Source organism: Molothrus aeneus, chromosome 17, assembly GCF_037042795.1.
Source record: "Molothrus aeneus isolate 106 chromosome 17, BPBGC_Maene_1.0, whole genome shotgun sequence".
Taxonomy (NCBI): domain Eukaryota; kingdom Metazoa; phylum Chordata; class Aves; order Passeriformes; family Icteridae; genus Molothrus; species Molothrus aeneus.
Window position 1 is genome coordinate 2,850,191 of NC_089662.1, and position 287,667 is coordinate 3,137,857.

A 287,667-nucleotide genomic window follows, 5' to 3' on the forward strand; every position below is an offset into this window, starting at 1 on the left:
GCGGTGCGGGGCGGTGAGGGGGCGGTGTGGGACGGGCGGTGTGGGCGGCGTGGGACAGGGACGGGCGGTGCAGTGAGGGGCGGTGTGGGTCGGGCGGTGCGGGTCGGGCGGTGCGGTGAGGGGCGGTGTGGGACGGGCGCTGAGGGGCGGTGCGGAGCGGTGAGGGACGGGGACGGGCAGTGCGGTGAGGGGCGGTGTGGGACGGGCGCTGAGGGGCGGCGCGGGGCGGTGTGGGACGGGGACGGGCGGTGCGGTGAGGGGCGGTGAGGGGCGGTGTGGGACGGGCGGTGCGCGGGGCGCTGAGGGGCGGCGCGGGGCGGTGTGGGACGCGGAGCGCGCGAAGATGGCGGCGGGCAGGCGCGCCCCGCGCACCGGGCTGCTGGAGCTGCGCGGCCCCAGCGGGCAGTGGCTCCGCGTCCTGCTCACCCTGGCCGAGGACGTGCTGGGGGTCAGTCCTGCAGACGGCCCCGGGCCCGGCCCCGAGGCCCCGGCGGCGCAGCTGAACGGCGGCGAGCCGGGCTCCGCCGCGCCCGAGGCGCTCGCCAACATCAGGCGCACCGTGCGCGTCGTCAAGCAGGACGTGGGGGGGCTCGGCATCAGCATCAAAGGTGAGGCCGGGCCCGGGGGTCCCGGGGCGGCGGGGGGAGACGGGCATCGGCACCGGGACCTGTTGCTGCTGCCGTCCCGCGGCTCGCTCGGAGCGGACCCCGCGGGGAGCGAGGCTGGGGTCGGGATCCTCACAGCCTCCAGCCCCAGCTCAGGACGGGGAGGGGGATACGTGGCAGTGACGGGACCCGAACCATTGCCAGCCTACGGAGAGAGCGATGATTTGGGGTGAGGAGTGACCGGCCAGTGCCTGCCCGCCGTGCCCCCGCCGGGGTGAGGGACCTCAGGGGTTGTGAGCCGAAGGGGACACCCCTGTCCCCCGCACCCCACGGGTATGGTGCTGTCTCACGGGGCAGCTGGGGTGCAGGGGGGCACCCGGTTACACCAAAGTTGCCCTTCTGCAGCCAAAGTGAGGGCTGGGCCGGCGTGTCCTTGTCCCACCGTGCTCATTAGTTGGGAAATGCCCCTTTAAAACTGTCAGCAAAACGAAGGGAGCGGTGTAAAAGCCCCTGGAGATCTGCCGGCGCTGGGTGCGGTGTTAAAGCAGCGCGCTCGGGTTTGACTGAAGATGTGTGCTCCCGGGAAGCCTCCCTGTTCAATGGCTGTTTTCCCTCCCGAGCTATCCCGCTCCTTGGTGACTCGCCTGAACTTCGGGCTGGAAACTTCTTAGGGCAGTGATGGCGTTCCTGCCTTTCTGCCTGCCTTTGATTTTCACGCGGCTCGGAGCGTGTAGGGAGCTGTGAAAGCAGGATGAAAAGGGCAGCGGGGAGACAGGGACAGGGCTGTCACGGACGTGGCTGTGAGAGGCAGCGGGCTCGGCCGCCCCGGGGGCACTGACAGGGCAGCTCTCGCCTCCTGACGTGGCTTCTCCTTCCAGCTCAGAGGGGACACAGACGCAGCCTCCGGCTCCCTCTTGAAGCGGGGAGGTTTTGCAATGCGAATGTGCGGGTGCTGGAACTGGATCGACACTGCTGGCCGTGTCTGCAGGGTGCCCCAGCGTGCCAGCCCTTTTTTTGGGAAGCACAAACCCCCTTTCGTAACCGCCCCTTGGCTGCCAAGTTATTGCTTGCTCTGTGGCTCTCCCAGGAAAGGAGAAGCTTCCCTTGGTTCAGTTAAAACTTTACTTTTCCAGTGACGTATGTGGAAAAGAAGTAGTTGCCATCAAAACTGGGCAGTGGAAGGTGCTGTGGAGGGTGGGGCAGCCTTGTAGGGCAGGGCATCACTCCTCACCGGGCTGCTGGCATGTCACTGTTCATGGGCCAGCCGTGTTTCACGCAGGGACACGGGTGCCACCCGGAGGGGCGAGTGTCCTGCACAGGACGTGGCCTGGGGCTGGCAGGACAGCGGGGAGCCGAGCGGGAGCCGGGCTGGCAGAGGTTCTTAGCTCTGGTGCAAGGACGGAGCAGCCCCCGCCGGGGCCTCTGACAGCTGATAACCGGAGCCCTCGCTGGCTTGGCAGCGACTGAGCGAGGAAATGCCTGTGGCACCGGCTGGGAGCAGCCCGGGGCGGGCAGTGACAGCGGGCTGGGCTCAGCATCTCCCTCTGGGATGAGGATTATCTCTTGGAGACTCCTCGGGACAGGCTGTCCCCGGGCACAGGGCACATCGGGCACTGCTGATCCCCACAGGCTGCCACGGGCAGTGGCTGCTGCATCCCTGAGCCCTGGCACGGAGGCAGCTCAGATCTCCCCGCGGGTTCAAAAGTCGATGTGCAAATTGATCTCCTGAAGCCGCAGGGAGTTTGAATAGCATTCTTTTAGTCAGGACGGCGGGGAGCAGCCGGTAAACAGGGCTGCTGTGTGGACAGGAACATGCAGCCAGATTGGTTCACCTCTCTCTGGCTCTTTGGCCTCTCCAAAAGAATTCAGCTGTATTATATGTTGAGATCATGAAGTCCTTGGAGCCAGGATAGTCGCTCAGCACACATGATTAATAATGCAAATAACGATACACTTTCCTGCCAAAACTGATGGGGAGATGGCCAGGTTATGTGTTCGCTCCGTGAATAATCTGTGACCGATCTGAGTGGTTTTGGAGCAATCACTTCATCAGCTGTACAGCCTCATGGTACATTGGCAGCTATGGTTGGTACAGGTGTCCTGTGGGTATCTGGGGGAGTGGGCTGACCTGGCACAGTGCACTGAGTGCCAGCAGAAAGGCTCAGCCTTGCTGGGACCATCTGGTACCAGAGCATCCCCCTCCCCACCCACCCCTCCAAGCGCTCCTACAGCCACAACCGCTCCCTGTCTCTTCTGTTTCAAGGTGGCCGAGAGAATAAAATGCCCATCTTGATCTCCAAGATCTTTAAGGGGCTGGCAGCCGACCAGACGGAGGCGCTGTTCGTGGGGGATGCCATCCTCGCCGTCAATGGCACCGACCTGTCCGAGGCCACCCACGATGAGGCGGTGCAGGCCTTGAAGAAGACGGGCAAGGAAGTGATCTTGGAAGGTAGGAGACAAGGATGTGATGGGGGCAGAAGGGTTCTCCTTCCTCTACTGGGATGACACAGGGGTGGCATATCATCTGCAGCTGCATTTGCATACTCTTTCAAATGGAAAACAACATATGCAGAGTAATTTGTCTGCTCATCCGGAGCGCTGGAGGTAACTGCTGGGATCTCCCTGTCTCCTTCTGGAGTGTGTGCCAGTGCTCCATGCCCAGAGGCTCTGTCTCCCCGCTGTGGGACCTCAGGCAGGCAGCAGTGGGAGGTGTGGGACAAGTTTCTGGGATTTGGGATTCTTTCATTGCACAGCATCACCCCCACGTCTGCAGTTCTTGGGGCAAGAGAAAACATTTTCTGCTTTTCTCGTGGTTTTAATTTAAACCCACATCCCTGGCTGCTGTAGGTTTATGCCAGTGGGGAGGGCCCACTCCTGCTGAGCACCTTGGGGTTTGCTGGGTGGGTTTTGGGCAGGTGGAGGGTGGGCCTGCTGAGGAACTACCCATCCAGGGGATGCTGCCCACTGAGGGGATCCCTGGAAGCTGAGGCCACAGCCATGCCAGGGATGCAGCCTTCACCACCCTGGAGCAGGCTGTTCCCTGGGAACAGGCTCCCTCTCAGTACCAGACAGATGGTCCCTGGTGTCTCCCAGCCCTGAGGGGGCTGCACACTGTAGGAGCCCCTCAAGCCCTGCTTGAGAACTGGGTGAGGCTTGATGGGTTGGGACCACGGGAGTCCTGAGGGAGAGACTCCATTCTTCTCTGGCTACCCTTCACCTCACATCTGTCCATGTTTGCCCACCCTCTGCCAGCTTGGCCAGGCTGGGATGAGCATCCCAGATCTGTCCCTCAGGAAAGGAGCCTTCCCCTCCCCTCACTTCCAACCAGGCCCTGGGGTCACCCTGTTTAACAGGGGGGTCCTGGCACCAGAGACCCTTCCCAGAGCCCAAAGGGAGGTTTGATTTGGGGGCAGTGCTCGGGGCTGTCCCTGAACAAAGCAGTTCTGTGTGCTGTGCTGCCAGCGACCACCGTGGCTCCAGCTTTTCTGTGCCTTCCCCAGATTGTCTCAGCTCCAGATTTTCATTTTTAGCTTTGCTCAGCCCTTTCTGCTGTGGGTTCCTCCTCTCCTGGGAGCCTGAAGACCACGGTTCAGCTGGAGGAATGTGCTGCTCTGCACAGCTGCTGGGAGCAGATAGGGTTGGTGGTGGGGTGGTTTTGTTGTTTTTTTCTGACCAAAGAAAAATACAAGAGCTTCTTTCTTTGTGAGTCTGTGAAATTCCTGCCTGGAGCCGCTGCTCTTGGACCACCCTCCCTCCATTATTTTCTGTTCATCCTTTGGTGTGGGTTTCCCTTCTGCCAGAGCTCCTGCCAGAGGTGGAGAGGAGCTGCCCTTTCTGGAGAGAACAATTTCTCTCCCTGAAGCCCTCCTGCTCCTCCTCCATCCCCTGGGGTCCAGGTCCCCCTCCTGGGAGGCAGTTGCAGGCAGGGCCTTTGCTGCAGCTTGCTGAGCTCAGGTATGACCTGCTGGGCTTCTTAATTAATTCAAACTCCCAGCAGGTACCCTTGGGAGGAGACTGGGGCTGTGCTCCCACTACAGCACTCTGGAGCTCTGGGATGAGTTTGTATCTGATGTTGTTCGGGGTCCAGGCAAAGCAGGGAAGGGATCTCTGCTGCTTGTCTGATCACTGATGTCACTGATGAACGTGGTCCATCTCCATCCCCTCCCTGTTTTTGGGTTTGCTGGCACAGTGCTGCTCTGCCATGGGGGTGGTGGGGCTGTGCCATGGTCAGGCTGTCCCTGCCCTGTGGAGGTGGTGGCCCTGCCTCGTACCTGTCCCCCCGTGGCTCTCCAGGAGCTGGCTTCCAAACACCCTGCCCCAGGGAGAGGTGATAGGGCCGAGGGGCACGGGGTGGCCTAAAGTGCCTGAAGGGTGTTAAATTGGGTACTCTCTGCTGCCTTCTCCTGCTTGGAGAAGACTGAGCTTAAAAAAGAGCACTTTAACATTACTTAGACACTTTCTGCTCCCCACATGCTGCCAGGTGTGACTCCAGCTTTCCTTATGGTGCTCTGAGTGCTAAACAAGTGTATTTGGCACAGCCTGTGTCTGTTCACTCCTTGCTGCTCCTGGCTGCAGTCGTTGCTGGGGTTTGGAGTTTTTTGGGAGGTTTGCAGGTGGCATTGCAGCAGGTAACAAAACTGGGAGAGCTGGCACCTCCTCAGAGGGCAGTGAGCTGGGCTGAGACTCCCCAAAGTGGCAGAGCTGGGAGGTGGTGATGTGTTCTAATGTGAGCATCAGCAGTGGCTCCCCATGCCAGATTTCACCCTGGGCTGCTCAGCGTGGCCTCAGGCTCCTGGGTGTCATTGCTGCCCAGGCGTGAGGACATGCAGATACCTCTCCCTGTGTCCTGCCAAGATTCTTTTTGAATGTGCCAAACTACTCTCTTGGTATTTACAGGAGGAGTTGGACTGTATTTATATTACATTGTTATTTCAGGGAGAGTCGTTCTCCCTTGCCTTATTTTTCCCTTGTTTTTTTTCCTTATTTTCATTGCTTGGAATCTCCATGGCAGAGACTCTCCGTGGCAGGGGGAGGGCTGGTGAACATCCTTCCAGCTGCCCTGGGACGGGCTCTGGGGTCAGGAGTGGTTTTCCTGGTGAGGCCCCTGTGCTGTATTGTCATGGGGGAAGAACTGGAAACAATGGGGAGGAGGAGTTGGGCTAGCTGTGGACATCTCACATCCATAACTTATTTGCCACAGGGGTGCTCCTGGGGCTGTCTCTGCTCTTTAGGACTTGCTTGGCCAAGAAATTGCTTGGAAGTTTGAAATTCAGAAAAATGGGTGCTGGGAGAGAGTGGAGCTGGGGTGCTGGTTGCCATAACTGTGGGAAGGAAGGCTTTGGATCTGCCCTGGGGATGATGCCAAGAGGTGATGGGGCACATCTGCCACCTCCACACCTCTCTGCTCTGAAGCTTTGCTTTCCCTGGGGAGTTTCCTGGGTTTGTTTCTCCTCCCTGGAAACACGGAGGGCTGTCCCATGATCTCCCTGCTGACAGTGCAGCACTGGGGAATGTTTAGCAAAGAGCTGGGGCATGGAATGTGGCACTGAGTGCTGGGACAGGATCCTGGGGCAGGAGGGACAGCAGCAGCCTCACCCTGCAGCATCCCATGGCATCTTCCTCCCTGAGGTAGAAGGACTTGAGCTGGGGCAGCTGGGACAGGAGCTGCTGCCATGTTCATGCTTGGAGCCAGGGGCAGGGCATGGTCCCAGGGTGGGTGCTGGGGACTGTGCTGGCTGCTCTGGGAGCACATCAGAGCATTGGGTTGGAGCTGGCAGGTCATTTCAGGGTGTCTGTTTGGGGTGTGGGTTTGCTCAGCCCTCCAGTTTAACATGCCAATTTTGGCTCATTAATCCTGAGGCAGAGAGGGACCAGCTGGAGGTGGGATTAGCATCTCTGTAGGGCCAGCACTCAGTCTCCAGGAGCTCTCTGGAAGATTTCCTGATATGATGGCCTTGTTGAGCTGTGTAGATGCTGTTGGGAAGATTATGGCAGGAGAAACAGCAGCACCATCCTACTCCTGACCAGAAATGGAGTCTGGAACCTCTTCTTTGAATCCACACTATGATCTCCAGGCTGAAGCAGAGTGTGCTGGTGACCCAAGCAGTGAGAGGGTGTTCTTGACCCTGCTCTGGGTGTCCATGTCTGTTTTCCTGCCTGGAGGAAGCATTGTGGCTCCTCAGTGAAGCTCTGTGGGGTCAGGCTTGGCTCTGAGCAGTGAGGGTGCCTGGGGCAGGTTGTGCTGACTCAGGATCCAGGGTGCCAGGAGTGGTTGGTTTGTGATTGTTCTCCATCCTTGTGAGGAATGGGCTGATGGGGAGGGAGAATTTCTCCCCAAGAAGTCAAACCAAGGAATTTTGATGGTTCTGCCCATTTCTGGCATACCAGGGAGAAAAAAAATAGCTGCAACACAGAGGCAGAGCCAGGGCCTTTGGTTAAACATGTCCCTGGTGCAGCTCACTCCAGGGTTTAGGACACAAGGGATGCTCCAGCGATTGGGAGCCCCTGTGCCACCACCTGGGCCCCTGCAGAGGCACCATCCTGGCATGGGATGGGTGGCTGCACACCCAGAGACTTTTGCTGTTCCCTAAAACCCTAAAATAAAGTTTTCCTTGGTGCAAAGCCCTGAGCAGTTAAAGGTCCTATTTGTCCCCTGTCCTCTGTTCTGGGAGAGGATCAGTGGGACAGGCTCCCTCCCTGGAGAGCCCACATGGCTTTGGAGGCCACATGGATTAGCCCAGCAGCCCCCCATGGCTGTGTGCCTGCTGCAGGTGACTTCAATCAACAGCAGCCAGGCAGTGTTGCTGCCCAGGGGTTTTTGGAGGGTGCAGGCTGCCAGGGAGTAGGCAGGAACCCCAGCACTGCAAGGTGGTAATTAAAAACAAAAAACAGTTCAAGAATTACAGTTACCACTAGCAGAGGCGATGCATGATATGGTCTGGAGATGGAGGTAATTAATTAATCCATTCAATACCAACTGCAGTGAAGGGACTGGCAGGAGTGTAAGTCAGCCCGCTGTGAAGCCAGTGCTGGGGTCACTGGAGGGGACAGCAGCTCCCATGGGATGGTGACCTGGCCTTGGCCAGGCAGTGTCACAGCCTCCAGCACCTCCCAGCTCCCCGCGCTGGCTCGGGACCCCCCGTGCTTTGCGACCAGCCTGAAGCCTCCTTAAAGCCACGTAGCCGAGACATCAGACCCTGCCTGTTGCCTCATTCTCCGTGGCCTGTCCCGCACTGGGCACTGCCCCTGTCCTCCGCGGCTCCCTCGGGACGTGACCCCGCCACCGCCCAGCTAATGCCGGTGACGTCCCCCGCGTGCCCGGAGAGCCAGGGGCTGGCGCAGGGACGCCGCTCGGGTTTCAGCGGCTCAATGGCATCTTTCTGAACTCCAATTAGTTCCCAGGCACCGGCATAATGGCAGGTCCCCGCTGCCAAGATTAATGGCTCGGGTGAGATGCAGCGCGGCTCGGATGCCTGCGGGAACGTGGCTATTTTTGTAACGGGAGGTGCAGGGCACGAGGCTGGTGGCCCCCCGCCGCCGCCTTGGCCCCGGGGCCACCGCGGGGTGACCCGGCCCACGTGGCACAGCACCGTGGCCATTTATAGCTGTGTCCCGCTCAGCACCCGCGGGGCTCCAGCTCCACGCAGCTCCTGCCGGGCTATCGGGGTTTAGGGGTTTTAGGGAGCTCATGGGATAGGAATGAAAGGGGAGAGCACAGAATCGGCCAAGTTGGAAGGGACCCACCAGGATCATCCAGTCCAAGCCCTGGCCCTGCACAGACATCCCAACAATCTCACCCTGTGCACCCCTGAGAGCATTGTTCAAACACTCCTGGAGCTCTGGCAGCCTTGGGGCTGTGACCTCAAGGGAAGATGGGTGGGAGATCTCCCATCTTGTGGCCAGGTGAAGTTTGGGAGTGGGTGCATGCAGACTCTTTCCTGGTGGCAGAACGGCTCCTTTCTGGCAGCACATCAGGCTGCTGTGGCTTGGCTGCAGTGATGGAGCTGTGCCCATCCAGCCACCCACAAGGGTTGGCTGCAAAGCCAAGCTCGTGTCCCCCATCCTGCCACCCACTCTGCTGCCTTGGACCTGGAGTGGAACCAGCCAGGATGGCTGGGGACATGGCTGCAGGCACGTGTCTGTTCCATGGTCTTTTCCAAAGGGCCTCCAAAGGGAAGCCCTTCCCTGGAGTCAGAGGCTGGTCCCTCGCTGCCCCAGGGCAGCACCAGCACTGGCATCCCGCCTGCTCAGCTGGAGTGTTTCAGCCAGCATTGCCAATCTTCCTCATTTTCAGGATGTGGCTGTGGGGCCCCATCAATTTGTGGTGCCTTTCATCTCCCCCTTTCCCCAAACCTCTGGAGCCGGCTGCCATCCCAGCATGGCTCTGAGGGCTCTGGCTCTGGAGCCAGGCTCAGTGGGGACTGGTTTCTTGTCCCTGCTTTGAGGCTCACAGGGCAGGGCTGTGCAAGCAGAGAGCACGCTCTCCAGGGCTTTTCCTGGGGCCAAGCCAGGGTATTTGAGCACTGTTCCTCAGCTGGCAGCGGGACTGGCTGTACCAGCACAGTTTGGACTGTGTAATTTTGGCCTGGGACTCTTTCCCATTCCCCACCCCTGGCTGTGTGTGCTGCCCCAGGGAACTGCTCAGGCCTGGATCTGTGAACTGATCTGGGTTAAAGGCAAGGAAAAAGGGGGAAAAGACCATTTTTATCCCTCTTGCAGAGCTCCCCAGGCTGCACTGGTGGGCTGGGATACTGTGAGGGTTCCAGGTGTCATGTGAGGGTGCTGAGACCCTGGCACAGAGAAGCTTACCCAGAGAAGCTGTGGCTGCCCCTGGATCTCTGGCAGTGCCCAAGGACAGGTTGGATGGGGCTGGGAGCACCCTGGGACAGTGCAAGGTGTCCTTGTCCATGGCAGGGGATGGATTGAGATGGGCTTTAAGTCCCCTTCCAACCCAGACTATTCTGTGGTTCTATGATAAGCAATGTTCTTCTGTTCCTAAAGCAATTGCTCTTATCACTGAGGCCACAGCCTCCCATAATTGTCCCTACCAGCAGGACCCTTTCCATTCCTGGGGCTGGTGTACAAATCCTCCATCCTCCCTAGAGCCACACAATGCTCCATCCCCCTGCACCATGCAGGAAAGCCCCACTGACATCTGCACCCATCTTCCCTTTATGCCCTACAAGCTCTGACATGAATGTGCCAGCGTGAAGGTCCCTTTAATGCTCTGGAAATCCCCAATAAATGGAATGAGGAGAGTGGAATGGGATGATATTTAAGGTTCCTTCCAACCCAAACCATTTTGTGATTCTGTGTCACTCCCTGTGTGACCTTGCCCACCAGTGCCACCTGCAGCAGCATGGGTGCCAGCTCTGGGGAGCTAATGGCGAGGTCAGCAGCTCTGCTGCAGGGAGAGTGGGGGGGTTTCAGCAGGGTAGGATGAGGCTGCCCTGGCCTGTTCCGTGTCCTCAGCGGTGCTGCCTCTCTTCCAGTGAAGTACATGAAGGAGATCTCGCCCTACTTCAAGAACTCCTCGGCCGGGGCGACAGTCAGCTGGGACCCCTCTCCCGCTGCCCAGCAGAAGCGATCGTCCCCGCTGCTGCCCCCTCGGGAGCTCCGGGAGAGCCGGAGTGTCCCTCTGAAGATGTGCTACGTGTCCCGCAAGTGCCTCCCCACCGACCCGGAGCACAGGTCAGTGATGGCACCGCGGTGCCCCGGGGAGCCGGGGCCGGGCAGGGACTCACCGGGGCCGTGTCCCTGCAGGTACCTGGAGGTGTGCTCGGCCGACGGGCGCGTCGCCCTCTTCCTGCGGGCCAAGGATGAGGCCACGGCGCAGTCGTGGCTCGGCGCCATCCAGGCCAACGCGGCCGCGCTGCTGCCGCGGGTGAAGGAGGAGCTGCGGGCACAGCTGGCGGGGGCTGGCACGGTGGCCGGACGGGACGTCAAGCACGTGGGCTGGCTGACCGAGCAGGTACCCCCCGGTCCCCCGCCACCCCGTGCCACCATGCCGCCGCTGGCCCTGACCCAGTCCCTTTACAGCTCCCCAGCGCCGGCACCAGGAACCTCCTGGCCGTGCTCACAGAGAAGGAGCTGCTGCTGTACGGGAGCCTGCCGCAGAGCCGGGACGCGCTGGGCAAGCCCACGCACAGCTACCCCCTCATCGCCACCAGGTAGGGGCCAGCAGCTCAGTGCCCTCCTGCTCTGCTCAAGGATAGGGTGGTGGCAGTCCCTGGGGGCAGTGCTGGGAGTCAGGGCAGAACCAGGGCTGGTGTCAGACCCACAAAGTGGTGACAGTGTCCAAGGGTGGGTGGCAGAGTCCAGGGGTGATGTCAGGGCAATGGGCACAGTGGTGGTGACAGTGTCCAGGGTGGTGTCAGGGCAATGGGCACAGTGGTGGTGACAGTGTCCAGGGTTGTGTCAGGGCAATGGGCACAGTGGTGGTGACAGTGTCCAGGGTTGTGTCAGGGCAGTGGGCTCAGTGGTGCTGAGTTGCGGGGATGGGGCGGGGGTTTCGGGCGGGTGTCAGGGCGGGTTTTCAGGGCGGGTTTTGAGGGAGGGATGCGGGGCAGGGTTGGGGCGGGGTTTCAGGGTGTAGGGCGTGGGCTCGGGGCGGGGTTCGGGCGGGGTTTTGGGGCGGGGGCGGCTCCAGCGCGGGCGCTGCGGGGCCTCATCCACGGGGCTGCAGCGCCCCCTGGCGGCCCCGCTGCGCGACAGCCGCGGAGCGGAGCGGGGTGAGGCGCTGGGGCCGTGCGGGATGCGGGGCAGTGCTGGGGCTGTGCTGGGGCCGTGCGGGATGCGGGGCAGTGCTGGGGCTGTGCCGGGGCCGTGCGGGATAAGGGGCAATGCTGGGGCTGTGCGGAATGCGGGGCAATTCTGGGGCTTTGCTGGGGCTGTGCAGGATGCGAAGCGGGGCTTGAGCCGTGTGAGGAGCGGTGCTGAGGTGCGGTGCGGAGGCGGTGCGGGGCTGATGGGCAGTTCTGGGATGTTGGGTGCGCGGTGCCGGGGCCGTGCGGGGCGCGGTGCTGAGCGCTGGCCGTGCCGCAGGCTGGTGCACTCGGGGCCGGCCAAGGGCTCGGCGCTGTACGAGGCCGAGCGCTCCTTCGCGCTGCGCGCTGGCGGCCGCCTGGGCGTGCAGACCCATCTCTTCAGTCTGGAGAGCCCCCGAGAGCTCGCCCTGTGGACGCGCCTGCTGGTGGACGGCACCCACGGCGCCGCCGAGCTGGCCCAGGAGGTCTCGACAGGTCAGCGAGGGCCCGGGAGGGGCGGGGGGTGCGGCAGGATCCCCCGGCTCACCCCTGTCCCGTCCCTGTCCCCAGCGTGCACGTGGAAGGGGCAGGACTGCACCCTGACCGTCCACATCGACAAGGGCTTCACCATCTCCACCAGCGAGCCCGGGCTCAGCAGGACCATCCTGCTGCAGCAGCCCTTCGAGAAGCTGCAGATGTCCTCGGATGATGGCACCAAGATGCTCTACCTGGACTTTGGTGGACCAGAGGGAGAGATTGTGAGTTGGCTTTGCCTTCAGCCCCACCCACAGAGCACCCACCCTGTTCATGGCACCCATCCTGCCTGGCACAGGGGTGACCCGTGGCTCTGTCTGCCCACCCCAGCCAGGGGGCACAGCCCTTCCCAGGGCCCCATTAAAGCTGTGGTGGGTTTGGGCAGCTCTGGGTGGTACCTGGCTGCAGGAACAGCCCTCCCTATTACAAACATGCCTCCTTTCCTTTTTTGCAGCAATTGGACCTTCACTCCTGCCCCAAGACCATCGTCTTCATCATCCACTCCTTCCTGTCGGCCAAGGTGACCCGGCTGGGGCTGCTGGCGTGACGAGGGAGCCCAGCAGCGGCCGGAGCAGCCCAAGCCCCTGGCCCATCTATGCACCTCCCTCCTGGCCAAACCCAGCCCCAAGGCATCCCAAGGAGACTGCAGCCCCCATGGGATCAGTCACTCCACCAAGGAACAGCACCATCCAGCCAGGAAAAACCCCTCTAGGGGCGTTTGGGGGCAGCTGTGGGGTGAAACCCCTCTTGGATGGCAGCACCAGGACTTCTCCGGTGCCTTCCTCTCCTCCTTCCTCGGTGGCTGGAGAAAGCCATTGGGAGCCCACCAGTGGACAGGTGGCCATCACCCCAGTGCCTTGAGAGATGATATTTTCTGTACAAAGAACCCATTTGTATCCATGTTTTATATTTATATTGCCCACTTCCAAACGCTGATGTGGCAGCTCTTCCACACCTGGGTTGGACCCCTGGGAGAGTCCCCAGGTCCTGCAGCACAAGGACCCCCTGTGTCTTTTTTCCAGACAGGCAACCCAAGGGCTGGAGACCAAACCAGCTCTAAAGTGCTTGAGGGACAGGAACTGCAAGATCAGCTGTATTTGCCAAATTTTTCCATATTGTATGGAATGATAGGAACCACTTTTCTCTGTTGGAGTTGGATGGTTCGTTTGGTTTTGTGCACTCTGGGGTCACTTTATTTCCCGGTTTGGGGAGGGAGGGTTGTCAGGTGGCTGCTGCGGAATGACTTCTTTTATGAACCAAAAGATTCTGCATGGAAATGCCTTTTTTGGGGGGGTTAAATAAACTTTGCAGATCACAACCAGCAGGAGCCAAGATCTGTCTCCTGCTTTCACTTGGAGAAGTTGAAAATCAGTTTGTGGGTGGTGCCTGGGCTGAGCCTTGGGGTGCTTTCCACCAGGGGAAGGAAGGGATTTGCCTGGTGGTGCTGGGGACACTGTGAGGAGTTCAGGTGGGGACAGAACATCTTTAAGGTGCCCAACACTGTGCTGGGAGTGGCAGAGAAGGACATGCTGATGCCAGCAATAGCTTTGGTGATACCAGATGAGTTTGGATTCCCTACACTTTAGGATGCTCACAGGAGGGTGGGTGTCATTTCCAAACTCAAGAAAGTTATGTTTTGTTTTTTATATTTTTCCTGCAAGAGCAGCTGCCTAGCTGAGCAGTAGCAGAGGCTTAGAAAGTTGTTGGGAGCACAGGAAAGGGCTCTGTTTGCATCACTGCAGTGCCAAGTTCTGGGTTAACCTTCTCCTTTTGGACTGGCCCTGTCCATGGGGGCACCTGGAGTCTCCCAGGAAAGCCATTAGCCAGGGACTAAGACACTCAGGCTGCAGGCAGAGGAACAACAACTGATTAGCAGCAAAATAATATCAGAGAAGCTGGGGCTGCCCCTGGATCCCTGGAAGTGTTCAAGGCCAGGCTGGATGGAGCTTGGAGCGGCCTGAGACAGTGGAAGGTGTCCCTGCCATGGCAGGGGCTGGAATGAGCTGGGCTTTAGGTTCCCTTCCAACCCAGACCTCTCATTGTGTGGTTTTTAGTGATGTCAGGTACCCTGCTGCCCTGTGAAGGGGGGAGCCTTGAGGGAGGAATTGGGGTGACACAGGTGCTTTTGCCATTGCTGAGCTGCTCCCCAGGGCAGGGACCCTGGTGCTGTGGCAGCCTTTGGGGTGCAGGGGGAGGACTTCCATGAAAAGGAAGGAAATCTATAGAAATAGAGAGCAACAAGGGCAGTGAGGGTGTGTGATCTGGGCAGGAGGAACTGTAGAACCACAGGTTTGGGTTGGAAAGGAACTTGCAGCTCATCTCATTCCACAGGCAGGGACACCTCCCACTGTCCCAGGTGCTCCCAGCCCTGTCCAGCCTGGCCTTGGGCACTGCCAGGGATCCAGGGGCAGCCCCAGCTGCTCTGGGCACCCTGTGCCAGGGCCTGCCCATCCATACAGGGGAGAAGCAGCACAGTAAGAATTTATTTGGTGTAACAAATAATTCCTATTGAGTACATCAGCCCCCAGCTGCACAGCTCCTGGGGACAGGCTGATGGAGAGGAAGGGGATGTCCCATTCCTCCCAGCACAGCCCCATGGCTGACAGCAGGAATCTTTTATGATGAACAAGTCCTTACTCCTTATTGCACATAACTGTCAGATTTCCAGGAGCCCTCGCAAAATGGATTTGCAAAAGAAAAAAAAGAGATCCCCTCTGCCCCCATTCCTAACTGTTAAATCAATACAACAAGTAATTTAGAAACAGATGGTGTATTTTTCTATGATCAAAAGCATGTCAGCACAAGGAAACACATTATTACTGCAATTTACCTTCCTCTTCTTGCCCTGCAGCCATTACTCTTTGGGGTTCATTGCAATAAAAGAGGGAATCGTTCCCAATCCAGAGCAGATTTCCTATTAATCTTATGGACCACAAACTGCTTTGACTTTCCCAGTGCTGCTGCTCCATCCCTGAGCCAGGGAGGAAATAGCTCCATTTGGAGTTGGATATTTATTTTCTTGGCTTTCTTTGCATTTGGTGATGGTATGTGGATTTTTTTCCCCTTCTACATTTCATGGTGGTTTCTCATCCTCTTCACCCTTCTGGCACCATCCTTCACTTAACAGGATCCTTTTCCCAGGGATGCTCCTGCAAAGGGACCTGTGAATTAGATAATTGCCTCCTATACTGAGGGTCTGGAGCACCAGGAGGGGCTGAGGGAGCTGGGGGGGATCAGCCTGGAGAAAAAGCCTGGAGAAAAATCCAGCAGGATCTTGGATTCCTGGGAAGATGTCTGGAGAGGTGCTGTGAGCACCCTGGGGACCCTGGCTATTTTCCAGGTTGGTACCATAAAATCGAGGCCAGTGTTCATCACAGACTCCAGAGTCTTGGGGAAAAACCATTGCAATTATTCCCTAGCACTCCTAGTTTTCCTAAAATTTCCAATGCTCATTGATGTAAATGTCCAGAAACATTCAGACATCTGGGATCACTGAATTTCTCTGCCCAGGGAAGATTTTGGGGTTGGCAGCAGGGACTGGATCCCAGTGCAGGATGGCATCTGTATGGAGTGATGAACATTCCTGCTTGGGACCACCACACTGCTCTCTGGAGAGGAGCAGAAGCTCCTAAGGGTTTTATTCTACCAGGCAGATGGACTAATATTTTTAAAAGCAGCTTTAAAATAAATATAATGAACTCTGCTTGCAGAGCTGGAATGATGGGAATGGGCTCAGGTTAAAGCAGATTTCCTCAGCTCGGTCACTTTGAGGCAGCTGGAGTTTTATTTGGTCACCACAACTGGAACAGCTCAGGGCAAGGGGAATTCAGAGGGGTGTGAGGGGTGGGGAATGGCAAGGGAGGAGGGAAAACAGCCCTGATCTGCTCTCTACTCTGTGCAGCTCCTGGGATGCTGATTGCCAGAGCAGGCCTGAAATGGGGAATGGAAGTGGAGGCACAGAGACTTTGGCATCAAAGCCTGAGCCATGAATGGGGACAGGTGGGTAATGCCAGTGGGGTGCCAGCAGCCCAATTCTGGAGCCATCTCTTCCCCTTTGGGAGAAAATCCAGCCAGGCCATGGCGAGATGAGCTCTGTTCCCTGCACAGGGAAACCCAGCGCTGTCGGCATCCCCGGCAGCAACGTCACGAGCAGGAATTTTCCCCAGAAATGGCTTTTCCAGGTTGTAAGACCTGAAAAACAGCCCTGACTGAAGGGGCTGGAGAGGGAAGAGAGAGATGCAGCAGGAAGAGTGATTAGGTTGTCCCCAGGTGTTTGCTCACCCCCATCAGAACACAGTTTCCCTCCTGACACCGCTTGTACTTCCATTAGTCAGCTCTGACCTTTCAGTGCTGTAATCAAACAAGACAACCCAACACTTAAATCTGAGTGTTTAGCACTGACATTTACAATTGGTTCTCGAGTTGGAGAGACCAAATGAAAATTTCCTGGCAGACAGCATGCTGCAGGGCAGGGGAATCAAATAATTCCTCTGCTGGACCGCTGGCATGCCGGCCCCCTTCGGCTGCCTGCTGCAGAGGGTGGTGTTTGGGCTGGAACAGTGTCATTGGAAAGTCAATATTCACCTGGAGTTTGTGTCATCCCACCCACATCACCCCGTCAGGGCACGAGAAAACTGCATTTGGCATTTGATGGGTGTAAACAGGAGAGATCTTCCCCAGGAGGGAGCCCTGGGGGAGGGTGGAAGCTGTGTTAAATGTTAGGGACCCGAGGCTGTAATGAGGAGGATTTCTCTCTCAGCCTCGGCTGAATCCCTGCCTGGAAAGTGAGCACTTGGGGCCTCCTGTGGCACATCCCATGGCACATCCCATGGCACGTCCCATGGCACGTCCCATGGCACACCCCATGGCACAGCCCTTGGCACATCCCATGGCACATCCCTCAGTCCATCCCATGGCACATCCCATGGCACACCCCATGGCACATCCCATGGCACACCCCATGGCACATCCCATGGCACATCCCATGGCACACCCCATGGCACACCCCATGGCACAGCCCTTGGCACATCCCATGACACAGCCCTTGGCACACCCCATTGCACATCCCTTGGCACACCCCATGGCATAGCCCTTGGCACATCCCTTGGCACACCCCATGGCACATCCCATGGCAAACCCCTTGGCACATCCCATGGCAATCCCATGGCACACCCCTTGGCACATCCCTTGGCACATCCCATGGCACATCCCATGGCACACCCCATGGCACATCCCATGGCATATCCCTCAGTGCATCCCATGGCACATCCCTTGGCACATCCCATGGCACATCCCATGGCAAACCCCTTGGCACATCCCTCAGTCCATCCCATGGCACATCCCATGGCACATCCCATGGCAATCCCATGGCACACCCCTTGGCACATCCCTTGGCACATCCCATGGCACATCCCATGGCAAACCCCTTGGCACATCCCTCAGTCCATCCCATGGCACATCCCATGGTACAGCCCTTGGCACATCCCTCAGTGCATCCTGTGGCACACCCCATGGCACATCCCATGGCACATCCCATGGCACATCCCTCAGTCCATCCCATGGCACATCCCTTGGTACATCCCTCAGTGCATCCCATGGCACATCCCATGGCACACCCCATGGCACATCCCATGGCACATCCCTTGGCACATCCCATGGCAAACCCCTTGGCACATCCCTCCGTCCATCCCATGGCACATCCCATGGCAATCCTATGGCACACCCCTTGGCACATCCCTTGGCACATCCCACAGTACATCCTGTGGCACATCCCTGGCTCCACAGCCCCACATGTGCCCCATGGTGCCAGCTTGGCTGTGCCATCCTCGTGCACATCCCTGGACAGGGATGGGTTTTTCCAGACCTTTCTCCAAGGGAACCAAGCCCAATGTTTGCCTGGTGAGGAGAAAACCAGTGGGACATTGGGGTGTTCTGGGAGCCAAAACACCCCTGGGAGCCCCCAGGTCCTACATCCACCCCCCTTGTCCTCATGCAGTGTCTTCTCCCATGGGACAGCTTCCCACTTTATGAATTTAAATCCACTGAGGAAGTGTCTGGACAAGGGTTCCCACACTGCTGCTCATGATCAGTGCTCCGCCTGCCTCCTCCAAACAGCAGTCAGGCTGCAAACCAGGACAGCAGAGCTCCCTGTCCCCTGCCTGGGAACAGCCTCATCCCAGAAATAACCTTAAACAGTCCAAAATGCTCTGAATCTTTTATTCCTTTGCTATTAGAATACTTGAATAAATGAATATATTTATTTCAATTACAGAACTTGAGCTCAAGTCCAAAACACTCTTGCTGTATTTTCCCAGTGTTGCTCCATGTGCTGCTTTCCTGAAGAGCCAAAGTTCTGTGCAGGAACATCCCATTAGGATTTGACATGAGAATTGGGATCAGCATTTGTGTCTACAATTACAGATTCTGGGGGCTGTCCTGTGCAGGGCCAGGAGCTGGACTTGATGATCCTTGTGGGTCCCTTCCAACTCAGGATATTCCATGATTCTATGAAAAGAATTTTTTTTTTAAGGCTTATTTCTCACCTTTATTAAATTGCACCTAAAAATTGCACTTTAAATGTGGTCAGCTCTCAAATGTAGGTTGGTGCTTAGGGTACCCAAACACCCCATTCTGCTCCATGGGAGCCAGGGATGGGAAGCAGGGCTTGAGAATTGAGAATTTCCCTTGTGCCCACTGGGCTGCTGCTTTCTCCCATGTTCCTGCTCTTCTCATTCCCTCTGGAAAATGCTTGTTCTTCCTTTTCTGCCTCCCCAGTGCTGGGTGCTGGGTCCCTTCCAGGTGGCTCATGTGACATCTCCATGGGAACAGGACATGCTGTGGAGTCTCATGGATGGCAGGAGAAATGAGTCATGGATAACCCTCTTCTCCTGTTGGAATTGGAGGCAAAGAAAACTGGGGGAAGATGTTCTAACTTGTGACATTCTCTGGGAGAGTCTCCCCAAAATAACAGGGCAGCTGGTGGGGGAAGTTTTCAGCTGTGTCCTTGGGTGGGAATCTCCTTGTTCACAGAACTCACAGAATTCACAGAACTCACAGAAATCACAGAATTCCCAGAATGACCAGGTTGGGAGAGACCTTCAAGATCATCGAGTCCAACCCAGCCCCAAGCCCTCAACTCAACCCTGGCCCCCAGTGCCACATCCAGGCTTTGTTAAACACCCCCAGGGATGGGGACTCCACCACCTCCCTGGGCAGCCATTCCAGAACTTTCTCACTCTTTCGATGAAAACATTTTCCCAGTCTCCAGCCTGTATTTCCCTTGGTGCAGCTCGTTGTGGGGACCCAGGGCAGGGTGGTGTGGGCAGGGAGATGCTGTGCCCAGGTGGGGCCTCAGTGCAGCTGGAGCTGTTCCTCAGCCCCTTTGGCACCTCCCTTTGCCTCTCCCTGCCTCCATTCCTGGCCTCTCCACAAGGCTGAGGTGGGGATATAAACTCCTTTTCCCTCATTTCCCATCCCCAGGTGAGGATATTCCCATTTTTTCCTGGGCTGGGCCCCATTTCCCTTCCCCAGCTGCTGTTTCCCTGCCATCACACACTCTCCAGGAGCTTCTCCTCCCCTCCCAGCACTCTCCTGTGTGCTCAGCTAAATCCACCCAGTGCTTCACTTCACCTGCTTCCTTTTGAGACTTCAGTAAAAAACCTTTTGCCTTTCTCTAGGCAAATCTTCAAGTTTCTGGACTATTTGCTCTCTTATTTCTACTATTTTTAGTTAAAAATAAAATGCAATAAAAGCTGAGAGTACAGAGGGAGGGAAGCAAATGTGTCTCATGCAGCATCCCTGGTCCTGAGAAAACAGGGAAAAGAACCCACAGGAGACACCTGGACCATCCTCCTCACCAGGAGACAAGGAGGCAGTGCTTTGGATGCTCTTACTAAAAACACTGGGGAAAAATTCAGCAGAAATTCAGATTTTTCACTCCAGCTCTGCTACTCATCTTTGGGAGCAGGGATGGGTTGGCTTTGTGCCTCAGTTTCCCTTTCTGTATAATGGGCACATGCCTGCTCCCTCCCAGTGTGTGTTGAGAGCAGAAGGAGAGCACAATCCTGCTCCATGAAATATCCCAGGGGATGAAAACCTTTGGGAAAGTTCCTGTAATGTCCTTGTCCATGTGTGATCCCTTCCCAAATGTAAATGTTATGGCACTTGTCTGTAAGGAAATGCTGGAATAAAAAACTGAATTGAGTAAAACCCAGAATTGTTCTATATCTATCTATCTATCTATCTATCTATCTATCTATCTATCTATCTATCTATCTATCTATCTATCTATCCATCCATCTGTATCTCAATTTAATACATCCATTTAATTTCCCTCCACGTGTTCTCAAATAAATGAGGTTTCAAGAGGCTCAGTCCAGAGTGGGGCTCAATTGACAACCAGAAGATAAAGGTTTGTTTTACAGCAATGAGATGAAAAGCACAGAAAATTTGGCTTGGCTTTATAACACTCATTCAGGAGTCCAGAAATGGGATTTAATGTAAAATGTGGTGAGATACAGATGAGACCTATTCAGAGTTCCTGTGGTTTTGTTATATTATGTATTATCAATGCTGCATGGGAGATCTTTTCCTCCCCAAAATAATTCCTTCTGAAAGCAGAGGTCATTTCTGAAGGCTTTGCTGTACTGGTGACACATCCATATGCAATATAAATGACCTGTTGTTTCAGCAGATGATAATGGGAATAAATATCAAATTAAAATAAAATAAAATCAAAACATGTAGATCAGGAAAAATTGCAGAATTTCCAATACCCAGAAAGCTCCTGCTCCAGCAAAGGGCATGTAGCCATGGCAACAGGAGCCCTCACTGTCACGATAATAAAAAAATATATTATTCTAGGAGAGCTCTTAAAAGGGAAATATACATTTCAGTGAGGTGGATGATGAAATATGGTGCAGCAAAGTGAAGAACGAGCCAGAGGGGCCCAGGAAGTGATGCCAGCAGTTCTGCCACCTTCACAGGTAGGGATGGGAACACAGCCCTGGCAGGAGGATGGGGAGGCAGCCCATGGGCACAGCAGGAGCTGCTCTTTGCTGACCTTGTGGGCCCTTCTGATGCCCTGTGAGGGCTGCCCTAGAACAGAGACTGGACAGAGCTAAAGAATAAAGCAGGGATTTATTCAAAGGATCTCCTCCATGGATCCACCTTGGGCAGCACCAGAGCCCAGCCAGGGCTGCACCCAAGATGAACCAAAATGGCCCCAAAATGCACAGCCGGGCACGGGGTCTGTCCCTGGGATCAGTTCTGCTCCATTTGCATCTTGCAGTTCATTGTCCCATTCCAGCTTTAGCCCCTGCAGTCCCACCCTGCTTGTTTTTCTCTCTCCAGCCCACGGGGTTTGTGCTCCTGGGCTGAGATTTGGATCATTTGTCCTTGGTGCCCAGCTGGAGCAGGAATTGTTTTGTCTCCCTGCTCTGTGCAGAGAGCTCACCATCCCCTCATATGAAGCCCAGACCCACACACTAAAGCAGCACAGAATCTGAAAAATATAAAAGCTAAAACCTGAGGCATCCCTTCCAGCTCAGGAAATTCTGTGATCCAGAAGCTGCCTCCAGCTCCTCCACATTCCAAATATCCCAAGGGATGAAAACCTTTGGCAAAATTCCCGTAATGTCCTTGTCCATGTGTGATCCTCCTTCCAAACGTAAATGTTTTGGCACTTGTCTGTAAGGAAATGTTGGAGTAAAAACCACAATTGTTCTATAACTGTGTTCTATGCACACCATGCCTGGGGGAGCTGAGGATGAGCTGAGCCCTGCTGTGCACCTGGAGCCCTGCACATCCATTGGAAAGGGCTGGAGATGGAGGGGCTGGGCTGGTGCAGGGCAGGCTGGGCTGCAGGGGAGCCCTGGGACCCTGCTGGGGTGTGGTGGCATCAGGCAAAGCTCCAGTGCTGGCAGGGACACCCCCATGGTGTCACAGCCCCCTGCACTGCAGGGACATGTGCACTCCTGTGAGCTGCAGCAGCTTTGGGGGAAAGCTTCGAGCTTTTGGCAAAGAGAAAATCATGGAGAACAAGCATGTTGGCTGAACTTCTCCTGGGTTTGAATTTTGTAAATGGGCTAAAAACCAGTGCTGGCGAGTCAGCATTTCCCCAGTGCTGAAAAAAGGATGTGTTTGCAGAAAACTTTGGAAAAAGGGAGAGAAGAAAAAAGCTGTATTTTCCCCTACAGGATACCCAGGGTTTTGTACCCTGCAAGAGGCTGGGGTGACCTCCTCAGTGGAAAAGTGCAGGTGTCTGAACCTGCCTGGTGTGGGAGGGATACCCTGGGAAAACCACCTTGCTGCAGGTGTGGAGCAGCTGGACCTCCATGTCCTCATGCCCTGGCCCACCCAGACAAGGGACAGTTTGTGTCCTGGTGGCTGCAGGACTGTCCAGGGAGGAGCAGATCTGGAGCACAGGGCAGGGAGAGATATCCTGGCAGCCACAGGAGCCGGTGAGTGCTGGGGCTGCTCAGAGCTTTGGGGCTGTTTCATGGCTCTCTCTGGGTTTGGGGGGTCAGTCTGGGGCATCTCAGGGTCCTGCCTGCTGACAGCACTGAGGTATGGGGTAAAAACACCCCCTTGGGGTACCCCAGCCTGAATCCTCCTTGTGGGTGCTCTCTGCCCTGGGGAGGGGGGAACCTGACCTAGGAATGGGGAGAAAAAGGGAAAAAATTGACCTAAAACCACAGGCTGCATCCTCCCTGCTGTGACACCTCTGCTGCTGGGATGCCTTAATGGGTCACAGGGTGGGATCCTTGGAGTTTTGTGCAGGGTTAGGAGCTGGAATCCCATAATCCTTGTGGGTCCCTTCCACCTCAGGCTGTTCTGTGATTCAATGAGTCTGTGAGCTATTTCTCCTTCCTCCTGCTGCTGCACACTGCCTGTGGTGACCCTGCCATGCCCACACCCACCCAGGGCAGGCTGGCAGCACTGTCCCAGGAAATCTCTCCTGGAAAAACACCTGGAAATATTTCTGGCTTCACCTGAGTGCTGAGGGAAGGGAGATGCATCCCTGGATGCTGCTGGCACTCTGTGCCCCTGCTGTCCAGGGGAGAGCACAGACCTGGGGCTGGAGTAATCTGCTGCCCAGAGAAAACCCTCTGTGTCATGCCTCAGGTTTAGCTTCTATATTTTTCACATTCTGTGCTGCTTCAGTGTGTGGGTCTGGGCTTCATATGAGGGGATGGTGAGCTCTGTGCACAGAGCAGGGAGACAAAACAATTCCTGCTCCAGCTGGGCACCAAGGACAAATGATCCAAATCTCAGCCCAAGACCACAAACACCGTGGGCTGGAGAGAGGAAAACAAGCAGGGTGGGACTGCAGGGGCTAAAGCTGGAATGGGACAATGAACTGCAAGGTGCAAATGGAGCAGAACTGATCCCAGGGACAGACCCCGTGCCCGGCCGTGCATTTTGGGGCCATTTTGGTTCATCTTGGGTGCAGCCCTGGCTGGGCTCTTGTGCTGCCCAAGGTGTATCCATGGAGGAGATCCTTTGAATAAATCCCTGCTTTATTCTTTAGCTCTGTCCAGTCTCTGCTCTAGGGCAGCCCTCACAAGGCTGGATATCCTTGCAGCAGGGAGAACTCATCCCATGGATATCTTGGAGGAAATATCCTGGATCTCTTGATAGCCAGGGATAGCACAGGAGCTGGGCACTGCAGCTTGGCTGCACCACCCCACAGACATCCCCACCCAGGGATGCTGTCCCAGCTCAGGGCACTGAGGGTGAAGGATGGTAATTCCCACAACCTTTATGTTTAGAAGGAAGCAAGAGAAGCACAAATTGCCTGCAGAGCCCCTGGCAGTGCCACTGCATGTCCAGCATCCCCTGTGCTGGTGTGGCTTTGCTCACATTCCCACCAAAACACCGGGACCAGGGAGCTGAGGAATCCCAGCCCTATAACCTGGGCTCCAGCCCCACCTCCATATCCTGCAGTCAAGGGGGATTTCCTCTGGCCATGATTTCCAACCTCCTCAGCCTGCCCTTTTCCCTTGTGGGGTGGCTCTGATATCCATGATGTCCATGGCATTTTAGCCCAAAGCAGGAATTGAGGTTCTTGGCTCCAGGATGATGTCAATGCCCAGCACAGCCCAGCAGATCTATAAATATATAAATACATAAATAGCTCCCTTCTCCATTAGAGAGCAAATCCAGAATTGCATCCAAAGCCACCAGCAATGGGCCAGAGTTCAGCTAAAATGATCCCAGGGCTCTGGAAATTTTGGAAACTTCTGTTTCTGAAAAAGACATCCCGAAATATCAGTGGTTTTCCCCCTTCCATCAGATCTATGGACACAGAGTGCAAAATAAGCCCAGTTTACACAAATGCTCCTGCACCTTGGCCAGGGCAGGACGGTGGCAGCTGGAGGCAGGTGGCAGCAAGGGGATGTGGGGGCTTGGTCTGTCCCTGTCACCCTCACTGAGGGTCCCCTCAGCAGAGCCCGCAGCTCTGGCTGCTGCTCCTTTGGATCCTGCTGAAAAGCGGGCGCAGCGAATGGGATGGAGAGGGGCTGGAGACCCCGCGAGCATCTCCTGCCCCCCCGGGGCACCCGTGCTCCGCCCTGGCCCCGTGACAATGGCAGGGGCGGGTTTGGGCTCCGAGCGGCGATTTTGGCTTCGGTCCCGCAGCCGCCGTGCCCTGGGCGCTGCAGGGGGAGCTCGCGGCGTGCGGCAGCTCCAGCGCTCCGCATCCCGCGGCATCTGCTGCTCGTGCACTGCTGCTGCTGCATGGCTGCTGCTGCTGCACTGCTGCTCGTGCACTGCTGCTGCTGCACTGCTGCTGCACTGCTGCTCGTGCACTGCTGCTCGTGCACTGCTGCTGCTGCATGGCTGCTGCTGCATGGCTGCTGCTGCTGCACTGCTGCTCGTGCACTGCTGCTCGTGCACTGCTGCTGCTGCACTGCTGCAGCTGCACTGCTGCAGCTGCTGCTGCTGCACGGCTGCTAATGCACGGCTGCTGCTGCATGGCTGCTGATGCTCATGCACGGCTGCTCATGCACTGCTGCTGCTGCATGGCTGCTGCATGGCTGCTGCTGCATGGCTGCTGCTGCATGGCTGCTGCTGCACTGCGGCTCATGCACTGCTGCAGCTGCAGCTGCCGCACGGCTGCTAATGCACGGCTGCTAATGCACGGCTGCTGCTGCATGGCTGCTGCTGCTGCTCATGCACTGCTGCTCATGCACTGCTGCTGCTGCGCTGCTGCTGCACGGCGCTGCTGCGCTGCTGCTCATGCACGGCTGCTGCTGCACTGCTGCTGCTGCTCTTCTGCACTGCTGCTCCTGCACGGCTGCTGCAGCAGCTGTTCTTCTGCACTACTGCTGCTGTTCTGCCGCTGCACTGCTGCTGCTGGCTGCACTGCTGTTTCTGTTGCTGCTGCACTGCTGCTCTTCCGCTGCTGCTGCTGCCCTGCTCGTGGGAAATTGGCTCTGCTGAGCCCCAGTTTTGGATCCTGCCGGTCACTGAGGAGAAATTGAGGCTGGTGGGGTCTCACTGCAGATGGTCCCACTGCTGCCCAGGACAGATGGGCCTGGAGGGGAACAGCAGCTGTGGCTGGGAAAGCCCGGAGGAAAAGAGGCTCCAGGGAGAGCTCAGAGCCCCTTCCAGGGCCTAAAGGGGCTCCAGGAGAGCTGGAGAGGGACTGGGGACAAGGGATGGAGGGACAGGACCCAGGGAATGGTTTCCACTGCCACAGGGCAGGGATGGATGGGAGACTGGGATGGAATTCCTGGCTGTGAGTATGGTTGAACCCTGGCACAGGGTGCCCAGAGCAGCTGAGGCTGCCCCTGGATCCCTGGCAGTGCCCAAGGCCAGGTTGGATGGGGTTTGGATTAGTCTGGGCTAGAGGAAGGTGTCCTTGCCCATGGGGGTGGAATGAGATGATCTTTAAGGTCTCTTCCAACCCAAACCATTCTGGGATGATTCTGTGATGAATCCAGAGCTTCAGCCTGGCTGGGGCACTGCTAAATCCTGAAAAGAGCCAGAATGAGCTGCAGGTTTTAGGCTCAAGATGCTCAGGCATCATCTGAGCTGACCTCGCTGGTTTTTTGTGTTCCTGTGCCCATTTCCAGAAGGAGCATTTGGCCCTTTGAGTATTTGATGGCACCAAACACTGCAGACCCTGGGCTTCCCTTTATGGGAGGAGTTTCCCCCTCCCTCCACTAAAAACTTCTGGGAGATGGGCAGAGAGTGGAGGGGGCAGCAGATACCCCAGGACTTCCTTTGGGACAAAATCTGGATCTCAGTGTACTGCTGGGAATCTCCCAAATTTTAACCAAGAGGGGGAATTTTCTCCTCTGCTTTACTTTCCTTGCAGCCAGGGAAGCATTAATTCTGTGCGGGGGGAAGGGGAAGGTGAAAAAATTCAGCTCAAGGAAAATTCATCTCAAGGACCACTCAGCTCAAGATCTCCCTGGGATGTTTTAATTCCTCTTAGCCTTTCCCTTGCTTGGTGCATCCTTATTTTCCTGCTCCTGATTCCAAGGTTTGCTCTGGATCAGGACCAAAGCCCCAGCTCCTGGGATAACCACAGACTCCTCCTGGCACCAATGCAGCTATCTCAGATACAAACCCCACAAAAACTGGCTGAACAAGGAGGTTAAATAAACATCTGCAGACTTATTTATGTACCTTCTACTGCTTGCTCTGGGGAACAAGCAGAAAGAAATTAAGGAATTAGGAGTGACTTATCCACCAGGAAGGCTCTTTAGTCTTTGATCTGTTTTCCTCATAGGTGCTGTTTTCATATTAATATGAAGACTGTATATACATAGGAAGCACATAGGAGATAGAAAGGGCATTGGATAAATTGGAGATAATTTAGCTTTGATATGTACACAAATATAGATACACACATCATTACCGTTTGATTTATGTGGGTGTGTTTACACATACAGATCTTATATTTACATATTTATAGAAATGCTGAATGTATTGGGTCCTGTCAGACACAGCTTTCAGATAAAGGAAACCCAGGGAGTGAAATGGATGTAAAAAAGGAGCAAACAAATAGAAAATAATGATAAATCAATAGCCTCACCTTTCTCTTCTGTTACTAAAAGTAAATTACATTGCTGAACAAATACACTTTTTACCCCACAGGCTACTGTGGTCACAAAAAGCCTTCTCTCTTCATCAGCTTGACTGGTTTCTATTTTTCAAACAAAACAAAAAAAATCACAATTTCCCTTGGAAACCAAGCCACAGGTATCACTTTGCCCCAAAATCCACTTTTCTACTTCGTTATCTGCCTTGGAGCTGTGGTTTGATGCCCTGGGGGCAGAGCCCTGCCTTGACATGGTGGGGCTGTGATGGGAATTGCAGAGGGGATTTTGAAGGATTGGGATTGGATCAGAGCAGCTTTCACCAAATCTTCCTTCCCAGTGGAACCAGGCGGTTTTGCCCAGGAAAGGGCACCCAGATCAGACATCACCCACTGCTCCTCCCCTCAGTGTGCTCATGGAAGAGGCTGGAGAATGGGAAAGGAGAATTTTTAGCCCTGAAGTGGAATTTCACACCTTTCCTGAGAGGATATTTCAGTTCTTGGTTTTTTCCCCCCCGTTTTTCCTGCTAATGGTTCTTGGTGTTTCTGGACTGAATCAAACACAAGCTTTGAACCCAGGATGGTCTCCTGAGGAGCAGGGTCTGGCCTGGACCCTCACCCCCAAGGATTTGGCAAAGTAAATGTGAAATTCCTCATTCTGTGCAGGTGAAACTCTCCCAGGTGCTGCTCAGACGTTTCTTTTTGGAGTGGCTTCTCTTCTCCAGACAATGAGAGATGGAGTTTGGAGACAAAAATATCATGAGAAGAGCAAAACCCTTGTTGGGGCTGCCTGTGCCCTCTCTGCAGCAGATGGTGCCTCTCAGCTCCCTTTGAATTGCTCTCAGTGCATTACTTGGTTTTCAATTTCATTCCCTTCCCTAGGAGCAAGCTCAGCTTTATGTTTCCCTTTTAAGCTGATTGAAATAAAGTATTTGAACAAATGTCATGGGCACTTAGAAATCTCTCTTCTGTTTACTCTCCTTTGCTTTCACTCTGTCCACCCTCTGCAGCACTGGCTCTTAAAGCCTTGAGTGCTGTCTATTGAAATTAATGTGTCTTACAGGCAGGAGACCGGACAAATTCATTAATTTTTTTTGTATATTGGAAATGTGCCTTTATGAAGCCTCTGTTCATGCTTTCCTGGTGGTTGAATAGCTGAGTTTTATGAGCCATCAGCAAAGAGATGGTGGCTCCTTGAGAACCATTAGGTCCATACCTCTGGGAGCGTGGTCTTCATCCAAACAAACACTTAGAGTCAGTACAGAAAACAGGCCCCAAAAAAGGAGCTTTGTGTTCTTCTCAACTCCCTCTAAACATCCATTGTTGCCTGCATAACTCCTGGAGTTCCAGGGGGGCAAGTCCAGGGGTGATGCTTCTGCTCTTCCAGCCTCCCTGGAGGCTGTACAGTGTCTGGACAGCCCCATCTATGAAGCACCTCCTTTCAGTCCATGCTGTCACTATAACAACCCAGATCCATCCATCCACCCATCCATCCATCCATCCATCCATCCATCCATCCATCCATCCATCCATCCATCCATCCATCCATCCATCCATCCACAGAGAAAGTGCCATCGTGTTTCTCCAAGCAGAAAAGTCCAAAAGCCTTGGGTTGAGACCTTGGGTTGAAACCTCTCCTTGATTCTCCAGGGCAATGGGAGCAGCTCCAGGCATTATCCTCTTCCAAGAGGGCCATCAGAGCTCTGAGGTCACCCAAAACCCCATCCAATGACATCCAGGGATCCAAGGGCAGCCCCAGCTTCTCTGGGCACCCTGTGCCAGGGTTCTACCACCCTCTGAGTAAAGAATTTCTTCCTAATATCCAATCTAAACCGACTCTCTGTGTGAAGCCATCCTCTCTTGTCCTGTCCCTGCAGGCCCCTGTCAAGAGTCTCTCTCTTTCTTGCAGGCTCCCTTCAGGCAGAGGAAGATCACAATTAAATTACCCCCAAAATCTCTTTTCCAGCCTGAACTTCAATCCCCTCAGCCTTTCATCTCAGCAATCCCTCTAATGAACTTTGTGGCCCCCTCTGGGTTGCTCCAACTGTTCCATGCCCTGTTCACACTGGGGATCCTGGAGCTGGAGGCAGCTCTGTCTCACCAGAGGGAATCCCACCCCTGGAGCTGATCAGGGTTGGGATTATCACTTGCTCTGGGTGTGATGTCCTCAAACCCTTCCACAGCTGGAGCTCTGGACTCTGCCAACCCCCCTGGTTTCCCCACTCTGTGTTTGCAGGGCTCTGAGCACAGATGTGTTTATTTAACTGATTTTCATAAGTTCCTTCCACTGATGCAGAGAGAGAGAGAGTGAGAGCTGTGTACATTAAATGAAGGCAGTGTAAAAAAATCAATTTAACTCCCATCTGAGCTGCACAGAGAAGGGAATAAATTGGAAATTATTTTTTAAATGACAATTTGGATTGTTCCCACTGCCAGCTGGACCAGTTCCTTCTGCTGCATGAACTGCAGCCCTGGATGGAAGTGCTGGAGGCTCAAGCAGCTTCAGAGAACACAAAGACCAGCAAGAAATAGTTGGAAAGGGCACCCAGGAATGCTGGTTTCAGGCAGGAATGAGGAGCACTGGCTGTCCAAGCCCTTGGCTTGCAGGATGTAGCTACACACCAGATCCTTTCCTTTGCCTTTGGAGTCCTGGGATGGGCCCATGGAGGGGAGGTTGGTGCTCAGCTGATGCCACTTTCCAGTCCCTGGTCTGTTTGCTGCTTTAATATGAACTTTCTTGGTTTCAAAAGCTCTTGAATGTGCTTTTTTTTTCCTCCTTCTGCTGCTGAAAGCTCAATGAAAACACCACTCTTTCATTTGAAAGAAATGGTTCATTTGAACAAAAGCTTTTGAATTCTTTTCTTTGCAATTTATTGCAAGATGTCATGTGTGATTATTTGTAACGGAAACAGGTGAGTGGCCAAAATAGATGCAGGGATCAGACTCAGAGAACCTGGATGTGGCACCTGTGGCAGCAGATCTGTGCTCTAGGACTGTCAGGGGTGTCAGGGAGTATCCCTGTCACCGTGGGATCCCATGGAGGAGCTGCTCTCCAGGGACACAGGAAAAGGAAGGAGTGGGTGAAGGGTTCTTCTTGGAAACTTGGGAGTGAATAAGAGAACCTGGGTTTCACCATCACAGCAGAAGATGGAGGACAAGAAGAAGGAGAAGAAGGGCAGGACATGCCCAGATTCCTCCATCTTGCTTCTTGAACCCCCATTCTAAAAACCCCAGAATTCTACATTTTCACCCTGTGACAAATTCACTGTCATTCTACTCAAACCCTTGTGGCTTGTACATCTTTGCACAAAGTTGGGAATTGTTTCCATGGGTTAAAATCAAAGGCACGGGTGTCTTTGACTCCATGCCAAGCTCTCTGAGCCCCTGCCAGGGTCTGGAGTCCTTCAGGGCAGCCAGAGGAATGTGCTGGGTTCTGACACCTGGGCATTGTCCAAGGGCCAAAGGAGGTGAAAAGGTCAAGACAGAAGACGGGCAAAGGGGCAGAGCAGCAGCTGGTGTTGGGGAAGGCGATCCTGTCCTGTGGAGTAGGACAAGGTCCAACAGGACCATGGGCCAGGGAGGGCAGATTTGGGCTGTTGCACCCTGTAGCCCATCCTGCCCCCTGCACCCCACAGCCATGGAGCCACCCAGGTGGGAAAAGTCCTCCAAGGTCATCCAGCCCAAGCCAAGGTGTTCACCATTAACTAATGTCCCCAGGGCCACATCTACACCCTGAGCACCTCCAGGGATGGGGACTCCACCACTGCCCTGTGCAGCTGTTCCACTGCCTGACCACCCCTTCCATGAAGAAATGTTCCCTGATAGCCAATCTAAACCTCCCCTGGCCCAGCCCGAGGCCGTTCCCCCTGTCCCTGTCCCTGGAGCAGAGCCCAACCCACCCCTGGCTGTCCCCTCCTGTCAGGAGCTGTGCAGAGCCACAGGGTCCCCCCTGAGCCTCCTTTTCTCCAGGCTGAGCCCCTGCCCAGCTCCCTCAGCCTCTCCTGGGGCTCCAGACCCTTCCCTGGACACTCTCCAACCCCTCAATTTCCTTCTTGTAGCCAAGGGAGGCCCCACTGCACTGGGCACATCCCTGGCCCAGTTTCTCACTGCTCAGTGACCCTCCAGTCCCTGGTCCCAGCAGCTTCAGGCACAGCTTGGTACCCTGGAGCTGATAAATGTTCAGAAATCCTCACTTGTGACACCCATAGTGTGAATGACAAGAAAAGCCTGTATTTGCAGTCACACTTCTTCAGCTCTGGGTGCTTGGTTTTGCTTTCTGAACATGCAGCATTTCCATTTTCAGTCTTCTCTTTAAAACCAAAGGTTTATTTTTTGCCTTACAGAAGTAAGTGGCCACTGGTCAGAGGAGAGACTTCACATCTGCTTGGAAAAAGAAAGTGCTGAGCCCTGTAAGGCAGGGGGAGCAGCAGCCCCTCTGTGTTCAGGGATGGGTTTGATGCCCTGTGAGGGCTGCCCTAGAGCAGAGACTGGACAGAGCTAAAGAATAAAGCAGGGATTTATTCAAAGGATCTCCTCCATGGATCCACCTTGGGCAGCACCAGAGCCCAGCCAGGGCTGCACCCAAGATGAACCAAAATGGCCCCAAAATGCACGGCCGGGCACGGGGTCTCTGACTGGGATCAGTTCTGCTCCATTTGCATCTTGCAGTTCATTGTCCCATTCCAGCTTTGGCCCCTGCAGTCCCACCCTGCTTGTTTTTCTCTCTCCAGCCCATGGTGTTTGTGCTCTTGGGCTGAGATTTGGATCATTTGTCCTTGGTGCCCAGCTGGAGCAGGAATTGTTTTGTCTCCCTGCTCTGTGCACAGAGCTCACCATCCCATAATGTGAAGCCCAGACCCACACACTAAAGCAGCACAAAATCTGAGAAAAATATAAAAGCTAAACCTGAGGCATCATGTTCAGCCTTTGCAGCTGGAGTGGGGCAGGTCCAGCTCAGCCCTTTCCCCTTGCAGGGCTCAGCTCTGCAGCCCCTGGGAACCTTTTTGCCCCAGCTGCTGATTTTGGGGTACCAGCTGCTCCTGGGGTGCCAGGGAGGCTGCAGTAGGATGGGGGTTACAGGGGGACTTCCCTGAGGTGATGCCAGAGTCTGGACTTCCCTCCAGACCTGGGATCCCTCAGGACAGGAGATGCTTTAGTGCCAGAACTAAAGCCCCAAGCTGAGGGTTAACTCTCTGCTGGCTGGGAGGTGGGAAGGGTTAAGCTTTCAAAACCAGAATATTTTATTTTTACAAGCAAAACTTCACACTCTCCACCCAAACCAAGATTGAAGCCCAGGGTATATTTGAGCTTGTCAACTCTGCTTTGCTCTCTGTTGTTAAAAAACGTAACTGCTCCCCGCCTGAAAAAATGTCAGAGGGAAATTGAAAAATAACATTTTCCCCTCTTCCTGCTGCCACACCTGCTTTCTTTCCACAGCAACGGGCATTGCTCCAGTGTCCTGACAATGTCTGAGCCAGTGGGTGCTGCTGGAGCTGGGTACAAGTGCCTGGCTGGGATCCTGGCTGCTGCATCATCCCACTGCAGCCTCCCTGGCACCCCAGGAGCAGCTGGGGCAAAAAGGTTCCCAGGGGCTGCAGAGCTGAGCCCTGCAAGGGGAAAGGGCTGAGCTGGACCTGCCCCACTCCAGCTGCAAAGGCTGAACATGATGCCTCAGGTTTTAGCTTTCATATTTCTCAGAGTCTGTGCTGCTTTAGTGTGTGGGTCTGGGCTTCATATGAGGGGATGGTGAGCTCTGTGCACAGAGCAGGGAGACAAAACAATTCCTGCTCCAGCTGGGCACCAAGGACAAATGACCCAAATCTCAGCCCAAGACCACAAACACCATGGGCTGGAGAGAGAAAAACAAGCAGGGTGGGACTGCAGGGGCCAAAGCTGGAATGGGACAATGAACTGCAAGATGCAAATGGAGCAGAACTGATCCCAGTGACAGACCCCGTGCCCGGCCGTGCATTTTGGGACAGGGACCCCACCTCTGGGAGTTCTTCCTCTGTAAATGGAGGGCATGAGGAAAAGGAAGGGAAGGGTGTAGCTCAGGTGTTATAAAGATTGAAACACTCAGACATGAGCCACAGGTGCCCCAAAATCACTGGGATCTCATCAGTGACCCCGAGAGCAGCACGGAGGGTGGCAGGATGCAGTGGCTTCACCTACTCAGCAGCTTGAAAGCACGGAAAGAAGTTCAAAGCCCATTTTAACCCGCACCTTTCATCACCTCGTTATCAGCTGTGCTACAGGTGCTACCACCTCCCCCCTGCCTGCAGGGACAGCAGCTCCAGGTTTGCTTGGTTTTGTCACCTGGCTGAAAAATCAGAGACACACAACACCCCTGAGTGTGCCCACAGATAGAGGTGGGGAGAAGCAAACCTTGCTGGGTTCTGCCCACCCACCTGGCATCTCCTGCCAGCTCAGAGTCAGAGCAGAATCAGGGAATGGTTGGGTTGGGAGGGAACCTTAAACTCATTCCAACCCTCTCTATGGGCAGGGACACCTTCCACTGTCCCAGGGTGCTCCAAGTCCCATTGAGGCAGAGTGGAAATTTTCCAGGGTAGAAATCCATTCTGATTCAGGTAGAATGTACATCTTTGAGTTAAGTCTGTAGCTTGCTGTATGGTCTGACTGCCTGTTCTCTCAAAGGGCAGAAGGACAAGAGATAAGGGGGGAGGAGGGGGGCAGACAGAGCAGGGCAACCCAACCCAGGAGTTCTTTCTGAAGAACTGGTGACAAGAGTCACTCAAAATCAGTGGAATGAATATGTACGAACCTATTGTGAAATCACATGTGCTGTCATTATAGCTTAGTCCCAAATGCACGGGGTCATTTCTCCCAAATCACATCAGGGTCACCATTTGTTGTCACTACATTGCAAGGGTTCCATATTGCTAGAGTTTCACACCTCCTTGATGTTTCGTGTAGGCATCTCCTCTAGGCACTGACTCTTCCTCATCCTCACAGCAGCCACTAACTCCAGTTCTACCAATCCACTCTTTTATAACACTCTTCTGATTGGCTACAGCTGTGGCCTGTTAACATCAGGCCTGCTCCTAATCTTTAGTAATTGGTTCAGCTGCAAGTCTTTAGAGGATAAGATTACATTCTATCCCACCTTCATTTATTTATATTCTATTCCCCTACATGCATGCATATGTATTTGAGAGGGAAATAAAAAATGATCTGGAGTTCCCAGAGGTACACGTGTCATTTTAGGGGAACAATTCCCACATGTGTCCAGTGCTGTAATAAACATACCGGCTTTACAACTTTCACAAAAGTTGTGGAGTTTTGTTTATCTCTGCAAAACACCATCCAGCCTGGCCTTGGGCACTGCCAGGGATCCAGGGGCAGCCCCAGCTGCTCTGGGCAAGCAGCATCCAGGCTGGAAAGGCTCTGAACCATTTTGCTGGTGCTGGTGACCCCTGTGTTCTCCAGCAGAGTTCCCTTTCTCATGGGCACCAGCACCAGGCCCAGCCAGAGCTCCTCCTCACACCCTGGGGCTGAGCTCACCCATGCTGGATCAAAGCAAGGGCTTTGCCAGCCCAGGGACACAAAATCACCCTGACAGCAGGGAAAGCAAAGGTGTCAGGGCAATTACTCCAGCAATGAGCCTGCAAGTCTGCTGGTTTTGTTCCTGCTCATCTGAAAGCCTTTGACACATTTGAGCTGCATGTTTCTTTTATGAATATGCAAATCAAAGCACTGAAATTACAGATAATGATATGTAGTCAAAACTTTTCAGAAGTTAATGCATATTCCTTATTTTGCAGATTTCTATCACATTTGTATTTGCAAAATAGATGAGATAATGCTGCTCAAGAGAACAGCTTTGCTGTCAGTGCAGCAGGCACACACCTTTCACTGGATCCCACTCTGGATTGCTGCCAGCTCCCTTCCCAGTGCCAGGGGCACCAGGGGATGCCCAGGCTGAGCTGAGCTGCCCCCTGGTTTCCAGGACTGTGTGCTGGCCCCAGGCACTGCAGGTGTCCCATGGCTCTGCTCTGTAGGAATATGCCCCCTGTGATGGAGTGACAAAACTGTCCTTTGTCCCCTTAAGAAAGAAAAAATGCCCAGAAGTTTCTCTCCTCAGGTGAAAAGACATCTCATAGGCCATGGGGACTTCACCTCAAACTTAAGGATGGCCAATTGGATAGGAGCCAAAACATCCTGCCTGAGCAATTTACCAGGAAAAGAAGAGAACAAGAACCTCTTGCACCTGGATCAGTTTTTCTCTGTTTGTTATTTTGCTTTTTATTAAACCTTTTTGTTTCCAACACTACCACAGAAGCCATCCTGCTGATTTTTATGCCTCCAAAGGTAGCTGAGCAATCTTGGGTGAGAAACAGACCTCCAAGAGCTTATGAGACCTGGCTGGAGGAGGCTTCAATTACTCTGCTCTGGGGCTGTGATCCTGCTGTAGGGCTGGGACAAAACCCTGGGCAGAAAACCAGACTGGGGTCAGCTTCCCCAGGCAGGGGGCACAGGGGCTGCCTGCAAGGGGGATGGCACTTTGGGGGTGGCACTTTGGGGGTGGCACTTTGGGGATCACCCACAGCAGCCTGTGCACTCCAGAAGGGCTCCCCTGGGAAAAAATCACTCATTTGCTCATTTGTTGCTGTCTTGCTACAAGCCCAACTTTAGATACAATACTAACATGATGCCAATGCCATCAAATACTTTTAAAATGAGGGTATCTTTCCACAAAGCAATTCAGTACTTTTCCAAAGTGAAGCTTTCAAAATAACACTGGTCTGGTGTGGTTTCTTCTAGTACACAAAATGTACAACACCAAATATTTGGCTTTATTCTTGTTGTGGTTTAGCCCCAGCTGGTAACTCAGCACCACACAGCTGCTGCTTATTCCCCCACACCCCTGGGATGGGGAGGGGAACCAGAAAAATAAAACACCCAGGGGTTGAGATAAAAAAGAGTTTAATAATTGAAATAAAGTAAAATAATAATATAACAACAAGAAGAAGAGTTAAAAAGGAAATAACAAAAACAGAGACAATAATAAACCCCAAGAAAGGCAAGTGATGCCCACTACAGCCACTCAGCAGCCCCTGACTGATGCCCAGCCCAGTCCCCAGCAGTGATTGCCCCTCCTGGCCAGTCCCTCCCCAGTTTCTGTACTGGCCATGATGGTCTATGGTATGGAACATCCTTCTGACCACTTGGGATCTGGCCATGCTCCCTCCTGGCTTCTCCTGCCTGCTGGCAGAGCATGAGACACTGCAGAGCCCTTGATTTAGGATAAGCACTCCTTAGCAACAACTAAAACATCAGCGTGTTATCGGCATTATTCTCATTCTGAGCCCAAAACACAGCACTGGCCAGATCCTGAGAGGAAAATTAACTCCATCCCAGCTGGAAGCAGGACAATTGTGCTTCAGGAGGAATGTCAGAGCTGTATATGGGAAATGCTCCTGGTTCCCACCCCTTTGCTGCTGCTCCTCGATGCGCTCTGTTACCAAGTGAGGTGCAGTGCTCACATCTGCCTGCTCCTCAGAACCTCCCACTCCTTCTGGAGCACCCAGGGCAGACACAGCTCCCTGGGACCCATGGGGCTGCATGAGCCAGGTCCATCCATCCCTTCATCATCAAATCTCCCATGGCAATTCCATGGGGCTGAGCTCCTGTCAGCCTCTTGCCCAGGCTCTCTGCACACTGCTGGGCCTCCTGCAGACCTTGGGGGCTGCCTGCACCTCATCCTGCTCCCTGCTGCTTAATTAGAGCCACGGAGCCATCCTCGCTTCCATCCTGTCTGCTGCATTCCCAGTTCATCCTTCCAGCAGAGGAATGAACTGGAGGGTGCCATGAGGTGCCATGAGGTCCCCATTGTGGGATTCACATCCTCTGAACCTGAGAGGAGCACTGAGAGAAGCAGAGAAGAGAATGATCAAAACAATCCTTATCTCATTGGCTGCTCCTGTGTTGTGCCAAAGCAGAATGCAATGTGGAGATTGTTTGCCCACAGTGATGGTGTTTTGTTTCCTTGGCCTGTCAGGGCCCAGTGTGTGCAGGCTGTGGGTCAGCAGGCACTCAGAAGATTCTGGGCAGTTGAGTTGGCTACTTGTGCAGATTCAGTTTAGATATTATAATATAATATAATATAATATAATATAATATAATATAATATAATATAATATAATATAATATAATATAATATAATATAATATAGGAATTAATTAGCCTTTTGACATCAATAGAGTCAGAGGCACCATTCCCTGGGCAAAAATATCACTGATAACCCATCCCCATGAGTGACACAGGATGCCACCTCTGCCCCTCCCAGTTCAGCTCTGGTGGGAACCTGACCCTTTCTGCCCCAAATTAATGTCACCCTCTCGAGCAGCGTGTGTGGGTGAGCACTCTGAGCCCTGCCTCCCTCCCTTCCCCCTCCTCCTCCTCCTCCTCCTCCTCTTCTTGCAAACACCTACATCCTTCCTGTATTGTTTCAAATCGCAAGATAATGAACTGAGCAGCCGAGCTGGGAGTGCAAAGGTCTGCGGGGGGAGGCGCCCCGGGCACTGCAAATATCACCGGAAACCTCTGTCCTGTGCTTGCATAACCAGCCTGGGCTGCTCACCCCCAAAGGGCAGCCCTGTCCCCAGCCCCTGAACCTGTCCAGCCTTTTGTGGTCATCTGGTCCTTGCTGTGGGACCCATGGTGTGGGGCTGCTCTGCTTCTGGGAGCTCCTCGCTGTGTTTTCACTGCTGTTTATTGTAGTAAAGAGGTTTTTTTTGAGTTTCTGAAAGTCTTGTCTCTCCCCCAGGTGTTGGTGGCCACCTCTGATCCAGGTTTGAAGGGACCACTAAAGCTCAGCTCGTTCCTCCCCCTGCCATGGGCAGGAGCACCTTGCACCAGGCCAGGTTGTTCCAAGCCCTGTCCAGCCTGGCCTTGGACACCTTCATGGATGGGACATTGGCATTTTTCACGTGTCCTGCCAAAGCATTTTGTCTCTGTGCTCCTCTGCTCCCTCTCCATCCTGTGTGGAAGGGAGAGCTTTAACAGCAGCCTCACAAACTCCTCAGGGTTTTCACAGAGACAAGGCCCAAACAAAAGAGCTGAATGCATCTCCCAGGCCTCATCCTGAGAGTGTTGCAGATGTGCACAGATGTGCAAAACATGGCTCTCCCAGCCCCAAGCACGCTGTGGAATGGACAGCCACCAGGCAGGGATGGTCACTGACAGAGATGGCCACTCTTGCCCTTGGAGCACCCTGGGATAGTGGAAGGTGTCCCTGCTCACCGCAGGGATGGGATCAGCTGAGCTTTAAGGTCCTTCCAAGCCTTCTGTGATTGTGTGACATGGTTCTATAAACACAAAAGAAACCCTGCTGTGGTCACACCAGGTGCTCTGGGTGTCTCCACGTGCCCTGCTGGGGTTTGGAAATGTACCCCTGCCCCACCATCAGCAAGGGAGGGATGTGGGGATAAAACATGGGCCGGGCTGTGTTACCCAAAGCTCCTGTGACAGCCCACGTGTTCCCCAGCCCTGCCCAGCTGTGCATTCAGTGTCATGCTGGCAGTGGATGATACTCACTGCTGCTTCACACCCCAGAGCAGATTTCATGCCTAAAACATCATAATTAGGAGGAATGGTGAAAAGCTGCAGGAACAGAAGGCTCTCGTGGCTCTCCAGGAACTGCAGCTGAGCTTTGTATCGCTCAGCTTCGAGGAAAACCTTCCCTCCCGTTGGGTTTTCACAGTCAAACTCTTCCCCTGTGCCTGGCAAAGTCAAAGCAGCCCCCAGACAGGCAGCTCTTCTTGGGATTTGGTTCTTGGAGGTTATCCCAGGGCAAACAGGTGCTGATAAGACAAGGGGACTCTGGAGGAGCTTGGAGTGCCTCTGGAGCTCTCTGTGCAGGGTCAGGGCCATGGGCTGTCTCCAGGAGCAGGGCTGGGTGATGCCACTGGCATATTTTCTGAAAAATCCCTTTGCCCAGGAGTTTTCTCCTGGGAAGCTGAGAAGCCTCAGAGAAAAATGAAGACAATATTATCTGATTGCTTCTCCTGTGTTTTGCTGCTTTGGAATGTGGTTGGAGATTGTTTATCCAACATGTGAATTATTTTGACTCAATGACCAATCACAGCCAGCTGTGTTGGGACTCTGGAGAGTCACATGTTTTTCATTATTATCTTGTTAAGCCTTCTGTCTGTATCCTTTCTCTATTCTTTAGTGTAGTTTAATATAATATCATATAATAAAATAATAAATTAGCCTTCTAAGAACATGGAGTCAGATCCATCAATTCCTCCTTCATCCTGGGGACCCTGAAAAGACCACAGGGTGATGCTGCTTTGGGACAGCCTGGCTGTGAGGCTGGCTGGATCCTGCAGTCCCAGTGCTGAGCATGGATGTGGGGATGTGCTGCTCCTCTCAGCCTGCATCATGGGGTGCTGGCCAGGAGTGCCTTTAGGCCCTTTTTAACCCTGGTATGCTTAAAAAGGCACCATCACCACACCAGCCCCTTCCTGGGGACTCCAGAATTCAGCCCAGCTGCCAGTTTGGCAAGACAAACTCCTTCTGCTCCCCAAACAAACTGGTTCTCCTCAAGTGCTGTGCAGAAATGCCAAGGGGAGCTGCAGAACTCAGCTGTGAGCACTGAGACCAAACAGCATCTCATGCCATGGCCTGCCCAGCCAGAACTGCCACGAAACCAAGCCCAGACACCCCCAAACACCAGTGTGCTTTGCTGGGTTGAGTGTGGGTTGGTCAAGGGTTGACCTGTGTGACCAAGTGAATAAACCTGTGGCTGCAGCTCTCTGGCCACAGAGAGAAACCAGGCACTGTCCTGGGTAAGGCTATGAGAAGATCAGAGAAAAGAATGATGAACAATTCTTATCTTAACCTGCTGCACCTGTTGTTGTGCACATGTGGAATGTGTTATGGAGATTTGCTTACCAAGGGGTGATTTCTTAATTGGACACTGGTGATGGTGTTTGGATTCATTGACCAATTGGATCCATGTGTGTATCAGACTGTCTGCAAGGGGATGAGTTTCTTAATGATATAGTAGTATAATATATATTGTAATAGTATAATAAATATGCTATTAAAATAGTATAATAGTATAATATATAGTATATAATAATATATGTATGTATAGTGTATGAATATAATATAATATAATATAATGTAATGTAATATAATATAATATAATATAGCAATTGATCAGCCTTCTGCAATCATGGAGTCAGTGCTAATTATTACCTGGCTGGGGGCCTGTGGTGACATAAACCTTCCTGATGGTTTAAAAATCAGAGTTAAACAACACCTCATGATGCTACACCATAAAGCTGGCTTGATGTAAGCCCTCCAAAATCATTAAGGATCAGCTGTTCCTTCTGGGGCACTTTGATAAAACCCTCACTTGCTTTTATTGATGGTCCTGCAAAGGCTGAGAGAGCTGGAGTGGCTGAGCACAGAGTAGAGAAGACTCTGGGGACACCATCGAGCAGCCTTGAAGAAGGTTTGTGGAAAAGAGGGAGAGCAGCTCTTTAAACCAGCAGGGACAGGACAAGGGAGAAGAGTTTAAAACTAAAGGAGGGGAGATTTAGGTTAGGAGTTAGGAGGAAATTCTTTACTCAGAGGGTGTTCACTGGCACAGGGTGGCTGCCCCTGCATCCCTGGCAGTGCCCAAGCCAGGTTGGACAGGGCTTGGAGCAGCCTGGGACAGTGGGAGGTGTCCCTGCCATGGCAGGGGTGGGATGGGCTGAGCTTTAAGGTCCCTCCCAACTCAAACCATTCTCTGTGCTAAACCCTTCAGGAGCACATCTTTCTGCTCTGACATCCAGCAGAATCTGGCTATTTCTACCTCCAAAAGGAAACCCTCCACAGCTCACTGCAGTGCAGCCCAGTGTCCCCAAGGAGAACATCCAGGCATGGCAGAAATGCCCCATTTTGTGCTCCCTCCACCCTCGCAGAGCTGCTCTGATTATTTGCATGGCTCTACCTGGAACATCCTGCAAAGCCCAGATCTCCAGGGTGCTGATGTCTCTGCAAATTCAGAGATCCCCCAAAGGGTTTTGGTCACTCCCCTGGGAAGCCAAATATTCCCCTGCCTTCCTGCCAGGGATCTGTGTGTCAGAGGAGCTGAAGAAAAGGATGCAGTGGAGGTGTGTTATTATCTTTTCATGGGAAATTCCTAGATGAAAGAAAGAAATTTAAAGTTTATGTCTCATTCTGTATTCTTTTCATTTTGAGTTTTGAGAAAGAAGAAATTATTCATGTCTCCAGTTCCTGCCCTTGCTCTCGCTCGTTTCTCTCTTTCTCTTCCTCTGTGCCAAAAATGAGAATACAAAGGGATGGATGGCAAATGTTTATAGGGAAGAGGAGATGTACTCTCTCAGGTTTTTGAGTTTTTTCAACTCTATAGCTCTAAATAATGCCTGAAACTGGGTAAAAATGGCATCTTGAAAGGGAAAAAGTGAAGTGTTGAGACATTTCAGTGCAGAGGAAAGAAAAGAAATCAATTCTTGGGCATTTCTTGCTTTAATGAATTCAGTGTTTTGAAGGGGTCATAGGAAATAAAAAACAACATAAACACATGAAACTTTTGATTGAGAGTTTGAATTACTGGGGGTGGAGTGTGTCAAGAAATCAAATTTTTCTAATCTGTAAAATGGGAACGGTGCATTTGTTTTGCAACATGACTTTAGATTGCTTTTCAATTATTCAAAATAAGATATTTAGCTGCTTTTTTCCTCTTCATGTTTGGAGCCCAAACCTGGTGTAGATGTTGTGAATGTTCCCAATGGAATTACTGAGTGCTGAGAGAGGCCCTGAGTGCCCATGGTGTTTTGGAGAAATACCCTCAAAATTTAGGGTTTTTTTGGGGGCTGGCTTTTATTTCCCTCTGATTTCCATGGAAGGGAACAATTCCTGTGGGCACTGCTGCAGCTCCAGGAGGAAGCTGGGACTTGCCCACCTGGGTGACATCAGCAAGGGGGACAATCCATGAGAGAGGTGAAATGAGGAACTCCCAGGAGATGAGACCTGAGGGTGGAAAAGGCCTTCAAATCCATCCTGCCCCACCTTTTTCCTTGGACAATTTTAGAAGCTGGAAGAGCCTCCCCATGGGCCATTTCCAGAGTGTTGGTAGGAAAACTGGGGGAGTGCCTGTGGCCTTTTTCCCTCTGTATCCCACATTCACTGAGGTGAGTGGGAGACAGGATGAGCTTCCTAAAGGGCAAGACTACTCAAAAGACCAGCCACAATTAAAGCACTCAAATAAAGCTCTAATTATAAAAACTCCCCTGCATAACTACTGAAATATTTGGTGTAAATTGCTTGAGGAAAAAAAAAATAGTATCAACTGTTCTCCAAGCCAATAAATCTCCTTGCAGTGTATTGCTTCTGGAGATGGTATCTCATGTTCTGACAGTCTGTGCACTCCAGAAAGAGAAAAAAAAGGTTCAATATGGTCTGAAATTCCTTTATCCTGCTTCTCTGCACTCCAGAAAGAGGAAAAAAAAAAGGTTCAATATGGTCTGAAATTCCTTTATCCTGCTTCTGTGCACTCCAGAAAGAAAAAAAAAAAAGGTTCAATATGGTCTGAAATGCATTTATCCTGTTTCTCTGCTAACTTTCCCCAAGCCAGTCTGTCTCCTGGAGAAATCCCAAATCCCTGGGACTTCTTCCAGGCCTCCTCTGGATTGTGGGAGTTACAAGCTCCTACTCAGGAGACAGAAATGATGACACACTCCATGTGCCCAAGGGGATGGAGAGAGGCACTCTGACTCTGGGTGCTCCTGCTGCATGGAGCCCAGGGATGCTGGGTGACGTTGGCTGCAGTTGCAGTGGCCCAGGTGGCTCTCTCCATCCAATGGTCCTGCTGCTCCACATGGGGCTGAAATACAGGATTAAATCAGGGATGGAGGGGTTAAATCAGGGGTTGTCTTGGGTTGGAAATGCAAGATGTGGCTGGGCTGTGTGCTCTGTCCCCATGTGTCAGAGCTGGGGCAGTTCTCTGCTGTTCTTGGGGCAGTTTTTTCTTGATCTCTGCCACAGCCAATCCTCCCTGCAGGAGATCTCTGCTGTCCATGGCCACTGAGTGTCCCTGCAGGGCTGATCCAATTCCAGCATCCCATGGGGAGATGCTGCGCCCAGGGCAGGAGCCAAGCATTCCTACCTGGATCCAATGTGAGCCTGGCACAGCACAGCAGCCTTTGCCCAGTGCATTGCCAGAGGAGCAGCTTCTGCTGCCCTGCATGGCCAGAGGGAGCCCAGGCCCATCTCCAGCAGCCCTGGAGCTGCAGAGGAAAACTCCCCCCTTGTGCAGGATCCCTGCTCCAGCAGAGCCACAGCTGGCACTGCAGGAGGGCTGAGCCCCCATGGGATGGGGCTGTGCCACCCCCTGACACACAGGGGACAGGGCCTGCTCTCACTCTGGCAGGGTTGGTTTGCATTACTGTATTTGTATTTTATTTTTATTTTCTTCCCTAATATCTGTTATTCCTGCTCCCATATCATTGCCTGAGAGCCCCTTAATTTCAAAATTATAATAATCAGAGGGAGGGGGTTTGCATTTTCCATTTCAAGGGAGACTCCTGCCCTCCTTAGCAAACACCTGTCTGTTCAAACCAAGGCAAGGAGCAGGAATAACAGTTATTAGCAGGAATATTATTAGCAGGAATAACACATCCCCCAGAGGTGCCACAGTGAGCTGTGACCAGCCTGTGGGTGATCAAGAGGGAATCCAGAGGGGAATTGCTGGTTTTGCCTGGGAGTTTCTCAGAGACCAACAGGATTTTCAGCTTGTTTATTGCTAACAGGAGGCATTTTTAATTTCCCCCTTTGAAGCAGCCATGGGAAGGGCTGAGGAGCTGAAGGGACCTGGCTGTGGAAGAGCTGCTCAGCTGAAGGGTGCTGATGGCAGTGTGGACAGGGATCCTCAGCCATGGGATGGGGGACTGTAAGAGGAGGGTGAAGTCACACCAGACTCCAGCAGACCCTCTAGGACAGGTGGATCCACATTTTCCATCTGCCTTCCCTCCAGAAGCAGCAGCTCTGAGGGAGATGGACGGCCCAGGGCACGCATGGCTCTCCTGGCTTTGCACAAGGCACTGACCTTTGGTCTGTATCCCATCTAAAATAAATGTCATTTTATAGCCATACCCACCTGCCGTGACCAAAAATTCATCTGGGAAGCAATGAAATGTGCATTAATTACACATTGAAGAGCAGTGGAAGTGTTCCTCTCTCCCACAGACTCACAGTGCAAGAAGCTTCATTCATCATAAAATTTTAATGGGATCACAGGCTGAGGAATTGCATTTTGCCTCTGTGACTGAGTGCTGGCAGTGACTTGAGGCAGCTGCAGGGCCCCACCTGGCTGGCCTTAAAGGCCATGAGGAAGGAGAGCAGTGCAGCATCTCCCAGTCCTTGCTGCTGTCCCTGTGTGTTCCCAGATTTTGGTGCCTCAGAGCCACAATGGGAGCATGAACACAGGGAGAAGAGCAAGGCAGGGTGGGGACAGGAGCCCTGGAGGTGGAGAGGGGGAGGCTGTGCTCTGCTGAAGGCACTCAGCTGCACAAACACCTGAAATGAGCTCACCAGTCTCATCTGCACCAACACCACCTCGTAAGCCCTGCTTTATCTGACCCCTGTGCCCACAATAATAATGGCAGAGCAACAGAAAGTTCTCTAATGTGCTTGCAGTTGGAATAAAGTAACCCCACTAGGAATAAAATGTCCAGCAATTACCATGCCAGGTATTGTGCTGATTTATCAAATTGCAGTTGAAAGTCAAGAAGAGTTGAGGAGACAGTGATAAAACATCTGATCTCTACTCTGACTCTCAATTACCCTCCTGGCCAGCACAGTATTTCATCCAGAGCAATTGTTATTCCTCTCTTCATCTTCAAAAATCATCACTCAAACTTGCACTCCTTGTGTTCTGCCTGCTCTCTGGGATGAGCTGCCAAGGGGATGCTGAGGTTTTGGGACTCGGACTCACAAACCTCCTGCTGCAGGGTGGAGCACATGGAGTGAGAGCAAACTGCCTGTGCTTCATCCCTGTGAGACACAGGCTCCTTTTTGGGCTCTCCAGTCTGCAGAAGGATGGCAAAGGTGCCTCATGTCAAGTTTGCTTGGTGGGCAGAGCCCTTCCAGCCCCTGGGGACAGCAGTGGGCAGGGGGCAGGAGAAGCACAGCTGGTCCTGCTGAGGAGGTTCCCATCCCAGTCCTTGTTCCGTGCACACAGAGCCCACCTGGAGCACTGGGTGCAGCTCTGGTGCCTGGATAAGGAGGATGTGGGAGAAATCCAGAGGAGGCCATGGAGTGGCTGGGGGCACTGGAGAGCAGCTCTTCCCTGTGGAGAGAGCTGGGGCTGTTGAGGCTGGAGAAGAGAAGGTTGTGTGGAGACCTCCCAGCACCTTGCCAGGGTGTGAAGGAGCTACAGGGAAGGGGAGAGGATTCTTTGTCAGGAACTGCAGTGACAGGACAAGGGGAATGGGATCAAACTGAAAGAGGGGAAATTTAGATTATATGTTAGGAAGGAATTGTTCCCTGTGAGGGTGGGCAGGCCCTGGCACAGGTGCCCAGAGCAGCTGGGGCTGCCCCTGGATCCCTGGCAGTGCCCAAGGCCAGGCTGGACAGGGCTGGGAGCACCTGGGACAGTGGAAGGTGTCCCTGCCATGGAAGGGGTGGGATGGGATGAGCTGTAAAGTCCCTCCCAGCCCAAACCATTCAGTGATTCCATGATCCCATGCTTGCCTCTGGGCTGGGCCGTGCCACGGTGGCAGTAGGGATGCTCTGGTGGCCCCACCTTGGTCAGGCACAGGAGGAGAAGGAGCTGGAGGTGCTGTGCAGCCTCTTCTGGGTCTGACACTCAACCTGGGCCTGGCACTGCCAGCCTGAGGGTCCTGGTGCCCAGAGCCAGCTCCCAGGGCAGCACCCCATGGCCTTTGTGGCTGTGTTCAGAGGGGTCCCAGGATGAGGGAAGAGATGAGAATCTGACTCCATGTTTCAGAAGGCTGATTTATTATTTTATGATATATATTACATTAAAACTATACTAAAAGAATAGAAGAAAGGATTTCATCTGAAGGCTAGCAAGGAAAGGCAGGAAAAGAATGATGATAAAATCTTGTGACTGACCAGAGAGTCTGAGCCAGCTGGGCTGTGATTGGCCATTAATTACAAACATCCAACATGGGCCAATCCCAGATGCACCTGTTGCATTCCACAGCAGCAGATAACCATTGGTTACATTTTGTTCCTGAGGCCTCTCAGCTTCTCAGGAGAAAAAGTCCTAAGGAAAGGATTTTCCATAAAATGTGTCTGGGACAGTCCTTCACCATGGACTCGCTCTGCATCCCAGCACCTTTGGGAACAGGGACCCTGCCAGGGTTCAGGTCTGCCCTGGGTGGACACCAGGACCTCTCCAAGGCTGGCACAAGGCTTCTGCTCCCAGCACGTGCTGCAGCTGTCAGGGACCTACCTGGGCTTTGTCCTTTCCTTTCCTTTGGTCCTTCTCTCAGTGTTGCTCATCAGGGCTGTTTCCCCTTCCACTCCATCACTCAGCAATGATAACACAGATGTAGCCAAGTGTCCTTCTAGCCCTGCTGGGGCATTCATGGCCCCACGGCTCAGGGTGGTGCCACAGGAGGTTCCACAGGTGAGGAGCAGACTCTCCCCACACACCCTGGCAGTGTGGGGGGCTGTGTCCCGCTGGGGCAGTGGGATGTTGTGGATATTCCCCATTTCTGTGGGAGCCGGGCATGGCACCCCCCTGGGGCAGTGCTCAAAGGGTTAACAGCACCGAGGTGCTGCTGCTGAGCTTTGTTAAACCCCTTATTACACCCCACAGCACTGCTAATTATGTGTTCATTAACCAAAGTCAATTAGCCAGGGCTCTCCCTGCTCCTGCCTCTTCACATCCCTGTCCATCATTAGCCCAAAGTCTGGGAATGCCTGCCTTGGTCCTGCTCCTGCCTCCAAAGCTTTTCCAGAGCCTTTTGAGGATCCAACCAGTGCCCTTTGACTTGAACTGGGAGCTCCCCAGCTCATCCTGCCCCAGAACACCACCCTGCCTTGGGGGCAGCTGGAGAGGAGGGGAAGGGGAGCCAATATCCGTCTTCAAATATGGAAAAAATTACCACGACAAAGAAAGCAATAAATTCTTCCCCACGTTCAAAAGCAAGGGATTTGCTTTGTGGGGAGAGAGATTTAGGTTATCTGCCTGGAATTTAAAGGTTTTTAAAGGGAGCTTAGGCACACAGGCAGGGTTTAGGGGGAGCTCACCCTGCCCTGAGGCTTCTTGAGACCCGGCTACTGAATTTTCCAGTGCTGTTCATAACAGACCCAGGGTTCAGAGCAGGGGGAAGCTCCCCCAGCCCCACCAGCCCTGCCTGGCCCAGAACCCCAGGTCCTGACCCTCCAGGCTGGGCTGAACCCCGTGGTTGAACTGGACGTGTCCTTCCAGCACTTGAAGAGGCAGGTAAAAATGGAGAGCAGCTAATTGCAAAGGCAGAGAGTAACAGGACAAGTGGGAATCAATTTAAACTGAAAGAGAAGAAATTTAGGTTGGATATTGGGAAGGATTTTTTCCTTGTGAGGGTTTAGAGGCACAGGGTGCCTAGAGAAGCTGTGGCTGCCCCTGGATCCCTGGCAGTGCCCAAGGTCAGGCTGGAGCACCCTGGCATAGTGGAAGGTGTCCTTGTCCATGGCAGGGGGTGTGTCACAGACACATTTTATGAAAAATCCTTTCCTTAGGATTTTTTCTTCTGAGAAGCTGAGAGGCCTCAGAGGAAAAGAAAACCAATAATTATCTGCTGCTGTGGAATGCAACAGGTGCATCTGTGATTGGTCTCATGTGGTTGTTTCCTAATTAATGGCCAATCACAATCCAGCTGTCTCAGACTCTCTGGTCAGTCACAAGATTTTATTATCATTCCATTCCTTTCCTTGCTAGCCTTCTGATGAAATCCTTTCTTCTATTCTTTTAGTGTAGTTTTAATATAATATATCTAATAAAATAATAAATCAGCCTTCTGAAACATGGAGTGAAGATTCTCATCTCTTCCCTGGTCCTGGGACCCCTGTGAACACCAGCACAGGGGTGGGTTAAGATGGCCTTTAAGGTCCCTTCATGCCAAACCACTCTGTGTCTGTCTCTGTGAGGGTGGATGGCAGGCTCAGCTCCCAGTCACTTCCCTGGAGCAGCAATTCCAGCTCAGTGACAATTAGCCAACAGCTGGAATACCAGTTAAGCACAGCTGCCATCATGCAAATTTAGAGATTAGTAGGGATTAAAGTGGTTTGGAAAGCCCCACAATTTCTCATTAATGCTCCAAGGTCTCTAATAGCCAACTGCCCTCCATTCCCCAGATGGCCCCACATGCCCAGGGCTGCAGAGGGGTCACTGTGCCCTCTGTGGTGCCCCAGAGCAGCCAGCAGCCCTTGGAGAGAAGCAGACGTGCTTCTCTCCTGCTCTGCAGAAATGTAGGGAGGTGGCCAGAAGGCTGACAAAATGTGGTTATTGCTTTGCACAGTTGCCCTTAAATTGGCAAGGTCACCTTTCAGTGGCTCCTTGGGGTGCTGCCCCACAAACCTCCTCAGTGGGGGCCTCCAAAGGGCTCCAAATCCACGGCCACAGTGACCCAAAGGTGACAGAGCTGGGGTTGGACTGCAGGGGGAGGGACAGCATGGGTGGCACCTTCCTTCAGAGGGGACAAACCACAGGCACCTGGTGGCACCAAAACCCCCAGTGATGATCCCTTCCAGACCTTCTCCCAGGGCTGGAAACCTCCTCTCTGAGATTTCAGGGGCTCAGGGCCACTGACCTGCCACACACACAAAGAATAAATCTCAGAAACTCTCCCTGGAGGAACTCCTGTCTCCTTGCTGTCGCTGACATCTTTTATGAAAAATCCTTTCCTTAGGATTTTTCCTCCTGAGAAGCTGAGAGGCCTCAGGAACAAAATGCAAACAATGGTTATCTGCTGCTGTGGAATGCAACAGGTGCATCTGGGATTGGTCTCATGTTGGATGTTTCTAATTAATGGCCAATCACAGTGAGCTGGCTCGGACACAGAACCGAGCCACAAACCTTTGTTATCGTTCCTTCCTATTCTATTCTTAGCCAGCCTTCTGATGAAACCCTTTCTTCTATTCTTTTAGTATAGTTTTAATGTAATATATATGATTAAATAATAAATCAGCCTTCTGAAACATGGAGTCAGATCCTCATCTCTTCCCTCAGCCTGAGACCCCTGTGAGCACCGTCACACCTTGCCATGATAACTCCAGAAAGGTTTTCATAATATTCCATTTCCCCCCTTATTTTAATCTTTGTGTATTTATTATGAAATTAATTACTTTGATATTGCAGAGTTAGAAGAGGGTGGGGCAGGTGAGGATGTGGTGGGAGAGGAGAGAGGGTGGAAAGCTGGGGAGGGCAAGGCAGAGGCCACATCCAGGACGTCCCCCAGAAAAAGGAAAGACTGCTTCAGCTCTACTTTTCATACGTTTTATTATAAAGAAAGGTAAGATAAGCATTGTGAACCGAATGTGCCAGGTGCTGCCAAAGCAGCACCCTCAAACAAAATAAAAAATAAAAAAAAAAAACCCCAAAAATGCACCTTATGAGAAACTGTAATTATGCTCTCTAATTTTTTTCATAAATAGACAAAAATCATTGTCAGCAATTTTTTAAATAGATGGACATATGGCCGGAAAAAAATAATAATGCCATACAACATGGATATAAATTGTCCATTTCTTGCTGTACAAATAATAGAAACAAGTTTGGCAGGCTTTTTTTGTTGTTTTTTTATACACATCTCCCTTCTATGTATAACTAAAAAATGTGCTACAATTAATATAAAATGCTTTTACTATAAAGTAAACTACTAATTTCTTTCACAAAAAAATCTTAAAGATGTCTTTAGCACAGCTCTAAAACACTTAGTAAACTACTTACAACTATCCAACAAATTATATTTTCATGATCTCTTTCACATTTGTCCTCTCATAGTTTGCCTTCTGCTCTCTCCCCCACCTACCTAGCAATAGTTTTTATTTATTTTTGTAATTTTTTTTTCGCCAGACCATCCAAGGCCTTTGCATGTACAATATTCACACAAACTTCACATTTTCTTGCACAAAGTTTAGTGCTGTTAGCAAGTCAAAAGAGTGCATCCTCCTACTGAGCTGGCCTAATGCTGCAGGACACCAGACCTGGGTTTATGCTGCGTCTAAAAGCAGTTCACTAGGAAAATAGTCCGTAGCTAAGCTGATGGCAAGCAGAAAAATGGTGTCCTTAGTTTAACTTCATCATTTTTTTGTTGGTTTTGCGCTTGTTTTATTATTTTTATTTGAATTTTCTCTCTTTATTTCTTTTTTTGTTCTTTGCGATTTACGAGGTGGGGTATTTTTTTTTTTTTGTGGAGGGGGGGGGAGTGGGAGGGGGGAAACTTCCACAGAAAGTAGACTTATTTTTTTGTTTGTTTTTTAGAGTTCAAAAAGAAAAAGGAAAAAAAAACAAAAAACAAGAAAACTGCTCTTAGAGCCTGGAAACGAAGCCAGCGCCGAGGTGCGGTGGAGCCGCGCCGCCCGTCCGACCCGCTCGTGCCTCCGGGGCTGGAGCATTGACCCTCTCAAGTGTCCTTCTCGTGAGCCTCCTCCAAAGGGTGCTGAGCCTTAGGTGAGGTAGAGTGCCTTGTCCCTTGGCAGCATGCTGTAAGAGAGAGCACAGGCAGTGAGACAGCAGGGACGGCACAGCTGGCACACCTGGCACTCGGTTTGTGCCACCCCGTGGCTTTCAGGGTGGTGCTGTTTTCATTTTTATTCTTTCGTATTGATGCCTTGAGTTTTTAGCTTTTATATTTCCCAGACCCTGTACTGGACTAGTGTATAACTCTAGTGACACTCTATGCAGGGTGTCAGTAAGTTCTCTTCACATTTTGGTCAGACAGAACAATCCTTTTCCAGAGTGCCTTGTCCCTTGGCAGCATGCTGCAAGAGAGAGCACAGGCAGTGAGACAGCAAGGAAGGCACAGCTGGCACAGCTGGCACTCGGTTTGTGCCACCCTGTGGCTTTCAGGGTGATGCTGTTTTCATTTTTATTCTTTTGTATTGATGCCTTGAGTTTTCAGCTTTTATATTTTCCAGATCCTGCATTAGTGTATAACTCTGAACTCTGAACATAGAGTGTCAGTAAGCTCTCTTCACTTTTTGGTCAGACAGAACAATCCTTTTCCAGATGGGAACCAAGGGCATCATTGCAGCCTCAGGCCCAAAAAGTATAACCAAAAGTGAACTGGGGGGAGCAAACTGGGGGAATGTGACTTCATTACCTGAAGCTGTAATTGGACAATTAACCCCTGATAGGCAAATAGACCAAACTTATATCTGTGTGAAAAACTCATGACCATCATCCATTTTGGGTGTAGCCTCAGCCAGGCTCTTGCACTGCCCAAGGTGTATCCATTGAAGGCCTTCAGTAAATACCTACTTTATTCTTTTAACTCTGTCTAGTCTCTGTTCTAGGGAGCCTCTCCAAGGCCTCAATTTGTTCTCTGCATTCTTTACACATATATTTGTAACCTGTTGTATTAGTGGCTGGTTTTCCCTGTAGTTTTCCATGCCCTTTCCCAAGGTAGAAAGACAAAACACATTCCAAAGCCCCTGTCCTATCTTGGTTCTCCCTGGCAACCAAGGTGGAAAAACAGCTTTTCAGACACATTTTCATCAACAAAGTACCAGTACCATGTGAGGGAGGGGAAGACTTAGAAGGGGATTGACCCATGGGTGGGAATTTCCTCACCACTTGAGCTCCTAATTGGTGCTTCTTGTCAATGATGTTAATTTACCAAACTTATAAAACTGCCTGCACCCCCATGGGGATGGGCTTTTGTGGACATTTTTCCATAACTGTCCCTGAAGGCCTCCAATAAAGACCAGCTTTCATATCACCTCCTGTACTAATGTAATCTCAAATGTGAGTGTTGTTTCATGCACAGGTTGTGAAGGCATCAAGGGCACAAAACACAGGGTGGGCTGCACACAGAGGGATCACAGCAGGACCATTCAGGTTGGAAAACCCCTCTAAGATCAAGTCCAACCATTCTCCCAGCACTGCCAAACCATGGCCCCAAGGGTCACATCCATGTGGCTTTTAAAGCCCCCGCAGGGATGGTGTCTCCACCACTGCCCTGGGCAGCTCTTCCAGTGCTTGACCACTCTTTCCCTGCAGAATTTTTTTTGCAAATACCCAATCTAGAACTCCCCTGGTGCAACTTGAGGCTGTTTCATCTTGTACTGTGAGCCCAACCCTCACCTGGCTACACCCTCTGTCAGGGGGTAGCCCTGACCTAACCCTAACCCTAACCCTAGTGGGTAACCCTAACTCCAACCCTAAATTTCAGGCTGTAGTTGTAGAGAGTGAGAAGGTTCCCCTGAGAGTTGGATGCAATTTTATTTCTTCCTGAATTTCAGCTCTAAGGGCTACAACATCAGATTCTTCCTGTGGCTTGGTGGGGCTGCAGGGCAGGGCCAGCTCTGGGGGTCCCTGCAGATGCCACCAGCAGGATGTTGGAATGCTGTGCCTGGGATCACTCCCAGGGCCACCATCCCCTGCTTCACCACACCTGAGGCTGAGCCAAGCAGGTTTAGAGAGTTAATTTTAGATCAAATGTGCTCATTCTCACACAACATAAGGAGAGCCCAAAGAGGGAGCCCAGACACTCTTTTTTTTTTGGGACATAGTAGAGAGAGAAGTGGCTGAAGTCCCTCTCCCCTGGCTGATGATCTGTGGAGGTTTTGCTCTGAGATTCAGGACTTTCAATGGGACACACACAATGGAAACATCACCAGCTCCATTAAGACATCTTGGCCTTAAAGAGTATTAAAAGTTAAAGATCTTGGGAGGTTCTGGTGTGGGTGTGTTTGTGAGTGGAATAATAGGCAAGGGGCAGACAGCAGAGCAGGGCTGGTGTTGATAGAGCTGTCTTCTGATAGAGTCAAGAGCCCAGCCTCTGCTAAACTCCACATTTTATAATCTGCATTTAAAATGCACAGTCTTCCCTCCTGCACTCAGAAAAGATTTAATGCCACTGAGCAGCAGCGAGGTATTCCAGTCCTAAAACTTCATTAATTTTACACAGCACGCTGCAGAGCATTTCCCAGTTCATTACAAAGTATTACCATAAATAATTGAATCCAAAGTAAGTGCAGTTGTGATGGGTTATCTCTGCCTTTTTATAGTGTTTGCTCATTTAGCTGCTGATTTGGAAAATTCCCCCCTTTGGAGAGGATCAGTTCATTGTTGGAAGGAATTAGGGAGGTTATAAATGGCTGGATCTAGTGGCTGTACATGGATTTTTGTGCCTGGACAAGGTGTAGTGGACAGTGCCCCATCTTTTAGCCTAAATGAGAGTGGGAAGAGGGGGGAAAAGTTGCTAAAGGATGAGAAAAAGAACCTAATCCATGCCTTAAAACAAGAGGAAGGGTATAGAAAGATGAATCCAGTTCAGTGTTATCCCAAAAATACCTAAATATGAAGAGACAAAGGTAAATCACAGAATGTTTTAGGATGGGACACAACCCCTGGAGAAAGTTTTTTTTTTTGAGAGATTTGTAATCAGAAGAGAGATTGTGGAGAGATTTGTAATCAGAAAACAAGGCAGAAAAAACAAGGGAGGTGCTCTGAGGAGTTAAGATTGAATTAGGGATTAAGAAAGGTTTGCACATGATTGTAAACCAAGCTGCACCTCTGGTGGAGGTGAGACAGCTCCCATGGAGAAAATCCCTGTGGAACAGAGGAATTCAGTGCCTGGGAAAGAGCAAGTGCCAGAATCAGGCTGTCAGGTGAGGGAGACAGGGGACTAGGAAAGGAGTTTGTGATGTGGTGGCAAAAAAGCACTGAAATTGTGTGCTGCAGTCACTTGTGGGAAGTGATAGTCAAACACCAAGCAGGAGCTGAGAAATGCTCCCCATGTCTTTGCTCACAATCTAGGACAGCTTGGGCTTCAGCCCAGAAAGAGCCAGGGAAATTGGATGGAAGTCAGTAAGCACAAAGTCATTAAGAATAGGGAGAGCAGGAGGTAAGGAACATTTAAAACTCTCTCTCCAGCATGGCTGAGTTATGAATTTAGGAGTGTCTGCTCACAGGATCCCAGAATTTGCAGGGCATGAGGGAAGAAGTGTCATTTGATGGCATTTTAAGTAGCAAGCATAGGCTGGGAAACAAAAATCCCTACAGCAGCTCCCTTATTAGATAGAGAAGGACAGAGAGAAAGACAACCTTGTCAGTTTTTCAGAAGTTATCTGGATGACAAACACAAAAGAAAACAAGGCTTGGGAGGTTTTACCCCAGCTAACCCAGTGCCAACAGATGTTGGAAGCTAAAGAAATATCAAGGTTAGACATGAAATAAAATTCCTAACCCAACAGGGCTGTCTGTGTGCTGGGGAGGTTGGGATGATCCTCCTTTCCAGGAATCTGGGGCTCTGCAGGTGAGTCACATCCCATCAAGGACCAATCCCTTCTCTTTCCAGCCAGGTTTTGCTCCTCACAGTGCTGCTTTAATTGCAATTAAGCTGAATGCACTTCTGAGGTTGAAATGGGCCAGAGACTTCCCAAAGAGTCCTAGGGCAGCACCGATGGACCAAACCTATGGAGACAACACCCCTTAATCACTGCTGTGCCCAAGATCTGCTGAGGGCTGGACCCACCCAGCTAATGGAAGGTGCTGTGGAGGAGCCCAATGACAACTTTGAATGTCACTTGGAAACTAGTACAAAGGAGAAGAGTCAGGGAGATCATGGAATCCTAGAGTGGATTGGGTGGGAATGGGCCTTAAAGCTCATCTTGTTCCCATGGACATCTTCTATTATCCCAGGCTGCTCCAAGCCCTGTCCAGCCTGGCCTTGGGCACTGCCAGGGATCCAGGGGCAGCCCCAGCTGCTCTGGGCACCCTGGGCCAGGGCCTCAGCTCCCTCACAGGGAACAATTCCCTCCCAATATCCCATCTAACCCTGCCCTGGCACTGGGAAGCTGTAGGAGGATAGAATATAAGAAAATAAAGGTAGTAGACAAAGTAATCTTACCCCTAAGGAGTTGCAGCTGGGTTAATTATTAAAGATTAGGAGCAGGCCTGACCTTAACAGGCCACAGCTGTAGCCAATAAGAAGAAGAGTGCTAGAAAAGAGTGGGGTGGCTGGGTGAGAAGGGAATTGGAGTCAATTGGCCACTGTGAGAAGAAGGAAGAGTTGGTGCTTAGAGGAGCTGCCTATGAGAAATGTCAAGGAGGTATGAAACTCTTGTAATAAGGAGACAACAGCATGGAACCTTTGCAATACAATGACAATAGGAGCCATTCCCCCTTGCCCCATCCTTCCTTGCCCTGGGTGAGGAGATCCAGATCATCTCTTCTCTTGGCTTGTAAGCAACCTTGAGGCAGCTGCAGCTGCCTGGGGCTGCTCCAGGTGATGCAGAGGGGGCACTGAGGCTGCAAATCCCAGGGCAGCAGAAGCAGGAGATGAGGACACTGCTGGCACGTCAGGTTTACAATAAATGAGAACAATCCAGCTTTGGGCACTGGCTGCCTTTAGTCACAGGAGATGGCTCCTTCCTCAGCAGACACTTTGACATTTTCAGTGCACTAAGCACTTTCTGCAGGACTGATCTCTATCCATCTGAGTTCCTTGCTGTTATCTACTCTAATAATTATCTGGAAGTCTCTGCATAATCTGTCTGGTTTTAGAATGACTTCTTTTTTTTTTTTTCCAGGAAGCTGTGATAAAACCATGAAATTTGATATTTCTGCTGTGACAAAGGCATGAAATGCATGAGCTTTGATCATGAATTGCATGGGCCCTCTGCTTACAGTGTGGCACTCCAGCCAGATGTCACAGAGCTTGTTTTAGCAACACAGGACTCAGTCCCCACTGCTATGGGAGCATTTCACCTGTTTCTGGAGTGCCCTGGGCTTTCTGCATGGCACCCAGGCAGTGGGATTTGCAGAGGGAATCAAATGTTTTCCCAGCTGATCCCTTGAGAAGCGATGCTTATTTCTAGGGCAGTTCATTCCTGGGATTTCCCCAGCACCCCTGGAAATGGGGATCCATGTGCCACAGCCTGCCAAGCACCTTCAGCATTCTGCCCATGACATGTGAAGTGACTTTTACAATCAGGTCCTGGTCATGTTCCCTCTTCCAGGCTGTCTGCAGAGACTTCAGGAAGGAGCATGCAAAGGTCAGGCCCATCCATGTCCCTGAGCCCCTGGGGCAGGCAGACAGCAGGGATATTCTAATGGATCAGGCAGTTATTTATTGCCCTCGAAGAAATAAATGTCTGTACACTCTGTGCCCAGCCCAGCAGCTGTGAGTGCTCTGCTGGCACAGACAGAGCTGTGCTCTGAAAAGCCTGGGAGCTGGTTATTATTTTATTATTTCTGGTGAAAGCACTGTGTTCCAGCACTTGAAGGAAATCAATACTCCAACCATCTCCAGTCTCCTCCACAGCCTGCTCCCACAGAGAACCCTGGGAATGTTCTAGAGCACAACAGAGCCTCCAGACCACTCGAGCTGAGCCAAGAGCAGGGGGCTAGGCAGAGGCTGGAAATGGCTTCCACACACTCCCTGCTGCCCAGCTTTAAGACTACCCTGATATTTTAATTTACTGGGGATTTCCAGCAGCATTAAAGGGACCTTCATGCTGGCACATTGATGTCAGAGCTTGTAGGGCATGAGGGGAAGATGTGTGCAGTTGTCAGTGGGTGTTAGGAAGGGTGAAAGTTTGACAAGAGTCTCACAGATATGTGTGCTTAGCAGAAAGATCTTTGAATGTAAAGTCTGATGAAGGAATAGAGATGGAAGCAAGTTTTGATACAGAAGAAAAGAATTGCTGAGCCAGTCTCACTGCCTAACCAAGGAGGCAAAGGGTGTGTTAGTTAGAAAGGGTTTTTATGGCTTAGAGCAAAGGATAAACCCACCCCAAACAAGAAGATGTTTTCACCAAGCAGAAAGAGAGCACAGGCAAACAAGGCAGCAAAGCTGCAAGTAGAAAAAAGGTCTCAGAATTTTCCACTGCAAGAAAACTGAAAACCAACTTCTAGCTTGAACTGTAATGCACTGACTGTTAGTGATTGGAGAACAGTAACATGAATATGGTAATTACAGTAGTTATGATAGGCTGTAGATAATAGTTAAGGTATAGATTGGTTCTACTGTGTTAAGATGCTCAGCAAAGAAAAGTCTATAACGCAATGTAACCAAAACCAAAGGGTCTCCAGGGCTGCCTGCAGCTGGAGCTGACAGCTGTGGGCACAGCTCTGTGACCCACAACCCTGGGCTGCTGGAATATCTTGGATGGAATAAACTGCATTTTGGAGAGCCCCTGGAGTCCCACATCTCTCATTTCAGCTCTTACAAGTGGGGCTTTCCTGCATGGTGCAGGGGGATGGAGCATTGTGTGGCTCTAGGGAGGATGGAGGATTTGTACACCAGCCCCAGGAATGGAAAGGGTCCTGCTGGTAGGGACAATTATGGGAGGCTGTGGCCTCAGTGCTAAGAGCAATTGCTTTAGGAACAGAAGAACATTGCTTATCATAGAACCACAGAATAGTCTGGGTTGGAAGGGGACTTAAAGCCCATCTCAATCCATCCCCTGCCATGGACAAGGACACCTTGCACTGTCCCAGGGTGCTCCCAGCCCCATCCAACCTGTCCTTGGGCACTGCCAGGGACCCAGGGGCAGCCCCAGCTGCTCTGGGCACCCTGTGCCAGGGCCTCAGCACCCTCACAGGGAAGGATTTCTTCCTCACATATGATCTAAATTTCTTCTCTTTCAGTTTAAAACCACTCCCCCTTATCCTATAACTATCTTCCTTTGCAATTAGTTGCTCTCCAACTTTTTAATAAGACTCTTTAAGCACTGGAAGGCCACATTGAGGCCTGCCCTTATGGACATGGCTGCTTTCAAACCTCCAGGAACTCTGCTGGGGAGACTGCTCCATAAAGAAATGTGTCTAACCCTCCCATGGAATGGAAATAAATAAAAAAGAGGAAAAAAAAAAAAAAGACAACTTTTCATATCCAATGAAGAATTTATCCATGAATTTTAAGCTACCAGCTTCCATAGCATCACTTCAGTGAGCCTACAGAGCTGAGGGAGCCTGGAGCTGCCCTGAGCACAACTGGGCACACATTTTAGGGCAGGCAGGGAGCTGTGGGGCACTGTCCCAGCCCAGCTGTGCACTAGCCATGAGCTGCTTTGTCTACTGGCCTGCAGTGGTTGACCCCACACTCCCTGCTGGGGTAGTCGCTGTCCCACTCAGTGCCTCCTGGGGGGTTTGATGCTCCAGGAGAACGGGGTCCAACACTGTTCTGGAACTCAGATGAAATATGGGAGAAGTCCTGCAGGGTGGAGAGGAAAAGGAGGGTTACAGGGGCATCCAAAGCAGGAGAAGTACAGATTTAATAATAGTGCATAATCACATTTACATTGTCCCCCAAACCTGTCAGTTCAGAGCACAGGAGGAGCCCCAGGGACAGAGGGAGGTCCAAGCCCAGACATGGTGTCAGTGCAGCAGCACATTTCATATCCCTTCTCCCTGCTCTTTTTGCCAGGACCCCCCTCCTTGGGGCTGGCAATGGCTGTGGAGGCCACAAAGCCACAAAAGCCTTTGTGTTTTGGCAGTCTGGCCACCAAAGCAGTGCCCAGTGCAGTGCTGAGTTCCCCACCCTGTGCTCAGGAACAAGGGACAGCAACACAAGCAGCACTGTCCCCACGAGCTGCCACCACTGGCAGTTCTGCAAAGACACTGAGGGGCTGCTCTAGCTGAAAGCTGATCAGTTTTCCCCATTTTTTGGGGTGGGTTTAATGAAATTTATATCCATTAGGCAATGTATATAAACCAGATTCATGACACTTACCTGGCAAAGAACATGATTTTTTCCAAAATATCCAAATTAGGGCAATGGGGGCGGGGTATTTTTTTTTATTTTTATATTTTGTTCACAAACTATGTGGAATGAAGTTTCACAAAAGGCTGCCCTCAGCAGCAGCTCCAACCCCAATGAGTGAGTGTGAGGATCCCCTATAATGCCCTCACCAGATCACAGAAGCCACTTTGGCTGTGCAGAGCTAAGCCCAGTCCCTGTGCTGGAGAAGTCAGGGTCATTCAGGCTGCAGAAGACCTCCAAGATCATTGAGTGCAGCCATTAACCCAGCACTGCCACCCCACCACTAAACCCTGTCCCCAAGTGCCACATCTACACATTTTTTTAAAGCTTCCAGGAATGGTGACTCCACCACTTCTCTGGGCAGCTGTTCCACTGCCTGATAACCCTTTCAACAAAGACATTTTGTTTAATTTTCAATCTAATCATTCTCTGGCACAACTCGAGGCCATTTCTTCTTGTGCTGTCCCTGTTCCTGGGAGCACAGCCCGACCTGGGGCTGTCCCCTCCTGTCAGGGAGTCACAATGTGAAAATTTGTATTTTATGATTGGCTTTTAGCAAATATTAAAATGCATATTATATGTGTTATGTTAGAAAGTTATGCTGTATTAATTTTTTTTAGTAGTGTTAAATATAATTTTAGGTTATAACATAATGTTAAAATAGAAACCATGCTATGTAGGATACTTTTTAAAAGAGAGGACTCGCAGAGAGCAGCCACAGGACACCTGAATCTTTCAGAGAAAGAGAATTTATTGCTCCATTATCAGAAGAAATGAACTTCTTCCTGCCTCACTCAGTCGAGTTAGGATTAAGAGGAAGAAGTTGAGGATGACCAGACAGAATCCTGTGTTTGAATGGAATTTATGCATCATGGATGAGGTGTATGAATATGCAACAGGCTGTTGTTTTTAAGGGTTAACGCTCTGTTAACGTGCGTCCTTTTTTGGGCTTATTTTGCCCAGAAAAGGTACCTGGACTGTCCATAACTCTTTGGTTTTATTGTCTCATTTTGTCCTAATCCAAACTGTCCAAAATTTTATTGTTATTTACTCTAATTATATTACTATTTTATAACCATTTTATTACTACTAAACCTTTAAAAAATTAAAAAAACCAAGCGATTGGCATTTTTCACACCCAAGGTCCCCCCTGAGCCCCCTTTTCTCTGTGCTGAGCCCCTTTCCCAGCTCCCTCACCCCCATCCCCCCCATCCCCAGCACTGACCTGCTGGCCGGGCGGCGAGGCGTTGATGGGGGGCTGTACCTGTAGTGCCATGGGGGGGGACAGGAGGGGCTGCTGGGGGACCTGCTGCATGCTGAGGGGCTGGGGCAGGAGCGAGCTCTGCGGGTGGTGCAGGGACAGCTGCTGGTGGAGCGGGGGGCTGATCTGGAAGGAGGGAGGTGGGGAGGCACTGATGCTGGGCAGCAGGGGCTTGGAGGGCAGCGTGCGCGACAGCCCCGCGTGAGGGTGCCCGCGGTAGCTCTGCAGCTCCGATGGGGACAGGAAGGAGCCCAGGCTGGGGTAGGGAGAGGATGCCTGAGGAGGCATGGGGTACATGGGCTGCTTGGGAGGGATCATCTTGGATGGGGGGTTGCTCTGGGTGCTTTTCGTCTCCCCCTGGTCAGCAGAGCTCTGTGGGGAAACAAAGTGGGAGGTGGTGAGGAAGGGAAAGAGGAAAGGTTGATATGCATCCTGAGATACCCATCAGTGCAGATGGCCCCCCATGGGCTATTTCCCCCAGGGATTGTCTTAGCAAACTCCTCACTAAACATTGCCCTACACTGTCACAGACATCTTTTATGAAAAATCCCTTCCTTAGGATTTTACCTCTTGAGAAGCTGAGAGGCCTCAGGAACAAAATGTAATCAATGATTATCTGCTGCTGTGGAATGCAACAGGTGCATCTGGGATTGGCCCATGTTGGATGTTTGTAATTAATGGCCAATCACAGCCCAGCTGGCTCGGGCTCTCTGTCCGAGCCACAAGCCTTTGTTATCATTCTTTGCTATTCTATTCTTAGCCAGCCTTCTGATGAAATCCTTTCTTCTATTGTTTTAGTATAGTTTTAATGTAATATATATCATAAAATAATAAATCAGCCTTCTGTGAAACATGGAGTCAGATCCTCATCTCTTCCCTCATCCTAAGACCCCTGTGAGCACAGTCACACTACATGACACCAACTATGTGGTAGCCCACTTCCACCACGTACTGTCTATAGGAGCAGTGTTTGTAATCCTAGCAGGCTTTACCCACTGATTCCCTCTATTCACTGGGTACACCCTCCACTCAACATGGACCCCCATGGATCCTGCTCCTCTCCCACCTGCCCCATGAACTGCCAGCCCTGCAGCAGCTGGGTGCCCACAGCCTGGGTGCAGCATCTATAGCTGGAAAATGAACCCCAGTAACTCAGCTGTGCCTTTGGCAGAGCCTGCAGCATCAGGGAGAATGAACCTGGTGCCTCGGGTTTTAGCTTTTGTATTTTCACATTCTGTGCTGCTTCAGTGTGTGGGTCTGGGCTTCATATGATGGGATGGTGAGCTCTGTGCACAGAGCAGGGACACAAAACAATTCCTGCTCCAGCTGGGCACCAAGGACAAATGATCCAAATCTCATCCCCAAGAGCACAAACACCGTGGGCTGGAGAGAGAAAAACAAGCAGGGTGGGACTGCAGGGGCTAAAGCTGGAATGGGACAATGAACTGCAAGATGCAAATGGAGCAGAACTGATCCAGGGGTGAGACCCCGTGCCCGGCCGTGCATTTTGGGGCCATTTTGGTTCATCTTGGGTGCAGCCCTGGCTGGGCTCTTGTGCTGCCCAAGGTGGATCCATTGAGGAGATCCTTTGAATAAATCCCTGCTTTATTCTTTAGCTCTGTCCAGTGTCTGTTCTAGGTCAGCCTTCCCAAGGCATCAAACAAGTGCAGAGACAAACTGCCCCCCAGCAATTCACTGCTTTGGGTGGCTGACAAACCCCTCCTGCTTCCAGCAGAGTACAAATGGGTCTATAAACCCTCTGCTTTCTCCATCCTGTGCATCCCTGAAGCCCTGGTGGGTCTATAATACACGGGACAATCATTTTGGCAGGACGGAGAGAAGGACAAGGGGAAATTTTCTGGGTTGGACAATGAGGATTTTGTCCTGTGATGGGCCCTGATCCTTTCTCACCCAGCAGCCACACTGTGTTTCTTTGCTCAAAACAAAGTTTTGCAGAAGAGCAAATTGGAGAAATTGGGAAAAAGCCCAAAGCCATAGAGCACATGCGTCCATGATTTCCATGCCTTGCACGACTCCTGCCCCACACTGCTGAGAGACACGTTCAAGACAAGACCCTCAGAGGCTTGCAGGGGAACCAACAAGAGTTTTAAATCCTCAGCAAGTCCCTCCCATCCCATTTTTCTGTCCTTGCTGCTGTTCTGGTGAGAAGTTAGCAGCTCCTGGTCTGCAGAGGGGCTCTGAGCCTTTCCAGCTCCCCATCAGCACATGGATCCTGCAGGTGAGGGGTGGTTTGGGAGATCACTTTATTTCCCAAGGCAGCTGAACGTGATCATTAGGCCCTCAGGATGTGGTGCAGTACCAAGGAGTAGCTTTGAAGCTACTCACTACCCAAGGGCAGCATTATCCCTGAGCCAGGAAGATTTTGAGCTCCACAGGAGCCCCCCCCAAACTACCAGGCAGCAAATGCTGTGTCCCCTCTCTGGAGGAGTGGAGGAGGGCAAGGTGTGAGGTCCCTTGGGATGAGCATCCACATCTGGGCCCATCACTGCTCCCCAGGGTGGTCTTGCAGCACTGGGAGCTCCTCTCTGAGCCTGAAATGCTCTGAAATGTCACTGTTAGGCACTGGGATGGGCTCTCTGAGCCTGAAATGCTCTGAAATGTCATTGTTAGGCACTGGAATGGGCTGTCTGGGTTTGGCCTGGCTGCACTGTGGTAAGAACCCATGTGCTCACATCTCATCAACCCATAATTATGGTGTTGATAAACTCCATAAAACTCTCTAAAAACTCCCTAAAAACTTGGTCTAGGCTAAGCATGCACAGGAGAAGCAGCGCCTGGGGTCCTGAACAGGTGGGACAGCCCAAGTGCATGGAGCAGGGTGCAGCAGGACGCTGGTACCAGTGAGCCCAGTACTGGGTGTCACCTTCCCCTGGGCCAGCCCCTGCTGCCACCTTGTCCTCCTGACCCCTTTGCTGCACTCACACCCCAAAAGCAGGCAAGGAACAGTGGGGACAAGCAGCAGGGACCCCTTCACCCCCCACAGGGACACTGATGAAACCCCCCAAAGTAAACCCATCCAAAGTGGGGCCTCACTGCAGGGCTCTAAAGGCAGATGACAGCCCAGCTCCTGCCCTGACCGTGCCACAGAGCCCCTCTTTCAGCCCCTTGGGAAGGTGCTAATGCTTTGATCAGCTCTGATATGACAATTACACAGCATTTCTGATAAATGTGCTCCTCCCTGGAGGCTGCTGTGAGTTGTACCCTGTCTCTGAGTGTGGCTGTACCTTGGAGACGAGGCTGGCCCGGTATGCAGCCAGGGCTTTCAGGTACTCCTTCTTGGCAGCTTCTGTTTTCCTCTTGTATGCCTGGAAGGACCAAAGGATGGAAAATCATTAGTAGAGGGAACAGGGGGCTGCTGGGCTCGGCTGCACCCCACCTGCTCAGTGGGAGCCCCCTTCAGTGGGGCTGTGTGCATGAAAAACTCAATTCTGCTGCAGGGGAATTTACACCAAACCAAGAAAATGAAGGCCCTGGATTGGACCATGCTGGGAGTTTTGATCTGATCCTGTGCTGGGATCTCTGGTCAGAGTGGTCTGTGTGTTTACACAGGTATCTGTAAGAGACACAGTCTGATTTATAAGGTGAACACAGTGAAATCCCTTCCCAACAGGAAGCAGAGTAAAGAGTGATCCAGGCTCTTGGAAGAGCAGGACAAAAGCCCAAATCCTCAAATTTGACAGGACTATCTTTAAAGTCCCTTCCAACTCAATCAATTCTATGATTCTGTGATGATGACCAGCTTAAAAACATGTGAGACAGTCAGAATTCCTAAATTATCCATTTGTTTTCTTGGCTTTTCCAATATTCTCCTTTAGAGCTCAAAAGCCCAGCTCTTCCCTGCAGTCTGGACAGCTGGGAACTGCTTTCTGATCTTACAAAAACTGAGATTTTTGCCTCGTGTTATGACTTGGTGACCTGGCGCTTGCAGGGAAGCAGCAAGTACCAGCAGAATTTGCTTCCCTAAGGAAAAAAAAAAAAAGATTTGGAAGAGTGAATTGAGTGAATTATGGTTTATTTTTCCCCATAATGAGAGATACCTCTTGATCATGTCAGTGCTGGTTCCCTTCCTGCCTGGATCCTGGTTCTCCACATGGAGGTGAAGACCTTCAATAAATAATGGTGTGATCCAGTCTGCCCCCAGCAGTGAGTCCCCATGGGATTGCACAGATTAAACTGAGCAAAGAAGTATTTTCAAACAGAATTAAAATTTCAGGATAAAGGCAGGAACTCCCAGGAAAAATACCCACCAACCCTCTTCTCCACTGGAAACCCAAAGCCTTCCTCAAGTGATGCACTGAAAGTTGATTTCAATTAGAACAGATTTGCATGTATTTAATTCAGCTTTAAAACCAACAACAGCTTTCAGCAGTTGAAATGTTGAGGCATGGTGGGCACATTCTCTGCTTAGAATGATTTAGGTTGGATATTGGGAAGAATTTCTCCATGGAAAGGGTTGCCCAGCCCTGGAGCAGGTTGCCCAGGGAGGTGGTGGAGTCACCATTGCTGGAGGTGTATAAAAGACCTCTGGATGTGGCACTTGGGGATGTAGTGGCTGTGGCATTCACATTCTCTGGAAAAATCCCTTTGCCCAGGGTTTTTCTCCTGGAAAGCTGAGAAGCCTCAGAGAAAAGGAAAACAATTCTGATCTCATTTGCTTCTCCTGTGTTGTGCTCACACGTGGAATGTGTTTGGAGATTGTTCACCCACAGGTGATTGTTCCATTGCATTCTGCTGGGAGTTGTTTTCACTCTTTGGCCAATCAGAGCCAAGCTGTGTCAGGACTCTGGAGAGAGTCACCAGTTTTCATTATTATCTTTTTAGCATTCAGTGAGTATCCTTTCTGTGTTCTTTAGTATAGTATAGTATTCTTTAATATAATATAGTATCATAAAGTAATAAATGAGCCTTCTGAGAACATGGAGCCAGATGCATCATTCCTGTCTTTGTCTGGGGGGAACCCAAATACAATAAGTGGCCATGGCAGTGCTGGGCTGACAGGACAGGATGATCCTGAAGGTATTGTCCAACCAAAACAATCCCACAATTCTATGATTTAGCTTATTTCCCCTGCAAATTTCCATGGCCATGGCAGACTCCCTCCCAGCACTGACCTCTGAAGGGAGAGTAACCTTCCAGCAGTTGAACTGAATGTGAGTTTAAAATCAGTACAGATAAATTATTAAAAATGGATTGAAAGCCTTATTTTCATTGCTAAATCACAGTGAGTCCTGTAATGAAACGTTTTGACTTGACACACTGGAGGTCTCAGATGGCAATTTTCTGAAATGGAGTATTTCTCTACATTTGTCTTTGGCTTTATGGCATTCAGGAAATATTACATTTGCTCCATTCAGAACAAAATTACTTTTCAAAATGTCAGCCTGAAGAAGAGTTTGCCTGTGAAAAGTAACTATTTCTTCAAACAGTATCAGTTCCCTTAATAAAAGCTATTACCTTTCTCTACAATCTCCAGATCTTTTATTATAGAATCAAAGAGTGGTTTGGGTTGGAAGGGACTTTAAAGCTCCTCCAGTTCCATCCCCCTGCCATGGGCAGGGACACCTTCCACTGGGGGAGGTTTGTGCCCATCACAGCACCACAGAATTTATTGTGTTCAGCTGCAGACCTGGTGGATGCTCTTAAAGGTGGTACCTGAAGCCCTCACAGCAATGAAATAGGAATTCCTGTATTTCAGTGTTTAAGAGTGGCCACAGCTGGATGCTGTCCTATGGAGAACATTTTTAATTATTTTTCCTTTATAACAGCAAGATACAAGAGTGGTTTTACCTTTTTTTTTCCCCAATATGGTGGGAAAACAAAGTATTCAGAGCTATGCAGAGATAAATTTAATTATAGCAAGACTTGCCTGGAGCAAAACCTGCAATTTCTGGACAGTGAGAGGATAGGTAAATGAGACTTCCTAAAACTAAATGCAAATAAATAAATAACCAATAAAGTCTGTGCCTATCTTCATCCCCATCACTTGATTTTCCTGCTAAACTTTTTTTTTATGCCACTCTTCATCTGTTCTTGTCTCTTTTAGAGCTCTCATGTTGGGATATGCTGCTGGGTGGGGTCTGGTGCAGGGCAGGGCAGGGGCAGCCAGTGGCTCATTCTGCTCCAGGCAGGAGCCTCTGAGCTCTCAGGGCCAGTCCTGGCTCAAGCCTGGCCACCAGAAAGGTGAGCTCAGTGATTGTGCTCCCTGATGTTTCTCTGGTGAATTATCTGGGTTTTAATCATAGAATCCCAGGATGGTTTGGGTTGAAGGCACTGTTTTGATCCACCCCTGCCATGGGCAGGGACACCTTCCATGGTGTATAACCATGGTCTATTCCACCATTCCATGGGTGCCATGGAATTGGCATTACCATGGAATTGGTTATTCCACCATCCCAGGGTGCTCCAAGCCCTGTCCAGCCTGGCCTTGGACACTTCCAGGGATCCAGGGGCAGCCACGGCTGCTCTGGGCACCCTGTGCCACCACCCTCATTGCAAAGAACCATCCCTAAGGGTCTCCTGTTGGGAATTTTGCAGTCCTGCCCTGCACCCACACAGGGCTCCATCAAGGACACCGAGCTGCCTGTCCCCAGGGAATCACCATGCTGACGTGGGATCTGAACAAAGCTCCTCACAAATCCTCTGTGTAAAGGCAGCTCTAGTGCAGCATTTATAACCTTTAAAATTTTAATTTAAACATTGACAAAACCACATTACTTTCTAATTAAATCCCATTTTCTCCCAGGGATTTTAATTTTGAAGTAATTTATCAGATTTAAGGATCCTCAAAACATTTTGCATGTTTTTCTTCCTAACCTGCCGTGCCCACTGATTTATTTTCCTTATTCATTAGCAGGAAGATTCATTAGTCATTAAGCGAGTGGGTGGGTTGGAGGGAGGAGGAGGGGGGGGCAGGAAATAAAAATGGTTAGTGATTATGAAAACAAAAAAAAAATCAGAGCTGTAAGAAGCATATGTCGGGATCGTAATCCTGACACCTCTGTGTCTCAGCAAAGCAGCCAGTAATTGTACCATAATGAAATGTTCTTGTTTGATAACAAGTTAATTAGAGAAGACAATTATTGCAAACCCCGCTGACGCCCACGAGCGGCTCCGTGTCGCGCAGGCACTGAGTGACAGCTGGAGCTGTTCTCTGTCACCTCTGCATCCCAGCCCTCCTGCTCCAGCAGAAATCCTGCTGTCCAAGCCCTGGGAACGAGGGGAAGAGCTCAAACTCTCCCCCAAAAAATCGAGGGGTGCGCTGAGCCCAAGTGGGAGGGGTCTCTGCTGCAATCCCAGCTGGAGTTTGGGGCGTTTTGCTTCATAAAAAAGGTAAAACATCAGGAGAGGAGAGATGGGAAGTGCAGGAAAGGTGTCCAGGAGGAAAGCTGGAGGGGAAGACCAAGAGGAGCCACCATGATGTAGCAAAGGAGGCACAGGGTGATCCTCTGCATGTAGGAAAAGAGGGAAAATAGGCTTAAATTGCACCAAGGGAAATGTTGGGTAAGCACTGGGAAGCCTTGGGAGCAGTAAGGATAACTAAGCATGGGAAGACATTGCCTGGGGAGATGTGTAATCCCCACCACTGAGGGTTTAAGAACAGATTAGGAACACATCCATCAGGAATGGCTTAAGTAGAGATGATCCTGACTTCAGGCATCAGTATGGGCTGGTTGACCTCTTAAGTCCCTCCTTGCCCTTCTTTCTATGATTCCACGACTGGTTTTTTTCTTCTCCCAAATGTGTGAATTTGATTTTTATTCTGCTTTTAAGTCTGCAGGGTTTTTCTTGTAACTATGATACACTTTCCTGCAAGATATGTCTTGAGATCACCATAACTTATGGTTTATTCACAAGATGTCTCAAAGCACGTCCTCCCTGCCACATTCTCCTTTCTCTCACACATGCTTACCACAGCCACTGGAAAGGCAAATAGGAAACATGGACAGGTTATCCTTATTTCTCCCCAGATCCTCCTTTCCTCCTTGCATGCCATTCTGTATGCCCTTCAAGACTTATTCTGTCTCTCCCACCATTAAAACCAACCAACCCAAGCTACACTTCCAGAATAAAACCTGTGGTCTGGATTGTCTGGTAAGTCTTGAGGTCAACATCCCTGAGGGTACCTCCAGGGAAGACCCTGGCTGTGGGAACTATTTGCATGGTTTCAGGAGAGCTCCTGCTTTATCCTGGTGGAGACACAGTGCTGGGAAGCAATTCCTTTGGAGAATGAATGGAAGGGCCTGCAATGAAACAGGAATTGCCATAGGTAAAGCATCCTGAGAGGTTCCTGCTCTCCACTGCCTCAACTTCATGGGGTGGCGTAGCATTCACATTCTCTGGAAAAATCCCTTCACCCAGGGTTTTTCTCCTGGGGAGCTGAGAAGCCTCAGAGAAAAGGAAAACAATTCTGATCTCATTTGCTTCTCCTGTGCTGTGCTCACATGTGGAATGTGTTTGGAGATTGTTTACCCACAGGTGATTGTTCCATTGCATTCTGCTGGGAGTTGTTTTCACTCTTTGGCCAATCAGGGCCAAGCTGTGTCAGGACTCTGGAGAGAGTCACCAGTTTTCATTATTATCTTTTTAGCATTCAGTAAGTAGCCTTTCTGTATTCTTTAGTATAGTATAGTATTCTTTAATATAATATAGTATCATAAAGTAATAAATGAGCCTTCTGAGAACATGGAGCCAGATGCATCATTCCTGCTTTCATCGGGGCACCCTGCAAATACAATAGGGTGGAAGTCATCCCTCACTCCATGTGAGGGCATAAGGTGCATTCCCAGGACAATCCACTGAAGATTCCAAAGGGAACAGGAGGATGACAAATCCAAACCCTAGCCTCCAATGAATAGCACACACCATTCACCTTCCAAAACTCTGATCTTGCTCTCCAAGAAGGACAGTGACACTCGTGGAGCTGTTAAAAGCAGCTCTGACCTTTCCCATCCTCCCCATCTTATCCTGCTCTCCATCAGACCTCCCTTGAAGCCTTGTTTGGGGTTGGTGCTTTGATCCCTCTCTGGTGCATGGCTTTCCTCAATGCCCAGAAGATGCTGAAACCTCCTGCCAGGCCAGGGCAGGTGCCTGGACCCTTCCAGCCCTCTCTGCCAGGGCTTTGGGGCTGCAGGAGGAAAGTGCATCCAGCTGTGGCTTTGGGGCTCACAGCTCGGTGCAAGGCTGGAATTGGGCAGTTTGTAGCATGGCTGTTCCAGTAGGATCTCTCCCCTCTGGTGGCTCTTTCATAAAACAACTTTGCAGCTGGTCTTCAATGCCTCTGGCCCACCACAGACCCTGCAGTGTCCTGTCAGCAGCTGATGGATCAGGTTCAATGAGCAGATGGATCTGATTAAATGGGTGATCTATTGCTTTCTGCTAAGCAATTCTTCTGCTGGGTAATTTCCCCCTGGAGTGTGACTTGATCCCTGGAGCTGTGTTGTTCTCCAGGCTGTATATCTGTGTCAGAAAATCCCATTTGTGTTTGGCCATGGAGTCACTCAGCATTACTGAACTGGTCCTGGTGAAGCACGAGCAAGAACTCTTCTCTGGTACCTTTGAGTCCCAGACTCAAAAACTCAACTGAAAATGCTAGGTTTGCCCACTCTCTGCTCATTTCAGATGGGAAGCTCTGGGTTAGCCTGGGGATCACCCAGCAGATTGCTTGGGAGCTCTTTGGTTCCTCTGCTCCCAGTTCCCAGGAAACAACTGCCCAGGGCTTTGATTTGTGGCTGCATTTGCTGACAAAAAGAAGCTGGTTGCAGAGACTCCTGCAGCTGCCACCTTGGCATTGATCTCCACCATTGCTTGGCTCCAATCCAACCTCCTCTTCACCAAAATACTGCAGGGAACAGGGAGGTGCTGGGAGAGGGAAGAGCAGAAATTGGCAGAGGAGAGTGAATCCCACCAGTGACATCTCTGCAGAGTCTCCAGGCTTACCACCCCCAGGAAATCCCCCCGAGGGAGGCAGTCACCGGGGCTCTGTCCCCTGCTCTTGGGCAGATGTGGCCCATGGTGGGAACAGAGGGGGGCTGTGGGTGGCACAGACCAGGACCAGGCTGTCTATGCCAGGGGAAAATCCTCCTGGGGAATTAGCAGAGCTTTGCTCCAATCTAGAGCTCAATTTCTCCTAATTTCTGTCAAATCAGGCAGCCCTTTTAAACCTTGCTGGGGAACTCTGCTTGAGATCTGCTAATGGGAAAAACTCCCACCGAGGCACGGGATTCTGGAGCTGGGACCTGGAGGATTCCTCTGACAGGTGCCCCATTGGATGCTAATGGCTGAATTAGCATTTCACTCTGCAGCAAAGTCAGAGCTATCTCTACAGGAACAGCTGCTAAACTATTTGCAAAGTTCAAAGAGGATGTATTCATTTTTTTTTTTTCTCCTCGAGTCACATTCTTCAGATTCCCGTGTAAGCTCCTTAGGAAGGGCCACGGCAGCTGTTGAAGAATGAAGATTACAACGTCCTGCCAACGGAGTGCTGGGAATATTTAAGGTACTGTTATTTATTCCTATTCTACAGCCACACTGGAAGGGGTTAAAATGGGGAAGAAAATGGTGCTTTGCCGAACAGGTGTCCTTGAGCAGTACCCAAGGACACGGAGATTGCTAATCCTGTATTCCACAGCATGATCAAATCACCAGGCAACAGATATAAATAAAAAAAGGCAGGAAATAAGGAAATTTAGATACAAGTGTGTCAGAGGGAAAATGAAGATTCATTGTGAAGAGGCTGAGAAGAGAAGAAGGAACAAAATGACAAAGCCACAAATGATAAACCAGTAAGAACAAAAGAAAGGGGGGAGAAAAAAGCCTCTCTGTGAAATGCATGTCTGTGACAGCAGCAGCCAAATCAAAGATGCTGCTAGATTATATGGTTTCTTGCATAATATGCATTCTGCTTCCCTTTCTGTGTTTGTCTTTCAGCTGGTGCACAGGGAAAAAAAAACCATATCTGAAATGGGACGTGAGCAACCTTTATTTTCCTTGTTTCATCAGGAGGAGAAAGCAAATTTGCTTTGTGGGAGCAGCAGCACCTGCTCAATGGCAAATAAATAGCTCCAGCTTTGATATTACAGTGCATATAATCATTAGCAGCACAAATGGCAGAGGATTAACCCCCTGTGTGCTGGCCAGGACTACCTGGCAAAGGGCTGGCATGTCCCTGCTGCCAGCAGAAATGCTCCAGGAGGTGTCTGTGGAGAGGGGCTGGGGCTCTGGAGGGGGCACAGGACCACCCTTCCCTGTCTGGCATGGCTACAGGCCACCAGCACTGGGCTTCCCTCAGCCCTTTGGCCCTGGCACAGCTCTGTGCACCCCAGAGCTGTGTGCAGGATGGAGCTGGGCATGGATGGACACGGGGCGGGAACAGCAGGAATGTGAGCAACCAGGGGCTGCTCACACGTGGGGGAATCACAAAATGCCCTGAGTTCATGGAGCAGCTCCCCTGGAAAACCCTCCCTGCTGCTTTCCACAAACTGGGAACAAAAGCACCCCCAGGACTGGGCCCACTGGAGGGCATGGGGTGAGGTTTGTAAATCTTCTCTGAAGAGAAACTCCAGGGATGTAAAGAACTGCTCAGTAACACCTTGGGGATGGGCTCTGCTCCTCTGGGATCCAAGTGTGGGACAAGCTCCAGAGCAGATCCTACAGCCTCACATCCACCCCTTCTCAAGCCAGGAAGAGGGGAACTGTTCTCTAACTGAAACTTTGGTCATAATTTAGCCAAAATACCCAGATTTGGCTTTTGCTTGCCTGCTGTGCCACCTCTTGTCAGGACCTGGGACATCCCTCTGGGTGTCCTGAGCAGCCAAGACCCCTGCCAGGGGTCTCAGAGACCCTGGCACAGAGCCCAAGATGCCCCTGTGGTTTTGATTATGACCTGTGGAGCAAGTTACCAACCTTAGATGAAGATCTGCAAGCCATGACAAATTAAGTAGAATGATAGTGAATTTATCACAAGGTGAAAAAGTAGATTTTGGGGTTTTTAGAATGGGGGTTCAGGAGGCAAGATGGAGGGATCTGGGTGTGTCCAGCCTTTCTCCTTCTTCTTCTTGGCCTCCATCTTCTGCTGTGATGTTGGTACTTTTGGATTGGTTTAGAGTAGAAGCTCACTGTCTAACACAGGTGATAGGTATTGGGAAGTAATTGTAAACATTGTACAGGTAGTTTTTAGTATAAAGACATAACCCTGCCCTGGGGGCAGGCAGAGTGCCTGGAACTGTCCTGCTGGATGGACCTCAGCAGGGCAGGAAAAATAATTTTATAGATAAGGAACAATAAACAACCTTGAGAGCGAGAAATGAAGAGCCCTGACTCCTTCTTCAAGCACCGGGCTGGGAAAAGAGACTTTCCAACTTTTCTTGGGGTCACTCTGACAAGCTAAAGATCTCAACAACCTCTGTGTTGGCTTTTCCCCAGGTTGCTTTCTGCAGTGAGGACATGAAGCCACAGTTGTCCACAAAGCTAAAAGCAGTGTCCTTGATGAAACAATTCCCTTCTCCAGCTTTTCCACCCCTTCCCAGAGCACAATCCTGCATGCTAATGGGCTGCTGCAGCCATGTGGCAGGCTGGACCCCCAGCATGCTGGCTGTGCTGCTTGGACACCATCCCATCTCCAGATGTGCCAGGAGAGCCCCTGGAGTGCCTGCTTGCCTTCATCACAGGGAATGTGTGCACCACATCCTGCAGGAAACACCTACAGGACAGCCCAGCCACTTGTTTTCACTCATTACAGGCATTTCAAAATTTTCTTTTTCCTTTTTCCCCTTTCCGTTGCGTTGCCTCATGAATCCAAAAAAAGCTTCACCAGGGGTGTTGGCAGAGGAAAGCAAACAGGGGCTAAATAAACTCTCCTGCAGCCAGACACTTGCAGAGTGAACGTGCCACATCACACAAACCAGCCCCAGGCTGCCAGAGCCGAGGAGAAATCGTGTCCCTGCAGCCAGAGTCCCGGGCAGGGAGGCAACTGCTGTGGGAGAGAAGTATCCAGCTGGAGACAAAGGCAGGAAGTTAATATTTAAGCATTCAGACAAGGAACAAATGACTTAATTAAATCAATTACAGCGGGAGAAATGGAGCCACTTAGAAAGCGTGTGTAAAGAGACGGGGAGGCTGCTGCGAGCTCATGAAAGAGGGGGAGGAGGGAGAGTTAGCAGGGAAGATAAACGGGCTGGTTTAATCCCTGCTGGTAATTAAGAGCTGAGCGTTTGCACTGCGCTGAGTCAGGGTGGCAGCAGCACTCCCTGAGCTGCGGGGATATTTGGAACCAGGAGCAGTAAGGGAGGCACAGGCTGAGATGCTGGGGGGATGCAGGCAGGAGAAAGAGGTGACCCAAAGCTTTTCCACACTCCTGAACCCCCACACCCTGAAGCAACAGCAAAACCCAAGCCCCTGTCCTGCAGCTTCCCAGGGCTGGGGTCACTCTCCTGACCTTCCTCCCCTCTTCAGATGGGGAATTTCTGCCTGCATGATCCTACACTGATCCCCCCAAAGAGGAGGAAAGGGAGCAGCAAAAGAGCTTTCATCCCTGGAGATCCTCTGCTCTTACTCCTGACTCAGTGTGGGATGGAAATCAAGGTTCTGTCCCAGCAGAATTTCCAGTTAAATGGTTTTTTCCCTCCCTGCTGCTCTCTCCCCATATGAAGCTGCTCCCAGTGCTGGCCAGGGACACCCAGTGACACAAAGCTTTTCCACACTCCTGAACCCCCACACCCTGAAGCAACAGCAAAAACCAAACCCCTGTCCTGCTGGGGTCACCCTCCTGACTTCCCTCCCCTCTTCAGATGGGGAATTTCTGCCTGCATGATCCTACACTGATGCCCCCAAAGAGGAGAAAAGGGAGCAGCAAAAGAGCTTTCATCCTTGGAGATCCCTGTGGGGTGGAAATCAAGGTTCTGTCCCAGCAGAATTTCCAGTTAAATGTTCTTTTTCCCTCCCTGCTGCTCTGTCCCCATATGAAGCTGCTCCCAGTGGTGGCCAGGGACACCCAGTGACACAAAGCTTTTCCACGCTCCTGAACCCCCACACCCTGAAGCAACAGCAAAATCCAAACCCCTGTCCTGCAGTTCCCCAGGGCTGGGGTCAATCTCCTGACCTTGCTTCCCTCTTCAGATTTCTCTTCTCTTTCAGATTTCTGCCCGCATGATCCTACAGTGATCCCCCCAAAAGGGGAAAAGGGAGCAGCAAAAGAGCTTTCATCCCTGGGGATCTCTGTGGGGTGGAAATCAAGGTTCTATCCCAGCAGAACTTTTAAGAACTTTTAAAAACAGTTAAATGTTTTTCCCTCCCTGCTACTCTCTCCCCAGATGAAGCTGCTCCCAGTGCTGGCCAGGGACACCCAGCTGGAGCTGTGGCCAGAAGTGCTCCCAGCTAAAGCCTGTTTGGGTGCAGGACACATCACACACCATGTCAGGTCTCACTCTGACATGAAGTGCTCCTGTTTGGGTGCAGGACACATCACACACCGTGTCAGATCTCACTCTGACATGAAGTGCTCCTGTTTGGGTGCAGGACACATCACACACCGTGTCAGGTCTCACTCTGCCTGACAAACAGCCCTCCTTGCTCTGGGAAGTGCTCCCTGGGGTTCTCTCCATAGGAAATGAGCAATTACAGGCTTTTGTGACTGACTCAGCTAAAGAGGGAAAGCAGGAGCTGGAATTCTGCACGTGAAGCAGACAAAGTGGCTGACAGCTTTGGGGCAGCAAGGTTTCCTCTGTGAGGCCACTTCAGACATCTCCTTCTGAAGCTTTTAAAGCCTGACTGCTGGGTTTGGAGCCAGCAGCACAGGGAGTTAATGGTGTTTAGCCTGTTGGCTATCACTCCTTGTAAGTAAATAAGCAAATACAAACCCATCTCCCATCTCAAGCTGTAAAACCCCACGTCAGGGAAAGGCCACTGATGGCTGTGCAGAGTATGAGCTTATCAAGAATAATTAGTTGACATCAAAATTTTGCTCTTCCCCATGCAACAACAGCAATTCTGCACAGTGGGCACTTCAGCACTGCTCCTAAAAACAGCTTTTTAGCCTGTGGAAGCCCCTGGCCTTGCCCTGAACACTCCTGCACTGTGGAATTGCACATTTCAACAGGTGAAAGACAAAAATAAATAACTCAGTAACTCACTTGCTTTTGTTCTTCTCCCAGGCTGTCCCACATGGATGCCACGATTTTCGACACGTCCCCGAAGGTGGCGTTGGGGTTTTGCCCTTTGATGGCTGCTTGTGTGTCTCTGAAAAACAGGGCATAGGCTGACACAGGCTTCTGGGGCTCATTGGGGTCCTTCTTCTTCTTCTTCTTTTGGCTTTTGGGCTTTTTGCCCAGGTCTGTTGAGGGTCTTTTCTCTCCAGTAGCCTGCAAAAGCAAGAGATGAAGCTTAGCTAAGGTCTGCTACCAGCCCCTGCTACAGCTACTGAGCCAAGGAGATGAGAGAGGACGTGGGAAGTGGAGATGTCCCAGTGTGGAGAGGGGGCAGCTCTGGGTGTCTCTTTCTCCCCCAGGAGCCTCTTGGACCCTTGCACAAACTGCTGGTGGGTACCTGAACCTGCTTTGGTGTCTCCTCTCAGACCAGCTCATAGCTTGGGTTCATCCCTTTGTCCCTGTGTCACCCTGTTCTTCTAAGTTCTTCTAAGCCTTCTGATGTTACATTTTTGTAATGGAGTTTCTCACGCACTTTTCATGTAAATAATGATTGGTTTGCATTTCTTTCTGGAGGAGGAGAAAATTGATGGACTGTTGGTTTGACCAGTGTGGCTGGAGAGGTGGCAATTTCATCCTCCAATCCATGGTCACTTTTGAAAGTCTATAAATATTGGAGTTCAGAAATAAACTATGTTCTTTTTACCTTGGACATTTCAGTGTGTTCATTTCGTGTCCTATTGTGATATCCCTGCTCCAAACCGGGGGCTTTCCAGTCCTCAGTCACTCTCCTTCCCAGCTCACTCACTCCTTGGTCCTTTTCTGGAGCCTTTCCACATGCCTTGCTTTCCCAGCTAGATTGCTTTAGCAGTTCATGGATTTTCCAGACTTGGCTTCCACATGGTTTCTGATTTCCACCCCACTGAGCCCTCTTTGCATCTGCTCCTGACTTCCCTCACCTCCCCATTCCAGGAGGGTTCTGAGCACTGACCAAGCAACACCAGCATCACATTAAACACCACATCAAGGCCATCAAAACTTTGCTCCATCCTGCTAACATATATGTACCCCTATCCAAAAAACATCCAGGAACGAAGCTATTTTAATCACACCAATTAAATGCTTTGCCTGTGCTGTTCACTCCTCTGACTGATCTGGGTGTCACCATGATATTTTCTGAAAAATCCTCTTTGCCCAGGATTTTCTCTTGGGAAGCTGAGAAGCCTCAGAGAGGAATGAAAACAATAATTATCTGATTGCCGTTCCTGTGTTTGCTGCTTTGGAGTGTGGCCTGGACATTGTTTACCAACTGATCATTGTTTGATTGGTTCCATGTGAATTATTTTTAATTAATGGTCAATCATGGCCAGCTGTGTTGGACTCTCTGAGTCAGTTGTGGGTTTTTTATTGTTCTTGTGAAGCCTTCTGATGTATCCTTTTTCTTTGGTATAGTTTTAGCATAATATAATATAATATAATATAATATAATGTAATGTAATATAATATAATATAATATAATATAATATAATATAATATAATATAATATAATATAATATAATATAATATAATATAATATAATATAATATAATATAATATAATATAATATAATATAATATAATATAATATAATATAATATAATATCAGCCTTCTGAAAATATGGAGTTAGATTCGTCTCTTCCTTCATCCGGGGGACCCTCACAAACCCCACATCTGGCTGCAGCTGGGTGACCAGGAATGGCTGTGTCAGACTCAGTGCCCAGGGGGTGTTGGAGCTCAGGGGAGCAGGGCACAGGGAACAGGAGCTGCCCTTTGTGCTGCTCAGCACAGGATGCTGCCATGGGGCTGGGGAGTGGAACAGCAGGGCAGGAAACGGGGATGCTTCCACTGAAGGCAGCATGGAAAGCAGATCCTGTATCAGTCTTCCTTGGGATACCCCTGTGCAGGAAAAGTTCCTTCCCCAGAGGGTGCTGGCACTGCCCAGGCTGCCCAGGGAATGGGCACAGCCCCGAGGCTGCCAGAGCTCCAGGAGCTGCCAGGGATGCCCAGGGTGGCGCTGTTGGGGGGTCTGGGCAGGGCTGGGGCTGCCATGGGTGATCCTGGGGGTCCAACTCATGATATTCCATGACTCTGTGAATACAGGGGACTGCAGCAGCCTCCATGTGAGGATGTGCAAAGGAAAAGACCCCTGGAAAACACTTGGATACCCATCAAAGCTCTCAATGTGGCCAGTGAAAGCTTGCACTACAGGGAAGCTTCACTTATTTCATAGTGAAGGAAAACCTAAATACAACCAGGTGGCAGAGAATGTGGCTGGATCTCTGTATCCTTGAGGGCAAAGAGCACACCAGCCCCTCCACCTGCAGCCCTGAGCTCAAGGCACCACCATCAGCTGCACAGGTGCTGAATTGCTTGGAAAGACACAGCTCTGAACATCAAGATCTTGTGAAAACAATGATTCCAGCTGAGCTGGGGACAAACAGCCCTTTCTCCTGATGGATTGGTCAATTTGAGCATGTGCCATTGGTCAATTTGAGCATGTGCTTGGCAGTGCCAGGATTTAAGAGGCTTCCCTTCAGCTGGCAAAGGCCAGGCATGGGGAGGAAAAGGGCAGCAGCGTTCCTGCTCTCCACTCTGTAGCTCTTGACTGATCATTAATTTCAATATCAGCGCAGTGACATTTGTCAAACAGACAGTGACCATTAGTGAATGAGCAGAGAGACCACAAAAATTGCATTTAATTTAAAATTGCCCAATTGGGCTTGAATGGGAGGCCTGGAGGTGAAAGGCCAGCTTATTAGGAGGAAAAAAAAAATTCATGACAGGGTTTCAGCCCATTAGGAAGTGAGATGGTATTTTAACTAACTGTGATCCCATTTGACCCAGTGGAGTGCTGTGGGGAACCTGCTCCCACACAGCCACTGACCAGGCCAAGGAGCTGGAACAGCACAACCCCAGCTGCATTTACAGCTCAGGCAGCACCAAAGAGCACATGGGATTTAAGGAAAACAGCAGCAGGGAGCAGAGCAGAGCAGGATTTGGTATTCATGGGGTTTTCCAGGTGTGACACACATGGGATGAGACCACAGGCTGGGCTTGGACCTCAGATGAGTTTTGACCAACCCAAACCACGTGCATGGCTGAAGTCAACCCCCAGAGAGCCAGTGCAGGAAACTTTCTCCATGGATGAGGGTCAAAGCCAGAGCTCCCCTGTGGGTCAGGACACCCCAGAGCAGACAGAGAAATATTCCCAGTGCCCTGGGTTTCCACACAAGACCAGAAGTTTGTGGTTTTAATTACCAAACCACGTTCATGGCTGAAGTCAACCCCCAGAGAGCCAGTGCCTCGCTGCCCAGAGCATCTGCAGCCCCAAGGGTCATCCCCATGGTCAAGGGGACCAGGGAGGGTGGGCAGGGGGAGGAAGAGCTTGGCCACCTGCCCATGGTGGCCACTGGCATTGGACCTGCCCTGGAGAGGCAGCAGAAGGTCTGTTTGGTGGCAAGGATGTGATCCCAAAACTTGTTGCTTTCTTAGATGTTGAACCCAGGAAGAGCTGGAACCTCATGGCCATTGTGATTTTAATAACTATGGAGAGTGGCCACTAACCCAGCTGGAATTTGGGCTGTACCCACCTGTCCCTCCCATTCATGTGCACCCACCCCTCAAGCTATGAAGCAGGTGAATACACCAGTGAGGCTCAGAGACCTCTGAAATTCAAATGCTCCCTGGCTCAGGGGACCTGAAGGACTCATTTCTTTAACCTGTGACCTTCATTTCTTTAACCTGTGACCTTCTAGCTCACAAGATTGTTTTCTGCTTGTTAGATGTTGTTTTGATGCAGAAAAGCCCTTAATGGCCATGTGGAAAAGTGACTGATGGGTGAAGGCAGCAGCTGTGCAGACAGACAAAGCAAACAGAAACCTGCAGGCCACAGTGTGGGTCCGCTGCTTTCTTCACACTCAGCATCTCCTCCTCCCTCAAACACATCACTCCCACCTGCCTGGGGGGTTTACAGGGCAGAACAATGAGAGGGATTGCCTTAAGGATTAGGAAAAATTCTAATCTCTGCAAGGTGTCATCATCTGGACATCTCCAAATACCCTACCCCATGGGCACCACTGGCTCAGGAAAGCAGAAGATCCAACCCCAAAGCTGTGCCCTGCTCAGGGACTCCTGGGGGGCTGCCAGGAAAGCTGGGTGATGCTGGTGGAGGCAGAGAGACAGAAGCTGGTGTGTCACTACACTGAAACTCATTTTCTCCTGACATGAAAGATTTCAGCTCCCAGGTGCACAAAGCCTGGAGCTTTGTGAGGCAGGCTTTGGGAGATGGCAGGCTGTGGGATCCAGCAGCACAACCCCTCCCACAGTGTTCCCTGAACATGGAATCACAGAGTTTGAAAAATTCCATTTGTTCTTAACCTCATGTATCCCTTCTTTTTACAGTTTTATGCACTGAAGCTGTGTTTCCACCCACATGAGCACTCTGCTTTGAAATGCCCCAATCTGAAGTGAAATCTGCCAATGGATGAAAAACTCCAGGATTGATGGGAATCCATTTTCCTGGATTTCCATGAAGAGGGAGAGGGTTTTGCTCAGTCCTATCATTTTCCTAGTTTTCCAGCCCATGCACTGTTTGCTGCTCTGGTTATACATTCAAACCCTGTCAAAACATCTATTTGGGTGGGACAAGGTTACAATAGCAGTGCCTTCAGGAGAAGGTTTTCCATGGAAGGCTTTAATCAAAGTCCCCAGGGAGCCCAGCAATTCACCTGCAGGCACAGAGGCACTGTGATTGTAGTTTGCCATCAGTAAATAACAGCCACAGATTCCTGGACCGTGGCACATGTTGTTTGGCTTTGCTGGTGCACTTGGAGAGAGATGGACAACAACCAAGGTGTGCCCAAACCCCCAGGAATTCCTTGGGTTTGTTGGTGCCACGCTCAGCAGCAGTTGTGTTGGCTGTAGAGACCATTTGGGACACTGCTGACTACTGAAAACACCACCTTGGTGAACTAAAAGGCAGAAGATTCTTTGGATTCCTGTTTGTTTTCCTTAGCAAGCCATGTCCAATGAGCTCAGTTAAATCCCACCATGAGTTATTTTCCTTCCCTGTTTCAGTCTTTCACTCTACCCACCACCAGAAATCATCTGCAGACTCAGCCCTGAAGGTGCTTTGCTCATGGCAATCATCATCCCAGGAAATCCTGTGGCCTGATGGAACTGGTAAAATGTGGGGGCAGAAGAACAACTCTGACCTCCAAACCTGCTGGGCGAGTGCCAGCCTGCCATGCTGGACTCACCCTAGGCTGGGAACAGTGCCCTCATCCTTGGGAAAGTCTCCCACTATAAACAAGACTGTGTGGGTCCCAGTTGTGGGTTTCTCTGGGTCTGGATTGAAGGCACTTGAGGCAGTAATTCATGTTGGGACTCAAGTGTTTATTATTTCTTATCAGTAAAACAGTCTCACTGCTGTGAGTTCAGCAGCTTGTCATTAGAAGGCACAAAATGGCCAACAATCTCTTGTTCCAAGGTCTTTTAAGACTAAACTGTCCAATTAAGAACTGACACCTGGATTATTTTCCCTTTTAACCCAGTAACTGATCCCACAGAGCTGCAATGGGGACTTTTCTGCCCAATTACAAAATGTCACCCAAACCCATGAAGAAGGAGGAAGAAGAAGCATGAAGAAGAAACCCAGGACTACACCCTGTGCCCTCCATCTTGTTTCCCTCCACAACACACTAAAAATCCCAAAACCTCAATTTCTCACCAAGTGATGCACCAACACTGCTCTCTACAATCTATTTCACACTTTTGTGGATTCCAGTCTATTCTGGAGTTTAGGAAACTTTCTCCATGGATGAGGGTCAAAGTCAGTGCTGCCCTGGGGGTCAGGGCACCCCAGAGCAGACAGAGAAACATTCCCTGTGCCCTGGGTTTCCACACACTCAAGACCAGAAGTCTGTGGTTTTATTTAGCACAATTTACCCCTCCCTGAAAAGCGCCAAACGCGGCGCGACCGCGCGTACCTTGTAATGCGACTCGGTCTCCTCTTCCTGAGTGGAGCTGGAGGGAGATGGGGTGGCAGACTTGCTTCCCGGGGGTGAGGGGGAGCCGTGGGTGACCCCGCTCCGGATGCCCATCTGGGAGATGAGCTGGGACTGGCTGAGGGCACCCATGGGGCCGCCCAGCATGCCGGGCCGGTTGAGCAGCGGCACTTGGCGGTTGGACTCGTAGGACGCGGCGTCCGAGTGCACCATCTCCTGGATCTGAGGGAGGAGGACATCATTGTCACTACAGAATCCATTCCTTCATTTATTTGCCATACTGCCAAATCACTTTAAGGCTGATTTTTTGTTTAAATTGTTCTACATGGCTGGGAAAGTCTTCCTGGAGCTCGCTTCCAAACGAGGTGAGGGCTGAGCACTGTGCACCCGTTGCTGTGCCCATGAGCCTGACAGGGAGGTGCTAAATTAGCTTTCAGTGTGGGGCTGTGTGCCCAGAAGGTGCCCCTGACAGCCTCAGGGACCACTGGTGGCTGGCACCTATCAGGGCTCTGAAAAAAAGGTTCATAAACAAGTGATTTATGGTGAGATCACCAGGAGAAGGGAAGCTCCTCCAAGCCCTGTCCAACCTGGCCTTGGACACTTCCAGGGATCCAGGGGCAGCCACAGCTTCCCTCCCCACCTTCACAGAGAAGAATTTCTTCCTAATATCCCGTCTAAACCTACCCTCCTATAAATTAAAATCATTCCCCCTTGTCCTGTCCCTCCATCCCTTGTTCCAAGTCCCTCTCCAGCTCTCCTGGAGCCCCTTTAGGCACTGGAAGGGGCTCTAATGTTTCCCCAGAGCCTTCTCTTCTCCAGGTGAACACCCCCAGCTCTCCCAGCCTGGCTCCAGAGCAGAGGGGATCCAGCTTTTGGAACATCTTCATGGCCTCCTCTGGACTCATACCAAAGGTCCTGACCCTCTACACCAAGAAGCAAATAAGAGATGAGATGAGATGAGATGAGATGAGATGAGATGAGATGAGATGAGATGAGATGAGATGAGATGAGATGAGATGAGGACAAACCCTGCTGTCTTCTGCATCAAGACCCCATTCCCAGTTTGAATCATTCTCCCCAAAACCCCATTTTCCCCCAGGATTCATCCTTGCTGATCTAGTAGAGCTTGGTTCCTGCACAGCCTCATCCAGCCATGGAGTGGGAGGGAGGCAAACCCTGCCTGAAACACTTGCCAGATTTTCCCCTTTTACATGAATCTGATTAATGCTAACACGAGTTTAAAGGCCTGAGCTCCTGATCAGCCCATGGAGGTGCAATACCTCGTTACCAGGGGAGCTTTGCCAGCTCCATCAGCAGCACACACAGAGGGAAACCCAGGGCAGACCTGTGAGGCCTCCAAAGGCTTCAGAGGACATAAATCCAAACACAAACCCAGATTTACTGCTGCAGGTCAGGAATCAAGAGTTTTACACCACACCATTACACAGACAGAATATTCTGCTCTCCTTTGGACTCTCCAGCAGTGTCAGCAGAACAGCTTTCCCTGGATCTGCCCTTTTCCTGTATTAATTGTGAAGTGAAGGGATTGAACTCACAGAAATTAAAAATATTCCTGCATTTCAACAGCAGAGTCTGACTGAGGCTGATTTAGGGGCCAAACTGAATTGCTGCCCTTGGCTTTGGTGGTGTCAAGGAGGCAGCAGGGCTGGCTTTATTTAGAGGCAAAGGGGCACAGAGCTTAATTATGCTTTGGTTAGGGGCATAGAGATTAACTATGGCAAATTTTGTGTGCCCTTAAAACCTTATAATGTGCCCTTGAATCCTTATTATGTGTCTTACTGCAGAACCCTGGTCATAAAGACATCAAGGATGATGCACCCATGGAGACAGACACCAGGCTTGGCCAGCACAGGAGGCACCAGAGATGTAAATTTTGCATTTAAACCAAATTTGCAAAAGTCATGGGAATGGCCTGGGTGAGACAGGGACTGTGCAAAGTGGGGACACAGCTCCCATCTGCTGAGCAGCCAGCCATTCCCAAACCCCAGCCAAAAAAATGTACATTTGTCTTGGGTTTTGTCAGTTTAATCCAGACCTTTCATGTTGAAGAAGATCTGCCAGCTGCTAAGGAAAAGAATAATTTATTGTCCTTATTTTAAATTTAAATGAAGGGAAAGTTTAGAAGACGGGTGTTGGAGAAATGGGGCTGGTTATGAGATGTGGCTTAAAAAAATTCTAAAATTTAAAATAGCTTGCTCACGTTTCAGCCACAGTAGTCTCCTGAGGAAATACTGTATTAAGACAATTTTTTGAAACTTTTATTATGTGGCCAATGGACCACAACAGCTCTGTTTATCCATTAAATATGTAATCACACATTTTTCTTTACCGTGCATGTTATTTATGCATCAGAGCAGAACAAGTCCAGGAGTGCAATTATGGATACGGGCCACATGCTGTAAATGCCTCTGAAAATTTGTAGAAAAAACCAGGAACCTGAGCCTGGCTCAGAGATCCCCTTCAGAAGCCCCATGCTCATAAAAACCCCATCACAGAACCCTTTTAAGTAGCAATTTTCCTGGCACATTCTTCTCCAAGGATATCTCAGCCTAAATGCCTCCTCCCAACTTCTTTATTTCATTAAAGGGACCCCATAAGAAGGATGGGGACAGACCTTTATTCAGGTGATAGGACAAGGGACAATGGTTTTAGACTAAAAGAGGGTTGGTTTAGGTTAGATACAATGTAGGAGGTTTTTACAAATGAGGTTCTAAAACACTGGCACAGATTTTCCAGAGAAGCTGTGGCTGCCCCTGGATCCCTGGCAGTGCCCATGGCCAGGCTGGGCAGGGCTGGGAGCAGCCTGGGACAGTGGAAGGTGTCCCTGCCATGGCAGGGGTGGCACTGGGTGGCCTTTAAAGGTCCCTCCTAACCCAAAGCATTCTATAATTGTATGATATAAAAGTGCTTCTAGTTGAATATTGTTGGTCCTTCTCTCCCTCTCCCACATCTCCATCTCTTCTCCCCCAGTCCAGGAGGTTCTGCAGGACATGCCCAGCTCCTCACATGCACCCTGCTGACCAGGAACTGCCTCCACCATTTGGCACTCACTGCATTTCTCTCCATTTCCCTTTATTTGTTTATTTTTTAATGCAATTTTGTAAGCAGCATGCCAGGCTGCCACCTCCCCATCACTTCTGGTGATGGCTCCTGGTGTCCCCAGGAGTGGTGGAAAAGCCACTTGAGTTTTCCAGCTGTGAAATATTTGGAGTGAAAATGAAGGTGAATTGTTTGTGTGCAGCACTGGAGCTTCTTAAATAGGATTTAAGGTGAGGATGGCTCTCAGTCAAGGCAGGGAAAGGGTCATTCCTGCTTCCCACTGCAGGATCCTGCTGACACTGAGCTATTTGAGGGGCACCCAAAGCAGGTGATCCACCCAAAAAAAGACCCAAGGAAGGAGAGACCCCCAGAAGCAGGATTTTAAGATGATTCCCTGCAGGAAACAGCATAATTAGGCAAGAAAATGATGAATGAAGTTGTGATCATGGCAAACCAAAGTGAAAGGAGGCAATGAATGCTGTGTGAAAGAAAACAACCTGCTCCTGTGGGATGCAGTCCCAGCCCTGGGCTCAGTGGGGCTGTCCCATGCCTTTCCCTGCCCCAAAGCACTCAGCAGACCCACAGATGGAAACACAGGGGAATTAAATATCCCCCATAAATGTGGCCAGCTCCTTCCCCAGGAGCAGAGGCTGGGAGAGGCAGGTCACACCCCCTCTCCATCCCAGGAGTTCAGCAGTACAAGCTCACCACGAGGTGCTGCAAAAGGCCCAGGATGGGTTTGCAGCCTGTGCTGCTAACATCTTTCATGTTTTGCATCTCAGAGGAAACCCAGAGTGCAATGTGATGCAGTCATAGCTAAAGTAATTAAGTGCATCTTACTTAGCAGATTCCCAAAGGCTGTGCTAACTCAAAGACAGCTCCTTTTTTCCCCACAATATTTCAATTCTTTTAATGAATATGCATATCAGGCCCATAAATGCTCCAGCTAATCCAGAGAAGGAGAGAAAAACAGGCAGACAAACAGCACATGGTCCATGTTGCCTGTTGTGGGGAGAAGGGGAATTCAGGAGTGACAAATACCATGAGGAACAGCCCAGCTGGGACTGGGGTGCTCTGCTAACACAGATAATGTTTCAAATGTGCCAAGCCCAGCTTCAAATGAACTGTTCCTCAAAATTCTAATGTAAAAGCACCCCCAGGCTGGGCGTGCTCACCTGGAAAAGAGAAGGGACCAGGGAGACCTGAGAGCCCTTTCCAGTGCCTAAAGGAGCTCAGAAGGAAGATGGAGACAGGCTTTTTAGCAGGGCCTGTTGTGACAGGGTGATGGTTTTAAACTGAAAGAGAGATGATTCAGAGTAGATGTACAGAAGAAACTTTTTATGATGAGGGTGTTAAACACTGGCACAGGGTGCCCAGAGCAGCTGTGGCTGCCCCTGGATCCCTGGCAGTGCCCAAGGCCAGGCTGGACAGGGCTTGGAGCAGCCTGGGCCAGTGGGAGGTGTCCCTGCCATGGCAGGGGGCTGGAATGGGATGAGTTTAAGGTCTCTTCCAACCCAACTCATTCCATGATTCCATGACTTCCACCCTGTGGCGTTCACATTCTCTGATAAAATCCCTTCCCCCAGGGTTTTTCTCCTGGGAAGCTGAGAAGCCTCAGAGAAAAGGAAAACAATTCTGATCTCATTTGCTTCTCCTGTGTTGTGCTCACATGTGCAATGTGTTTGGAGATTGTTCACCCACAGGTGATTGTTCCATTGCATTCTGCTGGGAGTTGTTTTCACTCTTTGGCCAATCAGGGCCAAGCTGTGTCAGGACTCTGGAGAGAGTCACCAGTTTTCATTATTATCTTTTTAGCCTTCAGTGAGTATCCTTTCTGTGTTCTTTAGTATAGTATAGTATTCTTTAATATAATAGAATACAATAAAGTAATAAATGAGCCTTCTGAGAACATGGAGTCAGATTCATCATTCCTTTGTTGGGACATCCCTGCAAATACAATACCACCCTTCCCAGGGTGAGTTAACACAGGTGGGCTGAGCCTTCCTCACCCAGGGTCTTCCTCACCCAGGCAAGGCAAGCAGCTACTCCAGGGGCAGCCACCAGGCTTATCCCCAGCACAGCTCTCCTCTCCTTGGGTTTGTTCCCAAGAAGAAGCCATTATAATCACAATCAGCCAGGGAGAGGAATTATCTACTGAACAGCTTTAAAGCAAAGTTTTCCCAGCAGGCTTTTTCTGTATTGAAGTTTCAATGTAAACGCATCACCATAGCTGAAATACTTAAAGATGATTTACTTAAAAAAAGAGAGAGAGCAGGAGAGAGAGGAGCTGATAAGAAAATATATCCCCAATTACCACCCCTCCTCTTCCCGATTTGTAACTGCTCCTAATAAACTTTCATGGTCTGTGTAAAATGCTTTAGTGCAGTGACAAATTTCTGCTGGAATTTGAGATGTCTTGTTCAGAGTAATAGCTATCTCACACAGGTGCCCAGCTGCTATTGTAAAATCAGTAAGCATTTAATTGAAACAAATGACTATAATAATAGTACATTATCCCTGCAGGCTCATAGCCATAACAGTTTTAATTATTGAGTTAAGAGTCAAACTAATTTATCCTTTAAAGTAACAGCCACATCTTTGGTTCCACCGATCATCCTATTATGAACACGAGGGGAGCAGTTGGAAAGGATTTAAAAAGGAAGTAATTTATTTTGGAGGAGGTGGGGGGCATTTATCACATGGCAGAGGATTTCCCTGTGCTCTGGCATTCCCAGCTGTAGCTGTCACTTCCCTCCTGGGTGTGTCCAGCTCCCAGAGGGACCAAGCCAGCTCTGCCAGCTCCTGGGGACCTGTACCCCCACCAGGATGCCATGGGGGGGGCTTTGCTGGCCTAGCAGCACAGGAGCCTGTGGGAACTGCTGGTGGCAGCTTAGGGGGTTAGGGCACGTGGAAATTTTTTGGATCTATTTTGAAATTACAGTTTGTCTTCATTGAACACAGTGGGAAAAAAAAAAGTTTTACAGATTGAAGCCTGCAAACACGATCTGAAGGAGTATCTCTGAACTCAGAGCCAGGCAGCAAAGAGGAAGAATCCACACCCAGGGGTTTAAAAAAGCAATTCTGAGACACAGACATGCCCCGAGGCAGGTTTGAAGGCACAGCTTTCCCCTGCCCGTGGCTTCACGAGCTTTCCTGGTTTTATTGTGGTGGCTATGACACAGGGGATCCAAAGCACCCCTGTGAGCCCCTGGGGCACCACACAGGGAGGGGATGGGGAGAGGAGGAGGGGAACTCCTCCCTGTGGGCTTCAGAACCTGCCCAGGGGGTGGATTCACTTATCACATCCCCCTGTGGTTGATCCCTGGAGCAAGCTCAGAATGCAACCTCAATGGCCAACGTGTGCTCCCAGCCCATCCCTGGGGCTCTCAGCCCATCCCTGGGTCTCCCAGCCCATTCCTGGGGCTCCCAGCCCATCCCTGGGGCTCTCAGCCTATTCCTGGGGCTCCCAGCCCATTCCTGGGGCTCTCAGCCCAGCCCTGGGGCTCCCAGCCCATCCCTGGGGCTCCCAGCCCATCCCTGGGGCTCCCAGCCCAGCCCATTCCTGGGGCTCCCAGCCCATCCCTGGGGCTCCCAGCCCATCCCTGGGGCTCCCAGCCCATTCCTGGGGCTCCCAGCCCAGCCCTGGGGCTCTCAGCCCATCCCTGGGGCTCTCAGCCCATTCCTGGGGCTCCCAGCCCATCCCTGGGGCTCCCAGCCCATCCCTGGGGCTCTCAGCCCATCCCTGGGGCTCTCAGCCCATTCCTGGGGCTCCCAGCCCATTCCTGGGGCTCCCAGCCCATCCCTGGGGCTCCCAGCCCATTCCTGGAGCTCTCAGCCCATCCCTGGAGCTCCCAGCCCATCCCAGGGGATCCCAGTTTCTCCTTCCCCAGAGCACTTGGAGAGCACCATTCCCTTCCTGCCCTGGCCAAAGACACAGAGCTCTGCCCTCTCTCATGCTCCCCACCCTGCTCATTGCTCTGGGTGCTTTTTGCACATCTCCCTCAGCAGCACCCACTCAAACCATCTCCCAGCCCTTTTCCAGAGCCACCATCTCTAAGGAGAGGAGTCCTCACCTTGAAAGACCATTTTTGCTCCTGCAAGGGGAGCAATACTGTTTTCCAAACACACATTCTTTACTGGGGATCTGTTTACCATGCCAGAAGCTCTCCCTCTCTGCCTTGTGCCACCTTCCTGCTCCCTGCAGCATCACTGCCAAATCCACTGGAAATTATTTAATGAAATTTTTCATTGTTTCCTTTGGCAGAAACATAAAAACCCTCCAGCAAGACAGAGTGACAAGCAGCCCACCACACCTGTGCAACACTGGGTTTGTATTGTTCAACTTCCTTTAATAGATTTTGTGCTTCCAAGTCAAAAGTCTTGCAGATGTCTGAGTGTGTTATGCTAACACTGTTACCTCTATCACCCAAACCTGTAATCTCATCAAAAAAGATATCAAGTTAGTTTGACAAGATTTGTTTTCCATCAGCCCATGTTGATTGGCATTAATTATATTACCTTCCTTTAATTCTTTATTAATTGAGGCCTGGATCTGCCACTCCATTATTTTGCTGAGGATTGATGACAGACTGACAGGTCTGTAATTACCAGGGCTGTTCTGTTTCCCTTTTTAAATATTTGCATATTAGCTCTTTTCTAGTCCCCCAGAGCTTCCCCAATATTCCAGGAATTATTAAATACCAGCATTAGCAAAGCTCCTCAGTTATCAGAAGCCATGTACAGACAAGCTCAGCCTGATGGCTTACAGGGAACCTGAGCAGACAAATATGAGAAAAGAAACTTTTCTGCTTTAAGTGCTTTAAATAAAACCCCTGATCTTTCCAAGGAATGTTGGCAGTTTCAAATGCAATGCTCTCAAACATGAAGCTTCACCTTGAAGCCACACAATGTCCCCAGACAAGGCCCCCAGGGCTTCTCCCAGTTGTGTTTATTGGGACTGAGAGCAGCCCTGAGGAGGACCTGGGTGGATGAGAAGCTGAGCATGACCTGTCCATGAGCACTGGCAGCCCAGAAACCCAACTGCACCCTGGGGTGATCCCACAGGGAGGGTCCTGTTCCTCTGCTCTGGTGAGACCCCAGCTGCAGAGCTGGCCCCAGCTCTGGGGACCCCAAAGAAGGAAGGATGTGTGTAGGGGGACACATGGATGTATGGATAAATGAAGGTAATGTAGAATGTAATCTTAGCCTGGTCCTGCAAGGACCAGGAACAGGCAGTGCCTAGAGGAGCTGCCTGCGAGAAACATCGAGGAGGTTTGAAACTGGTGCTATGGAATCCTTGCACTATAATGATTATAGAACTGTTATAATAAATAAGATAACAGATGTGGAGTCTGGATTGATCCAGGAGGCCACAGAGATGCTCCAAGGGCTGGAGCCAGGCTGGGAGAGCTGGGGGTGCTCACCTGGAGGAGAGATCCAGGGGGACCTCAGAGCTCCTTGAAGGGCCTGAAGGGGCTCCAGGAGAGCTGGAGAGGAACTGGGGCCAAGGGATGGAGGGACAGGACACAGGGAATGACTTCCACTGCCAGAAGGCGGGGATGGATGGGATATTGGAAATTGGGAATTGTTCCCTGGCACAGGGTGCCCAGAGCAGCTGTGGCTGCCCCTGGATCCCTGGCAGTGCCCAAGGCCAGGCTGGATGGGGCTTGGAGCAGCCTGGCACAGTGGAAAGTGTCCCTGCCATGGCAGGGGCTGCTTGTGGATGGTTTTTAAGCCCCTTCTAAGCCCAACCACTCCAGGATGCAGTGATCTGGGTGCCCCTGGCACTGGGAGAGCAGCTGGGCTGTGCTCATGCCCCATCAGTGCTCCTGCAGTTCCCAGCTGGAGAACTGTCTGTAAATAGCCTCTTCAATAAACTCCTTTTTTTTTTTTAAAGTACATTATTTTACGGATAAAGAACAAGCCTGATAATTCAGTGAACATGTTTGCAAATAATCTATCCCATTAATTTCCAGCCTGTTTTCTGAACACATTATTTAGTGATTTTGCAAAACCTATTTGTAGAGGAAGGGAATTGATACTCATCCAGGCAGAACACCATAACACCACCACCAAAAGCTGGGGCAGAATTCCCTGGAATGGGCACTGGGAGGTAATTAAACAGCAGCAGACCCTGACCCCCTTTTTTTTATAGCCCATGGGGGGAATAAAACTTAATAAAATTGTCACAGACCATACATGTGTATTGCAAAGACAGGGAGAAGCAGCTGTGGAGTGGAATGGAGGCAAAAGGGGCAGATGATAAAAATTCATGGGTGAAGGTGAGGGGCTGAGGGGGCCAAGAGGGTGCTGGGAGCTGAGAAGGGTCTGCACCAGCCCTGGAGCCCATCCAGAACAATTCCCTCAACCTGGATTTCTGTCTCCACACTCGAGGTGGATGGAGGAGCAGACAAACTGATCATGGAGTACTTTTGTTGCATTATTTGGGTGTAATGGTGAGGCAAAGCCACCCCAAGCAAGGGGAAAGTATCTTTCAGTATCAGACCTGTTTATCCATCAATTTTTCTTTCATTTTTGTCTTTCACCTTTTAATTCCAAAGACACTGGTGAAACGTGGAGTCAGTGTTAAAACCTTCTACAATAAGTACCCCCATAAACAGAACTTGCTGCTTCCAAGGCTGGGGTGAGACACCACAGGTGGTGTGGGGCTAGAGGTGGTCCCTGGCCACATGTCTGAGGTGCCCTTTTGCTCATGAATGGGAATTGAGGATCCTGCTGAGCTGTGCACTCCATGGCACCATCACCTGCCCAGCAAAGCCATCCCACAGGTCAAGGACAGGATGTGAGACACAAATAAACTCCTGAGAGCAGAGATCTGGTGTCATGTAAATAACCTTAGGCATTAAAAAACAAAAGGGAAAGCAGGAAAACCCTGGAGACAGAAAGTTTTCCCCATCTTCAGCTCAACAGAGATTCCTTGGGGGGTTTGCTTTTCCTGGTGGTTGCCACATCCTTGGTGTTCTTAGATGTTAAATATCCTGTGTTACAGCTCAGCCTCCTTGTGAGACTTTGAACTGCAGGGATGGACTAAAGTTCTGCTCCCGGTGGGTTGGGGGCCAGTAATTGAATTTAATTTTTGTGGAAGCAGCTTGGGCAGGGCCAGAGTGTGCTCTGCTGTGTGTCCTTGCCAAGGCAGGATCACACTGAGCCCTTCCCCAGGGAGAGCACCCTGGCCCACCCCTGGGCACCTCTTGCTGATAACCATGGAACTGTGCCCAGCCTGGCAGGGCAGCAAGAAGCTTCACTTTGGCTGTAGAAGATGCTAGATTGTGTAAATCCAGGTGTTTTCTTCTCAGGGGGATAAAAACTCACATTGGCAAGAGCATCTCCAGCTTCCATGAGACCCATCTCCCCCACAGCAGCACAAACACTCCCCCATCCCAAAGCTGCCCCCCTCATCTCCCCCAGCATTCACTGCCCTCTCTCTGGGCTTGTGCAGCTGATTGAAGCCTCTCTGCACTCCCAGCTTCCCTTTGCTTTATGTCTCTCCTGGCTCTTTTCACACATTTTAGATATTGCATTCACATAAAGCAATAGACTCACAGGTAATGAGAGACGTCCATGTTTTATTGCATGGAGGATTAAAAAAAAGGAGAAGGAGAAGAAGGCAAAAAGAAGCAATTTTAGAACACAACAGGAAACTGGCAAGACTAGATAGAAAACTCATCCCAGTGGGATTAAACTCTGGGAATGAATTTTAATGGGTTTTTTTTTGATTGCAAAGTCTCACAGCCCACTTTGTAAGCACCATAAGAAAGGCTGCAGCATTAGAAAGAGTTGGGTTCCCAGTGCTGATCCCACATCTGCACACAAACCACAGCTCCTCTGCACATCTGCAAGGAGCTGCCCCCTTTTAGCCCCCACTCAGCTTCCCTCTGCAGCCAGATATTGCTGGGATTATTGTGTTAGTTTGGAATAAGTGTTTCATAAGGGCCTCTTAATACCAGGAATACCAGCATGCAGGGGAGGAGGATGGCTCTGTGGCTCAATATGTGTTGGGAAACTGTAGGATTTTCAAAGCCCAGCTCTGCTGGAGCAATTTGAGACAAAACTGAACCTCCAGCACACCAGTTCTCCACCAGCACAGTGATGCTCCTGCCCTGCAGGATGTGCCATGACCTCCCTGCATCACACAAACTTACCAGGAGGCACAGTCAGTTATCTTCCTACCTTTAATTATAGCAAATGCTGAACACTCTTAAATTAGGTGTGAAAAGCCCAAATGATTCTGTACATACAAAATTAATTGCAGGAGGGAAGAAGGAAGGGAAACTCCAGAGCCAGATGCTGTAACTTCTGTTCTGACTCCTGACAATGGCAAACCCATCTCATTTCTTAGCCAGCCAATACAACTGCTGTTCCAAGTTACAGACAGGCCAAAATCTACATCAATGCAGAATTGAAGCCATACAGATTTAGGAAGTGTTCACTTAGGTTCCAGCATAACATTAACCAGAGCTGCTGCTCTGCCTGCCCTGTGCAATGCAGTTTATGGGATTAAATGTAGTGTATTAAGGGAGACCAGGGGAAGAATATTCAGTCCAGCAGCATCTCTGTCTCTTGGGCTTCCTCATAATGGATAACAAACACCTCAGAGATTCATTTATTTCCTTCTAACACCCAGACAGGCACTCAGTTCCTGGAGGTAAGATATGCCATGTTAAATGAGGTTTGGGTCTGCCCAGGACTGGGTTGCCACAATAACAAGTGTTCCTACTGCCAGTCCTCATTTAATCCTGGTTACAGCAGGGATTCAGGCCATCACAAACACTTCCTTCCCTCCCAAAACATATAACCCCAAGTGGTAAACCAAGAGTAAAGCATAACCCCATTAGAGGCTTGATTTTTTTCCCCTGGGATTACACACCAGCACTGGGGAGCTTGATCAATTGAGCCTTGAGGTTTAATCAATACGTGCCAACAACAACATTACTGCATTCCAGCCATGCTCTCCATTCATCACCTTAAGTAACTCCAGTCACCCAGAAGACAGAGGCACGAAAGCAGCAATTTAAAGTCTTGGGGGAAGTCAGAGTGTGTGGCAGTGTTTGAGGGTCCCCAGGACGAGGGAAGAGATGAGACTCTTGACTCCATGTTTCAGAAGGTTGATTTATTATTTTATGCTATATATTATATTAAAAGAAAATGATATACTAAAACTATACTAAAATAATAGAAAGAAAGGAGACATCAGAAGGTTAGAAAAGAGTGAATACTAAAATCTTGTGACTGACTAGAGAGTCCGACACAGCTGGACTGGGATTGGCCATTAAGTAAAAACAATTTACATGAGATTAATTAAAGATGCACTTGCTACATTTTGCAGTAGCAGATAATTACTGGTTACTTTTTTTTTTTTTCTGAGGCCTCTCAGCTTCTCAGGAGAAAAATCCTGGCAAAGGTATTTTTCAGAAAATGTGTCAGTGACACGAGCACAGCCGGTGGCTCCTGGGACAGCCCTGGGTGTTCCCTGCTCCTGAAGGAGCTTCCACCTCCAGCTCAGGCACATCCCCCTCAGTGCCAGGCTGTTGATTAGATGGATATGGCAGGACTCAAATGCAACAGAAGACATTTATATTTAAAAAAAAGTGATGGTTATTTTGTCTTGCACGTTGTGTCACCAAAACATTTTGGATGGCTCGGCGCCGCATTTGCATTTCCATCTGATCAGACACCGAGGACACGTGCCAGGCTCGTGTTTACATTCCAGATAAAGTCACAGATCCCAGCAATCTCATTAACCTGCTGCCCTGGAATTAAACAAAACCACCTGGAAAGGCAGTGCTTTCCTCCCCCACAAGACACCTTTGGAGCTTCCCAGACAGGCTTTGAGCATGGGTGGCTGCATGGAGATGTGAGGATTTATGCTCCTTGGAACGCTTCCCAAGTGTTGAGGTTCTGCAAGAGCTACAACTGTGTCTGTACACATGGACAGGCTTTGGTGTGGGATGGCTTGGGGAGAGCAGGTGGAGGGGAAAGCACAAGAAATATTCACACTTTCTAGGGGCTGAGCATCAGCTGATGGGGAGCTCAGGCCTCTCTGCTGTTGAGGACATTGCTGTCCCCTTGTTATCCAAGGTCAAAGCCACGTTGTGAGTGCAGCCCCCAGCCCCTCACAAGCACAGGGCTGGTGCCCTCCTCACCCTGGATATGGACAAATGGCAGGGACTCTGCAGCCCTGTCCCTATGGGTAAAAGGGCCAATCTCCCCCAGGAAAAAGCCCTTTATAGACTTGCCAAATAGAAACAAAACCATCCCTGTTTGGCTCTGAAGAATGCAGCAATCTCAGCTCCAACTCTGAGGTTTACACTTGTTATCTACACACATCCTCCTTTCTGAAATAAAACCCTAAAGCTGCTTATAGGAGACAACTGCCAAAAACTTCCATCACTGTCACAGACTCATTTGCCAGGAGCAGAAAATATTGCCCAACTAGCCAGGAGTGGATCAAAGAGGATGTGCAGCAGTACACAGATCTGGGAGAAGCTCCAGCAGGATTCTGGGATCCAGCTTGTAGGAAGGGATTTGATCTCATTGGTCTCAGCTTCCCCAGCTGGAAATGGAAAAAAGGAATTGCTCCAGACCCTGAGATAGGCAGGTACAAATGCTATGTCATGATGGATGAGATTTGCAAAAATTAAGTCATTCCATACTTGCAATTCTCTCTTCTTGAGATGCAGAAGATGAAGAGGAGCCAAATATATTATCTGGGAAGAAAGGGTTACTTTTCAATCGAAAATTAATGCTCTGAATTCTGAATTAACATGTGGGATAATTAAAACCATCTTTCCAATGAATTTATTATAGGATATACAAAGCTAATTATAAATTCTCTGTTGCTTAATCCCTTGCAGTTTGCTAATGCAGCGTTGAAATCTCTTTGGCCACACTTGTTTAAATTATTCATTAGACACAGCAACAGTTGTGAACTGTAATTTAAATTGGCATCTCATGAATATTCAATCAATACAATAAACACTGGAATGTTTTACTGCACACTGCTTGATAGTTTGTGCTGAAGCTTGTGTTGACACATTTTTATTAACTCTTTATAAAGGTGTTACCTATTTATGTCACTGATTACAATGAGAATTAAAAGTCCCACTCATAAATATTTGTGTCGTTTTCTTAAGAGAGACAATGTAATTAGGCAAAGCTTCAAAAGTCATAATTAATGTTGGGTGGCTCTTTCCCTCCTGGTTGCTCTGAGCACGTGGACTGGCAGGATTTCAAAGCCTGGCACGTGTGGCCACGTCACACCTTTGGCACCACAGCTCTCCCAACTGCCCAGAACAAATCTGGGTGTGTGAAAAATGCCCATTTTATGATTGGTTTTTTGCAAATATTAAAATGACTATTATATGTGTTATGTTGGAAAGTTATGCTGTATTAATTCTCTTTAAGTAGTGTGTTAAATATAGTTTTAGGTTATAACAAAATGTTAAAATAGAAATTATGCTATGTAAGATACTTTTTTAAAGAAAGGACTTGCACTGAGATAGCAGCCACAGGACACATCAATCTTTCAGAGAAAGAGAATTTATTGCCCCATTATCAGGAGAAATGAACTTCTTCCCACCTTGCTCAGCTCTGAAGACGCTATCAGGATTCAGAGGAAGAAGCTGACACTGCCCAGACAGAATCCTGTGTTTGAATGGAATTTATGCATCATGGATGAGTGTATGAATATCCAACAGGTTATTGCTTTTAAGGGTTAATCCTCTGTTAACGTGGGTCCTTTTTCGGGCTTATGTTGCCCAGAAAGAGGTACCCGGACTGTCCATAACTCTTTGTTTTTATTGTCTTGTATTGTCCTAATCCAAATTGTCCAAATTGTTATTACTCTAATTGTATTACTATTTTTATAACCATTTTATTATCATTAAACTTTTAAAATTTTAAAAACAAGTGATTGGCATTTTTCACAGGTGGCACTGTGGGGTGGCCTGAGTGTGAGCTGGCACCCCAGCAGCTGTGCTGTGCCCTGCTCCCACTGCCCAGGAGATAGAAACACAGGGATAACTGGAGAGACTGTGAATATTTGCTTTCTGCTCGCCAGCCTTTGGCCCATCAAAATTAGGAAATAAAATGCAGCCACCATAAAATCCCTACATGTGGCAGCCTGATGGCTCTGCAGCACCTTATAGGCTTTTAATGGGGCATTTTTAGCAGCAGCCCTAAAAAGCCATTCTCAAGAGGCTGTACAATTCTGTGTGGGTTTCTATTTTAAGCCTGAACGTTTTCATTTCAAAGCGAGATCCTGCTCTGACCAGAGACTGTAAAAATGACATCGTGGGACTCGGTGGCTGTGGCTTCTCAGCAGCACCATATAACACACAAGGTTAGTTTAGAAATTAAAATATTCTTCCCCCTGCCAATGGGGGGAAAATTCCCTCCTTGCAAACAGGGCTGGTGACATGAGTGTGAAGGTGTTGGAGGTTCAGGCTCTCCTGTAGGAGTGTCAGGGGTAGGACGGTCAGGACAGACGGACACGAGAGATCTCTGCAGCCAGGGCTGGAACTTGGGGGTTATTGCAAAGGGCCTGGGGGCAGGGTCATGCTGGGAGCTGCCAGACACAGCCCAGAGCAGGACTGAGAGAAGAGAGGGGGAGAGAGGATGAGAGGGAAAGAGAGTAAAAGGGTAAGGGAGTAAAGGGGTAAGAGAGCAAGGTTCCCATTACAATACAGTAAATCTTCTTCTGTGTTGAATATTCTAATTCTCACTAACCAATCTAGTGCAAGATACAAATCCTACAGCATTTCCATACAGCCTGTAAGAATCATTACATTACCTACTGTGTTACATTTTAAACCCTAAAAACTCCTCTTTGGGCCCCTTCTGCCAAGCCAGTGGGGTCTGCTCTGAGCCTTGGGCCTGTCTGCAAGCAGAGGGTGTTGTTCCATCAAAAGGGGATCACCTTCAGCCAGCCACACCATTGTTTTCCAGTTGTTCAGTAACTGAGGGATCTCAAAGCTTGCTTTCATTTCAATCTCACTTGTAGTTTCCATATTCTCAAAATCTTTTGCCAGACAATCATATTGATAAAGCTTTCCTGTTTCATCTTCCCCCAACACTCTCCCAGTGCTCCCAGCAGTGTAGTGAGCTCCAGGAAAACCCCCAGACTCAAATGTTCCCTCCTGTGCACTGATTCCACCCTCTCAGATCAGAGCTGCCAGGTGGGAAATAACAGCAGCCACTGCCTTATTTCCAGAAAAAACAGGAATTTTCTTGTGGAGGGAATATCAGCCAGGACTTTCTGTGGGACACACCAAACTCTTATGTCTTGCTCAGGTGACAAAATCGCTGTCCCTGTGTGGTGTGGAGTGATCTCATCAGGACAAGAACGAAGGAAAGACCAGAGGCCAAGCAGTTTATCCCAGCAGGAGATGTGGCTGGTGCTGCTGTGCCCAGGAGCTGCTCTGAGGCTCCATGTCCCGAGGTCAGCACAGGGAGAGGCACAGGAGGGTCCCCAGCAGCTCCCAGCTCCCTCTGGAGACATCCCTGCCAGGGGATATCCCTGATCCCAGATATCCCTGCCTTGACCCCCGACCCCTCCTGGATGCCAGGAGTGATTTTCCTTTGCCAGGCGGGTTGGCAGAGCTAATGAATATTCACAGAGTGTTTAAATGCTAATTACCGATGGCTCAGCTGAATGAACAACTTCAAAACAGCAGAAGTTTAATGAAACATTGTTTTTGCAAAGTTGTTTCTGCACCAATGGAATAATTTGAAGGATTTTAGACCCAGTTTCAAGGTAAGTGAGGTCTACATGTGTTTTTTCTCCTCCTGCACTGTGTTTGGATGTTCCTAACCCTGAAATGCATTCGTGGTACCTCCTGCAGACACCTACATGTATTTTACACACAGTTTGACTTCCACCCAGTGGGTTGTTGCTGACCACCCATGGCTCCCCTGGCAGTACTTACACTGCCAAATTAACACTCCACCACTGATCCTACTAAAAGATTTCAGGCATTAAGGTGATTTTCTATCTGCTCCTTTTTTCCATGTTATGCCTCCACCACAGGACCCAACGTTCTGTGCAGCATTTGCCTGCTGCAATCTGAATGTGACTCCTCATGGGGAAGATTATTCCCTCCTCTATTCCCCTGTGTGCACGGCAGGAACCACCATCTCCTCTGTGATCTTTGCATTCATTTTCCCACCCCCTTGTAGGACAAAAGGCTCTTTTGGCATCTCTTAATTACGGCTTTGTGGCTGCCTGGCAGATCATCTGTTCACCTCAGCCTTTATTTCCAGTGACAGAAAGCATCCGACTGTTCCTCTCCTCTGTTGTGATCCCTCTTGTTCCAGATCAGCCGCCTGTGAGTCAGCTCAGGGCTCTGCACCCGCTGTACTTCCCCATAAATTAGTAAGTGATACCTTGGCTTCAGTTGCAAGGGTCTTTCAAGACTAATCTGTGCATTTTTGTTGGTGTTTCTTCCAGCTGTTTCTCATGTACCACAGCTGGCGCCTCGTTTCAGCCCCACAGTGGAACACAGACAATCCTGACACTTTGTACAGCTAATGCCTTGCTTTTTTTTGATCCGTGAATAATTTTCTCTGCCACAGCAGCAGCAGCAGCAGCAGCTCTCCCAGAATACCAAAAGCCACGCACTCTGCTGTAACCATATCAATCCAGCTCTGACGTGAGTCGCTCCCAGTGATGTCAATGCATGATTCAGACATGTTTTCCTTTATGCTCCCAGATCTAGGGCTCCTTCTGCTTCCCTGAAAAATGGGAAGCTGCCTGGGCTCCTACATACTCTGCCAATATTCAGCCAGCCTTGCAATTTACACTGGGAAAAGGCACTTTGCTCAGCTGGAAGCCCTGAGGTGTCAGAACTCAGTACATCCCTCTGGGTGTCCAGAGTTGCTGGGACCTCTGCCAGGGGGCTCAGAGACCCTGACACAGAGCCCAGAACACCTGGGGATTTGATTATGACCCCTGGAGCAAGTTACCAGCTTTGTACAAAGACTTGAAAGCCACAGAAGTTTAAGTAGTGTAATAAAATTACCACTAGGTGAAAAAGTAGATTTTGGGGTTTTTAGAATAGGGGTTTTGGAGACAAGATGGAGGGACTTGGGTGTGTCCAGCCTTTCTCCTTCTCCTTGGCCTCCATCTTCTGCTGTGATGTTGGCACTTTTGGATTGGTTTAGAGTAGAAGCTCACTGTCTAACATAGGTGATGGGTATTGGGAAGTAATTGTAAACATTGTACAGGTAGTTTTTAGTATAAAGACATAACACTGCCCTGGGACAGGCAGAGTGCCTGGAACTGCCCTGCTGGACAGACCTTGGCTGGGCAGGAGAAAAATTTTTATAGATAAGACACAATAAAGAACTCTGAGACCGAAAACTGAAGAACTCCAACTCATTCTTTGAACATGCGGGCTGAAACAGAGACTTTTCACGTGTCTCAAGGCTGCAATAAACTGCAACTTTCCAAGACTGATGATTGGGAGTGGGTAGATCCTTGTATCCAGCACCCTAAATGGGGTGGGTCATTGCTGTGTTCCCTTTGGATCTCCTCATCTCATGGCCCAAGTGAGATGGATGACTTTAAGAGCTGTCTCCACCCCAGAAGCAGAATCTCCAGAGGCAGGAAAGACATTCCATTGAAAGTGAAATCTGCCAGGTTTTAAATGCAGGAGAAAGTGGGAAGAAAACTCCATCGAAGTTCAGTTTCTTCTGGTCCATGGAAGAATTTCGTTCTTGAAATTTTAACGAACAAGAGTGTCAATGTTTCCCTTTGAAATTCTCCCTCAGCTGGATGGGATTGATGCCCAGCTCCAGGCACACCTGGCACACCCAGCTCAGCCAGGAGGGCTGGGCTGCAGCACCATGGTGTGGACTCTTATGAGTAGAAAAGTTGCCCATTTTTTTAAAAGGTTGCAGAGTTCACAGGTTGGGCCAATTGCTGCCAGGGTGGAGTTCTAACTGTTTGTTGTTGTAATCACCTGTTGTTTTTGTTAACTACCTGTAGTTGATGGTTAAGAATTCTCCCTCAGCTGGGCCTCGCCCTGCTGGTTCCTGTAGGATGGCACCCAGACGGTGAAGGGACAGGGACATGGAGTCAGCATGCAAATGACATCGGATCCAGGATGAAACGGGAGAGACCCCTCACCAAACCTAGCCAAAAACCCCTAAAACAACGAGCCAACACAAAATGGATGAATCAAAGTGATGTCTAGATATGAGGAACAGAATCCAGTACCTGCTATGACCCTTTTTACCCCTCACCCTAACCTAAAGGATGTCAGCTAGACAGAGGACTTCAAATGTTAAACCAGAAAAATAAGGAATCTCCTGATGCCCTTGTGAGCCTGGAAGCCCCAGCTCTGCCTGCAGAGCAGTGGACAAAGCTGCCCTTTTCTTCCTCCTCTTCTGAGTCACTCCTGGGAGCAGCGGCCGCGTGAGCACGGACCCGTTGGTTCTTCCCACCGGAGCTGATCACTTTTAATAAAGGCATTAAAAAGGAGAAAGGTCTTCTGTGCGTGTTTATATCATGGACAAGGCTCTTGGCTGTCCCAGCCCTTGAGAAACACGAGGTGAATTCAGGAAACCTCCCTGGCTGCACAGCTGCAGGGTTGTGTCCTGCTGCTTTGCCTTTGCAGTCAATGCTGCAGGGGATGATGCACCAAGGAATGTCCCTCATGTAATAGCAGCAGGAATGCTGCCAAGATGTTTCAACTGTATTAATGGCAAAAGGCATTGTAGAAATACCATCAGTGGATTCCAGGATGGGGGTGATGATGTCCCCTCACAAGCAGGGACATGGGTATGGCAGAGGTGTTTGATGCTTTCTTTGCCTCTGTCTTCAACACAGGTGATGGACCAAGGGGGTGTCAGTGCCTAGAGCTGGAGGATCAGGACTGTGGGAATGATCAGCTCCCAGTTGATCTGGAATTGTGCAGGATTGGCTGCTCCAATCAATCCACGGGGCCTGCTGAAATTTGTGGGAGAATCCTCAAATTGCTGCTGATGTCATCACAAAACCTCTCCCACTGATTTTGAGTCTTAGGAATCCAGGGAGATGCCAGCTGACTGGAAGCTGGCAAATGTTGTCCCAGTGTTCCATGATTGTATGAAGTTCCTTTTTTGTGTATCAGGTGAAGAGGTTGCAAATCACAGCTATCCTCTGTCCCTTCAGCCCCTTCCCTCCTGCACCTCAGGCCCTGCTCATCCCACTCCACCACTGCCTTGCCCTCTGAGCATCAGGATTTCACTCCCAACTCCACCTGTTCCTTGCCATGTTCATGTCTCCTCAGATCTCTTCAGTGTGTTGCTAAGGCAGAATGTGAATTTTTTACTAACCTTCAGTTCCAACATGAAACTCTTCCTGGAAAAATTACCATGTGTGCAAACACAGACTCCCAAAATGTGGGTTAATGTGTCTGAGCTGGGGGTCTGGTCCTCCTCAAATCCCTGCAGAGACATCTGCTTCATCCCAGGGAAGGGATTTCAGACAGTTCAATGAATCACCCTCCAGGAGAGCTTCTGACTGTGAAAGAAACCTGGGGGACTCATTCAGGCCCACCCTGGGTACCACTCCACAAAGCTGGATTATTTATGTGGTGTTTTACACCTTTGGAATGCTTCTAACAAAATACCCAGGCTCAGTACTTAGTATTTTTATAGTCTACAGTAAACACTGACACTGCCCTACACTTGAGAATCTTATGCTTGACTTTGGCTGAAAACCCTGTTTTTTTCAGTGTGATTTTTTTTTCTAAGGACTCTAAGCTACTATCTCTTAGAGACTCTTAATAACTCAGGAAGGGCCCTGTCTGTACTCAGTGCCTCTGGCCCAATTTCCACCAGGGCAGGGGATTTCTCCTTTCCTCTCTCCAGGGACAGGTGGCCTCAGTTTCCCCACAGTGAAAAAACATCCTCAGGCACTAGGGGAGGTACAGGTGGCACAGGAGGAAGAATTTCTTCACTGAAAGGGAAGTCAAGCATGAGAACAAGCTGTCCAGGGAAATGTTGGAATCACCATCCCTGCATAGAGGGAAAAAAAACATAGAGATGAGGAGCTTTGGGACATGGGTTAGTGGTGGGCATGGCAGTGCCATGTTAATGATTGGACTTGATGGTCTTAGAGGTCTTTTCCAACCCAAATGATTCTATGATTATCTATATGTGGAAATGGGAGGGGAGAGACTTCACAATTGCAGATTTCCACGGGCAGCTGTTATTTGTGAAAAATGGACAGCCACAAGAGAACTGGTTTCTTCTTGTGGAGAAGTCTCCGTGACATTAACAAGAAGGACTTCTCTCCCTAAGTGAACTGAAGAAAGACTATTCTAGAGGTGGTAAACTGACTGAAATTTTAGGTTTTGTTTCTTTACCTTGTCAGTGGGAAAGAAAAGGTTTTGGGAGGGAGGAGAAGCGTCCCAAAGGTTTTGTTCTGATTCTTATTACTCTTTCGTTTAGTCACTGTTAATAAATTTTTCTTTATACCCTTTTAAAGTTTTAAGCCTGCTTTGCCTTTCTCCTAATCCTATTTCACAGCAGGGAGTGAGTGCACTGGGGATTGGCCAGCACTGAACCCACCACACTCATTGGTTCATTGGCCAGGAAATCTCAAAATCTGCAAAATCTCAAATTGGCAAACTAAAACCACTACAATGAAACACTTGCATTCCTATTCAGTGATAAACACAGGGAAGAAGTGAACCAGGAAAAGGTTTCTTAGAGGAAAGAGTAAGTCCAACCTTCCCTGAGCTAATGCTGTGCCCTGTAACTTTGGCTGCCAGCTTTGACAGGACTGACACGTGTGTGTGAGCTCCTAAGGTCTGTAACATGTATTGATTTTAATGATCCATGATTTTAAATTACTGTAGATGATGGACTACAAAGAAGCCATCTTGCTACAGCCATAATTGCAGTTATTCCTCTAATTTGCCCCTGGTGAACCTTCAGTGTGAGCTGTAACTGAGGGCCAGTTGTTATTATTCATGGTGTACACGGCATCTCAGTGTGCCAAGTGATTGATTGGGTGCTAAAGATGTTACTGGCTGTTTCCTCACACCTATTTATAGTGATCATGGGGCAACAACAACACAAGCACTGCAGGAATGTAAATACAATGGAACGCGATTAAAAATCACTGCAAGAGCCCCAGTCCCAAATTGCAGTAACCGCCAGCCAGATCCACTTCCACCCATGCATCCTCCAAGCACAGCTGGATAACTGAGCCCAGCATCACCCAGGGAACACAACAGCAAAAACCTGCTTGTAATAACTAAAACCTTTGACCACTCATGAGCAACAGTAAAAAATCAACATGAAATCCACGGGCACCAGCACTTCCAGAGCAGGGCAGAACTTCTCGGTGAATGGCTCAAATAAATCAGCATGGCTGAAATGCTGCTGACTGCACTAAAGTCATTGTACTGTGGATGACTTTTCTACTTCAGTGAGAAAGCAAAGCAAAAGGGAATGAAGCAAACTGTCACTCAGGAGAATTCCAGCTCCCATCAACCATTATGGATCAGGAAATCCAAATTGTCAAAGGGGCCTCAATTTAGTCCTGGATTTTTGAGGCGTAAGATGCAAAGCATAAAGTCAAAAGGCAGGATTGGCACAGAGAGAAGTTCTCCTGTGCAGGCCTGAAATCAGTGCACAACAGCCACACACAAACCAGCCCTGAAAACAGCTCTGTGTGATCCTAGCAGATCCAGGCTCTTTTCCACCAAATTCCTTGGAAATCCACATCAGGGAGGCTCTATCAGGTCTCATTTCATCAATGTTCTGTGACTGTGAGAAGCCAGAGGAAAAACACTTTTAAAAGAAGTCCCACTTGCTGGAATTGCTGGCAGAACTCCACACGGGAGCCCTTCCACAAGCAGATTAATTTTACAGATCTTGACTGTAAAACAAGGAGCCACAGGGTGAGCAGGGGAAATGTTCAGCTCATGCTGCTTAGCAGTGGAACTGCTCTTCCACTTGGCATCAATACAGTCTCCTCACCAGGGTTAAAATGCCTTGTGCTGAACTTGGGCTTCCAGCCCTCCAGGAACTGCATTTCTGCCTTGTAAACCAGCATGGCTGTGGCAGAACTACATATAAAAGAAGGACTTTCAAAATCAGCCATACCCCAGGTGGGACAGGGATGTCTAATCTACCTTGTGATGTTCTTGGAACAGGCTGTAGGGATTCCTGGCACAAGCAGGACTCCAACAATTCAGTATTTGCTTTGCTGGAAGGATTTAGCTCCCTTTTTTTTCTGTCTTGGTCTCTGCTGTTTGGGTTTAATTCTTAGGACAGCTCTCAGATTCTCTGTAGATGCTGTAGAGCATCTCCTGGCCTCCATGAGGGGGCTGAAATTCTGGTGGAACAGGCAGATGATGAGGAAGAAATGAACCCCCTGAGGAGGACAAAGCTGAGCAAGAAGTGCTGGGTCCTCTTGGTGAGCTGATGGGAAGGAGGCAACAGGAGGACACATAAGTACAGATGTTTCTATCCTTCAGCCTGGAGTGTGGAGGCCTTAAAATCAACCTTCTTCTTTACCTACAACTGCCTGGCATCTAAGACACCCCAGGAGAGCCCTGGAGTAACTGCTCGGGCCATGAAGACTCTTCTGTCACCAGCAAATATTTGCTCAATGTCCACAGAAGCTCTGATTTCCACAATGTGGTTTATTTCTGGACCTGTCACCTCCCACATCGGGATTGTACCCTCAGCTCTATTAGAGAAAAACAACCCCAAATGTATTTCCCTATGGGGCAGTTGTAAGGGCAGTGAAGCTGTGGTAGCCACAAACCCTATCACAGAATATCCTGAGCTGGAAAGAGCCACAAGGATCACTGAAGTCCAACTCTTGGCACTGGACAACCCCAAGAATCCCATGCAGTGCCACCATGGAGAAATAAGCTTAAAAAGGAGCAGATTTCCCAAAGGAGAGAAACAGCCAACACCACCAACCAAGCTGGCCTCAGCTGGTGTGGAGGCTGAGCAGTGACCTGCCCCTGCCTCACCATGCTGGGTGAGGGGCAGGCACCTTCCACCTCATCAAGGTGCCAAGCCAGGGAAATCTGTTGGCTTATACATTAGGAGTTCTATAATCATTACAGTGCAAGGATTCCATAGCACCAGAGTTTCATACCTCCTCAATGATTTCTCATAGGCAGCTCCTCTAAGCACAGACTGTTCCTGGTCCTTGCAGCAGCCATCTGACACCCCACACCTACCCCAATCCACTCTTTTATACTCTTTTGTTCTTATTGGCTACAGGTGTGGCCTGTTAAGATCAGGCCTATTCCTAATCTTTAGTAATTGGTTCAGCCCCAACTCTTTGGGGGATAAGATTACATTTTACACCATCTTCATTTACCCATACTGTATCCCCCTACAGAAATCAATGCAAAAGCTCAACTTCAGTTACTGATCCTAGCTTTGGGTTGTGTGGGGGACAGCTGGGCAGGGACTGTGTCTGAGCTATCCCATTTTCTTCTCTCACCACAACTAGATGTTGTTGGTTCAGCTCAAGAGGAATGTGAAAGTTAACAGGACTCATTTTGCAAGGGAAGTGATTTTTCTGCAGGTAAATGTGCCTCCTCCTCCCCCAGATCAATGCAAACAGTCTGCAGACTGCTGCTATAAAACATAGGCTGAAATAATCTGAGAGTCTCTAGGACAGACACAGAGAACTGATTTAGAACTGGAAATCTGTCATGAAAATCCCAACCAGCGTGAAACTTGGAGCTGTGTGAGGGATTGTCTCCAGCACTGGGCAGAAACCCTCTGTGGTGGAGCAGGTGGGTTGGCAGGGGCAGATGGATGTGTTGCACCAAGAGCACAAAACCTGTGCTAACAATTAAAGCTGGGCTCTTCCAGAGGCCAGTCCTGCAGGTGCTGATGCCTTGTGAGGGCTGCCCTAGAGCAGAGACTGGACAGAGTTAAAGAATAAAGCAGGGATTTATTCAAAGGATCTCCTCAATGGATCCACCTTGGGCAGCACCAGAGCCCAGCCAGGGCTGCACCCAAGATGAACCAAAATGGCCCCAAAATGCACAACAGGTCACAGGGTCTCTGCCTTGGATCAGTTCTGCTCCATTTGCATCTTGCAGTTCATTGTCCCATTCCAGCTTTAGCCCCTGCAGTCCCACCCTGCTTGTTTTTCTCTCTCCAGCCCACGGTGTTTGTGCTCTTGGGGCTGAGATTTGGATCATTTGTCCTTGGTGCCCAGCTGGAGCAGGAATTGTTTTGTCTCCTTGCTCTGTGCACAGAGCTCACCATCCCATAATGTGAAGCCCAGACCCACACACTAAAGCAGCACAGAATCTGAGAAATATAAAAGCTGAAACCTGAGGCATCAGTGCATGCCAGGCCCATGTGGAAAGTGCACCTTCAAAGAGGTGATTCAGGAAGGCTGCTCTGTCCCAAGGGGTTGGCAGCAGTGAGAATTGGAAAAAAGGTATTGGGACAGACCTTGTGTCTATGCTAGAGAAGGTGATGTTGATGAGAAATGTTTTGAGTAATAAGGAGTTAATAATACTATAAGGTTTAATTTGGGAATGTGCCCAAATCTCTGCCCCTACCCTGTCAAGGAAAAGAGGATCCAGGGTTTGGGTGCACAGGGAAACAACTCATTGCTTGCATTTCTTTGTCACACTGGAGCCAGAGATGATTCAGCCACTGGTTTTAAACAATGTTCTATTGGAAAACCAGGACATGTAAGGTGCTCCCAGCAGCCCAAAGCAGAGATGGTCCCATTCCACCCCACCTTCCCTGGAATGAGACACAATACAGCTGAGATGGGACCTGGTGCTCCCAGCTTCAGATTAACTCCAGCCAGAAATCAGCTTTGGATTTATTGTGTATAACTACCTCCACCTCTCCACCAACACACATTTTAACATCTGCTACAGCAGCTCCCCATGTTTTTGGTAGGTCCATAAGCATTTAAAAAATATCTCTTTGGCATTTTCATTTTCACCCTTACTCTTAGCAAGTCACAGTGTTTATCCTTGCCTGTGTGGACAAAAGTATTCCCTTTTATTGCTCTGAAATTCCAAATCTCAATTCCTATGAAGTTTCCTGATGTAGCTGTTTTCACTTGTGCATTCCATGCACTTTTATGCTTTCAATTACTTTATTTGCCTCCCTCTTAAACTGAGCATCTGCCATTGCAGAGATCTTTCCATACCCATAATAATTTCTGTTTCTATTCTTTGAGCCTCTTTTTCTCCCTCTTGCCTGAGAGGGGATGACCAACACAGTCCAGAGTGTACAACTCTCCAAACCACCCCCCTCCCTGAGTTTCTCCTGTCCTCTATCCCTGCACAAGGTTTTCTGAGGTTCTTTCTGGCAGTCAGTCCAGAGCACTGCAAGCTTTATGAATAGTGAATATTTTTCTCCTCAAGATGCATTAATTCCACATTTATCAACTCTGAACAAACTGCCTTTGCAATCTTGCAGTCCATTTCCCTCCTGTGCTTACATCTCTATGAATTTCCTTTCTCCTGTCCCAAATATGTCCAATTTCTTTGTGTCACCCTCCAGTTTTGTCCCTCACTGCCTACATTCAGCATCGTTAATGCAAAACCATAAACAACAGAGCATCCAGGAGAACAGAACCTGGAGAGACCTCCACAAGTCATGAGGTGCACGAGTCTTTAATCACTACTTTTTCTTGTGTTTGCAAATAACATCAAGAATGGAAGAGATTGGTAAAAACCACTTCTCCTCTACAGAAAATGTCCTGGTTCAGGGCAGCCACTCCCTGACACTTTGCTAGTCCCTTTTTTGGTGGCAACACCTCAAAGTGCCCTGATTTCATCCAGCTCTGCCTCAGGAGGAGCACAAGGAGAAGGAACGCTCCTCCCAGTTTGCCACTTCCATCAGCTCCACTTGCCGTGCTGCCCTTTTCCACAGGGACCAGACAGGTGTCCATGGGGGAAACCATGTCCAACACATGGTGGGACAGTGCTGGTGGCACAGGACTGCCCATGTTGGTCACTCATACCCACCTTTGGGCTCTTCAACTCCAAATTCATACCCAGGCTTTGGACAAAAACACATTGGGGCCAGCCCTGGGAAAAGGGAGCAGATCCCACTCCCTCCAGCAGCACCCTGGTGTCCCACAGCTGCCTGCTGCAGCTTCCAGGACAGCTGGATCCCTGGTGAGGAATGCCCAGAGCAGCAGGGCTAAGTGAGAAACACAGCTGGCAATTGCTGTGGGTGCTGAGGGATTGCAGCAATCCCCCCTGCCCTCAGCAGAGACCAAACAATTTCCACGGTGGAAACTGAAGGTTCCTAATGGGATTCTGCAGAGCTGGGAGACAAATGGAACAGCCAGGCAGAACATTAAGGAATGTTTTCCTGCCAGCAGAGCCTGAGTGGAACACTCGGACATGTAACATTACCAACTGGCTCGCTGCCATGCATCAGATGCAGAAATATTTTTCTCTTTCTTTGACAAGCTGCATCTGTAGCAATCATTATAATTTCTCTTGACATTGCATCCCACACCTCTTCACAGAGGCAGGACTCAAGTAGCACTCTTCATTTAAATGATAACTTTGATTTCTCAGGGCTATGGGGATGTGAAGTGGTTCAGCCTGTACCACTCAGAAGCAGGGGCTGCCAGAGCTTTTCCCAGGGTGTGCTTCCCACTTTCAGAGCTTTCAGTCCTCTGGGGTGGGGTCTGAATTTGGCAGCTGGACCTTGCCAGATTCACACCCAACAGGCAGGTAGAGATGGGGAGTGTTTGTTGAAGGAAGGGAAATCTGCCTCAGGATTGCTGTTTGTGCTCTCCCTCCCTCTCACCATCACTCACACTCACAGCAAACCCCACCGAGGCCACTGGCAGGGGAAAACTCCTCTGAAAGGGCTGGGATTACCATTTCTAGTTAGCAGCTGAGGAAATGTTACCTACCAATTAGGGACCATTCCTCCTGTCACTCCGGGCTCGGCTGAGTGGCTGATGTGGCTCTTTGATCTCCTCATTGCATAACAAAGCCTGTTACAGCCCATTATTTTTATTGTAAGCACTTTCTGTTATTTGCCTCTAAAAACGGCTCCCATTGAAATAATACAAAGAGACTCACTCAACGTGCACACACCTACAGCACTGAACAGTCATCATAACTTCTACAGCTGAAACAAAAGCCGTGGAAATTTCCATCCTTTTGTGCTCTCCTGCCCCAGGCAGGAATGGAACCAACACCAGTCACTGCAAGGCCAATTGGGGCTGAAACTTATGGAAAAGTTTGGAAATGGAAATGGAAAGCAAAGCACACATGGGACTGGGAATGAACCTCAAAGTTCCACAGCCCCTCTTTGTGTGGGGCAGTGAGTGATGGCTGGAGCAGGGTAATGCACCCTGTGCAAAGGGGAGGCCAGTGACAGCTGTGAGATAAATATGATTGATCTAAGGGATAAGGGCAGTTAAAGATGGGCTGCAACATTGATCAAAATGCACAAGATGGATGGCAAAGAGTTGCCAGACATGCTACTTTGGGTTTTCTTGTGTCACAGGTGATGCTGGTTAAAAAGTGGCAAAAAATTTATTCTGTTTACAGCTGCCTGATGCACTTCAAGGAAGACTTTATGTCACATTATGATGTGGGATGTGAACACACATGGGAATGTGAACACTTGATGGTGTGGCAGAGGTTATGATGAGAATTAAAACCCTTCTTGTCTTGTCTTTTGGAGGCTCTTTGCATTGGCACTGAACTCACAGCCACCCCATCTCATTATTCCCATGGAAATGAGAAAAGAGGGGAGAAACATGGGGCAGAAGGGACAGCAAACAAGGGGGGCAGATGGTGCAAGCTGCAGGAGGACGCAGGGAGCTCCATCTCCTTGGCAGAACCATCTTCCTCACATGAGGGCCCTGCTGTGAGGCCAGAGGTGGCAGTGAAAGCCCAGCTTTGGTGGCACAGTCTGGGAGCAGGAATGGGAGGCAGGAGAAGGTGCAGGGACACGTGCCTGCGGGATTATCCCTGCCTGGAAATGCCTCTGTTTTCCTCTGCGTGACCAAAACAAAACCAAGCCCTCAGATGACCTGTGCCATGGGTCACATGTACAAAATAAGGCACAAAAGCAGCATTTTGGGGAGGCTGAAGCAGCTTCTAGTTAATCAGCTGGGAGAGGGCTGAGTACATTCAGCAAGAGGCAAAGGAATCACAGAATGGTTGGGGTTGGAAAGGACCTTAAAGCTCATCGAGTTTCACTATGCTGACATGGACAGGGACATTTTACACCAGACCAGGTTGGTCTAAGCCATGTCCAACACTTCAAGGAAGGAGGAAGATCCTGCCTGCAGCTCTCACATGAACATTTTGCAGTTCCTGGCTGCTGCTGGAACCCATGTCCTGATAAGCAGAGACCCTGGGAACACATAATTGTTCACTTTACCTACTGTTCCCATAGGGATTGGGATCCCTGAGGTTCAAACACCCCTTAAATTGTTGCATCAAAGACAACCAGTCTTTAAGCAGAGATGATCTGGCTTCATTTATCTCATGCTGCAACTAAAGGCAAGATATTTCACAATGCCCCATATCAGTCAGCATGAACAAGGGTAATCCCAACACTTTCTGACCATTATTTATCTATTCAATGTTTTTTATCTTTCCTCATGCCTACTTTTGACATAACTTCCTGTGTTTTTACAAATTATGATAGGAAGGAAGAAGGTAGCAGAGATGGTCCCAGAGTACACCAGAGCCCAAGTAGCTGGGGAAAAGCCCATCCAGGCACCAACCCCAGCTCCTGGGGCTGAGTTGGAAATCCCCCACCAGGAAATGGGGAATTGCCCATGCTGGGACACTCTTTCCCTAAAGACACATCCCAGACTCCAGAGAAACTCTCTTCCAAATTTCTAGTTCATTTGCAAAGCATGTTGCACGTTCTCATTTGCAGGATTTTTTGATGGGGGCAAAATGGATTTTCAACCTCACCCAGGAAAATTGCTGAAGTGGGATTTTTTGCTAAAAAGAAGGAAAAAATTTAATCCCAAAGGTGGACACGACCTAAACCTAAAGGGTTAAAACTGGTCTAAGAACAGACATCCACCTGCATGTCTGTGCACTAGAGACAAACACACCTGAGATCAGAATCAGATCTTAAAAAAAGATCCATTCCATTCCTTGAACATATTTACTGGAGTTATTTGATATTGTTCTGCAAACCTCCTTCACGCTGCATTCATCTCATCTGCTCCCGTAATTCAGAGATTTTATTTTCCACTATATTTTTAATTTATATCATGTTTTATTTATACCACTGTCTTTCACGAAACCCCAAATTTCAAAACTGACACAGGCATTACGCACATAAAATAGACTTCTTATTATCAACATGGCAGAGGAGACAAAAAAATGACAGGAATAAATCTTAGGTTTTATGCTGGCGAGACGTTCTGCAAAGTAAGTGACATTTCTCAGCAATACAAATCGTACATTAAAAGATAATTTCCAGAACATGATACCAGCTCTGGAGCATGGCACCATTGCACAAAGTAATATCTCAGCTGTGCTTTAGCAAGGCCGGGCTCGTGTTGTGTTTGGCACCACGACTGTGTCAGGTCTTGTGAGGAGACTTTGGAGTGATGAAGTTTAGTGCACACACGAGAGGCAGTTCTTTGGCACACTGTCAGCACGGTGTAATTGATATTTTAATTACATTGCTGATACACAGGCACTGCTCACAGTGAGCCTCCTCCTCCTCCTCCTCCTCCTCCTCCTCCTCCTCCTCCCGGGCCTCACAAGACCTGATGCAATTGTCCTATTGCTATCTGAAAATGTTGTGTTGTGATTTCAGGGTTTGCCCCAGAACCCCGGGTCCCTCCCCTGATAATTCCCTCCCAGGTGTGTCAGTCTCCTCTCCTTTCCCTCCCTGACCCCTCCCAGCACTGTCAGTCAGTCCTGGCATTCCAGAAGGGCATTGAGTGATTGGCAGAGTCACAGGATGCCCTCTACCCCTGGGGGGCACTGGGCCATCCAGGTGTCCTTTGTCCCTTTGTCCCTCCCCTCCTGTCCCTGCTTGGTGGCTCCCTGCCCCTTCCCTGCCCCTCTCCCCGGGGTTAAAGGAGCAGCAGCCACGGGCTCAGGGAGTTCTGTTGGAGCTGGTGCTGCATTCAGAGGCCTGAGGGCCAGAATAAAGCTCTGGATCCAAAGCCTCCAGCAGAACCGACTCCTTTCCTTCACCATGGCCTCAAAGCTTCTCTGCCAGAGGGAAACCTGAGGAGCAGCCCCTGTTATGGGGGGAAGCTCCATCCCAGCACCACCAGAGCTCCTGCAGGCCTGGACCTGTCCCCAGTGCCCAGCTGCAGCACCCAGGCAGCCAAAAGTGTCTGTGGGGTCAAACACCACACACCCAACCAGCCAAAAGTGTCTGTGGGGTGAAACACCACACACCCAGCCAGGCAAAAGTGTCTGTGGGGTGAAACACCACACACCCAGGCAGCCAAAAGTGTCTGTGGGGTGAAACACCACACACCCAGCAGCCAAAAGTGTCTGTGGGGTGAAACACCACACACCCAGCCAGGCAAAAGTGCCTGTGGGGTGAAACACCACAGTGCCAATATTTGGTTCAGCACCAAGGCCCAGACAAGTTCAGGCATGTCCCGTTCAGCTATATTGGTATTATTCCAATATAAAAGTCTAAAAGTATATCCCCATATTTTTTTATAGGCTCCTTTAGGCCCTGGAAAGAGCTCTGAGGTCTTTTGGATCCTTCTCTTCTCCAGGTGAGCACCCCCAGCTCTCCCAGCCTGGCTCCAGCACAGAGGGATTCCAGCTCCTGGGGCTGAGTTGGAAATCCCCCACCAGGAAATGGGGAATTGCCCATGCTGGGACACTCTTTCCCTAAAGCCACATCCCAGACTCCAGAGAAACTCTCTTCCAAATTTCTAGTTCATTTGCAAAGCATGTTGCACGTTCTCATTTGCAGGATTTTTTGATGGGGGCAAAATGGATTTTTAACCTCACCCAGGAAAATTGCTGAAGTGGGATTTTTTGCTAAGAAGGAGGAAAAAAAATCACCCCAAAGGTGGACACGACCTAAACCTAAAGGGTTAAAACTGGTCTAAGAACAGACATCCACCTGCATGTCTGTGCACTAGAGACAAACACACCTGAGATCAGAATCAGATCTTAAAAAAGATCCATCCCATTCCTTGCACACATTTACTGGAGTTATTTGAGCTCCATGTGAGTTTGCTTAAGTGCAGCTTTAAGTGCAGTCAGGGCTATCTGAAAGTTCTGTGAAAGCAAAGCAAATTGTGTCACCAGAGCTTGATGGCAGCTGAGGAAGGAACAAGAGGGACTGTTTCACTCTGTGCCCTCCCCAAGGACTGTATGGCTGATAAGGAACTTTCCATACTGGGACTGTCCCCAGGGTACTGGCTTATCAGAGAGAGAGAGGGACCAACTCAAGGAGAGGAAAGGAAAGTGTAGGGAGCTGAATTTTCATGGAAGAGTTAAAAGGGGGAATGTAAACAGTGAAGAAGAGCTGCTGGTTCATTGAAAGCAGCAGGTGCACCTCAGGATGGGACCTACTGGCTTCTGGCCAAGAGATGAGTATGGGGAGATAAGGACCCAGTTTGCAGCCTAAAACCAAAGGGGCACAGCCAGCAGAGACAATTCTGCAGCCAGGCTTAAATACACACACACACACACACACACACACACACAGACACACACACACACACACACATTGGTTCACTGTGCAGGTGATGCCTCAGGTTTTAGCTTTTCTATTTTCCAGATTCTGTGCTGCTTCAGTGTGTGGGTCTGGGCTTCATATGAAGGATGGTGAGCTCTGTGCACAGAGCAAGGAGACAAAACAATTCCTGCTCCAGCTGGGCACCAAGGACAAATGATCCAAATCTCAGCCCCAAGAGCACAAACACCGTGGGCTGGAGAGAGAAAAACAAGCAGGGTGGGACTGCAGGGACTAAAGCTGGAATGGGACAATGAACTGCAAGATGCAAATGGAGCAGAACTGATCCCAGGGAGAGACCCCGTGCCCGGCCGTGCATTTTGGTACCATTTTGGTTCATTTTGGGTGCAGCCCTGGCTGGGCTCTGGTGCTGCCCAAGGTGGATCCATGGAGGAGATCCTTTGAATAAATCCCTGCTTTATTCTTTAGCTCTGTCCAGTCTCTGCTCTAGGACAGCCCTCACAGGGCACCACAGGGCCCTTCCTGCAGGTATGATGTGGTGCTGTGGGTGAGAGCACAGCTCAAGGCTCTCCTGCATCCCCCTGCTCTGGGACTCCTGGGATGGTTTGGGTTGGAAGGGATCTCCTGATGAGGAGTTCTCCTGCAGGGAGGTGGCTATGAGGGGTTTCCAGCAAAAAAGGCAGATTCCCATGTGAGATTCCCACCCTAGCAGGTGACAGTCACCCCCTGCCAGTTCAAGTGACACCTTGTCTTATTCTTTTCCCTTGTTCAGGGAGAAATTCTTTCATTACCCAGCAAGGCCCACATCTGCTTTGCTTCTCAGCTGTCACAACAGTTCCCTTGTGTGAAAAGAGTGTCATGACACCCTGCTTACTCAGATCTCAGAAATGGGATACCCACGAGTGAACCTGAAGTCCAACCACACAACCACCCAGGTTCCTCAGGTTTCCTGCCCTCCTGCACAGCCCAGTCCTCACAAGCTCTGCTGTTCTCTGAGACTGACCCACATCCCCCCAGCTCTCTCACTTGGCAAGGGACCAGGCAGAAGCTGCCTCAGCCCTGTGAAAAGAGGGGCTGCTGCTCCACAGGGAGCTTCTGCTGGTGTCCAGGATGACAGGGAAACTCAGGGAGGACCTCCCACACAAAACAGGACCTGTGTTCATGGAATTGTAGAATTGTTTGGGTTGGAATGGACCTTTAAAGGTCATCCAGTGCCACCCCCTGCCATGGGCAGGGACACCTCCCACTGTCCCAGGTGCTCCCAGCCCCATCCAGCCTGGCCTTGGGCACTGCCAGGGATCCAGGGGCAGCCCCAGCTGCTCTGGGCACCCTGTGCCAGGGACTGCCCACCCTCACTGTAAAAAAACTTCTTCCTTATATCTAATTTAAACCAACTCTCACTTTGAAATTTTTCCCACTTGTCCTATTGCTACAAGCCCTGACAAAAAGTTCACCCTCATATTCTTTATAGGCTCCTTTAGGCCCTGGAAGGAGCTCTGAGGTCTTTTGGATCCTTCTCTTCTCCAGGTGAGCACCCCCAGCTCTCCCAGCCTGGCTCCAGAGCAGAGGGGTTCCAGCCCTTGGAGCATCTCTGGTGCCTCCTCTGGGCTCTCTGCAGCATCTCCAGGTCCCTCCTGTGCTGGGCCAGGGCTGGGTCAGCTCTGCAGGTGGGGTCTCACCTGAGAGGGGCAGAACCCCCCCTGTGCTGCTGCCCACACTGGGGGATCAGCCCAGGGCTTGGGGGTTTCTGGGCACACACACATGTCCAGCTCTCACCCAGCAAATCCTCCTCCCAGGGCTGTTTTTGACCTGTTCATGGCCAGCCCTGGTGTTCCCAGAGGGATCCATGCCCACCCTGCCCACAGGCCCTGCCCTGGCACCCCCAGCACCAGCAGTGGCTCCTGCTCTCCCTGAGCACAGCCAGCACACCTCAAATTTCAGAAAACACCTCTCCACACAAGCCCCTTCCTCTGAGCAAGCCAGTTCTGAACACACACAAGAACTATTTACTCTTTGGTTGGGGATCTTGTCTCCCACGTTCCGACCTGAGTGAAATTTGATGACCAAGCCCTGCAGCTCGGGGGGAGGCAAGGAGGGAAGGGGCTTCCAAGTGAAAATGCCAACAGATACTTAGAGCCAGAAGAGTGTGTGGGTGTTGCTAAATTAAGCTCACAAGTAGGTGGGGCAAATGCCTTAAACGAGTTTGTGAAGGTAAAATAATGTTCATTAAAAATAGAAAAACAACTGAAAAAATACCCTTTGTATTCAACTTCACACTCGTACATCATAATGTTCCAGTAAAAGCCCATTTTCCCTTGAGATAATAAAAGAATTGAATTTTTCCTTATCGGTCATCTATTTTTCTAGCTAAAGCTATTACTCCCTCTCAGTGGTTGCCAAGCAACAAGAAATATTAATAGCAGCTTTTATTAGCTTAGCTTTAGCAGTGGAGTACCAGAATGAGAAAATGGAAAACATAAATGTGTTACATAAATCTTTCAACCTTTCAGGGTTTGTGTTAGTCTCTGTTTTCATAATGATTTATTGAAGTGATGGTTCATTTATGAGAAAAAGGAGTGTGAAATAAGAAAACGGAACATTACCCTGAAGGACTGTTTGAAAATAAATAATTATAGAAGGTGAGGAAAAGCTGTTTAAAACCATTTTTCTGAGTTTTATAAAATTTAAAAAGACATATTTCTTTCATTTATTGCCTCTGAGAAAAACACTAGCAGGGAATTGCAAACAGGGCTCTGCTTAATACAAAGAACCCTTCATGTAGGGTTGTGTTATTACCATTTTCCACCTCATGTTTGGGAGTTTAGTTTTTAAATACTGAACTATTAATAAACAGAAAGCCAAATTAGTCAAAACCTTAAAGCTCACAACACAAAATTGCCAGTGAAAACTTATCCAGGACTGAAACAAGGGGAACTCAGGGAAGTTTTTGCTGCTGCTGACCCGAGCAATGCTCTTGTTGGTTTGTTTATTTATAAAGGCCCTTCTGAAGAGCAGCAACTTGCTTTGAAGGGCAATGCTGCCTGTACACTACACTGGAGTATGGATTATTTTAAATAACTTATTTTAGCAGGCAGTGACTCAAAATTATTGAAATATTGATGCATTGGAAGGATTTGCCCACAGCATGTAAACCACTCTGCCTGCTGGGATTGTGGATTTCCAGCGGCCTGGAGGAAAGGCTGGCACAGCTTACTTGGTTTTGGTGACAAGATTTAATTGACATAAGGAGTTTTTTACAATGAGGGTGGTAAAATCTGCCACAGGTTGCCCAGAGCAGCTGTGGCTGCCCCATCCCTGAAGTGTCCCAGGCCACTTTGGATGGAGTTTGGAGCAATCTGGGTTCTGGCCTTGCAATCTTGCTGCAGGACTGTGGTGTTTGTGAGGGTCCCCAGGACCAGGTGAGAGATGAGAATTTGAGTCCATGTTCTCAGAAGGCTGATTTATTATTTTATGATATGATATGATATATTATGTTAAAAGAATGCTATACTAAAACTATACTAAAGAAATACAGAAAGGATACATCAGAAGGCTTCACAAGAATGATAATAAAAACCTGTGAGTCCTCAGAGCCTCGACACAACTGGACCATGATTGGTCATTAAATTAAAACAATTCCCATGGAACCAATCAAACATTCACACATTGTTGGTAAACAATGTCCAAGCCACATTCCAAAGCAGCAAACACAGGAGCAGCAATCAGATAATTATTGTTTTCATTCCTCTCTGAGGCTTCTCAGCTTCCCAGGGGAAAATCCTGGGCAAAGAGGATTTTTCAGAAAACATCATGGTGACACAGGACAACCTCACTCTAGGCTGGTGAGCACCAAGCTTGTCCTTGGAGCCTACAGCATCCCAGGAATGCCCATCCCAGCTCTTTTTGGGAAAGGGCTACTTTTCCTTTCCATTTCTCACATGGGACACAGGCAGCTGGGTTCCTGCTGGTTTATTTTACTGCTCTCTGTTCCACACCAAAGCCCCGTTGTGTTGGGAAGCAGCTGTTCAAAGTCAACTGAAAACTTCTGGAGTTTCAGGGTGGCACTCACCTTTCTTCTACAATTCACCCCCATTCACCATTTTACTCCCTCACCTCTACCTAAACAGGTTCCCCAGCTCACTGGAAATGTGACATTTTACACCATGGATGTTCCTTTTTGCCTCAGAGGATTTTCAGTATTTTTCAAATAACTCCGTTCCGCTCAACAAACTGAAATGAAACCTTTCAGGCTGTGGCTGAAGCCTTTCTGCCCTTGCATCAGCTTGCTGTGAGCATAAAAAGGCACCCCAGTGGGCTGAATGAAATGTTAGTGCCTTTAGAGGAGCCACAAAAATCTCTCATCTTGAGAAGCAACGGGAAGGGGCAGACATGGGGAGAGATGTCAGTCTCTCCAACAAGCTCTGTTACACCTACAAAGCTCATGTTGGCTCACAGGAGCAGCCACATGCCCAACAGGATGCTGGGCACATGCCCAAAGGGATGCTAGCCACATGCCCAAAAGGATGCCCAAAGGGATGCTAGCCACATGCCCAAAAAGGTTCTAGCCACATGCCCAAAAGGATACCCAAGAGGATGCTAGCCACATGCCCTAAAGGGTGCTAGCCACAAGCTCAAAAGGATGCAGCCACATGCCCAAAAGGATGCCCAAAAGGATGCTAGCTACATACCTAAAAGGATGCCCTAAAGGATGTTAGCCACATGCCCAAAAGAATGCTGGGCACATGCCCAAAAGGATGCCCAAAAGGATGCTTCCCACATGCCCTAAAGGATGCAGCCACATGCCCAAAAGGATACCCAAGAGGATGCTAGCCACATGCCCAAAAGGATGCAGCCACATGCCCAAAAGGATGCCCAAAGGGATGCTAGCCATATGCCCAAAAGGATGCCCTAAAGGATGCTAGCCACATGCCATAAAGGGTGCTAGCCACAAGCTCAAAAGGATGCAGCCACATGCCCAAAAGGATGCCCTAAAGGATGCTAGCCACATACCCAAAAGAATGCTAACCACATGCCCAAAAGGATGCTAGCTACATACCTAAAAGGATGCCCTAAAGGATGTTAGCCACATGCCCAAAAGAATGCTGGGCACATGCCCAAAAGGATGCCCAAAAGGATGCAGCCACATGCCCTAAAGGATGCTCTAGCCACATGCCCAAAAGGGTGCCCTAAAGGCTGCTAGCCACATGTCCTAAAGGCTGCTAACCACATGCTCAAAAGGATGCAGCCACATACCCAAAAGGATGCAGCCACATGTCCTAAAAGATGCCCTAAAGGATGCTAGCCACATGCCCAAGAGGATGCAGCCACATGTCCTAAAAGATGCCCTAAAGGATGCAGCCACATGCCCAAGAGGATGCAGCCACATGCCCTAAAGGATGCAGCCACCTGCAGAAATGCATGGCTGTGCCCACACTGCTCCTGACCAGGAGAGGAGGAGGAAGCAGGGTGGCTGCTTCTTGATGCATGCTGTGGCCAGGCTTGGGGGAGCAGTTTTGGGGTCCTGGAGCAGTGCTGGAGGGCTCTGGGCAGTGCTGTCCCCCCAGGCAGGGGCTCCTGGTTCCCCCCACCTGATAAGCAGAGGCACCCCCAGCCCTCTTGGCTGCTATCCAATATTTATGGAAATATTTTTGTGCTGTGTTGGACATTCCTGGGCTCTGACCTTGATCGCCCTTTGTTTCTGTCAAAAATGTTCTGCCAAATCCACTCTGAAATCTCATTTATTCCCAGCAGCTCCTTAACCCAGCACTCCCCCACCTCCCCACTGACCCACAGCACATCTCTGCCCCCTCCCCTGCTTTCCCCACAGCCCCAGATCCCACCCCAGTGTGATCCCAGCCCAACAGGACTCCCTGTGGATCCCAGGGGGGCTCAGCTGCTGCTGGGATGTTCACAGTGAGCAAAGTTATTCTCTTCCCAAGGAAAACATGGTTTTTTTCCCCCTCTTTGATTACTTTTCCCTAATTACTCCCATTTCTCAGTGACAGTCACACCTCTCTTATTTTCCCTCCCTCCTGCCATTCTTTCTCTTTCCCTTCCTTTTATCCCACAGGAAAAGAGAGATCACTTGAAAAGAAAACTCCACTGCAGTAAGAATCTTCTGTTTGTTTCTTGTCATCAACACAAAAAAACCTAACAAACCTTCTCAAAATGAGCCAGCTCTGCCTCCTCCTCAGCCCTCCCTCACCCCTTCCAGCAGTTCTTCACTCATCACATCCTGTGCCATCTCTTTGCCTACTCTTGTCCATCCATCCATCCATCCATCCATCCATCCATCCATCCATCCATCCATCCATCCATCCATCCATCCATCCATCCATCCATCCATCCATCCCTGCTCCCCTGCTCTGCAGCTCCCTGCACCCCATTCAGGGGTTGAAAACTCCCTTAACTTCTAAAAACTCATGGGTGGGGGGAAAAAGGGGGAAATAAAGTGACAGAAAGAGCAGTGAAGAGCCATGACATGGAAATGTGGAGCTGGTCCATGGGCAGATCCAAGTGGGGGTGTGTGGTGTTGTGAGTGTCCTCAGGATCAGGGAAGAGATGAGGATCTGACTCCAAGTTCTTAGAAGGTTGATTTATTATATTATGATATGATATGATATGATATGAAAAGAAATTATATACTAAAACTATACTAAGGAAAGATAAAAGGATTCATCAAAAGTTTTAACAAGAATGATAAAGAAAAACCTGTGACTCCTCAGAGCCTTGACACAGCTGGACCATGATTGGTCATTAAATTAAAACAATTCACATGCTGGAATAAACAATCTCCAAAGCAACAAAACAGGGAGAAGTTGAAGCTTCTCAGCTTCCCAGGAGAAGAAATCCTGGCAAAGGGATTTTTCAGAAAATATCATGGTGACAGTGGTGTGAAGGGTGCTCTGGGTGGTGCTGCTGCAGGGATGAGCAAACAGAAGGGATGCTGGATTTGGGGTTTCCAGGGTCTCCATCTGAAAGCCCAGAGCAAACAGAAGGGATGCTGGATTTGGGGTTTCCAGGGTCTCCATGTGACAGCCCAGAGCAAACAGAAGGGATGCTGGATTTGGGGTTTCCAGGGTCTCCATCTAAAAGCCCAGAGCAAACAGAAGGGATGCTGGATTTGGGGTTTCCAGGGTCTCCATGTGACAGCCCAGAGCAAACAGAAGGGATGCTGGATTTGGGGTTTCCAGGGTCTCCATGTGACAGCCCTTGGGTGAGCTGGGCCAGGAGCAGGGGCTGACACACAGCAAATCCTCCTTCACTCCCAGCTCCTGTCCTGCCATGGGAATTTCTGTGCTGATTAAAGTCCCTTGGGGCTGGTCACCTGCACAGTGAGAGCAGTAGGGCAATCCTTGAGAGGCACTGGGAGGTTTAATGCAGTCTGAGGGTAATGTAGGACATCCCAGGACAAGAGACACACACAGAGGGGACAGCAACCTGCAGCTGGATTTTCTTTATTCACTTCTGAGCTCTCAGGAAAAAATACCAATCCTATGGCTCTCAGTGAGTCCTGGCTCATGTCTTATCAGCAGTTAGAGATTTGTTCTTTTTTTTTTTTTTCTTTTTTGACTTAAAAAAATCCTAAGGCTCAAGTTGCATTTTTAGAGCAGAAGTCTGGCAAATGTCTAAACATTTTACCATGAATTGCTTGTTGTTTCTCATTGTATTCAAACATACAGACATGGCAACCAAGGCAGGAAATAGCTGTGTGTGCAAAAACCTGTGTGAGCTACAGCAGAGAGCAGCAGGGAGGGGAGAGGCTCCAGCATTTGCATCTGCAGTGCTGGTCCTGGAACAAACCCAAAACCTCTGCACTCTGAGCCACCCCTCTGAGCTCTGAGCAGGCAGGGCTCACTCCCAGACTGGCCTCCCATCACTGCTTGGGTGAAATCATCCCTCTCTTTCTGGGAGTGTTGGCAAACAAGCCCCAGAAAAGTTTGGGTTGAAAGGGACCTTAAAGCTCATCTCATTCCACCCCTGCCATGGCAGGGACACCTCCCACTGTCCCAGGCTGCTCCCAGCCCTGTCCAGCCTGGCCTTGGACACTGCCAGGGATCCAGGGGCAGCCCCAGCTGCTCTGGGCACCCTGTGCCAGGGCTGCCCACCCTCACAGGGAACAATTTCTCCCCAATCTCCCATCCATCCCTGCCCTCTGGCACTGGGAGCCATTCCCTGGGTCCTGTCCCTCCATGCCTTGTCCCCAGTCCCTCTCCAGCTCTCCTGGAGCCCCTGTAGGCACTGGAAGGTGCTATTAGGTATTAACCAGATGAGTTTAAAGTGTGTTTTCTCTCCAGGGCTCTTCTGTGCCCTGCTGTGCAGGAGCTGCAGGTGTGCCCAGGGAGCAGCGCTGCCATCGTGGGCTGGGGCTGCAGCCAAGGGAGACTGGGGGGACACCAAGGGGACTTGATTCCCCACCAAAAGGGACAGGAGGTGTCACCCTTCAGTGGAAATAAGGCTGTGATGGGAGCATAAGGCAGGATTTAATTCTGACCTGAGCTGCAACACAGCTCCCTCTCTGACCCCTTTGCTGATGGGACCTCTGAGGATGCAACACAGCCCAAAATGGAACAGCTTCAGTTCACTCTCACCTGGGAAATTCAGGGTTCACTGGACTTTTTTTATTTTTGTGGTAAGGGGCAAACAAATATTAATCTCTCTATTCTACATTTACAGCCCACTAAGTCCCCTTCTTATCTTCTGTGGCTCAGCCCTGATTTATCATCACTGAGCTGCATTTGTAAAACACTACCATAAAGTAAGAAAGAGAACATTTCCCAAGGACTACTCCAAAATAAATTATTTCAGACACAGAGAAGCTGCTTAATAAATCCCCCTCTACTTTTTTTCTTTAGGTGTTTTAGAAAGTGATTTATAAGTGCAATATCACCTCTCAAAAATGAGACAATCAACACGGGATAAAATTATCGTGTTATGAAAATAGGGTCAGGCAAAGGGGCTGTGCTTTAAATTAAACCAGGGAAAAATGTTTCATCTGAAATTGACTCTTTCTGTCTCAGAAATGAATGTTTTAATCACCTCAGAACCTAAAAGGTAACACAGAGCCCTCAGTAATATTTAATTCCATAGAAATATGCCTCTGTTCAATATTGATGGGCAGAACATGATATTTCTCTCAAACACACTAACAATGAAACTCAGAGGCTCATCAGGACTTCAGAAAGCCTTGGGATTTTCCTAGACTAAGAGATAATATCCCATTTAAATATTTAAATATCACTACCTTTCAGACCCTTATCTATTGAAGCAATCAACACCAAGCCTTCCCCAGCTAGGCAGAGTCAGGCTCCCAGCCACGCTCTCTAAGTAAAATTAACTCTGTTTGATATCAATGACATTCAAAATCAATGATCTTAGAGAGAAACAATGTCAAAAACCAACCACGGGGCTGAAGCTGCTGGAGAGAAAAATGGTATTAAACAGCAGCAGTATCAATTCAATATCACTGTCAAAATCAAGCCCCAACCTTTCCTCAGTGCTGCTGATGCAGAAGCACTGTAAGCTCTAATTAGCCCTGGAGTTTCTTCCCAGAGCTTCACTTTACTTCATTATCCCTGCCTTGTTTATCCCTGCACGGGTCATTTGAAACTTTGCAAGGTGTCCCCTTGCCAGGCGTGAGGCAGTTGGAGTTTGAGAGAGCAGGGAGGGATCCTGTTCCCCCTGGAATCGATAGCAGAGCTCTCCCTCCATCCCTGCTCCTCCTGCTGCTGCCACCCTGCCGTGGCACAGGGGTGACAGGGAGGAAAAGAAAGGACATTGGGGCTATGGCTGGCCACCTTGCCATAGGGGATGGGGCACATGCACTTTGCTTGCTTTTCAGGGAGTGATGTCCTTTTGGTTTTGCCTTTTTTTCTTTTATATGTTCTCTGTATTCTTCACACATATTTGTCACTGTGATATTTTCTGAAAAATCCCTTCACCAGGATTTCTTCTCCTGGCAAGATGAGAAGCCTCAGCTTCTCCATGTTTTGCTGCTTTGGAATGTGATTTGGAGAATTGTTTACCCAGCATGTGAAATTGTTTTAATTTAATGACCAATCAGGGTCCAGCTGTGTCGGGTCTCTGGTCTGTCACGAGTTTTTATTATTCATTCTTGTATCCTTTTCTCATTCCTCTTGTATCCTTCTGATGTATCCTTTCCTCTATTGTTTAGTATAGTTTTAGTATAGCATTTCTTATAACATAATAAATATAATATAATATAATATAATATAATATAATATAATACCATATCTCATAATAAATCAGCCTTCTGAGAACTTGGAGTCAGATTCTCATCTCTCACCTCATCCTGGGGACCCCTCACAAACACCACAAAACATATATTCATAGCTCTGTAGCCCATTGTATTAGTGACTGATTTTCCCAGTAATTTTCCAAGGCCTTTCCCTAGGCAGAAGGACAAACCAAGTTCCAGAGCTCCAAGCCCTGAGGGGTTCAGGACCCCAGTGGTGCCTTGGTTCTTCCTGGGAACCAAGGCCATGAGCAACTCTTGGAGATCCATTCCATGGACAGAGCACAACCAGTGCCAAGGGGGACTCCAGAGAAGGGGCTTGACCTGGGGGGGGGAGGGAATTGCCTCACCACTTGTGCTGCTAATTGGTGCTTTTTATCAATTATGCTAATTTCCTAAAACCTATAAAAATGTACTCACCCCTGTGAGGGTGGCCTTTTATGGACATCTTTCCATAACTGCCCCTGAAATTCTTCAAATAAAAATCCCCTTTATAGTCACAGAATTCCCAGAATGACCAGGCTGGAAGAGACCTTCAAGACCACCGAGTCCAACCCAGCCCCAAGCACTCAACTGAACCCTGGCACCCAGTGCCACATCCAGGCTTTGTTAAACACCCCCAGGGATGGGGACTCCACCACCTCCCTGGGCAGCCATGCCAGAACTTTATCACCCTTTCCATGAAAAACTTTTTCCCAATCTCCAGCCTGTATTTCCCTTGGTGCAGCTCGAGGCTGTGTGCTCTGGTTGTGTCAGTGCTGCTGGAGAAAGAGCCCAGCCCCCAAAATATTACCTCCTTACTAAAATTATCTCAAGCTTCGTTTCCAAACTGGTGGAAAAGACAACAGGAGGATGTTCCACACGGGGGGGGGGGCAAAACCCTTTTCCCTGATCCTGAGTGGTTAACGAGGCTCAGGAGGACACCAAAGGAAGCATAAAACTGCCACCATGAGCAGGGTGACCACACTGACACCCCAGCTCCTCCCAGCCCTCATGGCAAACAGCCCATCACCAACAGTGATGAGCTCAGCTCACTGCTGGAAACACAGAGTGCTTTGGGTGAAAGGAGAGGCACTGACCGTGGGCAGCTGGCTGGAGAGGAGGTGCCCATCCTGGCTCAACATGTTGGACACCATGATGGCCGGCAGGTCCATGTTCTGGTAGGGATAGGCTGGGATCAGGCTGTTGGGAGGGAGGCTGTGGCACAGAGAGTGGTATCCAGTTTCATGCTCCACCAAGTGCAGGAGGGATGGGTCAGGGAGGTTGGGAGGCGTTATGGGAGGGATCTCGTAGTCCTCGTTGTTCTCATTCTGACTGTTGTACGTCTGAAACACCAAAGAGACAGTTTGCAACATGTCACTGATAGGTATGAAAATTCAGAATTTTATAATGTACTTAGGCATGTGGAGGAAAACAGAAATATATTGAAATAACAGAAATATAAATAAATTCATTTAACAAATTTGCTTATTTAACAAACCTGCAAAAGTACAGAAGACAGTTTGTAATGTGAATGTAAAGGTAGAGACAACTTGTAACAGAACACATAAGAATTTAGGTGATAGATAAAGGCTGTAAAGATAAGAAAACTCAGCAAAGCAAGACTTAGGTATTGTTGAAACCCATAAAGCAGAACCTTTTGCTTAAGGAGCTCCTGATTTTGGCCAGGACAAACTGACCTGAGAGGAAGCCAAACCTCCACTGTGCCTGCCTAGAAGAAAGGGTCAAGCAGAGAACATCAAGGAAGATGAGGTTACTTCATCAAAGACACCCACCCACAACCACCAGGAGGTGTGGCACCACTCTGGGTAGACTCTGGGCAGGGAATGGGTGGGCAGCAAGATGTGGACTTGGGTGATCAATGTGTATTTAAACCTAAAATTTGTCTCACCAGGCATGCAGGTCTTTGGTGCAAATACCCCCATGTCCTTGGTGGAAATATCCCCAATGTCCTTGGTGGAAATACCCCCATGTCTTTGGTGGAAATATCCCCAATGTCCTTGGTGGAAATACCCCCATGTCTTTGGTGGAAATATCCCCAATGTCCTTGGTGGAAATACCCCCATGTCTTTGGTGGAAATATCCCCAATGTCCTTGGTGGAAATATCCCAAATGTCCTTGGTGGAAATATCCCAAATGTCTTTGGTGGAAATGTCCCAAATATCTTTGGTGGAAATAGCTCCATGTCTTTGGTGGAAATATTCCCAATGTCCTTGGTGGAAATACCCCCATGTCTTTGCTGGAAATATTCCCATGTCTTTGGTGGAAATATCCCAAATGTCTTTGGTGGAAATGTCTCCATGTCTTTGGTGGAAATACCCCCATGTCTTTGGTGGAAACATCTCCATGTCTTTGGTGGAAATACCCCCATGTCTTTGGTGGAAATACCCCCATGTCTTTGGTGGAAATGCCTCCATGTCTTTGGTGGAAATATCCCTATGTCTTTGGTGGAAACATCCCTATGTCTTTGGTGGAAACATCTCCATGTCTTTGGTGGAAATACCCCCATATCTTTGGTGGAAACATCTCCATGTCTTTGGTGGAAATACCCCCAATGGTTTTGATGGAAATATCCCCCATGTGTCCCAGCTGGAATAAAACATACCTGCTTTACAATTTTTAATTGTAAAGTCCTTATTCCTCAAATCATCACTGCCTTGCTGCTTCGGCAAAGAAAAATGACTGTTTCTCTAAGAAATACAGATTCCAGTGGAAATGGGTTTGTTGTGATAAAAAAGGCACCTCCAGTCCTGCCCACCAGGTTGTAACGAGGTAGGAGCCAGGGTGTGAGTGTGGCAGCACTGTTCCATCCATCAGGAACACACCATGGAGCCCCTGGAGGCTCCATCCCCCTGCTCCCTGCTCCCTCACTGCATCCCTGCTCATCTCTGAGTCCCAAAAGCCTCGGCAGAAACCCCCACACCTGGAGCACAGCCATGGAAGGGCAGGGCTGCCCCTGACCAGCTGCTGCCCTCCTAGGCCAGGCCTCCATCTGGGCACCCAGCTCAGCTCTCAACATACTGCTGGTATTTTAAAGAGCTTTTCTGAGAATTAGAGCTGTAGAAACAACAATTACTTAGGATCAAAATTCACAGAATTATGGAAGAGTTTGGGTTACAAGGGATGTTAAAGCCCATCCAGTCCCATCCCTGGTACAGGGACACCTTTCACTGTCCCAGGGTGCTTCCAGCCCTGTCCAGCCTGGCTTTGGACACTGCCAGGGATGCAGGGGCAGCCACAGCTGCTCTGGGCACCCTGTGCCAGGGCCTGCCCACCCTCACAGTAAAGCATTTTCCCCTAATATCGAATTTAACCTGCCCTCTGTCAAGTTAAACCCATTCTCTCTCATCCTAACTCCCTCAGAATCCTCAAAAACTCCAGCACAGGAGCTACAACGAGGGAGGGGGATTTAGAAACACAGCCATCACTCTTTAAAAACCCTTTAAAGAAAGCCTGTGTGACTCCACCACTCATGGAGATTTGTCCTTCCTTAGATCCCCTCCCAAATTTCATTTGGAAAAGCATTGCCTCACCTCCCTGCTGACACTCTCTCGAGGTGACACGAGCATGCAGAGATGTTGGAACTCTGTCTGCTCCCCATGTTTTCTCATGCCTTGTTTACTTCTAAGCATTCCCATTGCTATAAAAATCTGTTATCGCACCTGTGCAATCATTTTCACTTCAGACAAAACCATTTTTTCTTCATAATGTGTGAATCTATCCAAAATTATTAATTACCAACACAGAATATAATGAGTCTCTGGCAGAGGAAGCTTATTCTAAACATCCACTGTTTCACCTATTATTATAGCATATGAAATTCTGATTAGCTATAGCATTACACACATTTAGCTAAAGCTAAATTTCCCAGATCACCTAGTTTCATGGTTGGATTTGGACTTAATACTTGATTTAAGAGCAAAACCCCAGATGTTAAAAAAACCAGTTAAGCACTGTAGGCTTTAATAATCCATTGTCCCAGAGCTCACCCCCGGATTTGTGCTCCTTATCACCACACACTGTGGGGGAGAAAGTCCTTAATAAAATAAAATAAAATAAAATAAAATAAAATAAAATAAAATAAAATAAAATAAAATAAAGCCTGTGTTTAACTGGAGCACAGCAGTCAGTGGGAGAGGCAGCAGGGAGCAAGGAGGGATCTGTGGATTGGTGAAAGGGCATTGCCAGGGAGAACCATGGGGTGTCAGAGCAGGGGGCACTCCTGCCTCACCCCACAGCTGGGGCTGGAAGAGGCTCATCCTCTGCTAAGCTGAGCCCACACCTCTCACCTCCTGCAGCAGAATGGAACAAAAAGAGCAGAAGGACAGGACGACATCCAGGGGGACCTGGACAAGCTGGACAAGTGTGGCCACAGGAACTTAAGGAGGTTCAACAAGTCCAAGTTCAAGGAGCTGCTCCTGTGCCAGGGCGATTCAGTCAGGAGAGGAAAACATTGAGAACAGCCCTGTGAGAGAAGGGCTTGGGGATTCTGGTGGGGGAAAGGCTGGACAGGGGCCAGCCCTGTGCCCTGGCACAGAACCCCCCGTGTGCCAGGCTCACCCCACACGTGGGCAGCGAGGGGACCCTGCCTCTCTGCTCCCCTCTCTGCCCTGTGGGGCTGCCTGCAGCTCTGGGGGCTCACACAGGGGAAGGACATGGAACTGTTGGAGCTTCAGGAGGCCATGGAGATGCTCCAAGGGCTGGAGCCCCTCAGCTCTGGAGCCAGGCTGGGAGAGCTGGGGTTTTTCAGCCAGAAGAAGGCTCCAGGGAGAGCTCAGAGCCCCTTCCAGTGCCTAAAGAGGCTCCAAGAGCTGGAGAGATGGGAAGGAGGGCAGTGGCTTCACAGTGACAGAGGGCAGGGTTAGATATTGGGAAGAAATCCTTCCCAGTGAGGGTGGGCAGGCCCTGGCACAGGTGCCCAGAGCAGCTGGGGCTGCCCTGGATCCCTGGCAGTGCCCAAGGCCAGGCTGGACAGGGCTTGGAGCAGCCTGGGACAGTGCCCATGGCAGGGAATTGGAATGAGATGAGCCTTAAGGTCCCTTCCAACCCAACCCATTTGATGATTCTGTGATTCAAGAGCAGGTTCTGCATATCTGACCCAAACCTTTACGTTTACCTGAGATTCCCACTGGCTGTAGGGAAACAGGAGCACAACAGAAACACAAGAGAGAGCCTGAACCATGACAGCTCTGTACCCACTGTTACTGTTCAGGGGAAACTCAAGCCCAGCTCTTGTTCCAGGCAGCTTCTGTCTGTCATTGTTATGATCCAGGGAAGCAGTGGGCTGAGGGGATGTACTCAAGGCAGACAGAGAGATCCCATTTAACATGTTTTGTAGCTGTGTTTCCATTTGGGCTCCACTCCTCGAGGTACACTGATTCTTTCCCAGTTATTTAAGAGGATTTCTCTCCATGCTTTACAGAAAGGGATTTAAATAAATCAGCGCACAGCAAACTTGTTCCTCCAGCTGGTTTACTTTGGTATCAGGTATATAAGCAAGTGGCTTTGCTGTACTTAACTAAATTATGTAAAACCCACTCAAAGTTTCCTAAAGCTGTCTTCAAAACTACAAGTCCCCTGTGTTGCTGCAGAACAGCTCACCCAAGGGCTTTGAGGTGGTTTTGTACAGGGTGCCAAAGCCCCAGCACTCTGCTCACCCCCAGGCACGTTTCTGCCTCTGTTCTATTCAACCCAGGGGAAAAAAAAAAAGAGAAAAGAAAAAAAAAGACCTGTTTAAATCACAAAGCTTTCCCAACAGCTACAGCATTTTGCAGACGTATCAAAATTACAATCAAAGCTGTACACAATCAAAATCAGATTAGACAATATCCAATCAACATAATCAGCGTCGGTGCCTGCCAGCTTTCACACCCTGTGCTACCCAGAGCAGGCTGCCCTCACTCCAGTCTGCTTGAAATAGATGGTCAGAGAGATAAGGAGGGGAGATGAGGCACACAGACACTCAGAAGGCTGGGAAAAGGGTGATTTATTGTCACACACAGTGCATGTTGGTGTGTCCACAGTGACACCTCTGTCCCCACACGGTGTGCACACATCCGTGCCCTCAACCCCTCAGCAGCAGCACCCAGCTCCTCTCCACCACCATGTGGGCTCTGTGGCAGATTATATTTCCTATTCTTATGTTAATTTGAATTAAATTAAACAGCCAATTATGGGTTCTAAGGATACATTACAAATTAGATTAGCGGGCTGGTCTGAAGCCATTCATCCCACCAGGGCTCCGAGCGTGGAGCAGCTCGTGCTGCTGAATGGCTGCCCATTTACTGTGCACAAAAAAGGCTCCAGGATTTTCCACTGTCAAACAGATGACAGTTGTTGTGATTACACATTATTCCTCTTCAAATTAAAACACTGCAATCAGCTGAAACAACAAGGCTCTTCTTGCAAACCCTCTCGTGGCTGGTGCTGCCGGGCAGATGCCGGGGGCTGCTTGGAGCAGGGAACCCCTGCAGTGGGGTGGAGACACAGGATGGAGCCAGGTCCATCACAGAGGGGACACTGCCCCTCCTCTGAGTGCCCTCCCTGCCCTCAGTCCCACAGGGATCCCTGTGCACCAGCTGTAGGGGTTGTACAGGATCCAACTGCCCTGAGCATGGCCCCAGGGTTATCATGGACTCAAAATAGTCCGGGAAGAGACCTGAAGGATCATCTCATTCCAAACCTCCTGCCATGGCACTATCCACTATCCTGCCTCCTTCCACTATCCCAGGGTGTTCCAAGCTCCATCCAACCTGGCCTTGGACACTGCCAGGGACCCAAGGGCAGCCCCAGCTGCTCTGGGCACCCTGTGCCAGGGCCTCAGCACCTCATAAACCTGGTTCTGCCCCATGCTTGCACAGGATGGCATCACACCAGGTACAACCAACCTCACAGAGTAGCAAAACTGTACTTTAAAACACTTATTCCATCTTGAAATCCAAGTCTGAGCAGGGGTCCCTGCACCATCTCCATCCAACAGCAGGTTGAGGGTCAGAAGACAGAGAACTGGAGGGGAGGTGATGTTGGGGGGTGTTGGAATGGGGAGAAAGGCTCTGGTGCCTGGCAAAGTGACACCCAGGCCATGTCCAGCACCAAGAGGAGTCAGAACTGGCTGCTCCCTCCCAGCTCACAGCACGGGGCTGGGGACATGATATTGGGAATGATTTGAGAGGAAAGGCAGAATTCCTGAAGCCCTTGCAAGATCAGGGGCTGGCCTGCACAGCCAGGCCCCACTGCTGAGCTGCCAAGAGCCCCTGCAGCTCTTGGAGACACCCCAGGGTGGTCTCCTGCCAATGCTGCTCCCCACCACAGGGACAACCCGCCAAGACCTCCCAGACTTGTTGCTTTCCCTGCTGCTTTTCAGGACAGGGAGGCAGAGATGGACAGGAGGCATCCCAGGTGTCCAGGATGTGCAGGAGAGGGCTCTCAGGTGGGAGGCAGCTCTGGGCACATGTCTGTCCATGGCAGGTGGCCCCTGTGCTGCCAACACAGAGCACATCTGGGGCTTGTGGCCTGAAGGGCACAGTGACCCTGCTCACCCCCTGCCATGGACCCAAAACCACCCTTGATGCTGCAGCTGCTTCACCTTTTGCTCCTGTGCTGCACATGCTCCTAGACTGTAAATGAAGCCAAACCCCAGCAAGCTCCCAGCAGCCATCCCAAAACTGAACCCCCTGAGCCTGGGGAGCATCCCCAGCACTGCAGCGAAGGGGAGGGTGGGCCAAGGACATCCAGGTGTCAGAATGTCACACAGCTCTGAGGGACCAGCTGTGAGCCAGCCAAGGACATCCAGGTGTCAGAATGTCACACAGCTCTGAGGGACCACCTGTGACCCAACCAAGGACATCCAGGTGTCAGAATGTCACACAGCTCTGAGGGACCAGCTGTGACCCAACCAAGGACATCCAGGTGTCTGAATGTCACACAGCTCTGAGGGACCAGCTGTGAGCCAACCAAGGACATCCAGGTGTCTGAATGTCACACAGCTCTGAGGGACCAGCTGTGACCAGCCCAGGACATCCAGGTGTCAGAATGTCACACAGCTCTGAGGGACAGCTGTCACCCAGCCAAAGCCGTGGCAGAGCCATGCTCAAAGGACACTGCAGATCCTCATGCAGGTGACTCAGGAGGGAGGGACAAGTGCTGGGCATGTCTATAAATGATGCCTTCAGCTTCCTCTTGCCTTTCCCCTCCTTTACAAACCACCCCACAGGCAGGCAGCACCATCTCTGCACTGCATGTTGGTGTTAATCACACAGGACATGGCTTGGCCAAGGACCTGGGACACCTTTCTCCTCCTTGGCAGCATGGCAAATGTCCAGTGACCCCAATTCTCCACTGAGTCCTGTTCTGTGTGATTATCCCTGAGGATCCAGGAGTTGCAGCCAAGCATTGATTCAGAGAAATGTTCTTCACAGTGAGAGGGATAAAGATTTGTAGTATTATTGCAGGTAAATATTTGCCCTGTCAAAAAGCATTCAGCAGTAAATGTGAGCCTGAGAGAGAACATTTGTTCTTGGGAAGGTACAAGGAAATAGGGAGGCTGCTGCAATCTATCCAGGTGACACAAGCCACCATGGACTCTGTGCCATCCCTCATCTAACTGGGCTTTTCCTGAAGCTAAGGCAAAAGCTCAGTGACACTGCTGACGCTTTAGAGATGAGATGAGCCTAAAGAGACCCAAACCAGCCTGGCCAGTCTGCAAAGTTGGGAAAACATTGATATTTGTGATGCTGAGGGGTGCTGCAGCTTGGGCTCCTGGTGGGCACAAGGAGCACAGGGAGGTTATGGGGTGCCCACCCCATCCCATGAGCTGTGATGGCAATTCCCCCATCCCAGTGCCAGGGACAGCACTCTGCCACCAGCACCACACAGGGAAGGAGCTGCAGACAAGCAGCCAGGTGGTTTTGGGGGTGTCTTGATTTCTCCAAAGCTGGATGATGTGTCAGTCAGGAGACAGAGAAGCACACATTCCCTACAGCACCTCTAATGTGCCACTGGTCACAGCAACTGCAAGGATCAGCTTGAGAGAACACCTTGAGCCACAGAAAGAGTCCAAACACAAGGAAAAAGGTAAAATCCAAGCTTCCTGAGGACCAGCTGCCTGTATTTCCTGAAAAGCCTTTGGTCTCCTCTCCCACTACCCCCATTACTCACACAGGCACAATCCTATTTGCAAGAAGGGATTTTGATACATTTCTCCTGCACAGAAACCAGAGGGGTTTTCTGCTCATCTCATGGCACTGAAGACACAGGGACAGAAATGTCAGCTGAGCTGGCAGGAGAAAGTGGAATTCCCTTGGGACATTGCAAACTCCAGAGAAATGCTCTGGGCCAGCACAGAATGGATGGGTGCTTGCTGTGGGGTGCCCAGGGGGGTTGCCCCTTCCATCACCCCTCTGCAGGCAGGGATGGCAGAGGGCTCTTGTTCACACCTGGGATCCCCCAAATCCAGGGATTCTTGCCAAGAAGTGAAGCAGGGCTGATTTTCTGCATCAGCAGCTCTGGGTTTTAGGAATGGAAATTGATTTGCCTCATCCTCACACCCAGAGATCTGTGTGAATACCAGGGTCAATGAATTATGTGGGGAGAGGTGGATAAATACTGGAAAGAAGTATTTATTAACAGTCAGTCACATACAATCTACAAATTGTCTTTGAAGTGTTCCCAGGCCCTGCTACATTAATTTTCACATGCTCAGGTTTTTTACTAGGGAAATGCTGTTGAAAAGAGAAAATGAGTTCTTGCCTGAGCAGAAATGTGCCCTGGAAGTGTCTGCACAATATTCAGCAAGAGGCTGGGGCACAGCAGAGCAGCAGGGAACCTGTGGGAAAGGGGGCTCTTCCTCCTGTGTGTTCTCCTCTTGCATATCCAGAGTGGAGGGGTTTAAAATCATAGAAACACTGAATGGTTTGGGTTGGAAAGAACCTCAAAGTTCATCTTTTTCAAAACCCCCTAACACAGGCAGGGACACCTCCCACTGTCCCAGGGAGCTCCCAGCCCCATCCAGCCTGGCCTTGGGCACTGCCAGAGATCCAGGGGCAGCCCCAGCTTCTCTGGGCACCCTGTGCCAGGGCCTGCCCACCCTCCCAGGGAACAATTCCCAATATCCCATCCATCCCTGCCCTCTGGCACTGGGAGCCATTCCCTGGGTCCTGTCCCTCCATGCCTTGTCCCCAGCCCCTCTCCAGCTCTCCTGGAGCCCCTTCAGGCCCTGCAAGGGGCTCTGAGCTCTCCCTGGAGCCTTCCCCTCTCCAGGTGAGCACCCCCAGCTCTCCCAGCCTGTCCCCAGAGCAGAGATCATTCTCTCCATAAACCCCAAGCAAGTGCTGGTTGTCCCAAAGATCAAACCCCCACCTCCCCACCCCGTGGGCATTGCTCTGATGCAGACTCTACAGACACCACAACTGCAGCACAAATCCACTCCCAGCTCAGTCCCAGCTCTTCTGGATGGCTTCACCTTTGAATCAGCAGGATGTTTATACCTTTAAACTTCTCATGAGTTGACCTTTTCCCATCTCCTGTAGATCCCATGCACTCCTGCAGCCACAGCTCTTCCCAAAGCCTGGATGGTTTCAACCAAATCTGACAGCTCAGAAAGGTCTCTCTTGTACACATTTTACAAAAAATGTGTGTTTCATAAAAGATTTGTCCACAGAGGGTCCTAAACATCCTTGCTTGTCCTAATAACCTTGGATGTCCTTGGGAAGTTGCCACAGTGGCAAAGGGAAGGCTGTGGTGTGGTGCTCAGCAGGAAGGGGCTATGAAGGGAAAAATATCCACAGGGAACAGAAAATCTCAGTTCTTGCTAAAATAAAAAAAACCAAAAAACTGGAGGCTTGCATCCAATTCTGCATTTTGGGGGTTATTTTACATGCATATTTTACATACATATTTTTAAGGCCAGAAGCAACATTGCCAGGACTCTCTGGCCTCAACCTGTCTGTTGTGTGGGTGGGAAATGAAGAATAAGGTACCAGTTATTTATAATTATCTGAAGGACAGAAACTCCCTGAGATTCAGCCTGGCCATTCTGCTGCATCCCCTCCCATGGCACCACAAGTTCACAGTCAGGTTTGATATTGTCCAAGCTGCTCTTGACCTGCATCACCACTTCACCAAAAAAAGCTAAAAATAATGGAGTTCTATGAACAATTTAGAGCAAAAGAAATCAGCCTTATTGTAGGCTTTTAAAAAGGCTCCCAACTCTCTCTCTCCCTCTATTTTTTTTTTAATCAGTATCTTATCCAGAACTGGAATCCTGTCAAGAATAGTGGATAGCAGGGAACTATAACTTCTTATTATGTGTATAGTGATTTTATGAATTCAGTAGGGAATGAAATGCAATTTTGTCAGACTTGTCTGTGTTCATAATGACCAAGTCAAATTAATCATCATGGATAATACTCCTGTGTCAGCCATTCAAGAGATTTTTTAATAGAATTTTTCTGATTCATGTCTTGCAGTACATCAGATCTGTAGTAATGCAGGCACTTCTAAAAATCAGTGCAATTATGGCTTCTTGTTGGCCTGTCATTTTCCTGGGAATAAAAATGTCTCTGCAGAAGTCATATACTGTACATAAACCAAAATGGAAAACAAAAATATAGTTACAATTAGGCTTGATTTTTTTCTAAAGATTTAATATCTTTTTGAGGCCATTATTTATAGGCAGTCCATAAAGCTCCAGAGCACGAGGTGAAGATGGACGGGTTTATCACAACACAGACCAATTTTATCCTGCTTGTCATTCCTCCTTTGATTGCCCTGTGAGTTAGTGGCTTTTGCAGGCATGGAAATGACTATCCCATAGAACAAACAGGGGATAGGTAATGGGTTTGCAGTCAAATTATTGTGTTTATTAAAAATGTATCAAGGAAAGCCCACTCAGATCCCAAAGGGCTCTTGTTCAGGAAAATCTCTGGTTCAAGCAAAGGTTACGGTTTCCATAAAGGCAGATATGGATGGAAGGGGCAGCAGTGCAGCAGGCAGGGGTGCAGAGAGGATTAGGAGTGCTGTGTTTATCCTCTTGAGGAAACAGAGACAGACAGACCCCTAATTCCCTGGTGACACAGACAAAAATGAGTTTTGGAAGTAGATACCCCCAGGAATAAAGAGGAAGAAAAATGTAAACACCCATCTCTGCCTTTCCTGCTTGCATGGCAAGGAGCAGCTGCCTCATAGGAGAGAGCAGGGCAGGACCCTGCCAGTGCCCCACATGTCCCAGAGGGAGCTCCACGAGGGCCAGCTGTCCCTCCAGAGCCACCTCCTGATGCCACCAGGTGCCACCTCTGTATGGCAGCACTGTGGTGGTGTGCACAGGGGTCTTAGGGTGAGGGAAGAGATGAGAATCTTGACTCCATGTTTCAGAAGGCTGATTTATTATTTTATGATATATATTATATTAATAGAAAATGATATTTTAAAACTATACTAAAAGAATAGAATCATCAGAAGGCTTGAAAGGAATAGAAAGGAATGGAATAATAAAATTTTGTGACTGCTCACAGCCTCGACACAGGTGGCTGCCATTGGTCATCAAGTAAAAACAGTTTCCCGTGCTGGGTAAACAATTCTCCAAATCACATTCCAAAGCAGCAAAACATGGAGAAGCTGAAGCTTCTCAGCTTTTCAGGAGAAAAGATTCTGGCAAAAGGATTTTTCATAAAATATGTCTGTGACACAGCACCACATCCCTGCACAGAGACTGCTGGATACAGAGATCCTGGAATCACTGAGGGGTTTGGGCTGGGAGAGACCTGAAAGCTCACCCAGCTCTGCTCCCTGCCACACCTCCCTGTACCCCAGGTGGCTCCAACCCTGTCCAGATGGGATTTTAAGGCTCAATTCCTGCTGGGATGTTTATAGCTTTAAGCTTTACAGACCTTCTCCCATCTCCTGTAGATCCCATGCACTCCTGCAGGCACAGCTCTTCCCAAAGCCTGGATGGTTCCAACCAAACCTAACAGCTCAGAAAGGTCTCTCTTGTACACATTTTACAAAAAATGTGTGTTTCATAAAACCATTTGTCCACAGAGGGTCCTAAACATCCTTCCTTGTCCTAACAACCTCTGCTGACAGCATTTGCAGAAGAATTCAGTGTTGGTTTACACGAACATCAGCAATACCCAGGGCTCTGCAAACCCTTGGTTGTGCTCCACGTGCAGGGCTGGGCTGGGGGGCACCTTTGATGCTCAGCTGCTCCTGGGTGACCCAGAGCAGCAGCTCAGCTCACCTATGTTTCCTTACCTCCCCAGGCTGCTGAAGGAACTGCTCCCTTTCCCTTGCCTGTTTCCTTCCCCTGCCTGTTCCCTTTCCCTGCCTGTTTCCTTTCCCTTGCCTGTTTCCTTTCCCTGCTTTTTCCTTTCCCTTGCCTGTTTCCTTTCCCTGCTGTTCCCTTTCCCTGCTGTTCCCTTTCCCTGCCTGTTCCCTTTCCCTGCTGTTTCCTTCCCCTGTTTCCTTCCCCTGCCTGTTTCCTTCCCCTGCTGTTTCCTTCCCCTGCCTGTTTCCTTTCCCTGCCTGTTCCCTTTCCCTGCTGTTTCCTTTCCCTGTTGTTTCCTTTCCCTGCTGTTCCCTTTCCCTGCTGTTTCCTTTCCCAGCCTGTTTCCTTTCCCTGCTGTTTCCTTTCCCTGCTGTTTCCTTTCCCTTGCCTGTTCCCTTTCCCTGCTGTTTCCTTTCCCTTGCCTGTTTCCTTTCCCTGTTGTTTCCTTTCCCTGCTGTTCCCTTTCCCTGCTGTTCCCTTTCCCTGCTGTTTCTGTGGCTGTTCTTCCCCAGGCTCTCAGAGCCAACGTGGCAGAGCTCCAGGCACAGCCAGGAGATGTGCAAGCTCTGCTCCACCTTGGCAAAGAGCTGCCTCTGTCATCTGCCTCACAATCAGCCTCCTTAACATTGTTTATAATGATTTTTGCCTGGTTTTAAAATGTATTAAAGGCACTGTACATCCAGTGAGACAGCAGCCAGTGGGATCTAAAATTAGACTGACTAGGCCAGACAAATATAAACCCATTTTTTTCTTTCCTAGGATCTCTCCTGGAAGTGAATACAAGGAATATCATATTCTACTCAAGAACATCATGCATTTCAGGGAATTATTTGAGAACAGGTTTTACATAATTGCCTTTTTTGTCTCGTGGCATACTGAACTTGCATAATGAGCTCAGTGCACTCACAGCAATCCATTGTTGGGCTGGATGGATTTGGTGGAGGGTGCTGAGCCCAGGGTGTGTTACACAATGGTGGATAATGCACTGTAAGCAGGTCAGGAGATAAGGCAGCCCAAAAACAGGCACAGGCAAGGAAGAATTAGCAAAAAGCACTCTAAGAAATTAATTCAACCTGGCTTCAGCTGAGCCAGAAGGACCCAGAGCAGGAAGGAAACTACACTCTGTACCACGCTTGTTCCCTTTCAGGTTTTGTCTTAGAGTATTTCCCTTGTGCTCAAAACTGAAGGAGGGGAGTTAAGGGATTAAACAAATCTTTTGTGCCACACTTCACATGGATGATTTTTTTGCACCACATTTTCCAGAGTTTCATCTCAGAAGACATGTCCCACGTGTGGCACATGGCATTCACAGCCATCCTCTGCTCTGGGGTGTTGTGGGCTGCAGCAAAGCCACAATGGCAACACAACCCATCTGCAATTCAGACTTTTTTCCCCCAAATATTCCCCATTTGGGTTGTTTTCTCTCATCAGCAAAGAGACATTTTCCAAAGAAGCCCTGCATGGCCCTCAGCACCCAGGGCACAGCAGAAGTGGGCAAGGCACCAGAGATCCCACCAAGAGCACATCACCAATGCTGAGGATCCCATGCTGGAGCTAAAGGGACAGTTACAATTTTTTCCTAAATGCCCCACTCTATCCCTTGCTTTGCTCCCTCTTCCCACACAGAACCAAAGTCCTTAAGCCCAGGCTCTGTTTTTAGTGTGGGAGCTCCACAGCACTGGGATGTTGGTCCTGCTCATGGTCCCAGTCCTATAACAACAGAGCAAAGAGCAGTAACAGCTCTTGGTACCCTTTCCTTCACAGTCTGGGTATCAGCCAGATGAAATCATCACCAACAGGGCCAGACCTGGTACTTTTGCTAAATTTTTTGTTATTTCCTATTGCCAACACCTTTGAAGCACAAAGCATCACCACAAACCCACTCAGATTTGAGCCCTCATTCTTCCCAACCCAGGCTTGGGAACCCAAAGTAAATTGGCAAGAAAACTGTAGATATTAAAAAATCAAAAAGTAATGTATCTGTTAAAAAATCAAAAAGTAATAAAGGCCAGCAGAAGCAGTGCCCCCCTCGCTGCCATCAGCCAGATCTGATGTGTGTGATTAGCACGAGGAAGGCAGGGATGTGGGGATGGCTTGCATAATGTGGTGCAATCTAGCACCTCCCCCAGGGTGCCCAGCTGCTGCAGAAGCAATTTCACAGCTCATCATCCATTATGAGATTAAAATAATTTTTTTTTTTCATCCCGTGAAGTATTAATAAATTGTGCAGGCAGACCAGAGTTAGTGCCATTTACACAAATGGCACTGAATCACCCACCTAGTTATTTCTTAATGGATTGAGTATCTGTGTTCCTCCTTAGCCTGTAATTTAAAAACCTAAATACACAAACCTGTTTATTTGTCTCATCAGGCCCCCAGCCAGCACTTAGTGAGCCTGGGGACAGAGGGACAAAGGCAGAGCTGCTGCCTCCCCTGGACCTGCCCCAGCACTTTACAAGATAAACAATACCAAAACGTCCACATCCATGGATGGGAAAAGGGAAATGCACCACAAAAAAAGCCCAAACCCACATTGAAATCCCTCCCTTCTGGGGGCAAAGCTCAGTGAGGCATTGCTGATGCAGTGCAGGTTCTCTGGTACACGAGTGAAGATGTAAAGCTGCAGTCAGAGCACCACTAATGGCTCTTGGAACATCCCTGCTTTATTATGGTATCAGATGAAGAAGGCATGTTTAATGTTTAAACTTCCAACAACAAATGCCTTCAGCAAATATGTTTTATGTATTTATTCAGTGCTTCTTAAGTGCCTGTCGCCTCAGCAGCTGAGGTGCTGCTTTACCCTTTTTTTTTAACATTTATTTTATTGAAATTAAGAATGTACCACAGCTTTGTGAAACGCCACCTTCTTCCCTCCCTTCTCTACTCTTTACCCCCAAGAGCAGCTTGAAATTCTTCACTCACCCATCCACTGCCAAACATTTCAGGCTGCCAGGAAGTGGCCGAGATGGGGAAAGGAAATGAACTGAAATCAGCAGGGTGATAAATCAGCTTCCCACGTTATCCCAAAGACCCTCAGCCCCCAAATCTGGCTCTGGCAGTGGGAAATGTGCCAAAGCCAAACACTCCTGAGTCAGCTCTGCCAAAGCAAACCCTGAGGTGGGACAGACAGAGCATGGACCCAATTCCAGTGGCAGTGACAGGGTGTGGTTGGCTGTCACGGACACATTTTATGAAAATTTTTTTCTTTAGGATTTTTCTCCTGAGAAGCTGAGAGGCCTCAGGAACAAAATGTAACCAATGGTTATCTGCTGCTGTGGAATGCAACAGGTGTATCTGGGATTTGTCTCATGTGGTTGTTTTTAATTAATGGCCAATCACAGTCCAGCTGTCTCAGACTCTCTGGTCAGTCACAAGATTTCATTATCATTCCATTCTTTGCCTTTTTTTTGCAAGCCTTCTGATGAAATCCTTTCTTCTATTCTTCTAGTATAGTTTTAATATAATATATATCATAAAATAATAAACCAGCCTTCTAAAACATGGAGTCAAATCCTCGTCTCTTCCCCCATCCTGGGACCCCTGTGAACATCACCACAGTTGGCCAAGGGAGGTCTGTGACAGACTGACCACGGGGTTGGGATGTCTCACTCTGTGCAGATCCTAAATATGCACAACTCAACACAGAATCACACAATCACACAATCACTGAGGTTGGAAAAGACCTCCAAGATCATCAAGCCCAGCCTCTGGCTGTCCATATCCCCTAAACCCAGTATTCCCAGTATTCCCAGTATTCCCAGTACTCCCAGCCCATGTGACGTCAAGGTTGGAGCAGCTGGGGCTGCCCCTGGATCCCTGGCAGTGCCCAAGGCCAGGCTGGACAGGGCTGGGAGCAGCCTGGGACAGTGGGAGGTGTCCCTGCCATGGCAGGGGGTGGAACTTCCAAGGTGAACTTGAAGGTCCCTTTCCACACAAAGCATTCCATGATAATCACACAGGATCTCTCTGTACCTCCTCTGCTTTTGCTGAGAGCCACAATTATGACCCTTCCTTCACAACCACAGCTCCAAGAATTTTGTTCTTTTTCCTCCCTTACCCAAAGCAGAAGCTGTCATGTCACAGGAGCACAAAGGTGCTGGGGCTGTTAGGGAAAGCAGGAAGCACCAAGAGACTCGTGACAGAACTGTGAGAACTGGAACGTGGTGCATGGCCAAGCATCCAAATCCCCAGAGTAGGTGTGAAAATCTCAGCCTTAAGCCTCCAATATGGGAATTTTAGGAAACAAACAGATTTTATCTTTAACAATTTTAACAACTTTTTTTTTTTTTTCTTTAATAAAGCCAGGCTTATATATGGTATCTAAAAAAAGGCAGGAACACACACATGGCTGGGAGAGGCTCATCTATGCCCTCAATGAGACCCTCATCAAATTCCTTCTGAAGCATTAAACAACCTGGACAAAATGAGCAGTGAGAGCAGGAACCATCCTTTCAGGAGGAAGGCAAAAAGGAAAACAACCACATAAATAATCAAAACAGCAATGTTTCCCTAGAGTAAGGACAACTGTCCATCTAGGAGGACAGCCAGGGCATCAATGTGCTGCTCATAGCCAGGAGCCTGCACCAAGGACCAACTCCAGTGCTGGCACTGGCAGATCCAGAGGCCATGGACAACATTTTTGCACACAGGGAATGGCTGTGCAGAGGAAAAGAAGGTGCAAGAGGGCTCACATCCACACCAGCCCTACCCTCATCACACAACCCAACCAAACACCCAAGGCATGAGGGCAGAAGAGAAACCCAGCCCAGCTCTCCAGAGGCCAAACCACCTGAAACTCTCCATTCATTGAGCAGCTTCAGAGGTGTTTGTGTTATTTTCATTGGTTTAGAAACACCAGGAACCTGAACTGTTCCAAAAAAACTGGGCAGAAGTGGAAGAGTCAAAATGAGAGGGAGAGATGCTGATGGAGAGGAGGGGGAGGCTCTGAGCACAACAGGGCTGCACATAACAAAGCCAAAACATCAACCCCATGGTAAAAATTCACATTTTCCCGGTTTACTCAAGGGCTGCAGCTGCTATCTGTCAAATCCAAGCCCACACAAGGCCTAGATATTTCCATAAACCTGGGATGACTCAGAGCCAAGTGCTTCTATTGCCAATTCTAGCACCAAACTGGGCACCTCGAGTCCCCCTTGGTGTTACCAAAAAGCTTCAGCCCAGTCTGACCCCAAACACAGCAAAAATGGGACACATTGTCTGCAAGCTGAGCTGCATCAGCTTTCACCACTTCTCCTCCCATCCCTATTCTTGATATCAAATAACAGGAATTTTTTCAGACTGAAACAGAGTGAGAAAGAAGTCAAAAACCAAGGATTGCATGGACAAAAGGAGAAGAAAGCAGGTGTTCTAACAGGGATACTGCAGCACTCCTCCATGCAGAAGTTTGGAAATCAGGACAGCAGAACTCCACTGCATGTTCCACTCGCTGTGTTTCAAAAATTAAACACCATCACAGGAGCTGCTCGGAGCACTCCCGAGTTTCCTGCACTTTACAGAGCATCTTTCCTTTTTTATTTTTTAAATTGTTTTTGGATCTCCAGCATCTCTGGATGCATCTCTGAGCATGGTAAGATCCTTCCTAAAGTTGCATTCAAGTGCATTCAGTAACTTGCTCTCAATACCAGTGTGGGTTCCCTGACTTGTACCCAAAAAATGTGACCTGTTGCTCCATCTGCTTGCAGAAGTGATGGGCATTGTCCTGCAGCTGGATCCAGCCTGGAAACAAGCACCTTTTGGATATTTGCTTCCAAAATGCACTAGGAATTCATGAAGCCTGGGAAAGAAAGCTCCTCAGGAGAAAAGCTGCTCCCATGGGGAGCCTGAGCCCTCAGCACCACGTAGGTGTGTGGTTTTGTTTAGAAGTCATCTGGAATTCTTAAAATAAATTTGCTAAATTGTCTTCCAGAGACTGATGGGTTTTTTTTTCTTTCTTTTTTTCCCCCCCTCCTTAATAAACTTCCAGGGGTATCTTTATTGTTATGTCTAATTTTAGCGAAAACTAACATTTCCTGAGATTCAATTTCTCTCATAATTGTTGGAAGGAAACTAAACTGTCTGCTGTAAACATTCACTGTATTGTGTGAAAAGTATCTTTATTACAGCCCACTGGGAATACTGATAAAATTCCCAATCCTAGCCTTTCCTCACTTTTTTTTTCTTAGAGCTCACTCTTTTCTCTTACATACCCATTAGTGTCAGTTCAAACATTCTGCGGGTGAGATATGAGAACTTAAAATATATTATTTAACAATCAAGGGTGGAATAAAGACTTGTGAGCAGTAAGATCCTTTCTGCTTTCCCTTTTGGTGCTTTCTATTATAGAAAATGAGGATGGCTATTCCATTTGTCTGCCTTCGTGCTCAGAGTTGATGTAAAAAATCTCATTAGTTTAGTCTGACATATATTCAATACAGTCTATGTACATATTTTTTTTCATTCTATTCTACAGCTGCAAAATGATACTAAATTTCATCAGATTGGAATGAAAACTGTGGTCTTGGAACATTTCCCTTTAAGGGCCTTATATTTATTCAGAATTCATGAATCATTTTCCAGTAATACAACTATAATTATTCTTAAAGTGTTATGTTTGAAGGTTTAATATGAAATACTTGCAAAAAGCTCTTTTTCACTTTGATAGTTTGTAATCTTCATGGTAATCAGATCAGTTAGCTCCTTCCCACAGCAGCCAGGAAAATACAATTTAATATGAATCTCATACTCTTCACTCATGTTTTAATTAAAGTAATAAAAGCCAAGTCATATTTTGCCCTTTACGGTGTACACAGATGTATAGACCTGAGCTAGACAGCCTCACACCCAGCACTCTTGATGGCAGCTGATGGATTTGCTGCTTTGAGATAAGTTTAATTCAGGCTGGCTCAGAGGCTGCTGATCGTGGTGGCAGTGATGGGTGAGACCCAGCACAGCCCTTGGCAGAACTGCCCAACAGGTGCTGGAACATGGGCCAAACATGGAGCTCATGGAGCTGCTGTGACCACCACCCTTCAGCTGGGTCCTGTGTCACAGCTCAGCTCCCTGGGGAAGCTGCCCACCCTGGTTTTTGGTTTCCACCATGGCTCTGACCAGCCTGGCCTGGTGTGTCACCTGAGAGGGAAGATTCCAGCCTCCTCCCAAAGGAGCAGGAGCACAAGGACTGGTGGCATTCTCTCCCCAGCCAGCTCATTTCCCCTGCCCTTGATTTTTTTTGGTTCCCACCATGGCTCTGACCAGCCTGGCCTGGTGTGTCACCTGAGAGGGAGAGATCCCAGCCTTCCCCAAACACCCAGTGCAAACAACTAAATAACTATTGAGTGCAATACAACATTCCCCAAAGGAGCAGGAGCACAAGGGACTGGTGGCATTCTCTCCCCAGCCAGCTCATTTCCCCTGCCCTTGATTTTTTTTGGTTTCCACCATGGCTCTGACCAGCCTGGCCTGGTGTGTCACCTGAGAGGGAAGATTCCAGCCTCCTCCCAAAGGAGCAGGAGCACAAGGACTGGTGACATTCTCTCCCCAGCCAGTTCATGTCCCCTGCCCCTGGTTTTTGGTTCCCACCATGGCTCTGACCAGCCTGGCCTGGTGTGCCACCTGAAAGGGAAGATTCCAGCCTCCTCCCAAAGGAGCAGGAGCACAAGGACTGGTGGCATTCTCTCCCCAGCCAGCTCAGGTCCCCTGCCCTGCCCAGCCTCACGAGCGAGGGGAGGCTGGAGTGAACAGAGCCTGGCTCTGAGCAGAAGGAGCTGGATGGCTGCACTTGGGGTACACAGCCCTCATCATCCTCCAGGGCCTGCAGAGCCCTGACATGGAATCCTTCAGGGAGGAAAAGCCTGAATTTAGCCACTATTATCAAGTCCAGCCTTTGACTGATGGCCACCTTGTCCCCAGCCCAGAGCACTGAGGGCCATGGCCAGGTGTTCCTTGGACACCTCCAGGGATGGGGACTCCACACCTACCTGGGCAGCCCCTGACAATGTCTGACCACCCTTTCAGTGAAGAAATTCCTCCTGATATCCACTCTAAATCTCCCATGGCACAGTATGAGGCCATTTCCTCTTGTTCTATTGGTATTTGCCTGGGAGCAGAGCCCAACCCACCCCTGGCTGTCCCCTCCTGTCAGGAGCTCTGCAGAGCCACAAGGTCCCCCCTGAGCCTCCTTTTCTCCAGGCTGAGCCCCTTCCCAGCTCCCTCAGCCTCTCCTGGTGCTCCAGACCCTTCCCCAGCTCTGCTCCCATCTCTGGACACTCCAGCCCCTCAATGCCTTTCTCATGAGGGGCCCAGAACTGGGCACAGCTCTCAAGGTGCCCCAGCAGTGCCAGCACAGGGACAATCACTGTCCTAGTCACACTGGCCACTCTGTTTTGGGTACAGATGCTCTGCTGATGGTCCTGCCCTCGTGGGGCTGGAATGGAGCCCAGCCCTGCACGTGCCCAGGGCAGCCTCAGAGCTGGCACACAGAGAAGGGCTCATTCTGTCACCAGCCAAGGCATCAGAGGGGTTTTCCTTTCTGCCCAGGCCTTCATCCAAATGCTGAAGTGGAAAATAACATTTTCTGCTGGAAGTGAGTGGCTCCTCCGTTAATCACTGTGTTGTGACAGCAGATCCAAACACCAGCTCGGGATGGGTCTCTGATGAGGAGGGAAGAAGTAATCAATCAGTTGGGAAAGGAAATCCCAAGAGCAATGGGCTGGGTATTTTCTTCCACACTGCTGCAGCCCACAGAGCTGCATTTCCACAAATAAACAGAGTTTTCCAGAGCAACTCCCCAGAGTCCATTAGAGAAGCAAATCACCCTGTGCAGGAGCCAAACCCAAAGCCCCAACAGGACACGGGTGTAGGAGCGATGGGGGTAGGACGGTCAGGACAGACGAACACGAGAGATCTCTGCAGCCAGGGCTGGAACTTGGGGTTATTGCAAAGGGCCTGGGGGCAGGGCCCTGCTGGGAGCTGCCAGACACAGCTCAGAGCAGGCCCCAAAGAGGGAGAGAGGTAAAGAGAGAGAGCAAGAGCGTGGTAAAGAGAAAATGAGAGGGCGAGGAAGAGTAAAGAGGGTAAGAGAGTGAGGTTCCCGTTCCAATCCAATAAATCTTCTTCTGTGTTGAATATTCTGATTCTCACTAACCAATCTAGTACAAGATACAAATCCTATAGTGTCGTACACATCTTTTATGAAAAATCCTTCCCTTAGGATTTTTCCTCTTGAGAAGCTGAGAGGCCTCAGGAACAAAATGTAAACATTGATTATCTGCTGCTGTGGAATGCAACAGGTAAATCTTTGATTGGCCCATGTGAGTTGTTTTTAATTAATGGCCAATCACAGCCCAGCTGGCTCGGACAGAGAGTCTGAGACAGAGCCTTTGTTATCATTCTTTGCTATTCTATTCTTAGCCAGCCTTCTGATGAAATCCTTTCTTCTATTCTTTTAGTATAGTTTTAATGTAATATATATGATAAAATAATAAATCAGCCTTCTGATAAATAATATAACATAAATAATGTAATATTATAATAAAATAATAAATCAGCCTTCTGATAAATAATAAAACAGCCAGGCCATGTGTCCTCATGCCACAGGAGCCACCCTGCACTCCAGCAGATCCTGTTCAGTCTGACTGGACCTCAGCTGTGCCCCACAGTGCTCTGTGCTCCCAGTCCCTCCGTCTCCTTTCCCCTCCAGCACACAGGGGTCATTCCTGAGATCTGGGATACACCTTTCCTGCAGCCCCAATGGTGGGCACGGTGGAATTTTGGCACCAAGAACCACCCATGTCCAATCCTCTATCAGAACTCATCTTGGTTCCAGTATTTTCTGTGTGGAAACCTCTAGATCAAGATGCAGCAGGAAGGGCTGTTTCTCAGGGGGATGGACATGGTCCTGCTGCTCCTTTTCTGCCACCCCCAGGCTCCCATCACCTCCCCAGCTGCAGCTCTGCTGCCTCCAGCCCTGGGCCAATCTCCTGCACAGACTGGATTTTTATTATTAATTTTTAAATGGCTCACTGTTTACAGACCTTTTCACTGCAAAAGAATTCCCAGCTCTGGCTGAAGCTCCTCAGGCACATTTTGATTCCTCATCTCACAGAACAAGGGCTACAGCCAGATGTGCTGCTTAATACAGACACTCTTTTTTGGGTCAAAAACATTCTCTGAGCTGATTCATATCCCAGAAAACCTTGGAAAGACACAGGAAAGTCAGGGATAGGCAGCTGCTGGGGCTGGCCAGAGCTGGCTATGGCCTCCAGGGGATCTTGGAGAGTGGTGGATGCTGTGGCCAGCCCTCAGGCTGTCAAGTGTGGTGTGTGCCCTCCAGTGCCCCTGAGGATCTCCTGCTCCCTCCTGCCTTTGGCCCTAAACCTCAACCTCTCAGCAATCTCCTTGATGAAATATCTGCACATGAAACTCAGCCACCACAACAGTTTCAGTGTTTCCATCCCCACCAGGTGCTCTGTGCCACCTGACAGGTGTCCTCAGCTGTTTGACATGCTATTTCTTTTTCCCTTTTTAACCAGATTGAGTGCAATAGAAGCAGAGACCATCCATTTTGGTCTAGGAATGGCTCAATTGCATCAGTTTTTCACTCTTTTGGTGGCTGTTTTTCAAACACTGTATTGCTAAAAACCTCAGGAGTCCCTTGAGACCAAGGGTTGAAGATGGTGTTCACTCTGCTTGTAATATGAAGGGATTTTATTATTATTATTTTATTTAAACACTATAGCTGGCCTTGTACCAGCAGTAAAACCTCCTCTTGCTATGACTAAGCTACAGGAATCACTTCCTGACTGCACCTTTCAAACATTTCGCTGTCACACAGGAGTTCATGCAAAATTCACAAGCCTGGATCATCAGCTGTAGTTGTGCTCAACTCCCAGGCCCCTCCTGGAAGGGTTTCCATTAGCTGCTGATTATAATAAATGACATGTAACACTCTATTGTTCATTCTAAAATAGTACATGAGATTCTTCCTGAATTGTCTGCTGAGAAAGGCATTTAGGATCTATCAATGTCTCCCCTCTATTTTTTTTTTCTTCTCCAGCACAACATATGAAATTATACAGTATTACTCAAAGAACAGCAGGGAGAGAGCAAAAATCTGTATCTTATCATGGGGGCCTGCAGTGCACGCTCCCAAACTCTGTGTAATCCTCTTTCTACTCTGAGTCTATACAAACCTCTCTCTTCCCTTCACCAGGGGTCTTTTATACTCCTATATCTGTATGTTCCTGCAATGTATCCTTGCCAAGGGAGTGGGGAGTCATCTGTTATTTACTTTCAGGTGTGCTCTGCCCCTGATGGGGCCAATTCCAGACTTCAAAAATACAGATTATTTGCAGATTGGAAGAGACCAAGACTCTGCACGGGCACAAGAGAGTAAAGTCCAAAGAGCACAAGGCAGCTGTGGATTGAGGAGCACCAGAGCTCTCCAAGTCCCCCTTAAAAAAGGAGATCATATTGCTCCTTATTTAACCCCTCACTTACATGTGACTTCCTTTAACACTGACCAACCTCTGATATCATCTGTTCCTGTGATCAACAGATCAAACAAAAAATCAAGAGAATATGGAGCCCCCAAACCCTTCCTCCTCAATTATTCACTCAGAGGGTGGTGAAACACTGGCACAGATTGCCCAGAGAAGCTGTGGATGTCCCTGGGAACATCCAAGGTCAGCTTGGACAGGGCCCTGAGCAACCTGATCTCGCTGGAGATGTCCCTGCTCCTTGCAGAGGGCTTGAATTAGATGAGTTTTAAGGGTGCCTTCCATCCCAATCCATTCTGTGGTTCGGTGAAAGTTAAAACAAGTTTCTTCATGTGCAAAGGATTCATTAGAAACACCAAAGTCCATTAAGGGACTTGAGTGGAAATTGCACAAAGAATAACCTCACCATAGGCTCTGATTTTCTGTGCAGACTTTTCTATAAGACTGAAGAGAAGGACACCCTAAGGAATTGCTCAGCCAAGTGAACTACTGGGCTGCTCCTGCCTGTCTTCCCAAGCAACCCCAGGTTTGAGGCAGTGGCTGTGGTGACCATGAGCAGCCTGCTACACTTTATGGGACAAACAAAGTGCTGGAAGCTCCTCCTAATTCACACATCTGATAGGCCAGGGACCAACTGCCCTAAGGACATCTCACACCTGAGCCTTGCTTGTTGTTGCTTCACTATCAGCGGGGCAGCAGCCCCACCACTGATGGATTGAAAACCACCTTGGTCCCAGCTCCTGCTCTGGAGGGAGGAGCAAGAATGAGGGCAGAGGGACCCACACGTTCACTAGCAGCACCCAATTACCCTCCCTCTGCCCAGGGCTCCACAGGCACCTCAGTCACTGGGTTCTGCCTCCATGGTCCCCAGCAGGGATGGGGAACCCCTGCACTCACGTGGGTCTGCCCCAGCCCCAGGTTTATTTTATCAAGTGTTGACATTTTGCTGTGATTCAGTCAAGACTGGTGGGAACAACACGTCTGCCAGTATTATGACAAGGTTTGAAGGCATGTTTTATAGCAGAGGCTGCCAAGAGGAGCTCTGTCTCGTCTGGAGCGTTAGCAGAACATGAGGAAGGTATCCATAGCTTCCCACACATCATTAATTTCTAATTATCCTATCTTTGCTTTCTGCATTATCACTTATTTACCAAACACAGCTTTATTGGACCGCCCAGTTCCTTATAAGCAGCAGAGCCATTGTTATGTTAAAAGCAATGTTCTAAATGTTATTTATTATTTGATAAACCTCGTGTAACCCTGAATGAGGACATTAAACGGCAAGAACACTACTTCAAAATCCCATTTTAAATAAGTCACCAAGACAGCTGTGCCTTTATAAAACACATTAGAGTGGCACTCAGAGCACATATGGCTCAGGGATATATACAAATTATACAATTTCTGTCATTCGATCAAATAAGAGGGACGTTTTGACCCCAGAAATGAGTCAAATGTAAGTTGTAATTCCAGCCCCAGCAGAGGCCCTGGTGGTAATGGATCCTGACGGCTGATCAAAGAGCCCTGACCATTTGACCCACCAGATCAGTGACTCACTGTATCTATTATGGCTAATACAGGCCCCAGCGTGGAGATATACGGAGGCAGGGAGATAAAGGGCAATAGATACAGGAGATTAATGTTGATTTATCCACGTGCAGGCACAGGGGGACACCCGCAGATGGAGCCCACGTGGGTGGGAAGGGGCAGCCTTGGCTCACCCCACACTCAGGTTCACACTGGAGCAGGGCTGCAGACAGATGCTGGGGATGTCTGTGCACATGATAAATATCATCTCTCACAGCTGCATCTCCCTCGAGGTGTCACCAACCCCCTGTGCCCTGCCCTGAGTCACACACAGCCAGGGAAAATCCACCTTCTGTTTTACACATATCCATAGTGTCGCAGACATCTTTTATGAAAAATCCTTTCCTTAGGATTTTTCCTCCTGAGAAGCTGAGAGGCCTCAGGAACAAAATGCAAGCAATGATTATCTGCTGCTGTGGAATGCAACAGGTGCATCTGTGATTGGCCCATGTTGGATGTTTGTAATTAATGGCCAATCACAGCCCAGCTGGCTCAGACAGAGAGCCAAGCCACAAGCCTTTGCTATCATTCTTTGCTATTCTATTCTTAGCTAGCCCTCTGATGAAATCCTTTCTTCTATTCTTTTAGTATAGTTTTAATGTAATATTATCATAAAATAATAAATCAGCCTTCTGAAACATGGAGTCAGATCCTCATCTCTTCCCTCAGCTTAAGACCCCTGCGAACAGCGTCACACCCATAGCCCCCAGAAACACATCCCTGCCCATGGATTTGCTTTCTTGGCAGTGTAAGTGTGAACAACCCATCCAGGAGTTACCCAGTCTCACCCTATTGCCCAGAGCCCAGATTAAAGCCCCTTGTGCTGCTCTACACATCAGGTGATACACTGGATGTCACCTGCAGCAGGTGTCTCATCAGGCTGGGGTGAAATCCTGCCTTTTTCTGACATAGAATACCAGAATAGATGGATAGGAAAGGACCTTAAAGCTCATCCCATTCCACCCCTGCCATGGGCAGGGACACCTTCCACTGTCCCAGGTTGCTCCAAGCCCCATCTGATGCCTTGTGAGGGCCACCCTAGAACAGAGACTGGACAGAGCTTAAGAATAAAGCAGGGATTTATTCAAAGGATCTCCTCCATGGATACACCTTGGGCAGCACCAGAGCCCAGCCAGGGCTGCACCCAAGATGAACCAAAATGGCCCCAAAATGCACGGCCGGGCACGGGGTCTGTCCCCTGGATCAGTTCTGCTCCATTTGCACCTTGCAGTTCATTGTCCCATTCCAGCTTTAGCCCCTGCAGTCCCACCCTGCTTGTTTTTCTCTCTCCAGCCCACGGGGTTTGTGCTCTTGGGATGAGATTTGGATCATTTGTCCTTGGTGCCCAGCTGGAGCAGGAATTGTTTTGTCTCCCTGCTCTGTGCACAGAGCTCAGCATCCCCTCATATGAAGCTCAGACCCACACACTAAAGCAGCACAGAATCTGAGAAATATAAAAGCTAAACCTGAGGTATTCCCTCCAACTTGGCCTTGGCCACTTCCAGGGATCCAGAGGCAGCCACAATTTCTCCAGGCATCCTCCTCTTTCAGTTGTAGATCCTGCAATGGTTTGGGTTAGGTCCTAAAGACCATCCAGTTCCTGCCCCTGCCATGGGTAGGGACAACTTCCACTCCCCCAGGCTGCTCAGTGCTGCTGTGCAAACCTGGCAGCCAGCACCTGGCATTTTTGACACACAGATGGGCACCATGAGCCTGCCAGCAGGAGCAACACACAGGAACAGCTTTGGGAGAACTTTTCTCCTATTTTCAATCGAACTCTCAAATTTTCAACACTTCATAGCAGTGGGTCCTGTCTGTGCCCTCACTTCCAAAAGCAAAGAGCTGCTTTTACATTCTCCCTGAACAAACCACAGTGGTGTTGAACAGCCTTTCCATGAGGAGTCACACAAATGAACTTGTTGGGAAAAACAACAATGGGCTGGTTGCTCAACTGGAATAAGCCATGCACTGAAATCTCCTGGGATTAGGCAGAGCACAGGATCCAAGCTGTCCAGTGATAAATAATCAGCTCTTTCCTCCTTCAAGCTGCCTGTTGTCCTGCTAGCAGCCAGAGATAATCATGGAGGGAGGGGAAATGCAGCAAACACCCCCCCTAAGGCTTTCCATGATTCACTGAGCAGGTACACACTGGGCAGGTACACACTGGGCAGGTACACAGTCACTTCCCAAAGCCAGGGGACAGTGGCCCCCAAGGCCATGCCAGTCCCCACAACCCCATCACATCACCCCCAGCTCCCTGACAAGGCAGCTCCTGCATTTCTTCACTCAGCACATGGGATGATAATACCTTCTCACAGGGGATTCCCAGGCAGAATTAATTCATGTTTTTAAAGCACCCATGGACTCCTCCTGCAAGTGCAAAAGTCTTACTGGCAAATAAAAACAACCTCATTCCTCAACCTTTCCCTTTCCTGCTGTTACTCTCCTTATCACAAAGACCTTAATAAATATCTTTTCCCACTGATTTTGCAGGTGTTTTTATTTCTTTTACCAGCACCATTGCATTTTTACTAATCTTTCAGAGCACTTCATATCTGTTTATTCCTTGGAGTTTTTCACATTACTTAATTCCCTGCCTTTGTGTGGGAAGAGGGGGTGGGAAAGAAAGAAGGAAAATTGACAGGGGTGAGGAATGATGCTCTGCTGACTCCACAAGACACAAGAGATACCTCACTCATCTCGAGGGTCAAATGTCCACGATGGTTTGATCAGATGTCAGCTTGCATTTATACCCTGGCCTCTGCTGGAGGTTGAATTACATTTCACATTTGACTCACTTCTGGGGTCAAATGTCCCTCCTATTTGATGGAACAAGAGGAATTGTTTTCCCCAAGCAGGTTGTGCTGGTGTGAGCTGTCAGTGCTCTCATTATGTTTTAGGCTCCTTTCTTTCTGCATTTTGTCCTCAGCTGAGTCCAGCCCCCCTGGGATGACAAGAGCTGCAGCCATGGCACAAAAGCCATCCCAACAAGGAAGATCAGGGGAAGGAAGAGGACACCTGGCTTCCATGAATCGTGGATGGTGTTTTGTGGGGGTTTTACACAGGCTTTGGTGTGGGGTTTTGTTTCTCCTTCCCCTCAAGCTGGCAGCTAGGCAGGGAATAATGAAGGAGAGGCAGGGGGACCCTGATCCTGACTTTACCACACTCCTGCCATGAGAAACTGCAGAAACCCAGGAAAGTTTGGGTTGGAAAGGACCTTAAAGCTCATCCCATCCCACCCCTGCCATGGCAGAGACACCTTCCACTGTCCCAGGGAGCTCCCAGCCCTGTCCAGCCTGGCCTTGGGCAGTGCCAGGGATGCAGGGGCAGCCCCAGCTGCTCTGGGCACCCTGTGCCAGGGCCTGCCCACCCTCACAGGGAACAATTCCCAATTCCCAATATCCCATCCATCCCTGCCCTCTGGCACTGGGAGCCATTCCCTGTGTTCTATCCCTCCATCCCTTGTCCCCAGTCCCTCTCCAGCTCTCCTGGAGCCCCTTCAGGCCCTGCAAGGGGCTCTGAGCTCTCCCTGGAGCTTCTCCCCTGGGCTGAGCAGAACTTCCTTAGGATCAAAACCAGACAAGGGGCTGAGACAAAGCTGCTGTCAGGGAGCTGCAGGATCCTGATGGAGAAAAACCCCACCCCACCAGGCTCATCTGCTGCAGTGTGATGGCTCCAGCCCTGAGTGTGTTCAATTTGCCTTTGTCTTGAAGGAACCCAAGGGCTGTTGGATGTCCCACGTGGGCTTTAAAGGAATCTGGTGCTTCAGCAGCCTCTGAGGTGAGATTGTGAAAACCCCTCCTGCTGCTTAATGTACTCCTTCAGGTTACAACAGGTTTAGCAAACAATAAAAACCATCTGGAAGCCCCATTTAAATAACAGAGTTGTGTCATTAGTGCTGAAGTCATGGCTGGGGCTGTAAAACCAGTAAACAAGTGCTGATGTGCAGGTAAATAGAGAGAGGATGCACTAAGGAGAAGGAAGCTGCTCCTCATCCTCCTTGGCCAAAGCTCATGCTGGGTGTGAAACACATCATTGCAGGGCATGAACTGGGGTCCTCACCTTCCCTCCCAGGTGCACTCCTGCCTCCCCAGATGAGGTTATGGGGGTCACTGCAGCCTCCCATAGCTGGGAGCACAGAGCCCACGTGCTCCCAGCTCCCCTCTGACTGCCCACACCAGCCCAGGGAGGGAGCTGGGGATGCCAAACAAGGCAAACATCCCCATTTATTGTCCATGTCACTCTCTACAGTGCTTTTCCTGGTGGAGAAGGAGCAGAACAGCCCCTGTGCACGAGGCCTTCCCTGCAGTGGGGGGGTTCCTGCCCTCCTCTGCCAAGGGAAAGAACTTTTCTGCCTCTCCACTCTACTCCAAAATGGGAAATAACAAGAAAACAGAGAGCAAATGAAGAGTGAACTCCTCTTGCCCAGGTTACGGGGATCTAAGCTGGTTTGGCTGATCCTTCTCCAGGATCAAACTCAGGACATGATTCCTCTACCACATGGTAAACCCTGCTTTCCTTTGGGAGCCAACCCTTCTCCTTGGGGTGCAGCAAACCATTCCCAGCCCTACAGCAGCCCTGCTGACCTCCCTGTCATGCCCACCCTGAGGGAGAGGGGGTCAGAGAGGTGCTGAGCAGGAAACACCAATGGGTCATGCTGGCCATGGCTCTGCCCAAATCCAGCCTGCTGCTGCAGGCACACCATGGCCAGGGACTGGGGCTGCTCCCTGTGCCAGCACTGCCAGCCCTTCCCATGAACTCCTGGCTCTGCCAGCCCTTCCCATGAACTCCTGGCTCTGCCAGCCCTTCCCATGAACTCCTGGCTGCTGGTTGAACACTTTTGAGAGGGTATGAACACACCTTCACCCCAGTTATTGCAATGGGATGTGCTAACCTAGCATGGAGATGGGATTGTTTCAGTGAAATAAGGAATGAATCACTCCGATTCAAAGAAATCATTCCAATGTGTGAACCCACAGGTGCACCGTGCAGCAAAGATCACCCAAAAGAAGCTGTTGCTAAATTTCCTACTAGACCATCAATGTGATAGAAAAAGCCAAGTTCCAGCCTTGGGAGGTTTTAAAGGCAAAGTTTTACAACAACTGCCCTGTGATCATCCTCAACACCTGGCTCTGCACATCTGGGGGGCACAGGGCTGACCCCTGCATGGGGCACTCAGGGATCACCCCATTCTTTCCCATATTTACTCACCCTCTGGCAATTCCTGGCTCTAATGATCAACCCCACGCTGCTGTTGGTTGAACACATATTTGTTTCTGCTGAATCACTCAGCAGCACAAAGTTTGCTGTTCCTTCCCCACCCTGGAATTCCTCCTCATGCACGAACAGCCTCTCCCCACGCCACCATGGGGACAGCTGCCAGTGCCAGCTGCCAGAGCCAGGGCAGGAACAACTCTCCTGAGCCATGAGCCAAGGCACTGCTGCTCTCCAAGGAGGCAAACTGCAGGATTTCATCCCATTCCCAGTGTAACTGGGAGGAATGTCCCAGTTAACTGCAGTGTGACTGCAGGATTTCATCCCATTCCCAGTGTAATATGGACAGAGTTTAACCCCTGCTGCCATTGTTGCACCCTGCATGACTTGCTAGCCGTATAATCCACAGTGATGTCCCAAAATCCCAGGCACTCTGTGGGGCTGGGGCTGTGGTCAACAAAACAGCCCAAAACAACCAAAAATGGGATTCTGGGATGTGTCAGCAAGGAAATGCCACCTTCCCTCCCCAGGCTGCTTGTGATGAGATGCTTTGTGCTGAGGGTACAGCACCTCTAACCATGCCAGGCCACCCCTGAGGGTGCACAGGGGGCCAGCTCTCATCTCCAGGTCAGGGGGACAGAAAAGCATGTGCTGAAGTCCTCCTGTCCCAGCAGGACCTAAATATGGGCTTAACTTTACAGAAACACAGAACTGGGATGGAAAATCCAATTAAAGATCATGTTCCAACCCATGCACAGGTTTAGGACCCCACTCCAAGTTTTTCCATGTGTATCCAAGCCCAGAGAAGGCTCAGGCACCTGCAAGACATGAACACTTCTATTCTGGTCCCCCACATGTGGGTTTCTAGCTCCAAAACAGGAACCCTTGGATTCCTTTTTCTCCCCTGTTAATCTATTTAGCTACCGGAAATACTCCACATGAGGGAAGGAGACACCTGAACTGCACACAATACTTGGAAACTTCACTGTGGCCAGAAACACCAAATGCACCTTCATTTGGAGTGAGGGGTGCTGAGGCAAAGCTTTTCAGCAAAGCTTTTCAGCAAAGCTTTTCAGCAAAGCCAGGCAGCAGCAGCAGGATGGAAATGCATCCCAACCCCTTCACCAAGTGCTGCATCTGGGCTCTGACCTCCTCCATGGACACTCCTGATGTCCCAGGAGGGCAGAGTCACAGACAGCTCATAGAATTTGTGCTTTAGTCCCCTAAAAATCTCACCCCAGCAAAACAAGTCTTACCTGATTGGCCGATAGAAACTCCTGGGCGTTGTCGTTCATCCCCATGTACATGTTCTCCCCATCAAACTAGAAAGGCAAAAGAAAGAGTTAATAAAATGCCATCTGCACACCATGCTGCTGTGCATCCCAAATACCTTCCTGGCTCTTCACATCAAGAGCCAGAATTCCCAGAGGAAAAGCCTGAGCTGCTGGTTGAACACTTTTGAGAGGGTATGAGCACACCTTCACCCCAGTTATTGCAATGGGATGTGCTAACCTAGCATGGAGATGGGATTTTTTCAGTGAAATAAGGAATGAATCACTCCAATTGAAAGAAATCATTCAAGTGTGTGAACCCACAGATGCACCCTGCAGCAAAGATCACCCAAAAGAAGCTGTTGCTAAAATTCCTACTAGACCATCAACGTGATATAAAAAACCAACTTCCATCAATGGAAATGTCCAGACTTGGGCAGGCCCATTCAATCCTCTTACAGACCTCTACATAACCCTCAACAGCAGAGCAAAGCTCCTGCAGCAATGCAGAATCACTCTGGAGCTGTGGAAGGGGGTTTACAGTGACTTCTGTGAGCCAGAGAGAAGTTTGATAGCAGGATCCATGTTTACCCTGAAAGAATTTTCTACCAAGAATTTTCTACCAAGAGGCCAAGAAAGGAAGAAGGATAAATAAGAGAAATCTGCAACTGCCTGTTCCAATGAACACTTTGTCTTTCCTGACCAATAAAGTGTAAACTTAGGAGTTTTGTAAGAATGTATAAAAAGCAGGCATGCTACAATAAAACCAGGTTTGAAGCCTTCTGGAAATGGAGTGTTGCTTTGGATTGTGACCATCTCAACCATGACATGAGGCATTTGGGAGGGGTCTTTGTGCACAGCCTGACATTCATCCCCTCTTCTCCTGCTCTGCCATAACCCTGCTCCATGGCTGGGTGGGCTTGGGCTGCCCAGCCCATCCTCCTGTGTCCCCCAGCCCCAGCACACACCCAGTTCCCAGCTGCTAATCCACTTATCAGGCCACAAAACCCCCATGGAGAGCTACAACTCCTCTCACTAATTACCTGCAACGGGAGCTTTTCACTCGCTCAGATTCCAAAGGAAGGAAAAAAACCCTCCAGGATTGTCTGTGGCTCCAAGTACAGCTGGGGCAGGCCTCAAGGCTGAGTTCACAAATTAATTATGGCAATAAAAACGGGCTGAGCCATAAAACACTCCTGAGACGAGGGTGGAGGTACCAGCTGTGAGTGACACCTTGCACTTAACAAGGGGAAGAGCCAACCCTCCTGCCCTTGCCAGCAGGATGATGAATTGGAGATTGTTCACCCCTCACCTGTCCTCCTACTCTCTGATATGAAGCTGATTCCAGTTATGCCTTAACAGAAATTGGCCATATTAAGAGCAATAAAAGTGAAATCTAAATAAAACCAGGTGAAGATTTTCAGCCTAGACAATTATTTATGCTTCCATTTCCCAGAGTGCTACAGGATTAGCTATTAAAGGCAGCAGAGATAGTAAAGCCAAGTGGGGGTAACACAGCTCTGCTTGGCCTCAGACACCCTCTAATTGCCAAACTGTCCTCTGGCACAGCAAACCAATTAAAAGCTCTAAAATTGGAGCAGGTATTGTGGCATTCATTAAGCAATACCAGCAGCAGCTGCAGCAGATGGGAGAAGATTCCTGTGCAACTGCTGGATCCTGTGAGATCCACCACTGAGGCAGGAGCTGAGGGATGCACTGGGACAAACAATTTCCTCAGAAGGCAGCTGGGTACCATCCAGTTTAACCTGGATTTCCTTCCACCTGGCAGGTGATGACTGGCACAGCCATCTCCTGGCAGCTGGAGCTTCCAGCAACACAGATCCAACCAGCTCCAAAATGGGAAATAACAAGAAAACAGAGAGCAAATGAAGAGTGAACTCCTCTTGCCCAGGTTACGGGGATCTAAGGTGGTTTGGCTGATCCTTCTCCAAATAACCTAAATAACCTAGAGCCTAAATAACCTAAATAACCTCTGACCCCACCTCAATATGCTCTGACAGCCTAAATACCCTCTGGCCCCACCTCAATACCCTTTGAAATTCCCACCAGACACACCTGGGCTGGCAGCAGAGGTGCCAGAGGCTGCTGGAGAATCCCAGAATCTCCAGGGTTGGAAAAGCCCTCTAGGATCACTGAGTCCAACATTCTCCCAGCACTGCCAAGGCCACCACTCAGTGATGTCCCCAAGTGCCACACCAACCCACAGATCCCTCCAGGGATGGTGACTTCAGCACTGCCCTGGGTTACCTGTTCCAGCACCTGGCCACCATTCCAGTGAAGAAATGTTCCCTAATGTCCAATCTAAACCTGCCCTGGTGCACCTGAGGCTGATTCCTCTCATTCTACCCCTTGTTTCCCATGAGAAGACACCAGCCCACACCTGGCCACCACCTTTTTCTCCAGGAAAAAAAAAAAATTACCTTGAAAGTTACATTCAGCAAACCAAAAGTATCATTCAGTAGGGAGGCCCAGAGCAGGACAAACCCTCCCCTGACTGCTCTATTTGTCAGAATGTATTTTTTTATGGCTTTCTACTGTTCCCCTACCTCCATTCCACAATTCCTTCTGCCCTTGATGCCTTCATAACAACTGTAATGAATCCTGCCTTCAAAATTACTGTTTCTCTGATTTCCAGGCTGAGCAGCGAGCCTGAAAATCAAGACTCAAAATGCAGTGGAAACTTTGGAATTTCCCCACTGCTGATTGGATTTTTCCTCCCTCTCCTTCAGGCTGTGAAGGTGCAAACAAATTTATTAGAATCTCTCCCATCAGGATATTTTTTCAATTAGATGTTTGCCACTTATGCAGCAGCCAGGTAGAAGCAGATAAGTAATGTTCTCTCCCTCTTCTCATTATTGTTTTGCTACAGAATGCACTTCAAAACAATCAACCCCATCATACCAGGTAGATTTATGATAGAAAGAGAAAATTTCATATTTCCCCTTGGTTATAAATGCCTCCTCCCTTTTTTCCTTCACTCTAGCTCCTGTTCAAACCTGGATAGAGCCATTCATCACCCTCCTTTTACCCCAAAACCCAGCCTGCACTGAATGATGTGGCAGGGATCATTTTCAAGTCCTACTTCAAAAGAAACATCCTCTTGTGCAGTTGTCTTAATCACTTTATCACTTTTGCTCGGTTGCAATTAGTTAATTTTATTAACTTTGGTTAATAGGAGCAGCCTATTAAACAAATCAGTGGCTGTGGCTGATTCTCTCCTGCATGGAACGAGCACAAATCCAGGGAGGGAAGGGGAAAGAAAAGAGGGAAATAAAAAGGGAAGGGGAGGAAAAGGGGGAAGTGAAAGGGAAAGGGTGAGAGAGAAGGGAAAGTGCCCCAGATTCCAGCAATTCTGGCAACAAAGTCCAGTGGACAGCCCTGAACTGCCTTGGTGTGCAGGGAACAGGAGCTCCAGGCAGGATTCCATCTGTGCCACAGGAGGTGGCTTTGCCTGGCACTGGATGGGGACAGGGATGCTGCCAGCCCCATTCAGAGAGGGAATCCAAGCACATTGGGGTGATGGAGACCAAGCCACAGCTGCACCCCTCCATGGGACAACCTACTGAATATTTTGGGTCCAAACAAAAGACAAAAGTGTGAGAAAACACCCTCTGAAAATCAGTTTTTCATGGAGATTTTAATTAAAAATATAATTCTTTTACTACAGCTCTTCCAGGGGAGCTGCAGCTGGCACTGCTCTATTAGCCCATACAGGGAGCTCAATTCAGATGTTGTTGTACTAAACACTTTTAAAATCTTTATTGCTTTTCTAGACTCACTTTGGTTTGTTATTTTTGCTTCACAGCATTATTTTCAAACCTGTAAATGTGCCCAGAAGTCATATAGGTCTCCTGTTAGCCAGATGAATATGAAAAGGAAAAACAAATGCAGGCAGCAGGCAGGGACAGACCCCAAAGTGCAGCAGCTGGGGGATCTCCAGCTCTGTGCAAACAGGGAGAACAAATGTTTGCTAACTGGGAAGGGCCCAGTGGAAAGAAACACAACCTGCTGCCAAGATTCCAAGAAGGTGTTACTTTTTCCTGGATGGCACTGCCAGCTTGCACAGGTTTATTAGGAATCTCATCACATCCTTTTAATTTTGTGGGAGCCATGAACAGAGATGGAAGCTTCAGCTCTGTGTGAAAAAGTGGAATCAGAGATTGGTTTGGGTTGGAAGGGACCTTAAAGATCACCCAGTTCACTCGACTGACATGGACAGGGCCACCTTCCACTAGACCAGAATATGTGGGCAAAATTCATACCAGTAATACCTTCTGTGATACCTGCAAGATCTCAAAAGCCTTCCAAACTTTTTATTTAATTTTATTTTATGTCTGGTAGGCTTGGTGGTTTTTTTAGTTTGGGTTTTTTTCTTGGAGGAGTCTTGCCTGAATTTTTACACGCATTTTTGGCAATACTAGACCAGACCACCCTAACTGCAAGTCCACTGAAGTTCTAGAGCTTGAAAATGTGGCCTGTTAATACAAATCTAGCAGTAATTAAGAGCCATCACCATCAAGGAGCTACTAAATGACCAATTAAGAACAAATTGGATGCCTCCAGTGGTTTCTGCTGCTCAGAGCTATAAAAACTTGCCTCTGGTTTGCCTCTGTACCAGGACACAGGAGATGGGCAGTGGGTTCCCTCTCATGACAACCTCATTTCCAAACTGGGTGCACTGGGGATGCCACATTTCACTGCAAGTTCTTGGAATGCATCTGGGTTTGTTTCCCAGCAAGCCACAGCTCAGCCACCACCAGCACCAAGACAGAGTGACCTGATGACCTAGAACAGAGACTGGACAGAGCTAAAGAATAAAGCAGGGATTTATCAAAAGGCCTCAATGGATCCACTTTGGGCAGCACAAGAGCCCAGCCAGGGCTGCACCCAAGATGAACCAAAATGGCCCCAAAATGCACAAGCGCTCACGGGTGTCACACACACATTTTATGAAAAATCCTTTTGCCAGGATTTTTTCTCCTGAGAAGCTGAGAGGCCTCAGGAACAAAATGTAAACAATAATGATCTGCTGCTGTGGAATGCAACAGGTGCATCTGGGATTGGTCTCATGTGGTTGTTTTTAATTAATAGCCAGTCACAGTCTGGCTGTCTTGGACTCTCTGGTCAGTCACAAGATTTTATTTTCATTCTTTTCCTTTCCTTGCTAGCCTTCTGATAAAATCCTTTCTTCTATTCTTTTAGCATAGTTCTAATATAATATATATCATAAAGTAATAAATCAGCCTTCTGAACCATGGAGTCTCATCTCTTCCCTGGTCCTGGGACCACCACTCACGGGGTCTGTCCCTGGGATCAGTTTTGCTCCATTTGCATCTTGCAGTTCATTGTCCTATTCCAGCTTTAGCCCCTGCAGTCCCACCCTGCTTGTTTTTCTCTCTCCAGCCCACGGTGTTTGTGCTCTTGGGGCTGAGATTTGGATCATTTGTCCTTGGTGCCCAGCTGGAGCAGGAATTGTTTTGTCTCCCTGCTCTGTGCACAGAGCTCACCATCCCCTCATATGAAGCCCAGACCCACACACTGAAGCAGCACAGAATCTGAAAAATATAAAAGCTAAAACTGAGGCATCAGACCCAAAGAAATGCCATGCAAGGAATGCCTTTAGGTTTTTAGTGAGTGAAAGTTAGGACCCAAGAAAACTTGTGTGACACAGTTAATTTGTATTTAATACTCCTCATTAAAAAAATAACAATTAAAAAAAATAAATTGCAGCCCATGTGTTGCTGGGTTTCACTCAGCTGCTTCCAATGGCAGCATTGGAATGCACCATTCCCATCATTGGGAATGGGCAATGCAATGTCACAATTCCCATCATGGGGAAACATAACTCTTCTTTAGAAAGTGAAAAACAGGAATGGTTTTATCCACAATTCATTTTTATCAGTATTATCTGAGTGGCACATTCTGCTGTAAGTGCACTTTGGTGCTTCCAAGCCCTCCATCCCCACAATGCTGCTCCTGCACACCAGACTCAGCCCTCTGAGGGATCCATACCCAAGGATGCTGGTCCTGGTAAGGATCTGTGGAAGAGGTTTTACAGTGACTTCTGTGAGCCAGAGAGAAGTTTGATAAGAAGATCCATGTTTACCCCCAATTAATTTTTTACCAAGCTCGTTAATAGAGACCAAGAAATTTCTACCAAGAATTTTTTACCAAGGTCATTAATAGAAACCAAGAAAGAAAGAAGGATAAATAAGAGAAACCTACAACTGCCTGTTCCAATGAGCACTTTGTTTGACTTTCCTGACCAATGAGTAAAGTGCAAACTTAGGAGTTTTGTAAGAATGTATGAAATGCATGCATGCTAAAATAAAACCAGGTTTGAAGCCTTCTGAAAATGGAGTGTGTTGCTTTGCATTGTGACCATCTCAACTACGACAAGGATGCTCTCTGTGCACATCTCTGGGATGTGAAATCCTCACCTCAGCACTGCCCCTGCTCCATGGCTGAGCTGCCACTGCAAATCCCAGCAGGAGCAATTCAGCATCCCACCTCCTCAGGGAATACACGGCTGAGGTTGGCTTAATCTCTTTAACTGCAGTTCCCCCATTAAGGTCTTTACACAACCCCTGGCCCAGAGTGATCTATTTAGCATTATTTATTTGTGTGCTGAAATGCTTGGGCAGCCCCTGGGTTGATCCTGTCAGGGAGGGTCAGGAGTTCAGCAGGAGATTTACACTCTCCCCAGGAGTGCCCTGCAGGGGCAGCCATCGTGTCCATCCCCGGTTTGTTTGGGGACAAATGGCATTAACAGGGAGCACGACCCCACAGCAGGTGTCAGAGGCACAACACAAGCCCAGCATCCACAGCAGCCACTGGGGCTTTCAGGGGCTGGGTTTCCTACAAACACTGAATATTCTCACACATTATCCCAGGGGAAATTCAGCTTGATACAGTTGCAATCTTGAGGCTTAAAGCCTCACAGTAAAAAGTGGTTTGTTTTGTTGGTTTGTTTGTTTTAAGAACAGTTTACAAGCAGGATAAAAGCCTTGTTGGAGGTTTTTTTTTCTCAAATACACCATGAGGTGGAAACCTGCAGAGTTGGTGGGGCCAAGCGTGGTAGAAGCTGTCAAGAAACTACAGCCAGGTGGGAAAGGAAGGGATGACCCGCACCAGCCTGATGGACACTGATGGAGGGAGTATTCAGAAATTCCTAAACTGGAACATCTCCCTTGGAAAGACCCATCTGAGAAGCTCTCACACTGGGATGGACAGAAGGAAAACATGAAACCAACCAAGGAAATCCTAAGGAACCCCCATCACCCACCTGCTCTAAAACAATGTGAGAGAACTTTGGGACCATCTTGACAAGATAGACCTTGAGGGGCTGGAGCATGCCCAGGGAAGGGAACAGAGCTGGGGAAGGGTCTGGAGCCCCAGGAGTGGCTGAGGGAGCTGGGAAGGGGCTCAGCCTGCAGAAAAGGAGGCTCAGGGGGGACCTCGTGGCTCTGCAGAACTCCTGACAGGAGGGGACAGCCCCAGGTGTGGGTTGGGCTCCTCTCCAGGGAACAGGGACAGGAGGAGAGGGAATGGCCTCAAGGTGTGGTTTAGATTGGAGATTAGGCAAAGTTCCTTCACTGAAAAGGTTGTCCAGCTCTGCCACAGCTGCCCAGGGCATGGTGGAGCCACAATCCCTGGAGGGATTTAAAAGACATGTGGATGTGACACTTGGGGACATGGGTTAGAGGTGGCCTTGGCAGTGCTGGGTCAATGGTTGGGCCCAACAATCCCAGAGTTCCTTCCCAACCTAAATGATTCAGTGATTTTAAATGCCTGACCTTCTGTCTCTGTGCCCAAACAAACCAGAATGGGAAGGGGAAGGTTTCAAACCAGCACATCCATCTCCCTCAGTGTGAATCCACCACACTCCAACACACCCCAAGGAGACCCAGAGGGAGCCAACACCAGGGACCTTGTCCCTCACAGCCCACTTGGAGCTTGCTGAGGGCCAGCAAGGCCCTAGGAAAGATGAACTGATCTCTCTGCTTGAACTTCTCACAAGGTTCCTCAAAAACCAGCTCTAAACCCCAAAACCCAACACGTCATGGGACCCACGGGAAGGTTCTTTTACTCACAGCCAGACACTCAGGAGGTTTTAGCAAGCAAAGTATCATGGTCCATGATCCATCTGCACTAAAATCTCTCCAGCTCATCATATAACTGATCTGGAAGGGCTCAGCTTATTAATGAGAGAGAAATTATTCAGGCCAGCCAAAACTAAAAGCGACTTTGAATAGCTTTGCATTAGGACTCTCAGTGCACTAAGTGGCACTGAGGAAATGGAAGATTAAATTTAATGTCAATAAATGCAAAGTAATGCACTGAAGAAAAGCAATCCCAACGACAGACATGACAATGAGCCTTAAAATTGATGTTGCTGTCCAGAAGAGAAACTTTTCTAGAGAGTTCACTTCCAATTTTTTTCCAGTCCTCAGCAGATGCCAAAGATGCCATTCAGGTTTTGGAAGCAATCAGGAAAAGAGAAAAGAGGGAAAGACCAAGTATTATTTTACCATCTGTACTGTTAGAAGGAGAGAGGGCAGCTGCAAAGAGGATCCAAAGAGTGGGATGGAACATGTGGATGAGGAAAAAGGGATGATGAAGGGATAGAAGGGTGTTAGATGGACTCAGTGAAGATGTATGTGAAAAATGGAAATGAAAGCAGGGTTCTAACAGCCTAAAATCAAGGAGACAGACACTGAGATTATTAGCAAGTGAAATTAAACCCTTCCAGAGAAGTTCTTCATACTGGACCCAAAACCAAACCCAAAAGCCTGACCTGTGGGCTCCTGGGGCAGATATAATCTCATTTCTTAGCACGTGGGTGATCAAACATCATTGTGGGACCTCCATCCCTGGAGATCCTCAGAGCTCAGCTGGACCAGGCACTGCACAACCCCACGTGGGTGGCCCAGCTTTGCCTGGGGGGCTCAGGACACACAGATGTCCCTCAGGACTGGCAATATTTGGTGTTTGGGGGCTTCTGTGGTACGTGATCGTGTGATACTTACACAGACCTCCACCCCAAAAGCATCTCCAGCATCCCCTTTTATTCTCCAGCAATGCCACCACTATTCAAGTGACAGCATTCATTTATCTGGGAGACTGGCTGGCTTTCTGTCAACACTGCACACAATATTATTGTTATTACATTATTTGGGGGGGATGAGGCCTTAAACTCATTTACCTGGATCTTTCAGAGCCTGCAGAGGAGTTCAAGCTCTTCACATACACACACAAAAACCCCCCTCCACTGAAAGCTACAGGGAGCAGCAGAATTTAGTCTCAAGACTGACATGGAAATAGATTAATTTTTTTTTCCCATTTCATATTCTAATTACAATTCTTCTCCCCCTACTATTTTCTGTTCTCATTACAGTCTTAAAATTGCTCTGCAAATTCTGTACCTTATTCTGCTCTTCCTACCATCTTTGTCATGGAAATGAGAAACAGAATGTATAAGCATGAAAATATTGCAGAGATCAAAATTCTGCTTAACCCTTTCCTGTGTGACTCCAAAAAGGAGTGAAAGCAGCACAGAGCAGCCAATCCTCCATCCATCCAGCCTCCTCTTCTTGTGCCAGCTGCACTGAGGAGAAGGATGCCCAGAGAAAGGTGATTAATTTAAAGGCCAAAGTCACTCACGGTTACACCTCGCGGTGCATGGAGGAGGGGTTGGGGTTTCAGCTGAGCAGGTTTTGCTCCTGAGGGCAGCTATTGAGCTAATACATTTTGACTGTGCTCAGATGATTGTGTTTAGCTTTTAGCCTGGTGTAATAATGCTGCTGGGGAGAGCTGGTGCATTGAGCTGCCCTGGTGCACGGAGGGCACATCTCAGCACATCTGCTCAGCACATCTCCATCCTTTTCCCTGGCACTGAGGGCTCACCAGAGCTGCAGCCAAACCCCAAATCCTTTGGGATTTCTCTCCAAATCTGGGCATGGATAGTGAAATCAGGCTGCAGGGAGGTGGGCAGCACCCACTGCTCTCAGCCAGGAGCTCCCCAGCCCACTGCTGACCAGCTCAGTGCTGTTGGTTTTGCAGCACTGCTGCTGCAAGGCTCTGGCATGTACATCACTTCCTTCTCAAAACCAAACAACAACCTCATCTGGAGCTGTTCATCACAGGTGCTCAAGGAGTTTATGTGCAAAAAAATATAAATACCAGGCTCTTGCTGAGCTGGTCCTTCAGCCATCAGCAGCTGAGTGAGAGCTGAGGAACCTGGTGAGGGGAGGGAGGAGGGCACAGGGATGCAGCCCCATCCTGGCACTGGCCTGCTGTGTGTTAAATAAATACAATAAGTGCTAATGAGCAACAACTGCACTGCCTGCTCCTCCAGCAGCACTTGTAATACACAGGAAACCAAGAGAGACAGAAAACATGCAAAGATCTAAAAGAAGCCACGGAGACTCTGTGCTAGAACAGTCAAAGGCACTGAGAAACAATGTTTTCTGCAAGATAAAACCTCAGGGCTGAGATAAAAATAGAGCTGGTACCTGTGTGCCTGGGAAGCAGCCACCAGCCTGGCTCTGCTCTGGGAGTCTTTTCTGGAGGTGCTGATTTGCACAGCAGAACAGCAGCCAGAGGAACCACAGCAGAGGGGCTCCATTCCCTGCAACAGCCCAGGTGTCACAGACATCTTTTATGGAAAATCCTTTCCGTAGGATTTTTCCTCCTGAGAAGCTGAGAGGCCTCAGGAACAAAATGTAACCAATGGTTATCTGCTGCTGTGGAATGCAACAGGTGCATCTGGGATTGGTCTCATGTGGTTGTTTCTCATTAATGGCCAATCACAGTCAGCTGGCTCGGACAGAGAGTCCGAGACAGAGCCTTTGTTATCATTCCTTGCTATTCCATTCTTAGCCAGCCTTCTGATGAAATCCTTTCTTCTATTCTTTTAGTATAGTTTTAATGTAATATATATGATAAAATAATAAATCAGCCTTGTGAAACATGGAGTCAGATCCTCATCTCTTCCCTCATCCTCGGACCCCTGTGAGCACGGTCACAGCCAGGAGGCAAAGGAGCTGCTGGGAATGAGGAAACCTTAACCAGGGAAGCTTTCCCACTCTATAATTTGGTTCCCTTTGGCCAGGGAGTGTGCAGGACAGGCAGTGATGCTGAGCCACACACCTGAGATGAATTCCTGGATGGAATCACAGCCATTCCCTGGGGAGTGAGGCAGCAGCTGCCAGCAGCAGCAGGGGCTGGGTGACGCTGGGTGTGACGCACACGGAGCAGGAACGGGTTTGGAAATCTCTATTTGTCTATTCTTGACTGCATGGTGAGTAAATAATGATGTGAGGAACAGAGCTGTCAGAGGAGTGAAGGGGGGATGCCTCAATGCTGGGCACTTTTCTAGGACGATGTTTTTTGTTTCCAATCCCAATGCCTTGCTGGCAGCTGCACAGGTAAACAGCCTGGATCCCACATACCTCCTAACTCACTCCAATAATTCCTAAAATCACATGTGCTACTCAATTGATATTCACAAAAAACCCCAGGAGCTTTAATCCACCCCACAGCCCCTGCTCTTTCAACACAGATTAAATATTACAAGGGAATTCTTTACTCAGAGGATGGTGAAGCCCTGGCACAGGTGCCCAGAGCAGCTGTGGCTGCCCCTGGATCCCTGGAAGTGTCCAAGGCCAGGCTGGAGCAACCTGGGCTAGTGGAAGGAGTCCCTATCCATGGCAGGGAGTGGAATGAGATGAGCTTTAAGGTCTCTTCCAACCCAAACCTCTTTCCAAGCAAAAGGACATTTCTGCCCCCCAAATTCAAGATCTTGTCTATTTTCTTCTCTTGCAAAGCATAAGGGAAACGAATAATTGATTTTTCAAGACCATGGGGAACATTATGCAAAACCAGGTAGTTGGGAGGGAAAAAAAACCAAATCAGAGATCTTCCATGCCAGTCATTTAGAAAATAGTTTCCAAGACACAGATATTTGGCACCAGCAAAAACCTGCTTTCTGTGATTCTGCACTCCACTTTGTATGCAAATATACTCCTGCAGTGGTACTTAGAATGACTTGGAAAAAAAAAAAGAAAAAAGGGCTGACAAAGTACAATCCATTTCACAGTGTCTGGACATATTCCGGACTCAAAACTAATAAAACTAATGAAAAGGGAGGTCTTTAAAGGCTAAATAAAACCCAACTTTAAAACAGGGATGATAGGAAAGTAGTTTCTGAAATTGCAAGGTCAGGCTGGATGGGGCAACCTGATCCAGAGGAACCATGTGTTCCCATGTCCCTGAGAAGGGCAGAACCCTGGGAAGCAGGGATGGAATGGTGAGGCCAGCAGGAGCAGCAGGGATGGAATGGTGAGGCCAGCAGGAGCAGCAGGGATGGAATGGTGAGGCCAGCAGGGCAGGGATGGCATGGTGAGGCCAGCAGGCCAGGGATGGAATGGTGAGGCCAGCAGGAGCAGCAGGGATGGAATGGTGAGGCCAGCAGGAGTAGGGATGGAATGGTGAGGCCAGCAGGAGCAGCAGGGATGGAATGGTGAGGCCAGCAGGAGCAGCAGGGATGGAATGGTGAGGCCAGCAGGGCAGGGATGGAATGGTGAGGCCAGCAGGAGCAGCAGGGATGGAATGGTGAGGCCAGCAGGAGCAGCAGGGATGGAATGGTGAGGCCAGCAGGGCAGGGATGGAATGGTGAGGCCAGCAGGAGCAGCAGGGATGGAATGGTGAGGCCAGCAGGAGAAGGGCAGTGACTCTTCCCCTGTGCTCAGCACTGGTTGGGCAGCACCTCAAGTGCTGTGTCTGCTCTGGGCCCCCCAGTTTAGGACATGGAGGGGCTGGAGCGTGACCACAGAAGGGCAACAAGGCTGGGGAGGGGTCTGGAACACAAACCCTGTGAGGAGCAGCTGCGGTTGTTTATCCTGGAGAAGAGGAGGCTCAGGGCAGAACTCATCCCTCTCTACAGCTCCCTGACAGGAGGGTGCAGCCAGGGGGGTCGCTCTCTTCTCCCAGGGAACAGCAACAGGACAGGAGGACACAGTGTAAAGCTGTGCCAGGGGAGGTTTAGGCTGGACATCAGGAAAAAATTCTTCTCTGAAAGAGTGATTGGGCACCTGAATTGTCTGCCCAGGATGGTGGAGTCATCATCCCTGGACGTGTTTAAAAAATGCCTGGATGTGGCACTCAGTGCCATGGTTTTGATGCCTTTTTGGGACTACCTAAACCAGAGGCCAGACAAAGTTAAGGGAATAAAAAGCAGTTTTATTTATTGAAGGGCCTTCAGGTACATCCAGGGCAGACAAAGCCCCCCAGGTCCACCCAAAATGGATCACAGGTCACAGGTCTTACACTTTTATAAGTTTGGTCCATTTGCATATTGGGGTTAATCTTCCAATTACAGCTCCAGGTAATGAAGTCATTGACCCCAAGTTTGCTCCCCCAACTCACTTTTGTTTCCATCTCTGGGCCCTGAGGCAGTGAGGTGTCCTTGATTGCCAGGCCTGGAGAGGAATTGTTGTGTCTGCCCAAACTGGGAGAGCAGCAGCTCCCACTGTGTGTGGGGTTTAGAGTTGTACACTACAGAACTGCAGGGTTACAAATAGATGGAAAATAGAAAAGCTCCAATCCTGAGGCATCAGTTTAGTTGATGAGAAGGTGTTAGGTCATAAGTTGGACTTGATGATCTCAAAGATCTTTTCCAAGCTGGTTCATTCTGTGATTCTGTGGGCAGGTGCAGACCTGGGGATGCACAGGCTCCCATCACTGCTGGCAAGGCTGAGCTGGAGCTGCAGCAGCCCAGCTGCAAACACAGCCCCAGGCTGGAGCCTCACACCGTGCAGGAGAGCCAGGGCAGCAGGGGCAGGGTTTGGCAGCAGCTCAGGCTCAGCAGGGTTTCCCACGGGCCAGAACAGCTCATGTGAAAGGTGCCTCCCTCCCCAGGCAGCACCACCACATCCTCGTGGCCCTGTTCCCTCAAGTGCTGAGCTAGGCTGGTCACACAAAGCTGCTGAGCTGTGCTTCCAGGGGGGTGAGCACACCACAGCCCCAGCACCCCACTGCCCTGGCCTTGGTCCATGTGTCACACCTAAAGTTTCATTCCCACCCTCAACTATTAAATATTAAAAAAAAAAACAACCAAAAACCCAACCATGCCTCTCAAGCACTCCTAATTTCAGCTTCTCTTCCTTTTTTTGCTGCCTCTCTGTTCACTTTATTCATCATTCCACCAGATTTTACTGCCCTCTAACATTTTCATTAGGGCTAAAGGTATTCTGTGCTTACTGCAGCCGAGCTGACCTCAGGTTCACTTGTTCAATATCTCCCTTAGTGCTGAAAATTGGCAACATCTTAAAAAGACAGTTAAAAACTCATTAAAATTAAAGAAACTAACCAGAAAAAAGCACCTCTGATTATTATTATGCCCCTGCCTCATTGTAAATAATTGAATAAAGATATTATTATGACTATTATTATTATTACTATTATTAACCCTAACAAGAACTTTAGAGCATGTTGATGAGAAAGAGAAAAGAGCAGCTTTGCCTGACTAATTAATGACTTAAATAAAAATAAACAAAGGGAGTCTTCCTGATTTTAGCAAAGTCCTGCCGTTTTCCACGCAGTTAAAAGCAAGACTGACAGCTTTATAGATAGGGAAATGGGCAGATAAGATAAACACACACAATACAAACTTGTCCAAAGCTTTTACAGTCTTTCTCTGCACCACTTCCAGCTCATTAAATTACAGTATTACTATAGATTTGCAGCAAAATTATCTTTTATCTCGTCTTCTTTTAAAGCTATTTGGCATTTGCTGGTATTTTCTATTATAAATCTAATTGCAGATTCCAAACAGACAAGGGCTCATTAAGCCTTAATTATGCACATGTTGTTTTCAACAAACATTTTCATTTGGACTGCTGTGAGCTGTAATTGTTCTGAAGGCACTGCAGCTTCCCATTACCCACTTCCCTGGGATGGCAAAAGCTACTTTCAAGTAGGTCAGGGCTGGGCTGAAAAATCCATTTGGAGCCTGTGGAGTTTGGGTTGTGCTGCTCCTGTGGGAGGGTTGGCAGGGAGTGGTGGGATGCCCATGGGGATGGATCCCACCTGCACCCAGCCCTGGGGTGGGTTGACCACAGATTCATGGAATGCTTTGGCTTGGGAGGCCTTTAAATCATTTATTTACAACAGCCCCACCTTGGGCAGGTGGAGGGAGCAGGGAGGAGCTCTGGGTGTAGGATGGGGTTTTGTTGGAATTCAGGACATCCCTCTGGCTGTCCTGGATTGCCCAAACCCCTGCCAGGGGGCTCAGAGACCCTGGCACAGAGCCCAAGATCCCTGTGACTTTGATTATGACCCATGGAGCATGTTATCAACCCTTTATGAAAATCTGCAAGCCACGAAAGTCTAAGTAGAATAATGGTTAGTTTGTCACAGGGTGAAAAAATAGATTTTTGGGGGTTTTAGAAGGGGGGTTCAGGGGGGAAGATGGAGGAATCTGGGCATGTCCACCCTTTCTCCTTCTTCTTCTTGGCCTCCATCTTCTGCTGTGATGGTGGCACTTTTGGATTGGTTTAGAGTAGAAGCTCCCTGTCTAACACAGGTGATAGGTATTGGGAAGTTCTGGTAAATAATGTACACGTAGTTTTTAGTATAAAAAGATAACACCACCCTGAGGGCACCCAGAGTGCCTCAGTCTGTCTTGCTGAGTGGACCTTGGCAGGCCAGAGAAAGAATTTTATAGATAAGGCACAATAAACAACCTTGAGAAAGAGAACAGAAGAGCTCTGACTCCTTCTTTGACCACCGGGCTGGGAAAAGAGACTTTGTGACACATCTGGGGGTCACTGTGAGCAGCAGAGATCCTGAGAGGGAATGGGATGGATGCCCACCCTCCATGGGCAGTAAAGCCAGAGGGGTGGGTGCCACAGCTTGCCTTTGGCTCCAGCTGGGGAGCTGCACTTGTGCTTGGGAGCTGCTGCTGGGAGCAGCTGGATCCCCATGGCTGGGAGAGTTAAAAACATGAGAGAGGTGGCATGGGACAGGGTGGCATGTCCCAGTGTGGCTTAGTGGGCACAGTGGTGCTCAGTGGAAGGCTGGATTTGATGACCTTGAAGGTCTTTTCCAGCCTTAAGGATTCCATGATTTGGGCACCTCTGCCAGCTCAGCCCAGCCCCTGCCCACAGCTGGGCTCCAGCCCAGGCCCAGCTCCTCAGCCAGACACATGGCACGGTGTCACAGACATCTTCTATGAAAAATCCCTTTGCCAGGAATTTTCTCCTGAGAAGCTGAGAAGCCTCAGAGGAAAAAAAAAAAACAAAACAAAAACCCCAATAATTATCTGCTGCTGTGGAATGCAACAGGTGCATCTGGGATTGGTCTCATGTGGCTGTTTCTAACTAATGGCCAATCACAGTCCAGCTGTCTCAGATTCTCTGGTCAGTCACAAGATTTTATTATCATTCCATTCCTTTCTATTCCTTGCTAACCTTCTGATGAAATCCTTTCTTCTATTCTTTTAGTATAACTTTAATATAATATATATCATAAAATAATAAATCAGCCTTCTGAAACATGGAGTCAAGATTCTCATCTCTTCCTTCGTCCTGGGACCCCTGTGAACACCACCACATGCACAGCATGGCCACAAGCACCACAGGACAAAAAGGTTTCAGCCCACCCAAGGCAAATGAGGGTGGTGAGGAGCCCTGTGCACTCCTTGTTGAAGCCCTGGCTCTGTTATGTTCTGTTTGCACTCTGGAATAAATAACCCACAAAAAGAGCTGAGCTTTTATTAGCAGCCCAGGCTTCCTCCTAACAGCACAAAATCTGCCTTTGCTCACACTCAGCAGTTACCAGGGCAGGAAGGAGCTTCAGGATGACAACTTTGGGTCCTTCTGTCCTCACCCACCCCTGTGTTTCCCAGGCTGGAGTGTCCAGGACAGCAGAGTGTGGCTCTGTCCCACCCCAAAGCTCCAGTGAGGAGACTTCACATGCAAACCTCCTCCTTTGAACCTCTTCAGGGGAGAAAAAGCTCCTAATAAACAATTTCCCATCTCATGAAGGATTAGGGCTCCAAAGGCAGGCTGGAGGTGCTGGTTGCTGCAGGACCCAGGAGTTTGAAAGGTGTTAGCACCACTGGAAACAGCACAGAGTGAATACAATCAGTGTTGCAATTTCTGGCCTAAATTCCTGCCAGCCAGGTATCCAACATTCTGTCTCAGGACAACAGAGGTGGCCAGAATAGTTTTTGTTTCATTAAGAAATTAAGTGTCCCCCTTCTTCAGGTTTCTTTCTTTCTTAGTTCATGACCAATGCTGTCCTGAAGACTCATGTTGCACTTTCAGAAGGAAAATGTGTCAGAGTAAGCATGAAAACTTCTGGCCTTGCCTTTGAAAAAGAGAAGTTTTCAAGCAATAATTTGACCTAGAAAGGTTTTCTAGGTCATTTTGACTTGGCATGTATATGTCTGACCCACTAAATCTACCACAATAAAATTACAGAGTTCGTTCCAGCCTGTCGGTGTCAAATCATTCATAAATTCAGATGCACTGCTTACCCAAGTGCTATTCATATATTCAGAGGGAAGGTCTTGCCAGGCTCCTTCTGGGGGAAGGATTTGCCCTGTTCAACATTGGCTCGCGCTGACAAAGGGAAAATGCAGAAGCTGCCCTGACAAGCTGACTCCCATCTCCCTCCCACAGCCCTCACCCTCAGGTCATGGAGGATTTCTGGCTGTGCCACCCTTCCAGGGTTGGTGACACTCCCCACAGTGCCTGCTGTGGATTTGCCATGGGCAGGGGACACCAAGGCCTGGCTGCTGTCACCTGGGTGGGTGCAGGCACTAATCAGCACAGCCACACTAATGAAGAAGCATTAACCCCTGCTGAAATCCTTGTGCTCCAACACTCTGTACCTGCCTGAGAAACCACAGAGGTGACACTGGAGCTGCCACCAGGATGGCCCTGAGGAGCCCAGCATGGGCTTTACAAGAAAAGAAGCTCATGTTCAGCCTGCCAGGACACACAGAGAGGAGCTGTGCTCGGTGCTGCTGGCTGCCAGTCACAATTACCAACACCAAAAGGGTTTTCTTAAATCCACTTTCTTAAATCCACTCTAATATTTATTAATTCTTATAAATAATCCAAGCAACGCCTGTTAAAGGAACAATTGTGAGGGGTATTATGGGATATTGCTGTCCACCCAGTCCATGGCTGTGTGGGCTGGGTTGTCAGAGCACTCACCTGCATGGCCTTCATCTCCTCTCCAGAGGAGAAAACATCACCTGAGGAGCCACAGGGACTCCAGGGCCGGGTCCTTGCCAGCAGCCTTCCCCACCATGGGGCACATCCCACCAGGGATGCTCTTATGGACTTGCTGCGTCTGGTTTTCATCCATGCAAGGGCAGTTTTATCCTTGAGATGGATCCTGGCCCCGAGCACACCTGCAGCCAACAGCTCCAAACAGGGCTGCAAGCCTGAGGAGATGGGTGCCAGCCCCACTGGCCACCTCCCAGGAGGTGCACCCTGTTTGTGCCAGTGGGGTTGAAACAGGGACTGCCCCATAACTCTGTGTCCATGGCACTGTCCTAATGCCCCATAACTGCTGTGTCCATGGCACTGTTCCCTGCCCCATAACTGCTGTGCCCATGGCACTGCCCTAATGCCCCATAACTGCTGTGCCCATGGCACTGCCCACTGCCCCATAACTGCTGTGCCCATGGCATGGCCCCCAGTCCCATAACTGCTGTGTCCATGGCACTGCCCTAATGCCCCATAACTGCTGTGTCCATGGCACTGCCCCATAACTCTGTGTCCATGGCACTGTTCCCTGCCCCATAACTGCTGTGCCCATGGCACTGCCCCATAACTCTGTGTCCATGGCACTGCCCCATAACTGCTGTGTCCATGGCACTGCCCCATAACTGCTGTGCCCATGGCACTGCCCACTGCCCCATAACTGCTGTGTCCATGGCATTGCCCCATAACTGCTGTGCCCATGGCACTGCCCCCTGCCCCATAACTGCTGTGTCCATGGCACTGCCCCACTGTCCCATAACTGCTGTGTCCATGGCACTGTTCCCTGCCCCATAACTGCTGTGCCCATGGCACTGCCCTAATGCCCCATAACTGCTGTGCCCATGGCACTGCCCTAATGCCCCATAACTGCCTTGTCCATGGCACTGTTCCCTGCCCCATAACTGCTGTGTCCATGGCACTGCCCCACTGCCCCATAACTGCTGTGCCCATGGCACTGCCCTAATGCCCCATAACTGCCTTGTCCATGGCACTGTTCCCTGCCCCATAACTGCTGTGCCCATGGCACTGCCCCATAACTCTGTGTCCATGGCACTGTTCCCTGCCCCATAACTGCTGTGTCCATGGCACTGCCCCATAACTGCTGTGCCCATGGCACTGCCCACTGCCCCATAACTGCTGTGTCCATGGCACTGCCCCACTGTCCCATAACTGCTGTGTCCATGGCACTGCCCCCTGCCCCATAATGGCACTGCCCCACTGTCCCATAACTGCTGTGTCCATGGCACTGCCCCACTGCCCCATAACTGCTGTGTCCATGGCACTGCCCCATAACTCTGTGTCCATGGCACTGTTCCCTGCCCCATAACTGCTGTGTCCATGGCACTGCCCCACTGCCCCATAACTGCTGTGTCCATGGCACTGCCCCATAACTCTGTGTCCATGGCACTGTTCCCTGCCCCATAACTGCTGTGCCCATGGCACTGCCCCCTGCCCCATAACTGCTGTGCCCATGGCACTGCCCCATAACTGCTGTGTCTATGGCACTGCCCCCTGCCCCATAACTGCTGTGCCCATGGCATTGCCCCTCCTGCCCCATAACTGCTGTGCCCATGGCACTGCCCTAATGCCCCATAACTGCTGTGCCCATGGCACTGCCCCATAACTGCTGTGTCCGTGGCACCGCCCCCTGCCCCATAACTCTGTATCCATGGCATGCCCCATAACTGCTGTGCCCATGGCACTGCCCCCTGCCCCATAACTGCTGTGTCTATGGCACTGCCCTAATGCCCCATAACTGCTGTGTCCATGGCACTGTTCCCTGCCCCATAACTGCTGTGTCCATGGCACTGCCCTAATGCCCCATAACTGCTGTGCCCATGGCACTGCCCCACTTTGTCAGCTTTGGCATCTCATGAGATTATTTTGATCCCCATGTTTCCAGAGAAAAGGATTCTCTGCTCAGGTTTTCACCATGCCCACGTCAGACACCTGAAAAAGTCCCATTTACTAGTTAATGATTAGTACCCCAACTTTCTCCAAAAACATTTGGCGGGGGAAAGTGATTTCCACCAATAGTCTGCATCCTGATTTGGGAAGTCACACCAAGATTTCAGGCCCTCCAGTGAATATGTTCCATTTTGTATTTCACCTGCACCTTTGTAAAGATACCTTTTTCCCCCACTTCCAAAATTTTCCTACCTGTCAAGAGAAAGAATCATCCTTGTTCTGACAGAGAGCAGCAGGAATGATATCAGTGCTGCATTTATGTGGTACAACAGCCCCAGACTCTGTTTTGGTTGAACTCTTTTACATCAATGAAGCTTTGCTTTATTCAAATTTGTATTATAGAGATTTAAACATCCTGGAGAGATGAAAACACTTAATTTGTTACTGCCTGGGTCTAATCTTTTATTTCCCTCGGTTGCCCTGTAACCTGTCCCTCTGTGATCCTCTAATGCTCCACGTGCAGCATCTTCTCCACCTGCTAATTACAGGCTCCATTGTGCCAGATAATTCAGCCCCAGTGAGGCTGCAGGGTGCTTCTGCATCTCCTGACTGTGTTTTGCTGCTGCCTCCAAAACCAGAGGAATTAATCACCTCCAGTTGTTAAGTGGGACCAGACACTCGTGTGCTCATTGGAAAGGAAAACAACTTTGGTTGCTTTCAGCAAAACATAATGAATCTCCCAGAGAGCAGGAAGCTCATAGTTTATATTTCTTGGAAAAGAATGTATTAATATATTAGGTCTAAAAATATATCTATAAATCTTTGCAAGTCAGAGCGGAAACAAGCGACAACGTGGCTGGCTCTGAAGGAGCTGCAAGTGCTGACACAGATGAGCCCCCAGCAAACACTCTCTGTGCAAATCACATTCACCTTTCCTGCTGCCAGGGCTGGAGTTTAAGCCTGCTGGAGATATTTACTGCAGGCAGCCCAGAGACCATCATTTTGGTACATGGTTTCCATCCATCCATCCATCCATCCATCCATCCATCCATCCATCCATCCATCCATCCATCCATCCATCCATCCATCCATCCATCCATCCATCCATCCATCCATCCATCCATCCATCCATCCATCCATCCATCTCCTGACTCTCAGAGCAGTCTGGGCCACATCACCTGAACCCCCCCCCCCCCCCCCCCAACACCTGAGGGCATTTAATTATGCCTGAATTCAGAAATGAGGCTCCTTGTGCCCCTCCTGGGGAGTTTCTGCTCTCCCACCACTGCTAAGCCATGGTCCCATCAGCCAGCGAAGAGAATGGCAGCAATCACAACCCTCTGTCCTTCTCTGAGGGTTTGTGATGATGTTGGAGGATAAGGATTCACACCATCCACCCCAAATATCCCATTAGGACCAGCATTTTATCACCAGCCTAAACTCCAGCTTATGTCACAGCAAAAGCATCTTTAGCTTTGCCTCTCCAAGCACAGCAGTCCCAAAGGAGCCTGTAAAATGTGACAGGCACAAAATCAGCAGCAAAAACAGCTGCTCTGAAAAAGAGCTCAGGGTTGGCAAATGCCTCATCTGGCCCTAAGAGAGACTTGGAAAGCAAACTGAAAATAAGGATGACTGTGGTAGGGTGAGGAAGACTGGTGACAACAAAACAGAGCCAGAGGAGCTGTAAGAGATCACAGTGGTCCCAGAGAGCATCCTGGGGCTCACCCTCAGCGATGAGGCCTTTCAGAGAAACAGTCTGTTGATGCTTTCCAAGGTTTCTTCTCAGAGTTCTCTACAAAGAACACATAAAGCTTTGAACCCACCTCCATTCGAGTTTCAGCCCATTTCAATAAAAAGGTGCATTTTCCACCACTGCCGTGGGTGCTCTCAACTGAAATTTCATTTCAGTACAGCTGCTCTGTGAGGAGCTGACTTAAGCCTAAATTATTACCAGGCTGATCTCAGCTGTGTGAAGACTTCCCATACCAAACTGAGCTTTGGTTTAACCAAATTGGGCTTTAGATGTGGGTGACACTGAACACAGACCTGAGGCTGCTAAGGGCCTTGACAAAACTAAGCCTGGGACTTGTTTTTTGTGAGGGAAATAATTAACAACACACCAGGAGAAGTATTTAACCAGGTCTCCTGTTGCTCAACATCTTTATTAATGACCTGAAAACTAGGCTGCAGACTGAAACAAAGTTTGCAGATGAAAAGAACATTATTTAGGTTAATTAAAAATGATGAAGTCTTGGGAATTTCGGAGCCACCTAACCAAGCAGAAGGGAACATCAGAGCAGGAGAAACCCTGTGCTGACAAATCCAAAACAGTCCATGCAGGAAGGAGGGGTCTGAAATCCTTCTAGGCTTTAGCAGGGGGTAAATTGACTGAGCAGTAAGTGGTAAGAGCAACCATCATGTCAGCTGCCCCACTCAAACCTGCACTGAGAGCACGGCAATATCGAAATGATTGAGAGCAAAAATAAAGGGTCAGAAGAGAACACAGAAAATCCTGTAATGTTGTTACCCAAGCTGTCAGCACACACTGGCTCCAGGTGCTGAATTCAGTTCCACTCCCCCCTTCTCAGCAGAGGGAGATGAGAAAACACGGGAAGAAAGACGGGAAACCAAACCCTGGGGCGAGAGAGGACATTTGAGACACGGAGGAGTTTCATGGAGAAAAAAGGAAAAGGCCTTGTTTGCTCAAAAAAGGAGGTGGCAGAGACCTATGACCAGAAATAGAATCATTAATTTTGGCAAATCATTCAATGCAGGGATGCACGTCCCCAGCATAGGGGCTATTCCTGGGAAAGGGTGGCTTGAGGAGCTGGTGGGAGTCCCAGTGCCCTGGGAAAAACTGCTCTGATCTTGCCCCAAATGGGCTCATTCAGAAACTATCAATGTCCCCACATGTGAAATGCAGATAACTGTGTTTATCTTCAGCACAGCCATGATCACTTCATGATGCTCCTGTGAAGAGCAAAGCCTGTGGGTTCACTGGGAGGAGAATCCCCTGTCCTGCACCTCATCCTCCTGTCTCCAGTTTTGTAATGCAGGCGCAGCTCCCACTGGGAGCCACCATTCATAGTGAAACAAATCAGGGCTCTGTACACTATAAGCAGAATTTCAGGCTAGAAAAATGCTTATATATCTTGAAGCAGAAGGTAATACTTATAGGAAAGCAAAGAGGGACAAATTCACCTCTAGCTTTAGATTTCTCTCTATGAGCAGTTTCGCTCCGCCAACCTAAACAACCAAAAAAGCCCCACAATGTTTTCAAGACAGTTTCATTTTGGAGCACTAAAATCACATTCTGAGCCAAGAGGTGTGAGAAACTCAAAAGCACCATAAAACCATCCCTGCTTCAGGTTGTTTTGGGGTCTTTGTTTCCACAGTGGTTTCCTGAGCTTCAAGAAGACAAAGCTCTTTCTTCCCACCGAGTGATGGGGCACCTCACACGGGGAGCAAAGCCTACCTAGGAGGAAAAGGACAAGATCCAGCAGGGACACATGAAATCCCACCATGAGATGCAGGCTCCTGGTGCCCAGCACCATCTGCTTCCCCCATCCCAGGTGTGGGACAGAAGATGGAGTAGCACAGGGTGATATCACAGAATCCCAGAATGGTTTGGTTGGAAGGGACCTTAAAGCTCATCTGGTTGCAGCCCTGCCATGGGCAGGGACACCTTCCACCATCCCAAGCTGCCCTGAGCCCTGTCCAACCTGGCCAATGGTCCTTGGAGACCAAGGAGCTGCTGGGCCAAGGTGATTGTGCTTGCACCAGCAATGCTCATGCACGTTCACTCAGCATGCCAGGGTGAGGAACAAGGGCTGGGCCATGGCAAAGAGAGAGAATGCAAGGCAAAAATCCAGGGTTTAAGTGGTTTAGCCAGGTTTCCTTGCACTCTTTCCCATGAGGACACTTTGAGAGCTGGGGTTCTTCAGCCTGGAGGAGAGAAGGTTCTGGGGAGAGCTCAGAGCCCTTTCCAGTGCCTAAAGGGGCTCCAGGAGAGCTGGAGAGGGACTGGGGACAAGGCATGGAGGGACAGGACACAGGGAATGGCTCCCAGTGCCAGAGGGCAGGGATGGATGGGATATTGGGAAGGAATTCCTCCCTGTGAGGGTGGGCAGGCCCTGGCACAGGTGCCCAGAGCAGCTGTGGCTGCCCCTGGATCCCTGGCAGTGCCCAAGGCCAGGCTGGACAGGGCTGGGAGCAGCCTGGGACAGTGGGAGGTGTCCCTGCCATGGCAGGGGATTAAAACAAGATCTTCAAGGTCTCTTCCAACCCAAACCATGGCAGGACTCCCCCAAGCAGGACAGCTGTTCCAGCATCACCCAAACACCTCACACCAAACCAACCCATCCCAGTGGCACTTCCCACATGTGATTCCAAGAAAAACAAGGGGCAGGAGGAAAGGAACAGAACAAGCCAGTCCCACAGAGCCCAGGCTGTTGGTTGGAGGCTGTGCAGGCAAACCCTTCCCTGCACCCTGCAGTTGCAGCAGGCTCCTGCCAGCTCCACATTCAACTTTCCATCAAGCAGCAACCTGAGTATTTTTAACAGACTCTTCTGTTTGAAGCTTAAATTTGCAAAACCCAACAAAAACAATGGCAACCACAAAAAAACCCCAAACAAAACAACAAAAAACCAAAAATTACAAAGCACCAACACCCCAAGGAAGCAGCCTGGAGCTCAGAGACTCCTCAGCAGGTGAAACCAAAGCTCATGTTTCCAAAAAACCCAAACCAGCCTCCTGTCATTCAACTGGTATTTGAAAGTGAATGGGCTGCCAACCAATCAGCTCCCAGTCAGGATTTAAAGAACAGCATATCCAAACCTCAGGGCTGTGGCCAAGGGTGTATTTGCAAGGCAGGAACGCTGCAGCAGCAGCAGCAGAGCCGTTTGCAGGAGTAAGTGAGGTTATTTTGGCAGCAGGGCGGATGTAGCAGACAAGCCACTTTAACTGAATATGGTAAACAGAGATGGAGTGATTATAGGAAGAATGAACGTAATCGGGTTCCGAGTTGCTCTGAATTGCCTCGACTGACCACAATATCTGATAAAACCAATGGAAAAAGTTCTGGTTTCCTCTTGCATGTAATTGATTATCTTACTGAGATCTACTGGTTTATACACACACACACACACACACTCACAGCCCTCTGAAATTCAGTTACTTGGTGGTGCTGCCAGAAATAACCCAAAGCAGGAGCAGTTATGTGCTATTTATTTTTGTCTGGGGTCACAAACTCCAGAAGTGAGAAAGGATGCAAAGCCCTCTCTCAAAATAGGCACCTGGGAGGTTTGCCTTGAGGAGCTGAGGTGTAACTGCTCTGATCCGTGCTTGCTTCTGAGACAGGGAGGTGGGGAACATGCTGAGTGCCATTAATCAGATCTACCCCAGGGCTCTCTTTTCGACAGAGAAATGCTGGCTTTGATTTATTAAAAAAGATGGAAAAGCGTCTTTGGAATTTCCCCAGTGCCATGAGTGGGCAAATAAAGATGATGGAACAGCCCTGTGCCTGGAGAGGGATGTGGGATTCACAGCCAGGGTGAGCTGTGATTTGGGATGGAGAGGGGACAGGAGCAATGGGCCATCCTCTGTCCTGGCTGTTAGATTCCTTCCACACAGCTGCATCAGGCCAGAGGAGTTTTGTGGCATTCACATTCTCTGAAAAATCCCTTCACCCAGGGTTTTTCTCCTGGGAAGCTGAGAAGCCTCAGAGAAAAGGAAAACAATTCTGATCTCATTTGCTTCTCCTGTGTTGTGCTCACATGTGGAATGTGTTTGGAGATTGTTCACCCACAGGTGATTGTTCCATTGCATTCTGCTGGGAGTTGTTTTCACTCTTTGGCCAATCAGGGCCAAGCTGTGTCAGGACTCTGGAGAGAGTCACCAGTTTTCATTATTATCTTTTTTTCTTTCTGTCTGTATCCTTTCTGTATTCTTTAATATAGTATAGTATGGTATTCTTTAATATAATATAGTATTATATTATTATAAATTATTATAAAGTAATAAATGAGCCTTCTGAGAACATGCAGTCAGATTCATCATTCCTGCCTTCATCAGGACACTCCCTGCATTTACAATAGAGTTTCCCAAAGACCAGGCTTGATTTTTGCAGCATCCCATGGCTGCTACCACCTCCTGCCCCAGACACTCTCAGCATCTCTTTGCCTTGGCTTCTGCCAGAAGTTATTGGAGAACAAAAACCACACAAAAACAAGCAAAAGGAAACCTGACGGGACCTGGAATCTCCTCTTGCTGTGGTGACAGCGAATCCTGAAGAAAAATGTGCCAAAAAGTCAGGCAGGGGGTGGCTGGGGCTCAGCAGGGTGCCAGGAAGCACGGCGAGCTCGCCTGCCGACAGCGGGAAGGAGCCAAATATCCACAAACAAGTTTCCTGTCTGAAATTAATTTACTTACTGAAACAGCACTCAGCAAAACCTGTGATTAATATTTTCCTCCCCAGGCTCCTAACATGACAAAACAATAATTAATGAAATATGAAACTGAACCTGAGTTACAGTAAGTGTAAAAATATTATTGTTTCTTTTATCTTCCCTTCTCTTTATCCCTCCCAGTGGTGGGAGACACCGAGCCCTGTGCTCTGCTTTCCAGGACAATGCTCTGCACTGGCAGGAGCATGGGGCTGATTTCTTGGCACCTGTCCCTGCTTACCAGGCACCCTGCTCCACAGGAAATCCAACTGGGAGCTCAGGAGGAGGGTGTGGGGAAAGGTGTAGGGAAAGCAGCGTGGTGGGGAGTGAGCCTGTTCCTTTTGGTCATGTCCATCCCTGTGGGATAATGATTTAATGCAGTAAAACAACCAGAAGGCAGCTGGAAGATTCAAACCTAAATGCCACGTGCTGTGTAATTTTGACCAATGTTTTCAACACCCACCTTCCTTTAATCTGTTCCCAGCTATGGCACAGCACTCCCTGGCCCTGCTTGGGTCTCAGGCTGCCTCCATCCCAAAAAAACTCACAGGCAAAGCAGCCTGTGGTTTTTAAGGGATCCCTCACAGCTGGAATAAACCAGCAGAAGAGGGTTTTAAACAACAGCTGTAGCAGCATAAAAATTCCTCTCTGGAAAGCTGAGTGGGGACATGCTGGGAGATGCCATCACCCCAGGAGAGGGTGGTGGCAAAGTGCCCACAGCCACTCCTGCCATGATGGATGGCAAGGGTGGGATGCTTTGTCCTAAACCCATCCTTTGTCCTTCTCAAGGCAGGGACACCTTCCACTATCCCAGGTTGCTCGAAATTCCATCCAGCCTGGCCTTGGACACTTCCAGGGATCTAGGGACAGCCACAGCTGCTCTGGGCACCCTGTGCCAGGGCCTCACCTGACACTCTGTGTAAAGAACTTCCTTATATCTAATCTAAATCTCCCCTCTTTTAAATCTAAAAATCTCAATATAATGTAATATAAGGTCACCTTGAATCCTGTTTACAGAGCAAATATTTAAATAAAGCAATTGTTTAAGTCCTCCATTGGACTTTCTCAAATTTTCATTTTTGTCTGCATCTCTAAAGCACAAATTGATTGTGTTTCTATGATTAGAGTACATCTTTGAGGTTGAGCTAAAATACTGTAGAAATTAGACTACACACATCCAAATTCACACACACAGACTTGGTGTTATACCCTTGTACATTTATATGCACACACAGAGATACCACAAGAGCCCCACACATATATGAACATTAACATTGAGCCTGGGGCTCAATTTGCTGCCTTGGTGTCCCCGTCATATTTTCTGAAAAATCCCCTTGCCCAGGATTTTTCTCCTGGGCAGCTGAGAAGCCTCAGAGGAAAAGGAAAACAATTCTGATCTCATTTGCTTCTCCTGTGTTTTGCTGCTTTGGAATGTGGTTGGAGATTGTTTATCCAACATGTGAATTGTTTTGACTTAATGACCAATCAGGGCCAAGCTGTGTCAGGACTCTGGAAGGAGTCACGAGTTTTCTTTATTATCTTTTAGCCTTCTGTCTGTATCCTCTCTCTATTCTTTAGTATAGTTTAGTATAGCATTCTTTAATATAATATAGATCATAAAATAATAAATTAGCCTTTTAGGAACATGGAGTCAGATTCATCATTCCTCCCTTCAACAGGGGTCTCAGAAAACACCACACCTTGGTGCTGGAGCAGCCTGGCAGGCACAGGGCTGGGAAACCAGGAGCTGTGGGAGCTGCCCTGAGCCTCCTGCACCCCACTCCCCACAGCCACAGGCACCCAACTGTAAAACCACAAACCCCAGCTGGAAGGCAGCAGAGCAGAGCCCACCCGTGGGAGTCAGCTCCAAAACCAGGGCAAGGGAACCTGTTGGGGAAAATTGACTGAATCTGTATGAGTCCCACAACTCCTCTTTTTTCTTTTTCCTTGTAGTGGTTTGGGACAAGCCCAGCCCAGTGTGAGTCACAGAAATGAAGCACCTGCTGCTGCAGGCTGTGCTCCCTGAGGGCTGTGCCAGGCAGGGGACGTGCCACTGTGATGCCTTGTACCTCCACTAATGACTCTGAGATCAATGGCATGGGAGATGAAGAAGAAAATGATTTAATTTTCAGATCAACGGATTACACAAGAACACAAAGTATTCCCTGGCAAACAAACGTGTTACCTTGCTTCCTTCCATCCTTCAGCTGAGGCAGCAGCAGAATGCTGTTGTTGCATTGCCCATTTTTCATTCCTGCACTCCTTCTCAGACCCTGGAATGTGGAAGATCCCACCAGACTTTTATTTTATGTAAAAAAGACACAAAGCTGGGTCACTTCCAACTCAGAATATTATGTGAATATTTCCCTTGTTAGTCGGGCCCTGAAAAATAATTGCCCAGGTTTGCAGAACACTTGAAACACAAAGCAAGAGGAAGACTAAAAACTTTAAAAAAACCAAACCCCAAAGCAATTAAATCTTGGCATGTGCGTCACAGGGACTGTAAGGAGCAAACCTAAAGGTGAGATGGACACAGAAAAAAAGTGGAATTAGGACAACACTACAGTGGAGCACCCAGGAGAAGAGCTGGGTCATGAGCTGGAGACAGGGCTTCACTCCCTGCCCCTCACAGGACCTGCTCTAACTCACCTGCACCATGGGGAGCAGCCAGGTGAGGAACACAGTTTCCCAGGTGAGGAACACTAGAGTTTCCCACCACCCTGAGCTTCTGCTCATCATCTGAGAGCTTTTTGGAAGGCTCATCCAGGAACTGATTCAGTTGAAAACATCAAGTTCAGCACCCAACCCTTCCAGTCAGCACCGACTTCTACTCAGCATTGGGCTGGGAGATTTTTTGAGCTTGGTAATTCAAACCCACTTAAAAGAGTTTCCTCCATCCTCAAGAGCCTCGTGATTTACTGTAGCTCCTGCTTGAACTCATACATGTCTTGTATTTCCAGACATTAGGTAATGAGGTTTTTGTGGTCCACAGAGCTTTCTCACTGATTCTCTGAGTGTGCAGCCAACAGCAATGACTGCACACACAAGCACTGAGAGAAAACTGGTCCGGATTTTCCATCAGATACTCCAGAAACTGTCAGATCACACACAGACCTCAGCCCAGTCTGTCTTAACAGCCATGGTTAGAATGATCCAGGCACAACAGGCTGATGTTCTGGTGGACCCCAGCTGTGTGAACTCTGTTGGCCTCTCACACCACTGATCCCTAAATCTGACAGAGATGTGGCAGACCCCACCAAACCCCAGGAGGTGATGGGTGTGGGAATCCACAAAATCAGAGGGTTTTGGGAAAGCTGCAAAAGGCAGCCTCAGAGACAGCAGAACTGTGAGTAGAGCTAAGCAGCAGCCATGAGATTGGTCAGCAGAAAAATTATTTAAAAAGTAGAAAAGCAAGGACAAATAGAACAATGGTCTGTGTATTAACACTTGTCTAGAATAACTCCCTAAGCTACAGAAAAGATTATCTAGAGAGATATTAGGGAGTTTGAAGCTTAATAATGGAGCTCTGTGCATTGTGCTTTAAGGCTTACAAGCAGGTATTGTATTTGAAATAAGCAAGCATTGTTTTAACCAAAGGTACCTGTGCTTATGGTGGTTGGATAGAACTGCTGTCAATGGGCTTTTGCTTTGTGGGATTGGTCCAAAAACTTATAAAGTGAGTTGTAACATTAAGTTCTGGGTCTGCTGCCTGGGATGTGAGCTGGTGGCATCTTCCCGTTGTCATAACCATGTAATGAGAGTGATGCTGAAAAATAAAACAGCTCAAGGCACGTTCCAGCAGTCCTGTCCTGTTGGTGATTTGTACAGAGACCCCAGCTGGCGATAATGGGATACCCAAAGTGCCTGTTGAAGGTCACAAGGAGCTGGGGAGGAGCATTTCACAGGATTCCTCTCCAGCAGCACAGCTCCTGTGCTGACAGGACCTCGGTTTCCGTGTGGACTCACAAGGAAGAACAGGAACCCATCTATTCCACTTCCACCTACAGATGCTTCTTAGAGAGCATCTAATACTTGAGAAAACATGTAAATTCAAACCTTTCCTTGAGTCTAGCAGGTGTCAAAAGAGGAGACCAAACACACAACAATGCAGAGTGACACAAATACCTGTTGAAGCCCAAGGCTGGAATCCAGTTTGACCATGCACAGGGAACACTTGGTTCCCACAGATTCCTTCACAAACCCCTGGAAACTGGAATCTGACACAGAGAGATAAATGATTTGGTCATGCTAAAATGGCACTGAACTTCCTGCATGAGCCCACGAATCCAACAGGGAACAGGCCACTCCATCCCACACACAGCTTGAGCTCCTTCATCTTTTTGCTGGGAATAGGAAGGATCTAGGTTTTGAAAGTACCAAAAATTTAAGCTTTGCTCAGGCCAGGAAGCACAGAGCTCCTAATACATAGGAAGGAGCTTAGAATTAAAAGGACTTCCTAAAGGGTGGTCTCAATAAACTCCACGGACAAAGGGGTTAATTTACAGAATTGTCATAGAATAGTTTGAGCTGGAATGGACCTTAAATATAATCTCATTCCAGCCATGCCATGGACAGAGACACCTTCCACTAGACCAGGCTGTTCCAAGCCCAGTCCAATCTGGCTTTGGACACTGCCAGGGATGGAATAAACACCCCTGAGGAACCACCAGGCCTCTCAGGTTTCTGTGGTTGAGATGACCCCAAGGTATCAGAAAGTCTCTTTTTTCCCAGCCCCATGACTGAAGAAGAAGTCGAGATTCCTCAGTTCTGCTTTTCAAAGTTGTTTATCTTTTCTTATCTATCACATTCTTTCTCTGACCTGCTGAGATCTGTCCAGCAGGTTGGGTTGTGGCACAGCCCCTGCCTTTGGGGTGGTGTTGGCTTTTTATACTATGAACTAAGTGTACTTTATTTACAATAATTTTCCAATACCTATCACCAATGTTAGACAGTTTGTCTCTACTCTAAACCAATCCAAAAGTGCCACCATCACAGCAGAAGATGGAGGACAAGAAGAAGGAGAGGGAGAAGAAGGACAGAACACACCCAGATTCCTCCATCTTGCTTCTTGAACCCCCATTCTAAATTCCCAAAATTCTACATTTTCACCCTGTGACTAACTATCATTCTGCTCACACTCTTGTGGCTTGTAAATCCTCACACAAGATTGGTAATTGTTTCCATGGGTTAAAATCGAAGGCATGGGTGTCTTTGACTCCGTGCCAAGGTCTCTGAGCCCCCTGCCAGGGTCTCCAATCACCCAGGGCAGCCAGAGGAATATCCTGGGTCCTGACACAGACCCATCATGCCTCACCTTGCACTGACAGCTCTCCAGTGCTCCCTTCAGCTGGGTTAAGCAGCTGTCACTCTTTCCTTTCCTTACCTGTTTATTGAAACCAAGTCTTTCGCCCCTCTCTCTGCTGGAGCAGTGCCCAAGGCACGGCCATGTGGTGACAATGGGCACGTGGTGCCTGTGCCACCCCAGCTGTGATGCTCTAACCAGTATGGCTCGTGGCAGGTGATAAATCAGATGCCCTTTAACTCCCCAGCTGAGCTCTGCACACACCACAGCACTGGAAGCACAAGCTACGACCAATATTTTTACTGACAGGTGATAAATCACATGCCCTTTAACTTGTGTGTACCAGTTGCAAATTTAGTTAATTAGAAATTCATGCTGCCTCCTTCCCATGTATTATTTCCTGCCCATGATTTACATGGGCTGCTGTTGTTGGAATGCTTGCTGGGATTAAGGCTCCTGGAAGCCAAGGGAGCACAGAAATTTGCTGCAGAGCACCACGACCTCTAGTGCTGTGCAGCCTGGAGAAATTATTGGCAGCAGGAAGAGTGGCAGCAATGAAGAGGGACCAAAATGTTTTCTGGACACTTGAGGGGTCCCTGCCAGCACAATGGACAGGTATGGCTGGCACATGAAAACCCTGGGCTACCACTGGGAGCCTTCCCTGAAAACACAAAAACGAGCAGAAAAGTCTTCCTCAAGCCAGCAGAATTCTGCATTTTCACACATTGAGCTGCAAATAGATCCAAAAGGCTCTTTTTGAACTGCCTCTGGAGGTTCCTGTCACCCCTGGGCAGCCTGTGACTGTGTTCACAGGGGTTCTTGGATGAGGGAAGAGGTGAGGATCTGACTCCGTGTTTCAGAAGGCTGATTTATTATTTTATGATATATATTAATTAAAACTATACTAAAAGAATAGAAGAAAGGGTTTCCTCAGAAGGCTGGCTAAGAATAGCAAGGAATGATAACAAAACTTCTGTCTCGAACAGAGAGTCCGAGCCAGCTGGGCTGTGATTGGCCATTAATTAGAAACATCCAACATGGGCCAATCCCAGATGCACCTGTTGCATTCCACAGCAGCAGATAACCATTGGTTACATTTTGTTCCTGAGGCCTCTCAGCTTCTCAGGAGGGAAAATCCTAAGGAAAGGATTTTTCATGAAGAGATGTCTGCGAGAGGCAGCCCCTTGGAGCAGCCCTGACTCCCAGCAAGCCCCAGGGCTCTCCCATGGGATCAGGGAAGGAATGCTGGCAGTGCCCACCATGCTGGGAGCTGGTGAGGGACACAGCCACCCACTCCAGTCATGCTGCTTTCCACCAGAATTTGCTCTTCTCCCCACTCTGGCAAATTAAACCAACTCTCTTTTCCAACTATTTTGTCCCTATTTTTCTATGAATGCTTTCGTGCTACTGATAGTATTTTCAGCTGTGCTACAAAAGCGCATTTGTTAAAATATTCCATGTCTGCAGAAGACTCATAACAGATTCAGAAACCCAGTGATAATGATAATAATTTTTTAGCACTTGTCTGCCAGACAGAATTATCAGCAAAAGCAGGGCCCTGTTATCTGCAGGAGTGGTATATGATACATTCATTTCTTTTTTTCTCCCCCCCTCTATAAACTTCAATTATTAATGATGGAAATTTTTCCTTGCCTATTCTTCCCTTGGTGGGAAAAACAGCCATTACTGACATTTGCCAATTTAAATCTAATCCTCCTCATCTGCATATAGACGAGGCTCTGTTTGACTCTGCCTATTGATCCAGCCAGGAAAAGGGACTCTATAACTTAATCTGATGTCAAAGGCTGATGTGTCCTGTAGGAAATCGGTGCTGTAGATCTCCCTGCTATAAATATGTCACCAGAATTAACTGGAAGCACTAATAGGTCACTCAATGAGCTCCAAGGAGCACACAGGGCACACTGAGGCTGCTTGTGATTGATGACACCAAAAATTAGCCAGAACAGAGGGTTGTCAGCCAGCCCAGGGACAAGGGACTCGCTGACAGGCTTTGTTCTCCTGCATGTGCTGGGTCCCAGCCTAGCCCTGTCACTTCTGAAACATTTAACACACTTTACATGAAAAGAAAAAAAAATCCTACTAACAAGGCTAAAACAATAGAAAATAAGTAGGATCTCTTCCAACTCTTCCTTCCTGCAGTTTGTCCCACTGCAGCACTGCCTTTGGTGAGCAGATAGAGCCAAGAGAGAAATTCTGGTGTCTTATTGAAGGCAAAGAACCCCATGGAGGATGGCAGGGATGACATCAGGACCTGGAAAATGCAGCTCTGCATGGTCTGGGGATCAAAGTGATCCCAGCTTGCTCACTCTGGGCTGGTTTCTCCACACCAGGCTCCAGCCCAAACACCCCAACCCAGAAAAATGCCTCCCCTGTTTAGCTGTGTCCCTTCTTCACTCACTCTTTATTATCATATAATTGTGGAAAGGTTTGGTTGGAAGAGACCTTAGACCCCGTTCCACCCCCTGCCACAGGCAGGGACATCCTCCACTCTCCCGGGCTGCCCCAAGCTCCACTGGCCTGTCCCAGATGAAAACCACCACACCAGGGGTGGACAAGGATGGACCTTGAGCCCCTCAGCACTGGGACTAATGACAGAGAAAATTAAACTGGAGTCACCTTTGGGTGATGGCTCAGGGGGTCCTGCCCTCACTGGCACCCTGAAAAGCAGCAGGTTTCCTCCCAAAAATGTCCACGTTGCTCATGGGGGTGCAGGGCATGGGGTTCACACACAGAGCTGCCAACTTCCTTCACACATGAATGGGCCTCACCCATCAATAAAGCCCTGGAACAGCCTCTGACCCAGCCCTGAGCATGTGGAGCAGCCTGGAACATTCCCCCTATCCAGCTACAGCTTTGTTCTCTGGCCAAGAGGCAGCTTGGACCAAGCTGTCCTTATTTTGCTGAAGGGGACAGTGCCCCGTGGTGTGTCACCAAGGAGGCAGGAGGAGAGGCTGCTCTCCAAAGACTGATCCCACACCTCCTGGTGGAGTCACAAGGCTGAGGCACTTCCACTTATCCTCACAAAACTGAAAGGCAACCACAAAACCTCAGAGTCCACAGGGCTGCCATGTCCAAAGCCAGTGTGATGCTTCCAGCGCTCCTGGGTGAGAAGGGCTCTTTTCCAGAGCTGTTTTTATGGCTATAAATTATTTATCCTGGATGCCTGCAAAATGGTGATGCTGAATAAATCACTTCTCCAGCCAACTGAAGTCTTCAGAGGGGACCTTTCAGGAATTCTTCAGCTCATGAGCTGGACCTCCTTATGAAGAGTAAACAAACCCAAGACAGATTCAGGAGACATCAGAGGACAAAATTTGTTCAGATTTAAAACCTGACCTGAAACAGTCAGCTGGAGCAGTGAACATATCAAAACAGAATCCAGACTTGAACTTGCTGTAATCTTACCCCTTTCCATGGAATCACAGGGTGGCTTGGGCTGGAAGGGACCTCAAAGCTCATCTGGTTGCCACAGGCAGGGACACCTCCCACTAGAGCAGGATGCTCCAAGCCCTGTTCAAGCTGGCTTTGAACCATTCCAGGGATGGGGCAGCCACAGCTGCTCTGGACAACCTGTGCCAGGGCTAACATCTAATCTGCATCTCTCCTCTTTCAGTCCAAAGCCACTGCCCAGCTCTCCTCTGGCAATCCATCATCCCTAATACGAGGGGCGGGGTTATCCTAGGGCTGCAGCCGATGTGGGAGCCAGGTGTTCCCTAATCCCCAGCACAGAGAATGTGATAATTGTCAGCACTGTAACGAGCACAGGTGCTTTAGCAGGCAGAGAACATTAACAGGCTCACCTCAAGCAGGGGAGCAGGCAGCGTTTCCAAACAGCAACTGGATTCATCCTCATTATTTACCTGAACAGATGTTCACTGTGATACTTCCTGAATCCTGGAGCTGGATATTTGTCAGCATTAATGGGATCTCCAGGAGCTAGTTTGCTTTAGGAGCTTGTTTCCTCATTCAGATTGTAAGCATCGCTGTTTTGTGGTGTGTGTTGCCTCTTTCACTCACGATTATCTTCCCAGGTTTTCCCTTTTCCCTGGGTCACTGAGTGCAGATCCATTCTAATTACTGTCATTTTAGCTTTTGTGCCGTCACACCGGGATCCAGGCTGCATAAATAATGCATGTGCTCTTTGTAGGCTTTGCTAACAGAGACAGAGCCCTGCTCATCGTGCCAGGAGCTCACCTGAGGCCCAGCCAGGAGAATCCCCCATGCTCAGCACCGTGCCCCCCTCCCACGGCTTTTAGCATCGTTTCATTCATCTCTGCTCAGATGGTTTCATTCAGGGATGCCCTCCTTCCACTGCCACTCCCTGGCTGGATGCTGATCTGCCTGCCCTGGGGGATGTTGTTATCCTGAGGTGGCTTGCAGGGCAGCAATCACTCCAAAGGTTTGTTAAATTAACAGGATCACAGCAAATGCCTCCTGCCCCATGGAAAGGCTTAAATCAACACTGAAACCTGCCCAGCTCGGGGGCTGCTGCCCTCTGAGTCCCACCCTGCACCAGAGCCACGTGGCTTATGCAGAGGAATCAAAGGTAATTGTGTTTAAACCCTCAAACCCTCTCTGTGTTTGGGAAGGCCCTGCCCTGCCCGATCTGGCACTGCTGCTGCAGGTGGTTACAGGACGTGACACAACACAGGATAACCATCTGTAAGTGATGACTTGGGCTGCTTGGGGTGTGTGGTGGTGGCCAGAACAATGAAGGTGCTGCACCCTGCACCTCTCACAGGGTGCATCCTTCCCACTGACACAGAGAGAGCATCAGAAGGAAACCGCACGCTGCCAGTGTGGTTCTGCACCTCGGGCTGCAGGGACACAGAGCTCCTGCCAGGGCTCTCCCTGGGCACCCCAGCAGGGCACAGGGACTCCCACTGTGCCCCAGGGCTGGCACAGGGAGCTTTGAACCAGGAGGATGAGTTGTTTGTGAGCGAGGGGAGCAGAGTGTGTCAGCCAGACGTGCATCTCTGCAGCTGTGAGGGCCTCACCACAAGGTAGGATGTTCAAACATTTGGTGACCAGGACATAATCTGATGGCCTTCTGACTCCTAAATATCTTTCACTCTCTTGTTTTCTGTAATAACTAGTATTTCCAATTACAGAAGTTCATGAGGCCAGCACATGCAGCCACTGCTCCCAGGGGTGGGAGGATGGCCCAGGTGGGACCTGCCAGACCTGTCAGGGCTGACCCCACATCCTGAGCTGGCCAGGGGCAACAGCCACAACCCAGATGGGGGCACAAGGCAGCAACACCTCTGACCAAAACTGGCAGGGCTACAGAGTGGTAATATGTGTCAGGAGCCTTCAAAGAAAGTTTAAAAATTACATTACATTACGTTACAAAGTAAGTTTAAAAATTACATTAAAGAAAGTTTAAAAATTACATTACATTACAAAGTAAGTTTAAAAATTACATCAATTGCCAATTGACTTATTAATGAGATAACTACTATTTTGTCCGCTCTCCTTTGCAGGAAGGGACTTTGCTTTCCCCTCTCCTGGTGCAGCCCAGGACAGCTGACAGGATGCAGAGCAAGGCTGAGGCTGCTTGTTCAAGCTGGCTCTGAGGTGCTTCGTGCAAAAACCCTCCAAGGAAGGAGCATTGGTTTGCTCAGCTGTGCACAAGCCCCAGGAAAAGCAATAAATAACCAGGCCAAAGTGCCTTCAAACATCCAGCAGGCTGCAAGGCACACAGGCTGCTCCTCAAACAACACCTGGAGGGCGTTGCAGTGAAACACAGCAGCATTGCCACCCAGCTTGGGAACAGCCAGGACAATCAGTGGCACAGGGAGCTCGCCCTGGTGCCAGGCCTGGCCAGCTGGGCTGGCACAGGGAGCCAGTGGAACTCAGCACATCCTTCAGCTGACATCTGAGCACAAGGACTCTGCCCTGCATCACACAAACCTCTAAGAACAAGCTGTTTTCATAATTCACACACATCTTATCTAAAGGACTTTGTCTTCATATCTTTATCTGAAATGTTCTCTGCTTATCTGATAAGGCTTGGCTGTGGTTCTTTGTCAGGAGATGCCAATGACAGAGGGGGCTGGCATCTCTTTGGGCAAGAGCAGAGTCAGCACAGCTCTCTGCCCCAGGGCTGAGCTGGCCTCAGCACAGGCCAGGACACAGAGGTCCCTGTGTGTTATGGACATATTTTCTGAAAAATACTTTTGTTAAGATTTTTCTCTTGAGAAGCTGAGAGGCTTCAGAAATGAAATGTAAATAATAATTATTTGTTGCTGTGGAATGCAACTGGTGCATCTTTGATTGGTTTCAGGTAGTTGTTTTTAATTAATGATGAATCAAAGGTCTAACTGGATTGAGACTGGTCAGTCACAAGATTTTATTATTATTATTTAATTCTTCCTTTGTTAGTTTTCTGATGAAATATTTTTCTTCTATTCTTTTAGTTTCCTTATAATATATAATTTTCTTTTAATATATATCATAAAATAATAAATCAGCCTTCTGAAACATGGAGTCAAGATTCTCACCTCTTCCCTCATCCTGGGACCCTCAAACACCACCACACCTGTGCTGTGGGGACATGCCCACCTGCAGAGGTGAGCTCCCTGCCTCTGCTCAGCACCACCAAGCCAACCACCAGCTCCTCCCTGAGCCTGCTTCAATGCCAGCCACAAATTATGATCAACACTGAGCATGTCCCCAGCAGAACAATGCAGAAACCACAACCAAGTGCTGGAAATATTAAGCTGCGAGTCTGTGCTCCATCAGTTGCTGGCAATATGGTTTTTCAATAAAAGAGAAGAGATTTAAATTACATATAAGGAAGAAATTCTTTACTCAGAGAGTGCTGAGGCCCTGGCACAGGGTGCCCAGAGCAGCTGTGGCTGCCCCTGGATCCCTGGCAGTGCCCAAGGCCAGGCTGGACAGGGCTGGGAGCAGCCTGGGACAGTGGAAGGTGTCCTTGCACATGGCAGCAGGGTGGAACCAGATGCTCTTCAAAGTTTCTTCGAGCTCAAGCCATTCTGTGATTCTCTGATTACCAGATTCAAAGGTTTAGACAGGACTTTGGCATTTTTAATCCATGGTTTATCAAGCTGGTAGTTGGGTATTGTGACTTTGAGACACTGCAAGCAAGACAGAACTTAAAACTTGCTGGAATTTCACTCCCCAAAAGCTGCTGATCCCCTTTCTCAACAAGATTTAGGTTTGCAACCAGGTAAATATTTGTGGCATTTCCTTTGTTTCCAGTAAAGGGCATCATGTTATCATCATTTAACAGCAGAATATTGAGGAGAATTAAGTGTCTCCCATTTTCCAACCAGATCTTCCTCCCTGCTCCAGCATTTCCCCTCCACACCCACATGCCAACTCCACCAAGCAGTCACATCAGTCTGGTTTCAAAGAATCCTGCACTGTGGGATCTGCTGCAGCTGGTTAGGCCAATTAACTCAATACCTTTTCTTTGGAAAGAACCCTTGTTTTGGGAAGGCTTAAAAAAGTCCAAACTCCTTATATAATGACAAATTAAACCCACATATTTCCTAGAACTGCTGAAACAACTCTGAGGATCAGCTCTGACAAGCCCTTGCTGGGTTTTAGCAGTCCCTGGGCAGCACAGCCCTTGAGTGACAAGGAACAGGAACAGCAAGTCCAAAGGAACATAGAAATGAAGAAAAAAACTTGTGAAGCAGAAGTGTTCACTGTAACAGCCAAATCCAACCCCCAAACTCATGGATCAGTTCCTGGTTGTCCCTTTGAGGTGAGCACAGGTCTATCTCTCCTTGGTGCTAAGAGTGAGTGAACATTTATTGAACTCCTAGCAGCTATTTAGTGGCAGTGATTTACGTGGTGATTTAAGCCCAGAGAACATCTCAGCACCAGGGAGCTGCCACCTCACTGCCCCTTCCCAGTGGGATGGGGAGGAAGATCAGGAAGAAGTAAAACCCCTGGGTTGAGATAAGAACAGTTTCATGATTGAAATGAAGCAAAAATTAATAGTAATAATAACAATTGTAATGAACAGGGAAGAGAGAGAAAGGAATGAAACCCAAGAAAGACAAGTGATCCCAAAATTGTCATTTGTCACCTGCTGGCCAGTGCCCAGTGCAACTGGTCCCTCCTGGCCAACTTCTTCCCAGTTTCTATACTGGGCATGATGGCCTGTGGTATGGAATATCCCCCTGGCCAGTCTGGGTCACTTGTCCTGGCCATTCTCCCTCGCTGGCAGAGCCTGGGAAACTGCAAAGTCCTTAAATTTAGGTAAGCACTGCTTAGCAACAACTAAAACATCAGTGTGTTATCAGCATGACAGGCACACTGAACCCAAAACACAGCCCTGTTTTCTGCTACTAAGAAGCAAATTAACTCTATCCCAGCCAAAAGCAGGACAGAGAGGAGTGGGCAGTACCTTGTGCCCATGTGGAGGTACTTGACTCTCACTGGCACTTGGGAATTCCAGTGCAGCTGAGCAGGCACTGCAGCCCTCACCCTGCAGCTCTTGCTGCTGCCATCAGTGAGAGCTAACAGCAAATCCATGGTGTGCTACACCTGCACTGCTCAGAAAGGCTTTCAGAGTCATTTAAAGTCCTCCCTGGAGGTCACATTCAGAGCTGGTGTGTACACATGGATTTGGGGCACACTCGCTTGCACCGGGGATAAACACAGCTGCTAATGGCAAAAGCTGGGAACAGCAGAGTTACAAACAGGCCAGGGAAAAAAAATTCAGCCTTTCTTCATGCAGGGAAAATAGAAAAAGAAAAAAAAATAGAAAAGAAACCCAGCAGAAACGGTTCATCAGATAGTTATGAGTAGCTAGAAACAAAAACCACAGCCACTTCAAGCTTGTGCACTGTGAAATTCTGGGGCACTCAGCTCCTGTTTTTGTTTCAATTAAGACAAAAGCAGGTTTTATTTTCAGATCTGTATTAAAAATAAAACACCAGAAGCCAAGCTGCTGAGCCCACAGCCACCCAGTGAGCTTTACTGGTCTCACTGGAGGCCAAAAATTGCTGTGTGCAACTTTTGCACAGCTCCTCAAAACCCCATTCAATCTTGCATTTGGTGCAGCAAGGTCCCATCTCCACTGCCAGAGGAAACCCTCCACCCTCACACTGGTCTCATCTGGTTTTCTTTCATTCATTCCTGATTTCACCATGTTCACACTGATGTTTGGGTCCAGAGGCATCAGGGTTTGTTCTTTCTTGGGAAGGGAACAGGAATCATCCAACATGTTTTCTTACAGAAAGAAACAGAAATGTGATGGAGCAAGGTCCTACCTGCCCAACCTGCCATGTGCAATGCAGGGGAGAACCTCTCCTGCTTGCAGGATCCAGGTTGGTTATTAAATACTCAGCATCTCTGTCTAATACAAAATCACTTTACACACCCTGTGTTTCACCTTTAGTTACAGCTGGGGAAGCCTCAGCCTGCTGGGGCAGAAAATCAGAACTGGCAGGAAGAGCAGGCAGGAAGAAAAGGCAGGAGAGGGTTGGGCAAGAGCACAAAAGCAGCAATGTAATCAGTTTGAAAGGAAATTCATGCAGCTTCTCCTCCCAGCCCCACGAGTCTCCCCTCCCCATCAGGAGCAGGTCCTACAGGGTGCAAAGCAGCTCATTCCCTCAGCCCAGCTGCCAAACAGGTGAAACTGCAGCACAGCCCCTGTACCACAGGCAGGCACCCAGGCTGGGGCTCAGCCTGTGCCCACCATGTGCCATGGGCTGGCACCACACTGGAATCTCCTTCTGGAAGGATGCAGGCAGGCCAGAGGTCAGGAGCTGCTCTGCTCATCAGAGCCCACTGGTTTTTAGGTTTTACAGATTGGTGACATCAACAAAGAGAACAAAAGCTGGAACACACTGCATTTTGGGGCATTTGAGGACTATGTGGTGACCTCAGTTGCTGGGACAGCCAGTGCAGTGGCACAGGTTGGCACATGCTGCTGACACCCCAAATCTGCCCTTCTGGCCATGGCAGTCAGAGCTGCCAGAATCCAGCTTCCACTGCTGGCAAAGGCATTTAACAGAGTTATCCTGAGCTACACCAGAACCCATTTATATTCAAATTCCACACATTCAGACTCTCCATCCTAACTTTGGTTGATTTTTAAATCACCATGTCACCCTTTTTGTACCTCCCACCTGAAAAATAACGAGAGGCAGGGCCACAGAGCTTTCCTTCCTCCTCCCCATCAATATTTTATCACAGCAAACACCTGCCACGAAAACAAGCCCTAGGAGAAACAGGAGGTTCGTGGAACTGCCTCAACAGCAGCACAGACACCACAGGAAACAAAACAACCTGTGCACAAGAGGAGCAGAGCCCACAGAGCAAATGTTTCTGTGCTCCAGGGACAGGACAAATTCTGCTTTTGCTTGCACAGAGGTGTGACTGCTCTGTCCCCACCAGTTTCTGCAAAGGGCCATGCAGGCAGGGCAAATCCTTTCCCAAATATGCTCAGGTCTGGGGGTTTCACTGTAGTCAAAGGCAGGAAAGTGATTCCCTGCATGGAGTCACCAGTTCACAGGTTTGGCACCAGGAATGTCCCTGTGAAGGCACTGGGATTCACAGCCAGATGGTGTTGGGGACAAGGGACACCAAAGAATAAGAAACACGGGGAATTGTGACATTCACATTCTCTGGAAAAATCCCTTTGCTCAGGGTTTTTCTCCTGGGAAGCTGAGAAGCCTCAGAGAAAAGGAAAACAATTCTGATCTCATTTGCTTCTCCTGTGCTGTGCTCACATGTGGAATGTGTTTGGAGATTGTTCACCCACAGGTGATTGTTCCATTGCATTCTGCTGGGAGTTGTTTTCACTCTTTGGCCAATCAGGGCCAAGCTGTGTCGGGACTCTGGAGAGAGTCACCAGTTTTCATTATTATCTTTTAGCATTCAGTAAGTATCCTTGCTGTGTTCTTTAGTATGGAATATTATTCTTTAATATAATATAGCATCATAAAGTAATAAATGAGCCTTCTGAGGACATGGAGTCAGATAAATTATTCCTGCCTTCATGGGATATTCCCAGTGAATCCAATAGGGAATCCTTCACATTTTCCTATGGAGGATTCAGACTTAGCTTGCAAGAGCTGATCAGCCCCTCCTGCCCAGGTACAAAGCAATCATCACCTTTCTTTTTGTTTTAACCTTTGGAGAACAGAGCCAAGACCAAAGTAAACCTACTGCACCCAGCTTCTCCAGGAGCAGGAGGTGCATGGGAACCATCCTGACTCCTGAATTTCATCCATGAGAGAAGCACTCCTCACACCAGCACTGCCAGGGTGACACCTCCAGGGCAGCACCATTTGTTTATTACAGAGCACACAGGGATGGCAGCAATTGCAGGTTATTATTGCTATTGGAGATGTGATTTCAGGCTGTGAGAAAATTTTAGGCTGCAAAAGCCCGAAATAACTCCCTAGGCCAAATTTACGACTGGTAACAGGCAGAACTATCATAGGCACTTGTCATTTTATTTAAGGCCAGCACGACCCCTTGACCTGCACAGCTCTGGAGCTGCCAGCCCAGGAACTGAAAGCAGAGCTGTCAGAGAGGCCAGGCCCCTGCTCACAAGATCAGTTTTGTCTCAGCATGGATTTTAAGGCACTAAATACCACGGTGGGATGGCTGTTCTCACAGCCACATCTCCCCTGAGGGGACACCAAGATACTCTGAGGGCTGGAGCCCCTCTGCTCTGGAGCCAGGCTGGGAGAGCTGGGGGTGCTCACCTGGAGAAGACTCAGGGAGACCTCAGAACCCCTTCCAGTGCCTGAAGGGGCTCTGAGAGAGCTGGAGAGGGACTTTGGACAAGGGATGGAGGGACAGGACACAGGGAATGGCTTCCCACTGCCACAGGGTCAATTTAGATAAGATATTAGAAAAGTTTATTATAATGAGGATGGTACAACAATGGTTGCCTAGAGAGAATGAAGATGCCCCAACCCTTGAACCACAAGTGTTCAAGGCCAGGTTGGATGGAGCTCCAAGCAGCCTGGTCTTGTTGAAGGTACACTGGCAGGGGGTTGGCCTAGGTGACATTTAAAGGTCCCTTCCAAGCCCAACCACTGTGTGACTCTGATGCAATGCACATCCCTGCATCTCACTCGGGGGGGATCCTGCACAGGGCCTTATTTAGTGGCAATAATCCCTCCTGTCTCTGTGCCTTTCTGTGGTGTTTGTGAGGGTCCCCAGGACCAGGTGGGTGATGAGAATTTGACTCCACGTTCTCAGAAGGCTGATATATTATATTATATTATATTATATTATATTATATTATATTATATTATATTATATTATATTATATTATATTATATCATAACTATACTAAAGAATAGAGAAAGGATACATCAGAAGGCTTCACAAGAATGATAAAAAAAAACCTTTGACTCATCAGAGCCTTGACACAGCTGGACCATGACTGGTCATTAAATTAAAACAGTTCACATGGAACCAATCAAACATTCACCTGTAGGTAAACAATGTCCAAGCCACACTCCAAAGCAGCAAGCACAGGAGCAGCCATCAGATAATTATTGTTTTCATTGCTCTGAGGCTTCTCAGCTTCCCAGGAGAAAATCCTGGGCAAAGAGGATTTTTCAGAGAATGTCATGGTGACACCTTTCACATTCCAGCTATCCACATTGATTGCCCCCCCCCCAGACTATCAGCATATCTGGGATATGCTGGAAAAAACCCCAAACACTAACAAAATTATACTGGAGGATGTAACAAGCACCAGACCATGTTCTGTAGATACACTACACACTTAGCAGTGCTGGGAGGAGGCTGAAACACCACAGCATGTTTTGGGCAGAAACCTGTCCTTTCCTGGAAGCTGGAATTTGGCATCTCCCAGGACACAGCCGGGTCACTGGAGCCATTTCTGCTGGGTCCTGAGGAGGCTGCAGGCCAGGGCTGACACAGGGACACCCATGGCTCATGTGGGAGGCTCTTCTTGGGCTCATCATGGAGAAGAGAAAAGTCTCTCTTGGTTTACAGTGTTTATTTCACCTTCTCCATCAAAATAAATCTGAAGTTGTGGTTGTGGGCTGCAGCAAGTTCATCTGCAGCAGGAATTGTCCTTGTGGCTGCTCACAAGGACAGACCCAGAGCTCCTTCCCCCTGAGCTCCTTCTCCCCAGGCTGTGCAATGTGGGGGCAAGGCTAAATATTCCTGCAGAGGAAATATTGAGAAATCCAGTCTCTATGGTGAAGTGATCCTTGCTAAACACGGAAACCACAGGGCCATGATTGACGGAGTGGCTCCCCCTTCAAACAGCCAGCCTGTCACTGCCATATCTGCTGAAAAATCCCTTTGCCAGGATTCCTTCTCCTGGGAAGCTGAGAAGCCTCAGAGAAAAGGGAAAACAACATTATCTCATTTGCTTCTGCTGTGTTGTACTGCTTTGGAATGTGGTTGGGGATCATTTATCCAACATGTGATTGTTTGATTGGTTTGATTGGATTGTTTATCCAAAAGGTGAGTGTTTCATTGGTTCCATGTGAATTGTTTTAACTTAATGACCAATCATGGTCCAGCTGTGTCAGGACTCTGGAGAGTCATGGGTTTTTCATTAGTATCTTGTTAAACCTTCGGCAAGTGTCCTTTCTCTATTGTTTAGTATAGCATAATAAGGTAATGTAATGTAATGTAATGTAATATAATATAATATAATATAATATAACCTTCTAAGAACATGGAGTCAGATCCATTCCTTCCTGCCATGGAGGACCCCAGAAAATCCCAGACCAGCTCATGCAGACAATCCCAAAAGCCAGGAGCAGGGCCCAGAGCAGCACACCCAGCTGCCTGCAGAGCCAAGGGTTAACAATCTTATCTGGGGTCACCAGAAGAAATTCCAAGTAAAACCCACAGCACGCAGATTTCCTGCTTTCTAACCCAGTGCCCTATTTATACCTCTCTTTCTTCACAATGCCAGTGACAGCTTTTTCCTCACTCACAGGCATGTTTCCTGCTTTCTGAATTGTGACTTTCATTTGTAGCTCATTTCCATAACCTCCGAAATAGAGTTTCAGTGGAAGTGTTAAATGTACTGATAAATTCTTCATGAATCTTAAAGTTATTGGCAGAGAGAATGGGGGCAATTTACCCTGTACCAGTCAATTGAAAATTATATATTTCAAAACCCTCTAATGGAACGCAGCAAGGTTTAACTCTGACTGATAAAGGAACGAGGCCAATAACAGAGCCTATTTCCAAAATGCACAGTCCCCAGTGTGATGGCAAACAGGCTCATCAGTGCACAGTGACCTTCACAGCCTTCAATCTTCATTCCAGAGCACAGGGACAGGCTCTGTGGTCACTCTGGGCAGGGCAGCACCCAAACAGCCCCTGCTGGTCACCTCTGCATCCCTCGGGGCTCATCCCACAGCAGGGGCAGCAGGAACAGCCAGAGGCTTCTGCCCCTTCACTGCTCTCCATCTCCAGTGCTGCACCCACCACTGAAGCCCTCAGTGGGAGAAGGATGTGGAGGTGCTGGAATGAGTTCAGAGGAAGCCACAGAGATGCTCCAAGGGTTGGAGCCAGGCTGGGGGAGCTGGGGGTGCTCACCTGGAGAAGAGAAGGATCCAGGGAGAGCTCAGAGCCCCTTGCAGGGCCTGAAGGGGCTCCAGGAGAGCTGGAGAGGGACTGGGGACAAGGCATGGAGGGACAGGACCCAGGCAATGGCTCCCACTGCCGTTGGGATATTGGGAAGAAATTCCTCCCTGTGAGGGTGGGCAGGCCCTGGCACAGGGTGCCCAGAGCAGCTGGGGCTGCCCCTGCATCCCTGGCAGTGCCCAAGGCCAGGCTGGACAGGCAGGGTCACCTTCCACAACCTGGGACAGTGGGAAGTGTCCCTGCTCATGGTAGGGGTGGAACAAGGTGAGCCTTAAGGTCCTTCTGAACCCAAACCATTCTGTGACTCTGTAATTCCTTTTGATCAGGCTGCACTTTGATTAACAAAGCATCTTCTGTCTGCTCTTTGCCAGGAGCATGGCATGGTCCAGCTGCTGCCACTGCTCTGGCTTCTCTATTTTAAAAAGCAAGAGAGAAAGAGGAAAAAAAAAAAAAAAGAAAGAGAAAAAAAACAGTGTCATCTGATCCTTATCCCTGCCAGAGCAGGAGCATCTTCAAAACCACTGGCTGAATAAGTTGCACTAAATAATTAGGACACATGGGGGGACTAAAAGTAAAGAAAGACTGAAGCACAGATTTGCTGCAACGTTTCCACATCACTGGAGTCAGAAACAAGACACAAGGTGCCTATTCTGGAAAACCAGATGTGGCTGTGGCTGAACAAAACAGCATGGACAGAAGGCAAGCAGGAGAGGAAACCCACAAAAGCCATGGTGACTTCAGTGGGAATCTGAAGGTCAGACATGCAGAGAGCAAAGCCAGGGGTGCAGCTGCCTTGCAGGAGAGCTGGGGGTGCTGTGGGGTGTGAGGGCTCAGCCTGAGCTGTGGGGAAGGGAAGGACAAAAAGCTTCCAGCTAGGAAACCCCATCAGCCTGCAGCCCTGGAGCAGGGAAGAGGAACAAACCAGGGACTGAGGTGTTTGAAATGAGACCAAGTGCCAGAGCATCCTTCAGGAGCAGCCCAGGGCAGGCCCAGGACTGTGCCTCCCCCTCCATCACTCTGAGCCTGGAGGCTCGTTCAGAATCCCCCTGGGACAGGGACAACAAAAGCCACAAGCACGGGGTCCCTGTGACCAGAAGAGGTGACCTGTGTGACACCTCCCTGACACAGAGCAAGGGCACAGACCCTGCTGCAGGCACCTGCCTGTCCCCACCTTCTAGGGAGCCTTCAGAGGTGACAAACCCAAGCACACTCATCACAGCCAGGTGTCACTGAGCCCAAACCAGAGTTAATTCCAAAATGGAGCTAAAAACATTGCTGTGAAACAGAGGGATGGGGGAACAGGACAAGGCAACAGCCACCTGACCCCAGCAGAGCTGCTCCCAGCTCCTACAGAAACACACACAGCTCCCTGCCCCATATAAAATATTTGTGCATCCTACATAATTTAGAATCCTATTAAATAACTTGACTCCCCTGTTTTTCATAGCAGCAAATTCCATGAATTTTGCATGGAATAAAAATTTAGCAATCATAGCAGTTGCTAATTCCTGTGCTGTGCTCAGAGCAGCCTTTCACTTCCCTGTAATGATTTTTAAACATTATCCTGCTGTTTCCTTTTTTCTATGCCTGGCATTGAAGAGCTCTGCGAACTATTTGAATTGCTCTGCTCTGAAAAAAAAAAATCCTGTAGGGGAGGAAAAATTAAATTCAATCATCACTCTACCCTCTGTGAACTGTGAAAGTCTTGGGAACATGAAAAGGTGCTTTGGAAAGGATGTTAAGCATTCAAAAGATTAGACAGCAATGTGCAATTAAATGTGTTCCACAACCCTTTGTCAGAGTATCCAAAACCTTACTTCTGCATGAACTTCAAATCCTCCCACTGGGAGCTTGTTCAAGTGGTTTACTTTAAACCTGTACTTTAGATATTCCATACCTTTCACTTTTATAATTCTTCAGCATATGCTAACACTGGCAGAGTTAATAGTAACTGACTAATTTTAAACCCTGTGATTACTGGAGCTGATTTATATAGTAGCTTCACTTCACAATGCTGCGAATCAGGCACGCAGTAATTGCCAAGTTCAATTTTAGCTCTGTCACACTGAAGCATTAGTTTTTATGCCTCAGCTGTTGCCTCCTCCATGCTATAGAGGTAAGTTGATAATGCAGTAGGTTTTGCTGTTAAATATCATAATATTGTGATACCCAGTGTCAGATTCTTGCAAGCTTTGTGAGCTATGCATCATCTATTAACTAAATACTTTTATTAAGGGAATGGTTTGAAAAGGCTCCTATTCTAATTTAGCTCAGAGCACTGAATACTGGAGAAGGGGGAGGGGGGGGATGCCATGATTTAATTCAGCACCAAAAGTGACTTGGTGGAGAGAAGCACTCATCATCATCATCATCATCATCATCATCATCATCATCAAGGAGCTGTGATGGGAAATGTGATGGGATTAAACTAAAGCCAGTGAACACAAACCCTCCAGCTGAGGCTCCTCACCCTGACCTCAGGCCTGGCACTTGTAGGAGCAGTGCCAGGAGCTGTTTCACTGCTCAAAACCAGGAGCTCTGGGGCTGAGGGTCCATGTCCAACAGCAAGTGACATCTTTACCAAAGAATGGACACCCCAGGGAAAGCTTCCTTGCCATGCCTGTGGATGCTGCTGCAGGGGCTCATGGAGCCTGCTGGGACCAGCAGAGAGGAAAAGATGGGGATGGGGACACCACAGGAACTTTGCTAAGAGATGGGGCTCCACAGCTCAGGGATGAGCTGCACTTGAAAGAAGAATGAGGCTGTGCTGCTGCTGCTGCCTGGCAGCTGAACCAACACACACAGCTGGGCATTACCAGTAATCCCTTAATAGCACTTAAATCCACCCATCTCCTGGGCTTCATGCTAGAAGATTTTCTTTGGCTGTTTTTGGTTTTTTTTTTTTCATTATTAAAGTCTGCTCATATCAAATTTACAAATGTGGTAAACTGGAACTGCTTTCCTTCCCATTCACACTTTCCTTGGTGCTCAGGATCGATGAAGGTGGGAAGCTGGAGCCCCAAAGTATCAGAGAAGGCTTTAAGGACCAGACCCAGGCCTGGGGATGGATCTGGGCACCTCCTCTGTGCCAGGGGCACAGGAGTGGGGACTCTGCTCTGATCCATGGCTGATCCTTGCAATCCTTTGTCTGGAAAGGGCACAGTGCATCAGAAGAGTCTCTCTGCACTGCCAGGTGCCTGCTCCTGTTGGACAAACTGCACCGATTTAACCCCTTCCTCCCCTCCACGGCTCCCTGATCCCCAGGCAGATGCAGAGACACCAATCCAAGGCAACACCCAGGTCTGGCCCCTGTGGGGCTCCAGGAACCCTCCTCTGATCCACCACTCAGCAGTTACTTGGCCACTCTGAGGAAATTCCCTCAATCAGCACCACCGTTCCCTCCTAAACCAGGGGTTTGTGGGCACAGGGCAGCTGTGCAACCCACGATCTTCACTGACAACGTGGATCTCAGTCCAGCTCTGAAATTCATTGCTGGGAACTCAGCAAAACCCATGGGGCAGTGGTGACCAGTCCAGTGGCCACCCCTGTGACCGTGTTCAAAGGGGTCTGAGGATGAGGGAAGAGATGAGGATCTGACTCCATGGTTCAGAATGCTGATTTATTATTTTATGATCTATATTATATTAAAACTACACTAAAAGAATAGAAGAAAGGATTTCCTCAGAAGCTTAGCTAAGAATAGAAAAAGAAGGAATGATAACAAAGGCTTGTGGCTCAGACAGAGAGTCCAAGCCAGCTGACAGTGATTGGCCATTAATTAGAAACAACCCCATGAGACCAATCCCAGATGCACCTGTTGCATTCCACAGCAGCAGATAACCATTGGTTACATTTTGTTCCTGAGGCCTCTCAGCTTCTCAGGAGGAAAAATCCTACGGAAAGGATTTTTCAGAAAATATCATGGCTACACACCTGTCCATTAATCCTCTCACCACTGGAGCAGGGCAAGAGCCTGAAAATGGGTAAGTTCCTCTTTTATTATTTTTTCCCACAGTTTTCTAAAAGGTAAAGAGCCAGCCAAGAAGCTGAACAGGGAGCATCCTGGCAGCCTGGAGAGCTGGAGCTCCATTCCATGGTGGCTTAGAGCAGTGTCCAGGGCTCCACAGCACAGGCAGCATCCTCATCCCTGCAGCCCTTCATGTGGGAAGGTGGCACAGCTCACACACAGAGAAAGAGGAAGGAAAAATGTGGGAATTCTGCCAAGTGTGTGGTCACTGGGAGGAAGGAATAGGATTGATGAATTTTTCAGCTTTGTTGATTTGGGTAAAACCAAGGCCACGTGTCTCAGCACGCTCCAGGAACCCACTCCACAAATTAATCAACCACAGTGCCCAGGGATTCAGAGGTGGAATTGACTCTTTGATGTCTGAAGTCACATTTTTGGCAGCCCACCAGGGATGTCTGACCAGTCCCATTTGTTTCAGAGCCTCTCCCAGGATCAGTGCAGCTGACTGATGCAAACCACTGGCGGCTGCAGCAGCCCCTGGGTGACACAGCTGGAGGGTGCTGATGGCACTGATGTTCCCAGAGGTCTTCTGGAGCCAAAGCTGAGCTTACACCACATTTTCTCACCTGCATCACCCCTGTGCTTTCTTGTGCTTACCTAATGATTGCCCAGAGTGCAAACTCTCCATCACAGCTGAGGGAGAGGCCACATTTCTGCAATCCCACCCAGCCCATGGCTGGCAAGGACATGGATTTCCCTGGCAGCAGGACAGGGAGGAGCAGGCTGGAGTCAGACACCTCTCCCAGCACACACAGGGCAGGGCCCTGCTCTGCTCTGGGCTACCATATGCCACACACACTGCTAATGCAGAACCCATATTTTTCAGCTTCTTCTGAAAAATAACCCTGGAGAGAAATTCCCTGGAAGCAGTATGATTTCTGTCCCTTACACACTCACATATCCACACTCTTTGTCCACCTTAGCTATATATTTTTTAGGAGCCATCCTTTCCTAGGTGCCCAGTAGGACATTTTTCAGCTATGGCCTCAAAACTCTGCTGGCCACACATCATTGCAGTGGTACCCAACAGCCCAGGTCAAAGTTTAAATCCAGCACACAGGGCAGGGCCCTGCTCTGCTCTGGGGTACCCCAGGTCACACACACTGCTGATGCAGAACCCACAGCACTGAGATTCTTCCGAAAAATAACCCTGGAGAGAAATTCCCTGGAAGCAGTATGATTTCTGTCCCTTACACACCCACAAATCCACACTCTTTGTCTTTTGGGAAGGACCTTAAGCCCATCCAGGACCTTAAAAGGACCTTAAAGCCCCTCCAGTTTCACTCCTCTGCCATGGGCAGGGACCTTCCACTATCCCAGGTTGCTCCAAGCCACAACCTGGCCTTGAACATGCCCAGGGATGGGGCAGCCACAGCTTCTCTGAGCAATCTGTGCCAATGTTTTACTGTAGGAAATGAATTTGTGGAAAAATTATAAATCTGTAATTCATCTGTATTAATTATAACATCTGTATTGTGTGAATTATAAGGTCTGTATTGTCTCACCCTTGACATGACTGAAAATAGAATAAGTTTTTAAAATGCCTCTCAGTTGCCCCATCTCTGGGTCAGAAAATGGCATAATCTGACATTTTACTACTGTCATTAAAAAAAAAAAAAACCAACAAAAAACATCTTCCTTGTATCCAGTTTAATTTGACCCCCTTTTAGTTTAAAACCATCACCTCTTGTCCTGTAGCAACGGGCCCTGCCTAAAAAGTTTGTCCCCATCTTTACTGACCCCCTTTAAGAACTGAATAGGAAAGAGCAGGAGCTTGCACAGCATTTTATCCCCCAAATTCACAGCTTCACACCAGCCAGGAGCTCTGTTCTGCTTTGGACCAGGAAAGGGGCATTGCCACAACCAACACTGGGGTGCTGCATCCTGGGGGAAGCTGTGGGACAGAGCTCCAGAGCCCAGAGCTGCCCCAGCAGCACATCCCACCCAGCTCTGCACAGAAAACACCTCCTGCTCTAATCCCTCCAGCAGGACACCAGAGGCATCCCCACCCACATTTTATACATTTGGAGGTTGTTGCATTTATATTTTCTGAAAAATCCCATTGCTCAGGATTTTGCTCCTGGGAAGCTGAGAAGCCTCAGAGAAAAAGGAAAACAATAATTATCTCATTTGCTTCTCCTGTGTTTTGCTCCTTTGGAGTGTATTTGGAGATTGTTTGTCCACCAGGGGTTGTTTCATTGGTTTCATGGGAATTGTTTTGACTCATTGGCGAGGCTCTGGAAGGAGTCACAAGTTTTCATTATTATCTTTTAAACCTTCTGTCTGTATCCTTTCTGAATTCTTTAGTATAGTACAGTATTCTTTAATATAATATAGTATCTTAAAATAATAAATGAGCCTTCTGAGAACATGGAGTCAGATTCATCATTCCTCCCTGCCACAGGGCACCCCACAAATACAATAGTAGATAACAAACTGAATGCAACATTCAGCTTAAAATAAAAAAAACAATAAAAGCATTGACACCTTTGCACAGAGAGATCTTGGCTTCTCTTTTTTATGCATTTAGATGCTTTTTATGAAAACATCCTCATTATTTTCTGTGAAAAGAGGCAAGCAGGAGGCCCTGATTTCATGTGTCATGCATCCCCTACCACACTGTTATGTGAATAAACTGAGCATTGAGGTCTGAGCAGCTGCTTGGAGTGGGCATGGGGACAGCAGAGCCCCCAGATGCTGTGCTCCTAATTCCTGCTGCATCACACAGACTCATCCCAGAATGGTTTGGGTTGGAAAGAACTTAAAACTCATCTCATCCCACCCATCTGCCATGGCAGGGACACCTTCCACTGTCCCAGGGTGCTCCAATCCCCACCCAGCCTGGCCTTGGGCACTCCCAGGGATGCAGGGGCAGCCACATCATTGGGAACTGCTGGAAATCCAAACTGTGCTGAGTTTCCAGCAGCCTCAGCTCACACCCTGTGTGTGCATCTGCAGCTCTGGGAGCTGCCTCTGGTGCTTGTGCAAGGCACCTCACACACCCCAGAGCTCCTCCTGCAATTCCTGGCACACCCAGCACCACCCACCAGTGAGCACTTTCCTTCTGCTTCCCGTTTTCCCATCACAGTTAGGAAAAAAGAAAGCCAAGAAATCCCCCAAACTGCAAGTGTTTGTTGGTGTTCAGGTGAGAAAATAAAAGATATTTCAGCAAAGTCTGTTTACTCACGTGCTGACACATGAAGAAGTTTTATTTAAAGCACTGAAAAGCTTCTTGGCCCTCTCCTCACTCTGCCCAGTGCCCCCAGTTTCAGATGCAGATGTGACACCAGTTTGTTGGGGTGAGTGCTGCATCACTGAGTGAGTGAAGGGAGGAGGGAAGATGAGGACCATGAAGAATTGCATCAAGAACTGGCCCCCAGAGGCCTCTGTGATGCACATCCCCACATCACACTGGCAGCTCCCAGCATCCAGCCCCACTGGGGTTTATTTGCTCCAGAGCTGGAATTCATTTTGCACTCAACTAATGTAAGCCCAAAGTGCTTTCAAACAATACTCCTCGAATAGAGACATTACAAAAGCCATTATTTTTCTGTTTAGAGTCAAACTAAGCAAATGCAAAGGTAACTTTATTTTAAACAGACTACCATCATCACAAACAACAGATACCAAATATTCTTTTCCAATATACAAGGAATTTAAGTTTCATTTTTGCTCTTCTTGAAGGAGTCAAGAATACCAGCTTGGCAAACGCCAGCTTGTGCAGCAACACCATAAAGAAATGGAAAACACTTCCCTCCAAATCCTCTTCCTTAATGAGAGTTAAGAAAGGTCTGTTTAATAATACATTTAATTTCAAGCTCTCTTTCCTCCTACCTTCTAGAAAAGCATACATTCCAATGACACAGTGAAAAAAAAAATCTTTCATTTGAAATTATTTCTAAATTATTCTCAGTAATGTTCTTGAGAGTATTCCCAGTTGTCTGTGACATTCTCAGGCTTCCTACCCACCCCAGCAGCATCCTTCAGGGCTGGGAGGGGGCTGTGTTTGCTGCTATCGCTGCATAAATCCAAAGCAGCTCGCAGGATTTGCTCCACAGGGAACAAGCCTGATCCTGGTGTCCTCCCTGCCACAACTCTGCTTGCTCAGACCATCCCTGACTTCAGCCCTGTTTTACAGAGCCTGCAGCTCCAGGTCACACTCAGCCACCTGGCACCTTCACCTGTATCCAGGTGATTTCTAAATGTCAGTTTTGCTAAGCAGCACAGAGAGACCTGCAAAACTGCTCTCTGTTGTTCTAGGACATGAAATAAAATTATGTGGACGCTGGATTCTCCAAGGTAAAAAAGAGGGAAAGTTTAATTTTGTCTTTAACATTTATAGATTTCTAAAAGTGACAGTGGATTGGAGGATGACAGTGCTACCTGCCCAATGACACTGGACAAACCAACAGTCCATCAAATTTCTCTTCTTCCATAAAAGAATGCAAAACAATATGTTATTTACAGAAAGTACATTAAAAAGTTCATTATAAAAGTGTAAACATCAAAAAACTTAAAAAAACTTAAAAAAAAACTTCAAAAACTTAAACAGGGTGACAGCTCTCCCAAAGTTACCACAGGCAGGGAAACTGAGAGCTGAGCTGACACAGGGGGGGTGGAATGCTGAGGTGACCAAGCCATGCCCTCTGGAATGAGCAGTCTCGTGGCAGGGTTCCACAGAGGGCAGCAGTGGGAGCTCTTCCCCAAAACCACCCAAGTGGCTCTGCCCAGAACTTCTCCCCCCTGTGCCTTGCCCTGGATGCCACGGGCAGTGCAGAGCTCTGGCAGCAATGCCCTGCCTTGGTTTTAAAGCTCCTCCAGGCTGGAGGCTCCATCACTGCGCTCTTGCCCTCCCAGCAGACCTTCCTGTGTCTCAGGGACTTCATCTGCCCATGGACAGCACAGAGCAGTGAGGATTGCTCCTCCCAGCACCAGGACAGTCACTCAGGCTGATGCTGAGCCTTGCTCCAAGTATATCCTTGGAAGTGGAAACCTCTCCTGCAGCTCCAGCACCACACCCAGCACAGGCTGCTGCTGCTGCCAATCCAAGCACTGTCCCCAGTCCAACGGCAGCACTGCAGGGTTCAGTGCTCCTCTGTGCTCCTGATTGCAATGCAGGATGTGTTCTATCACCATCTGTATGGCAGATTATCTTTGTCAAGTGGGCAGTTTGCCTTATCTCTCTCTTTGAGTGACCACAATCACTCCTCCCTCAGGGGGACACCTGCTGATAACAGCTATGGAATGTCCCTGCATGGCTGATAAGAACTACAGCATCCCATTGGCAGATGGGAGCCCAGAGGGAGGAGCCAAGCATTCCTACCTGGACAGAATCTGGAGCTTCTGGAACACCAGCACAGCTTCTGCACTGGATTGCCCAGAGGAACAGCAGCTGCCTCTTGCCCTGGATCTTCAGAGGCAGAGACTGCACCTTTCTCCAGGATCCCTGCTCCAGCAGAACCAGCCCTGGCACTGCAGGAGGGCTGAGCCACAATTCCAATGGGACTGCTGCCAACAGCCTGACCCACAGGGTGTCAGGCTGGGTTCTGACTCTGGCAGTGTTGGTTTAGTGCACTGCATTGTTTATTTTATCCTTTTTATTTTCTTCCCTATTAAAGAACTGTTATTTCCTGCTCCCATATTTTTGCCTGAGAGCCCCTTAATTTAAAATTGATAGCAATTCAGAGGGGTGGGGAGGGTTTTCATTCTCCATTTCAGGGGAGGCTCCTGCCTTCCTTAGCAGACACCTGGCTTTCCAAACCAAGACACTCTGAGGTCCATCTTCTGGATGCTGGGACACCAGGCAGGAACACCCTCTGGAGTCCCACCATCCCTGCTCCCGTGCTGTAGGATGCATGGAGGACCAGAAGGTCCAAGAGCTGCTGGAGGCTGCCAGAACATCCTCTTTGCCTCCACCACAGAACCCAAACTGTGCCAGAACACCAGGACAGCTTTGGCTGGATGCAGCCCCTGAGCCCCATTCCACAACTGTGCCATTCCATGCCATCCCTAGTTTGAGAAATGGCATTTTTTGGTGGGAACTTGGGTCCCACATGGAAACAGTGTCCTCCACATGCTGGTTGGTTGTTGCAGAGCATCTCACAGCTGTGCTGAAAGGTGCCTGTGCTCAGCTGGCCCTGGGCTCTTTCTCCAGCAGCACTGACACAACCAGAGCACACAGCCTCGAGCTGCACCAAGGGAAATACAGGAGCTTCAGGCCACACTCCCTCAGCCAAGGAACAGACCTGGGCATCCTCTAATTCTGTGGCAGTGAGGATTAACTGGACACTGCATCAGTTGTAGATGCACAGCAATCTTAAGCCTTCATCAGCCTTACAAAGGCTAATTCATTATTCTTTCTGCTCCTAAAACAAGCTCTGCCTTCATTTACACCTTCACCAGCTCAAAGGAGGCTTCAGAGGTAAAACCTGGACAAATTTTATCAATGAGTTCAAATCTTGAGCTAAATCACAAGGAGGAATGGATTTACCCTAATCCCCTCCAAACATTCATCAACATCACCTGCCAGCTCAGCAGGATTTAATCTCTTTTTAATCTCTCAAAAGCAGTGGAGTGGATGGGGAAGAGGTTGGGCACACAGCAATGGTGGATCTCTCTCTCTCTCTCTCTTTCTTTTATTTTTTTTTTTCTTTTTTGAAAGAATCCTGGCTGCCAAATCACATAAAGCAGCACTTGGAAATTCATTAGGATTTTGTTAATATCACTTTCCAGGTATTTTATTAATGGGTTTGGACAGAACAGCACCTAGCTGAGGAGAAGAGGTGCCCACCCAGCAGCCTTGGAGGAACACGGTGTCTCCATGAAGATGCTCCAGGAGCTCCAATCCTACCAGCAAGCACAGGGACTGCTCAGGTAGGCTCTGCTCTGGATTGAGGGCAGGGGTAGGGTGGAGATGCACCAAGGGGTAGGAGAGCCCTCCCACAGCATCTGCCAACACCGCTACAAAAAACACAAAATGTGCCCAAAATGCAGCTTTGCTCCATGGGTACCTCTTGTGTTGTGATTTCAGGGTTTGCCCCAGAACCTCGGGTCCCTCCCCTGATAATTCCCTCCCAGGTGTGTCAGTCTCCTCTCCTTTCCCTCCCTGACCCCTCCCAGCACTGTCAGTCAGTCCTGGCATTCCAGAAGGGCATTGAGTGATTGGCAGAGTCACAGGATGCCCTCTACCCCTGGGGGGCACTGGGCCATCCAGGTGTCCTTTGTCCCTTTGTCCCTCCCCTCCTGTCCCTGCTTGGTGGCTCCCTGCCCCTTCCCTGCCCCTCTCCCCGGGGTTAAAGGAGCAGCAGCCACGGGCTCAGGGAGTTCTGTTGGAGCTGGTGCTGCATTCAGAGGCCTGAGGGCCAGAATAAAGCTCTGGATCCAAAGCCTCCATCAGAACCGACTCCTTTCCTTCACCATGGCCTCAAAGCTTCTCTGCCAGAGGGAAACCTGAGGAGCAGCCCCTGTTATGGGGGGAAGCTCCATCCCAGCACCACCAGAGCTCCTGCAGGCCTGGACCTGTCCCCACGTGCCCAGCTGCAGCACCCAGGCAGCCAAAAGTGTCTGTGGGGTGAAACACCACACACCCAGCCAGCCAAAAGTGTCTGTGGGGTCAAACACCACACACCCACAGGAATCACAATACTCCTTACAGACCATAACCTTAACACCACATTCTTCAACCCTGCAGGGGGAGGAGACCCTGTTCTATACCAACACCTTTTCTGATTCTTTGGCCATTTTGAAGTCTAGATCTTAATTCTTCCAGGATTCGGAATCATCTCCCATATCGTTACTTACTATGCAGGTAAAAAAGAACCATTCGGCAATGGGGGGGAATATTTTCCAAAAGTGTCTCTGGGGTGAAACATCCCAGTTGCTACTGTTTGGTTCAGCACCAAGGGCCAGACAAGCTCAGGCACATGCCAAAGAATATATTGGTATGTTCCAGTAGGTACTGCACCCACAAACAGCACCCTGGTGCTGTTTGTGGGTGCAGTACCTATTGGAATATACCAATATATTCTTCCTGCCCTCACTAAAGCTGTGACAGCTGGCTCAGAGGGCTGAGGTTGTCATGGCCAGTGCCACCCAGCTGGCTCAGCAGCCCAGGGACCCCTGGCACAGCACGGGGCTGGTGGCAGCGGAGCTGGCGCGGAGGCGAATCCCAGGCAGCGCCTCTGGGAGCCCTCGATGGGAGCTGGGAGTGTTAGTGTGAGATTCGAGGTTTACATAACACCAGTGAGAGCTTTTGGCAGGAACAATTGGTATTAGCAAGGAAAAGGAAGCATCAGGAACAGCCGGCAGAGCAAAGAGACACCTCTCGCAGCAGCCCCCGGGCTAGGAAGAAAATAAATAACAAATGCAAAAGAAGCAACACTTGGACAGCAGAGAGGGAGAGGGGAAGCCTCTGCAGAGGGAAACCGAGCCTGAATCGTGGCTGAGATCAGCAGGGAATTCAATTTTTGTTGTCACCTCCTTCCCACCCCCGTGGGACCGAGCTTTGTGCCTCACCAAGGTGCTGCAGTCATTCCTGCCACACTCAGTCATGACCAGGGGAAAGCTGAGCCTCAGGGGGCTCCAGTTGGGGTGAGCAGCTCCCACTAACTCTGGGGCTCAGAGGAGCCCAGGCAGGGTCCCAAAGGCATGGAGCTCAGTGGCCAACCCACCCTGCAGAGCCTGGCTCCATCATTGCATCACGCTCTGAAACCTTCAGCTACACAAACTTCTTAATTTTTATCTCAACTAGGCCTGGTGTTGCTGGGTTTCACTCTGGGAGGTTGTGTTTATCACAGAATATTCCGAGTTGGAAGTCACCCAAAAGGATCATCAAAGTCCAGCTCCTGGCCTGGCACGGGACAGCCCCAAGAATCCCAAACCAAATCCAGAAAAGCCCCAGAGAAGGCTGGATCGCCCCATTGGCCTTGTAGAGTGGTTCCACAATGGCCAAAGGCATGAGTTTCATGTGGTCCAGCTTGCCCCTGTCCTACTGTATGTCCCACCAGAAAATGAGGGAATCCTAAAGGTGGGAAAACACCTCCAAGATCATGGAGTCCAACCACCAACTCAGCACTGCCATGGCCAGCATTAAACCACATCCCCAAGCACCACATCTCCGTGGTTTTGGAAGCACATGCCCTCACCCAGAGAGCAGCACAGCAGCCACCAGCCCTATCTGACAGCTTCTGAGGACCATGGCCTGGTATCCCAGTGATGGGAAGAGCCCCAGCAGCTCTCCAGGAGCCTGTGGGTGCTGCAGCCTCCCTGCTGTACGTGTGCCAAGCCTGTTCTCCAGACCCTTCTGTGCCAAGCAGGGTGTCCCTTCCAAGCTGGCACCGTCCCCGTGCTCGTGGCACAATGACAGTGACACAAGCTCCAGCCCCACATCCAGCACCAGGCTCTTCCTGCCTCTGAGCCAGCCAAGATTTCCAGCTCTGGTGGCAAATGAGAAGCTCCAGTTGAGCTTCAGAACATGCTAAGACAATTCCTCAAAACAAGAGGATGTTAAAATCCACATTTCCCAGCGAATTCAGCAGTGCTTTCCTGGAAATGGGAACTACCTGTGGCTTCACATGCAGCTTCTGGATAGCAGGACTTAAAATCAAACTTATCAGGAAAGCTTCCATGATAAACTTGGATTTGCCTGTGATACAGGGATCCTGGTTTAGAATCCAATTTGGGTTGGAAGGGACCTTAAAGATCATCTCCCTGCCATGCACAGCACAGGAAGGTGAAGGAGTGGGAAAAGAGGATGATAATTTTGTGCAAGGCTGCCCTTGATTCCAGCTCTTCACTTATTTCCTCTCCAACTGGCACATTGTGACCTTTCCAGGCAAAAAATAAAATTAAAAATATATAATAAATAAATGAATAATATTAATGCATGCAGGGAAAGGATGCCAGAGTCAGTTTTAGAGCCTGCAGTCCAGATCCCTGCTCCCAGGACATATTCTAAATCTCAGTCAATACCTCATGTTTTCCAAAGAACAAGGCATTTCACATTTTATTAATTCTAACTAAAGCCCTTTTTATTGCAAACTTTCTATTTAGCATTTGATTGCAGCCACCACCACTGAGACTCTCACTGTATTAAAGCAGAAAATCTATTGGTATTTTTCTTTCCTGCCATCTCAATCCCAGAAGGTGCTATTGAAATTAGTTCAAATACACTTTCAGAGATCTTTTCCAGCCTGAGCTACTTTATGATTTTTAACATGTATTTGTTTCTTTGGTGCTCTCACACAAATTTGGTACCCCACTTCCACAGATGATTGAAGCTCCATGTTGTTATTCCCACCAGGATTTGTCCTCTCCTAAAAAGAGGCCAAATATGCCAAACAACTCATTTAAAGGCCTGCAAGTTTATGAACTAAAAAGACCATTTCAATACTTTTCACCTCTTCAAAGCCCAGCTCTTAAATGGAAAACCCAGCTTAATAGAGTGTTCAAAAAGCCACCATTCTGGTCTGATTTAAATCAAATGGTTAAATATTCCACATGTTTGGCACAGCCAGAACTATCTGCTTTGCAAACAGATGGCCACCCACTATTAATTTGCAACCTTGACACAGAAATGCAGGTTGTCAATTAATTAAAAAACAAATGCCAGCAGTCTTCAGTTCATATTATGACCTGCAGCCTTCCCTCTTTATCTTAAATGAAGGAAAAAATTGATTTTAAAGCTACCACCTACTAATGCAAACTCTTGGCACGGAATAAATGCTGGTCTCAGCTTGAACAGATTGATCAAGTTGAAACCACAGTGTCACCAACATCCGTCTGGGGTAGAGAGCCCAGACCATAATTCCAGTGTCAGTCCCTAAATATCCCTGGATTGAAGGCTGACCTCACTGTCTGGCTGCAGGGCTGGACCCACGGTGCTTGCTGGAAGGTTTTTCTTCCAGGGCTGTTTGATCTTCAATCAACAATGCTTATCAGTGCTAAAGTCTGCCAGCCATTCCCAAAAGTTTGATATTTTTAACAGCACATTCTTCTTCTCCTTTGAACGCTATTTAGAGACAAGATAATGTGGCAGGGGAAAAGTTGCCTCCCTGGGTTGAGCATGAACAAACAGAGCAGGATCTGATGAGGGGGAATATTTTCCATTGCTACAAGCCCCAGTTTCTGTTCTTTGTGTCCCCTCCCCCAGTATTTCTGCTTTTTCTTCTTTATATGATATTCTAATGCTTTTTTGGGCCATTGCATAAGCTGAAACAAATCAAGATAATTCAGCTAGAATTCACTAAGGTTTTCATACATTTCATTTCCATGCTGTCAAAGTTTCTCTTCTTTTTGTTGAGGACTCCAGGGTACACTGCCCCTCTTCTGACAGTAGGGACAATGGATCTAATTCCCTAAAAATACATCATTCTTCCACTGCAGGCACAACGTTCTGAGATGGCTCAGTGTATAAAACCCCTCTGTTTGAAGAAGCACCCAAGAAAACTAAGAAACAGGGAATGGGAAAGAAACAGGGAATTGTTGTTTATTGACAAAAAAGAAATAAAAATGTTAGGGTTTAGTAACTGTAAATGATGCAACATCACCGAATGGTTTGGGTTGGATCTCATGCCATGGCAGGGACACCTTCCACTGTCCCAGGGTGCTCCAAGCCCTGTCCAGCCTGGCCTTGGGCACTGCCAGGGATGCAGGGGCAGCCCCAGCTGCTCTGGGCACCTGTGCCAGGGCCTGCCCACCCTCACAGGGAACAATTCCCAATTCCCAATCTCCCATCCATCCCTGCCCTCTGGCACTGGGAGCCATTCCCTGGGTCCTATCCCTCCACCCCTTGTCCCCAGTCCCTCTCCAGCTCTCCTGGAGCCCCTTCAAGCCCTGCAAGGGGCTCTGAGCTCTCCCTGGATCCTTCTCCTCTCCAGGTGAGCACCCCCAGCATTCCCAGCCTGTCCCAGAGCAGAGGGGCTCCAGCCCTTGGAGGGTCTCCATGGACTCCTCTGGACCCACTCCAACAGCTCCAGGTCCTTCTCATGTTGGGGGCCTTCAGCAGCACCACAGAGGTCCCTGGGAGCATCTTCCCCACTGCATAAAGGAGAGGTGAGGGTGGAATGAAGGGATGGAATCAAAGAGCTCATCCTCGGCCAAGGGTTTGCTCTCAGGAGAGAAGGGAGCTCAGCCTGCACTGCTGGAACAGGGCTGAGCTCCACCAGCTCCACACGAGGCCAAGCTCCCCATGACAATCCCCTCCCCTTCCCAGCACCATCCTTCACACTAGAACTGTTGCATTTGAGGGTTTTCAAAAGGCAACTTGACAACTCCTAAAGAGCCTGCACAGCCCTACCACCTTCCCAGGGAGAGGGAGATGTTCAGGAATTAACAGTAAGGGTGAACCTGGCTGGAAAGGTGGAACTTTCTTCATGGGTATGAATGTGGAGATCCACATCTTTGGAAGAGAGAAGCCTTTCAGATGGCCCAGGCTCTGCTTGCACTTCTCCACGGGCCTGGGTCTCCTGCAATGGATACTCAGTGCTCAGGGTGCCTCAAATTATTCCTAAAATAACCCCCCACATGTCTGGGGGGCCCTGAAATGTGCTGCTGCTTCTGGAGAGGGAGAACTTGGTGAGTTCCTGGAGAGGATAAAAGGCAGAGCCATGACACAGCTCTTATCTCCCAAGCTTGGCCACTGGCAAGAACAGAGATGGAGAGGAAGGTGATTGTTTTTTCTAAAGTGGAGAGGAAAAGCACCACCATGCACATGCAGGCAGCTGGGAAGAAAGGGGATGGAGCCTCCCTGAGGAGCCCAGATGGGGATGGAAACTCTGACTCACCAGCAGGTTTTGTGGGAAGAGAAACCTGCTGATGTGATCCAGCTACTCTGATAAAAAAAGGGCTCCTTGCCACTGTGGGGTGGGACAGGACCCATGGGGCTGGGGGGAAAACACAGCCTGGGTGACAGGGAGGATGGTGGCATGTCACCAGAGAGGAGGGTGGCTCGTGCCAGGGCTCATCCTCCTCCTCCCCTGAGCACCACAGTGCCAGGGCTGCCCCAGACCTTTCCTCCAGGCTGGGGGGCTCTGCTGGGGAAGATGATGCTCGTTGGGAATGGGGAGAAGAGGCTCAGAGCAGAGGGGCAGCAGGTTCTGCCACCTGGTCCTTAAAATGTCACCCCCCCCCTTTCCTATCAGCTGCTAAGTCATGAGATCCTTAGAAATTTAGGGGAAAAAAGGCAGCATGAGAGCAAGAGGCTGAGTCCTCAAACCAACAGAATAAATTAAATCTTCTACATTTTAAACACTGGCAAAACTCTCCTGTGCCCAGGTCCAGCCCAGAATTAGAGGTCAAGAAGCTGCCTGGGACCAAGGCTGGGCTGATTTCTGCAGATCAGGCTCCTCTGAAGCCACGTGCAGCCACCAACACAAGCCAATAATCTCCCCACAAGAGCAATTCCTGGCTCAGGCCCCGTTTAACACTTCCCTCCTAGTTCCCTTCGCCACAGAGCCGAGCTGCAATCTCACAGTCGTCAGGAAGAGATTTAATTATATCTGCAGAGGTCAAGCAATCCATGCAAAAGATGGGGGAGGCGGGGAGAGGTTCTGTGGCACAAGGCAGAGATTCTGCCTGCAGCACCACGGCAGCCAGGGCCATTTTTCAGGGAAGAAATGGCATCCATCAGAACAAAACCTCCAGAGGGAAACAATAGGAAAAGGTGGGGGAGAAGGCAGATAATTAAGATATTTAAATCTGGTCATACAGCTGTAAATCAGGTGATTTAATGCTGTTTTCTATCTTTTTATTATTATTTTTTTAAAGAGTGGTGTGATCAGTGCTTGTTCCAGTAAGTTTTGTTGAGAGATTTCTTCCTGCTGAAGCTGAGCTGTGTATCCCCAATTACTATAATTAGATATAATATATCATATATAATGCATAATATAATTTCTATCATATATTAGATAATAGATAATTTATGTACACCATAGAATATAGTATATGCCATCTATAATTTATGTGTAATATTATAGAACATACATTATGCATTATTTAATTATATTAAAACGAGTGTAAAATCACAAAGGTGGAACATTAGAGCTCAAACCTCCAATTAGGAATTAATAGTTTGAAAGCACTAATCACACTAACACTTCAGCCTGACTTGAGGAATACTGAATAAGATCTCAAGAGGAGGCAGAGGTGCTGCTACACGACAGTTCAGACAGAAGCCTCGCACTCACCGGATGGAAAATTGTCAGGAAAAACACATTAGCAACACAATAACTTATTTTTAATGTGGAGCTGTTAGGAAAACACAATTATATGCTTCATTTATACTGCCAGATATAACCCAACTTATGGTAAAAGCATTTAGAGCTCATTTTGTAAAAAAAAAAAACCAACAGAGGAGTACAAAGGTAATAGGGGAAAATTGCACCTCGAGGGGAAAATGCTCCCCCCTCCCAGTGGGGCCAGTGTGTGGTGGTGGAGCATCCTCACCTCCTGCTCCTTGTAGCCAGCAGGAAGGAGATGCAAAGTGAAGGCAGCATGAAAACAGAGATTTTTTTGGCAGATGCTGCAGTAAGATCACAGTGTTAACAATGACCCCCAGGAAAGGAGCTGGCAGTGCCCATCCCTACGAGGAGGAAAAGCTGGAAGAGCTCTGCAGGGTTCCAGGTGCTCTCCCACTGCCCTGGCATGAGGATCAGCCATGCACCCTCCAAAATATTGAGTGCTCTGGTCTGTACAATAAAATACAGTTTATTAACAGGATGTTTTCTCTGTTATGGATGCACAAACTGATCCTGGTGCCTGCTGCAGGCTCAGAGGTCCAAGGCAGAGCTGATCAAGGATTTCCTCTGCACTTATGGTGGTGTAACACCCACAGGCTCTGGAACACTGATTCAGGGGACAGTCATTGATTTGAAGAATCATAAATAAATCAGAGAAACCTGTACAGTTCTGATCCTGAAATTTTGTTTCTTGATGTCTCCTCTGCTACAAGGACTTCCACGGATGAGGTTCTTGACAAGGTTATTCAGAAGCAGCCCAAACAAACATGTTGTTACACACAAATCAGACTGGTCTTCAAAACATCTCCCATTGTTCCCAAAACAACCAGATTAAAGCCTCCCCTCTGTGCATGCAGAGAGAACAACATTTTCTATGAATGGACAGACATTCATTATTTAGCTTCCAATCCCTGACTTAAAGCCCAAGGCAAAAAAAATGGAGCTTCAAACACTTTCTGCTCTGCAACCCATCAAAGGCCACTCTGGAGAAGGCAGGGTTGTCCCACTGAGTAACTCAACCACTTTTCAGAGGAGGCTCTTGCCAATATTCAGGGCCTAAAAGAAAAAAATAATTTTAAAAATCTACATTTGCAAATCAACAGAAGCTGCCTGCCAAATGAGAATGAAATGGGCCTCAAATTAAAAATCTGCTGGACTTTGTTCTGCATCCAAAATCCTCCATCTCCAAAGAAAGATTTATGCTACTCCAAAACAGAGTTGGCTTCGGAAGTAGGAAGGGAAAAAATGTATTTTATCTTCCAGAATGGCAAAGCAGTGCTGGAACAAGGAAAAAGGGACCATGTTTATCACTGCAATGTACAATTTATTGTAAAAGTCAAAACAGAACATTTCACAGAAATGCATTTGCTGCATTGACTCAGGCTCGTACCAGCTCAGATCCCATTTCTGAAGGGTTCTTAAAAGAAGAGAGCATTGGTTGCAGACTAATACCCATCACATGACTAGTAGATTTTAATGGTGTATTGGTAAAATAGCTTTTGTCAATTTATCAGCCCAAAAGGCAAGAGAGAGGCTGTATGTGGAGAGGCAAAGCCACAGGATCCTACAAGGGAAATTTGGGAAAAGGTTTGATGGTGCTGATGAATCCTACAGAAATCCTGCAGGGTCAATAACAGAGCCCCCAGCGTGGGGATTCCTGAGGACCACAGGCGCTCCCAGGGTCTCACAGCAGTGTGCATTTGGTATTCCCAGGCTGGGTCCTCCTCCTCCTCCTCCTCCTCCTCATCAATCCCCATCAATTCCTCTGGCTGGAAATTGGGCATCGTGCTAACCCAGTCTGACCATTGTAGCACCAGAAGCAAGCAGGCAGAATTTCTATTTAAATTTATTTCTGCAGGAAGAATAGAGATGATAATTCACTCCCCAAAGATGCCCCTGGGGAGCAGGATCACTCCTCCTGCATCCCTGCACACCCTGCATGAAAGAGCTCAGGGCATCGTGCTCTGGCAGGATTCCTGTCACAGGCCTCCCTTGCCAAGGCAATTTTGCTTGGGTTGAGAAGGAAAAACTCCCTCCTGAGCTTTGCAGATCCACACAAACAATTTAGGATCTACAAAAAAAACCCCTTCCATGCTGGTGTATCAGCCAGCACACCAGATCCTGTCACTAAAGCTCTGCTAAGAGCTGAACAAGCCTCGCTGTTACTAAAATGCACATTTTTTACCGTACCGTGGTTTGCTTATTGTGAAATAGAGCTGCAGAATCTCCCTAGAGCTCAAGTGGGAAAAATCTCCACATTTTCTCAAAGCAATTGGAGGGTGGGAGGGAGCAACACCCCCTTAGGTGGTGCAGGAACACGCTGCTCTCCCCAAAACACCAGCACCACACACAAGCAGCTCAAAGCCCTGGGAAAGCTTTCCTGGCAAGCAAGCAGGAAGGGAAATGCAGCAGGAACCAGGAAAATGGCCAGAGGGGACAGGAAAAGGGGTTTAGACCCAAATTGAATCAAGGAATCCAAACCAGAGGTGTTTCCTTTAGTGTTGCTCAGGTGGCTGATGGCAGGGATGGGTGTCACAGTTTGGATGAGGGCTCCTCACACTTTCAGCTGAACCTCCCCAGTCCCTCATGGACACTGAGCAGACACCAGAGGTGTTCCTGCTGTCCCAGTGGTGGAGCAGGTCCTGGATCCAGCCCACAGGATGGGGTGGCAGAACTCCACAGTGGGAAATGCTCGTTGCAGCTTGTCCTCTCAGGTGCCTCCTCATCAGCCCCACTCCTTGGGCTGAGCACTCTGCAGCCCTAAAAACCCTGCCAAGGAGCACCAGGCTGTGAGCAGCAGCTCCCTGGGCACCAGGAAGTGTGGAAGGGCTGGCTCCCCTCCCCAGCTGCCAATGCAGGCTGCTCCATGCAGGATCACCAGTAACAGGGACTGGTTTACACAGGGAGCCCTTTTCCCCAGCTTCGATGCCACCAGTACTCCTGATCCATCAGAATGGCTCACCAAACACAGTCAGCAGCAGGGAGGGCTCCTTCTCACCCTGCCTGATGGGGCAGGAGGGCTCTCATCATCCACTTGTGGGTGTCCAGCCCCTCACCACCTTCTCCATCCCTGCCAGTGGCCAGCCCTTCCAGGGCAAACAGGGATGCTGTGGAAGCAGTTAAAGGAAGGGTGCAAATTCCCCCTTTCTGGGAAGGCCAGGGCTGAGCACACACTCCCATTTCATTATCCCTCTAAACATCCCTTGTCCTTTCAGAAATGGAAATGCTGATGTGCAATAGGCCCCTGCGTAGCTGCAAAGAGGAATTGTGGCTGACTGCAGCGTGCAGGAGAGACTGGAGACCTCCTGGTAACAATATCATGTCCAGTAAGTGCACAAAACAATTCCATTAACATTTCAGGCTGCTCTGGGCTAAGGCAGCTCTGCCGTGCTCCCAGTGAGTTATTTATGCACAGTGACACTGCACAGCCCAGCTTTGCTGCCTCCCCCTAAAGAAAGAAATAAATAAAGGGGGAAAAAAACCCCAAACCAAACAAAAATACCCTGAACAAAACAAGCCTTTTAAATCAAAGGGCTTTAGAGCATCTCCATGAACTCAGCGAAGCAAGAGGACAGCAAAGAGCCTGTAAGTGCTCCTTGCTCAGGTCCTTCCCAGAGATGGATTTTATCTGGGATATCTGCACACCATAGTGGGAGAATTCTGATTTTTCCAGTCCACCCTACCCTCCTCTGGAGATGTTTTAAGTGGAAATGCTTTGAGGCAGACACTGACACAGCCCAGCCCTGGGCTGAGCCACCAGCACCGGCCAGGAGCAGTGGGGTTGGGATTGGTGTGAGGTTCTGGAGTTTCCCAGAGAATCCCAGGAAGCAGGAGAACTCTTGCTCCATGGCAGAGAACATGAGAACGAGAGAACAGCACGCTGCTGGTGATCCTCGGCCGCATCCCACCTGGAGTTATCCGAAGGAAAAGCACCAGGAGCCAGCTCCTCCCGCCCCTCTCCGGGCCACGGTTTGGTGCTGGAGTTACAGCCGCTGTACCTGCAGTCTGCCAGGGAAACTGAGTCAGCCCGTTCCATCCCTGCCTTCATCCCAGCCACATGCCACGGACAAACGTGCACGGCTGTGCATAAGCAAATGTCATTTGATAACTCAGAAAAGAAAAGAAGGGGGGGGGGGGGGATGGAAAAAGCACCCAGCAAAGGGTAAGTCACTTCCTTTCTTCTGCCGCTGCCTTAAGATGCTCGCTAGCAGTGACAACAGCAGCATCTGGTGGCAGTGGTCAGTACCTGGGGCGCTCCCCTCCGCTGTCCCATCCGCCCTGGGCACAGCCAGCAGCAGCAGCAGCGCCCATCGCTCCCGCTCGCTGCACCCGCAGGAGAGGCGATTCCCGCAGCCTCGGAATCAATCGCCAGCGCCTAATCCGGGACTAATCTCAGGGATTCAGGCCACGGATGAGCTTAGGACGAGGGGCCCCGCGCCCCAAGGCTCGGGGGGACACGGACACCACGCAGCCCCAAGGCTGGGACGCTGCGAGCGCGGCCACCAGCCCCAGCTCCCGCACAAAACACCGCAAGGCGAAGTGAATCATGCTGGCATCCAACAACTTCTGGGTAAAAGCGAGTTCCGAAAGGCAGCGGGGTTTGGGGGCAGCCGCAGTTGCCAGCGGCTCACGCTCACATGATCCCAGGTTTCTGCTCTCACACACCACGGGCGGGTGTTTCAGCAGGACAAATGTCCTGCTCCCAGGTGATCCGGCTCTCGTCAGTATTTAAAGAGCTTATTTAGTGTTTTAAGAGCAACGGCAATGATAATAAAACACTTTGAAGGCAGCAGTACGCAGATACAGGCGGAAACAACGAAAGTTGTTTCCTTTCAGTATAATCCGGCATCTCAAAATAAACGAGAACTATTCGGTTTGCTACAACTTAATAAAAAGAGATAAATAACCCACTGACAGAGAAACAGTTAAATACATCTCCTGATACATTAAGATTAATTTGCCGCGTCTGGGAAGCCGCACGCATCTCCCTCTGCTTGTGTTTTAAGAGTTGATCCCAAAGTGTCACAACAGCGAGGTGAGCCGAGATCATCCTGAGCTGCTGTACGGACGCAGGAGAGCATTTTCTCCTTTTATTAACTTTTTTCGACGCAATTACCCGAATTTGGCCAGAAAGCAGCAAGGATTACGTCTGGGATGATCCCCCTCCCTCCAAAGAGATCTGGATCCCAGGGCTTTGTAGCTGAAGCATCAGCGCTGTTTACCCACGGCGAGCAAGGCGACACTCGCAGAAAACTCCTTATCCCTGAAGTAGCATCTATCCCCTTCGCTTGGCTTTCTCCAGGATGAGGGAAATTTCCTAGAGCACCTCCGCGCTCTCAAATATCCCCTGCGCATCCCTCTCCCGTTACAAGTGCAGGCTGCTTCGCCTCGCAGCTGCAGCGAGCGGGGGAAATGTGAGTGATGGAGGTGTCCCCGCCGTGCGGGGGATCTGGGGGCACACGGACACCCCCAGCCCGGAGCTGGGTGTCCCCTCGGCGGGTGAGGGAGGGACGCGAGGGACGGGGCCGGACCCCGCTCGGGAGGAGCCGCGACCCGGCCCGGCGGCTCCGCGGCTCGTGAAGAAGGTGCAAAACAACACGGCCAAGAACAACAGGAAAAAAGTACCCGACAACAACCGCAACAACAGCCCCCCACCACACCGTGCGCATCGCCCCGGGCCGAGCGCTCCCGGAGCGGAGGAGGTTAAACCAGCCCCGCACGGACGCACGGACACCGCACGGACACACGGACACCGCGCTCCCGGAGCGGAGCGGAGGAGGTTAAACCAAGCCCGCATGGACACACGGACACCGCACGGGCACCGCACGGACAGCCCGGAGCGGAGGAGGTTTAACCAGCCCCGCACGGACACACGGACACCGCACGGACACACGGACACCGCGCTCCGCTCCCGGCCCGCCCCGCCGAGCATTGCCCGGGCTCGGGCTCCCCCCGCCCGCTGCGGGCGGCCCGGGCACCCGACGGCTCCCCCCGCTCCGCTTCCAGACCACTTTCAAAATTCCCTCCCGCAGGAGCCGGCGCCGCCGGCACTTTCCTTCCCCATTCCCCGTCCCCGTCCCCGTTCCCGTCCCCGCGGAGCCGCGCGGGACGCGCCGAGCCCGGGCACCCCCCTTGCCCCCAGTACCTTGTTGCAGTGATAATAATCCAGCGGGCCCAGGCAAGTGGGGTCCGCTCCGGGCAGCGAGCCCACGGCGGGCGGGGCGGAGGGGTAGAACCGAACGTCCATGCCGGGGCTGCGGGCGGCGGCAGGCGGGGGCTCCAGCGGGCATGGACCCGGCTGCGGCGGCGGCGGTGCCTGTGGCGCGGGGAGAGGGCGGGGAGAGGGCGGGCGGGGGGGCGGTGGCGGCCCCCGGCCCGCCCCGCTCCGCGCCGCCCCGCGCCGGGGCCGCTATTGTTCGCGGCGGGGCCGGGCGGCTCCTCCAGCGCCGGGGGCTCGGGCACCGCGGGCAGCGCCGCTGGAGGAGCCCCGTGCGCTCCATGCCCGCTGAGGGCAAGGCTGCCACAGCCGCCCGCCGCTGCCCGCTGCCCGCTGGGGACCCTGCCGTGCCCTGCAGCCCGCGCTGTGTGTGCCCGCTCCCGGCGCGGGACGGGGCCCGGCAGCTTCGTTTCCCTCCGCTCCTGGTGCCCACCCGCTGATGGAGGATGCTGTCCAGCGCGCTGGTCCACCCTCACAGGAACCCCAAAGAGGTGCCCCGTTTAGAGCCCTGACTGCGCCCTGTTCTGGAAGGCCTGTGCCTCTCCCAGCCTGGAGAGAACAGCCAGGCTCAACCCCTGCACCTGGCGGTGCCTTCCTGCTCCCCAGGGCACGGACACCCCCATTGTCCCCCCACACATCCCATCCACGTATCTTTACAATTCCCGCTGCTGGAAGGCAGCTCCATCCATGATCATCCCCCTGCGGCTCCCACGGGCCGGGATTTTCAGGGCACAGCACATGGAAAACCCAAAGGTGTCCGTGGGCAGGGAGGATGCTCGGAGGTGAGCGGGCTGGGCGGGCAGGGCTCCCCCTCCCTCCCTCCCTCCCTCCTTCCCTCCCTCCTTCCCCTGCTCTCTCCCGCTCCCTTCCAGCGGCTCCCAACAGATCCCTGTGGAAAAGCAGCCCATGGGAGAGAATGTTTTGTACAGAGTGGTTTTGCAGCACGTTATCCCATCCCCAGGCAGGGGGAAACGCGTGAAAGTTGCAACAACCGGTCCATAGGCTGGCAAAGAGCTGGGACAGGGCTGGTGGAGTCAGTTTGCTGGCAAATCTCCAAGAGAAATTGCCTTTTTTTTATCATTTTCTTAGAAAAACCCCTTCTGACTGACTCTGGAGGCTTATTTCCAACATGCACCCCTCAGGACTCTCTGGAGCTAGAAAACTGAGCTAAATAAATGCTGAGTTCTTCCTCCAGTGTCTTTCCTTGTAAGAATGGGGCCAATTCCTGCCAAATTCAGGGAGCAGGAGGCGGGCTGGGGTTTCGAGGGAATGCCAGCTCCAGGAATCAAGTGATTATGTAAAAATCGCAGCTCATTTAAATTAAAAAACAAGATTTCAGCTGTCGTGGTGGTGGAAAAAATTGATTTAAGGATAAAAATTGACTGGGGCACAAAAACTACTTCACATTTATTATTATTTTTCAAACTGTGTGATTTTTTCTGGAGAACCAGCATCGATCCTTTTGCATTTAGCAGCGAAGCAGGTTGGCTTCAGGAGTTCACCAGGGAAGCTGCTCCAAGGGCTCCCAGTCAAAGGCATAATAGAGATGTCTAATATTTTGCATTAAAACTTTGAATATCTGAGCTCCACTGATCTGTGCCCTTCCTGATTTACACACCCCCTGAAAGGACTGGTTTTCCTGTCTCCCTGTTTCAGCAAATACTGAACTGACATGTCACATTATTAGAGCTTCATTATTTTTGTAAAACCTTCCCAAGCAGAGTGACTGGTATATTATGAAGTATAAATAATTAAAATAATAGAGATGTCAAAATAATGGAACAAAGTGTATTTTATGATGCATTATTCTGGCTTGTTTATCCACAAAGTCAGTATTTAGTAAGCAGCCTCTGAGTCATTAGCAAGGTTTGACTGTATTATTATCTTTATTAATTATCATAATTATATTTCTTATGTTGTGGAGTCATTGCTAGTGGCTTTGCAGTTAAGATGGAATTGACTTTCCCACTAAAAGCAGGATTTAATTCTGTTGTTTCCTACAAAAATGAACACATTTCATTTCACCAAACATGCAGCACCTCCTTGGTGATACAACCCAATTTATTTGCAGTGCCTGAGCCACCCCATTGCTCCCTTTCAGACCCTCTCAAAGCTCATTTTTCCCCCAATGAAGCCCCATTTTCTCAGATTTACACAGCTCAGCCCTGTCCAACTTTGCACATTCATCTGCCTCTGTTAGAGACTGATCTGAGACACCCAGCACCACAAAGAGTTATTGCTATTAATAGCCAGAATGCTTATATATATATATATTTATATATTTGCATATATATATATATATATATATATATATACACACACACATATAAATGCCAAGGGAAGCTGGCAGAGGGAATGCTCCTCATCAGAGCAATGTTCTCACAGCTCACCTCGTGTCTCCAGTGCTTCTCCTCCCCAGACTGCCAGAGGAAAACCTGGTGGAGCTGAGCCTCAGCCCTGGCCAGGGCCTGGGTTGCCATGGGTGCCTCCAGCCTCCCTCCATGGTTCTCTGCCCAAGCACCAGCAGCTCCTGCCCCTCACCATGCATCCAGGAAGCCTCCAACTTGTGCCTGCTGCTGAATCCTCCTTCAGCCTGCTTTTCCCTGTTTTTCCCTGTGTTTTGTCCTGGTGGAACTTTGCTGTTGAGCAGATGTGGGTCTGCCAGGGGATGCAGATTTTTGGGAACTCCTGCTCACCAGGGGATGCAGATTTTTCAGAACTCCTGCTCACCAGGGGATGCAGATAGATTTTTGGGAACTCCTGCTCCCCTCTAGCCCCTCTCCATGTAGGATCAACACTGCACCATGGAGCTGCTCCCAGGGCTGAGGACATCTGCTCTGGAGCCAGGCTGGGAGAGCTGGAGGTGTCCAGCCTGGAGAAGAGAAGGCTCCAGGGAGACTTTAGAGCTCCTTCCAGTGCTGAAGGGAGCCTGTAAGAAAGGTTGGGACAAGCCTATTGTCAGGGCTTGCTGTGATACCACCACAGGTCAAGACTTTGGGTTTTGCCCAGGTGTGCACAGGCAACAGGAGTGCTCTGGGATGGCTGAAGGCAGCCAGCAATAGGAGTGCAGCTGCAGGATCCCCAACAGGACTGAGCCAAGCAGCCAAACAGGCTGCAAACACCAGGATATTTTCCTTCCTTGTCCCAGAGACCCCCCAAAACCCCAGAATGTTTGCAGCTGCTTTGGCTGGGCAGCTGAAAGAGGAGCTCCCAACATGACAACTCACATTTCATGGCTAACATTAGCTCTGGAACAGACACAGCAGAGTGTGATTATCTCAGCAATCCCATTTAAGCCACACGGACTCCTCACAAAGAAGGGAAAACTCTACAGTGAGTATTTCTAAATATTAGGCTAAACCTGAACAATCATCATTTCAAAGGCACCTTTCAGAAGCAGGAAAAAGCCTCCAAATCTATCAGTTTCATTATTTGTTTCAAAGTAGTTCTCCTCCTCTCAACAAACCATCTAAAAAGCCTGCTGAACGATTTTTAAAATAATTTAGCACAGTGCAGTTTATTACTTTAAAATACTGATATCATTTTCCCCACTGTATTATGCAGCTATATTTTGACATTTTAGTCTTATCCCCAGTTTATGTCTGAGAATGATTTAATTCAGAGCTACACTCCTTGTTCCCACTTGGAAGTAGAGGGATCTCTAAATATTCAGTAGTTTCAGTGGTCATAAAAAATGCTGAACAAATGGATAAAGCCAATTGCCAATAAACACAATGCAAATGTGTACATTTAAATGCAGTGAAATTGGATTAATTAAATCCACATTGCATCTGGATTTACATGTAATACAAAACAAAATTAAATGCAGCTCAAGAGCTTCCTGTGACTTTAAAATGGGGCTGATTGAAAACATCATCATTTATCTGTGTGGGGTCTGGGTCAGGAACTGTGCTGGTAAATAGAAACATTCACAATCTAGATAAGCTCGATCTGACCCACAAATCAAGGTTATGAATTTGGCATTCCGTGTCGTTTAAAATCTAATGTAAAATTGCATCTCTCTGCTAACAAAACAGATGGTATTAGGCCTTCTTTTTGGCATTGGGTTTTGGTACCTGTCCAAAAAATCTTCTTGACTTCCTTTAAATGCAGCTATTTAACCACCTGTCACTATGCTTTAGATGCCCATTGAATTTCTGACAGGAAAAACATTATTTTGTCTACACGTTATTTCATGACACAAGAAACGTAGCACATATACAGCAAAGTTTACACATTGTGTGAAAATCTCTTTGAAAAAAAAAAAGGAGAGAGTTGTTACATGCTACTAAGGCAATTACTCCATAATTAATGTCATTGATAGGATAAAACATTCCAGAAACCCAAATACAACAAAACAAAACAAGCTCAAACATGACAGGGAAGTATTAAGGACACTCACAACATCAACTGACAATTTTCTTCTGCCTGAGGGAGAACATCTCACCTTTGGTCAAACACCAACCTGGCTGTGCATATAAGCAAGTAATTTCCTCCCTCCCAGCTCAAAAAAATCTTCATTAGCAGGAATATGCTAAAGACAAAAGGTCCCAATACTGTAAAATATATCAGCAAGTTCCTTCTCGTGTTCAAGAGGATACAAGTGCTTGATGCATCAAACCTTGGAACCATTCTTCATAGAATCATTGAATGGTTTGGGTTGGAAAAGACCTTTAAAATCATCTTATTTCACCCTCTGCCATGGGCAGGGACACCTTCCACCATCCCAGGTTGCTCCAAGCCCCATCCAACCTGGCCTTGAACACTCCCAGGGATGGGCAACTACAGATTCCTTGGGCAACCTTCCTCCTGACCTTCAGGAGGATCTTCTCAAAAGTCATGTGTATTCACTTCTCCTGCCCACAGTTTCAACACATGAGACAATGGAGAACCTTGTCCTTAACCTCAACTCCTTAAACCCATACCCAGAGCCATTCCTGATTTTTCAAAGCCTCCCAGATGTGTAGAAAATGAATTTTCTTGCCAGCAGCAGCCTTGGGAGGCAGCTGCAGGTGGCTTCCTTGAAACCCTGACCCTGGGCTCTGTGCTCACACATGTCCTGAGTTTGCATTTGACTTAAGTCATTATTTGCCTGTTTGGCTGCCTGGGATCCTCATCTCCCAGGGGAGTGTAACAGCTTCCCTCCTTCCTTGTGCTGCTCCATGGGAAGGAAAAACTCAGAGTGGTTTGTGCTTGTTTAAACCTGACCTGGCCTGGGATGATCCTCCAAATTTGGGGCAGCAAAAGAAGGATGGCTGCAGAGGAGAGAGGAGTTTGCATTCTGGGGAGGAGGGAGGACCCAGGACTGTTTGGAGATGAAGGCTGGACCCATCTGGGGGAATTTTGGGACAGCATTGCCCCAGCTCTCACCTTGGCACATGGAGCACTGGCAAACCACACTGCTGTTCAGAATTCCTCCAGGAAAATATAAATTTTCACAAGGAAACTGTAAGCCAAGAATGGGAATGTATGTCCAGAAGAAGAAATGCATCTCACACAGAGTTTGCAAGATCTTCCCCAAAGCCAAACAGAAGGATTGCAGGAATAGAGAGGTGAGTGAGCTCTGTCACCCTTAGGGAAAGGTGCCACGGGATAACCCAGGAGTCTGGGACAAGAGCAACAATCCAACCAAAGACTGTCCCTTCCCCAAGGCAGACATGCCCTCCTTGATCACCTGTTTCCCCATGGAGCATTTTTACCTTGTGAGAAATCAGTAAATTCACATGGGCCTCCCACTTCCTGCTCATGTGAAGGGGGTGGGAGCTGCGCTCCACCCCAGATCCCATCCTCAGCCAGGCAAATTCAGAGCCACTCCATTTCCCAGGCGTGGGACACATAGTGAATAAGGTTTCTGTTAACTAAGTGCTACAAAAAACATTCAAAATAATTTTTCAGGGTCTTGTGCCACTTGTATAATAGAGGAAATTAATCCCAGGTGCCACCCCAGCCACTGGCAAGAGAATTACTCCAGAGACAAATCTGGCTTCATATCTTTAATTTTACTGTGCAGTCGCTGAGAAGAAGTATTGCTTTTGATTTCAAGGATGTCACCTACTGTGACCAAGTTTAACAGTTTCTTCAGTTTCTTCCCCCTGAAGTAAAGGAGTCATTTCTTATCACCGCGCTCTGCGTGAGCGTCTCGGGCTCGCGCTCGGAAAGTGAAGCAATTGAATCATCCTCTAGGTTCATTTTGGGGGTGAAGCCAAGCTCCCCTCCTCTACCCAGAGAATTAATCTTTCTCAGAGCAGCTCTCAATGCAGAAGAGAGTGGCTTTTGTTTTATAAATGATGTCCTGAGCTTGCAATAGTTGGGTTTTCTCTAAACGTACTCAATATTTCGGCGGTGCAGGAAAGCTCCCGTGCTCACCCTCAGCCCAGGGAGAAGATTGGCAGCTGATCTTCAAAATTATTCTTTTTTTTTAAAAGTTAGTTTCCCATGGCTCTGCTTTGCCAAGGTGACAAGAAAAAAAAAATATCTGTTGTGAGATTTGCCAATTGATCTAGGATTAAATGTCAAAATGCATTTTAGCTCAGTTTCATCGCTGTGGTTTTTTCTTGTGTTTCCAAGTCTCTGCTTTTGCTTTCACACAACAAATCATCACTGGGCATTTTGGGCCAAGGTGGGAATTTCCCAGGGTAACCTCTGAGCTGAAGTACAGCACATGTATGACACTTTAGAAATGGTTTTGCATGTATTCCCACACATAAAGACAGGCTGCACCCCTGCTCAACAGCCCAGAATACCCTGCCTCAAGAATCAAGGCTAAAATTACATCCCAGCTTCCACTTGCTCTATATATAAATCTTATACATTCCTAGTGACAGAAAGTTACCTTTTTAAAAACAAAAATGTTAATGAACCTGGAGATTACCAGAGGTTTTTATCTCTTTCAGCCTGACCTGGGATGACTCCTGCTTCCTCAGATGGTTTGTCATCATCCTTGCAGGGCTAATGGAGTGAGGGAGAGGAGAGGCTGGGCACAGGTCTGATATTAGGCATTTGTAATGGCATTGCTAAAGCATTTCAGAGCTGAAGCTTTGAACATGAAAAGGAACTCTGACTCTCTGGGCTTTTGGCAGCCTTCCTCCAGGGTTTCTGCTGCCCATGGAAATGCTGGTTGGTGTTATTAGCTGAGCTGCACAAATAATGGATTTTCATTTCAATGGCAGAACTAAAGACTCCAGCAATGCCAGGGAGGGTGCAGGGAATTATCACAGGTTAACCCCAAAATGTCCCTGTCTGACACAGCACTTGCAGCTCAGTGTCAGGTTACTTCCTGCCTCTCTGGCATGAAATAATTACATTGCTGAGGAGACAGAGGCCTTCTTTCCAAGTGGAAACTGAAAATGGTTCATTTTTAAAATGTGAAATGAGGTATTTTGAATATTGTGAATTCATCTGCCACACCTCTCTTTCTCTACAGAAAGAAGTTGCAAAATTAATACAAATCACAAGCTGGTTAACTTTGCTAAGTTCAGATTTCACTACAAAGGTGCCTCCTCCCATCAGTGGTGCAGGATGAGCTATGTCTTCTTCAGGCCCAGCTGAAGAGACCTTGGTCCCCAGCTCTGGGCACCCTGGTGAAACACAACCCACACTGTCCTTTCAGTTTCTGCTCCTGTTTTTCTTCCCCTACTCACTGCCCTTGCTGCCCTCTTCTCCATCCTGCCTTTTACACCTGCCTCCCCTCCCTGGTCTTCTAAGCTGCAGTTCCAGCTTCTCTGTCTTATTATACAGAAGCAGCATCACAACAACAGACAAAGTTTCTTTCTGGGTTTCCTAAATTCTGCGTGTTTCTTAGGAAACTTGTACAGCACTGATGTTGTACAGCTTCCTCCAAGATGGATTTTTTTTGCTTTGATTCTTAATAAACTTCATCCCAGATTCTGCCTTTTTATTATTATTTTCTTCTATGTGGTTAAAAAGGCAAGAAGCCCATCCCTGAGCAAGGCAAAGAGCCTGGAATCAGCTGGGCTGGGCAGGCTGAGCCCCTCAGAGCCTCTTTGGATCAAACAAAAATACAACTTTCAGAAAGGCAAACCCCACCACTCAGGCAGCTCTTGTTCTGGCAACTTCACCTTCCAGAAGAGTTTGCTCTGACAGCATGGGCTCTGATTCTGGGAGAAAGTTAGGGTGTGGGTGATGAAAATCAGAATTTTAGAGGGAAATTAATTTAAATGCAAACGAGCAATGGAGCTGGGGGTGTTCACCTGGAGAAGAGAGGGATCCACTGAGACCTGAGAGCCCCTTCCAGTGCCTAAAGGGGCTCCAGGAGAGCTGGGAGGGACTTTGGGCAGGACCTGGAGTGACAGGACACAGGGAATGGCTTCCCAGTGACAGAGTTTAGGGTTAGATGGGATATTGGGAAGGAATTCTTCCCTGTGAGGATGGGCAGGCCCTGGCACAGGGTGCCCAGAGCAGCTGTGGCTGCCCCTGGATCCCTGGCAGTGCCCAAGGCCAGGCTGGACAGGGCTGGGAGCACCTGGGACAGTGGGAGGTGTCCCTGCCATGGCAGAAGATAGAAACTGAACAATCTTTAGTGTCTCTTTCAACCCAAACCACTCTCTGATTCCCATCCTGATATTCCTGGGGGAATTTCAGGGGTTCCCACATTACAATGACAGAACTGGCACTCATCATCTCACCAGGCATGGCCCTAGGGGGGGATGTGTTTCTGGCTCTCTGCATCCAAAAATCTTTGGAGAAAGCAAAATCTTTACCCCATGGGATCACCTTAACAAAATCAATCAAAACACTGGCCACGAGCTGGGGAGAGGGATCCTCTACAAAATAAATTTTAATCACTACTTTTTTTTTTTTTTTTTTTTAAAGCAGATTAAATCAAGCTAAATAGAAAGAATAAAAAGTAGAAGTGTTTTTCCTGTGGCTGCATTTTCAGGCCTGGCTGAGGGGCTGGGGCCTGGCTGAGCCCCCTGTGTGGCTGGGCTGTGTCCTGGGCCAGGGCAGCCCCAGGCTGTGATGCAGAGCAGAGCCCACATCTCCGGAAATTCACGTTTTCCCCTGAAAGGGGAGAGCCTCGAGATTTCAACCAACCCTCTGCCAGCTGACTGTGCAACTAAAGAAAACACTGATGTAATTCAATGAACAATGAGGAACCCAAACTTAGCACAATGATCGTTCTGGCTTTGTTTTCAGTTTCAGCAGCTCTGCACAGCGTTGATTACATTCACAGGGGCCACGTTTGCAGAAAGCAAGGTCTGCAGGGCACTGCATTCTTCACTTGTGGGAAGAACACACCCCTGATCCATGTGAATGCAGGCATGAGGAGACTTTAGCAAGGTGAATCCCACCTGCATGGATGAAATCAGTGTGAGCTCTGCTTTTTCCCCTGCCCTTCCATCCTTGCCCTGAGCAAACTGGTTGAGTGCAAGGTGCTCCTGCCCATGGCAGAGGATTGGATGAGATGGGCTTTAATGGCCCTTCCAACCCAAACCATTCTGGGTTTTCATGATTCTTCACAAATGCAGCCCCAAATGATGTCCAAAGGTGTTCCCTCAGCACTCAGGCTCTCACATTCCTCAGGGCAGAGAGCCCTGGGCAGGAGAAAATGCATCACTGGGGCATTTTCAGGAATAAACCACTTTGTTTCAGCCCGCTGACCGTGGCTGCAGACCCCAGCCACTAAATCCAGGCTAAACAAGAATAAATAAAAAAACTCAGTCTGAATTTAGGACAACACATGTTTGGGTTTTTTTTCTTTTTTTTTTTTTCTTTGCAAAGAAATGCTTTTCTCTCTCAGCTTTTAAATAGGGGCTAAAACTGATAATGTATCTTTAAATAACAATGGAATTCCTGCATGAGTTTCTTTTCCCTGCCTGCTAAAACTGCTCCCAGTCTGGCCAGCCCTGAATTGTGCTATTTCAGGTGCTTGCAGCAGTACTGGAGACATGGCATAAAAGGATGTGAGAATGATGGAAAAAAAACCCAATTTAAAAAAAATCTTCAAGGCCAGAGATTTTTTTCCCCCTACTAATCTTTCCCTGTCTTTCTGCTGAGTGCAAGTTTGAGATCATTGGGAGAGGAAAACACAGTCACACTGTGGGCTCTGAGCCAGTGTCATGGACTAGGAGCAGGTTGCCTTGTGGAGATAAATAATTTGTTTAGAGATGGGAAACAAAGACAGGAAAAAGGGGATGGTCTCACCTGAGCAAGAGGTGGAACCCCACAGGGATTTGTGTGGTTTGAAAAGGAGATCAATTAAACACAACAAAGATGTTTGCACACAAGTCAAAGTATCCGGGTATTTCCCTAGAGCAGCTTTGCTGCTGGAGGAGATGTTGTGGGACAGACAGACACCCAAATAACTGAGCAAGATGAAGCAGCAGAGGGAATTTAGAGGCAAGAAATGCCATGTACTGCAAATGAGAGCACAGCAACTCCAGCCCTGAGACAGGCTGGGGCTGTTTGTGTCACAAAAACCTCAGTTCTCCAAAACCCTCATCAGCTCAGCAAGCAGAGATGGTCAAAAATGTAACACAAATGCCAGAGTTTGTGAGATGAGACACTGAACAGAAGAAGTCATTTTGCCAGTGCATAAATTCCTGCTGCACCATCTTTGTAAATATTGCAGGCAGCCCTAATGTTCCCTTTCAGAATGGATGTTAGAGAACTGGAAAATTTATAGAGACAGGTTTAAAGCATCAGAGTTGTAAGCAGCTTCCATAGGAGCAGCTCCTCACAGGGTAGGTAGATACATAAGAATATTTGCTTGGAGATGAGACTGTGCAGGGAGTTCTGACACAGGATCCTAAAATCATGAGCAGCATGGAGAAGGATGCTCAGGAACAACTATTTTATTAACTCTTGTAATGGATAAAAACATTAGGCATCAAGAGCATTAAATTTTCTAAACTTAAGTAGTTGTCCACCCCATAGGAAATTAAATTGTGACACCCATTGCCATGCTGGGGGAGCAAATGTGCAGCTGGGTTTGAAAGGGACAGGCTCTTGAAAGCAATTAGTTGGACCTAAATACATGACACCAGGAAGTCTCTATATCCAGATTGTCCTAAGTCTAAGATAACACCCTTGTGAAATGACATTCAACACAAGCTCTGTCTCTTTTCCAGTTTCCTGAAGCAGTCATTGTTGGAGATGGGATATTAGGCTATATGGATAGCTAGAAAACATTTATGGCTTTAAAATAATAAAACCAATAGGAAGAATTTTGCTGATATGGGCCTTGACCTCAGAAAGTGAGCACAAGGTGATCAACTTCAGCAAGCTCTGGCTTCAATATGACAAGAAAACAGGTGCTGAGCGAGGAATGGGGAAAAGTGCTATAAAAACTACAAATTTCATTGTTATCAGTGAGTGCTGTGGTTGTTCATTAATAACTGAGAAATGTTTGCACCAGAGCTGGTCCAAAACCATATAAAGGTACTTATGCTGTGGTTGGTTCACTAAGATCATGGAGCAGCATTGCAGGCACATGGATCAGGCCAAGCCCCCAGGACAGGGCTGTCCCTACACAAATCACCCCTGCAAGCACTGGCCCAAAGGTCTCTCCTGGGCAGGGCTGGGACACCCTGGGCTGGCTGGGAGCAGGGTTTGTGTGGCTTTGCAGAGTCCTGCCTTCACACCCCTCCTGCTGATGAGTGGAGTCAGAGCCTTGGCTGGGGACAGAGGTGTCACCAAGGGTCAGGTTCTGCCCCAAACTGAGCCTGTCCCCTCTACATCAGCACATTTCACAGAGCCACAGAATGGTTTGGTTTGGAGGAGACCTCAAAGCTCATCTCATTCCAACCCCCTGCCACAGACACCTTCCACTAGACCAGGGTGCTCGAAGCCTCATCACATGGCCTTGAGTTGGTACTTATGTTTTACTCTATCAATTAAAATACTCTATCTTAATTAAAAACCTGCAGACAAGGTCATTGCCCTTATTTATTGAGTGACAAGTGGCAGGTTTTTGTTGGAGCCTTGAAGCAGGCACTGCTCAGGGTGTAAGTCCTTTGTTCAGGGTGGCTCAGCCCTGCTCTGTGCTAATCCCAAGTGATCTGCCTTAGGAGGAAAGGGCTTGGAAAGCTCAGGCAAGGCAAGACCTCAGAAAGTTAAACCATTCATGAGCCTACGGGTAATTTCCTGACTGTGAGCGTTCGCTATCAGAAAAAAAAAATTAAAAAATAATGACATCTAAATTACAGCTCTGCTATTAAGAGCAGTTTGGTGTTGCTCCCAGTCTTTGAGGCACGGAACAAGCAGGGAGAGAAGCAGAAGCTGCGTGAACCTCTCTGGTTTTACATTTGCAGAGCTGTGGATCTGAGGCGAGACTTAAGCTGGGCATGTGGAGAGATGCAGAAATCTTTAGATTTGCATATACAATATTGAGATCATGAGAATGTCACATTTAAATGCAAAACTCACGTGTCTCATGAATAAATCATGAATGGTGGCAAGACTGATTTCTTCTTTTTTTTTTTTCCTCCCTCCAATTGTCATCCCCCCTCCCACTGATCTGCAAAGCAGACAATTCCTCCTTCCCTTCCCAGGGAAACACAGAGATGAGGCTGGATAAGAAGCTGAAAGCTCTTTCAAAACAAAAACATGTGCGTGTGTTTCTTGTTTATACTTGGCTAGGAAGTAAAGAAGCATCATTTCCTCTCTCTCTCTCTTTTCCCCCCTTCCTCTTTCTCAAGAGATACCTCAATGCCATGGCAACAGCCTTCAACCCTTCTCTTGTATGACACAAGCAGATTTGGAAAAGGTTAGCTGTGTGTTGTAATCAAACCCAGGCAGGTCAATCATGTAAAGAGATGACTTCCCATGCACTGTGGAATAATGAATGAATAGATCACACAGGTCTTCCTTCCTTCCCCTCCTTCTCTCCCTCACCATGTGAAGTGCCAGCAGATTAGCATTTTTGTCTCTGCTGAATAAAATTGAAGTGAACAATTTCCAAAGGTTACTAGAAAACACGGAGCGTGGCGGGAACGGAGATGAACTGATGGCTACAAACCCTAAACCCAAAAGTCACCCAAGTGGACAAGCCCCTCCTGGTGTCATTAAAGGGTAGAGAGGTTTTATGTACAAAACACAACAAATAAGACCCATCAATGCTGTGAAACATAATCCCCCTCTCAAACTAAACAGGGCTTGATGCCTGTGTATCATTTTCAGTCTTGAGATATCAGCACCAATTTCATGCTTTGAAAGCAACAATTCGGGTTTCATTAACATCAGGCTGGGCCTGGGGTTGGGGTTCTGGATGGCACTTCTTAAAAATCAGACATTTAGGATTCATCTAAATGTTAGGAATGTATTGATTCTGACAAAAATTTGCTTGAGAAAAGGTTTCTCTGATCAGCAGTGAAAATTTGGATCAAAGACAGGAGCACACAGCATGAATGATGTTGGGTGAGGACAGACACTGGAATATGGACAAGGGGGCTCTTCATGTGCAGTCCCACTCCTGTCTCCTGTGCAAGCACCTCCACTTAGTAAATAAGCCCTTCAATGACTCTGTGTCTTCACATTTTATTTTTCAGCTGCTGAAAGTCCTGACATTCCACCCTCATGGATTTACCTCTCTTGAAAATGAAATTCCATGGGAAAAGCTGCAGCCACAGGTCCTACACCAGCAACCCCACAGTCCTTCATGCATCTGCTCTGTCCATCACATGGGTCCAAGTTCCTGGTCAGACACCTGACCTAAGGTGTCCCATAGCTTTTAAAGGAATATATTATTTTTCTGGGGTTTGAGAATTAACCTACCTCAGCATTGCTAAACCCCAAAATGCTGGAAAAGACCTTTGTGCTGCTTTGAAAAGAAACTGGGGGTAAGAAATGGACCCACACAAATGCCTTGAGACATTTCAGGTCAGAGTTACAATTTAATAGAAAGATTACAATAAATGCAGCGATACAGAAAAACTGGCTTGAACTCACAAATTCGGAGTACAACCCTGTTGGTCAGGGTGGTGGTCACAGCTCTGTCAAGTAGTGATTGCAGTCCTGTTGAAATGAGTGATCCTGTGAAAGTTCTGCTCCTCCTCTGGATCCATCCAGTGGTGGTGGTGGTGTCTCCAGACCTCAAACATCCTGATTATATTTGTACAAATTCAGGCAGGAATGTTCAGTCCTTTCCCCTGGGCTGGACTGGGGAATTCACGGTGGAATGATGGAATCCTGTGAGTAACAGGACATTTTTGGGAGTCCTTGATGGCCTCAGTGGTTGCAGCTGCCCATTGTGCTGGTGCCACGATAGCCCGTTAGCAGAGAGCCCCTCTGTCCTGGTGCTTCCCCAGAGGAAGTTTGCAGAGCTGGGTTCTTTGAAAAAGAAACACTGCCCTGCCTCACAGGGTTTGCCTCTCCTTCCTTGTCCCATCTGACACCCAGCTCTGAGCCTGAGGGGTCAGGATTGCACAGGAAAATGACCCATCGTCAACAATTTGTCAGAAAATGGGTAGAGGGGAGTAGAATACACAGATTGGTTACACCCCCATTGGCACTCCTCACTTGTAACCACGACACCCTCTTGTCCTCCTGCAGGAACATTTTGGGGACATCAGAAGGTTTGGTGGGGCAGAGATGCTCCTCAGAACTACACAATGTTCTTGGTGCATAGCATTCACCAGGACAACTTCCAGCAATGCAGGATTTGCCAGCTTTTTACAAAGCTGGTGCTGGCCACAGCTGTACTTGGAGTTAAAGAAAAGAGCTTCCAGCCTGGCTGTGAGTTTCCAGGACTATTTACCCCATGGATTTGCAATATTTTTTTGCTAATGGCAGTTTGTAGGTAGAGACCAGTTGATGGAAATGCTTTAGCCATGGACAAGGGGCCCCAAGCCTTCCAGAGCTCAAAAAGCATTTGGAAAATGCCCTCAGGCACTTGGTGGGATTCTTGGGGCTGTCCTGGGCAGGGTCAGGAGTTGAACTCACTGATCCTTGAGTGTCACTTTATTCCAGACTGCAAGGCAAGATGTATTCTATTACCATCTGTATGGCAGATTATCTTTTGTCAGTGGGCAGTTTGCCTTATCTCTTCCACTCCTCCCTCAGGGGGACACCTGCTGATAACAGCTATGGAATGTCCCTGCATGGCTGATAAGAACTACAGCATCCCATTGGCAGATGTGAGCCCAGAGGGAGGAGCCAAGCATTCCTACCTGGATAGAATCTGGAGCTTCTGGAACACCAGCACAGCTTCTGCACTGGATTGCCCAGAGGAACAGCAGCTGCCTCTTGCCCTGGATCTTCAGAGGCAGAGACTGCACCTTTCTCCAGGATCCCTGCTCCAGCAGAACCAGCCCTGACACTGCAGGAGGGCTGAGCCACAATTCCAATGGGACTGCTGCCAACAGCCTGACCCACAGGGTGTCAGGCTGGGTTCTGACTCTGGCAGTGTTGGTTTAGTTCACTGCATTGTTTATTTTATTCTTTTTTTTTTCTTCCCTATTAAAGAACTGTTATTTCCTGCTCCCATATTTTTGCCTGAGAGCCCCTTAATTTAAAATTTATAGAGAGAGAGGATTTACATTTTCCATTTCAGGGGAGGTTCCTGCCTTCCCTAGCAGACACTTGGCATTCCAAACCGAGACACACTTCCAGCTCAGGATGTCCCATGGCTCTAGGTGGGCAGGATGCCATGGCAGTGACCTGTGGGCTGTTCATGGCAGGCTGTGGTTTGGCATGGTCCTGCTGCCATTCAAACAGGGCCAGGAGGCCTCCAGAGAAACCTCTGCTGAGGTTTTTTGGCTGTTGAACAAAGAACAAGCAGCCCAGAGGCACTGGGTTTGTCTCTGGCTCTTTGCAGGCTTTAATTCCCCATTAGTGCCCCTTAGGGAATGGAGAGACAGGGTGAGTGTGGTGGTGTTTGAGGGTCCCAGGATGAGGGAAGAGATGAGAATCTTGACTCGACTCCATGTTTCAGAAGGCTGATTTATTATTTTATTATATATATTATAAGAAAATGATATATTAAACTATACTAAAGAATAGAAGAAAGGATTTCATCAGAAGGCTAGCAAAGGAAAGGAATGAAATGATAATAAAATCTTGTGACTGACCAGAGTCCCAACACAGCTGGACCTGTGATTGGTCATCAAGTAGAAACAATCCACATGAGACCAATCACAGATGCACCTGTTGCATTCCACAGCAGCAGATAATTATTGTACACATTTCGTTTCTGAGGCCTCTCAGCTTCTCAAGAGAAAAATCCTGGCAAAAGGATTTTTCAGAAAATATGTCTGTGACAGGTGAGAGAAAGTGGAACCCCCAGAACCACTGCTCCCTCCTTGGGCTGACACTTCTGTGCTGATATTAAGGATGCAGAAAACTTCATATTTGATATTAATCCATGTATGTAGGCCCAGCTCATGGCTGGTGTGTGTACACATTGTCAGGGATGCTTTGCTTCATCCCCAAAATTAAATAAAACAGCCAGAGCATAAACAGAGCAGACCTTCCCACCCTCTGGTTTCATCAGAACATGCACATTTAACTAAATCTGTGTTATAACCCACATTTTCATATGATTTTTGCTTCAGCACTCCCAGCTGGTGATGCTATTGACTCTTGTGAAACTATTCCATGTCATACCCATAAAAAAAACCCAAAAAACCTAAGCTGGGCCAGTTCATTTCAACATACACAAGACAATTTCTTCTGAACCCTTGGGCAGACCTTTTTGGATGTTACCTGGAAGCACTCCCAGCCTTGACTCCAATACAAACTGTGCTGAAAGACAGTGGAATTTGCAAAGAAAAGTGCTCAAGGCCGCTTGTGCATTCTTTTTTAATCTCTTTTTGTCAGTGTGTCTGACAAAATCTAAGTGCCAGTTTTTAAGACAGGGATGCTTTAAGCACCTTAAAAATAGTCTTAGAACAAACCCAGCTACCAATTAAACCTAAGTTCACCTAAAGCTTTCTCACCCACTGGAAGTTTCCCAAATCTACTTTTGATTGAATTTATAATTATTAAGTTGGGTCTGATGACTGTATATTCATTACTATAGAAAGACAATGCTTAGAAGTGGAAACTTAGAATGAAGAAGGAGAATTAGAAAGTATGAGCTCCTATTTCAGGAGAAGGCCTTTAAGCTAATATGCTTTCTTCAATCTGCAGTAGGAAAGGATCTATAAAAATGGCAATATTAACCAATGCTTGAAATCCATGATTTTATTTTGAAACAGCTTATCTTTCAGCACTGGATCCGAGTTCCGTGTCAGAAAAATTTTTATCATTTCCCTTCAGCAAAGGATAAAATGGAGAGAGTAAGAGGGATTAGGATGAAACCATTGCCAGCTTGATAATGGCAGAGAGGTTTTTAAAGATTGACTTTGAAGTGAAAAATTAAGCAAACCTTTAGAAAAATATTTCTCCTTAATCAGAAACAGTGTATTTATGAGAGGCATCAAATGTAAACAACAGAAATAGCTGAATGCCAGAGTGAATGAATGGCATCCATCCCCTGGAACCTGAAAGCTGACTTCATTTTTCTTCATTTGCATCCCATAACTAATGGAGGCAAAGTGGGGTTACTTCCTTCTGAGCAAAGCTGGGCACCAAATGGGCTCCTGTCCCAGCCCATTCCTGCTCATCTCCAGCAGCCTCTGGCATCTCCTCCTGAACATCCTTTTCAAATAGATTATTATGGGATAATTTGAGCCCAACTGCCACAGCGTGCCCCAAGTCCCAGCCCAAGCCAGGCCACAGGAGGAGTTTTCAACCACTGAGCAAAGCTTCAAACCTGCCTGGCATCAGGTGGGCCCTGATTCTGAGGTCACTTCTATGACCCTGGTTTGGCCAGAAGCCATTTGGACATGAACCAAACAGGAGGGTTTGGCTGGGCACACCCAAATGCACTAATACAGCCTCAGCTGTGGTCAGGCTGCAGGCTGGGCATGGTGTGGCTGGACAGTGCCCTGGCTGAAAGGGACCTGGGGGTGCTGATGGACAGACAGCTGGACATGAGCCAGGGGGCCAAGAGGGCCAAGGGCTCCTGGCCTGGGTCAGGAATGGAGAGGCCAGCAGGAGCAGGGAGGTCACTCTGCCCCTGCACTGGGCACTGGTGGGGTCACACCCTGAGTGCTGTGCCCAGCTCTGGGCCCTGAGGGTGGGAAGGGTTGAGAACTCGAGCACCAGAGGGGGAAATGAGGCTGGAGAGGGGCTGGGGACACAAACCCTGTGAGTGAGGAAGCCCTGAGGGAGCTGGGGGTGCTCAGCCTGGAGAAAAGGAGACTCAGGGCTGCCCTCATCACTCTCACAGCTCCTGAAAGGTGCCTGTGCTCAGCTGGCCCTGGGCTCTTTCTCCAGCAGCACTGACACAACCAGAGCACACAGCCTCGAGCTGCACCAAGGGAAATACAGGCTGGAGATTGGGAAAAAGTTTTTCATGGAAAGGGTGAGAAAGTTCTGGAATGGCTGCCCAGGGAGGTGGTGGAGTCCCCATCCCTGGGGGTGTTTAACAAAGCCTGGATGTGGCACTGGGGGCCAGGGTTGAGTTGAGGGCTTGGGGCTGAGTTGGACTCGATGGTCTTGAAGGTCTCTTCCAGCCTGGTCATTCTGGGAATTTCTCTGACTGTTTTAAAGAGCTTTATGACTAGACACCTCAACCACATGGAATTTGGTTTTTTTCTCTAATTAGATGCCCCAAATTCCTTAATCAGAAGAACTTCTTCTACTCTTGAATTACCTGCAAACAATACTAATTGTTCAGTAGGAGCCTGATGTGTGGCTGATGGCAACAGCAGAGAGAGCTTTGCATGCTGGCTGCAGGAATTCTTCCAACCCAGACACTTCAGGGAATAAACATTCCTGATATTCGTCAGGGCCCTCTTCCCTTCCATGGCCTTTTTACTGAACAAGTTATCCCCTTATCTCTCTGCTCCCAAACTTACTGCTCCATCTCCCAATTTTTTACTTTTTAAATGACACATGGCAGCCTGATTTTCCCTTCTCTGGACCAGGTATAACCACCTGACCTCAAACCCAGAAGATGTAAAATAGTCCCAAAACAACAGATAATCAGCAGCTTATACCTACCTGGCATCCAAGAGAGGGAATCACACACACCTGACAAAGCTGGAGAACTAACCCCTTTAATAGTTTATATTTTTTCCTTTATATTTTAGAGGATGGAGCCTTTTTAAAACACTGGGCAATAAAACACCTAATCCCCCACCACATGGACAGTGCTAAAATCCTTGTTTTCAGACCCTGCCTGGAACTGTACCCACCCAGTGCTCCCCAGCAGCAGCTGAGTCAGAGCTCACAGGTGAAAGTTTTGAATAATCCACTCATAAAAGCCCCTAAATCTCCTTCTTGCTGTTTGCTTCCTATTCTTCTCTGTGCTTCATCATCCACCACCTCTTCACCTCAGTTTGGGGCCTTTAGGAACAGCTCTATGAGATGAATAGTTTAGTCCCTTGTAGATAATTAAAAAGATTTTGTCATTTAAGCTGTGTTGCTTTCTCATTTTTAGCCCCACTTAGCACCAAGAGCTGCTCTCTGTGGCTGGAGGGAGCAGTGCTGGCTACAGGAAACACTTCAATATTCTTAATTCTAAGGTTGTGATTACATCATGGTGATTTCAGAAAACTATCATGAAAATCAAGTTTATACAGGATTGTTACCCTGAATAAGTGAGGTAACAGGCGTGACACAGGAGAAGATTTTGTTTCTAGCAATGTTATAAATAAATATAAATAGATATTTTTATATCTGAACATATGGATAAAATACAAATAAATATATGAAATAAATAAATTAACAGATGTAAAGAAATAAATAGAATCCTTTGTTTCTAGCAATATTGTCTCCTATGGTTAAATAACAAACACCTCTTGAACTGATCAGCCATGCTCTTAGGCACAGTGTAGGAGTTCTCTTCCATTCAGGTTTGGCCTTTCCCATAGCTGAAGCTAGATTTTATTTATTTTCCCAAGTTTTAACATTCCAAATTGCTGTTCAGCTTTAGAAGTAATGATTATGTGAAAGCATAAGGTATTTTGAGACCTCCTAACAGATGCTCTGCTGTTCTTTCACATCCACCTACAGCCCTGAAGCCTCTTAGGCATTAATGAGCAGCGTCTCCAAAGGGGAATTATCAGCAGCCATGTGGGAAGGAAGCAATTTCCTAGGCTTGATCCCTCAATAAATGCAAAACTCATCCTGGGTATTTGCTCCTCCCTTTGGGTTGGCTTCATTCCCCTCTCATTTCCAAAGGATCACTACATCAGACATGGAGGAGAAGATCCAGACTGGAAGTGCTGGTTTAAATATTAAAGTCTGGGACCCATGAGCAGGATTTCCAGCCCAGTTAAGAACCACAGACACCAAAGCTGCCACTGAGCCTCATTTTCCAGTGAGCTCTTCTCATCCCCACTTCAGTGGATGGAGATGTTTAGATGTTTGTGTTGTTCTCCAGTTCTTGAACTTGTTTACCAAACTGCTTTTCCCATGGTTTCTCCAACCAAGGCATCCTTGTGGGACCAGCACTGTCATGACCTGTGGGCACAGGAGGGTTAGAGCAGCTTTACTCACAGCTGAGATCATGAATGGAATGGCATTCCCTCCTGTGGCTACTTCTGTGCAGCTCTCTGCAGTCACTGGTGAGGAATCTGGGTCCCTTCTCAGCACTCAACTGCATTTTAATTGAATTATGCTCTGTCACAGCAATCCAGCCATCCTATCACCAAACTCCAGGACTGCCCTGAAATAGCTCTCTGAGTGATTTACAAGTCATGCTCCCAAGTGAAAAGGACAAAAATTAATTTCTCCCTCATTTCCAGGCTGAAAAGTTTCGAAACTTGATTTTTTCAGCAGTGATTTGCTACATTCAAAACTTGCCAGCAGTAAGGAGGCAGATGAAGAGGACATGGTTGTTCACCCAGAGGCAGGCCCTCTTTCCTTCCTTCAGCTCTTTTTGCTTCCTGAAGGCTCAGAGAATGTCTCATTTTTAGCTTTTATTTGCACCTTTCCCATTGATTTTCAGTCCATCAGTCTCTCCTGAGCAGCAGCTGCAGTAAACAAGGCCAGGCTGGGGGAGCAGCCTGGCCTAGTGGAAGGTGTCCCTCCCCATGGCAGGAGGTGGAACAAGATGATTTTTTAAGCTCCTGGAGTTTGGTGATAGGATGGCTGGATTGCTGTGACAGAGCTTAATTCAATTAAAATGCAGTTGAATGCTGAGAAGGGACCCAGATTCCTCTCCAGTGCCTGGGGAGAATTGCTCAGGACTAGCCACAGGAGGGATTGACATTTTTTTTTAGATTTCCCCATCACCATTCTGTGATTCTGTGTTAAATCCTGGGGGAGCACAGGGTCAGCACCTGTGATTCTGTGTTAAATCCTGGGGGAGCACAGGGTCAGCACCCCCAATTTCTGAGCAATTGCACCACAGGCACCAGGCAGGCCTGCAAACTTTCCTGTCAATTTTAACCCTCACCTCTGGGTTTCATTTCCACCTGTGCCTTTACAAGAGAAGCTCAGCAGTAACTAAATCCCTGTGGGGTGAATGCTGATGCTCAGTGCTGCCCTAAAATCCCACCCAAAGCAAAGCAGGGTCACTCTGCTCCTCTGCCCTGAGTGTCACCTCCCCAGTGATGACTGTCACCCTTTGGGGGTCACAAACAGTGTGTGTGGAAACCCAGGGCACTGGGAATGTTTCTCTGTCTGCTCTGGGGTGCCCTGACCCCCAGGGCAGCACTGACTTTGACCCTCATCCATGGAGAAAGTTTCCTAAACTTCAGAAGAGACTGGAACCCACAAAAGTGTGAAATAGATTGTAGAGAGCAGTGTAGGTGTGTCACTTGGTGAGAAATTGAGGGTTTGGGATTTTTAGTATGTTGTGGATGGAAGCAAGATGGAGGGCACAGGGTGTTGTCCTGGGCTTCTTCTTCATGCTTCTTCTTCCTCCTTCTCCATGGGTTTGGGTGGCATTTTGTAATTGGGCAGAAAAGTCCCATTGCAGCTCTTTGGGATCAGTTATTGGGTTAAAAGGGAAAATAATCCAGGTGTCAGCTCTTAATTGGATAGTTTAGCTTTAAAAGACCTTGGAACAAGAGATTCTTGGCCATTTTTGTGGTGCTTTTCCAGCGTGCTGAGCCTGGTGTGGGCAGCGTGCAAAACTCTAGATAAGACAATAATAAACAAGAACCTAAAGACCAAAAAGATCCAGTGCATCTCTCTTTCCTGACACAGAACCACCCCAGGAGGGTCTCCCCTGACAGGGGAGCCCCCAGGGAGGGCCCAGCCTGAGGCTCAGAGATTGGGAAACCAACAACTGGAACCCCAACAGCCCTGAACAGTGAAACCAGCTCCTGAGGAAAAAGGGAAGCCCATTGCAGGCTTGGTTGAACTGAAGATGGAGTGTTTCATGTTGTTTCACACAAGTTTTCACCTCAGTGTGGGCAGCAGCAGCAGATTTTTAGTGTGTTGTGGATGGAAGCAAGATGGAGGGCCCAGGGTGTCCTCCTGGGTTTCTTCTTCCTTCTTCTTATTGGGTTTGGGTGGCATTTTGTAATTGGGCAGAAAAGTCCACATTGCAGCTCTGTGGGATCAGTTACTGGGTTAAAAGGGAAATAATCCAGGTGTCAGTTCTTAATTGGACAGTTTAGTCTTAAAAGACCTTGGAACAAGAGATTGTTGGCCATTTTGTGCCTTCTAATGACAAGCTGCTGAACTCACAGCAGTGAGACTGTTTTACTGATAAGAAATAATAAACACCTGAGTCCAAACATGATTACTGCCTCAAGTGCCTTCAATCCAGACCCAGAGAAACCAACAACTGGGAGCCCCACAAGTGTGTAACATCAGAAGGCTTTTGGGGTGACCTCTCCCTGGGGATGTCACTTCCCTCTGCTCAGGGGTGCTGTGGCATCCCAAGACCATTGTCCCCTCAGCTGTGGGGTCTCTGCTGCCCTCAGGATTCCCTGGCAGTGCTGCTGGGTCACCCTCAGCAGCTCCATCAGCCTGGGGCTGATAAACAAACAACATCAGGCCACGTTTCCCTTCCAGCTGGAGAAAGTGCCCAGATTCACCCCCCCCCTGCCCCCCCCAGAAAGGCAATTGGGATTTATCTCCTTTTCAGTGTACTTTCTGCTGAGGAATTCAATCTGATTATCCCAGAGCTTTGGCCTTCCGCTCCTAACCTGGATCCTTGGCCTTCTTCTTTGGTGAAAGGGTGCTTTTAGCTCTTTGGCCTACTTTGAACCCTCCAAGATAATCCCTCTGCAGCACTTGGCCAGCAGCCAGCAGGATTAAAATCTGCTGGGGTTATTTACTCTCCTAATGAAATGCAACATACCCAAGTATATCAGGTCTAATTAACACCCTGTCTGCAACATCTCTCCTTAGCTCTGATAATTATTTAAAAAAAAAAAAAAGAAAAATAAAGAATCCATGCCACCCCAGCCAGTAGAGCGGAAATGAATTTCAGTAGGGATTGGGTTTTTTCCCCCAGTTTTATTACTACAAATAGATCTCTTCTCAAACTTCATGCTGGCTCACTCCTCCTCCTCTAAGATGAATTGTTGCCAGGAGTTGTCTGACACTTTTTAGTTTTATTTAGGTTTGGCTGGAATGGGATGTGGGTGACGAGTGGAAACTCAGCCCACCCTTGGCCACAAAGGGAAGGTGGCACAGGCTTGGCAGGGGGATAGAGTGGGGCAAACCCAGGGAAGGGCTCCTGAGGGCATTTGGGAGGAGGGGAATTGGGTTCTGCCTGAGCATTGAACCTGAATATTACAGCATTTCCTGGACAAGGGCCTGCAGGGATGGGATCCACACTGCCAGAGGGCAGGGATGGCTGGGATACTGTGGTGGAATTGCTCCTTGTGAGAGTGCTGAGGCCCTGGCACAGGGTGCCCAGAGCAGCTGTGGCTGCCCCTGGATCCCTGGGAGTGCCCAAGGCCAGGCTGGACAGGGCTTGGAGCAGCCTGGGACAGTGGAAGCTGTCCCTGCCGGTTGGGGAAGATGAAACAGGAAAGCCTTATCAATATGATTGTCTGGCAAAAGATTTTGAGAATATAGAAACTATAAGCAAGATTGAAATGAAAGCAAGCTTTGAGATCCCTCAGTTACTGAACAACTGGAAAACAATGGTGTGGCCAGCTGAAGGTGATCCCCTTTTGATGGAACAACACCCTCTGCTTGCAGACAGGCCCAAGGCTCAGAGCAGACCCCACTGGCTTGGCAGAAGGGGCCCAAAGAGGAGTTTGTAGGGTTTAAAATGTAACACAGGATGGTGATGTAGTGATTCTTATAGGCTGCATGGAAATGCTGTAGGATTTGTATCTTGTACTAGATTGGTTAGTGAGAATCAGAATATTCAACACAGAAGAAGATTTATGGTATTGTAATGGGAACTTTGCTCTCTTACCCCTTTATGCTCTTACCCCTTTCTACTCTCTTATGCTTTTGCTCTCTTACCCTTTTATGCTCTTTCCCTCTCATCCTCTCTCCCCCTCTCTTCTCTCAGTCCTGCTCTGAGCTGTGTCTGGCAGCTCCCAGCAGGGCCCTGCCCCCAGGCCCTTTGCAATAACCCCAAGTTCCAGCCCTGGCTGCAGAGATCTCTCGTGTCCGTCTGTCCCAACTGTCCTACCCCCTGATGCTCCTACACCTGCCCATGGCAGGGGTGGAACAAGATGATTTTTTAAGGTCCCTTCCAACCCAACCCATTTTGGAATGATGCTGTGGGTGCACCTGGCAAGGGAGCAGTGACACAGAGTGGGGCTCTGAAGTCAGGAGAAAGGAATTCCCTGCTAGCTGAGGAGAAAATCAGGTTTGAGGAGGTCTGGCAGATGTAGACACCAGGGCTGCCTTTGGTTTCCAGTCCTTCTCAGCAGTCCTTGCTGCACCCTTTTTGTGGGTGAAACAAGTCTGACACAGGGATCCTGGAAAAGGACTCCAAGGTTGCTTTACAAAGTCTGGAAAGCCTGTCTTAACTTTTCACTGTCACAGCTGGTGAAACACTAATATATTTTTAATTCAGGAGAGAATAACTCCAAATAAGCACTGCAGCCTCTCAGAAGCCCTCATCTGTGCTAGATTACGTCAAGGGCTCTTGAATTAAACAAATCTGAAGTTTCTAGGCCAAGCCATTTCTGAGCTATGACATGAAAAAGCATTAGGAGATGCTTCAAACACTCTGAATTACACTTATTTTCTCTAAGACCCATGTCTCAGAAATGGATTGTCTGATACGCCTCAGATTTTGCCAAAAACATTCCTCCCCTGGCTTTCCACCACATCTGTGCAGTCTGAGGATGCGTCCAGCCTTTTTGGAGGGCTCCAGCAGCAGGGCCAAACCCAGACTTTGGGAAGCTCATTTGAGCAGGAAGAACAGGGAAAGCCAATCTTTATGTAACCCTTTGCAGCCCCCCAGCACTGAGCCGGCAGCTTCTCATGCCTTGACTGCCCTGCCAGCTTCTCCCACAGCATTTTGATAGTTATCACTTTGTCATATTGATAAATATCAGTGCAGATACCAGGGAAAGGCTCTTCCCCAGAGGGGGCTGGCACTGCCCAGGCTCCCCAGGGAATGGGCACGGCCCCGAGGCTGCCAGAGCTCCAGGAGCTGCCAGGGATGCCCAGGTGGGGCTGTTGGGGTGTCTGGGCAGGGCTGGGGCTGCCATGGGTGATCCTGGGGGTCCCTCCCAGCCCAGGATATTCCATTATTCTGTGAAATAACTGCATGCATCAAAGTTTTCTCTTTTTAACCTGCTCCCCTCAGATTAAACAGAGGTGAAAATAATTCTATAAAGATGTGGGGAGGAGTGCATGGACTGAACCCTGCCCACAGGAAGATGTCACATCATCCAGACTGGCAGGTAATAGAGAATTATTTCTTTATACACATGGGTAACTCTTCCTTCACTCTGCAATCCGTGGAGTCAAGGATGGGGTACAGATTCAAGCCAGGGCTGCATCAGGTGGATGGAGAGAAGAATTCGCCCTGTGTCTCTAAGATCTCCCCACCTCACCAGACACAGAACTGGGCAAACTGCTTGTGCAAAACTTGTCAGATAACACTCATCCTTCTTGTTGAAAAAATCCAGAAGTGATGGCAGTGCTTGGCTTCATGCAGGGCCCTGTCTTGGGCAGCAGAAATTGCTCCCCATCCTGCCTGGTTGCAGCAGGATTTGAGGCTGCTCAGGATTTTGCTATAGCAGGTACCTGTGTTGATATAGAAGAAGAGGATGTTGCTGCAAAGATGTCTGAAGGAGAACCTGCAGCCCCCATTTCTGATGAGTTCTCTCCCAGGGAGCCTTTAGGGAGACATCAGTTTGTTATCCATGTTCTCTTGCATTTATATCTTTTCCATTAGTGAACTGCTGGAAGAGGCCCAAAATCTGATGCCACAGAGGAAAACAGTGACAAACAGAGCAAAAGTCTTCCTGGGTTAATCCATCTCACCACAAGGGAGGGCACATTCCAGATTTATCCCTCGTGCTGGGTGTGCTCCATGCCTCAGCACCAACTGTGATGGAGCTAGACCGATTCCTTGAAAATTGATAACTGAGAAAGAGGAGGAATGATGCTCCAAAAGAGTTGTTTCTCTGCTGCTGATTTTCAGCTCCTGTCTAATCAAAAATACATAGGAGACAGATGGGAAAGCAGATGCTTAAAGAGGACCTGGAAGAGTCTCCCAAGATGAAGGAGAGCAGCTCAATCCCCTGGGAGGTGTCAGTAGGACCTCTGCACTCTTTGGGCTGGAGCAGGAAGGGAGGATGAAGAGTCCCTGCAGTGCCCTGGGCTCATTTCTGGGTGCTCCTTCCAAAGTGCTCCACCTGGAAGTGGTCTCCAGGCTGGGACAGGTGCTGAGAGCCCCGGGGACACCAGCAGGTCCCTCAGAAGATTGTGCCAAGGTGGGCACCAAGGGAAGCCTGAAACGAAGAGGGGAGAAGTTGTAACTAAATTTGAAATGTGCTTTTATGGACAAGGTCTCTCTGGTAGTCCTGCAGCTCCAGCTGGACTCACTGCAGGCAAATCCATTGCCAAGGAGTGCATGGAAAAGGTTTTGGGCTCTGTGTGGGAGATGGGTTTTGCTGAGAATTCCTTTGCACTGCAGGGCTGTGCCCATGCCCCAAGGACACCCCTGTGTGCCCCAGCAGCATCTCCCTCCTGCCCTGCAGCAAGGTGAACCAGCCTTGGGAGCCTTCCATGGCACTTGCCCACACTTCATCGCCTCCCTGCAGTCCTTGGAGTCCCTCATCCTCCTCTGCAGCTCCACAGCTCCTCCCCAAGCCTTGGAGCGCTGGGGGAAATCTGGGCTGATGTCCCTTAGCACCTCCTGGGGCAAGGGTGTGCCCAGGAGGAGACAGAGGAGCCAAAGGACACAATGAAGAAGAGGAGCTGGGCTGAAATGGTGGCCAGAGGAAACAAGGGAAGCTGAGACAGCCCAGCACAACCCCCTGTGCTTGGCTCAGGGGGACAAGCCTGTGCCAAGCTCTGGCAGGGCCCACACAGTTGTATGCCATGATTATTTAACTGAACTTCAGCCTGGCTATTTATGGACAGGAATCATGTCCAGGATCCAGGCTCCTCAAGGCTTTGAGTGCTCTTTGGGAATCTTCCAGGAAATGTCAGAAAATTCTGATTTGGCAAAATCAAGGTTTTTTCACAGGAGCCTTCCAAGCTGTTCAGCTGTGGCACGTGAGGAACCTGTGATGGAAAGCAGAGACAGGCAGAGGCAGGGCAGGAGCTGCCTGCAGGAGAGACTCCCAGAATCACAGAATTACCAGGTTGGGAGAGACCTTCAGTATCATGGAGTCCAACCCAGCCCCAAGCCCTCAACTAAACCCTGGCACCCAGTGCCACATCCAGGCTTTGTTAAACACAGAGAGGAGCTCCTCCAGGCCAGCAGGGACTCCAGCTTGGGAGCAGGGATCCTTTTTCCCCCCTGGGCACAGCTTCCACTGGATTCCATTGATGTTCAACCCCATCCCTTGTTGCGGTGTTGTTGAGGGTCCCCAGGATGAGGTGAGAGATGAGAATTTGACTTCAAGTTCTCTGAAGGCTGATATATTATATTATATTATATTATATTATATTATATTATATTATATTATATTATATTATATTATATTATATTATATTATATTATATTATATTATATTATATTATATTATATTATATTGCTATACTAAAACTATACTATAGAAAGATAAAGGAGACATCAGAAGGCTGAACAAGAATGAGTAATAAAAACTCGTGACTGACCAGAGAGTCCAACACAGCTGGACTAGGATTGGTCATTAATTAAAAACAATTCACATGGAACCAATCAAAGATGCACCTGTTGGTGAGCTACCTCCAGACCACATTCCAAGCAATCAGATAATTATTGTTGACATTTCTTTTCTGAGGTTTCTCAGCTTCTCAGGAGAAAAATCCTGGCGAAGGGATTTTTCAGAAAATATCATGGTGACCCATCCCTGGGAGCAGTTGTCCATAAAAGCTCCATCAGGGAGGTGAGTTTGAGGATCACACCACTGGAGAACTTCTCCCAGCTCCCATTGACCTGATGCAGGAGGCAAGGAGGAGAAAATGAAATATGAGACCAAACTAAAAAATCCAGCTCGCTATGAATGTTAGGGAAATGCTGCAGCTTGAGGAGGTGGTGCAAAATTCCCCTCCAGTGCAGCCCTGAGGATTCAGAAATTGGGAGTTGTATCTCCCCGAACTGGGTCTCTACCTTACAAAAACAATCCATTAGTATTTATCTGTATCTCAGTGTGAATAAAGGATGGGAAAGGGCTTTACATTTTCTGGCTGAATTTTGAAGACCATATTTTAAACCTTTTCTCTGCAATGCTGAGATTAATTTTTTTTTTTTCTTTTTTTTTTTTGATTGGTGGTGGCTGCCATTGCTGGGCAGGGCCCAGCTCCAGGAGCCACAGCTTCCAAAGGATTCCTGTGATGAAAAAACCAGCGACACGAGTGGAGATTGTCAGCATTCACAGAACCAAAAAGGATTTCATTTGAGAGACAACTTCCAAATGAACTGTGAGCCAGGTGTACAAATAAGGTGCCTGTGAAAAACCTTGTGGAGGGGAAGGACTTGCTTTCTTCTTTGCCTGTTAAATACTTCCCTCAAATCCATTTGTCCCAAAATTAGGCAGGTGGGTGGTAGGGAGCTTGGCTGGGTTCGGATCTCAGTCTAGGCTGGACACCCAGGCCTGCTGAGATACCTGCACCATCAGAAGGGAGGAGGAGGTGTCAGGGGCAACATCTCCTGGATGTGGCATCTTCCACCCTTGGCATCTATTTTAAAGTCTGATGTAGGATGATCAGAGCCTGACACCTCTGCAGGCTGAGGTCTCTCCTGGAGCCAGACTCTCTGGATCTGTTCTCATTTCTGCCTCAGCTGGGTCCAGTAAGGGAAAAGAGGCCAACAGTGAATGCTGTCTCCAGCCCTCACTAGATGGGTGCCAAATCTCACAAACAACTTCAGCCTCAAGCTTCAAATGCACCACTCAGAGGGCAGATATGAAGCTGTAATCATCAGGGATTTGCTTGTTGCCCATATGGTCACTTGATCCCAGAGTGGTTTGGCTTGGAAGGGACCTTAAAGTTCATCTCATTCCACTCCTGCCATGGGCAGGGACACCTTCCACTATCCCAGGGTGCTGCAAACCTTACCCAAACTGGCCTTGGACACTTCCAGGGATGGGGCAGCCACAGCTGCTCTGGGCACCCTGTGCCAGTGTTTTACCACTCTCACAGTAAAAAAAAATAAAAAATAAAAAATATCCTTGCTTATATCCAGTTTAAATTGACTCTCTTTTAGTTTAAAACCATTGCCCCTTGTCCTGCTTCAACAGCCCCTGCCAAAAAGTCTGTCCCCATCTTTCTTATAGAACCCCGACAAGTATTTCATCCTTTAATACCGCTGAAATCAGTGGGAATGCCCCTGTGCAAAATCAGACCCTGAAAGAATATTTTGCCCTGAATTTTAGCAGGGCAGGGCTGAAGGGCAGCCTCCCAACAGAGGCAGAACCCCGGGCTGCCAGAGCCCTGCCCGTACCCACGTGAGCTGCTCTACCCCCTGCTCCTCCCCAGGTACAGCTAATTACCTTCCCCTAATTGCCATCTCCTGGTCATTAGCTATGTGAGCTGTTTACCCCAAAACACGAAGGCAGGGCAGGAGTGCTTCATCCTAGGAGAGGGTTAATCTCCCGCTGGATGCAGGATGCCCTCATGGGAATGGAATGTGTAGTGTTGGTAAGTGGCTGTGCCCCAGAAGCCTTTGAGAGCCCACTGACTACTGCATGCTAACGATTGGTATTATTAAAGAACAATTGATGGCCTGTAACCAAACAACAGAAACTAATTACTGGAAAACTTTTATTGTCCTTTAATTACTGGGCCGCTTTGTCAATTAGCAGAAGAGAGAGGGAGAGGGAAGAGTGAGAGAGAGAGAGAGAGACTCGTTTTATAGCAACAATAAATTTTCCAAAACTACAGTCATCAGTAGCTGCAGAAGCGAGTCTATTAACACACAATATTAAGGCCTGATATTTACTCTGGCTGCTAAATGTAGGTGCTTCTCTCCTGAAAAAGTGCAGAGCTCTAGGAATACTAATCAGGGGGTTCTTGCTCTGGCTCTGCTGCTGCCTGGCATGGCAGCTCTCACTCCCAAGGAATTTTACCCCTTGACCAAAGGTTTCTTTCTGCAAGGCTCCTCCAGCAAACTGGCCCCCTGCCCACTATGGAGCATGGAAACTCAGGAGGGTGGGAGGGAGACAGGGCTGGGCACTCCAGGGACAAGGATCCAAGCAGGACCAGCTCCTGCTTGTCCCTGCAATGTTCTGTGGGTGCAGGTGTGTGGGACCCACCACCCCATTAGGGTTTGGCTGCACAGACCCATCCTTACGTTCTGCTCCTTGGTCCTGGCTGTCCAGCACTATCCAAAAATAGTTTATTCAACTTTTTTTTTTTTTACTCTTTTCTCATCTGCTGCCAAATAAATTATTTCTGGGCATATTGTCACAAGTAGTTAACCTTCTCTGAGGAGCTTTGAACTACAGTTACCCCCTGAAATGAATCACCAATCTTTTTTCTGTCACTTGGCAAAGAGTGCTCACCAATATAATTTTTTCCTAGTCAACTTTCTCTCATTAACTAGTTCATGCCTCAGCCAAAGGAGGTGGTTTGGGCACCACCACTCCTCCCATAGCATGTGAATCACCAGGGAATCAGTCCCCACGTGGGGCTGGGCTTCTCATCCCAAATAGTCCTTCCAGGTTCCTTCTCCCACTGGGGAAATGTGAGAGCAGAGAGAGGCACCAGGGCCAACAGCACTTTTCTGAGGGATGAGATGCTTTGTGAGACACAGTCATTGTCAGGATCCTAAAAGCTTCAGCTGTAATGGCTTTCATTTGGGATGGACCTTTCTTCTGGATGTCTTTGAGTATTCAGGAGTTTCACGAGGTTTTATGACATCTCTATGGGCAGGAGCAGGGACAGAGCTTATTGGAAGGAGTTAAATCCCTCCCTAGAGTACCTGCTTTTAAAAACACCTTGCAAAAGTGCAAAGTACCAACCTTTTTATCAGAAAACAAATATCATTTCCATTCCTGTCGGCAAACACCGCAGCCGCCGGATTTTGCCGAACGTTGGCCGTGCCCACCCTGGCAGCCCCTGCTCCCTGTGCTCAGCACACCAACGGTGGGGATTCATGGCTGAGGCAGGATAAGCACTGGGGAAGTAGCTTAGAAATTAGTCACAGCCTGTCTTACTTTATGTTGCTTGAATAGACTTGGGGTTTGTGCTATCAGAGGGAATCCGGAGTAGCTCCCGCAGGTGACCTTAATAGCGACAGTAATCTGTGCTGCTTTGACACATCTATCCCTGTGTGATGATGCAGAGGAATAGCTAATCCTATAAAAAGCAAGCCAAGCTACATGGGATTTCTGGAGTTTACCCACAGGGCATTTTTATTCCATTTATCTCCCAAATTTCCCTCCTTTCCCTCTTCAGCCAGGCCGAGCAGAGGAGAACGGCACACGGCTGTCCTCACAGGTGGTTTACAAACACCATGGCTGCACACCCAGAGATCCTCTGGGGACAGGACAGAGCCATAAACTCTGGGATGAGGCCCTTGGCAGGGGCGCTGTGGGCTGTTATCACCGAGCAGGGCAGGATGTGGGATCAAAGCAGCACCTGCTGCAGAGCCCTGGAGTAACGGAGCCCAGACACCGCCCATGGGACAGGTGGCCTTGCCTTCCCCCACCTTTACCCCTGTTTTTTTCCTTCTCTATGCCCTTTTACTTTCCCCCTTTTATTTTTCCTTTTCTGCCACTCACACAACCCCCTTTCTCTTCCTGCTTTGCAACTGTTTTCTCTCTCTGAAAAATAGCAAGGGAAGGTGTAGTATCTCCCTTTGTCCTAATTTCCTGGTAGGACTGATTTCAGAGCTCCTGTTTCTGAGAATTTCTGTGTTACACACACACCTGGTACTGATAGGGAGATGCACTGCAGGGTGAATGACCTTAAACAAGTAGGGAAGTCCTTAGAGCAGCATGTGTTCTTAGGAAATTGTACAAATAATGGTATCTAAAGTAAGGTTTCTGCCAGGAGAGGTGTTTCAGTAGAAAACTGTTGTGACAGATTCTTGAAAGCTGGGAGGAAAAGCAAGAAAAAGCACATATGGAGAGAGCCAGGGTTACACAGTCACTGAAATTGTGTTTTGCTTTCACCCACCTCATGGCCTTTTGCTCCCTGACTCCTTCTTCAAGGCCTGGGTCTTGTCAGTGCTAAAAGAAGGGGTCTCTGCTGGGAAAAAGCCTCATTGCTCTGGGCAGATGCTGAAGCGGCCTGGCAGAAAGAGCTGTAATGACAAAGCAGCCCCCAAGGTGGAGGAATCCCATCCCCAGGGCCGTGGCTGTCTGCCTCTGAGAGCTTTCTGCAGGTCCTGGCGCTGCCAGGGGTGTTCCTGAGCAAATCTGGGCTTGCTCTGTCCCCTGGGGTTTGCTACTCCTGCCTTTCATCCAGCCTTTCCCAGGAATGCCTGCCTCCAGAAGCAGCAGTGGGGGAAACTGAGGCACAGAGGTGCAGCTTTTTCCACAGCACCTTGGGGATCCCATTCCAGCCCCTCCATCACTGGAGGTGTGGCACTGCCCATCTCAGCCCCTGAAGGTCTAATTTTCCACTCATGCTCCCCCCATGTGCTCATCCCAGACATGTGGCCATGCCTTGTGCAGGAGTTGCTGCTAGAGACAAGGATTTGGGAGACCTGGGACCTGTTTTCCCTCATTTCCTGAGGAAAGGGACACGAGCCAAGCTCTGTCCCCTGGCAGGGGACTGTAACCCTTGCTTGTATGTTCCACCTGGTAGGTCTGTGGGAGCAAAACTCTGCTTGTCTCCAGAAGCACAGCTGAGAGCCTGACCTGTGGTTTGAGCACAGGAAGAGACACAAAGAGGCTCAAACCTCAGTTCTGAAACACTGTGGTTGGGTGGTGTTTGCCTTCAGTGCCCCTGAAACACAGAGAACTCACTGCCAGGAGAGGCTGGAGAGACCATCCCTGTTAGGCAACAAGCAATTACAAAAACGAATCACCTCCCTCTGGAGCTCTTCCTGAGGGGTTTTCTAGCAATTCTGGCATTGAGCACCAGTATCAATCACATGCCCTGTGCTGGCCACCTCTGCTGGCAGCAGAGCTCAGCAGCAGAGGTGAGATCTGCACCCTCCCTGTCACACGTCCCCTGTTCTCACAGCAGGGACGTGTGAACTTCACAGCTCTCTCTGACCCACTTCAATGCAGGTGCAGTTCTCAGAGAGCAGCAGGAGTGATTTCCTCCCACAGAGCTGCCCTGGCTCTCCCTGGGAAAGGACAAAGCTGCCTTGGGGGTCTGTGTTCCCCTCTGGGAGCGGCAGAGCTGAGGAGCCACGCACGGGAAGCAAAGAGGCACCTGCTCCTCTCTGGGGCTGTTGTCGGGATGCTCCCCCCTCTTTGACATTTTAGAAACCCCATTTCTAAGAGAAACACACGTGGTGGAGAGATATTTGGGTTTCACTTCTGAAACCCAGAGATTTTGTGCTTTGTCGTGACTTTTCCCTGTAAATGAGAACAGGTCCCAAACCCAGACTCAAAAACCAGAAGGACAATAAGGAGGAGTTCCAATTAAAAGTGAAAACCTTGTGACAGTTTGGCTGGTTTCATGGTTTGGGAACCTCAGAAGTTTTTAACATTTGGGATTGGCAATACTTTTAAATTATAGGGAATAACTTGCCTTTTTATAGAGTCTTTCATCTGGGGGATCCCAGCTGGCTTCAGTGACAAGGCCACGTGGAAGGTGAGGCTGTCAGAGCCAGCCAGAGGTTCCCAAAAAACCTTTAGCAAGGGAATGGGACCTTCTCCAACCGCACCTGACCAAGACTTTTCAGAATCATTGCAAACTTCAAAATGCCAGCACAGATCCCAGCACCAGGGACACTTGGGTGACACCAGGGACATGTGGGTGACACCAGGGACTGTGCAGCGTGGGTCTGTCTTTCACCCTGCTCCCTCAATAGCTGTTTCCAAACCAGTCTGTTGCTGTTTCACCTGGATGGAGGGGATATTTCATGTTTTCTCAGGCAGGAAGCAGAGTTCTAGCAGCAGGCTTGATTTTTAGGCAAGTCTGTGTTGTCACTGAGTCAGAGTGGGAAAGCTGGGAGATGGTTTGTATGCAGGGATATGGATGGTGCATCTTCTGGAGATCATTTCCAACACAAACAAACACATTATTGTGTTATTATGCAATAATGAACATGATTTACTGGGTCTATTTATATAGAATTAAATCATTAACTAATGAGACTACAATTTAATCTTAATTTTCACTGATGTTTTTAACTACAGGAAATTGCCAGAAACACACAAAATTCATCCTTTGCCATGGTGAAATGATTCAGAGCCTGGGTGGCTCCCCCATGCCAACCTGAGGGCAGTAGTTTAATGACCCATTCTTTCTACCAGATCTGAGGACATGAGAAATCTCTCCAGAAATTGGGAAGGCACAGGTGCTCACCACTTCTCACAAGAAACTGGTTTCAGGCCAGCTACCAAAGAACTCTTCAAAGAAATCCATCAAACCTGGGCAAGGAAGAGCCACCCAGTGCCAACTCCCAGCACTGAGGAGCCCTGGTGCAGGGTCTGGAGCATTTTGAGATGCTGCTGGTATTAATCCATCCAGCAGCAAGGTTTCCCCGTTTGAGCCAGGCTGGTTTGCTCCTGGAATCCCATCTGGAACACAATGGTACAATAGACTTGCAGTGTATAATTATCATGCTGTATCTGCTTTCATATCACAGGTATTTTTAGATGTGTCAGTTTGAAATCTAGGATTTAGTGCACAGAGCCTAATGGATTGTTCTTTCTCTCCCCCTCTTTTAATGTCAACTCTCAATATGCATGAAGCAGACATAAAAGCACTTTTGTGCAGGTGCTGTGAATCTCTCAGCACAGATGACAAGGGGAGATGGTTTTCTAGATTCATTGAGCTTCAGAGGAGACAGAGCTTGATGATCCAGCCTGAGCTCCTGCTCTGACACAGCTCAGGTTTCCCCACATCCCCTCCATGGGCCCAGCACATCCCAGGAAAGGCACAATGGATCTCCTTCCTCCAGGGGTGCCTCCATCCTCCAGGGCCCAGAAGGGACAAGAGGGGGAAGTCACTTCAATTCTGTGCAGCCCTTCAGGAGCTCAGCTCTGCCCAGATCAAATCTGGCAGCACCACAAAGGGAGCCAGAGCAGGCAGGTCCAGGCTCCTCTGAAATCCTCCCGCCTGCCTGAGGCTGGATGTGGCCTCAGAGGCTGAAATGCTGATTTCCTCCAGCCTACAGGCACTTACTCCTGTCTGGAAGGCAAAATATTGGCTGGGACATGACTCAGGGCCAGGTGGGTCCATGCCTGTTCCCACCTAAGGCATGGAGAGTTTGCAGCATTCCCCCAGCAATGGGTGACCCAAAGGCCTCCTGAGCCTTGATCTGAACCAAAACCAGATCAATTCACCCTGACCCAACATTGCCACCTGGTTATTTTGCTGCTGGTTTATTGTTTCTTAGTGCAAACTTCAAGTAAGAATCACAGAGGCTTTTTTTAATCTGATTTTTTTAAACTAACTCAGTGTCAGCACAGCATCAGAGTAAATAAAGGGGCAGCTCTGACTGCAATTGTAGTACCTGGCACACTGGCAATTTTTGATTGTGTGAATGATGCTCTGGGATTGTAGGAGAGGCATAACTGAGGCAAAAAAGAAAATCCTTCTGCCTATTTAAGCTGTCACTACCATAGAACAGAAATCCTTGTGGAAACCAGTAATTCATGGGAGCAGATTTTCAAAGTCCCCCTATTCAGGCATTTCAGCCCAAGGTAAACAACTCAGTTCTGGTAGTTAACCCCACCCTGTTTGAGGTTGAAATGAAGTATTTTGTTCCAGTATGTGGTATTTACTTAATAGCTGTTATCAAGCTATTAAGAGATCCCCCTTGCACCACCCCCAGCACTGTGCTGGATGTGTCACCACGGGTCCCACAGCAGAACCAGCCCTGCAGAGAGAGTCACTGAGCAAACAAGTGAAGAACAAGGCAGTCAAAGATAGGGGGAGATGGGGGAGGGCAAAAATGTCTATTTTCATGAAGGCATCAGATTGTGAGGAAATGAATTCATAGAATTGTAGAATCACAGAGTGGTGTGGGTTGGAAGGGATCATAAATACCATGGGCAGGGACACCAGGCTGCTCCAAGCCTTGTCCAACCTGGCCTTGGACACTTCCAGGGATCCACAGCTTCTCTGGGCACCCTGTGCCAGGGCCCCCCCACCCTCACAGAGAAGTGAAATCCATCTGGAGCAGGTTTTGTGTGCTGGACCAGCAGACAGCACTGAAGTGGATTTGACACTTCCCAGCTTTGCCCCAAGGAGCACCTGGGTGACACTGTGCTCCAGCACACCAAGAAAAAGCTTATCTGGAGGGTGCTGGAGCTTAGGCAAGGCAGACAGTCCTGTGAGGTCCTCCTGGGGTGTCCTCTGTGGTGGCAGGCAGGGACAGGCTGGGACAGCACCTGGCCCAGGGCAGTGGGTTTGGTGGGACCACGTTGTTCAGCTGCTGTGGGGAAGGGAAGGCAGGTCCCAAACCCACCTCTCTGCCCCTGGGTTTGGCCCCAGCCCTGCCCCTCACCCTTTAGAGCCCTCCAGGCTCCTGCTGGGGCTCCCAGGAGCAGAAATGTACCACCAGCTGTACCACGCTGTGGGTGATGCCAAGTGCATTCTTCAGGGGAGATAACAATAGCAGTTGGTCTATTTTTAATTCAGTTCCTTGACAGAACATTTAGCTGTTCCTCTTAGAGAAGAATTTTGTAATGGGTTCCTATCATGTCAATTTGGAAAGTGTTCCAGCCTCCCACTACTGAGAAGTGTAAAACTATTGGCAACATATGGCATCCCCGTGGAGCTATTTAATTGTACAAAGGGCTGCCAAAAGATAAAAAGGGACTGAGAAAAAAAAAAAAAAACACAACCAACCAACACAACTACTACAGCTCTGTTCTTCCCCTTTCAGCATCTAACAGCAAAACAGCTTGTTACATTTCCTAAATCCTCTCTCAAACAAAGCTGGGCTGCTGCTTCCCTGCTTAATAAGCTGGGGACTCTCATGGTGTAACCAGGGATTTGGTTCCATCCCAAGTTCCCAGTGGCTGAATTTTGATCCCAGTTGGGGGTGGAGGCTGCCCAGAGTGGGACTCTGCCCCACAGCCCCCGGGCTTCTTGTAGGGCTCAGCCTTGGGGATGGGCAGTTTGTGGGGCAGGAGGAGCCACGGGCAAGGTGGGGGCTTCTGATTAAGGTGTTGTGGTGCATCCTTGTGTTGCTGACAGTTTAACAGCTTTACAAACAATCACTCCTGTCTGTGAGCCCACTCCAGATGCCTTTACTAGGCTTTTCCCCAGATATCCCAGCAGGTTTATGTGGTATTTGTGAGGTGCCCCAGATGATGGAAGGAATGAAGGAAGGAATCTGACTCCATGTCCTTAGAAGGCTAATTTATTCTTTTATGATATTATGTTAAAGAATACTATACTAAACTATACTAAAGAGTAGAGAAAGGATACAGACAGAAGGCTACAAAGAATGATGATGAAAGCTGGTGACTCTCTCTGCCAGAGTCCTGACACAGCTGGCTGTGAGTGGTCCTTAAGTAAAAACAATTCACATGAAACCAATCAAACAACCACCTGTTGGATAAACAATCTCCAAATTGGAGCCTGGAGGGGGCAGGGGCAGCCCCAGGGCAGCTGAGGGTGCCCCTGATGTGCCTGCAGCTCAAACTGCACCCCAAGGACAACCTCCAGAGGCTGTTGCTCAGGGCCTGTGGATATGCTGTTGTTGAACTCCCTGTCATACAAACAGAACACATCTCAAGGGTCCCACAGAGCTACACCAATTTTATGGTGGTTTTTAGGAGGGTTTGAAGGGTTTTCTTCATGGCAGCTGGCAAAAATCAGCTTCTGAATGTCTGACTGGCCTTCAGGCCACCCTTACTGGGTGTGGGCAAGGCCTTGTTTCACCCCTGCACTCCATGCTGGGTAAAAATGGTTCTGGATTGAGGATCTCTGCCCAAGAAAGCCATCAGCACCATCCCTGGGTGTGTGCTACCTTCACCTGCACCAACACATCCCTGCTCCATACCCAGGCACATGCACAACACCCTTCCAGGGTGGAGGCAAAGTAGAGCATGCAACAGAACTCTCTTTATTTGCTCTTTCAGCTGCCCAGAAGAAGCCTGACACCTTGGGAACACTCTGTGTTAGGATCTCACATCCATAATTGATCCCTGTCCTGGGGAAATGTCTCTCCTGTCCTATAGAAACTTCATGAACAGAGAGAACAATCCACCCTGGTGAAGGATGTGAGGGGACTTGAGGCCAAACCAGCCCCCAGGGAAACAGGCAGCAAGAGAGCTTCTTGTGACAGAGCCTGGAAGGCTGCAAGAAAATTGTGGCACTGTTGAAATGCCAGTGAAGGGAAGGAAAAGCATGAAAACTCCAAGGAATCTCCATGATTCATGTTGAATGGTACAAACCCCACACAGCTGTGGCATGTTTGTGGTAGAAAGGCCAAAGCTCCATCAGGGTTTTGTAAGGGGACACAAGAGAGGGTTAACTGAAAGAATAAAGAGGGGGGAAAAAAAAGCAAAACAACAGACAAGGCAGGGAAGGTGTCAGCCAAGATCTCTTCAGATTCTTGAGAGAGAAGAGGTGGAAGTGAAACCAAAAATATCCAGTCTGTCACTAAAACCGCCCCTGTGCTGGAAACCTGGAGAGGCACAGACTGCACAGCTCTGTGGGAGCAGCTCCAGGTTCCATCCTCACTACACAGGCAGTGCTAGAGCAGGAAGACTGGATCACCTGGATCCTCCTCTTGGATGGGAAAAAATGGATTTTCAGAAAAACTTTTGACCTGATTTCTCATAGTCAATTTTGATCAATAATTTTCTCATTTTGCAGGTGTTGGACTAAGGCTGTGATGAGTCCTCATCCCCATCCCTGCCAAGAGCAGCCTGAGGGTCTCTAGGGAAAGTGCAGATGTGACCATTCTTGTCCTCCCCTCCACTGCTGGCCCTCCCTGGAGTGACTGGAAAACCCCACAGGGAACCCACATCTCATCCCCATGGAATATCTAAACAGATCTTGGCCTGCTTTCTGCTTTTCAGCCAGCATTTCCTGACAATAAAGGAAGGAATAGCCTGGCAGACATATAAACACCTTGACTGAGATGTCAGATCTTAATCCCAGAGTCTTTCCTGTTCAGAGCCCAAGTCACCGAGGTGATTTGGGAACGTTCTCCTGTGATCCCAGCACACACGTGGGGTTTGGCCTCTGTGGGAGGAAGAAGCCTGAGTGCATTACTCCATGAAGGGCTGTTCAGCTCCCCACTGGATGCATTATTTATAGCAGGACCTGCAGTAAATGAGTGTGTGATGAGCTCTCAGATGGAGCCTTTGTGCTGGCTCAGTCCCACTAATGCAGCTTGTGGAAAATCCCACACTAAGGGAGCTCCAGCAACAGCGCCCACAGAACTTTCCTGTGCTCCTAAGATCATTCTCTGGTAGCTTTTGCATGAATTGGAGCAAAAGGTGGCATTGTCAAGGCCAATCTAGTCTTTATTAGTGCATGTTGGATTTCATTAGAAAAAGCTTTTATTGAATGGCAAAATAATTACATCTGGGAGGTCTGATAGGGAAAAATCACTGCCTAAAATCACATTTTTGGTTAATCAGAGGAGTAACAAATGCTGAATTAACTCACTCTCTTTTCCTAAGTTGGGCTGGACCTCATTAGTAAAGGAATTATTTCACTGTGAAGGAAGTTAGCAGTTCAGACAAAAACTAGAACTCTTTTCTTGACCAAATGCTTTTCAAGAACTCACCTCTGTCCTCGTTCTCTTTTGCAGCAGAGCTGGGGAGCTCCAAAGACAGAGATTTATGAGTTTGTCCTAAGAGCTTTGTGTCATGGTTTGGACTCAGCATTTGGGAAACCCACAGTGGGACCTGCAGGATGTACCTGGCAGTGATAGTGGAGCCCTGGAAAATGTTAAAGATAGACTTTGAAAATGTTAGGCTTTGTGTTTTCTCAGATCACTGCACCTGCATAAGCAGTATGATAAATGCTAGAATTGTTAGATGTGGTGATTGTTTAGTAATTAAATATAATTATTATATCATCATAAGAAGAATCATGAGAAACTATCTTGGAATTTTAAGGGGGCTATGCTTTGCTGAAATCTATGTATACAATAGAACAATATAAGTTTGATAATTAACATGAAAGTTATATAATGCTAGAATATAAAAACACGTTCTCTTATGTGATCATGTGTTTCTGAAGGCTAACAGCAGGACCCTCAGGACCATCAGCACAGCTGGGGTTGGACTGGGACCCCAGAATATTTCCTCAGTGAGAATCCCCCATGTGGAAAACCAAGAGCTGGGGAATCTCTGGGCACCAGAGATGGTGAGTTCATGTGTTTCTCTGTTTATGTGATCCTCCCCTGCCTTTCAGCCATCCCTTTCTGCTGCCCCCACAGCCTCCCCTTCCTCCTGAGATGCCAACTCCCATCCTTCCCAGCCCCACACCCATTGGAATTCACTCTTTCCTTGGTTTCACCCCCAGCTCTGTGTGACACGAGGAGACTCCTGTCCCTCCTGGAGCATTTCAGAAGTGTTGGGGACAGCACAATCCTGAGGGAACATGGGACTGGGTTAGATATGAGGTGCTGGATTAGCTCAAGGAAAAGCCAGAGCTGGGTCCAGGTTTGAGTGGCCCTGAACTCAGGGATATCATGTTTTCTTCTTTTTAATAAGAATGGTTTTTTAATGGTTTCATCTCAGTATAAATTGGGAAAGTCTTTGATGTGTCAGCACTTTTCACTGGGATGAGAAATGCTTTCCACTGGACACTAAAATGAGTGGATGCTGCTGTCTCACCCTAGACTTAATATTTCAGTGAAATAATGAATCTCATTAAAACCAAACCAAAGCAAACCAACCAACCAAAAACAAAACCAAAAAAATGAACAACCCAAACCAGATGAGAAACACTCAAACAAAAGAGAGGATGGGAAAGGCTGATGCAGGATGTCCTATTTTGCTGCAGAGTATCTTTGTGTGGAACAAATCTCTCCAGGCTCTCTTCTCTAACACTGGCTCCCCTTAAAACTTTTTCTTTTTCCCCTTAAAGCTTTTTCTTTGCTTGGTTGGGCTATTTAGAACCCATCCAGTGACACTGCACTTGTAGGCACCTGAGGAATCTTCAAGTAGAAGAAATGCAGAGGACAAACCTCAGCTTTTTGCAGAGAGGTGTTTTTTTTGTCAGCTCTAAATTGCAATATCAGTAACTGAGCTCTTTTAAATAAAAATCCAACCACAGGAACCACGTGTGCAGGGGAAAAGGTTGCTGATTTCTCAGAAAAGTTTCTTGTTTTGGTTCTTACTTTATTGTTGCCATCAGATTTTGCTGTTAGGTGAGCAGGTGAACAAGGTCGTTCTTATTGTTAGCAAACAAGAGCAGAAGAAGGGAATCTCACTACTTTTTCTTCAGCTACCCAGTAATGTTAAAAGTAGTGTTTAGAGTGTTCCAATGGGGAGAGGGGCTGTGGTCACCTGCAGACCCTGGGAACAAAGGTTGTTCCATCAAATTTATGGCAGATGTTCCTGGTGCTGGAGAAGAGAAGGCTCCAGGGACACCTTAGACCTGACAGATCTTCATGGGGCTCCAGGAGAGCTGGAGAGGGACTTGGGATAAGGGATGGAGAGACAGGACACAGGGAATGGCTCCCAGTGCCAGAGGGCAGGGATGGATGGGATATTGGGAATTGGGAATTCCTGCCTGTGAGGGTGGGCAGGCCCTGGCACAGGTGCCCAGAGCAGCTGGGGCTGCCCCTGGATCCCTGGCAGTGTCCAAGGCCAGGCTGGACAGGGCTGGGAGCAGCCTGGGACAGTGGAAGGTGTCCCTGCCCATGGCAGGGGTGGGATAAGAACATGAAAGGAGTAGAGGAAGAGATGGATCAGCAAACTCCTTCTGAGTGCAGATATTGCAAGACTAAAATGAAAGTTCCCAACACTCAAGTGGAGTTACAACTTGCAAGTTTATTTTAAATTAAAAAATCCCAGGTCACACAGACAAAAAAGAAAGCAAGATGGATGAAATAAAAAACCAAAAAAAATTAGTATTTTGCTTCAATTTTCAATAAAAAGGCGGCTGCAGGACACAAGGGCACAGGGACGATCACTAATGGGCATGAGATTTATAAAAATGGAAATTTCAGCATCCAAGGTGAAAGCAAAACTGAAAGAGCTTTAATGCACTGAAGCCAGGGGGAACAAATAATCCAACCCAGACTCCTAAAAGAACTGGCACATGAAATCATGAGTCCACTCTCCAGGATTTTTAATACATAAGTCAAGCAGAAAAATGACAAGCCAGTTTTTAAAAAGAAATAAAGGATCCAGGCAACTGGAGACATCAGCGGCATGCAAAGCTCAGAATAAATTTGCAAGGAAAGAATAATTAAAGACCCGAAGGTAAATGGAAAATCGGATCAAATATAACAAATAAAACACTTGGATGATCCTGACAAGGGAAGTAATAGAAGCAGAATGAAATGTAATAGTACAAAGTGCAGAGCTGTGCACTCTGGGAGAAATAACACGAATTTCTGCTTGGAGCTTGGGCCTCATCACTTGGAAATGGCAGAAGAGAGAAAGTTGTTTCCACTCCTCTGTCGCAGGGGATGGGGAGCTGCCAGCATGGAGCAGCTCTGGAAAAGGCTCATCCCAGTTTTTCCCACTGGGAATGGGTGAGGGTGAGAACTGTGTCCCTGCCCGGGTGTGAGCACAGCCAGGAGCTCTGCAGACCTCTCCTCTCTGGGAAAGGCTCTGGAAGGGGCTGAGTTTGTCTGCCCAGAGAGAGGGAGGCTTGGCTGGTGCAGGAGGAGCAAACAATGACCAAAGGAGACCTGAGTGCAATGAGAGAAGGGGGAATAAACAGAGAGGAGGAAGGAAACTACTTAAGCTAAAGGACTGTCTTGGAACAAGAACAAATGCAGCATGCAGGCCATGAAAGCATTCAGGAAGTTATGAGAAGATTTTTAATAGAAGAGCAGTAATGATGTGGAAAAGTCTCCTGAAGATGAGGGGAAGGAGGAAACTAAACCCTGGCTTGGAGAAGGGATGGAGACTTTGCTGGTGGGCTGTGTGGTGTAGGTGCTGGAGGTCTTTTCTCATCCTCTGGCTGTGGAGAGTGGTGTGAGAAAAGGGGATGGGCAGGAGATGAAAGGTGTGGCTCAGAATTCCTGCAGCACAGCCAGACTTGCCTGGTTGCTTCTCCTGGAAGTGCAGCAATGATGGTCAGCACTCAAGTGTCTCTGGTATCTCTGAATGTTCAACCTTTCACATGATTCTCTTAGGAAAATCACCTGGTTTGTGGAACTTTATTATTCCTTTGCCATTGAAGTAATGTTTGGGTGTTAGTGTTGATGTTTGTACAGAAAAAATAAAGCTGAAAGTGAGAAAGTGGGGAAAATTAGAGCTGCCAGTAGGTTTTCACCTGGAAGAGACAAGAAAGCCAGATTTGAGCAATATTTATCTGGAAGGGGCAGAGCTGAGAAAGTCCATTCTAACCTCCACAAGCACCTGCTTTCACCCCAGGTATTGGTGCTTGGCTGTGGTGTTTTTGAAAGGCTGCAGCAGAAGAGATTTCCCATCACATACTGGATAAAATGTTAGTTCTTTGTAGAAGGGCTGTGCTTTGAGACTGGACATCAACCCAGGAGCTTTCTCTGTGTGAATATTGACTCAGCTTTCATGGCTTTCATGGCCATGCCCATGGCTCAGAGTCTGCTCCATTGACAAAGAGAGTAAATGCTCACAGTGCTGAGCTGTGTCCAGCAGTGCAGCTGGGCACAACCTCTCTGCAAGGCCCCTGGCAGCTCCTGGTGTTTAGAGGGTTAATTGTGCTGGGAGCTGGGAGACAGGCTCAGCTCTCACTTGCCTTTCCCTTGCTCTGGCTGTCCTGTGCTCTTCCCACTCCCAACACACCTCTGAGACACAGGCAGGGTTTGCTGATGTGCTGCTGGAGCAGGAGGCAGAGCAGAGCCTGGATTTTTAACTATCTCTGCAATCACTGGTCACCTGAGGTGGGGACACCACAGCTGGACAGGATGAACCCCCTGGAGTGCTCCTGTGGACTGAAGGCACATCTACATTCCATCTGTTAGTTGCTGGCCTGTGAAATCAGAAAGTGCTGCTCTCCACCATGGCTGGAGCCACTATTTAAATTCACTTGGATCACAGAGTAATTTTTCCACTCTGTTTAAGGTTTCTTTCGCAAGTGCCACTCCATGTCTCTTGATTTGATTTCCTTGTACCTTTTTTAATCCATTTTTAATAGGTTTCCAGATTTTTAATAGCTTTAGAGATTTCTTTTCTCCTTCATGTCTATGTTGTTGATTGTAAGACTGGCTTTTGGATGTCTCCTTTCTTTGATACCTCGCTTGCCTGGGTCGTCTTTGCACTTATCCTTTAAACACATTCCCAATGTACTTGGTTTACTTCATTGAGCATTTTTGAAAGCATTGCCTTTGCTTTTCCTCTCAACTCTGTTATCTGAATACATCTTAGGTAATTAATCAGCTCCCATTGATCTGAACATAAATTTCCAGATTTTTCAGACATTCATTACATGTGCTGAATAGAAGTGAGAGTGGCTGGATGAGAGAATTCATACCTGACAAACAGCCCATCCAGATCTGAGCTGTTCCTTCTCCTTGTGCTCTTCTCATTGAGTAGCTCAGGGCGGGGGGGGAGTGATGTTTTTCAGGCAGCTGTGAGTGAGAAGCAAAAGCACAGAATATAAATTCACTCTCTTAAGGGCTCTTCTTTCCAGTTCCTCTGGATCAGCAGCCATTTCTGAATTGGATACATGCAGGATTAGCTGGTTCTGAGAGCTGCTGTTTCATTCCTGAGCCCACCTTCTGTTTAATACATCTGGATCCCAAAGCACAGCCTGGCCATGGGAAGCTGGACTGGGTGACCCTGAGCTCCTCTCTGCTTGCTGAGCACCAGTTACCTCTCCTCACCCTGAAACCCAGCCCAGGGCCCTTCAGCTGTGCCCTGAGGACTGAGGACACCTAGTAAAAAACAACTTTAGGTCCAAATTAAATGACACAGTCTCAAGCTATGTCAGGGAAGGTGTAGGTTGGATATTAGGAAAAAAAAATTTCACCAAAAGAATAATAAAGCACTGGAATGCTCTTCCCAGGGAGGTGGTAGAATCACCATCTCTGGATGTTTAAAAAACACTGGCCATGGCACTGGGTGCTATAGTCTGGTTGAGGTGTTAGGGCACAGGTTGGACTCAATGATCTTAGAGGTCTCTTCCAACCTCATTATTCCGTGATTCTGTGATTCTGCGATTTTGTGATTCTGTGATTCTGTGACATAGGTGGAGAGGCAGGAAATCATGCCATGGCTTTGTCTCCACTGTCATGGGGGAGGAGGTTGCCAAGGGAGAAAGACATGGATATGGTGCTAGAAGTGCAGCCACCCAGCAAAGCCTCAGAGCACTGACATGAGGGGCTCGAAGAGCACCTGTTTAATCCCAGGGTGCCCTGATGTGGGTTTTTCATTGAGTTATATCAAGCTGCATAACAGTATCCTCCTTGCTACTATATTCAGTACTCCTGGGGGTGCAGGATTTCCTCAGAACTGGGTTAAAAAGCAGCCCCAGCCCTCACATGCCTGAACCAGCTGCTGCCACCTTTGCCCCAAGGACAATCGCCCACCCCAATGACACTGAATTCAGAAAAGCCACTCCTCTGCCACTGGAACTTTGCAGAGCAGCTCCCAAGTAGTGAAGGCTTCTTAGGGGAACATTTCCTGCATATTTAAAGAGCTTTGAGCCCTATATGCACGTACCTCATTGGGCTTCACTGCCAAAAGTGCAATTAATGGGTTTTGTGCTGCAGTGCAGGGCAGGAATAGCCCTGCCTCCCTCTTTGTGCTCTGTGTGGTCTCCTGCTGTGAAGAAGGAGGAAAGTATTGGTAAGCAGGATGAAAAAAAGTATGAATTGCACATCTTAGTGACTGGCCATGAGGAATGAAGGCCGTGGGTAGGGCATGGATCAGATAAACTCATCCTGCAACAGCTCATCCTCATCTCCCTGGCAAATCACAGTGTTTGTAATGCAAAGAGCTCAGGTTAATCAAATCCTCCCTCTCTGGGGATATATTTATGTGGTCCCTCATTAGTTTATCTCCACACTTTGGTTTCAGCTGGGAGATTTTCAGAGTAAGCTACAAACCAGCTTGAAAGAAGGGTGTTGAAACTACATCTGAATTAAAACCTAATTACTTCTGCTAGGAAAACACAATTGTGGGTCAGAGAGAGCAGAGCAGCCCAGAATGGCCAGCACCATAGGGATAATTTTTCAATGCTTAGTTATTATTAACTATACCTCTTATTCATCCTGTCTCTTGATCCTTTTTCCCCAAGCATGGAATTTGCTCATGCAGTACAACTGTCTGTCAGAAATCACTGTAGCAAACTGATTTCCAGTTGTCAGGCCCAAAGATATTTTTATTTTAGTCAAATATTCTGTTCCACTAATTCAGTCAGCTCACCCACAAGTTTAACAACTGCTCCAAAGAATGTGCATGTGAATATGATTTCCTGGTATTCCTGCTTTTTGAGATGGGCTATGCCTGGTGTGTGCATGAGAATGATTTAATATTTAAAGGGACTGAAGAGGATTTGAAGAATCTTCAGAGCTAAGGAAGTTTGTGAAAAATCTCCTTTCTGGTTTAAAATGGATTAGAAATATGGATTCTGTTTATTGCTGCAGACTCAGTTTTCCCAGTGTTCAATGCAGCCTAGGGAAAAAAATTATTTCATCATGCAGTATGGATCTAATCCTACAAGGTCTCAAATAACCAGGGAAAAACCACTGAAATAGCAGCATGGCTCCTGTGCATGGCAATAATATGTTTGTGCAGGCATTGGGGTGCAGAAACTGGACTGTTCAACCCAGAAAATCAAAGGAAGCACCTCTGGGTGCTGTGCCCAGCTCTGGGGGCCCCTCTGGGTGCTGTGTCCAGCCCTGGGGGCACCTCTGGGTGCTGTGCCCAGCTCTGGGGGCCCCTCTGGGTGCTGTGCCCAGCCCTGGGGGCACCTCTGGGTGCTGTGCCCAGCTCTGGGGGCCCCTCTGGGTGCTGTGCCCAGCCCTGGGGGCACCTCTGGGTGCTGTGCCCAGCTCTGGGGGCCCCTCTGGGTGCTGTGCCCAGCTCTGGCTCCTCAGCACAGCAGGGCCAGGAGCTCCTGGAGCTGGGGCAGGGCCTGGGGCAGCTCCGTGCCCAGGAAAGGCTGAGGGAGCTGGGGCTGCTCAGCTGGAGAGGAGCCCCAGGGAGAGAGAGGGGCCTCAGCCCTGGCTGGCCCTGGGTGTCCCTGGGTGGCCCTGGGTGTCCCTGGGTGTCTCTCTCTGTCCCTGTCCATCCCTGTCTGTCCCAGTCTCTCTGTCCCTGTCTGTCCCTGTGTCCCCCTGTCTGTCCCTGTGTGCAGAGGTCAGAGCAGGCCCAGGCCCTGCCCCAGGCCCAGCCATGGCCCCAGAGCCACGGGCAGGGCCTGAGCCCAGCCCAGTCTGCCCCAGTCTGTCTATCCCTGTCTGTCTGTCCCAGTCTGTCCCTGTCTGTCTGTCCCTGTCCATCCCTCTGTGTCCCAGTGTGTCTGTCCCTGTGCATCCCTGTGTGTCTGTCCCTGTGTCTGTCCCTGTCCATCCCCGTGTGCCCCAGCCCCAGCCATGGCCCCAGAGCCCCGGGCAGGGCTGAGCCCAGCAATTCCCCTGCCCTGGAGGCAGAGCTGCTGCCCTGGGCAGAGCCAGCCCTGAGCAGAGCCCAGAGAGGCTCTGGGGGCTCCTTCCTGGGATGTTCCAGAGCCACACGGACACTCTGCTGTGCCCTGGGCTCTGGGATGGCCCTGCCTGAGCAGGGAGGTGCCACCAGATGAGCCACAGTGGTCCCTTCCAGCCTGACCCACCCTGGGATTCTGTGCTGAAGGTGGAAGGAGCTGAGCATCCCTCTCCACCACACTGGGCCCCCCTGTCCATCCCTCAGGATCTCCCTTTTCCTCTGGTTCAAGCAGACTCCTATTCCCTGGTCTCCATGTCCTTTAATCAGCTTAGCAAAAGCCCTCCACTGCATATGGTCAGATTGCAATTTTTGAATACTCCTAGCATGGGCAAATCAAACCCAATTTCCTGCAATACAAAGCCCTGCACTGCTCCCCAGTGAGGGCTATTTTCCTGCCAAATTGCATCTTTCAAACCACAGCCAATTCAGCTGTAGAGCTGCCAAGAAAAAAGGTCAGAAAGACTTAAAAAAAAGAAGATATTTTCTTCTTTACTGTATTCAAAAGGAGATCTCCTAATTCTGCTCAAACTTTCAAAACAAGGGAGAAATCACTGTGGGGTAGGTGCTAATTATAGGCAATTTCAGCCCAACATTTTGCAAGCTTTTAAATAGGACCTGAAAATAGCAATTTCTAATGTGACCAGTGCTGGAAACACTTCCCATCTACCCTGGTTCCTATGAAGACCTACTCCAGTGAAGCCAGTGGAATTATACAGATTTGGGGCCTTCCTTAATGGAGTTATCACTGCTGCTAGTACAATATTTTATATACATCCATTTTATTGAAGGATTTGACCATGAGCTTTGCTTAGCCACAGACTTCATGAGATAAAAACACAATAAATGGGGTGGTGGGAAAAATCATCTCTCCTTTTCTATACAAGAGAAAAAGACTGGACTGGGAGGTGATAGGAACAAACAATAAAATATTGTAGAAAGAGCAGAGTAATGGAAGATTTTAAGTGCCCAGGCAGGGAGTAGAGGACATTAGGGAGAGAATGCTAGCTGGAAGCTTGTTTATGGAATGGGCATGAGATTGGATTTTAGCTCAGTGCATGGAGCAGCTGAAAAAGAAGAGAGCTACATGATGTATATTAAGTACTGCACTGTGTGGAAGGGGTTTGAAGACAAGCTGAACTCCAAGGAACATGCTCTGCCAAACATCCATGGCCACCATGGCAGGCTTAGGGTAAGGGAAGGTTTTGAAGCAGGAAACTTGGAGAAGGAAACTTCTGAGAGGTGCTCAAAGAGCCAGCACAGAAAGCCAGCACTGAGTTCAGGGTTGGATGAAATAATATGTGAAGTTTTATATCCCAAATCCCCCAGCACCCAAATCAAACACATCTCATGGATGTGAGAGCAACCCAAGGGCAATCAGGGGTCAGGGCAGGTGAGGGAAGAACCTCTTCTCCTACAGAAAATGTGAAATTTATTGTTGGCTGAGGTGAGGGGAAGAAAAGACTTGTGAAAACACTGGAGGCAGTGACAGCAGCAGACCAAGTGATGGAGGAATCCATGTGGAAAGGAGTGAGGTACAAGATCCATGCTGCTGCCTGGGAGGGATGTTCATGCAGGAATCCCAAAATTCCCTCCTCACAATGGGTATGCATTTTCCAAAGGAAGGAGCCTGGGGAAGTGGGATTAAAACATTAAAAGGCTCAGTGCAGTGTGTGAGCAGGTAATCAGTGCTGTTAGAGGAAGACAAGGAACCCTGATTGCTAAAGGACATTGCTGGGTCCCAGGGCCAGTGGCAAGAGGGAGGGAGGGAAGAACCTCCAGCTCTGGAAGAGGTTTTGGGGCAGTTTTGGAAGAGGTTTGGGGCAGTTCCTCTGTGCTGGCTGCTATTTTGGTACAAACAGTGCACAGGGCAGATGGCTGCTGTCCTGAGCTCTTTTATGGGAGGTCAGGGTGGGAAACGCCAGGAACAGGTGTGGCACCAGGAGTCATGGGATTGTGGTGGGCTTGGCAGTGCTGGTTAATGGCTGAACTCCATAATTTTGGAGGTCTCTTCCAGCCTAAAGGATTCTATGAATAATCCCTCTGTGTAAGAGGGGATCTGACCTTATGGCAGAGATTACATCCTTATGTCAGGGCTGGAAAACAGGGATGTCTCCCAGACACTGGTGCACTGAGATTTGGAAAGGTTTGGAAAAGTTTTTCAGTAAAGTTCTGGGGCTGTGTCCCCCAGGCTCCTGCTGTTCTGAGCTGGGGAGGTGACAGCAGTGGGTTTGCAGTGCTCTGGGGGCTGGGGATGAGCATCCAAGCACAGAGGTCTCTAGCACTGTGACCCTCCAGGACCTTGCTTGATTTCATGTCTTCCTTGTTCCCTTTCTTAGCTCCCAAATGTTGTTTGCTCTTTGACAGCTTCTGCACACCACACCAGGGAGATGTTCCCATCGCATTTCACATTGATGAGCTTTTATTGGGCAGTTACAGTCAATTTAGAACCCATTAATGAACACAAATAGTCCAGATTGTCCCTTCCATTTCCCATTACTTCGCCTTTTATGCACCAAATTCATTCAGCCACTGCACTGCCCCATCATGGAACTCGTGGAATTTCCTCCCTGAGCTTTCAAGACTTGACCATTTCACGTAGTTTCATATTTATCCACAAATTTTCTTTTCGCTGCCCATGCACTGAGATGAATGCTCAGGCATCCAGACTATTAATAAATACACTTGATAACAATGGTCCTCATGTGAGCCATTAAGACACTGCAGTATTAATAGCCTTTCCTTTTGGAGAAAGACTATTTATTCTTCCCCTTTTCCTTTCTTCAGGCTGGAGCAGATCGAATTGTTCATTGTGAGTAATCTCCTTGGAGAGTATAGTTCTTATTTCTCTATGAAGATCATTCATTAATTCATCCTGTGAACTTTATGCTGAGATTCTCAGCCTTTTGCTTTCACTCTTTGCTCCTCATTACTCACATGGTCTTGGTTCACCTCTGTGTTGTAGCACAGATGCTCCAATGTGTCTGGATGCTGAGATGACTAAGCAAGGAATGACAGGCAGCCAAGAGCCAAAATTGTATTTCTTCTGTGATTGAATCAGCCTTTAGCAAAGACATAAAACTTGAGAGGCCCCTGAACTTTCTTTGAATGGCCAAGTTGTCATTTTGTCACAAGAAGCCAACTTGATGACGCTGGTGGCAAATCCGTGGGTGCTCTCAGCCTTCTCCATTTCCAAACCACAGCAACCAGGTCCTCCTTGGACATGGAAGCCTCTTGGGCAATTTCCTTGTGTTTGCAAGCACATTTTGGGGTGAGAGTCACCATGACACAAGAGTCAAGTGGTGTTGGGTGATGGTGACCTCAGGAACCAATTTTACCCTTTTCATCTCTGTTTTTTACACTTTTCCCACTGCTCACTGCTGGGTTGAACTAGGAGCACCTTGACACTTCTGAGCATCCAAGTCCAGAAATAACTGTTCAAAAGTGAGCTCCTGTTTCTGTTCATTCCCTTGCTGCTCCACAGCCACCCTTCCCAAACCCCACATGATCATGCTGTCTGCCTGCTCCTTGGGAAAGCCCATCTGCTACTTCTCACATTATCTCTGCTGATTATTCACCATATTTTATGGGAAGGAACTGGATAAAATCTGTCCCCAGCATACAGATAGACCTGAGAGCTCCAGATCTACTGCAGTTCATTTCTTTACCCATATAACTCAGCTGGTAAGAATTCATTTACAATCAATAAACTGTAATTTCCCAAACTGCCAAAAAAAGCAAGGTTAAGAACATCTTCTATTCACTAGGACTGTGGCTGTCTGAGCCCTCACAAGGGAAATTACTAATAAAGAGATAACCTTAATTAATAGCAGAGTAAGTACTGGACTTACAGGCTCAAATTCCTGCAGCTTTTCAGCTCACATTCATATAAATTATTATTTGTCTTTGCACATGGATGGTGGTTTGGGATGATCAGCTTCTTGAGTTAAGGAGCCTTTAGGCTCCCAGAGCTGACAATTTAGGCCACAGCTCTCAGAAATAACAATGGACATGGCAGTGTTGATTCAGCAGTAACTGAGCTCAGTGCTTGTGCCTCCAAATTATATTACAAGACAAGGCAGCACCTGTGGAAAAGAAAGGAAAAGCTCCTAGAGATTCCAGTGGGATGTAACCTAAATATTTATTAGCCAGCATCCTCCTGTGTAGATTCACCAATCAAAATCTGTCCCAACTCATTAGAAATGTGTATTGTCAAATTATTATTATTATTATTATTATTATTATTATTATTATTATTATTATTATTATTAATTTGATTAAAAGAAAACACCTCCAAAACTTACAATTTAACCATAAACCAAAGGAAACTAAAATAGGGGGTACAGAAGGAAGAGGGAATACAACCAAACAGCCTGATTTTATTGGTCAATGTGATAGATGGTGCTTTTAATGCACCCAGGACCTGTGGGTGCCTGCCAGGGGAAAGGAAAGTCTTCAGCATGGATTTGCAGAATGATGTTAAAGTGGTTTTAAGGATATTTCTGAAGATAATTACATAAAAGCAGAGAGGTCAAGTTAATTGTGGTTCTCAAGGTCTTCCTCTCTCTTGCCAGCTAAGGATGCTCACTGGGCTGGATGTGTCCAAACTCTGCACCTCACAAAAAAATGGGATGGATCTCAGGTGAGACCTTCCAAGGCAGAAAGATGGATGTGGTGTGTGGGTGTGGAAGGAAAGGCTGGGCCACAAATGTCCAAAGTGGGCACCCCCATGGATACTCCGTGGGAGGAGGCAGTGTCCTGAGCAATGCCATGAAAGTGGAGTTGTGGGGCCAGGAGAAAATCCCAACAAGGAAACGCAAGCAGACAAGATTTGAAGTAGATGAACTTGTTCCACCCTGACAAGAGAGGGCTGTCATTCATCCAGAAGAATAAAAGTGGTTTCCTGCATCAGAAGGAGGAAGGGGTTTGGGTTGCCAAGTGGTTTTTTTCTGATCAGAGATGTTTCCATCAATATCCCCTTCTTATCAACCCCAGCCTCCAGCACAGCCATCCATAAGTCTCAATCCCAGTCAGCCCTGGACCTCTCTGCACAAAAGGTTCTCATTCAGGCCAGAGTCATGTGAGAGACTTTTGAGAATTTTGAGAGATTTAAAATGTGGAATCCACTTTTTTCGGGGCTTAAAAATCCCATTTTTTGTAATAAAAAGGCTTTATATAGTCCTTCTAACCTTGCACTTTCAGGGGCACCAAGCATAGCTGGATCATTTTAGAATAAGAAAAGCAAAGACAAGAGTGAACAGGAGCTGACTTACTATTTAAAGAATTTAATTTTCGTTTTGAGGAAAAGTGTAAGTCTAAATTTTCTGTTACGTAACAAACTGCATTTAAAAGCAATTGCTTTTGAAAATACACTATTGAACTTTGAAATTACTGTGATAATGCAGCTTTAGTCTGTGAATGCTCCAGTCTGGGAGGAAGCACAACAGCAGCCTTTGATGAGGACATGAATTTGTTATGACAGGCTAATTTTACAAATCCAAGGCTGCCTTACAGCAGAATTATAAAGATATAGATTAAAAAAACCCAAAAGCCCAAGAAGCAAGAAATGTATCATGTTGCTGCTGAGAAAATGTTCTCACACAGTCAACTCCCACAGGTCAATTCAAGGTAGTATCCAGCCACCTCTGATAGCTCAGGGAGCAAAATATTGTGAATATTGGGCATGTTTAGACTCATGGGTGACTTCAGCTGTTTGATCCATGCCTGTGTGTGTGTCTGGGAGTGCTGAGATATGAACTGGCTCACTGTCCTGGTTTAGGGCAAATTTGGGAAAAATCCTCCAAAGGGGCCCCTCCAGAAAGCAAACCCACACAGCCCCTGCCCACAACCGGTTTGGGAAGGATTCCTCGGAGAGAAGTGGAAAGAACCTGTTTATTTAACAGGCACAGCACCCCCAGCACACAAAATGAACAATACGGGGTAACACCACTCTGTCACTGCTCTGACAAAGATGACAAATTCAGAAAGTCTCTGTTGGGAATGGTCACTTATTGCAATGCTGTGAGGGCCCTGATGAAGGAGGAATGAATGATGCATCTGACTCCATGGATAGCAGAAGGCTAATTAATTACTTTATTATACTATATTATTCTATACATTTAAAACTGAACCTGCCAAGCACTCAACCCTGCACACACTGCACTGAATCTCGTGACTGTCACCCAACAGTCCCCACACACACCTGGCCCTGACAGGCCAAGGAAACAAAACACCATCACTGTGGGTGAACAATCTCCATGTTGCATTCTACTTTGGCACAAACACAGGCACAGCAAATGATAAGAATTGTGCTTTCTTTCTCTGAGGTTCAGAGAATGTGAAACCCAGAAATATTCTTGGGAAGAATTGTGCCTTGCTTTTCTCTGTGAAGGGAAATGTGGCTGCAGTCACTCTGTTCTCAGTCCCTCCTGTGCTGGGGCAGCTGCTGCAGCCACAAGGTGCAAACTCTCGGTGTTTCCCAGGTCCCAGTCCAGAGCAGGTTTGAGTGGTTCCAAAAAAGGGAAAGAAAAACAGTCCAGGGAAAAATTTGAACTGCTCAGCTAAACTAACTAATGAGCAGAAGCAAAAAGCAAGAGCAAAGCAGGAGCAAAGCAGAAGCAAGAGCAAAGAGAAAAGCCAAGCAAAAAGCAAAAGCAGCACCCATGTACTGCCCTGTCTGTGTGTCCCACCAGCCATGGGGGAGTGGCTGATAACAAAACAAAACAAAACAAAACAAAACAAAACAAAACAAAACAAAACAAAACTTTCACTCTTCAGAGCCAGTCTTGAAGGCACAGAACATAATATCCAGCATAAAGAGAACAATGACTGGGGATACAATCATCATAACGTCACCCTAGGACACTCACGTAAACAGACAGACAGATCTTGGGGAAAAAGCAATGAGGAAAAACAAAATCAATCTACCAGACTCCCTGCCCCCAAATAAAATGAGAAACAATGGAAATCCTGCCTGGAACCTCAGCACAGCCCAGCTGTGCCTGAGCAGAGCTGACACCTTGAGTTAACATCAGGTCCTGGCAGAAGTCTCCTGGAAATAATCTCACTGCAGATATCCCCACCAATCCTCCACAGGAAGGGCAGGAAGGATCTCCTGGATGGAGATCCAGAGATGTCTGCTGGAAATGGGGGAAATCAGGAGGTGTAGGAGAGCATTTGGAACCACAGCTTGGAGATCCAGGGAGAAGGGTGGATCCTGGAGGAACAGGGAGAGGGAAGCTGAGGGATGGGCTGAGAGGTCTGTGCAGGAACGGAGGCACAGCTGAGGGGTGTCCACCTTAACCAGAGTCATCAGCAAATAGGAACAGCCTTCCTGTACCTGAAGGGAGCTTACAGGAAATCTGGAGAGGGACTTTTTGCCAGGGCAAGTGTGAGAACTCAGCACATCACTCCGGATGTCCAGAGTTACCGAGAGAACCCTTGGGGGTCTCGGAAATCCTGGAATGTTGCCAAGAGTGCTTGGTGGCTTGATTTTGATCCATCCACAGAAGTGACAGCACTTTGAGGACAAGAGAATCACTTTAGAGTGAAGGGTGTAAAAGGGACACATTTATAGGGTGAAATATAAACTTCAAGGTTTTTGGTACAGGGGGGTTATGGAGACAAGATGGAGGGATCAGGGTGTGTCTCGTCCTTCTTCTTTCTTCTTCTTGTCCTCCATCTCCTGTGGTGATGTTGGCACTTGGGGATTGGTTCATGGTGAAGGTGCACTTGCTAACATGGGTGAAAAGTATTGGAAAATAAAAGTAAATATCATGTACGTAGATTTTAGTATAAAAAGACATGACAGCCCTGTGGGTGGTCAGAGTGCCCGTGGCTGCCTTGCAGATCAGACCTCTGTTGGGTAGACAGAAAATTTTGTAGATAAGAAACAATAAACAATCTGAAGATCGAAAAGCTGAAGAGTCCAGACTCGTCCTTTGAAACGTGTGCCACCCAAGAACCGCCCTACCCGTGTCGGGGCAGAGACAGACAGCCGGACCCGACAGGCAAGCAGTGATAGGACAAGGGAGAATAGTTTAAGGTGAAAGACGGTAGATTCACCTTGGATATTGGGAAGGAATTGTTCCCTGTGAGGGTGCTGAGGCCACAGAGAAGCTGTGGCTGCCCCTGGATCCCTGGCAGTGTCCAAAGCCAGGCTGGACAGGGCTTGGAGCACCTTGGGATGATGGAGGGTGTCCCTGCCCATGGCAGGGGTGGAACTGGATGAGCTTTGGAGCCCCTTCTATTCCAGGACACTATGAACTGTGGGAAGCACATGGGAAGGAGGAGGAATCACGTGGTGGGGCTCTTCTGGGATGCTGCTTGCTCCTGTGAAGCTCTTGTGACCAAGGACTCATCGAAACACCTCCCACAATGTTTGAGGAAAAGGCAAACAGAGCTTTGGGGCTAAGGAAATCCTCTATGGACAGATGCCAAATGCACTCAAGACTTTGGCAGAGATTTTGTGTGGTGCTGTATCAGCCAGTGGCCAAAGGAGCCCAGTTTGTGCTCCTGACAAACCCTGTAAGGCTAAGGCTCCAACACTGCCAAGGGATCTCTTACAGCAGCTCACATCTCAGTGTCACTGTGTAAATCTCTGCAGCCTGTCACTGATGGAAGGCTCTATGTGACAGGTGTCACCCATAAATCCCATTTAAATACATCCATTACCACACACTGTATCACTCACAATTACCCATGAAATGTCTCTTTGGAGTCCAGAATCAGACAGGGATGATTCAGGGCCATTTCACTGGTGAGATGGGATTAGCTGGATCTTGCAGCTGTTAGGATGTCAGGCCCAGCACTGGCCCCAGAAGGGATGAGGGAGAGCAGGCAGAGACAGCTCCAGCAGCCTTTTCCACACAGCCTGGAGCTGCTTCAAACTCAGACCTTAAAATTGTCCACAGAGACTTCAAAACCCACTTCCCATGGGAATACATGCAAGAGTCCTGCAGGTACCTTAGGTTTTAGAGCCAATGAGACATTTCTCTGGCTTCCTGTCATCATTTCCACCTTGGCAAGTGGAGTTCACAGAGCTTTACACACACACACATGTGCACACAGAGTTCTGCCTGAGATACAGACAGAGTTAGGTGGTTTTGCCATTCAGCAGGTGGGTTTTTTTTTTTCAGTTTCTCCTCCAAAAGGAACAGGCAGCTTGAGAAATCAACCTGCTCCAAAAAGAAAATTGGTGTCTCATTAAATTCAGAATAACATGGGAACATCTGCAAAATAAACAGGGCAATTTAGACAGGCTTATTGGGAGACATCAGTGCTGGCTGCTGTTCCAGCCTGTGCCAGACAGGAACTGTGCTGACAGAAGGGGCTGGGACACACCCCAGGTATTGCTGAGTAAAAGTAGAAGAGGAGAGGTGCCCACATATTTTGTGTCTGGGCAGTGTCTGCAGGAGCAGATTCAGAGGAAGAAGGGCTGAGACAGTCCCAATGCCACAGAGACATCGGGATCTCTGCTGCTCACAGTGACCCCCAGATGTGTCACAAAGTCTCTTTTCCCAGCCCAGCGCTGGAAGAAGGAGTCAGAACCCTTCAGTTCTCGTTCTCAAGGTTGTTTATTGTAGCTTATCTATAAAATTCTTTCTCCTGTCCAGCCAAGGTCAGACAGAGGCACTCTGCCTGCCCCCCAGGGCAGGGTTATCTTTTTATACTAAAAACTACATATACAATATTTACAATAACTTCCCAATACCTATCACCTCTGTTAGACACTGAGCTTCTACTCTAAACCAATCTGTAAGTGCCAACATCACAGCAGAAGATGGAGGCCAAGAAGAAGAAGAAGACTGGACACGCCCAGACTCCTCCATCTTGCCCCCTGAACCCCCATTCTAAAAACCCCAAAAATCGATTTTTCACCCCATGATAAATTCACTATCATTCTACTTAACTGTTGTGGCTTGCAGATCTTCATATAAGGTTGGTAATTTGCTCCATGGGTCATAATCAAACCCACAGGGGCATCTTGGGCTCTGTGCCAGGGTCTCTGAGCCCCCTGGCAGGGGTCTTGGCAGCCAGAGGGATGTCCTGAATTCTGACACACCAGAGGCTTCCTGGCTCTGATATTCTTATATATTTCCATATGTTTCCAGTGTTTCTGCTCTGAGCACTCTGCTCCAGTCCCAACAGCAGAACTTCACTCCTCTGTAGTGACTTTTCTCATTATCCACAGAAACATTCCATCCTTTTGGCCATGGTGGCCTTGATAACAGCTCTGGCATTGGGACCCAGTGAGGAGCATTTGGATATGGGGAAGCAGTTGGGAATTAGGATCAGGTCCAAACAGCAACAAGGGCCAGCCAGAGATGATCTGAGGTTCATGGGTGCAGCTCTGCCTTCATTTCCCAGAAAGGGCACGAGAAGGATGAGCCATCACCACTTCCCCCTGTCCGTGGTGCTGCTGGAGAGGGATCAGCTCACTCAGGAGCAGGAGGAGATGAATGTCAGTGCAGGAGGAGATGACGTGGGTGAAGCAAGGAGCTGCAGCACTGTCACTTTTAATGAGCTGGGTGATTATGTACTGGCAGCTGTTTGCAGATTAGAGACTGAGGACTTGGTCAGGGATAATTATCTCTCTCTGGAATTAAGAGATTTTTCTCTCTTCTGGCAGGGAAAGAAGTGCTGGGCAGTGCCCAGCATCCAGACCTGCAGCCCCAGGAGGGGAGGGCCGTGGTATCTCTTTCCCCCACCCCAGAAAAGGAGGAGTCCTGTCCTCAAAGAAGCCCAGAAGGATTGGATTACAATCCATGGATTAAACCAATGTCCTAGGATGTCCTTAGCTCCTTACCCAGTGTGGCTTCCAGGCAGCTCCCTGCAGGATCCACTGCTGGGTGTTTTCCAGCCTAATAAAATATTCTGAAAACTGGATATTGGGATGATCTGCTACAGAGGTCACACACCTGCAAGAGCCAGTAAGGGGTGAGGGCAAACATCAGCATTTCCCAAACTGCACCCAAAGGCTGTTTCTTCATCTCCCCTGAGATGGAAAAATAAGCCTGCTCTCTGCAGCTAAAAACCGGTATTAACAACAATAACAGACTTTTCAAAATAAAATATTCAGCTGCAGAAAAT

The 287,667-nt window shown here is 48.8% G+C and overlaps 2 protein-coding genes across 4 annotated transcripts; one reads left to right on the top strand and one right to left on the bottom strand.

The window, feature by feature from the left end:
• The first annotated feature begins 343 nt into the window (after nt 1-343).
• Nucleotides 344-13,206, top strand: SNTA1 (syntrophin alpha 1). The gene is made up of 8 exons (XM_066561392.1): nt 344-608; nt 2,869-3,054; nt 10,097-10,295; nt 10,368-10,575; nt 10,644-10,774; nt 11,649-11,845; nt 11,921-12,108; nt 12,339-13,206. The coding sequence occupies exons 1-8, from the start codon at nt 344-346 to the stop codon at nt 12,429-12,431; spliced, it is 1,467 nt and encodes a 488-aa protein (XP_066417489.1). The 3' UTR covers nt 12,432-13,206.
• Nucleotides 13,207-50,317: 37,111 nt separating this feature from the next.
• TOX2 (TOX high mobility group box family member 2) lies at nt 50,318-228,266 on the bottom strand. Of its 3 annotated transcripts, none has more exons than XM_066561666.1 (9): nt 228,101-228,266; nt 157,114-157,179; nt 125,380-125,625; nt 81,307-81,546; nt 75,269-75,496; nt 63,368-63,448; nt 60,087-60,494; nt 58,182-58,312; nt 50,318-50,631 (listed from the first exon to the last, which is right to left on the bottom strand). In XM_066561666.1, exons 1-9 carry the CDS (start codon nt 228,200-228,202, stop codon nt 50,595-50,597), a joined length of 1,539 nt encoding a protein of 512 aa, XP_066417763.1. In that variant the 5' UTR covers nt 228,203-228,266; the 3' UTR covers nt 50,318-50,594. The 3 variants fall into 3 exon arrangements, with proteins under 3 accessions (XP_066417763.1, XP_066417762.1, XP_066417765.1); XM_066561665.1 differs by lacking the exon at nt 50,318-50,631 and adding an exon at nt 50,658-50,909; XM_066561668.1 differs by lacking the exons at nt 50,318-50,631; nt 228,101-228,266 and adding exons at nt 50,658-50,909; nt 224,437-224,593.
• Between the last annotated feature and the right edge of the window lie 59,401 nt (nt 228,267-287,667).

What these genes read in the sequence shown, in the direction of transcription:
- SNTA1 (XM_066561392.1), top strand. Translation starts at nt 344, where the DNA reads ATGGCGGCGGGCAGGCGCGCCCCGCGCACCGGGCTGCTGGAGCTGCGC. An exon ending in CCCACCGACCCGGAGCACAG is followed by an intron (nt 10,296 to 10,367) that starts GTCAGTGATGGC and finishes GTGTCCCTGCAG; the next exon opens with GTACCTGGAGGTGTGCTCGG. An exon ending in TGGGCTGGCTGACCGAGCAG is followed by an intron (nt 10,576 to 10,643) that starts GTACCCCCCGGT and finishes GTCCCTTTACAG; the next exon opens with CTCCCCAGCGCCGGCACCAG.
- TOX2 (XM_066561665.1), bottom strand. Translation starts at nt 228,202, where the DNA reads ATGGACGTTCGGTTCTACCCCTCCGCCCCGCCCGCCGTGGGCTCGCTG. An exon ending in AGACCGAGTCGCATTACAAG is followed by an intron (nt 75,497 to 81,306) that starts GTACGCGCGGTC and finishes TTGCTTTTGCAG; the next exon opens with GCTACTGGAGAGAAAAGACC. An exon ending in TGGGAGAAGAACAAAAGCAA is followed by an intron (nt 63,449 to 75,268) that starts GTGAGTTACTGA and finishes TGGTCCTTCCAG; the next exon opens with GCATACAAGAGGAAAACAGA.